Source organism: Podarcis gaigeae (assembly GCF_964106915.1).
Source record: "Podarcis gaigeae genome assembly, chromosome: 1".
In the NCBI taxonomy this organism is placed as follows: Eukaryota; Metazoa; Chordata; class Lepidosauria; order Squamata; family Lacertidae; genus Podarcis; species Podarcis gaigeae.
This window is the reverse complement of record NC_139678.1, coordinates 70,794,581-71,082,938: the sequence shown is the minus strand read 5'-3', so window position 1 is coordinate 71,082,938 and position 288,358 is coordinate 70,794,581. Positions and strand designations below refer to the sequence as shown.

Sequence of the window (288,358 nt, the reverse complement as noted above, 5' to 3'; positions counted from 1 at the left end):
CCGCCGCACTGCCAGAGCACAATTTCTGTTCTTATCTTGAAGCAAAGTTCTTAACCCGAGGTACTATGTCTGGGTTAGCGGAGCCTGTAACCTGAAGCGTATGTAACCTGAGGTACCACTGTAAAGTAAGACTGGATCACAGAGAAAGGTGATCCCTGGTCCTAAATGATGTTACTTAATGTCAAGCTAGAAAATAAGTTTAATGAATTACAGTGGTACCTTGGTTCTCGAACTTAATCCATTCCGGGAGTCCGTTCGATTCCTGAAACCGCTTGAAAACCAAGTCATGGCTTCCAATTGGCTGCAGGAGCTTCCTGCACTCAATCGGAAGCTGCAGAAGCTGCGTCAGACGTTCGGCTTCCAAAAAACGTTCGCAAACTGCAACACGTTCTTCTAGGTTTGCGGCATTCAGGAGCCGATTTGTTCGACAACTAAGGTACCACTGTACTGGGAGCAGGGAAGATTAGCCCTCCCGACTGACAGCTCTTTGAAGAAGACATGAACACAGCCATTTCACATGTGCTCTGTCATTTTAGGAACAATTGATTGGATCCAGTGTCCGTTCTGTGAAAAGATGCAAAAGTGAGGTGGAGAGGAGGCGCCCACTGGAGGGAGACAGCTTTTGCTGATTCCCCTTTCAGCTCCTCCGTTCACAGTGTCCTTCCCCAACCATCCACTGCATTTTTTGGGGGAGCCCCGGGGCTTGCAGGGGAAAGAAGGAATCTGCAAAAATCACCTTCCAACCCAATTCCTCTAGCAAAAGCATCCCATAACCAGAGCTCTGCTCACGGGAACTCTGGAACCAAGCCATGTGTCATGCTTAGAAGCAAGTATTCCAATATATTAAATTATGTGTGAGGGGGGGAAATGACTAATTAATATTACCGCTGAACAACCCCATAGCATGTTCTAAGGATGGCACAGAGAGAAGATAGTTAGTGACTTGGCAATAGCTACCAGGAAGGCAGATTGATTAAACCATGATTTATATTTCTTATAGGAAATGACACATGTACTTTCTAGATATCAAATGAGCGGCACATCTGATGAAGAAACTGAACTCATATATCATTCATGCAGAGATATCTTAAACAGCTACAGTAAATATGATCAAAGTATTTAATTGTAAATTAGGTTAAATATCTTATGAAAGGGTTTGGGAGATAAGCAAAATCTATAAGCTAAATCTGTAGTTACCTAAAACGATGGAGATCTTTTGAGGTACCAAACTTTTAAAACCTCTTGTGCTTCAAAACCTACCATTTTCAAAAACGAAGCAGAGAGCTTTGAAGGCATAAAAATCTCGAGGCTTTCAGCATATTTTATTTCATGGAAGAATAAATTGCCTAAAATTATGAAAAGCGCAATGAACGGAATTACAGAACATAGGGCAAAATGCATCCATGTGTTTGTCCAGATATTGTAATAATTAATAATAATGGGGGATTTTATAGTTTTTGTTATTTCATTTTCTTAGTTTGTTCACTTTTGAAACAATGACCGCTCCCCGCTTAAAACGGGGGGGGGGGCGCCCTTTGCGTGGACGCGTGCAGCCCCTAGATCTGGAGCGGCTCCAACAGCATAGGCTAGGCTTTGCCTTCCCTCAGGTGGGATACCTGGAGGTCTCCGCCTACCTCAGTCAGTTGTCCAATCCCACCTGGGGGAAGAGTTGCCAAGGAGACCAGGCCAGGTAGAGGAGGGATTACCTGCCCACACAAAGAAGGGAGGATCTTACCTGGGAATTCTCACTTGGCTCCAGAGCTTCTCCCACCCTACCCACCCTCAGTCAATGTCTTATGTTGCAGGTTAATTTTCCTCACAGGTTTTGCAGGTTAACGTTTCTTCACAGGTATGCGGGCGCTGCTACGTTAAGGTCGCTGTTAAAGGGCCGGAAAGGAATTTCCCTGCATTGGCAGGTTTCGCCTTTCCCGTAGCAAAACGTCACAACTTTGGCGGTATCAGGCCTTGGGTGGAATCCTTTTGTCCATCTTCCTCTTTGCGGCGGCGATACCAGGGTTCCCCGTTAAAGGGGTTTTCTGAAGGGAGGCTTTGACCGTACGCCGGAAGGTCGTCATTGCTCTCCCCTGCGGCGGCGGCGTTACGGGGGCGGCTATCTCTGCTTGAACATATGTTCTCCAGAGCCGGCCCATCCCCCCCCCACACACACTGGATAACCCTGATGCTCCCTAGGTCCCCGGCTGGGGACTGGGGAGGGAGAACGCCCAGTGCCTGAGCCAAGGTCTACCCACATTTGAAATTTAATAAAGTTGTGGCCAATTTAATCCCATAGCACGTTGTCTTGAGTCATTATTCCACATGACGGGGGGACCGCGCAGGATCTGGGGACTCCGCCTGTCCACGCAATAATCAGAAACAGAGACAATATTCCCATTTTGAAGTTTGGGAACTAAAGGGTGAAAAAGTAACTGAATATGCAGCCATTCACATGCAGGGCTGGTATGAGTGTTTTCCACTGAATATGTCCCCAAAAGGAGATGGAGGAATCTTCCTCAGACATTGAAAGGTAGTGTGGTGTAGCAGTTAGAGCATTGGACAAGCACTTGGGAGATGAGAGTTCAAACCCCCAACCTGCCATGAAGCTCAGTACTGTCCACATCCAACTGAGCTTGTATGGCTAATGAAGGCTTTGTTGTTTAGTCGTTTAGTTGTGTACGACTCTTTGTGACCCCATGGACCAGAGCACGCCAGGCACTCCTGTCTTCCACTGCCTCCCGCAGTTTGGTCAAACTCATGCTGGTAGCTTCAAGAACACTATTCAACCATCTCGTCCTCTGTCGTCCCCTTCTCCTTGTGTCCTCCATCTTTCCCAACATCAGGGTCTTTTCCAGGGAGTCTTCTCTTCTCCTGAGGTGGCCAAAGTATTAGAACCTCAGCTTCAGGATCTGTCCTTCCAGTGAGCACTCAGGGCTGATTTCCTTAAGAATGGATAGGTTTGATCTTCTTGCAGTCCACGGGACTCTCAAGAGTCTCCTCCCAATTCTTCAGCTATCAGCCTTCCTTATGGTCCAGCTCTCGCTTCCATACATCACTACTGGGAAAACCTTAGTTTTAACTATACAGACCTTTGTCAACCACGTCATTCCCATGATCCCATGGACCCTCCTTACAGATGTTCCTACAGGAAGTGGGCTCAGGGTAGAGACAGCTTGCTACCCAAAATGACACTAGAGCTGAAGCATATGAATGAACTTCAGTGGACTCCCTTGAGCCAGGAGGCAATTCGGCGATGATTTCCATTCTAGCCTGTGTTCATCAAACGCAGCACTGTCTCCATTCCTCTGCAGTTCAGCTTCCAACAAAAACTATGTTATTTGGCACACTGTGGTAGAAATTTATGTAATTAATTATCATTCTGCTATTTGCACCATTCATTTCAACGCAAAGGAAGTGCAAAACAAAGTTTAAGTGTGTGTGTGTGTTTGTGTGTGTGTGTATTTGTGTGTGTGTAATATCAATTACATAACATTTGCGGACTGAAAACACCACCACCAGTGAATATTGATCATATTTTCTGGACTGATTTCTGTTCTAGACATTCAACAAATAAGCAAACAGCTGCGGTTTCATTCCCATTTCTTTTGGAATTCTCTGACAGTCTTATCCCCAAGGCAAGTTTACAACACCTGATAACATTCTTTCATAATGTTTTATCTATATCTCAGAGGGTTATTTTTCAATCCTGTTCTATTTCATAAAAACAAACTGTTCTTCCTTTATTTACTTATATGTTTTTAACCTGTTTTCAGAAAGGATTAACAGGGGAAATATATAGAAACCCCATTCCAACTGCTGGTGACCTCGGTCAGAATCTTTGCACTGATAATATCCGCTCACCTGGGACTTCAGGGGAGTGGGGGGTGGCCACTGCTGCATGGCGCAGCTGTGGTGGGTTCAGGGAGGCTGCCATCTTTCCAGGCACAGCCGGGGGAGGGGTGACTGGCACTGCCTACTTCGGGCCATGTCAGACCCACAGGTGAGGGTGGGCAGTGCCCGCTCAGCCAATCAGAGTCTGGGTCTTGGGGCTGTGAACAGCCCACACCTCAGCTTATTTAAGGGGGTGGCCAGGTGTCAGCTACCCTCTTAGACAATCATTGTGGGATTTTTCAACCCAACCACTCAGTCTTCAGGGACCTATCCAGAGAGGGGAAGTGGGCATGTTGCTTATGGACCTTGCTATGATTAATTTGGTCACCGTATTTTCAGGGCTAGGGAGGAATTTTCTCCTCCAAGCAAACTGGCCGGTTTGTATGTTTTTGCTCGCCTCGTAGCAACCGTCACAACTTTGGCAGGTTAAGCATTGGGCTGCATCATTCATCACAGGGCTACCCCATTGGAGGGGTCCCAAAGAGGTGACTCTGTCCAGGAGTCCACTGGTGGACTAACGGGTGACTACATCTCTCCCAATGGCAGCCTGTGGGGGGTTGTGGCATCTAATCCATTGTGGGGGCGACTCTCCAGCAGAAGTTTGACCCCCGCCAGGTTCCTTTTTTAAAAAAAAAAAACATTTTTTTATTGCTTTTTTAAAAATACAGAAATACAGAAAAAAGAATAAAGAGTGGTTATAAGAGAGAGAGATATAAATAACAAATTTCCATATTCTTTTTCCATCTAACCTATAGGACTTCCCCACATCCTCCGAACCCTGCGTTCTCTGTCTTATAAAGCATCAGCAATTTGTTAACTTATTTCAAAACTTATTGTAATTTCCATTTTATCATGTTCCCTATTTTCAATTTTACTGTCGCTCAATTCTTATATGTTTTATATTAAACACAATAAAGTTATTTCATTATTTTACCTCTGAATTCTTGTGTCTTAATTTTCATTCCAATAACTTACATTTGCTGAAGCTAGAATTTCCTGAAAGGTGCATTTTTTTTAACATTCATACAACTTATAGTGTTTTTTCAAATAGTCCTTAAACTTTTCCCAATCCTCCTCAGTTGTTTCTTCTCCCGCGTCTCGGATTCTGCCAGTCATTTCAGCCAGTTCCATATAGTCCATCAACTGCGATTGCCATTCCTCCAGCGTGGGTAAATCTTGTGTCTTCCAGTATTTTGCAATCAGGATCCTTGCTGCTGTGGTAGCATACATAAAAAAGGTTCTGTCCTTCTTAAGCACTCTCTGGTCCACCATGCCCAGAAGGAAGGCCTCTGGTTTTTTAGGTAAGGTAAATCTCAATACCTTTTTTAGTTCATTATGGATCATTTCCCAGAAGGCCTTCACTTTCGGGCAGGTCCACCAGAGATGAAAGAATGTCCCTTCCGCCTCTCCACATTTCCAACATTTGTTGTCAGACAGGTGATATATCTTGGCTAACTTGACTGGGGTCATGTACTACCGGTATACCATTTTCATAATATTTTCCTTCAAGGCAGTACATGCCGTGAATTTCAAACCGGTGTTCCATAACCTTTCCCAGTCTGCAAACATAATGTTATGCCCCACATCCTGAGCCCATTTTATCATAGCGGATTTGACTGTCTCATCCTGTGTATTCCACTTAAGCAGCAAGTTATACATTCTCGAAAGTAGTTTACTTTTTGGCTCTAACAATTCAGTCTCTAGTTTCGATTTTTCCACCTGGAATCCAACTTTTTTATCTATTTTAAATACCTCTTGAATTTGCGCATAGTGCAACCAATCTCGTACCTTAGTTTTCAATTTCTCCAAACTTAGCAACCTCCAATTGTCTCCAGTTTTTTCAATTATTTCCCAATATTTAGGCCAGTGGGCCTCCATGTTGGGTCTCTTACGTGCCTTGGCCTCCACCGGTGAGAGCCACCTCGGAGTTTTACTCTCCAATAAGTCTTTGTATTTTATCCAGACCCTCCAAATTGCTCTTCTGACAATATGGTTTTTAAACAATTTGTGCACTTTGGCCTTGTCATACCACAAATATGCATGCCACCCAAACGCATTGTCAAACCCTTCCAGATCCAGGACATCAGTGTTCTCCAATAAAATCCAATCTTTCAACCAGCAGAAGGCTGCAGATTCATAATATAGCCTCAAGTCTGGCAGGGCAAATCCCCCTCTTTCTTTCGCATCAGTTAATATTTTAAACTTTATTCGGGGCTTTTTGCCCTGCCAAACAAACTTAGAAATATCCTTCTGCCACTTTCCAAAACATTCCACCTTGTCCACGATCTGTAGGGCCTGAAACAAAAATAACATTTTCGGCAATACATTCATCTTTACAGCAGCTATTCGGCCTAACAAGGAAAGTTTCAGTCTTGACCATATATCCAAGTCTCTTTTGATTTCTGACCAGCATTTCTCATAATTATCTTTAAACAAATTCAAATTTTTGGAGGTCAAGTACACCCCTAGGTATTTTACTTTTTTAACCACATTCAGCTCCGTTTCTTTGGAGAACTCATCTGTTTCTGTAGCTGTCAAATTTTTTGCTAAAACCTTGGTTTTTTGCTTATTTAACTTAAACCCCGCCACCCGACCAAAATCAGAAATTAATTCTAACACTCTTTTAGTGCTGGAGACTGGTTCCTGAAGTGTTAATACCAAGTCATCTGCAAATGCTTTCAATTTATATTGTTTCACTCCGACCTCAATTCCCTGGACCAACCGGTCCTTTCTAATCATATTTAGCAACACCTCCAGGACTGAAATAAACAATAGGGGGGATAGAGGGCACCCCTGGCGTGTCCCTTTTTCAATTTTAAACTCCTCTGTCACCACATTGTTTACTATCAATTTAGCTTTTTGTTCTGTGTAAATTGCTTCTATACCATTTTCGAACCCCCGCCCCACTCCCATCCCTTCCAAATTTTTCTTCATAAACATCCAAGAAATATTATCAAAGGCCTTCTCTGCATCAACAAAAATCAAAACCGCTCTGGTATTCAGATTTGTTTGTAGAAGTTCCAAAATGTCAATAATGTTTCTTGTGTTGTCAAACAAATGCCTACCAGGGAGAAAGCCAGCCTGGTCTTTGTGAATCACTTCATTTAGTACTTTTTTAAGTCTATTTGCCAAAATATCTGCAAAAATTTTATAATCCACATTTAGGAGTGAGATGGGGCGGTAGTTCTTAAGTTGGGTCTTTTCAGTCTCTGATTTAGGTACCAATGTGATGAAAGCTTCTTTCCACGTTTCTGGTGCCCTCCCTCCCTCCATTATCTGGTTGCAAACCTCCATCAAAGGTTGTATCAAATAGTCCTTTAAAACTTTATAATATTTGGAGGTTAAGCCGTCCGGGCCTGGGGACTTGCCAAGTTGAAGATTTTGAATGGCACTTTCAATTTCTTGCTGTGTAATATTACAGTTCAGGTTTGTTCTCATTTCCAGGGGTATTTTTTGTAATCCATTAGTTTTTAGAAATTGATCCACCTCTGAGGCTTTTTGCGGCCCTTGTGTATAAAGTTCTTTGAAGTACCTCTGGAAGCACTTTCTGATTTCCTCGGGTTTCTGAACCATTCTCCCTTCGATCTCTAGATTTGTAACCGTATTAAGCTTTTGTCTCTTTTTCAACTGCCAAGCTAGCAGTTTCCCACACTTATTCGCCGATTCGAAGGATCTTTGTTTCATTTGTTTAATTTTCCATTCCACCTCTTGGTTTATCAGTTTTGAATATTGCGCCTGGAAGAATTTCACTTCTCTTAACACGTCCTTCGACTTAGGCCTAGATCTTAATTTTTTCTCACCTTCTCTTATTCTCTCCAATATCTTCTCCTTCTTTTCATTCCAGAGCCTTTTCTTAATCGTGTTTTGTTGTATTAGAAACCCTCTCATGACTGCCTTACTTGCGTCCCAGATTGTTCTTTTTTCCACAGTAGTATTCAAATTTATCTCAAAATAGTCCTTTAGAGTTTTTTGGGCCTTCTTAACAATCTCCTGATCTCTTAGAATAGTGTCATTCATTTTCCATCTAAAGGATCCGGTTGTATTTAGTCTCAATTCCACTTTCAAAGCATTATGGTCGGAGCAGGTTTTTGGGCAGATTTCCACTTTTCTAGTCTTAGGTGCCAGTCCTCTAGTTGTCCAGATTTGGTCGATTCGTGTCCATGTCAGATGAGCTTCAGAAAAGAAAGTCCCTTCTTTCCCTAGAGGGTTCTTAACCCTCCAAATGTCTACTAAGTCCATATTGTCTGTCATTTCAAAAAAAGTTTTGGGTAGTCTGCCGTCTTTCGATATGTTGGCACTTTGTGACTTATCCATATTTACAGACACAACCCCATTCATATCACCCAGCATAATGATGTTACTATAGTCCAAATAATCCAGCATAGTCTCATGCAGCTTCCTGAAGAATTCCGACTTTCCCTCATTTGGAGCATATATTCCTAATATCAAAATTTTGTCTCCTTGCGTCTGTATTTCAATCGCCAAAATTCGGCCATATTCATCTTTGAATAAAAATTTCGGTGACAGGCTCTCCTTTGCGTAAATCACCACTCCTCTCTTCTTAACTTTGTCTGAAGAAATAAATTCTTGGCCTAGTCTTTTGTTAATTAACACTTTTCTATGGAGCCTTGTCACATGTGTTTCCTGTAGGCAGATAACGTCCAGTTGTTCCTTTTTCAAAATGTGAAAGACTTTCCTTCTTTTTTCCGGGGAGTTTCCGCCATTTATGTTCCAACTAAGAAGCTGTAGAGACATCCTGAATCAATTGACGGGTTCTACAATGGGGTATCTAAGCTTCCTCCCGATCCCGGGGGAGGTAATGCTGGTCCTGGTCCTGGTGGTATAACTTTTGGAGATGGTCCCGGTGGTGGTGGAGGCCAAGAAGCTGCAGCTCCTTTTTGCAGGTCCTCCTCGTGGTCGTGTAGGAACTTCTGCTGGTCTTCAGGTGATTTAATCTTTATTTTCCTTCCTTTGTAAGTAAATGAAAGTCCTTGTGGAAACTCCCACCTGTAAGGAATTCCGTTGTGTCTCAACAATTTGGTCAAATCTATATAGGTAGTCCTAAGTTCCAAGAGATATTTGGGTATATCTCTGTAAATTTCGGCCCTTTTACCTTCTACCTCCAAAGATTTCTTAAAATGTAGGCCTAGTATCTTATCCCTTTCTTCTCTTGATCTCAGAGCAACCAAACAGTCTCTGGGCTTGTCTTTCTTTACTGATTTTCCCAGTCTAAAGGCTGTCACAATTTTAAAGTCCTTTTCTTCCTCAATTCCCCAGAATTTGGAGAACAAAAGTGTCAAAAATCCCTCTAGATTATTTTGTTCCAATTCCGGGATAGCCCTTATCCTGAGATTACTATCTTTACTTTTCAATTCAACCAATGCCAGGTAGGCTTGTTGTTCCCCTACCTGCCTTCTCAAAGGTCTTACCTCTCCTTTAATTTCATCCACCTTTAAGTTCGCCTGTTCTGCTTTTTGGTTGGCTTCCACAGCTAATTTAAAGTTTTCTGCCGTAGCTCCTTGCAATTTCTCAATTGCCTGAGTGTGCTGCGAAACCTGTTCAGTTAATTTGCCAATAGAGGATGTAGCTTGGTCAATCTTTGATGTTTGATTGTCCACTTTTTGGTTTAAGACTGCCAATTGTTCCAAAATTTGTTTTAAAACTGTTTCAGATCCTCCAGTTGCCATGTCTTCTGCAGCAGGCTGCACTAGTTCCACCTCCTGTGCTGTCAGCACAGTTGGGACAGATGATCTGCGGTGATGAGTTAAAGTTGTTTGCAAAAGTTGCCCAGATTTTTTCTCTTTTTCTTTATCTTTAGCTTTAGCTGCTCTTGTTCTCCCTGTGCCGCTCATTCCACACCTGCCTCTGTTCAAGGTCAAATGGTCTTTTGTCCCATGGGAAAAACAAGTCCCAAATATAAATAAAAAGAACCACAAAAAGTTTCAATAAAGCTCAGTTCCCATGCAACTATATTTCCACAGTCCTATAGGGGGAGTATTTCAAAGCTTCAAAAAAGAAAGGAACTATTTTCCGCCATTGAAGTTCCTCAATTCCCCATATTGAGTTTTGTAATTCCCAAACACAAAAGGAAGGTTTCCAGAACTTCTAATCTCTTAAAATCCAGCCATAAAGTATCGATACAGGTCCATGCAACAATGTTTAATGTTAGTATCTCAGTCTATGCAACAATTTCGATCTCTGCAACAATGTCGTCAGTTTGACAGCAGTTTGACAGTTCTTTTTCTATGCACTGGCAGCCCGATGACGGGGTTATCTCTTTCAGCCCCGTTTAGCCCAGAAATTGGAGGATAGTTCTAAAGAATAAAAGTCTATACAACCCACAGTTCTTTCCTTTTTATCTTCAAAATAAAGAGTCTCTCAATGCACCCTTTCTTCCACTTTTACAATCCCTTTTTAAATACTTCAGCTCGTTTCCGAGCCCTTGCTTTGATCTAATTAGCAGAGTCGGGAGGCGGACTTCCTGTTACTCGCCTCCCGCTTTCGGCCGAATTTCTTCAGTTTAGTTGGAAAATTTAGGACCCTTACTCACGGGTATGTTGCTCCAATTCCGATAATTTCAAGAAGAAAGGTCAGCGCTCATCAGCAGCAGCAGCGCGGCTTTGCTTCCACGAAAAGAGCGATGAACTCACAGCGCCGCTCCCCCTTTCACGTTCCGGAGCCTCTTACGAGGCTCCTTCCCCGCTTCTGGGGGGGCTCCAGGCGCCCGCCGAGTCCCACGGCCGCAGGCTCACTCTGCCTGCGGTTTTTCTTGATGGGTCTCCGCTTTGCCGCAGCGGACGACCCTTTTTCGCGGAGCCCCTCTTCACAGCGCAAAGAGGACCGCCATTGCTGTTTCGCGCCGCCTCCGGAAGTCTCCTGACCCCCGCCAGGTTCCTATCTGGTAGCAGGTAAGCTGTTTGGTGGAGGATGCATGCCCAATGCCTTAGCCAAAACCTACTCTTTCCTGTAATCAATAAGGTTGTGGCCTAATTCAACCCAATACCAGACTCCTGTGTCATTCTTGTGGCACTGCCTTCCCCTACCAAGGCCATTAAGCACCTGTGCCAGCAATCAGCTTTTTCAGTAAGGCCAGTAGCTGAAACATAGAGTGAAAACTGCAGGCCTACACAGGCTCATTATACATTTCACCATTCTGTTGTGGTCATATGTGGTGACATGACACATAACACAGGTTATGACACTTCTGAATACAGCCTACTTACCCACTCCTAATTCTGAGGAGTCATTATTGGAAAAGCAATTGATATAAATATCTGAAAATAAATTATAATTCAGGTTCCCCTGCTTGTAATTAATATTTTCACTACCAAAGCTTTTATAAATTGAAAGGCCATGGAACAAGAATTATTTTACATCTGTGGCTTATAAATGTTACTACCAATACATTATGTATATCATTCTTTAAATGCCATATCCAAATGCATTTTTGTGACTGATCTTAATTTTGCATATGCTTTTAAAGTAGCATTCATTAAAAAATAATCTTGGTAAATTGATGGCAGGACCATCTTTCATTTCATCAATCAACTATCCAAAACCTTTTGTGACAATTTCTTGCACATCACTTAACTACAGTGAGGAAATTATTGTTTTATTCTCTGTTGGAAACTACCCTAAAATACGAAAAACATTAAAAACTTATAAAAAGGGATTTGCTGCGATGTCTCCCAAGCTGCCATTTAAAGCCACTGGAACAAAGTTTGAGAGGGAGTTTATTGTGGGAATTCAGTGGCTCTTCCCTTATGGTACAAGCATCATTTCCGATTTGTGCAGGATCTGGAAACTGAGAGTACAATGGATGAGATCAAATGCTACCATTCCCATCACATGACAGCTCTTGAAGCAGCAGATGCTTTAACTAATGCAAGAGGGGGGCATCCCCTTTCCCTTGAAGCCCTCTGAACCATAGCACTCCCAGAGCATTGTGGGAAAGGGGGAAACAGAGGAAGTTTGTGGAGGCATTATCAGTGGAACAATTGCGCATGTGGAATGGCAGCACTGGGTTTTACTTTTTTAACAAAAAGGTTTTGTGGGTAAAATGACCTATACATATAAGAATAATACAAGGTTGTTATCATGCTGTAGTTCACATGGCTGCAGACTGATGGCGCTGTGAACTACAGCATGACAACAAGCAATGAATGGGCAGTCTAGGCGAGTCATGGAGAGATATTCAAAACAGGTCAGGACAACTTCATTGCAGCCCTCCCCACCACCACCACCCCTTGCTGGCTTCTCTTTCTACCAGGCCTCAGGGCTCTGCTCTCAGGATCCAGATCCCCAGGCCAGCCATCACTGCTTATGGCTGTCTTCCTCTTTCCCACACTGCTTTTTCTTGCACCACCTTCCACAAACCAACTCTTCATCATTCTTTTAACTATTATATCAAATTAGTTAATCACTAATGGTTATATCTTTTAACTATTATATCAAATCAAATCAAAGTTGTCACTAACAAGACCAATTGTCCAAATACCTCCAACACTATTATCTGAGTAACTCAAGAATAGGATTTATTAATGGGTTCCCGAGTAGAGGCCTGCCCTTGAGGTGGGTGATAACACAATACATAAAAATGACAATCACTTTTGTTTACATGCCAAAAGAATAGAGACATGTCTACAAGGGCATTAATTTAGTTACAAACTAGTCTTGTTTCCATTATAAATTTCTGTTTGCCAAACCTGGTACACGAAGAACATGGTCTTTACACAGAACAAAGCTTTGTAGCTAGGAACATTGTTTTATGTTCTACTGGACAGAATGTATAAAGTGTACATGTTTAACAGACAATGTTCTCTACCTTTTGTTTAGCTGAAAATGTTGGATGAAATGCATATTTTTCTTAGCTTACAGCAACTATTACTTTATAGGCCAGTTCTTCCATACTGAAAGAAAATGCATTAGTGAAGCCGAATGATTTAATGCAAAACAGCAAATGTCCCATAACCTTTCACTTTCAAATGTGAATTAAGCTGAAATTCTATCATGCCACATAACTTACATTGTTTTATAGTCTAGTTTAGATATTATGAATTCCTGGATTTATAGCCTAAAAAAGGTTTCAGCTGACAACTGCATGAAATATACAACACGCGCACGCGCGCGCGCACACACACACACACACACACACACACACACAAACACACTTTTGCTTTTTGTATTCAATGGATATGTGAGCAATATTCCATATTCCAAGAGTTTGCTAGTGCATCTAGAGCAGTGGCACCTTATAGAAAGTTTTGGTTGGCTTTGCTTGTGACTTTATCAGACACATTTGTAGCCCTCTCCATTCCAACAACATTCATGATTTGTGCTCCTGTGGTTTGAGAACAATAAATCTTAATATAATGGAGTCAACTATATTACTTCTAATTGAAGACAATCTTGATTGCAGCCGAAGGGCACCATTAATACTCCGAAGAAATGACTAAGATTTCAGCATTTGAAAATTGTAACAGAAAATAGAACTAATTAGCACTAATTTGACTCGAAGATTAAAGACGATTCCTTTTTTAATTTTTAATTGAAGATAAACTCTCAGAACAAAGAAAGAATAATAAGTACTTTTTCCATCTGAAAGGCATTAAAAAAAACTTTTGCATTATCACATTAATATGGGACTATGGGAATCCTGACCCCATTAAAGATCAAATAATAAGCATTTAATTATTGACAGCAAATACATTTTTAATCATGATACATGGGTTTTGCTGTATAAAGAGACAGACAACAAAGTACCTCTGACCCAGAATTTCTTTCAGGAGCCCACACCACTGTATAATCTATAGCCTAATTTTAAATGGAAAGGTTCACAAAGGGACATGTCATTTTTCTTTCTTCTGTACTACAGATTGAGATACCGTAAGTATAGTGTCTGTGAAAATGCTCCCAAGAAGTACCCCAGTTCTTTCTTAATCATGCACTTAAGCTAAATAATACATTGAATGTGTCATAACCAGGAGGACAGTCATGATAAAAAGTGATTTAACCCCTTTTTACTCTACAAAATAATACTTTCTTTTCTTTACCTTGGGACTAGTTGTCATTTATAATTTCTGACCCAGGAAGACATAATGGATTTACAATGAAACCCTGATGCTTTTCCAAGGAACATGGAGATGCAGAAAATAAGCACCCATTACATTAGTAGACAAAAAAAGAAGTACTTTCCTCAGAACTCTAGAGCTTCATTCTGATGTTGGCAAATAAATGCAATGTTTGTATGGGTTCTGAAAGCATTTTGGGGAGAGGGAGGGCTAATCACAGTGATTGAAGATAAAAGAAGAAGAACTTATTCTGAACCTTCTGCTCGGTGACATGAAGACAAGGAATGTGGGGTGTTGTTGTTTATCCCAGAGAGAGAGAATTTTTCTGCCCTGTAGGGTGATGGACAGAACCACACAACTGTTAAATTCAACAGTCACGACTAGACACAAGACTGGTCGAAAACATTTTGCTGCCTGAGACAAAATTCCATGTATAAAATCCAGCTGGACTGGCAGCTGACAGGACAGCATGCTCCAGCATGCCTGAGCGTGATAGACTAACTTATGGGGTACACAATAAGTCACATGCCATGCCCAGCTTTGTCCTTCAACACTTTACCACCATGCCCCCATCCTTAGTGTTTGCTGCCTGAGGCAGCTGCCTCACTCTGCCTAATAACCATGCTGGCACTGTAGCCAAATAACTACTTTGTCCAGTGAATCAACAATTTCTGATAGTGAAACCAACTTGGACCAACAGATCTTGGACCAACAGATCTCCCACAAGCTTTGAATTTAGGCTGAAAGAGGCAGAATGAGTGATATGCTTTGTGTTTCCTGCCCATACACTATCACATGATTCTCTGTTTCTCAGAACTACTACTTTTTAATGTATCCAATACTTTGGCCACCTCATGAGAAGAGAAGACTCCCTGGAAAAGACCCTGATGTTGGGAAAGATGGAGGGCACAAGGAGAAGGGGACAGCAGAGGACGACATGGTTGGACACTGTTCTTGAAGCTACAAACATGAGTTTGACCAAACTGTGGGAGGCAGTGGAAGACAGGAGTGCCTGGTGTGCTCTGGTCCATGGGGTCACGAAGAGTCGGACATGACTAAACGACTAAACAACAACAATATATTAATGGGCTGCTTTTTTAAATAAAGGAGATCCCCTGTACCAAATATTAGATCCTACACAGTAAACATTCTCAAGTTATGGGAACAGGCAGAACTTAGCCTGAGACAAAACTCAGCAGTCCTGCAACCTGATTTCATTAGGGTTGGGGAAAAGTGGCCTCCCAAAATCCCACAAGCATTTTGTGGGGGAGGAATTTTGACAAATATTTGGAGTGGAGGTCAAATTCTTCAACAGTCCCCCCTCCCAATAAATTATTGTTCTTCTTTGTCTTCTTCTTTTTAATTAGGAAACTTATCTTCTGAGAATTTCTCACTTAGGTTGAAGGGAAACCTGCTGTTCATTCATATTGGTAGATGAAGGAACAATGAGCTACAACAGGACGATTAGGCCAAGGCCATATCTTCCTTTAATGTTGTTAAAATATTTAGCATTAAATAAAAATAAAACTGGATCAACCGTTTGGTCCAAAATTCATGGGTGGTGAAATTGTGGAGGCCATTACATCAAATATCTTTACGAAGAATGGAGGTTTTCTAGCAGGAAGAGCTCAAAAACGGAAAGGTGGCCAGAAATTATATTTTCTGAGGAATTTTGGCTCAGCCCTTGTTTTCATCATTTGAGTCCCTGCAACAATTAATAGTGCTAAGTCCAAATCCCTTCATCCAAACAATCCATTCCTCTTTGCTAGAATTCATCATTACATGAGCACAATTTGTTCACACAGTTTGTATATGATTTGGGTATACACAATTTGTGTATGCAGCTATCAGAGTTATATTGCTGACAGTATGCTGAATTGCTGTGGTACATGTCTGTTTCATCAGGTCATACTTCAACAGCAAACATGTGCAGTGTTTATAATATGAAATTTACTATTTTGATGTGCACACACATATGCAAACCATGTGTTTTTAAAGCAGCACTGCATCATGGACTTCATCACAGAAATGCAAAATCAGCTTTGCTATAGCAAGAAAACAAAACTCCTCAGATAATCATGAAGCAGAAGCAACAAAAGACTGCAGATTTTGTATAGACTACTAAAATTTTCAAAGTAATGTTCGGGGGTGGGGGGTTATCTAGAAACAGAACTGCAATATTTGACCTAATTTCTGCTGTTGTCATATTTTGGTGAATGCAAAAGGCATAAATGCCTTTGCATAAAGATTCCTCCCAGTCCTATCTGTTCAAGCTGCTTCTACCCTTAGGGCATTTTTGTACAGATATTTTGTTTTGTTTTGTAGCTATGAAGTGCTGATTCAATACATTCAGTCCCTGCAATCCACACAGAAGTAGGCTTGAATTTCAGATTCTAGCCTCATAGAACTGGGTCTGGAGCTGGGAGGAGACTTACAAGGATCTTTGGCAGGTTTGGACTGGTTTTGTTAGCTTTCTCCAACCTAAAGCTAAACATCCTGGACTGGGGTCTATGGGTAATAACAACATCAAACTGATAAAACCATATGCCCTTCCAGTATCCCCATAGGCTCCATAGTAATATTCTGTTGTCTGCAGGGTAATCCAGAAGGACATGCAAGGTCAGTGTGGATTGTAGAGGACAGATGGGAAAGATCAGGCAAAACCATGCACAACTTCTTCCCACACTGATCAAGGCAAGTGCCCCCATATGCTGAGGGTAAAGCTCAGAGAACCCTAAGGGCATAATATGACCCTTAAGTATAAAGCACAAATGATCAAATCAATGTAAAAATTGTTTGCATTTTTTTCTGCCAGTGAAATAGAAGGCATAGCACTGTGTAAATGGCAGGAGTATTGTAAAGTCTGTCATATATTACAAAACACAATAAACATACATTGAAACTCTATAGACTTTCATTCGGGGTGACAGATGACATGAGCTAACCGAGTCCCTGTGGTAACTGACAAAATATTTTGACTTGACTTGCAGCCAGTATAAAAGTTTGTTCTACTACTGTGGAGAAGCTGCAAAAGGAATTATTTCTAAGAGAATATTGGAAAGAATTTTTCACTGCACACACAGAGAGAGAGAGAGATCTCAAATCGCACCTGGATTCTCATTTTGAAGCCCGTATTTGGTTCTAAATATCTTAGTTAAGGCATGAGTAAGTGCTCTAAAACCACACTGTCTAAAGTGGTTCTCTCCTTGAATACTGGAAAATGAGGAAGCTGCCTTATTCTGAGTAAGACCTTTAGTCTATCTATCTCAGTATTGTCTACAATGACTGCCAATGGTTCTCCCAGATTTCTGATGGTAGTTCGTCCCAGCTCTATCGGGAGATGTAGAGGACAGATATGTCTGGGTAGGTGAGTCATGGGCTGGCTCAAAACATGCCAGAGGCAAAGGGCTTTCCCCCACCCCATGTACAAAAGCCAATCAGACAAGGGTCTGGCCATATTTGGAGAGCACTAGACCTTCCAAGTATCCCTATTTCCATGGGACAGTCCTAGATTTACTTTCTGGTTTCTGCTTTTCCTTGTTGTTGTTTAGTCGTTTAGTCGTGTCCGACTCTTTGTGACCCCATGGACCTAAGCACGCCAGGCACTCCTGTCTTCCACTGCCTCCCTCAGTTTGGTCAAAAACACTTCAAGAACAGTGTCCAACCATCTTGTCCTCTGTCGTCCCCTTCTCCTTGTGCCCTCAATCTTGCCAACATCAGAGTCTTTTCCAGAAAGTCTTCTCTTCTCATGAGGTGGCCAAAGTATTGGAGCCTCAGCTTCATAATCTGTCCTTCCAGTGAGCACTCAGGGCTGATTTCCTTCAGAATGGATAGGTTTGATCTTCTTGCAGTCCATGGGACTCTCAAGAGTCTCCTCAAGGACCATAATTCAAAAGCATCAATTCTTCGAAGATCAGCCTTCTTTATGGTCCAGCTCTCACTTTTCCTGGTCCTGCTTTTCCTTAGGACATCCCTATTTTTATTGGTTGTTGGAGGGTATGGAATAGGGCATCCCCATTTTTATCAGAGAAATGTTGGAGGGTGTGTCAGGTTGGGAAAGGCTGCTATATAATAAACCTGAAGGATATAGTGTATCTCTACTTTGCTTTATGTAAAGCACCAAGTAGCAGACGTTAAGGAAAGCAGCAACAGTAACTGAGTGAGTTTGTTTAACCAAATAATCCCTTTTGGCCAGTGGTTTTCAGTAAGCAGTTTAGGAATCCATTTCCAGACATCCGCATACTGTATATTAAAACACAAGTCTTTATATATATATATATATACTTCTGATTCCATGTATTCCAAGTAAATCAGTATTAATTTAAAGCATTTCAAGAAAATCAGAATTAAATTTAACATATAACCTGCCCTTACCACCCCCATGGAAAGCCCAGTGGAATTAGAAGGTAGACTTTCATTTGGCCTATACTAAATAAAAGCCTTCACAGTGAGGTCTCCTCTTAGTTTGCTGTGCATTATCCTATCTCTGCTCTGTGTTTGGTGATGCCCTCTATTATTAAATGAGCAGAACCACCATTTTCTTCCGGTTAGTTAAAAGAATCACAGAAAGAGTTTCTTTGAGAAAACAAAGGAATGATTATTTAAGAATGTTCATTTAATAACACACTGCACCCTTTACTTCTGCCTGATGGTTTAATTATTACTAACTCAGTGCAGTTCATTAGGGACCTATTGTACTGCTGTTGGCAAAACAGTAATGTCACTGCATGTTAAATAATTAAAAAGAGTAAAAACAAACATTTTGTTTTGCACCCTGAATTTATAAATTGCTGCAGTGTGTGCATCCCTTTAATCAATAAGTGCTCATCTACTTTGTTTTGCAAAGACTACGTACAAACTATCATCTTCATATTTTTAAAAAAAGCGGGTAGGTTTTACTTTTTTATGTAATTGCACTAGAAAGGGTTGCATTTTTGTTTTTTCTGTATATTTTTGTAAAATGAAAAACGATAGAAGGCTAAAGAAGCTGAAATAGGCTCTTCTATATTGGTGTTCCCCATCAGATCTAGAAGGGTAGAAGATAAATCTGGGTTTAGACCAACCTGATATTGAACCAAATCAAATAATACCTCCCCCCTCCCAAGGGGAAATGGTATCAAATAGAAGTACGGACAATATTGCATCCTAAAACTTGCTAAAAAAATAATGCCTAAGCCTGCCCTTGGTGATAGTCGTGGAATTCTACAGCACCCTACCTAAGGAGGTAGGTGTTTCTGTTGGTCCACTTAGCTCAGAGTAAAGAGAGTCTCAGTAAACAATAAAAGAGGCTGCAACTTGATCAGTTGGGATTCAAATCAGTAGCTTTATTAATTGAGATATGTGGCCCTTAGTGATGAACCACTCCTGGTTACGATGGAAGAATATTAGGTCAATTTTCCATAGCTTCATTATCCATTGAGGGAGATCATCTTGACCTAACCTGGCCACAAATACTTTCAAATCAGGCTTGGGTCTGTGTGTGAGGACAGCTCTCCTAGCCTGGGGTAGGTATTTCTTGGCTTGTATTCCCTTCTTCTCAGTTCCTACTGTCTGATCCCAATTCTCACTAACTGGCTCCTTGTCTCAGCTCAGACCTCTGGCTCTGATTACCCCTGGGACTGGTCACTTTCTATCTTTGGACTACCTGCCTCAACTGCTCCTGAAGTCAGCTCCAGTTCTCTTCTTAGGCAGGCTGCCTGCCCTGTTCTGCTCCAGACTTTGGCTTGTAACTATCTCTGTCTCTATGATGGACTTCCTGTGAATTTGCACCAAAGCCCTATCTTCTTGGTTCATGTTTCAGACCATTTGTTCTCAGTTCTCAATGACCCAGAGAAGCTAAGAGATGCTAAACAAATACACTGAACAGCCTAACAAGTATTGAAAGTAACTTCAGAATTTCAGATTCAACATTCCCCAAAGCTGCTGGATTTGGGCTCATCTGAACCCTCAATCCCACAGAGCCACTAAGCAGATCTTTTTCTTTCTTTCTGGTTTCTTCTAGTTGAAGAAGGAAAGTAGTCTAAATCATGGTCAGGAAGCCTTAGGCCCAGGGGACATTCCCCAGGTTACATTTTCTCCTCAGCCATACCCTTCTTTTCAGGCCAAACCCCTCATTGGTCCTTACTTTGTACTCTCTTTGAGTGTTTTTGACTGGCTGGAATCTGTCGTTGAGTTCTGAAAATTATGTTTGTTCGCCTGGATACAGAGGTGGGGGGGGTGAACACTTGGGAACAAACCTGCTGAGCAACAGTACAACTTGCATTTCTTGATCTGCCTACTTTGGGCTCACACATCACTGGCATGTGATCCTTGGGAGGATAGCTGAAAGGGAATGCCACCCTCAGATGAAAAAAGTTACGAGCATGTGCTTAAACTTTTCCCATGGAAAAAATAAGCACATATACACTGAAAGCACACAAACAATTGTTTACCTTGATTGGATTGGCCATTCAGGGGCTTGGAAGAAGTCCCTTCAGTCAGCTACATTGGGAGGGGAGAAGGGAGATAAATGCAGTAACTGGTATCTGAATACAGTAACAAAACTTTTTAAAGTGTTGGCTCTAGAATTGGCAGTGCCATTCAGGCTCTGCTTCATGTGGCAATCTGTTGCTTCTTCAGCATATCTTTGCCGATTTACTCCTCCCTCCCCCCGCCCCCAAAAAGAAAATGAGATGCTTTTGGAATTTTGATCAGTAATGCAACTTATCACTAAAGTCAACACCAACACTCCAAACAGAGGCAAAATATAGCCTTTGATGTGCCCAGCCTATAACATGGTTATATAACACAGAGTAATTATGCAGTTGTACGGATGCTGTGCACAGAAGCTCACAGCTTGACCTGCATCTGGCAATTATTTTGCAAAGTTTTCCAACTCCACTGCATCATCTAAAGCAACATTAACACTCTTAAAAGAGAGAGAGATTTTGAAAGCCATCTGTTTTTTGCTAATGTGGCCTTAAGTCTTAATTTTGCTGCTGCAAAGTGGAGTTAAGTCAGAAGTGTTTTATTAAAAGCCGTGGCTTGCTAAATCCTGCCCCTTGCTAATTAAAAGCATGAGTCTGAAGCATTCCTCTCATGTGCTGCCCACTGCAGAAGCAGCAAGCACTAACTTTGCAATTGTATGATACTGAGCGGATCTTTCATCTACAAAGGAATGAATATTATTTTGCGGACATTGCTTTCCTTTTTTTCCTTTTTTCTTTTCAAATCCCATCTAGCCAGGAACATTGAAAAGGAATTTAAAAGTTCAGAAACATCTGTTTATTCAGAAGTCAAAATGAGGCATCTAGAAGAATCCTCCAAAGGCTGCAGAGGTCAGGCAAGTAATAATAATAATAATATAATAATAATTTATTATTTATACCCCGCCCATCTGGCTAGGTTTCCCCAGCCACTCTGGGCGGCTTTCAACAAAATATTAAAATACAGTAGTCTGTCAAACATTAAGAGCTTTCCTAAACAGGGCTGCCTTCAGATGTCTTCTAAAAGTCTGGTTGTTGTTCTCTTTGACATCTAGTGAGAGGGCATTCCACAGGGCGGGCGCCAGTACTAAGAAGGCCCTCTGCCTGGTTCCCTGTAACTTCGCTTCTTGCAGTGAGGGAACCACCAGAAGGCCCTCGGAGGTGGACCTCAGTTCCCAGGCAGAACGATGGGGTGGAGATGTTCCTTCAGGTATACTGGGCCGAGGCCATTTAGGGCTTTAAAGGTCAGCACCAACACTTTGAATTGTGCTCGGAAACATACATAGTAACCAAAATGGGTAGGTGGAAGGAAGATGTTGAAACTTTCTTCCATCCAGACTTAGAGCAAACCTTTCTTTCAAGGAACCTAGAGAGGTTCCTCCACTGATTTCCATCATCACAGGAAGCCTTGAAGGAATGTTAGGCAGAGAGGTATCTGGCCCCAGGGCACCCAGTAAGATGCATAGCAGGCTTTGTATTTTTTCAGGATAGAATCCAAAATCAGAAGTGAGTGGCTTGGGAGTGGAGATAACAGCCTGGGGAAAAGGGCTGTAGATAGAAAGTAATGGGCAGAGGAAGAATAGGGCACAAGGGAAAGACCAAGCTGGAGATGGGGTGCAGACCTGGCAATCTGTTAGTGAAGAACTTCTTCAGAGGCTGTACTCCAGGTTCCCTTGCTGCCTGAATCATGATGGGAGAAAACCCAGGACAGGGCACCAAAGCTTTTAAACTATTTTTAGGGCACACCTTGTTTTTGTAATTTTCAGTTTTTACTTTGTTTTTAATATTGTGTAAAATTATGTTTTAATATTAATGTTGTGTTTTGTTGTATCCTGCCCTGGGACCTTAGTGTGAAGTGTGGGTACTAAGTTGTAACAACAACAACAACAACAACAACTCCAAATTTTTGTTCTGTCTCCACTGACAGAAGTAGACTCAGCTGTTTTGAAAGACTTCCATTTCCTGAGTAAAAGATTGCTTTCCCTTTGCTGTTGTGTTAAGATCTCTCTCTATATACAGTATATAGGTTTTAATTGTGTTTTGTTGCTTATCAGACTGTTTAAGTTCACTATTAGTTGTTTTTAACTGTTGTTGGTCATTTTAATATTGTGAGCTTCCCTGAGGGTACGTTTATTTTATTAAAGTAATTAATAATTTGAAGACACAGGCCACCATCATGTGTGCATCTGTGACACATATTCAGACAGTGGTAGACACTATAGACAATATTTAAAACCTAGCCTGCAATCCTAAAACAATTTAATCCTGAAAAATGTATTTGAACTAAACAGACCTGCTTGGAGAATTCCTCCAGCACATTTAGAAACTCTTTCACCTCTGAAAGTAGGATGATATGTCTATGTAGAGCAGACAGCAATTTATGGAGAACAATAGAAGTACGTTCAATTAGCAGTGATTTAAGATGCTTCAGAACCAGATTAAGAGTGTGAGACCTTTCATCACTATGATAAATTAAAACAATATTTCACTGCATGATAGTTAAAAGGCAATGTGTACAAATTTTTCACTGATTTCTAACTTCCAGTTCACGTGCACACATATTTCTGCCATTGATTTTCTCCATCAAGATAACCCTTGGGCACATATGTGTCTGCAACCACATGGCAAAAGTACACTTTTCACAATACAGTGGTACCTTGGGTTACATATGCTTCAGGTTACAGACTCCGCTAACCCAGAAATAGTACCTTGGGTTAAGAACTTTGCTTCAGGATGAGAACAGAAATCGTACTCTGGCGGCGCGATGGCAGCAGCAGGCCCCATTACCTAAAGTGGTGCTTCAGGTTAAGAACAGTTTCAGGTTAAGAACGGACCTCTGGAACGAATTAAGTACTTAACCCTAGGCACCACTGCAATAGATTTTGCAGGATAAGGCACGGCAGTGCTTTTGGTGCAGCTGAAATTGCTGGTCATCACTGTAGAGATTATCTGCTTTCCTCCTCTGTAATTGAGTACATACCATGAATTCAAACAACATAGCTCCCACCAGAAGAATCCTGAAAACTGTAGTTTGGTAAGGGTGCTGGGAGTTATAGATCTGTGGGGGTTAAACTACAGTTCTCAGGAATCTTTGGGAACTTTAAATGTGCTTTCAATGAATGGTGGCCACACAGCCTCAATCCTATGGTATGTGGGTAGGTCCAGTTTACAAGGTGGCATTCTCTGTGTCATGGTGTGCTCAGGTAGAGTGTGCATGTATGGGGTCCAAAACAACTGCATGAACTGGTCCTTTTTGAACAATAGTACAGTGGTATCTCGTGTGGCGCTGTGGACTAAACCACAGAGCTTGGGGCTGGCCAATCGGAAGGTCGGTGGTTCAAATCCCCGCAATGGGGTATGCTCCCGTTGCTCGGTTCCAGCTCCTGCTAACCTAGCAGTTCGAAAGCACGTCAAAGTAAATAGCGGGAAGGTAAACGACATTTTCGTGCACTGCTCTGGTTCGCCAGAAGCAGCTTTGTCATGCTGGCCACAGAAAAACTGTCTGCGGACAATTGTCGGCTCCCTCGGCCAGTAAAGCAAGATGAGCGCCGCAACCCCAGAGTTGTTCGCGACTGGACTTAACCATCAGGTGTCCTTTACCTTTATACCTCAGGTTACGGACTTAATTTGTTCCGGAGGTCCATTCTTAACCTGAAACTGTTCTTAACCTGAGGTACCACTTTAGCTAATGGGGCCTCCTGCTGCCACTGCGCCGCCGCCGTGTGATTTCTGTTCTCATCCTGAGGTAAAGTCCTTAACCCGAGTTACTATTTCTGGGTTAGCAGAGTCTGTATCCCGAAGTGTTTGTAAGCCGAGGTGTTTGTAACCCGAGGTACCACTGTATATGCGCAATACTTGCACACATTTTCACAGGTATCAGGGAAAAAGAGAGGGAAAGCATAAATTGAAGACATGCCAAAGTTTTAAAATAAAGCAATCATACTGATAAAGCAATCCCCTTTATTTGAAGTTAAAGAGCAGCAGCACCAATTTTTAAATGGTTGCATTTCCTGCTTCAGTTCATGTGTGAATAGATCAGCCTGAGCAGGTAAAAAGAGGTTTAAATCTGGCCTGATGAAGTAAAAGCAAGTTAAATGTCAATGAAGTCAAACTAGCCATAAGTATAAACATTGAACCCTTTAGCAAGGCATAGATCTTCTTTAGTTTATATTTATCATTCACAGGAGTGTTTTATAGTCCTGCATAGAGGTTGCCATAAAACAACGTTTTAAGGATCTCTCTCCCATATTTCAGCCATAAATGTCTTACCGATCTGAGAGGTAAAACTACCAAGGTTCAATATTAACAAGTTTATTACAGATGACCTCACCATTGTGTTCCCTATAAAGAAAAAATATTACAAAGCATTAACATATTTTGAGCCTTATATTAATGGAGATCATATCTGGATGTAAATTTCTTTACTTGCAGCGTAATTATTTTTCTATGATAATTTGGTTGACAACGCCATTAGCGGACATCAGACCAAAAAAAATCGTCAATGACATGTAATGCCAAGAGAGTGAATTTTCCAGTCGGGCATGCTGTTTGCAAATATAAATCCATCTACTGCCAAGTTTGCAACCAGAAATTTTGCAGTGAATTTAGTATGTCCAGGAACTGGGAAATAAAGTAACACTTGTCAATGTACAAAAAGCACAACACAATAAATCCCTCTAGTCCCAAAGGCCCTTTCTTATTATTAAATGGAAATCTTAAATTTAACCTGCATATCTGCTGGCCAAAAAAAACCCTTTTATTATGCAGATTTAGCATTAGTCTTAAAATTTTAAAGCTAATGCTAAATTTGCATATTTTTTCACTTTACGAATTTTCTTAATGATTTCAAATTAAAAGAACTATTTTGTTTTTATCATGAGCATCAGCTGTCTTGAGCACCTGTTCTGACAAATAGAGCATCAAATTTAAAATTAAATGCAATCCATCGGCTCAAAGAGCTGCATCCAGATGCTGACCAGGGCTAGTCATAGGTAGCTCCGCTGGCTACTAGACTGTTCCCGGGCACAATTCAAAGTGCTGGTTATGACTTACCAAGCCTTACACAGCTTAGCTTCAAGCTATTTGAAAGACCATATTCCCTCATGTGAACCTGCCTGGGCTTTGCAGTCTTTGGGGGAAGCTTTTCTCTCAGTTCTGCCAGCCTCACAGTCATGCTTGGTAGGGACATGGGAGAAGACCTTCTCAGTGGCTGCTCCCGGACTTTGGAACTCCCTCCTTGATGCCCTTCTTCGGGCAGATGAAGACTTCCTTGTTCCAACCAGATTCTGGGAACTGGCTTTCTATGAAAGGGTTGCCACTGTGCTGTTTTTATTGAACTTATTGATATGGCTTTAATAGATTTTGTATATGTACATAGTTTTAATTCTATCAACATTTGTTTTGAAATGGTTGTTTTTTCTATGTTTTTAGCAGGTCTTATTTTTATCTGGAGTCCTGTCAGGGGAAAAGGTAGGGCATCAATATGTAAATGTATAAATATGTCTGTGCTCTGGTAATCTCTAGGTTAGATTACTGGAATCCGTTATACGTGGGGCTGTCTCTGAAGACGGTTTGGAAACGTCACCTGGTGCAGAATTCAGTGACCAGGTTGCTCAGTGGGGCAAGACTGTTTGAGCATATTACACCCATCCTGGCCCAACTGCACTGGATGCCTATTAGTTTCTGGGCCCAATTCAGAGTGCTGGTTTTGACCTATAAGGCCTTAAATGGCTCAGGATCGCAGTACCTCAAGGACCGCCTCTCCCCATATGAACCGACTTGGACCTTGCAATCATCATTTCAGGCCCTTCCTCGTGTGCCTCCTCCACAAGAAGTCCAGAGGTTGGCCACACGAGAACAGTCCTTTTCTCCCCAAGGAGGCTCCCAGGATACATCTTTAGTCACCAGGCAAAAATGTTCCTCTTCAAACGCAAAAATGTTCCTCTTCAAACAGGTCTTGGGCTGATTAACATTCCACGTCCTTTTAAATATGTTTATGGGAGAGGGAGTTATGGGTTCGTTTTGTTTTGTTTTTTCTTACTATGTATTTGGTGTTTTTATATTGAATTTTGATGCTCTACAAAATAAATAATCAATCAGGACCTGAGTGCAGCAGCAGTCTCCCCACTTGTGCTTCCTAGCCTCCAACAATGGAATCGTTCTTTCCTTAGCAGGTAAATGGACCATTGGACACTAGGAATAGCTCAGAAACCTTTCCCCACCCAACAAAGAATACAACCAAATCAACCTGTGTCCTGCTAAGCCCCCACATTTCCTTAAGAACAGCCTCTCTCATAGTAACATTTTCCACAGTGTCTCTCCCCCCCCCCCCCCGCAACAAGAGCTGACAGAAAGGCATTATTGGTCATTGCTTTGCCATTTGAGAACTCTAAAGAGCCCCTCCTAACCTCAACAAGCCAACACATTTTCCTAAAGCAGGAAATAGAAACTGCTATTTAATCCGACGTCAGGTTTCCCACCCACCTACCCTTCTCAAATATTCTAGGCCCTGTTTGCACAGATGAGGCAGGCCTCACAAGGTAAAAATTATGCTGTTCCCCCTTTTAGTCATTACTATAATTCAAACGAGGAATGCAGAAAATCATGTTTCAAGATGTTACATTTTTATGCTTGCGTGCATGAAAGATGTCCTGAAAAGATAGGCACGATACGGCACTGCTAGGCTCTTATTATTCACCTTCATAGAGGCGTCTTCTTCTTTTTTTCTTTTTGGGTACATTGTGCTCATCACAGCTCAGTAGTACCTGACAAACATAATGCTAGTTTTCAGCGAGCACAAGCTTGTGATGTTAATAAGGAAGTATGTGTGGATGTGCTTTTTAAACACTACCATGCAAAGAATGAGCTGTTTTCAGCTAACATTGAGCTGCTAATGATTTTAATGAGAGTGCCTTCTGGATTCATATTTTTTTCATAAAATACATCACACTAAAACAAAAATCAATGAGAAACATTAATTAGGGCCTTTTTAGACGCCTTCTGTGGCGTTGTTTCTCTTTTGAGAAGCACCAGATGAAGAATGCTGTGCTTTATTTAAGCTAAGTTGTTTGACATTTAGATGAGAGAGGGAAAAAAGGGGGGGAGAAATACTAACAAACACAGGAACAATTTTTGACAGCTCTTTGTCATGCAAGAAAGAAAAAAGGAGGCCGACTGCGAGATGCTACTTTGAAGCCCTGGAAATTTGTAATGAAAAATTTAAGATACAAGAGAGGAAGAAAGATGAGCTATTCATTTGGTTCTGCATATATTAACACTTGTAATTCAAACTAAAGGTTTGCTATGTGTTTTTGTAATTTTGACTCTAATAAATATCTTGGAGAATTGCTTTGATATTCCAAGTTCACGCATGTAGCTTGCATCCATTAAGAAAACGGGTAACAATCATCATCAGGCCTCTTAGTACTAATGAGAAGGTCATTGCTCTTTAATTATCACAGACATGAAGCTGAAATATTTCAAAGGCTTTGCGGATTACTCTGGCTATGGCAAGGCTGTGTATCTGTTTATAAGGCTCCCTCCTCCCTCCCTTGTGCCCTCCCTCTCTCAACTAACCTCCTCCTCTTCCCCAACACACAGAGTTCTTCCATTCCAAAGCCCTCTGCTGCTATGTACATTTCATTTTCAGGTTAAGTCTGTTGTTCCTTGCACGCTAGATTCATCGGGGAAATTTAGACGAGTGGTTGTTAGCAGGGGGCAGCACAGAGTGGAAGAAGGGCGAAAGGACAGAGAGGTAGAGGGGATGTGAGAATGGCAAAATGCTCCTCATCAGTGGGCGCTGGGAAATAAATATCACAAGGTTATGTGGTCTTATTTCCCTCAGCAGGAGTGTTATCCGAGAAACAGAGCGATAGTGTCTTGTAGGGTAATGCTTGCAAATTAAAATGTGGGTTCTCTTGCATCTAATCCCAATGTTTACAGCTCCATTAGGAGGAAGGGGGTTAATGCAGGCAGCGGGGAGAGGAGCTGGAAGCAGTAAGAGATGCTGCAAAACTCCTGGCTGATTTACCACACAGAAGCATGGAAAGGGAGCAAACTTTTTCTGGAAGTTACATGTTGCAAGTGGCAGGTTTAAATAATGTAGATTGCCTTTGTAGGCAAAAGGCCATTAAAAGTTTCACATCCAGACAGGTAGTGCTCCCCGCCCCCTGCAAAGCTGTAACAGTCACCATAACTTCTTCATGATATACCTAATTTGAGACAGAATTCAGAACATGGCTTTACTTTGAGTTTCAGTCTTGACCACTGGCCATGCTGATGAGGAATGATGGGAATCGTAGTCCAACAATATCTAGGAACCCTAGGTTGAGAAAGGCTGGTCTATGTCATTGTGGTACTGACTTTTATCTTCCATCCCGTAATGATTTCCAGCATTCATTCTGGGTGACTGTCTCTGTCAGCAGTTGGACTGTGAAAGCTCAGCATTTTCCAGCTTTCCTACTCTGCTACACTCCATGCTGCAGTCACAACAGATCAAGTCAGGGTTTTTTCCTTAATGCCTTTTGTAAAGGACATAGAATCATAGAATCTTAGTGTTGGAAGGGACCCCAAGGGTTATCTAGTCCAACCCCTGCAATGCGGGGATCTCAGCTAAAGCATCCATGACAAATGGCCATCTAACCTCTGTTTAAAGAAACTCCAAGGAACGAGAGTCCAACACCTCCCATAGGAGTCTGTTCCACTGCTGAACAGCTCTTATTGACAGAAAGTTTTTCTGAATATTTAGTCAGAGTCTCCTTTCTTGCAACTTAAAGCCATTGGTTCAAGTCTTACCCTCCAGAGCAGGAGAAAATAAGCATGCTCCTTCCTCCATGTGACAGCTCTTAAGATATTTGAAGATGGCTATCATATCCCCAAAGGGACGCAGGTGGCGCTGTGGGTTAAAGCCTCAGCGCCTAGGACTTGCCGATCAAAAGGTCGGTGGTTCGAATCCCTGCGGCGGGGTGCGCTCCCGCTGCTCGGTCCCAGCGCCTGCCAACCTAGCAGTTCAAAAGCACCTCCGGGTGCAAGTAGATAAATAGGGACCGCTTACCAGCGGGAAGGTAAACGGCGTTTCCGTGTGCGGCTCTGGCTCGCCAGATGCAGCTTTGTCACGCTGGCCACGTGACCCGGAAGTGTCTCCGGACAGCGCTGGCCCCTGGCCTCTTAAGTGAGATGGGCGCACAACCCCAGAGTCTGTCAAGACTGGCCCGTACGGGCAGGGGTACCTTTACCTTTACCTTTACCTATCATATCCCCTCTCAGTCTCCTCTTTTCCAAACTAAACATACCCAGCTCCTTCAAGCGCTTCTTCAAGCACTTCAAGACCCTTGATCATCTTGGTTGTCCTCTTCTGCACACATTCTAGCTTGACAACATACTTCTTAAATTGTGGTGCCCAGAATCGGACACAGCATTCCAAGTGTGGTCTAAGGCAGAATAGAGTAGTACTATTACTTCCCTTGATCTGGACACTATACTTCTGTAGATGCAGCTTAAGATAGCATTACCTTTTTTTAATTTATTTTTTTGCTGCTGCTACTACTGCATTACACTGTTGACTCATGTTAAGCTTGTGGTCCACCAAGACCCCTAGATCCTTTTCACATGTACTGCTAGTAAGCCAGGTGTCCCCCATTCTATATTTGTGGATCTGGTTCTTCCTGCCTAAGTGCAGAACCTTACATTTGTCCCTATTCATTTTTTTTAGCTTGTACCCAGTTCTCCAATCCGTTAAGGTCATTTTGAATTCTGATTCTGTCTCCTGCGGCATTAGCTACCCCTCCCAGTTTGGTGTCATCTGCAAATTTGATGAGGATCCCCTCTATTCCTTCATCCAAGTCATTTACATAGACATTGAACAACAACATGGCAGAACCCTGCATCACCTGGTCCTTACCAACCAGCATCTTGTCAATTTTTTCCAGGATGACAAGGAACCATTAATGAGTACTCTTTGGGTTTGGTAACCAGCTACAAATCCACCTAACAGTTACCTCATTCAGCCCACATTTTGCCAGCTTCCTCACAAGAATGTCATGGGGGACTTTGTCAAAAGCCTTACTGAAATCAAGATACACTATGTCCACAGCATTTCCCTGATCCACCAAGTTTATAATTCCATCAAAAAAAGAAATAAGATTGGTCTGGCATGACTTGTTTTTGAGAAACCCATGCTGGGTCTTAGTAATCACAGCATCCTTTTCTAAATGCTCACAGACCGACCGTTGAATTATCTGTTCTAGGACCTTCTTTGGTATCGGTGTCAAGCTCCTTCAGCTTTCTGAAATTGTCCTTCTTAAAGTCCAGAGTGTGTGTCCAACTACACTCAGTTTTCCCTTGCCTCTGTTATCCTGAAACCCAGGAGGACATGATCACGTCCTCTCAAGTTTTTGAACACTTCCACTTAGTCGATCAGTTCCTCCTTATTGGTGAGGACCAGGTCCAAGATAGGTGATCCCCTTGTTGGTTTTTCCACCTTCTGGGAAATGAAATTGTCAGCAATACAATGGAGAAATTTGTCAGATCTTACACTCTTCGCAGAGTTTGAGTCCCAACAGATGTCGGGGAAGTTGAAGTCCCCCATGATTACTATTTCACTCCTTTTTGAATGTTTGGTAATCTGCTCTAGTAAGGCATCATCCAAGTCTTCCATCTGGCTTGGCAGTTTATAGCAGACACCCACAATAAGGTCACTGTTGTTTCTGTCTCCTACAATTTTTACCCATATACTCTCAATCTGCTTTTCATGCTCCAGGTCATGGATTTCTTCACAAGTGTACACATACTTTATATACAATACTACTCCTCCTCCCTTCCTGTTTGGCCTATTCCTTTTGAACATGTTATACTCCTCAGTTGCTACATTCTAGTCATGAGTCTTATCCCACCAGGTTTCAGTAATGCATACCAGGTCATATTTGTCATCCTGTATTATAAGCTCCAGTTCATCTTGTTTGTTTCCCACACTCTGTGCATTTGTGTAGAGACATGTCTATGCATGATGTACTCTTAGAAGATGATGATGATGATGATGATGATTATTATTATTATTATTATTATTAATACCCAGCCCATCTCGCTGGCCCATCCCCGCCCATCATAACAGAATATTAAAAACACGATAAAACATCAAACATTAAAAACTTCCCTAAATGATCTAAATCTAGGTAATCTATTCCATCCATTTAGAATGGGGACTCCCTTCTTTGAACAGAGATTTTTATTTGATTGGCCAAAAATTAGAGCAGTTTCAGCTAACTGAAATGCGAATGAATAATTGCTTCCTTTGACATTGACATACTACCGGGGGGGGGGGGTAAAATAGAGTGATTATTATTATAAATAGGGTATTCCAATGTAACTAATAGTTGAGAAAGATTCCCCTCTTATTAGGATTAAATAAATTACATAGAACCATCAGCACATTCCTGCCTGACACTTTTGCTCATAATACTCCGGCAAAGTTAATTGCTCTAAAGTAAACTTGCCTCTTTCTCAATTTTACATGTTCTTCATTGCCACCTCTTCTACCTAAAATATTCTCCTAGAACAAGCACCATATTTCTTATTTCAAATCCTTATCAAATCATATTTTCTCCTCACACGAGTCTCTTACAGCTTCTTCCTGTAGACCTTCTACCCCAAAACATGTAGCTTTCTAGGAAGGAAGGGCAGGGGTTGTGAACTCAATGGCTTTTATGTAGGGCTGCCATTCAAAAGTGTCTGGACACTGCAGATTGACCACTGACTTGGAACCATTTATTAGGAGGTGACTCACTTGTTGCAACATCTTCACCAGCCTCCCAGTCTGTTTCTGGGCCCAATCCCAAGCCCCGTGAAGCCCCATACAGTTTGGGACTGGGATGCTCTCCCTTCTCACAAATGAATGTGACCATGTATTAAGAACTTTAACTGAGATTCCTGCATCACAAGGGGTGGGACTACAGTTCTATGACTCTGTGAATCTCTCCCCTACAGAGATTTTCTTATGTGTCTGTCCTGCAAACAAATGTGTTATGTTTGGGATGCATGGATATTTTTGCATGGCATGCTAAAAATCTGATGGCCCTCCATTCCTGTATGAATCTTTTCTTTCCTTGCAGGCATTTGTCCTGCAGAATAGTTAATTCCAACCTCCCAGATGTGTTTGTTTAAACTGTGTAGTTTTAAAAGCTTTTTTTAAAAAAATACAAAATAAATAATAATAATCCGGTGCTTCTGCCTCTTTTCTTTGATTTTAGATATTATTTTTAATTGCATGCTATTTCTTTACTGATTTATTGCATGCTATCTCTCACTCTCATCTTCCTTACAGAAAATGAAGATAAAATGGAGGTGCGAACTGTGTGTATCACATTGAACAACTTGGCAGAAAGCGCTCTGTTGTTTTTTTAATTGAGCAGAGCCTGGGACTGAAGAAGCCATGCTTTCTATGCAAACTAAAATACAGTTATATACCCAAAGAACAGCAAGAGGCAGCTAAGCAGATATTATGCTAAAGCCTTTAGCATAAGGTTACCAGATTTTTTTCAATGAATCTGGGGACACTTTTCAACTTCAATCGATTTTGTATGGGGACTGATTTGTAAATCCGGGGACTGTCCCCAGGTAACGGGGACGTCTGGTAACCTTACTTTAGCATGACTAGAAATCATTATTAGTCTTCATACTCCATACTTATCGGACCCTTTTCTGCTGAAAGCCCTCAAAACAGTGTACAAAAGTAAAACACAAATCACGACAAATACTATGTAAAAAACCAATTAAAGAGCAACTGAGCTCAGGCTGTAACTCTTGGAGTTACGACTGACATGGAATAAAAATTTACTCCCATTTCCAGCAATTCTATGTGCGTCTCCAGTGGTGCTATTTAGAGAACTGCTGCTACTGCGTTTATGTGTGTGTTTTCCTTCTGTGGTGTTTTTTCTTCTTCTTTTCTTTACAAACTTTGGGGAAAAGATACAATGGGAGATATTCTTCATTGCCTTGGACAGTTATTTACATATGCCTGTGCAAAGCTAAACACACAGAGAATGTGTCCAGTCTGTTCAAGGGAGTATAGGATAGTAATGAGGATAAAGAAATATTGTCCCACCCAGGAGATTAAGCTAACATATAAGAAAAATATCAATAAAGGCCGCATATTAAAGGAAGTGGTCTTAAAGTAGAGAGCTGCATCAAGAAATTCCAAAGGCTGCATTCACACAGCAGTTTTTATCTCCATTTCCCCAACATTTCTGAGCTTTTGGATGATGTAAAAACCACTTACATGGTACAATATAACACAAGTTTAGCACTCATTTCTGTGTTACTTGCTTCCAGAAAAGAAAAAAAAATGCTTGCAAATAACAGGCATAAGCACTAAAACTCATGCTATTTTCCACTATATTTCTGGAAGTGGTTTCTTACATTTTGTGAAAGTTCAGATATAATGCAGAAATTAACAGGGAAACGTCAGGGAAACAGTATAAAACTGCAGTGTGAATTCAGCCTAAGGCACCTGAGGACAAATCTGTGACCTTTGATTTGCCAGACTCAATTGGTTATCTTCTCTATTATTCACTATCCTCCTTCATTTGCTCACTGTTGGCTGAATTTATGTGCTCCAGCTAGATATACTTGACAAACAAGATTACATGTGCACAAAACTGTTACTGTGCATGTTCCTTAAGCTCATATTGGTTTTTAGCTGGAGGAATATGGACTTAAGCTGTTGTATATCAGGCCCTCCACCCCACCTCTGCCTTGTCCTTTTCAAGCTTAAAAATAAGTGGTTGGGCCGCTTGCCTTGGCATATCATTCTCAGCCAATTAGGTAGCGCGTTCCTATAGGTGACATTGTGAATCAATAAATATTCATGGGGAAGACCAAGCAATGATAGACACACTTACTTGTGAATAAAGTTCCAATGAACTCAGTGGGGCTTACTTCAGAGTAGACATGGAAGGTCTGGGGTTGCATGGAATGGCAACTGTAGCATGGTTTTCGCTTGAGAAATTAGTAGCAATTAGTATCATAAGATATATGTATCAGACATGTTTAAAATTCGAGATATGGTAGCCTTTATGAAGAATCTTGTTAAAATGTTTTCCTTTTCTCTTCAGCCCCTCATTGAAGTGTATTTTTAATTATGCATCATCACCCATACATAAATTCATTTACGTATATTAATTTTTGCTCCACTTAGCAGAGTGGTCACTTAATTAAATGTCTTCAGTTGTTTTAATGAAATGGGCTGGGCGGGGGAGAGGGAGGGAGGAAAGCTGAGTTTAAACAGACTCTTCTAATGTTGTACATTTAAGCATACTATTTGTTGCCTTTATGTCGGCCCATTTGTAACACTGATACCAGGACATTTGTGAGTGTGAAATTAAAAAGTAATATCCTTTTCTAAAGGCTCTAGACTGTTTAGCAGATTTTTAAATGAAATCAAAATTATACAGATTTTTCATTCTGATAATTTTACCAATTCACTAATTCTTTAATCTTTACAGGTCATTGAACACTTTCCCATTAATGAGAAGTAGTTAAGAAGGAATTTTACAGTTTTTCTTTCCCCCCCTCTTCTTCCCTTCTCTTATCCCCCCTTCCTTTTTTGAAAAATGTTGCATATCATTTGCAAATTAGAAAGAACTTGTTCCATTTATGGTACATTTATTTAAAATAATCGAAAGCATGAGATCTGGCTGAACACTATGTGCAATGACGCTTTAAAACAAATTACCATTTATTTATAAGCAAGAAATAGAGTTTTTAAAAGCACACAGACTGCCTTTCATTATTAATGGTATTCTCCATGAAAACTGATCTCTTTCACTGTGGTGATGCTAAGAAGAAAAATAAAAACATGTAGAAAGAGGAGGAAAGGCTGCCTTGGAGTGAGCAGGTTCTCCTTATAGAAAAAGTAACTAGAAGAAACCACAAGGATAACTTTCTGCACCTCCAAATGACAAAGTAACGGGTTGGAAGCAGATGTTCCCTTACTCTGAAGAAAGAGTCCCGGCACTGATAGAATGTTCTACCACCGGAAGGTAAAATATCCATTCTATCAGAAGCAGGAAACTTTGAATCCAACTCAGTATGTATTTATTTAAAAACTACTCTTCAAAATTAATTCTAAAGTTGAATATATCAATGATAAGGCATAGTATTCAACAAAGTTTTCATTAGCGTGACTAAGTTAGGGCCATTCGGTAACAAGGCTAAAACAGATTTGAAAAAGCTGTAACAATTTTTAAAGATCTGGAGAAGTATAATAGGTCTTCCCTTGTTCACCAAAAATTCTGAAAGAAAATTTTAGGCTGCCATGCAGAAAATAGAAAAACAGGACAGCCACTGTAACTTTCTTTAAAATGCTACCAGTTCCACATGCAAGGCCAGCTAAACAGGCCTAGCTGAGAGGTCTCACATACATGGATAGACCTGATCCAGTAGACATCCTGTAACTGGACTTTGAAAGAACTCTTTACAGAGTCTCTCACCAAAGGCTCCTAAGAAAATGTAGGTGTCATAGGATTAAAGATTGTTTGAGTTAGTATGTTGCTTTTCCACAATATTTGCCCAGTGTGGCTTACAATAAACACTGACTTATCAAAAGTAAAAAGCATTATAGAGGGTGAGGAAAATCAGTTTACAAAATATATCAATAGGTTCAAATAGCACAAAAAAGTAGCACAAAAAATTAGCAAGCATAGGATAAATTCAATATGGCAAAGAAGCAATCTATATTCATGAATACAAATAAAAAAGGAAATGAACACACAATACGGTTCTTCTTATGAATGGGCACCAGATTAAACATCAGGAATCAGGGAGGAATAATAATAATAATAATAATAATAATAATAATAATAATAATAATTTATTTCTTATACCCTGCCCATCTGACTGCCACTCTGGGCAGCTTCCAACAAAAATACAGGAAAAAGAGCAACAACATGAAACATGAAAAGCTTCCTGAAGCAGGACTGCCTTCATATGTCTTCCAAAGGTTATATATTTACTCATCTCCTTGACATCTGATGGGAGGGCATGCCGCAAGGTCAGTGCCACTACTGGGAAGGCCTGGTTCCCGAGGGGCCACTAGGGGTGCATCAGAAGATGGCTGACAATAACATCTCTCCGACCCACACAAGGTAATTTGGAGGCTGTGATGGGAATAAATAGCCTCCCTACCCCCCAGGATTGTGGGGGGGGGGGACTGCCCTTGCCTGCTGTGCCCTATACCACCCCTGAATTTGTGGGGAAGGGGGCACTAGGCACAATGCCCTCCTGTGGGATTTTGGCGCTCCTGGACGCCATCTCTGATCCGCACCACTAGCTGCAAGAACTTCAAAAGAAACAATTTGAATCCAACAAATATGTGAAGCGAATGCACATATTTCAAGGAAGGAGGGGGAGTAAAGACTGCTAACAGAAGAGATCTCTGATAAAACAAGACGAGTTGGAGGAGCAAGTATAAATCATGAGAAGATATGCCAAGACTCGGTATGGCAAAGGGACTGATGGGGGAGGGGAAAAAACTTTTCTTTCTTTCCTTTATGTGATTAAACAAGAATCCCCCCCCCCCTCACAAGTCAGAAATGTCATTTTAAGGACTTAAGCTGTGGATTTAAGGCTGTGTGGAGATAAACTTTCGAACCAAAGCATGTTTTAAGAAGGGTGTGGAATGTATAAAGGCTTTGGAATGACGCAGTTAAAAATACCGTCACCATATTGGGAAGTTCTGTCGGAGGACTTAAGTCTGGGAGGAGAAATAGAGAAATAGAGCTGTTTTTATATTGTGGGTGAAACTCCTCAGAGGGACTTAAGAATGACAGTTCTGTAATTAATGATGGAAAGAACGATGTTATCGATGAAGGCGATGATATATGGAAACCATCTCGATTTGAGGATTGGAAGAACGGAAAAATTCACACAGGATTATTATTGGTGTTTCTCGGCTTAAGGAGACTATCAGAAGAGATCATAAAGAAAAAAGAGAAAATATATGAACAAGATGTGATGTGGAAACAGCAAGATAAGACTGGATAGAATTATGAACTTTGTTTGGAATGATTTGGACATTAACGCAGTAGCAAGAAGATGATCAGAATCCCCTTCGGATCTTGAAATATGGGTCCCCTCAACAAAATTTAAAATTCGGCTTTGTAATTCGGAATTTATGTGATGTGATGTGATTCGATTTGATTTGATTGGCCGGTTAATAAAAATTATTTAAAAGAGAAGGCCTGGTTCCCTGTAGTTTCATTTCTCGCAGTGAGGGAACCACCAGAAGGCCCTCCGAACTGGACCTCAGTGTCCAAGCTGAATGATAGGGATGGAAACACTCCTTCAAGTATACAGGACCAAAGCCATGTAGGGCTTTAAAGGTCGGCACCAACACTCTGAATTGTGCTCAGAAACATTTACTGGGAGCCAATGTAAATGGACAGTTCTCATGAGGCAGGGATGAAAGAAGTGGTGTCTCCCAAGGATTTGTATTGCGACTGGAACTTGTTAACTTGTTCATGAATGATCTGGAGTTCAGGGTGAACAGTGAGTCGATCAGATCCACTGACACCAAACTATTCAGGGAAGTAGAAACAAAAAGATATTTCATCAAGCTCCAAAAGGATGTCTCTAAAGTGGATCATTGGGCAAATGCAATATAAGTGTAAAGGGATACACAGTGAGGAAAATAATGTTCTTAATTTCACATCGATGGTGATGCGGGTCTGAACTGGCAGTCACTGACAGGGAAAAATATTCTGAGGTTATGGGGAATAGCTCATTCAAAACGTCAAGCGTGCAGCAGATATAGAATGAGGTGAATCCCATGTTAGAGGTAATTAGGAAAAGGATCAAAAATGAAAGTACCAATATCATAAAGTTGCCATAGAAATCAATGGTGTGACTACACTGGAATAGTTCTGTACAATTCTGGTTGCCATATCTCAAAAATGATATTTTAGATCCAGAAAATGGCAACCCAGACTGACCAAAGGGCTGGAGCAACTCCCCTATGCAGAAAGCTCACACTACCTGAGGCTTTTTACTTTAGAGGTGTACATGGTGTAGAACAAGGAGATGAGAAGTTCGCAGGGTACTTCTGGATCCAACATTGGCACTTGAAGCCCAGGTGGCCTCAGTGGCCAGGAGTGCCTAATTCCAATTGCAGATGGTTTTCTAGCTTTTGGACAAAGATGACTTTGCCACACCACTCCATGCTCTGGTAACTTCCAGATTGGATGGTCGCAATGTGCTCTACATGGGACTGTCCTTGAAGAGGACTCAAAAACTCCAACTGGTCCAAAATGCAGCGGACATATATTACTGGCTTTCATTGCCTTTAGAGCTCATAAAACCCCTGTTCTAAAACAGCTGCATTGGTTGCCGATTTGTTTCCAGGCCCATTTCAAGGTGCTCACATTAGTGTTTAAAGCTCTCAATTACTTAAGCTCCAGATATCTGAGAGACTGCCTCCTTGCTTACAGAGCCTCTTGGATGCTAAGATCAGTAGAGGGAGGACTTTGGTAGTTCTGCTGCCCTCCAAAGTTTGGAGGGGTTGCCCAAGACAGGACATCATCTGTGGTAGCCTCTACATTGCAGAATTCTCTCCCCACAGACATATGCCTTATACTTTCACTTTACAGTTTGTGGTGAATGCTGAAGATGCTCATGTTTAGCCTGACCTTGGGCTCTTGAGATATATATATTTTAGGACACACAATACTTTTGTGATTGTAAGTTGTTTTAAATTGTTTTAATGCTCCTTTTAAACTGTGGTAATCCACCCTGGGATCTGCTTGTGAGGGGGATAATTAATTTATTAACATTAATAATAATAATCCTTATGAAGGACTCCAGCACCCAGGATAACTGTTTCCAGGATCCTACTGTTGCCATAATCAAAATGGCAGACAGGGGGAAGGAATCGGGGCATTACAAAACAACTTCCCAATTCTCTATTCTCACTCCCACCATCACCACCAAGTATGTTTAATGGGAAGAGGTAACTGTGATAGCAGGAGGTGATGGCAGTGCGAAGCATACTAGCTGGACCCTAATATTCAGCTGAATTTGGGCTCAAGTTTGACAGTGTTCTCGAAGCTACCAGCATGAGTTTGACCAAACTGCGGGAGACAGTGGAAAACAGGGGTGCCTGGCGTGCTCTGGTCCATGGGGTCACGAAGAGTCGGACACGACTAAATGACTAAACAACAACAAATAAAAAGTTGGAGATGGAGGTAAACCAGTCTGCCATTGTGAGCCCCTGCCGCTGCTGCCACCAGTTATGAAGTTCAACATCTTCATTAGCTTGCGGTCCCCTGGTGTTCACATCTGGTAAGTTGTGCCCTAGTTTTCATCATTTGCTAATGTTTTGACCTAGGTTCACATCTCTTTGGCATTTGAAAATATCAAGATTTCATTTGAAGAATGTTGGAACCACCTCTTTGTTGTATATACTTGCTGCTGTTTTACCTGCCATATAGGCTTATCCTTTTTAGCAAAGAAATATCTGTTGAACAGAAAAGACACAGATACAATGTGATTCTTTAGTTCATTTTAAAGTCAGCTCACGGCATTTGCAAAATAATAATATCAACAACAACAACAACACCATTTCTTTGAGGCATTTAAGGATCTTGTCATAACAGCTTCTGAAGGGTTTAGTCCAAAGCTTGTAGGTAGCATGCAAACTAAAGTCTCAGGAGTTCATACCAAATGTATCAGCTGAAATGGAAAGAACAAGGCAGTTGCTTTCTCTGTCCCAGTGAGCATGTTATCTGGAGGCCCTGTGAATATTATGTGTTCAACATTCTATGAAAGAATGAACAGGAAAAGCTTTCAAAATGAAGTCAGTTGTAAATGCATACCATTTCTCAAACTTAAACTGAACATTCCCATAAACTGAGCTTCTCCCTTACAAAAAGAAAATAATGCAGGAGAACTACAACTTTTCAAATAACCAGGTGTGCACTTGTATTTGAATTGTTTTAAAGATGTATTACATTTTTGTTTTGTTTTGTTTTATCACTTGTTTGTCACCCTGGGCTCATTTGGGAGGAAGGACTAGATATAAATTTAATAAATAAATAGAGAGCTGTGTTAAAATCTAGAGTTGTGAAATGTACATTAAGGGGCATATCTATACCCCAACGCGGCGATTTGAACCACTGACCTTCTGATTGGCAAGTCCTAGGCTCTGTGGTTTAACTACTCTATTTCTTTGGCGATCACTCATAGCTGAGTAAGATTGTCTTCCATGAACATGGTCTTAATGGTGAGTCCATAAGTGACTGTGGAGACCAATTCTGCATCCACACACCCTTTCACAGTGGGGTTTTCAGGTGGGAGTTGATCATGGGGAGGGTTTGCCAAACATGCCTTCCTCTTAGCTCGTTTCTCCTTTTTGCCCTGAGTTCATGCTTCTTCAAAGTCCATGACACCTTTGGTAAAGCCTGTTCTTTAGTTGGAGTGCTTGCAGGCCAGTGTTTCTCATTTGCTACTCTATTCCAAACTTAAAAATGGAAAGCATAATGTCGGTGGTAAAGAGAGAGAGAGAGAGAGAGAGAGAGAGAGAGAGAGAGAGAGAGAGAGAGAGGTTTAAAAATTCTCTCAAGGCAAATCTTAAAAAAATGTGTTTACATTTTTTTAAGATTTGCCTTGAGAGAATTTTTAAACCTCTCTCTCTCTCTCTCCCTCTCTTTTTTTTTTTTTACCACCGACATTATGCTTTCCATTTTTAAGTTTGGAATAGAGTAGTTGCTATGGAAGTTGACAATCAGATATCTGAACAACATGACCTGTCCATCAATATAGATGTAGCACAACAGGCTTGTGAAGAGCTACTTGCTCATTAAGCAAGAATTGGTGAGCAAGAATTTTGCCTAGGAGACCATGTGTGGAAGTTATCAGGGGAGAGTTGGCTCCTTGTTCTTTGAGGCCATTAGTGTGTCACATGTAACTAGCACAGGTATGGGCAGGAAGACAGAGGGGTAACTCTTCTGAACTTTTTTGCAAAATGATAGCCTGGACATTTCATCTTCTACCTAAAAGCTTCTAACTTTCAACCACAGGTAAATAATGAGTGAAAGGTGGGTTGTATGTCCCATACAATGCTGTAGTATTCCAAATAGCACCATGGTTTCACAAAGTGACAATAAAGCATCATACTCCAGCATACTTGCTGGTGGAGGAGAGAATATAAAAAACAAACATTACGCACATTCTTGCCCACATGGCCAACCATAAAGGCCAATTCAATGAACAAATAAATAAACAACTATCTGACTTTTAGAAGACACCTGAAGGCAGCCCTGTTTAGGGAAGTTTTTAATGATTGATGTAAAGTTGTTTTTAATATTCTGTTGGGAGCCACCCAGAGTGGCTGGGGAAACTCAGTCAGATGGGCAGGGTATTATTATTATTATTATTATTATTATTAATAATAATAATAATAAGTAGTAGTAGTAGTAGTAGTAAATTTTAGTCAATCAATCCTGCAAATATTTACTCAGCTGCTTCATTAAATTTCCATGTGAACAAAAACAATGCTAGCATTAAAATAAAGGCCATCATTATCTGTAAAATAAAGAAGTGTTGCAGCATTTAGCGCGTATCCTGCAACCAGAATTTCCAGGGATCCTGAATACTATATTCATCAAGAAAGGACAGCACAATGCCCAGCACCTGCCCTCCTAATAGTAGCGTTGCTACCACTCCTTGAAGAGTGAGATGGTGGGGAGGTGGGTGCTGCTTGGATGTCCTCACAAGAGGGCTGGATTAGCTCCACTGGTGTGCCTGCACAGCGACAACCTTCCCACTGCCTCCCTCTCCTGATAAGCAGTAGTGATGTCACAGCCCACAGGGGGGGGGAGAGGCAGATGCGCAGTGATGACCCTTCCCACCTGCTGGTTTTGGATGTCAGTTGTTTCCCAGGCAGTCTGTGCTTCCTAGTACAACTTCCTGCCCCTTCATTTGAGGAGAAAGTTCATAGTGAGGGTTAAAAGCGGAGGTTTCAGCTGGAAAAAATTAATTTATGTAACTCATTGCCACATTGACAGCCATGGGGCTTAAAAATAAATAAATAGGTAAAGGACCCCAGTCATGAACGACTCTCTGCATCTCGCTTTACTGGCCGAGGGAATTGCCGCTTGTCCACAGACAGTTTTTCCAGGTCATGTGGCCAGCATGACTAAGCCACTTCTGGTGAAAGCAGAGCAGCGCACGGAATCGCCGATTACCTTCCCGCCACAGCAGGACCTATTTATCTACTTGCACTTTGACGTGCTTTCGAACTGCTAGATGGGCAGGAGCAGGGACTGAGCAATGGGAGCTCACCCCGTCGCGGGGATTCGAACCGCCGACCTTCCGATCAGCAAGCCCGAGGCTCAGTGGTTTACACCACAGCGCCACCCGCGTCCCCGCCATGGGGCTTAGATGGTTTCAAAATGGCATTATAGAGGTTCATAGAGAACCAAGCCTGTACAAAAGTGGATCCTCGAAAACTGGACACATTATTGCTTTGAATACCATGTAGTGGAGAGAATGCAGTTGCCTTCGTGCCTCTTCCTGTGAGCTTTTCAAAAGCATCTGTATAGATACTGTTGTGGATAGAATGCTGGACTCTTGCTCTATTGATCATCCAGCAGGGCTCTTTTTAAGAAGATCAATGAAGAAACACTGAATTGGGATGGGAGGATGAGGTCAACATTGGCCTTGACCCTGATGGTGATGTCAACAAGCCATGGAGGAGGAAGTCTGTTTCATCACTCAGGTAGCAACAGGTGTCCTTTTAAAATCAAACTAGATGTGGCATTCAACATGCATGTTTAGGGTTCTTCTCTTTTTAAAAACGAACAGCAGCTGTGGGTGGCCCGGATCTAGACCAGGGCTTCTGTATACAGGAAGTGAGTAAGCCCTTTCTCTCAGACCTTTTTCCTACTGAAAACTATCCCTCCCACCCCTCAGGCTGCTATTCTGCTCCTGAGGTGGCAATTTGCAGCATGGTATGGAGTCTCTGCTTTCAAAATTCTTCCTCGGAATAAGAGCTAAGTTTTTAAAATTGCACATGCTGTTTATGCCATAAGATCCAGGTTTTCAGGGGACCTGCTATAGCTGAATTGTTTGAAAAGACATATGGTATCCCAAGTGTAACAGATAGTTGAATCTCAAGGGGGAACAATTGTTCATTCATCTGGACCAAGTGACATTCTTTATGCAAGAATAATTCCTGATTAAAGGGTGAGTTTTAATGGAAACTAATTAGGCAACCTCTTTAGCCTGGGCATAATGATCAAATGAGCTGTCACCCAGTACCTGATACAATGATCTCACTTGGTACAAGATTTTATTCCTTAGCAATTACACTCCCACATTGCACTCCATGTGTTTATTGCCTGGAGCACACATGTCAAATTAAAGAGCAGCTTATGCACCTGATATTTAATTATTGCCTAGCACTACAGACAACCGGGAAATGTCAAAGCGAGCAGTCCTCCATAGGAGCTTATAAAACTGATATCTTCTTTGGCAAATTAAAAAAAGAAACAGAGAGATAAAATATGTATAGGGCAATTCAGTTGTTGCACAATTTTGCCGTTACAAAATATGGCTCCCTAAATCTTAAATAATTTACTATTGCGATAAATACAGAAGGTTCTGTCGTGGCAGAGGAGCATGGCAAAATGAGCTCATCTATTTCTATTAAAAGGCAGCCATGCCTAGTTAAAGGCTTTTACAAAACACGGTCACATCCAAGGTATTTGTGTCTCGTTCAAGAGACTAAAGAACAAGTAGGATCTGGGTTATTCGAACAGGTACAGAGTCATACGCAAGTGTTACAAGGAGCAGCTGCATGCCAGACAAAATACTTTGGCACTTCCGTTATGCTGCCTTACCTTAAAAGCATCCTTAGCTAATTGGAAGTGGTCCTAAATTCTTTCAAAATCAAATCACTGCTTTAATTCCAGTTATAATACACCTAAAATGAAAACCTACAGGGATTTTTTTTTTTTTTTTTTTAAAAGCAATTCCAGAAAATGAAGGCATATTAATGGGAAAAGAAAGTTTCATAGCTAGGCAGAAATCGGAAAAAAGTTAAGAAGGTGAGAAAAAAATCTTAAGCCAGCCAGTTTTGGAATGTCATCTGATTTTATTTTATTTTCATTTCTAAAAATGCATTCAGTGAAAGCATTCCTTTAAACTTACTGCCCAGCAAAAGAACACCCAAAGAGGAATCCGTTGGTGTCCTGAAAAAGGAAAAGTTGTGCGAGTGCATCTTGGACAAATCCTATTCCAAATAAAGGAATTTAATTACCCGTCATCTTAATTGCACAGTCTAATACTAAAAAGGCTTAATAAGAGTGCTTTTGTATTTACAAAACTGCACAGCTTGTGAAAGAACCCTCAAAACATTTGGCAGGAATCCCAGTCGAGGTATGACTGACTAGAACCTCTAATGACTACAACATGTAAACAAGTGTTTTGTTTCAACTGATAATCATTAACTTCCAGTGTCAGACTTATCCCACAAGGTTTTGTTCACTGTTTCACCAGACTGCTTTACAAAGGCATCTGGGGCTAGGGGAGAAAGCAGGAGGGGGGGAACCCACAGAGTGTAACACTCTCTCTCTCTCTCTCTCTCTCTCTCTCTCTCTCTCACACACACACACACACACACACACACACCTGCAGAGTGCTATGAAGTGTTGTCACCCTTAAACTAAAATGGCAGTAGGCAAACGAAAAGGGTCATGAGGTAAAATTATTGTAACAAGGAACAAGATGCCTTGATGATTCCTGCAATTCTCCGATGGGTCCACTCGCTGCTTGATGTAGGCAATTGTGTAAATATGCTAGCTCAGCAGCAGCAAAACTGGTTTTTAGACACCCGGCCTTATGCGTGTTTGTTGTTGAGCAATAGAAAGAGACTGAAAAGCAAATTGTTTTCCCCAAAGTGGCAAGCACGTTGAAACAACTGACAGCTATGAAGACTATAAGAAGTCTCTAAACACTGGATTTAAAAAAGGAAAGGGACAGTCAGGAGCTATGAGAATGAGAGTGATACCGTAACAGCTTGTTAAGATGTTACTGATACACACATACACACCCTATTTGTATGGTGTCTGACTAAGGGCATAAATTGAGCTTCACTAATTTGTCATGATTGAGGATTGGGCCCAGAATTTTAAAACAGGGAGAGGGAGAATTCATCCATTCAATGGACATGAATTAAACACTGAAAGAAAGAAAGAAAGAAAGAAAGAAAGAAAGAAAGAAAGAAAGAAAGAAAGAAAGAAAGAGAAATGCGGGTAAATTCACCATCATTGCAACAAGGGATAATATGCAAGGCATTTTCACAAAACAGGCTTAAAGCAGATTTTGCTTTAATCCAGTTTGTAATGTCAGCTGAAAAACTTCATTGGCCAAAATGCTGATTAGAACTTAAGAGCCTGCAGGAACAGGCCAATGGCCCATCGAGTCCAGCATCCTGTTCTCACAGTGGCCCCCAGATACCACTGGGAAGCACATAAGCAGGACCAGGGTGCAACAGCACTCTGCCCACCTGCCATTCCTAGCAGCCAGCGGCATTTTGACTCTGACAGTGGAGGTAGAATACAGCCGGTGTAGCTAGCAGCCATTGATTTGTATTACCGACCCCTCTCATCTGCTTTCTCTTCCACATGGCCAGATGTAAACATAAATATCACAAAAGTGGTTTGAAGACACACGATTTAAGGCTTGTGCATGGAAACATCCTAGTGGTAGATTCTTCCCCACAATCTAAAAATATTTCTCACTAAACCATCATTAAGGCTGTAATCCTAAACATGCTTAATACTGTACTGTGAAAAAAAAACCAGTGGAACTTACATTTGAGGAAACATGCAAATGATTACTCAGCAAGAAAGCACATTTCCCCAGAATTATTGTTTTCTTTTCTATTGGTATATAAATAGATGTTTCTCCAACAATGGCTCTTAGAAGTTCATCATTTCACTGAATTAACCTCTTTCACTATCTGCAGCAGGTTGGATAATACATTTCGATACAGACAGATTTTAGTTGCACAGTAGCGAGCAACGAAGTTCAAAAAAAACCCCAACTTTGTTAAACTATTCTGGGTCAGCTCTGACTTGGCTGAAGCACTGCTTTGAATTCTTACATATAGAAATGAGGTTTTGAAATAGGATAAATAAATAAGTAATGTGGCTTGTCCAATTTAATGGAATTGGCATTTCATCCCTACATAATAAGGTCAGTAATAAACTCAGCATGTTTACTTGTTAATGAAGTACACCAGATTTTAGTACCCAGTGTAAAAATCTATTTCATGCTTGGTGAGATTTGGTTGCTAAAATAAGTTGTTGTTTTTTCCAGGTACCCAAATCAGGAAGATGAGTTCTAAAAGAATTCTCTGCAGTGACTTTTCTATTGCATGAAAGGGTTTATTCATGCTACTCATACTCTTTGATATAACTCCTTGGGACCGGGATAGCAGAGGAATGAAGAATGCTGGATCCATCATTTTAAATGCCTTTAAAAAAAAATTAAACGTCTGATCTAGCAAGTCTTCGATTGTTTATTTTTATTTTAAGCAACTGCCACACATCAGTAATTTCCTCCCAGCTGTGCTGCATGTAAAATGGCATTTGTGTCTTTATGCAACATATAGGAAAGGTCAACAACTGACCATTATGCTGCACGTAAATATCATGCTCTAACATTGTTCATAATCATTGACCATAAACATGGTCAATGATTATTAACAATGTTCCAACATGATGTAACACTGAGACATTTGCATTAAATAGTCAGATTGTAATTACACGGCGAAAAGGAAAATTCACTGAAAGAGTTCTGCAGTGGCAAAGTACAAAGGGGAGGCAATTAAATTACTAAAGTTTTGTTTTCTTTTTTTAAGAGGAAGCAGGAGGAGGTTAGCTGTTTCTCGATGTTAGTAGCCTGGCTTCTGGTGACATCAGAGTATAGAGAGACAGGATAGATCTTGAAGAAAAAGCTTTTACCTTGCCGGCTGTCCTTGTAACAGAAGTTCTTATATTTGTATTAAATGTTTGGTTGCATGGTCTTGCTGGTTTTCAGTGTTCTGGAATGCATTGGAAGAATATCCTATGAATAAAAGTGTGTTGATAGGCATGCTGGAATTATTTGTATCATGCAAAACAAAAACAAAAAAACACCACTTCAGCTGCAGTTCTAACCACACTTACTTAGGAGCAAGTCCCAATGAATTCAATGGGACTTGCATCTGAGGAGACCTGCTTAGGACTGCAGCTTTAAAATCAAAGTACAGTGGGTGGCAGAAGGCTAGACAGCAATCGCTACCTGTATTGCTACAAATATTTATGTAGTTCTTGGCATAGGTGCATCGTTTTAGCTGCATAGGACTGGTCTGATCAAATTCAGTGGAAATGAGTAAGATGAGAAGTGTGAATTCACACTGTTGGGATGTGGTGAATCCCTTCGTTTTCTGTCTTCTTTTTCACTTTTTTAAAAGGACTTGCGTATTTAGAGAAAAATCTTTACACGATGAATTTATTTAAAGCTGTAAAATTGCTTTAAAGGATCAGATAGGAGAAGAAGGACCAAACGGCTAGACAGCATTTGACAGTTAAATAATTGCACTGAGGCAGGGCAAGAGGTAGCAAACCCAAACAAGTATGGCAAAAGTTTTCTTTGATTAAGCATTATCCATTGGTAGTCAGAATACACTTTGGTGGGGTTATTCCTATGAAGAACAAAAACTGGTGGCTATCTTTGTCTCTTTGTGATTAAAGTAATGATGTATATTCATTTTCTTAGATAACACATTTGTCCCAAAAGAAAATGTTATTCACACGGGTGCTGTTCCATACTTAGAATCAAAGTCTTTTAAATTATTTCAAGCTGTCAATATGCAATCAGAGCTGTTAGGACACATTTTTAATCCTCTTCTAACAGCATTATACAGATGACAAAATGGAGCATACATCCATCTCTCCCTCTTCCCTCTGAATTCCCTACAATTGGCTTTTCCAAGCAAGTAAATTTCATAACTCCAATTTACAACACTAGGACTGTCAGATTATTTCGAAAGATTTGTTTGATTAACAAAACATAATATATGAACAGATGATTCAGAGATGGTTTTAACTTTTAACTTTAAAATGTTGTCTTTCAACCTCTTTGCAGACTTGTGAAAAAGTAACTGAATTTTAAAAGGATGCATTATTTCCTCTTAAATGTATCTGAGCTATTATTATTATTATTATTATTATTATTATTACTCAAAGCGGTAGCTAATTTTCAGTAAGCTTTGGCATTTAATGCATATACGTGTACAATAAAAACCTACAGAGCAAAAGTCCCTTTAACATTAGCACGGATGTTAAGTGGACCAATTAATTAAGCTACTGTAGCACAACTTGATTTTATATATATATATATATATATATATATATATATGCTTTCGTAGATTTTCACGGGTACAGGAATGCAGGTTTTGGTGTCCTCGGGTGTCTTCCCGTGTAAAAGTTGGGGTGTCTAGGCGACGTTTCGACGAGGTCTCACTCGTCATCTTCAGGCTGGTGCTTTCGGCTTCTTGTTACTGGAACAGAACGGGATCTCAATGTTTGAGTTCCTATAAATACTGTAGAGGGGGTGTGGTGTCTAGCCTCCAATGTTCTGGGCAGAGAGGAAGTTCCCAGGCTAGTGTGCCTTTTCTTCTTTTGTTCCTTAATTACTTGAGAGATACCTTGAGTGATTTCTTGAGTGATATCCTGAGTACCACTTAGGTGGGTCATTAGGTGTGGATTAGTTGCTAAAGTCTTTGTGTCTTGACCTCTTGAACTTTGTGAAGAGTTTTCCTGAGAAGATGGCTGTATTGCACTTAGTTGTGCTTTGGCTTGGCTTCGTGTATAGGGGCGAGCTGTGGTTTTGTGGCTTGTGTCAGCCAGATCTGTGTAGGGATTGCAGGGGGGTGCAGCATCCGGAGGTGCCACCATGGATTGGCTACTGGATGGTGTCAGTAATTCATCTGTGGAGAGGGTCTGGGTTTGGGTCTGGTGTGGTTGATTGGTGTTGGCGTTCAAACAGACGAATAAATGCACGTATCGCAGAACACAAGAATGCCGTCAAAAAAGAAGAAAAAACTTCCTCTCTTTTCCAACACATGAAAGAAACAGGACACGAAATTAATTTTGCAGATTCCAAATTGCTCTTTAACACGGAACATCACCACAAGAGAATAATCATGGAAGCCATCGAGATAGAGAAACACCCTCACAACATGAACAAGCGTGACGACACATCCCGCTTGCCAGACATCTGGAAATTAGCCCTCCCCACAAAAACTGACACCAGATCCAGAGGCACACAGAACGCCAACACCAATCAACCACACCAGACCCAAACCCAGACCCTCTCCACAGATGAATTACTGACACCATCCAGTAGCCAATCCATGGTGGCACCTCCGGATGCTGCACCCCCCTGCAATCCCTACACAGATCTGGCTGACACAAGCCACAAAACCACAGCTCGCCCCTATACACGAAGCCAAGCCAAAGCACAACTAAGTGCAATACAGCCATCTTCTCAGGAAAACTCTTCACAAAGTTCAAGAGGTCAAGACACAAAGACTTTAGCAACTAATCCACACCTAATGACCCACCTAAGTGGTACTCAGGATATCACTCAAGAAATCACTCAAGGTATCTCTCAAGTAATTAAGGAACAAAAGAAGAAAAGGCACACTAGCCTGGGAACTTCCTCTCTGCCCAGAACATTGGAGGCTAGACACCACACCCCCTCTACAGTATTTATAGGAACTCAAACATTGAGATCCCGCTCTGTTCCAGTAACAAGAAGCCGAAAGCACCAGCCTGAAGATGACGAGTGAGACCTCGTCGAAACGTCGCCTAGACACCCCAACTTTTACACGGGAAGACACCCGAGGACACCAAAACCTGCATATATATATATATATATATATGTATATTAAAGAGAGCCGTATCCTAGGGGCACAAAAACATTTTGGGTCAGGCTAATCACATTTAAAAAATAAGCCAAAATGAGACAGAGCCATTCTTTATCATAAGCACTACAAAATTATTTTTATATATAAAAAAGAATCACACAACTATTTGAACTAGTTGCTGGGTCTATTTGCACTGCAAATTATTTCAGAACACATTTGAAATCTTATTTCATTCCCTGTATAGAAAATGAAACCGTTATCTTCTGCTGAATACTCTGATAGCCTGGCACCACCCAATGGCAACAATCAGAAATGCAGATAGAAATTGTTGCAAAACTAGAAAATTTATCTAACAAACTGGTAAGTTTGAATTTGGAAGCATAATTCCTAATCTATATCAGTCAAGACCAACCACTTTTGGATAGCTTTGTTTTTTTCAGGTGACTTTGCACAGATTTCAGGGATCAGATAACGGATTATGACTGTGGCCCCAAGCAACTAGAAACTAATGTACATGTGTTCTGCGGTATGTTTGCAAAGATACAATTAAAAATCATACAATATCTAGCATAGTGCATTACAATTTCTGTAACTGGCGGAAAAATAATTAACAGGACCCTCAGCAATTTTCAAGTGGTCCATGGGATAAAAAAGGCAAGGGAACCACTGTCCTATATGGGAAGAAGACCTAGTTTCCAAGACCATTACAGGAAGAAGAAGAAAAGCATGCATACTACATCTCTTGACCCTAAGCAGCAATCACAAATTAATTAATAAGAATTACCTGGATATAAGGAGTGACTATGAAATGGAGGCAGTGAGAGATTTTACTTTCTTGGGCTCCATGATCACTGCAGATGGTGACAGCAGTCACGAAATTAAAAGACGCCTGCTCCTTGGGACAAAGGGGATGGCAAAACTAGACAGCATCTTAAAAAGTAGAGACATCACCTTACCAACAAAAGTCCGTATAGTTAAAGCCATGGTTTTCCCACTAGTGATGTATGGAAGTGAGAGCAGAACCATAAAGAAGGCTGATCGCCGAAGAATTGATGCTTTTGAATTATGGTGCTGGAGGAGACTCTTGAGAGTTCCATGGACTGCAAGAAGATCAAACGTATCCATTCTTAAGGAAATCAGCCCTGAGTGTTCACTGGAAGGACAGATTGTGAAGCTGAGGCTCCAATACTTTGGCCACCTCATGAGAAGAGAAGACTCACTGGAAAAGACCCTGATGTTGGGAAAGATGGAGGGCACAAGGAGAAGGGGACGACAGAGGAAGAGATGGTTGGACAGTGTTCTCGAAGCTACAAACATGAGTCTGACCAAACTGCGGGAGGCAGTGGAAGACAGGAGTGCCTGGCGTGCTCTGGTCCATGGGGTCACGAAGAGTCGGACATGACTAAACGACTAAACAACAACAACATGAAATCACTCATTTCGCAGTTTGCGTTAGTATGCCTAAGAAGTGGATGGAAGGTAGATTTATGGGTGGTGGGAAAACGAGACCCTCTTATATTGCTCTGTGTACTTTTTACAAGGATGGTTCCAAAGGATAAGAACAGCACAAACAACCCAAGGGAGGGAATTGTAATGCATCCAGGGTTTTTGTTGATGTTAATGAAACTTGCCACTCTGCAGTCTTAGCAACCAAGTCCTACGAAACACCTTATACAGCACGCAACACTTCCTACCGAAGAACTGAGTGCATCCACTTGCATCACGTCATGGTCCACACTGTGAATAAGACATTCTTTTTTCTTTTAATCTATATTTCAATATGAGACTAATCTAACTCTACTGAGTAAAGCAGGGCACTGGGATAGAAACCCTCAGTTGCTTTATTGAATGAACGGAAAGCAAAGCACATCTCAGTTCCCTTTAGCAGTGATCTCGAGAGGCATCCACGACCAATGTGAGTGCTTTTCTTGCAAGGGCACTAGCTAAGAGACGCAAATCAGTCACTCAGCCTAACAAATTTAGCATGAACTAGGTCTGCATATAGATATAGATATAGATATACGATGGATGAGTTGATCAATGGCAGCAGATCCAGGTGAATCACAGAAACTGTGAGGGTGCGCTGCACTCAAGGCCTTCTTTGCCATTCCTGTCCATACTTAGGTGTTGCCAAACTGTGGTTTTTTTCCTGCACAGGCAATGACTGTGTTTGCATAATAATAATAATAATAATAATAATAATAATTTATTTATACCCCGCCCATCTGGCCTGGTCTCCCCAGCCATTCTAGGTGGCTTCCAACAGAATTGAAAGCACAATGAAACATCAAACATTAAAAACCTCCCTAAACAGGGCTCCTTTCAGATGTCTTCTTAAAGTCGGATAGTTGTTTATTGCCTTGACATCTGATGGGAGGGCGTTCCACAGGGTGGGCCCCACTACTGAGAAGGCCCTCTGCCTGGTTCCCTGCAACCTCACTTCTCGCAGGAAGGGAACCAGCAGAAGGCCCTCAGAGCTGGACCTCAGTGTCTGAGCTGAACTATGGGGGTGGAGATGCTTCTTCAGTTTTAGTGAGCTCCAAGCCCCACCCCTATCCTATTCTCTCTGTTCTATCCTCTCTGTTCTCCATTGTGGCTCCAAAGAGGAGCTTGGAAGTCATGGCTTCCAGTCTTTGCTTAACTTCAGTTTGTCTGGCATCCGAACTAACAAAGTGTACTTAATGTTAACTATGGTTTTCTCCATGCCATGTTTGATTTTATACATCTCTAACATACATTTCTGTTATACATCATTTAAACATCTCTGCTCCGGAGAGTAGGACTCAAACCAATGGATTCAAGTTACAAGAAAGGAGATGCCAACTAAACAGCAGAAAGATCGTAAGAGCTGTTCGACAGTGGAATGGTCTCCCTCAGGAGTTGTGGACACTCCTTCACTGGAGGTTTTTAAGCAGAGGTTGAATAGCCATCTGTCATGGATGCTTTAGTTGAGACTCCTGCATTGCAGGGCCTTGAACTAGATGGCCATCGGGGTCCCTTGCAGCTCTACAATTCTATGATTTTATCATGTTCCCTTCATGTCTCCTTTTCCAAACTAAAAAGCCCCAAACATTGTGACTTCCCATCACAGGGGAATTTCTCCAGTATGGTGCCAGTGTGGTGTAGTGATTAAGAGCGGTAGTCTCGTAATCTGGTGAACCAGGTTTGATTCCCTGCTCCTCCACATGCAGCTGCTGGGTGACCTTGGGCCAGTCACACTTCTCTGAAGTCTCTCAGCTCCACTCACCTCACAGAGTGTTTGTTGTGGGGGACGAAGGGAAAGGAGAATGTTAGCCGCTTTGAGACTCCTTAGGGTAGTGATAAAGCGGGATATCAAATCCAAATCCTTCTTCTTCTCCAGTCCAATGATGATGACAATGATGTTTAATCAATTTTAATTCCCACCATATACAGTGGTGCCTCGCTAGACGAAATTAATCCGTTCCGTGAGGCTCTTCGTATAGCGGTTTTTTCGTCTTGCGAAGCAAGCCCATTGACAGCTTAGCGGATTAGCGCTACAGCTGTCAAGCGGCTTCCAGCGATCAGCTGTTAAGCGGCTTATCAGCGGAACAGCTGATAAGCGGCTTAGCGGCTTAAGAAAAGGGCGAAAAAAGCGAAAAAAAACCACGGGGGGATGCAAGATTTTTTTCGTCTTGCGAAGCAACCCCATAGGGGAATTCGTTTTGCGAAGCGCCTCCAAAACGGAAAACCCTTTCGTCTAGCGGGTTTTTCGTCTTGCGAGGCGTTCGTCTTGCGGGGCACCACTGTATTACATACATCCATTATATATAAAGCAAGTAGTAGATTTAAAGAATACAGCACATATCATGTAAGCAATTCATTAGTAACTAAAAATAAATCGTATTGGCATCTAATGAAGATGCTGATTTTTATCACTTTATCCTTCTTTCTAGTTCCTGTCACAGCTAGCATATTTCTAGTTATTTAAAATATTGTCTAACTGTTTCCTCATCAAAACATATCAAAGTCATACTGAGCATTAGGGAGATCATGACTTCTCGAGGAGACCATATTTCCATGAATTTGTTCTGTTCAATACCTGTTTCTCTTGACCTTACCTAAAATGTTACATCTGAAATTAGTGCTAATTCCCAGAGCTTATTTATCTAGCCATTGGAGACTTGGGGAGTTTAAGTTTTTGAGCATACAGCAATTGTGTTGCTACTATAATGCAAAATGTTAGTTCTGTATGTAACTTGTTAAGTGAGGCATATCATTCCATAACAAATGAAAAAGTTTCACTTCTATATCCTCTTGTACTGTTTCAGATAGTGCTTTTGTGATTATATTCCAATATGTTTGTGTTAAAAGAACATGTTCACCACATATGGAAGTAAGTACCTCAATCCTTCCTGTATTGCCAGCACATTGCTGAGTAATTTTTCTTAATAGTATTAATTATATAACACCTTGTCATACCTTTATAACTGCTTTTGCTTATTGCTTGACTTTAAAATATATTATGCACTGTTTCCCACAGATTCTCCCAGACTTCCGTAGAAATATTGCTACCAATATTGTGAGCCAATTTTATCATATAATCTTTAACTTGTTCAGATTCACAGTTGCATTTTAATAGCAGGTGATACATTCTAAATAATCATTACTTTCTTTTTTATTATTACTTCTTTAATTTGGTTAATTTTCTTACTCTTCTGTTTTCATTTAAATATTTAAAAGCATCAAATAGCTGAAATATTATCTCTTATCTGAAAATATTCAAAGCAGTTTACATTTTCCAGATATAACTTGTTCCTTGATGTTGCATTATTAAGCATTTTTTTCCATTTTCTGATGAATAAGTTACTGTTTCTTTGGTCAGTAATTTATAAAATTGTACATAATTCGGGGGGATGTTGATGGACTTAATAACCTTTATTGTGGTCCCATTTTAAAGACATTTGGGTACTTTAAAAACTGCTTTTTCATTGTTGCTTTTCTGTACCTCATGTCTGCTCACAACATTTTGTGTACTATTAGTTTAATAATTTAATTTCGATTTGTGAAATAGACAATGAGACTTCATCTAGGATCCATTCAACCAGAGGATTTGTGTACCTTGTTGCTCAGAATTATTTTAGATTAGGATCAGAGAGACCACCTCTTACTCTCTCGTTGTATAAAATGTTTGCTGTAATCCTTGTTTTTTATTATTTATTATTTCTATTTTTTCAATAAATTTATATATTGCCCTTCATCTGAGGATCACAATGTGCTTTACAATATAGCAGCACAAAAATGCATGGCATAGTAACAAACAAAAAACAACACACACACACACACACAGTTGAACCACATTTGCCATTTCCTTCCCTACTTATTCATTTTGGGCAGATGCTTCTGGAGAACTTCGCAATCTCTTTTTGTTTTTACTGCCCTGAGTAATTTTGCATCATCACCAACATACATGGCCATTTCATAGCTAATCCCCACATCCAGATTATTTTTGGGCATCTTAAATAAGAAAGGAACCGATACAGATCCTTGAGCTGCTTGCCTACGCTCTGCTTTCTTCTCTTTAACCACTCATGAGAAGAATTGCTCTCATTTCCTATGATTGCCAAACATATTCAGAAGTCCTATTCAGAAGCCTTTTGCAAACCTAGTTCCACAATTGCACCACCTCTATTCACGACACACTCAAAGAACTCTAAAAGCTTAGTTAGATAGGACTTTCTTTAGTGGAAGCCATGCTGCATCTTCTGCATGCTTGTTCTCAGTGCTGGGTTTACATATAAGTTAAACAAGCTATAGCTTAGTGCCCCACTCCCTTGGGGGCACCCAAAAGATGTAAAGGAGAAAGCCAACTGGATGTACATTTCCAAAATATAAAAACAAATAAAATAAAACCTACATACAGCAATGGTGTTTTGTGTTGTGTAGGCTCCTATGATGTAAGTAATGGACCCCACCTGCTAGCCTGGTCCCTAAAATATCACTGGTTTGCTCATTTCAATATATAGGGTGCCTACATCCTGTGTGGACTGGTTGCATGGCAACATGCACAGATGGCTTTAGATGTCTATTAGGTCCATAACTTACCATATAGCATATAGTCAACACAAAAAACAGCAACAATTTGTTGTTCACAAAAGACAGCTGGACATATCAAGGGCCCCATTACCTTCAGAAGTTTAGGGCCTCATCAAACCTAAATCCAGCCCTGCTTGTTCTCCTATGTGCTTGGTAATTTTATGTTAAATAATATTTAATAATGGGAAACCCAACCAGATGGGTGGCGTATAAATATATTATTATTATTATTATTATTATTATTATTATTATTATTATTCCCACCCATTTCCCCAGAACAGACGTTAAGCTGACCAGCCTGTAATTTACTAGATCTCCTCCAGATTGCTTTAAAAAAATTAGTGTTACGCTGGCCACTTTCCAGTCCTCAGTTATAGATACTGATTGGAAACAAACTTATTCTCCTCAGAATATGAACAATTCCACACTTGGAGAGGTGAGTGCCATCTGGACCCAGTGATTTTGTTTGCTTTTAATTTGCTCTTATCTTCAATAATGCTTTCCACCCATTTTCTCAGAGCAGATATCTGAACTGTTCACCCCTATCCCTTTTTAAATATTGTCGTTAGACTCTTAACTTCTCGATCCTCTTGTTGTTGTTGTTGTTGTTGTTGTTGTTGTTTAGTCATTTAGTTGTGTCCGACTCTTCGTGACCCCATGGACCAGAGCACGCCAGGCACTCCTGTCTTCCACTGCCTCCCACAGTTTGGTCAAACTCATGCTGGTAGCTTCGGGAACACTATCCAGCCATCTCGTCCTCTGTCGTCCCCTTCTCCTTGCGCCCTCCATCTTTCCCAACATCAGGGTATTTTCCAGGGAGTCTTCTCTTCTCATGAGGTGGCCAAAATATTGAAGCCTCAGCTTCAGGATCTGTCCTTCCAGTGAGCACTGAGGAGGAGCTGGCGCCGCAGCAAAAGGCTGCTGTAAACGCCCCCTCGGAGGCACCTGGTTGGGTGCCTGCCGAGGGGCGTGGGCGCCAGCCAGGTGAGAGGAGGAGGCAGGGGGCTAACGCCCCCTGCTAGGGGCGGAGCTCGGGTTCCCGCCCACAACCACTCCCCTCTCTTCCAGGGAGGAGAGTCTTTATCACCGTATACAGGAGGGGTTGGCAGGGAGGCACAGCCATCCTAACCTGGCTTCCTCACACCACAGTCACTGTGGGAGGGTGAGGGATGACACAGGGAGGTATATGCTGCTCAAGCGTGCCAGCAGGCGCACCAGATGAGCTTAGCTGGTGCCTCCATGCCGCACCAATCTCCTTGCACCTCTCTCTCTCTCTCTCTCTCTCTCTCTCTCTCTAATCTGCAGCCACACCAATACCAAGATTTCTAGTAGGCTTCTGTTGACACGATCCCTACCTGTTTCTTTCACAGTATATTCATAATGGGACATACCAGTACAGTGGTACCTTGGTTCTCAAACTTAATCCTATCGTGGAAGTCCTTTCCAAAAGCAAAGCGTTCCAAAACCAAGGTGCACTTTCCCATAGAAAGTAATGCAGAATGGATTAATCCGTTCCAGACTTTTAAAAACAACCCCTAAAACAGCAATAAACAATGTACTGCAGTCACACAATCAATCAATCAATCAATCAATCAATCAGTAGCTGAACTGGGTTCCACGCAGTCACAAAAACAAAACAAAAAAGAGCCACAAAAAAGCAAAACAAATATCAAAAACAAACAGACGTCAGTGTAACACTCAAAACGAAGCACATTCAGCTTCCAGAAAAAAAGTTCGCAAACCAGAACACTTACCTCTGGGTTTGCAGTGTTTGGGTTCCAAGTTGTTTGAGTACCAAGGCTTTTGAGAACCAAGGTACCACCGTAGTTTTCAAACTTAGTACTGCAGACTCTGATTTCCGATTAGACACAAGCCACACCTTTCCTTTGCCTCTTTAAAGGCCTCCTTCTCCTTATGTCACATTGTTCCCTGTTTAGCCATGCAAACTACCCACAACCCACCAGTGAGACTTCATGCAACATCTGGAAGCCACTAAATGTATGAGGAAGATCATGTTACAATATGGGTTCCATTAATTCAACTAATTTCTTATTTAAGCATTCCGTTTCCAGCTACTGCAAAACCTTTCAACTCTACATGTCTCCGAATGACTATTTAAAAGCTTTTTATTTACCCTCTATGGTGTGTTTTTTTTAAAAAATGTGTTAATTAAAGTAATCTCTTTTATACTTATTAAAAATAAATTACTGCACATTTTAACATTTTCCTCCCTGCAAATTTTCTTCTTAATTAGTTATTTAAACTGTGCTGAAAGTCCCAAGCCAATACATTTCAATATTCATTTTTCCATTTCAATTTTTTGAACAAGGGAACAGTTCCCCTCTTTTAGCCTGAAATTTTTATTTTGAAAAAAAGAAGAAGCAAATACGCACTATAAATGATGGAGGATGCACCAGAGTACCAATGAGTATCTATGGTTGTTATTTTTTTACTTTCCCACTTTAGCTTTTAATGCAGGACAAAGCAAAGTTACAAATCAATGCAGAAAATGCCATTAGTCTGGGGAAAGAACATAACATTTTTTGTTTTCCCCAAGCTACAGATTGTAATCACAGTTCAGAGGTATGGGCATCTATCCAGACATAAGTCTCACTGAACTCAATAGGGCTTACTCCCAGGTAAATATTATTAGTTTACTTTACTGAATTTTGTAAATCTCCATTTATAAAAAAAGAAAAAGAAAACTTTAGGCATATAACAGCAGATTAAAAAACACACATTTTAAACAAGATAATGCTATGAAATAGTATTAAAATTTATTATTGTTATTGATTTGTTATTGTTATTATTTACCCACTCTTCACACTAAGGTCCCAGCGTGCGTAAGTTAAAACTCAGTTACAAAAAATGCAACTTCAAAAAGAACATGCAATAAAAAGTAATAAAATTCAAAGAATTGCTGATATTATATTTAAATTTCCAGTCGTTCTCCATTAGAAATCTCCAAGGCCGCTTTCTAAAAAGAAATTTCCCGTATCAAAACTGTACCGAACATGGGACAAAACATTAGGGTCAATCAACTTTTAAAAAGACATAGAAACGACCATGTCATCCTATCTAATGTCTGGAACTGCATCTTGACCTGGTGGTGAAAAGATGACAAAATTGACACCACACGAGCCCCACTAGGGGTGGAGGGGGGGAACTACTGAAAAGGCCTCTCCTTTGTCACCACCATCCAAATCTCACAACTCTGTTGTGCAAGCAGGATGCCACAACTGGATACCAACTTGTGAGTGCACAGGTACAAAATGTGTGCCTTGATATTACTCAAGATATTACTCAAGAAAGAAGGAAGGTGTCATGAGGGGGCTTTTTAGCAGCAGTCACACATCTTCTATAATCTTTTGTTCAAGTGATGATGAATGAAAGACCTGTGGCTTAGCCCTATGTATCCCAACAGGGAAAGATGAAGAGGTCTCACAAGACAGAAAGCTGGAATAAGAATCACAAAGAGAGCATAGAAATTGCTTTATACTGAGTTAAACTGATAGTCCATTGAGATCAGCACTGCCTACAATAACTAGCAGGGCTTCTTTGGGTTTTAAGCACAAGTTTTCTTTTCCAACCCTAGCTGGAAATACCAGGGATTGAACCTCAAACTTTTTGTATGCAAAGCACATGCTTTTCCATTGAGCACCAATAAGCCACAACCCATTCCCCATACAGTCCCCTCCCCTGGCAATCACCCTCATCACATCTTACATAAACACAATTTATCCCGACTCACATTGTTTGGTTATTAGTCTGAATGTGATACCTATGTCATAAGAACAGGATCATTATCAACTGTGTTGAATTAGGGGGTGATGTGGGACCCCTAATAATTGGAATCTAAGGCCCCCGTGCTGGAAATATGCTATGTGTGCATCCCAGACCCGAAAAGATGAAATGGGAAATCCCACGTTTATTTTAACTAATCCCCAATAGCTTGTTCTCAGATGTGATCTACTTTCTCATAATGTTACATGCTGATGTTGCATGCAGAAATTAGTATTAATTATTATACCCCCAGGATCCCCAAACATGGATATGGTCCCTCTTGCATGAGAGAAAGTACAAACAAATACAAAGTGCATACATTAAAGTATGCAAAGAGAAAAGGATTCATACACTATATACTCTATATGCAAATCCTCCGATTGCAGCTAATTATAGTGCTGGAAAGCAGGACCAAGAAATCTCTACAATCCTGCCCCTTCCCGGTGGGAATAGGGAATAAAAAAAGGCATTTCTTTGTCAAAAGAATAAAAGTTTGAATTAATATTTTTATGTAAATGAGCTTCACTTTTCATGTGTTATGTGTCTCTCCTTGGAATGAATATACACACATACGCCATATTTTATACGTCTCTGATTAAAATTAGATGACAGGCTGGGATGCACTTCCAAACATGTCACCCACGTACAAAAGAACAAAAGTTATCACATGCTTTCCCTGTTCTTCTTCTCCTACAGCAACTTTTGCAATAACAAAAGTGTTAATAAATTCAGTTCATTTTGTAAGAACTTCCAGGGCATTCAGAAACCATCATAATTCAGGAGGCAGCTGCATAGAAACAAAGCCTTGACAATATTTAATTGAGGCTTTTTTAAACAAAAACAAAAACTGCTAATAATGGCGACTGTATTGTTGGGATACTGTACTATCTGTATGTATTTCATGGCTGAGATCCAAACAGTTCCGTGCACAAGCGGAAAACACTTCTCTGCATGCTCTGTGGGAGGAAGAATGCCAATTTTCTTCTCCAGCTGCATCCCCTCACCCTGTATTGAATGCTGCTCAGGAGAGTCCTGCAACCTTAAGGAACAGCTGGGGGGTGGGGACAAATGAGAGGCTGTGATGGGAATGGGTGGTAAAGCCATCTCATGCATCCATGCGATGAATTGTACCCTTTAGGTCCCATTCCTTGCTTTGAGGCTGCAGTGTTAGACATGCTTATATAGGAGCAAAATGGGACTTACTTCTGAGGAAAGATGCTTCAAATTGCTCTGTATTACCACCCCCACACCTGCTTGTTTCCATTTTCAATATACATATTTTTCTAAGTACTGTCTGCCCCAGCTGCAAAATAATGTCTCTCCCATATCAGTCTCTAGAGCCCCAGCAGGTGCGATAACTCTCCAACAGTTTGACTTTCCCCCCAAAGCTGCATTCCTCCATTGTCACCCCAGACAGATGGGTGCCAACAAAGTGTACATCCCATGGATTTTAATCTAACTTTCTGGTAGCCCGTTATGTTTCTGTGATTGGGTGTATTATAGAAGCCTAACTCATCTTATGGCATGATGTGAAACATTTTTATGTACAGTGGTACCTTAGTTTTTGAACGTAATTCATTCTGGAAGATGGTTCGAATTCCGAAACGTTCAAAAACCAAAAACTCAGTACGGAAAACTCAAAATGGAAACCACCTCGGGTTTCCGACTACACACCTGTCTTCACTAGGGTAGGTGTAGGCCAGATCCTTGTAACTGAACTAATGTTGCAGAACTTAGGCAAATGATGGTGACGGGAGACAAAGTTCTAGGACTCAATGACAAATTAACAATGAACAAAACTCCAGGTCCTGATTTTATCCACTGGCTAGTGCTGAAATGAACTCAAATGTGAAATTGCTCGTCTTCTAACAAAAACACTTTAACTTGTTCATAAGGTCAGCCTCCATAAGTAACAACTGGGAACTGGCCAAAGTAGCACACTTTTTTAAAAAAAAGGAACCAGAAAGGTTCCAGGAAATTACAGGGCAGTTAATATCTGTTCAAAAAAAAAAAGTGGTGGGAAGCTTTATTAAAGATAGAATTAACAAGCATATGGAAGAACAAGTCCTGCTGAAGAAGAAGCATGGCTCTGCAAATGTAAGTCCTATCTCACTAACCCTTTGAGAGTGTCAATCAGCATGTGGATGGGGGGGTGAAATAGGCACTTTGCGCTTAGTTGTTCAAAAAGCTCTCAATAAAGTTTTTTCAGATTAAATTAGCAGTCATGGGATGAGAGATAGTTCTTTAACCACCAATTGCTGAAGGTCAGAGATTAGAAATAAATGGATAGCTATCACAGGTGTCGCCCGAGCATTTGTTTGGGGACTAGGGATGGAAGAGAAATTTGATCCCATTCATATTTAAAGACAGACTTACCTAACGTGTACAAAAATGCTAATGTAAATTGTGCATATAAAGGCATACATTAGTGAAGATAACAAAATGTTATATTAGGGGGAATGGTTTGCCAAAATACATATAAAATCAAACTGCACGCAAAATTCATGAGGATTATTTAAACTAAAATTTGCAAATTGCTGCAGAAATATGGAGAGCTAAATTTAAAATTAGAAAATGAGGGAACTGAAATTTTGTTGTATCCCAGTAAATTCCACTCATAATAAATACCCTACATTTAACAGTCCTAAAGTCATCATGTCCATTAACTTCAATAGGACTACATGTAGAATGACTAACATTGGTTCCAACTCCATTTATTTAAAAGATTTGGGATTGAATGGAATTGTGGCCTACCATTTGCAGGGGGCCTTTGGATCCAGAGGATGTCTCTAATAAAGGAAAAGGAGAAGAGACAATGTCATTGACACCCCTTTCCCCTGTTGCCACCCAGAATCTCCACTATATTAGACTCTTCCATGACTACAAGAACTTCTTTTCATAGAAGGGGACCATTCAGTGGCAGTTGTTTGGGCAGTGCAGGCAGGTTACCATTGCTCATTTGCCTGACAAACATTAAGTATTGTTGCCAGCTACTGAGAGAGGGGAGGAACATGGCAGCAGGACCATTGGATTGGTGGTGCTGGCAACTTTGCACCTGTCCTTCTCAGGGACCAGCAGTGATACCGTCTGCAGTGGCACAACAACTGCTACTGGGACCATTGCACATAATCTTTCATCCTTATAATGGTCTAATCAAGAGTTAACCTCTTTCAAAAGGAATGTTTTAACACATTTTTCTGGGTATGGATGAAATTTAGGAATGAAAACTTCACTGCTCCTCTAAAATTCACAATCTCTTATTTTCTCCATCAGAATAAACTATAGCACTGGAGATTACAATAATACACTGAACTGCCACCCAGAATTTTGAACTGAATTGCTCCAGAGCTTGTGAAATATGGCTACAGACAGCAGTAACAAATGTACAAGTTAGCATCCTCCTCCTATATTGCTCGTGCCCAGAGTCTATGGCCAGACATGCTGGATAGGAAAATGGATGTACCATATAATTGGCAACATAATGCCCGTGGCATTCAATTCCATTTAGCCTGCAGGCTTCTAAAAGTATGGGGCAATGCTAGCTGATTATGGAAGACAGTATTAAGATATGAATTGCCAAAGAGAGCAAGGTTTTGACATGTATATTAGGTTTATTTTATGTGAACAAACTGATTTACTGGTCACAACATCATCTTGTGCGCAACAGACTGATTCATTAATGTTACTTTGGGTAACTATAACTTAAAGTACTTTGTATGTCAGACCTACAACAAGGGGCTGCATTCTAAAGGTCAGCTATTGTGCTGTGAAGAGGCTGGAGTACTAATTGGAAAGATGCCCTCCCTTTCTTTACCACTGGCTAAGATTCATTCCTGGAGTTTATAACATGTTGCAAGCCTCTAGAAGCATCCTGGATATCTGGGATAATTAAACCTGGAAGAAATAATGCACCCTAAAGTTGCTTCGAGAAACGGTCTTGTGTTTTAAAGCATCTCTGTTTTTTTTTAGAGAGAACTCTACATTTCTATGATTCTATGTTCTCTAGTCTCTAGAGTAGATTCTATCCATATCTTCAGTTAAAGAGGTTTCACAATTAGCTTTCCTTACTTCTGGGTCACATTCTTCAGCATTTTAAAACCCTCATATCCATCAGACATATAATTTGCAAGCTCCTTATATTTTAAAGGTGAATTGCTGATACTGAAAAAATTATCTAAGCTGCTTTGAATCAGACTGTAAACATTGATTCGAACCATTTCTTGCATGCTTCTTTAGGTCCATTATTAAACCCAAACTTCACTCCAGCTTGGACCCAAGAAAAGGTGGGAGTTGGGGGAGGTTCTCCTTATATTCCAGTTTTCTTTTTTCACAGTGTCAAACTGAATCTGACTTAGACTAACAACAAATGTATACCCTTCTCTTGCATCAAGCTACTTGCCCCTTTGCTCTTGCCCTTCTTCTCATGCCTCCTGCAAGCTGTGGGCCTGAGACGGTGGCATAGCATGGGTTGCTAGTGCCCAGGGTTGAATAGAGGGAGTGGGTGGGTGGGTGGGAGGGAAATGGAGACAGTATGTATGCACATCCAACTGCCTAATGGTGTCAGCATCACCCAGGAGATCACAGCTGTAGAGATAAGCAAGGAAGAATCATTCTGTTCTCTGGAGAGGCCACTTCCTGGTTCGCATGGAGAAGTTGTATTCAACAGAGAAGCTGGGTGTTGACATTTCCTGCATCTAACAATTTTGTGCCTGGGCAACCGCCCTTGTGCCCCCCTGCACACTACACCACTGGGCTGAGATACCTGTGAGAAACTGTACACTGTGTGAATAAGTACTTCCCTTTGTCTATCCTGCATCTGCCAATTTTCATCAGATGACCCCAGAGTCTAGTAATATAGAAAAGATCCTAAAAATGAGAAATCAAACTAGTTCCAAAGGTATGTAGTAGCTGGGGTGTAAGCCAAGTCAGAAACGTGGAGGCTGTAAGATCACTAAAGTGAGGATTAATGAAAGCAAATGAATTATTTCTGACAGAATGGTTTGATGTTCAGAGTTTGGGGAAGAACTTATACAACTGATGCATGTGGTTTTCACTGCATGGATGCTCAGCTGGATTTGGGAGCAGATTTCTGTGGGTTCCATTTTTAGACATCCCTCCACTCTGCACAGGAACATCTGATCCTGATTTATTTTTTGCTAGGAATCAGCCTCACACAACACAACATTAGACCCTATAGGAAACAGAGGCAAACAGCAAAGAAAGGCATATAGTGACAGAATGTAGGACCAGAATGGCAAGATGCAAGTACCAGAACTTAGTATCTATTTATGAAAAATAATAATATATTTAATAAAATCATTTACATGTACCCTTTCTGCTTACAAAAACACCCGAGAAAGTTTACAAAGGGTTGGGGTGGGGAACCCTAGAAATGCAAACTTGTACTTAGGGATGCCTATTGAAAGTGAGACTATCAAGGTGTTTTTCTTCTGGTCCATGTAAGCCCCATCACAGACTCTTTCTATAAATGCTTTTCACATTAGTTCACGTGTTCCATCTAATTATCTCTCTATAGTCTATACAGTGGTACCTCGGGTTACATACGCTTCATGTTACATACTCTTCAGGTTACAGACTCCGCTAACCCAGAAATAGTGCTTCATTTTAAGCACTTTGCTTCAGGATGAGAACAGAAATCGTGCTCTGGCGGTGCGGCAGCAGCGGGATGCCCCATTAGCTAAAGTGGTGGTTCAGGTTAAGAACAGTTTCAGGTTAAGTACAGACCTCTGGAACGAATTAAGTACTTAACCTGAGGTACCACTGTACTATACTTTTGCAAGAAAAATGGTTGGCACACTGTAGTTTGCATAACTGCTGATAGATGGTCAATGCCACCTGCAGCAGATGATAACAGGAGGTGGGCAAGCAAGCAAATGGAGCAGTGTTGGGCAGCCCAGGTGAGCTGTTGACAATGGACTGATGTTTAAAGGAGATGGTTAAAAGGGATTTTAGAGACCAGTTTGGCACCCCACTCTCAGAAGCAACCCCCCTCCACTAAACATTGCTGGAGCAGTGTATAGAGGAGCACTTTGGCAAACCTGTTTCTAAAGCTCCTCCAAAAATCACTGGAGCAAGGTGAGGAAGCCGCTCTCTAAAGCACTCAGCTCAGCCCTCCTGTTAAACATCTTCCTGGTAGGAAAGGGTCTGGGTGAGATGTGAAGAACACGAGGGGGGGCAGAGCTGTGAAGGAAGCAGATTGGGGTTTGGGTTGAGCTGAGGAAGGAGTTTGAGGCAGGCTGTGGGGAGGGGGTTGGGCCAAGCTGGGTAGGGTGGGGTAGGGATGGGGGTTTCATCAGATGTAAAGGAAGGGGTGGGGGTTTGGTGAGGTTGGTGAGCAGAACAAGCAGGTGCAGCAGCCCCTAGTACATTATAGATTTTTAACATGTACACGTTATGCATAAATGGATATATCAATTGCTCCGCAGTGTATGTTATTTCCATATTCATTAATTCTCTAATTTCCTCTGTTCCAACAGGTGCCTTGTTGCTTTTCTTTTTTCTGAAGTGTTGTTTGTTGATTTTGTAAAAGTTTTATCTTATATAAGTTTTATAAGAGAGCCAGTGCAGTGTAATGGTTGAGCGGTGGATGCGTAATCTGGTGAACCAGGTTCGATTCCCTGCTCCTCCACATGCAGCTGCTGGGTGACCTTGGGCCAGTCACACTTCTCTGATGTCTCTCATCCCCACTCACCTCACAGAGTGTTTGTTGTGGGGGAGAAAGGGAAAGGAGATTGTTAGCCGCTTTGAGAGTCCTTCGGGTAGTGAAAAAGTGGGATATCAAATCCAAACTCCTCCTCCTTTTCCTCCTCCTCTTTTTCTTTTTCTTGTTTTTCTGCAAAATACACGGGGGGGGATCTACACACATATAAAAACTGTTTTGAAAATGCTTTTTAAATTTTTTTTTAAAAAAATACATTGAATTTTCCGTAAGGCTCACCATCGCCATCTAGTGTCATATTGTATATTGAATTTAAAACACACTAAAAAAAGTTTTATTTGCAGCTGTATAGCTGAGTCTGGGGGCTGGAATCCTAACTATTTCCACTCAGAAGTATGTCCCATTTAATTCAAATAGGTTTATTCTGAAGTAAGTGGGATAGAATTGCAACCTTGCTTCACTTCTTACAGTGAAATGTATAAACAAACCGAATGTATTGTTTAGTATTGTTCTTTTCACATGTAAAACAATGCAAAGAACCAATAACCAAAACTGCGAAACTGAACATTAGATCAAAATTACTGTAGATCATAGCATTAGCTCTCCTGATTTTTTTTAAAAAGAGAAGTATCTGCACTATCCAAATTTATCCATGAGTGGGTAAACCAAATATCTCTTGCTTTGTAATCAGGCTAGGAAGACAAACTAGGGTGTGGGTGTGGTTTTTTTTTGGGGGGTGGAAATAGTGGGAAATGAAAAACAAAGTAAATGTTACATGAAATGAACAGCTATCCACAAAGAAAAGGCAAGCAAACACAACGACCAAAAGTGCAGAGTAAATCAAGACCACAAAATTATGGTACAAAAAATATCACCCTCATGGATTCAGTTCAAATGATCAAAGACCCTCTACAGATGTTACTTTCCATCGAGAAATTAAAAATCCTGTAACTGCCAGTTGCTTTCCTGAAAATTCTCAATGTTCTATGTGGTGTCTAAGTTTACAATAGAGGAGAGACCCTGAAAATTATTGAGGGCAGTGACATGGGTCCCTGTGCCATCAAAGAACCATTAGTTTCATTTTGATATTGTAGTCAATCTTTGAATCAATCTCCAGACATTGAGACTCACATCCATGATTCATGATCTTGTGGAGCTTATAGTTTGGTTTCTATAAATCATCTAGACTTTTTGCTCCGTGGGTATTTTTACCCAGCGAACCCCCTCTCGTTTTGTAAATCATTGTGGTCTGGATTGTATAAATTGATCTGAAGTGGGGATTGCGGGTACATGGATGTCTTGCAGCAAGCCACTTGTCTTGGTATCCTTTGTTCATTCAACCTAAATGATCCTATAGATATTATAGGTAAATGACTGTAGCACAATGATACAGCATGTGTCAGGGACCGTGCTGCGGAGGGCTGCACTGAGGAGGAATGGTGGGAGCCACCCCCTCCCCCTCCCCCTGCTCCTGCTCCTGAATCTTAGGGACATAGTTCAGAAGGGACATAGTTCAGAAGGCAGAAGCTGGGATATATTGAATGGTGAACAGCTAGGAGAAGAAACACTGGAAGGAAGGAGGTCAACAGATTCACAGTCTCTAGACAGCATTCCTCCACTGCCCTCCCCAAAGTCGAGAAGGGCTCAGAAAGTGGCAGAACAGAAGGCACAGAGGGGACAAGCTCAGATTATGAGACGTAGAAGTGATGTAGGTTCATAGGGACTGAAGGGGTGTACTCTTTAATTGGGAGCACCACCATTACTAGGAAATGTATTCTTTTCTCTCTCTGTGTGATTATTAAAGTTTCTGACTAGTAAGAAGACTCCTTTTCCTTTGTTCTGCTTATCTTCGGCCACGGGGGGAGGAAGCCGATTCCCCAAAGCCTGACAACATGCTTTGTATCATTATCATCGTCATTTGTCAGTCACTTGTTACATTTGTTCCTCCAAGCAGCTTACACCATATTTTAAAACATACACATAGATAAAATGCATTATAATATTGACCCATTCATACAAAAAGGCATGCAATTTATTTATTTATTAAAAATAAAAATCCAAACACCCTTCCTCCCTAACATTCGCAGAAAACTTTGGAAGCACACTAACAGCAAAAACAACACCATCACACAGTCTACCAAAAGCTTAGAAAAGGATGTATGTTTTTACCTGGCACCGCAAAGGTGTCAGAAAAGGTGCCAGGTGGACCTCACTAGAGAGAGGACTCCACAGATGGGGAGACACAACTGAATGCAAAAAAAGCCCAGGTTCAGTCCTCAGCATTTGCAGTTAGGCTGGGAAGATTCCTGCATCAATGTAGACGATCCTGAGCTACAAGGACTGGCGGTCTGACTAACTCACTTCCCTGTGTTCCTCTGCCCTGTGGGTACAAATTGAAATGCCACATACTTGTAATTTGAAGGGTTATGGAATAAAATCAAGGCGTCTTGAGGAAATACACTATGCTTTTTTAAAGTGGCAAATAAAGCAGAAATTTTCATTAAGATGCATAATGTAGTACATTCTGTAAATTAGAAAAATTAAGACTGGTGTATGGCTGGAGGCTTTAGAAAATGTACACCATTAATATTTTAAATTATGCAGTCGCTTCAAGGTCTTTCTCCATCTTTTCCTCTGTAAGCCTGATACAAAACTTTCATTAAGAATAAACTTCAACCAACATCTTTGCAAATAACTTGCAAGCTAGCTTTGTACACCACATGCTCCCCCCCCCCCCAAAAAAGCTGCTCTGTTTGCTAACTGGATGAAGAGAAGTTTGGATATGACTAGCACTATAATGAGGTTGAATGAGCTTCTTTTCCAAAGCTGCAACTACTGGGTAAGACAGAAGAGAGCCATCATTGTATCACCTATTGTTCGTTTGTTTTTAAAATTATAAGCAGCCTCAGGAGATCCAGGTTGGATCAGGGCCACAGTACTGGGGGAAGGGGCTTAGCCCTTCTGTTGCACCATTTTCCCAACAGAAATTTCCGCCAAAGCTTCTACTTCTGTTGTTGACTGCATGTGTAAATGCTGAAGGGACAAAAGAAAAGGTGGAAGTCCTTTATGCTGTTCAACATCTTTATGCGCCCCCTCGCCCAGCTTGTCCAGAGTTTTGGGCTGGGTTGCCATCAGTATGTTGATCACACCCAACTCTATCTGTTGACGGATGGCCATCCTGACTCAGCCCCAGACACACTGACCAGATGTTTGGAAGCTGTGGCTGGATGGTTACGTGGGAGCCGGTTGAAGCTAAATCCTTCGAAGACAGAGGTCCTGTGGCTGGGACGGCACAATATGGGATTGGGGGGCAACTCCCATCTCTTGTGGGGGCGCAATTAGTGCCAGCACCGTCCGTTAAGAGTTTGGGTGTAATCTTCGACACCTCCCTTTCCATGGAGGCGCAGATTGCAGCTATAACAAAGGCGGCATTTTTCCATCTCCGCCAAGCTAAGCAGTTGGCTCCTTACCTCTCTTGCCCTGACCTAGCCACTGTGATCCACACGACGGTCACCTCCAGACTGGATTATTGTAACTCACTCTACGTGGGGCTGCCCTTGAGACTGACCCAGAAACTCCAGCGGGTGCAGAATGCTGCAGCGAGACTCCTTACGGGGTCCTCGCTGCGAGATCATATTCACCCGGTGCTATACCAGCTGCACTGGATCCCGGTGGAGTACAGGATCAGGTTTAAGATGCTGGTTTTAACCTTTAAAGCCCTATATGGCCTAGGACCCTTGTACCTATGGGACCGCCTCTCCTGGTATGTCCCACAGAGAAACTTACAGTCTTCAAATAAAAACATCTTGAAGGTCCCAGGCCACAGAGAGGTTAGGCTGGCCTCAACTAGAGCCAGGGCTTTTTCGGCTGTGGCTCCGATCTGGTGGAACGCTCTGTCACAAGAGACTAGGGCCCTGCGGGACTTGACATCTTTCCGCAGGGCCTGCAAGACAGAGCTGTTCCACCAGGCCTTTGGCCAGGGCACAGCCTGACTCCCTCCTTCGGCAATCTTCACGGAGCTCTGGCCCAATGGTTGCCAGTGGTTTGTTTTGAATTAATTTTATAATGAATGGTTTTAGAGTGTTGTGTTGTGTTGTACTGTTGTACTGTTTTATTGTTGTTAGCCACCCTGCTTCGGCTGGGGAGGGCGGGATATAAATAAAAATTATTATTATTATTATTATTATTATTATTATTATTATTATTATTCCAGCCAACGCATCCCTTGAACCAATCTGGTCTGAGGGTACTGAAGGACATGTGGACACCCACGTACACCTACTATCAACAGGTCTGATAGCACAGGATTCTACATCGCATTGGGATCCCTGCCAGTAGATCAGGCTCCCTGATACAGAGGTTACCACTGCAATATCAGCAATGGCATGCATGGAGTGGGGTGGAACTACCCTCCTGACACCAGCATCACTGCTGCTTTATCTACAAACTCCACCCCAAGCTTGTTCAGGTAAGCAGCAGTGATGCTGGTGTTGGGAGTGTGTTTCTGCTTCACCACATGCATTTCTGCTGTCCAACAGGTGAAGGGCAATGGAGGTGAGGGACAGGAGAATAGCGGAAGGGGTGGGGCCAATGAGTGTGACCTCACATGTCCTTCTAACTACGTGGGTGAGGAGGTTAATGACTGAACAGGGCTATAATGTTAACATCATTATGAGACCAGGGCCCCATCTGCACTATACATTTTAGGCTGTAAAGTACCACTTTAAACAGTCACGGCTTTTCGCAATGAATCCTGGGAATGGCAGCATATTAAGGATGCAGAGAGACCTCCTACTCCCCTCACAGAGCTACATTTCTGAGTGGTCTAACAATCCTGCTCCCGGGGAACATTGGGAAATGTAGCTCTGTGAGGGGAAATAGCAGTCTCCTAACAACTCTCAACGTACTTAACGAACTACATTTCCCAGTAGTCTTTGGATGAAACCATAACTATTTAAAGTGATATGCTAGTGCTTTAAACACATAGTACACTAGCGACTCAGACTGTTAAGGAAAAAGCAGTTTCTATGCGTTGTATATGCAATATAACATTGTGCCACAAGATGGCAACATGGAGTCCTGTTTTTCCCTACCTGTTTTCCCTGTTTAAATTTACAACCCTTTGAACAGAAACACTTCTTTGATGTGTCTAGATCCAGCCTAGGTATGCTGTGGACTGCTATATTTCCATAATACTTCTAAATATAGGTACAACCAGACCATGTTCTGTCAGATAACAATGTCCTTGCTAGTTGGTCACTCAAAATCTGTGCAGACAAGGCCTTAGTATTTACCTCCAGAATATGTTTCGTCGCCTGGTGTTTTTGACTAAGTTACTAAAGGCTCTCTTTAAAGGAAGCCTATATTGGGCCTTTTACTTTCAGGGATATCCCTAATCTTCAAGGCTTGCATTCCAAAGAGAACACCCAGAGCTACATCATGGCTATTCTTACCAAACGTTTCATTTGTAAGCCCTAATTTGCCTGGCAAACTCCCTCAGGTTTTCACTTTGTTTCTTTGCGGTGACTTTCTGAGCTATCATTTTTCAATTTTCTCTTTGGATGTTGGTTTCACTGGAGTTTTTCCTTCTCTCTGGCTTTTTTCCTGCGGAAAACATTGAGTGCTGCCATGCAAGAAATAAAAGAGAAATCACGCCCACCGTAACTATACTGGTATTGTAGCTGAATCCTGTTTTTATATTTAGAGGCCACAGAATGTGACTGCCTCCTAAATCCGCTTCATCAGAAGAACTCAGAACATTCTGTTCTTTTTCAGTGCCACTTAGAAAAGTCCCAGTTTGGAATAAGGTTACGCTCCAGGAAAGCATTTCAGCATTATGTCTGTCAACAAGAGGGTGGGGAAAACCAGTTTTAAAAATCCAAGATGCATTCCTATTGTAGTTGGGTAGCATGTCCCAAAATCTCTAGGATAGGAGAGGGGTGCCATGAAGAGGGGAATCTGGAAAGTTCTTTGGAAATGGACTCCACAGAGCCCTGTCTTAAAGGGGTAGTGCAGAGCTGTTCCTTAGACCTTCGTGTCACCTCTGCAGGAAGGAGTTGTCCAATTCACACAACAATTTCTCAAAATTCCAAATGTGCTCATTGACCCCAAAAACTTGGTGACCCCTGTGCCAGGATATCGTTGCATTTGACTAATCTGTTGGGAGGCTGCCTTCCTGTCCAGTAGATGTGGCTGCTTTGTGTCTCTCATGGAGTTCCCACTTCCATGCAAGGTCGCATGTAAAGTGGTCAAAAGAATGCCTATAGCGGCCTACTTCAGAAATGTAAAATATAGACAAAATCTAATCTTATAATTTTGAAGTCCATATGGAATGCCTGAATAAGATTTCGCACTGCTCATTTTGTAGGCTGATGTCTTTACAGTGCTGGGAGTCTCCACCCAAAGCTGCCTTTGCCCACCAGAGACCTAGAGATGGACACCAAAATTGTGGCATCCTCTCCTCCTTAAGGCTCTGCTAACTGCACACATATAGGCAAATTGTTAAGACTTTTGTTGTCGCCCTGGCTGTGCTTAGTTCTTTGGAGATGCCTGTGTTTTATCTGCATTTCATAGTTTTGGACTGCTTTGCTATTTGGACTGCTTTGGTTAATGTTTTGTTTTACTATCACATACTTTCTGGTTTTAACTAATTTATTTTATATAAACATGGGCACATTGTATAGAAATGCATTCTTTCATTTGAAAAATAAAGACAGAAAACTGCTAGAGAAGCAGGTGCATTGCAAGGCTCCTTTATGTTGCCCTGCAAATGTGTCAGGTTCATCCCTAGGGAACCCTCAGTGGGAATCAAATGATAGTTCAATATTTATGCCCAATTAATCCCTGGATTCTTTTCTGAAATTGCCAGCAACTTAGATGAACAATTAGCAATATGATTCCCCCTCCAGTAGGAAATGGCACCATTTAGACCCTGATCTCGGTGCTAGATCCTGCAGGGGTTTCCCATGTGAAAGTAATTCAGCAGTTCTCATTTCATCTGCATTATTATATGACAACTGCCATGTTTAGGCCACCATCAATTCTGGTAAACACCTACTTCAGCCAATGTAACCTTTTAGAGAGAAAGTCTGGACTTTTGTGTAGGTATGGATAGCTAAAATTGAGAACTAGAGTTGTAGCTCAGAGGCAGACCATCTGATCTGCATGTGAATGGTTCTAGGTTCAATTCCAACAGAAAATTTAGTATGAGCACCAGGGATTAAGTGACTGGCATACTTTTTGTGCATACCAAAAGTTGTAAAATAAACAAAATAGTGTATCTGAAAGCTGGGAAATTTAAAGTTAGTGTGGAGCTTGTTTTCTCAATAATTCAGTTTTAATCTTGTATCACAACAATACCATTAAAAAAAAAAATACAGGTTTAGAAACAGAGTAAGAACACTGAAGCTGAAAAACAGAGGAAAAGTCCAAATGTCTAACTCTAGTGCAAAACACAAAGTTATAATTTTTAACTGGTCATGTGTCATGTTGCTGTGCAGGCTGTGTTGATTTCCAGGATCATTTACACAATTGTGGGGTGACTGTGATAATTAAAAATCCACCCTCGTTCAAGGAAAGCAGACTTTCGTGGGCTTTTCCAGATGAAGCTTTTGTTGTTGTCAGCAACTGTTCTGAGGAGGACTGCAGTGAGGAGGAATGGTGGGAGCCACCCGCTCCCCCTGCTCCTGAATCTTCCCAGGAGCAGGAGGACAGTACAGATTTGGAACAGTGGTTTGCAGAGGGACATAGTTCAGAAAGCAGAAGCTGGGAAATACTGGATGGGGAACAGCTAGGAGAAGAAGCACTGGGAGAGAGAGAATTAACAGATTCACAGTCTCTGGACAGCATCCCCACCCCCACTCCCAAGGACATGGAGAGCTCAGTGTTAGAACAGAAAGCACAGAGGGTACAAGCTCAGATTACAAGACGTAGGAGTGATGTAGATTAATAGGGATGGAGGGAGGGTAATCCTTAGTTAGGAGCACCTCCATTCTAGGGAGATGCTTTCTTTTGTCTCTCACTGTGTTTATTAAAGAAACTAACTGGTAAGACTTTCCTTATGTTTGATCTGCTCATTTACGGCCAAGGGGAAGGAAGTCAACCCCCCAAAGCCTGACAGTTGTGTACTTGTCCTGCATTATTCACTGGGTTTTTCAGTGGGTCATATATTTAATTTTTTCTTGCTTTTAAAACAAGCAGTTAATCTTAAACAGGGGCTGTCATTGTCATGTCAAAAATTAAGATGACAATTTTGTTTTTTGTTTTTTTGTTTTGTTTTTTTAAAAAAGTGGCAGATGCACCCATCTGCTTCACCTCGGTTTTTTACATTCTTGCAGGTGTACATTATTACCCAAATAGAATCAATTATTGTTGGAATCCAGACCTGTGGTCTTAGTAATTGGTATTTTTATCTTGCAAAGATTCCATGTTTATTGCTTATGAAAGAACCCACATTTCATCTTGCTGAATGGGTTATATAAGTCAATCCATCATTTATTTTTATTTATTTTTAAAGAATTTATTAATTTTTCAAATTGTTACAAATCAAACAAAATCACTTTAATTTAATACAATTTCTTAAAATCAGGTTTCCTGCTCCTGTTGCAAACATATATCCATCACTTCCTCCCATAGCTGCAGCATTTCTTATTTAGGGTCCAGTTGCCATCCCTCACTTGTCGCTACACCATTCTTGCAGCTAACTGCTTTTTCCTCCTTCCAAACAGCACCTCTGTTACATTTTTATATTTTACATTTATACATAAATATAAAATCCATTTCACGTGTGTAGTCTTTCATATACATTGTTGTTCCAGACCTGGTGTGCTGGGAGAATTAATTACTATCTTCCATTGTTCAGCTCTTTGCTGTGTTTATCACTTTTCATTTTTCATCTCATTGTTAACAACACTTGAAATACAGTTGCTCTCTGAACCTGCCTTGCCCTCTCACAACTTCCACATGTTGTGCTGCATTGAAAGGATTGTTTATGTGGAGGCTATTTAAAGCCTTTCAGAACACTGAAATGATTTTACCAATTCTATGCATCACTATGTATAATAATGCCTTGTGACATGGCAATCACCAACAGAAAGCAGCAAAAGTTTAAAGACAAATGCTTGAATACTCAGCTGATCATTGGACTTGTTTAAAACAATTTACACTAATGTAAGTGCACTGATGTCAAAGGCATATGGAGGGCATAAACCATGCATTAGCAATGTCAGCTCTACCATTACCTCAGTTGTGTGTCAAAATAAAATCCTGATATCTTAACAGTTACAGTTACAAGTGTTGCAGCTCCGAAATTTATTTGTGATATACTGGTTATATAAATTGCATTTGCACTTATGACCATCATTGTCTTTACAATAATTTGAGAGGTAAGTACCATGCATTCATTTCTAATGCACTTTACATTATCATGAAAGCACATAATGTCTGTGTTACTGAACCTTGTGACTGGATACCCTGTAGTGATTTAATGACTTCACATAAGATATAGCACATGATGGAAGAAGACATGTTTTTACCTCCCTTTCCATTATAGGTGATCTGCCTGAAGCAACTGAAAGTGTAACTCATTAACTCATGAACAACTGTAAACCAAATGGCCTTGCTCACACTAAGCAAGGCCTTGTGCAGACATAACTCTTACCATTGGGGCTGGTGGGGCAGAAGGCAAGGAGCCTAACAGTAGGTGGAGCAGAACCAACCAATTATATGTTTTTCCCCACAACCTGCTCCTTGCTGAGCTCTACAAGGACAACCCAGTCACAAAGGAGGAGGAAGATGACAGACAGTGCCAGCCCAGGGCTGGTTGTAACGAAGGAGGTAGGCAAGTGAAAGCTGGCTGAGAGCAGATTGAGTTTGATGTGGCAATGCCCCATTTGTCCTAATGGACCAGCCACCACCGTTCTTAGCCATGGTTAGCTCTAGCCATGGTTTAGTGCCTATACACTGGTTAAGATCCACAGTGGTCGGTGAAACCATGATTCACATTGTCAAGTAAGTTTTTGTTTCCTTGGAGGATCTGCATTAGGGATGTACATATGCCAGCTCTTTCTTGGGACTGAATAATAGAGCAAATCAGGGTCATTCAGTAGTTTCTGAACCCTGAACTGAATCATAACAACAATAATCTTCAGATAAATCAGATTGGGTCCCCTGCAAAGCTGTTTCTGTTCTTTTTAGTGCTAATATAGTTGTGTGTTTTCCTATGTACTGTCTCTATGTTTCTCTAGATCCATGGGCTTTCCAAGAAGCAAGGCTGTCCAAAGGTTGCCTGCAGAGCACTGAAGAGTTATGGATTATTATTTTTTAATTAAAACACAGCAGTAGATGATTTTTTTAAAAGTTAAAAGCTTCATTTAATTTTCACCCACTCCAATGTTGCTTTGGTTTAATAACAAACAAACTCCAGTGCTCTTCAGAACTCCATGGGCAGCATTCTAGATACACTCACATTGCAAGTCCTGTCGGGTGCCTGTAAATCCTTTGGAGCGCACAAACAGCCACCAGAAAGAAAAGCTGATGTGAAGCTCCAAGGTTTGAAGAAATACAAGCAAAAATATACAGGAATCAGCAGCCTCTGAATTATTCTAAAACAAGAGACAATCTGCCACTCCCTCCCCCTCAAAGTGAATTATAGAGGAAGGTGGATCCCTTTTACTTCCTTCACCCTGTGAAAGAAAAACCCTGGACCTATTTACAGTACCTGCAATCCGCCATGGGGCTGCTCCTGTGTCTTTAAATTTCATCCACTTTGACCAAAAGTGGGGGGTTTTTTTGTTTTGGTTTTTTAAAAAGTTGTTTATATATTCTGCATTACAGCGAATAGGGGAGCATGGCACTTTTGGTTTTAAACCAATCAGATCAAGAGCCAAAATTACAGATGTAAGTGCAAAGAACAACTCAGAAACAGATTAAAATTTTTGAAAACACACAGATACAAAATGATTCTTGGGGCCTGTGCACAGCTCTAGTTTTTATAGGGAGAGACCAGGGGCTTATTTCTCACTTTGCAAGCACTGAGACTAGAGAGCCTGAAAAAGTGCCTTAGTCATCAAGATCAAAAGCAGAGCCAGCTGGGTCAGTCCAATGACCCATCTAGTTCAGCATCATGTTCTCATAGTGGCCAGGTAGACTGGTTTAATGTAACTATAATGCTTAACAACAGCTGGATTTAAACCCTGGATTTAAAACTCACTTCAAATCATGATTTCAGATTCTGATCTTTGGTCAATTGCTAGTCATGGTTTAGATATTTAATTCATATGTAATAATGATGTCTGCATATAGCCCAACTTGACATTTTACTTTTAGGTAAATGCTCCCTTATAATGTAGTAATCAGTAGGACTTACTCCTAAGTAGCAGCATAGTCCTATGTATGTCATGCCACATTTACTCCCAGGTAAGTATGGATGGGATTACAGCCTAGCAGTGCAATTCTATACATGTCTATTCAAAAGAAAGCTTTGTTTAGTTCAATGAAGCTCCATATAGGATTGCTGCCTCAAAGCACAACTACTAGACATAGCAATATGACCAAAAAATACAGGTATAGCAGGAAGAACATAATATTATTACAGAACAATCCCACCTTTTCCATTCATATATCACCTACCCAGGTGGCATGCACCAGTAGCTATTGCCCTATCTCCTTGTTTTTAATATATTAGGCTTAGGAAGCAAACATATACCCCACACTTTCTAGAGTGTCAGGTGGGTGGAATAACCCATGGGAATCCGGCAATAACTAAGTAGGGTTTTGAACATTGGTGCCAGCTGTTCCTTGCCAAAGGATGCATGCTGTGATTCTAAACAAGATGCATTTCTTCCACATCTGGCTAGGAAAAAGCTCTTTGGTGGTGGAGGGGGTTTGACATTATCAACCTTTTTAGTATGCAACAAAATATTTTAAGCATCTGACTTTTAATAAGTTAATCCATTCATTGTTTGGAGCTGTGCAAAGTGACATAAAAGCACAATGAAGCCTAATTAGACTTGTTCTGTGAAAGTTAATTTGTCAAACCCAGAAGCATAGTTCAGAGATAAATGCTAATATTTGAAAGTCAAATTAAAGTTGAAAAGGTTTGTAATAACAGTTAATTAACTCTTGTTTTGTTTTTGTCTCAAAAAACTTGAACCAACTGAAATACCGCTCGGTTCATCTTTAACATTTTGGATCACAAAGATAAAAATTCAAAGCTTTGAGAGAAGCCTTTGATGTCGGTATTCTCCACAGATTAGATATTATTTTAAGATCTCTTTGTTTAAAAATTCATTTTTATTATCCCTGCATGAAATGCATGGCAATTCCCCAAATAACTAACCATCAGGGCAATTAACATCTTCGATCGACACCATATTCCTGATAATTAATACAGACTTTGTACCTCCCCTGTGATAGCTGCAAGGGTTTGATTTTTCAGAGCAACTGTTCATTTACAGCATCAGTTTCATCCTAATGAAAATGGATTGTGAAACTTTAATGAACAAGACTTTGCTGTCATTATAATAAAGACTTTGAAACAACACGAAGACCTACATAGCAAGCATCTGACGACATGCATGCTGCTACTGTATATCAAGCCAATTAAGCCATACAATGAATATTTACACTGGTGTGCAGTCTTCTCTCACAATGTGACACAAGATAAACTCATAAAAGTGAGCATTCCATCCCACCCCGACAGTATCTGACATTAGGGTTTAATAAACTAGCTTCTGTAGAGCGATGGGACTTGATCTGCCCTTCTTTCTGAGGTAAACAATTTCCTTTCTTTTTTTAGCCAGAAAATCCAATTTACATACTGTACATATGTTGCTTGTTATGAGAGGTTGGGGGGGGGGAGCTCAACAACAATGGGGCGCTATACATCTACTGTTCAATGTCTGCCTCAAGTAGCAGGTATTTATAAAATCAAGTAATTACAAAAGACATCTGCCAAGGTTCATAAGCTTGTTACCAAAAGGGGTATTTATCCATTGGCATGGTGTAAAGTAAATAATTGATTTGTTCTGAGGCAGACAACTCCAGTGGGAAAGGCTTTGTTTTGTCAGCACTTCCGCACAAGCCGGCTGCAGAAAGTGGTTCTTTAAGCCCCGACTTCACAACGTCTTCGAGATATTTTGGTGGTGATATCATCAAAAAATAACGCTCAAGAATCTCTTTCCACAATAAATGCTGCCTCCCAGCCAGCTTAATTCCTTTAAAGATCTGAATCGGGGCTGCGGGGAGGACAGGACAGTGTGAAGACTCTAGGCCCGTCTCCTCTTAATTACTTTTTTGAAACAAATATCTTTAAGCCTCTCATTCACATAAAATATCGAGGCAATGTACAACAGTAATATGTACAGGTGCAATAAAACACAATAAAACCAATACAAAATCATTGTTTTTAAAAAAATTAAGCAATTGCATAGGCCTGTCAGCATAAAAACATCTTGCTGGAAGTTAATAGTGAGGATGTCTGCTGAATCTCTGCCGGAAGATTATTGCACAGTATGGGACCAGTGACACTAAATGCCTGACTTCTAGTTGAAGGCAGTCGGGATTCTGAAACACTGAGACGGGGGAGCAGATAACAGTGCTCCTCCAGATGATCTCAGTGACCAAGCTGGGATAGAAAGGGTCAGGCGATCCTTAAGATATCCTGGACCCAAGTTTTTCAGGGATCTATACAATACAATAACCTTGAACCTGGCCCAGTACCATATGGGCAGTCAGTGCAGATGTTTTAGCAGAGGTGACACATGCTGTTGACCATCTTCCCCTATCAGCAGTCTAGCCACTGCATTCTGCACCAGTTAGACCTTCTAGACCAGGCCCAATGGCAGCCACACACAAAGCAGCAGTCCAGTCTAGAGGTGTCGAATGCATGGATTACAGTGGCCATATTCCTGATCCGAACATGGCCATTGGTGGCACACCAAACAAAGCTGGTAAAAACAATCCATACAGCCAGCAGGATTCTCCAACCTGTACGTTTATGTCCACATAAGGATATACCAATGAGAACTGTGAGAAGTGTTAATTTACTTAACTAATTAACAAATTGTATACTACTTAAAACATTTAAGTTACTTCACTAATTTCTTCATATCAGTGGAACCTTGGGATTCCTTTCAACTCTGCAATTCTATGATTCTTTGATTCTGTGAAATGCATGTTATCCCCATATGTTTGCCTTTCAGTAAACATTATTTGGAGAACAGCATCGCAAAATTCGAAGAAGTGTGAATTTTGAAAGATTCTTGTGTTTCAGTTCTTGTATTGTTTCAGAAAGGGTGAATTTGAGAGATTCAGTCTTAAACGTGAACTGGAATTCTGTCCTATCCCTGGTCTGCATATCGGAGAAGAAACAAATGCAAGTCAGGAATTGAGCTGGAAGTATTCAATTTTCCCCTGCATTTCCTCCCCCCCCCCTTCCTTTTTGCTGAAAAATGCCCCCCTTTTCTTTATTTTTTAAAAGTATATATATATATATATATATATATATATATATATATATATATATATATTTGCTTTCGTAGATTTTCACAGGTACAGGAATGCAGGTTTTGGTGTCCTCGGGTGTCTTCCCGTGTAAAAGTTGGGGTGTCTAGGCGACGTTTCGACGAGGTCTCACCAGCCTGAAGATGACGAGTGAGACCTCGTCGAAACGTCGCCTAGACACCCCAACTTTTACACGGGAAGACACCCGAGGACACCAAAACCTACATATATATATATATATATATATAGCACTCCTAACAAATATTTCAACCACATTTTGAATGGCACTTACTCTGTACAGATTTCAAGTTGTTTCCCTAGAAGGTCTCCATTATAGGCAGTACATGTTAGCCTATAAGGTAAAAGGTAAAGGACCCCTGGACAGTTCAGTCCAGTCTACTATGAGGTTGCAGGGCTCATCTCATTTCCAGGCTGAGGGAGCCGGTGTTTGTCCACAGACAGCTTTCCGGGTCATGTGACCAGCATGACTAAACCACTTCTGGAGCAACGGAACACCGTGACAGACACCAGAGCACACGGAAATGCTGTTTACCTTCCTGCCCACAAACTTCTAGGTTGGCAGGAGCTGGGACAGAGAAACAGGAGCTTACCCCATCACAGGGATTCGAACCACAAACCTTCTGATCAGCAAGCCCAAAAGTTTGGTTTAGACTACAGCGCCACCCATGTCCCCAGTACACCCAATCAGTTTATACAAGGTGGTAGAGCCCTACAGAAGAAACCTCAGAAGGCACTACAGAAGACAATTCAATGCCCCTTTGATGTCCTGACTCTGTGGCTACTGATACTGGTACTTCTGACATGCTCATTCTACTGCAAGCAGTTTTTCCTTCAGCATTTATTTTTATTATTAAATTTCTATACTGCCCTTCATGCAAAGATCATGGGGCAGTTTACTATATAAAAACACAAAAATAAATTCATTCAGTAAAAGTTTGATTGCATCATAGGCTGCAATAAGGTTATCCATGGCGTGTGAAAACACAGAACATTGAAGTTGTTATCCAGACAGATTTTGGGCTAGTTGTACTGAATAAATATATAAGCATGTTCACTCTAATCCCAGTCCCTAAACCACTGACATAAATGTTTAATAGATTTGTACCAAGGGTAGACTCTTGTACATGACTGAAGTGGCATGTATTAAGCTGCTAGGTTTGCAGTCCTCCAACTACTTACTCTTAAATAATCACATTGGCCTTATTCACAATACAGACACACCAAGTGTTAGCCAATGAGTTTACTTTGGCACCAACATTGCCCGTGAAATTTATGTTTAACAGATGCACAAAGTCCATTATACACATATTTTGGAACTGACATCAGCTTAGCCAGTGAGACTGGCTGACTCCCTGAAAATACAATTACATAATAAAAGAGTTCAGAATTTTGCTGATTGTATTTGCCATTTCTAGGAAATTACTGTGTGCCTAATAGAGTTTGTTGCCCCTGTTATTTAACATTTCATTTTGTTAATGTTATTAAAGTGTGCAACTTAAACTATTAGAAAATGAGAACAATTTCCTTTCAGATTACAGCCAATGTTATGGCAAGTGCCATAATGGACTGGGGTGCTGTCAGATCAACACAGCTAAACATTCCACCTGCAAAAATGAGCTCATTGTCTGTGGGTTGCGATCCTCCCCACCCTTCACCAGACCAAGAAACCAGACGCCGAGGCTAGTCTTGAACCTCCTGGCCGCACTTCTGCTGCCCAGACTACAATGTTTAGTTTTGAAAAATTAAAGTGTGGGGAGTCTTTTCCTTATTTTTAGAACATATGCAGGATCAAGTCACTGAAAAATAACTGGGCCAAGAGGTCGGTGAAGCAAAAGGTGCTGGAATCAGGAGAATGAAGGAAGGAGTAACATTCACTTGTCTCTTGAGCTACGGCCCATCTTTGTGGCCTTTCCTAAAGGAGAATCGCTAGGGAATTTTGCAAATTAAAAATGCTATATGTCCAGTGTTTTCAGCCTGTTTTGATGGATTGATTGATTGACTTAATTCTGAGTTAGAGAGGCAAAGAATTGTGAGGCAGAAGGCCTGTTGAAATCAATAGGACCTTGAGCACTTTACATTGGCTACACCGTTCTCAGTGTTTCAGCACTGAGAACTACCAGGACTTTATGAAGAAGAGCCAGCTTGTCAACATGCAAAGAGATAATGCAGAATGGAGGCGCATTGGTGTGTTGGTTTGTGATACTACAAAGGCATTCAGCTCTGCTTCCTTAGACCATATTGCTTGGGGTATTTCTCTCTCTACATTCTTTAAGACTTTTGGGGAGAGCTCTCTTTGAAACAAAAGGCGGGACAAGTTGCTCAGCAGATGTGCATGGAAACCAGGGCCAGCCTTCCCTGCACCAGGTAGGCTGTGAACTACCCTGCTGCCCTTAGGAACAACAGTGCAGGATGCTGTCTTACTGCCAGTGTCGAAATAAGATTCAATTGCCAGTCTGGTCAGCTTTTTATTTTACCTGGAATGAGGGTGAGGAGGCACCATCTTATCCTTTGCCTCAGGCAGTAAAATGTCTTGGGCCGGCCCTTATTGAAACATGGCTATATATGGCTATATGGTTATAATGATGGGCCAACAAGTGCTTAATAATAATAATAATAATAATAATAATAATAATAATAATTTATTATTTATACCCCACCCATCTGGCTGGGTTTCCCCAGCCACTCTGGGCGGCTTCCAACAAAGTATTAAAATACAGTGGTCTGTTAAATATTAAAAGCTTCCCTAATCAGGGCTGCCTTCAGATGCCTTCTAAAAGTCTGGTAGTTGTTGTTCTCTTTGACATCTGGTGGGAGGGTGTTTCACAGGGCGGGTCCCACTACTGAGAAGGCCCTCTGCCTGGTTCCCTGTAACTTGGCTTCTCGCAGCGATGGAACCACCAGAAGGCCCTTTGTGCTAGACCTCAGTGTCTGGCAGAACGATGGGGGTGGAGATGCTCCTTCAGATATACTGGATGGAGGCTGTTTAGGGCTTTAAATGTCAGCACCAACATTTTGAATTGTGCTTGGAAATGTACTGGGAGCCAATGTAGATATTTCTTTTCCCCTTTGGCCCTCTTGCTTCCATCTCCTCATTGTCCCCATTTCAGTATTTATTTTCTTGGATCAATCCTTAGCTCAAGCCTCTGCTTTAGGATGAGAGGGCTCAGATAGTTTGCAATGTGGGCATCGATCTGTATGAGGATGTATGGGTCTTGGTCCACCTTTTCTGGGCTGTGAACAATCTGTGACAGCCAAAAAGAAGTTAAATGAAATTGATGGGTAGGTGGAAACTGGTTAGCCCTGCAAACTTCAAACACTATGTTGAAATGGCTGGCTGAAGGAACAAAATTAATTTGCAAGATTAAAACATATTAATACAACTCAGAAACTGTCATGTCAGAGATTCTAACTCTAATGCTGGATGACAGCAAATAATTCCAGTTCTGAACAGAATGTAGCACATCATGCTTGCAGTCTGCTTCACATCACCCAGAATCCTCCTCTCAGGGTATAAAATACTAGAATCAGAATGTTATTTTTGCAAGACAAAAATGATTGCGAGCAAACAAAAAGGCTGGCATGAGTTATTGAACGTATATCACTGAACTATCAAGGGTTTCTGGACAATATCATATGACCAGTGTGAAGAAGGACTGCAGCCCAGTCATAGGTCATGTGTTTTGCATACAGAAGATCCCAGGTACAATTCCTGCATTTCCAGGTAGGACTCCAATCTGAAGTGCTTGAAAATTGCTCCCAACCTATGTAGAGACTGTAGACAATAGTGAACTAGATGAACCAATGGTCTGACCTGGTATAAGGCAGCTTCCTATGATTGCATGGCAAAGGATTTAAATAGCTATCCCAGAGGGCCAAACATGCAAGGAAAACAGAAGAACACAAGATAGCATGGGAGGAGAGATGAAAATGATGGTGTGCTTCCTATCCTCTTTCTGCTGAACCCTCTAAAAGTATAGAACTCCATCTTACCATAGGCTAACTAGTGTATTATGCTTGTATCAAGTATATAGATGTATCGAGAAATACATTTCCTCTAACCATCGCTGTATCTTCCTCCTACCTTCCGCTCTCCCATCCCTCCATTTAGATCAGAGGTAGTTAAGCTGTGGGCCGCAAGATGTTGCTGGACTATAACTCCCATCATGCTTGACCATGCTGGCTGGGGCTGATAAGAGTTGCCGTCCAACAACATCTGGAGTGATACAGGTTTGCCAGTCCTGATTTAATAGGCTTGCCTATTTTACTGCACTTACCTCAAGTGCAAAGATTCCTCAAACTCTAGATGTCAGCCAAAAGACACTGAGCAAGCTGACTTGTAAATGCAAAGTGAAATGTTTTACATTTCCAGTAGATGTCAGCACATCTCCCTCAATGAGCTTACATTGTGAAATTATGATTTTGGATTCTTTCTTTTTAAAAGGCTGAAGCTGTGCAAATGAAAGCTTTCCAGTTTATCCAAATAAAGCCATTTTTTATAGTTGTCTTTATTGCCTAGAATGATTTTTAAAGTCTTCATGCAGAACAGACTTCTTGAAGCAAGGGAAGTGAGTGACCACATTCTCATCTGAGCTCTTTGAAGACCCTTAAGTGGAAGACTGGAGTTAACCTGCAGTAACTTGGCTCAGCCTCACTTTGCAAAAATTGTAGGTTGAAGGAACTACAATGGTACCTTGGTTCTCAAACACCTTGGAACTCAAACACTGCAAACCCGGAAGTAAGTGTTCTGGTTTCTGAACTTTTTTAAGAAGCCCAAAGTGCTCTGTTTTGAGTGTTACACTTCCAATTTGAGTGCCACACTTCAGTTTTGAGTGTTACACTGAGATCTGTCTGTTTTTGCTATTTATTTTGTGTTTTTGCGGCTCTTTTTTGTTTTGTTTTTGTAACTGTGTGGAACCCAGTTCAGCTACTGATTGATTGATTGATTGATTGATTGATTGTGTGACTGCAGTGCATTGTTTATTACTTTCATTTTATAGATCAATGGCCTGGTTAGATAGTAAAATCCATGTTATATTGCTGTTTAAGGGATTGTTTTTTAAAGTCTGGAACGGATTAATCCATTACTTTCGATGGGAAAGCGTGCCTTGGTTTTGGAATGCTTTGGTTTTGGAAAGGACTTCCATAATAGGATTAAGTTTGAGAACCAAGGTACCACTGTATGCCACAATTAACTGGGTGCACATCAGTGCTTTTTTCCTAGACAAAAAGTTGCTGGTACTGTGTAGCGAACAGAGGCCTAGTCCGGCTCTCTCTCTGGCAGGTGCACACTCTGCCCTGTGGCCATTATTACCCACCAAAACAGCTTCACTGCTGAGTCCTGGGTGGACAGAGCCATAACAAGACTCGAAAGGGAGAGGAGAGGAGCAGCTTATCTTCACAGAATGCCAGCTTCATCCACCCCTGCCCTGCTCTGGGTTTGAAGTTACAAACACGGCAATAGCTGCCTTGGTGGGGTAGAAGTTGCTGCGTCACGGGACGCACCTTTGGTTCACCCAGCCAAGGTGCCTCAATGGACAGGTGAGCGCCAACCTGTCAGGGACTGGGCAGAGGAGGAATGGTGGAGACCACCTCCCTAGCCTGACCCTTCCAAAGAAGAAGACAGTTCAGAATTACAACAGGAGTTTGAGGGAGGTCGCAGCTCAGAGGCAGATGAGGGGGAAAGCTGGGAGATAATGGGAGAGGAGGTAGATGAAGCACCAGAGGGGGGAGAGCTGATGGACATAGTGTCTTTAGAAGCATTCCAGAGCCCCCCTCCCCAGAACCTGGCAGGCATTGAAAGTAGGAGAGCAAAGAGCTCAAAGGCAGAGGGCACTTCTCAGCACCCGTAGTGATGACGCATAATGGGAGAGAGGGAGGGGGTGGAGACTCACTTGGAGTAATGCCATTACTACAAGAGGCGGCATTTCTAGGCCTCTCTCTGTGAATATTGAATAAAAAGCATTGGTAAGAACTTTCCTTGTCTTATCCATTCCTGGCAACCTACCATGGGGGATTGGATCCTCTGACGCCTGACACAACCCGAAGTCCTGACCCCCATGAATGAATTACAGTTGGGGACACACACACAAACAAATCCTACACAGCCAGTCCCTGACATTTAAGCAGTGCTTTTTTTCTAGAAAACAATAATTGCTGGTACCACATACCATTGAGTACCGACAGAAAAAAGTACTGGTGTCCATACCCTTGTGTATGAAGAGTCAATTGATCAAATAAAATAGCAATACTAATCAAGTGATCAGCATCAATTTATTAATACAATCCTACTCTTGCAATACTGTTTCTTCAAAATATTATTGACTTTGTAATATTTGCTAGTATGTTCTCTCTCTCTCTCTCTCTCTCTCTCTCTCTCTCTCTCACACACACACACACACACACACACACTTAGCATGTCCCCATTGCTGGCTTCATCACCGTCTCTGTGTTCGGGAGACAGATGTCTCCGGTAGGGCAGCTTTCTGTGGTCCTGTTCGCTCCATGGAAGCTCAGGTTCTACATCATGCAGGGAGCCTTTGTGAGTAGAAAAGTCTCCCTGCTTCAGAAGTTCAGCTCCCAACATGTGGAAGACGAAGATGAAGCCAGTGAATGAATTATAATGGAGGGTGTGCTCCCTGCTCTACTTCTCACATGATGGGAAACACCGTCAAACAGGGCTATTGTCTATAGGAATTGCTATGAATATTTCTCCTCATACCATAAATTCTGTGGGTAATGGAAATCTCCTTCATCCAGCCCCCAAATGGAAAACAAGCAAGGTCCCAACTAAAAAGAGTGGCAACTTAAGAATATGCACAACTCACAGACTTAACATATAGAATAAGAGAAAAAAGAACATACATTTAAAGAATATTGGAAAATGTTTATTGAATATATGGGAAATAATTGTGTACAGCTGAAAATGCTGGTAGCCTTAAGATAAATTCAACAGTGTAAACAAGTTTTGATGGAAGCAATAATGGAATACTGAATAGTATAGTTTTTGTAAAATACGCAGGGATTTATGATATGGGATTTATGACCATGGAAAGAGAAGAAGGGAAGTCATTGATATCTTAAGGATGTAAAATGAGTATTTTAAATTTTAAAACAGAAAACTTAATAAAAATTATATACAAAAAAGAAAGAAAGCTCCTTCATCCAATGGACACTTCCACCAACAGAATGGGAAGTCGATTTTTGCCCATTCCTCCTCCCTCAGCAGTCTCCTCCTACCACCTCTCATGCTGTTCTAAAACAGACCCCCAACCCTCTGGAGCAGATACAGGAAGCTGCAGAGAGTTTCTGCAGACAATCAGCAAAATCCCCTCCCTTCCTGTTCCACTGATAGAAGCCTCTCTCAGATCAGACACTTCCGTCATCACAAGCGACATATTTGGATACAATCGGCAAACTCTTCCTCTAACTGTGCGGGGCTTCAGATTATTCCATGCATATTAAGAGTGGTGTTGCAACATCCAGAGCCAAAATGAGGCAGAAGATTAAGCACGTTGCCTTTGAGGTATGGTGTGGATAGAGGCTCAAAGCTTGAAATGGACGGTCTAGGTTCAAATTCTTTGTCAGCCATGAAACTCGCCTGGCAGCTTGAGGTCAGTCAGTCTCTCAGATAACTTACTCAGATAACAGGTTTGTCATGAGGTTAAAGTGTGAGGGGAACAATTGTATCCCACTTCAAAGAAGGCTAGGATAAAATGTAGCAATAAAATAGAAGGCATCAAGAACAGTTCTGATCAGGGCCACCGTGCTCAAAAGTTCACGTGAAGTAAAATAAAATCTAAAAAGCTTATATCTCAGCACCTTTAAATTAAAAATCATTTTCAAGCGCAGGTACAAAATTAAAGGTTGTTTCCTCCTTGAACTCTCCAGGCAGTTTATTAAATCAACTGAAAGGATGGCACACTAGGGAAACAATGAAAGCAGCCAGCCCTGAGAAAATTGGTTAATTATTCACCTAAAGGGTTCCCAGAGACATGCATGCAACATAGCTTTTGTTTTGGTTTTTGAAAGAAATAAGCTAATAACTCCCCTTTACCTGGAAGAGAGGGGAAACCTTAATTCTTTGTCCAGCTTAGCTGCTGTGCTGTGATTTTAAGTAAAGTGTCTACTATGAATAAACAGAAAGTAAAGAAGATGTCTGTCACAAAGGTCGAAGACACGATGGCTCTGAAATGGGCAAGAGCAGTAAATCGTGCGGAGGAGAAGAGGTATGCTGAAAAGATCAAAGTCCTCCAAAAAGCGGCGTGTCTAAGCTCCTACGAAATGGACCGAGAAAAAGCCACACTTCTGAAGTTTCTGGAAAAAGTTCAGATGACTACAGGGCACCTAAACAAAGACACTCCCTTATTAAATTCACACGCAGGAGCACAAAACAACCCATCATCCAAATAACTCCAGACCTACTGGATACTGCAGCTTCTGCTGAAATTATTTCCTTGGTGATTGGAGAAGTTTCAACCAGATTATTTGCTGTGTAGAAATGCTAGACTGCATTCCTTGAAGAATATGGTTTTATTAAGATAGTGAATTCTGCCTTGGACATCAGCACCAATCAAAGTAACTCCGTTTGACTAAACCATGGAACATCCTGGAAAAGGCGAAACATGAACTCTGCTTTAAAAGATCTGCCTGAAATTTGTAGTCTCTGCAAATCTGATGAATTATCTCAAATTCCTGAGCACATCACTAAAATCAAGGCTTTATTTCAACTAGAACTCACCCCAACTCAGTTCCAACACTTCTTAGGTGGGTGCCATTACCATTATAAGAGAACAAGGGAGACTTTCATGGTGAGTTCCGGCACCTCTTTTTTCTAAAAAAATAGCACCGACTAAAACCTTTTCAAAAGAACACTTCAAGTGCTTTCAGGGGGGAGAGATTTAAAAAGCAAAAGCAACAACAGCATTGTAAGTTTTTCTTTGCCTTTGAGAGTCATTTTGATCCCCCAAACAAGACTGCTGGTAGGATAAGCAAAAAAGTTTCCTGTTTCCAGTCACCAAAATATTATCAGAATTCCGGATTTCTGGAAGATGACCAGGAAGAATTGGGACTATGCAAATTGCACCCATCAGGTGTTTCTCAATACAAAGCTTGCTACCTTCTCAAGCTGTAACCCTATGATCGCTTACTAAGGAGTAAGGCCCATGTAACTCAATGTGACTTACTTCTGAGGATGCTCATACTATAAAGATATATCAAAGGAGTGTGAGCGGGTCAGGAATTAAAAACAAAACTTCTAACATACTCTTCTGATTCAGCCCCCTTCTCGGGGCTGTCAATATTCTTAACTATAGATGTGGGGTGGTGTGTGTGTGTGTGTGTGTGTGTGTGTGTGTGTGTGTGTGTAAAGCAGTTTTGGTAAGTTTTAGAAAACGAAAAACAGGTTATAACAGTTTTCACTAGAATTGTATGTATTTTGCCAAGGCATACTAACCTGACAGAAACAGATGCTTACGGCTTTTTTTTAAGGGGGAATTATGCGAGGAAAGGGCAGAAACCTTGCCAAATTTCAGACAATTGGAAATTGCAGAGTTTGGAGAAAATGAAGGATAAAGTGCGAGACTGGTTACACTACGCTCAGATTAAAGAAGTTTTTAAAAATGACAAAAAGTTAGGGTTCCAGGTGGAGAAATCAAAATTGGAAACAGAACTGTTAGAACCTAAGACTAAGGTACTTTCAAGAATGTATAACTTGCTGTTAAAATGGAATACACAAGATGAAATGGTTAAATCGGCTATGATAAAGTGGGCACAGGACATTGGGCATAATATCATGTTTGAGGACTGGGAAAGGTTGTGGACCAACGGGCTGAACTTCACTGCATGTAATGCTTTGAAGGAAAATGTAATGAAAATGATATATAGATGGTACATGACCCCAGTTAAACTTGCCAAAATATACCATTTGTCTGATAACAAATGTTGGAAATGTAAAGAAAATGATGGAACATTCTTTCACCTCTGGTGGACCTGCCCTAGAGTGAAGGCCTTCTGGGAAATGATATATAATGAGCTGAAAAAGGTATTTAGGTATACCTTTACTAAGAAACCAGAGGCCTTCCTTTTGGGTATTGTCGGCCAGAAGGTGTTAAAGAAGGACTGAACATTTTTTATGTATGCAACAACGGCAGCAAGGATACTCATCGCTACTCAAGATCTACCCACACTGGAAGAGTGGCAGATGCAACTGATAGACTATATGGAACTAGCCGAGATGACTGGCAGAATCCGAGACCTGGGAGAAGAGAAGGTTGAAGAAGATTGGAAGAAATTTAAGATTTATTTAAAAAAGCATTGTAATTTGGTTGAATGTTAAGATGGAGGCTAGATCACAAATAATTGACTACCACTAAATTAGATGCAACTAGGATGCTAAGTGAGATTGAGGAAAAATCATAAACCTTTGGGAGAAATATTAGATTATATTTTAAATGAATGGGACATAAGAATGTAAACAAGATGGTAAATTGCGGGCAAGAACTGACAATGATGCAAGTGGGAGCGGGAGACGTGAGGGAGTCTAAAGAAGTGAAGAAAATATGTTATGATATATGTTATATTGTTCATTATATTTGCATTTATGTTTAAAAATCTTAATAAAAATATATTTAAAAAAAAAAGAAACCTTGCCAAATTTCACCTAGATTTCGGGACAAGGGCAAATTACATTCAAGTGCTAAATTATATGTAAACCTGTATCCATATCACCTCACGGTGTAGCCTTATTGGGTTTTCATGTTTTTTATCTGCAAAAAGGCAGTTTAAAGAATGATGATGATACTGATAACAAAAACAGTTTGTTAGAATGTGCATGCCACATTTCACTTAGAGAAGAAAATACTAAGGCAGTTCACAAACAACTAAAAGTCACCAGCTGTTTAATTTTATTTATTCGGTTTAATTTCACTCTGACCCAAACTGGTATATCTGAACATATGTTTATCTGAGCCAGTTCCTTATGTGGATTCTTTTCATTTTCTTTTCACAACATGTTTCCACCTTTGGTTAATAGTTTCATTATTCCAGTTCTATATATAATCAGTTTCTTACATTTTCCTTTTCTAATCTAATAGAGTTTCCCATCAGTAGAACATAACCTTTTAGTGCCAAACACCTTGAGTGTTACAAAAAGATATAGTTAAAACTATAGCAATTATTAAGGAGGCATTGAAATACTGAGCCAAAGGTCTTGCCAGTAGGAGACATGATACATCATGGAAGATATAACAATATTCTCTGTACTGCTGTCAAAATATCTTTTAAAATCTCATGCCTTAGCGTCATGTACACCCACCCACACCAATTAATATCAAAGGTAAGATGGGTGGGGACCAGAAAGAGATCATCCATTTGTGGAATTCACTTCCCAGAGAGGCCTGTCTGGTGACTCCATCAATATCCTTGCAGTGTAGGCAAAGATGCATTTTTGCTCCCAGACTTTTAAATGTACAGTGGTACCTCGGTTTAAGAACAGCCCTGTTTACAAACTATTCATTATAAGAACTCTGCAAAACCAGAAGTAGTGTTCCGGTTAGTGAACTTTACATCAGTCCACGAATGGAAGCCAGAAGGTGGAAGGGCACTGGCAGCGGGATGCCTCATTAGGGAAAGCGCACCTCTGTTTAAGAACGACTTTGGTTTAAGAACGGACTTCCAGAATGGATTAAATTTGTAAACCGAGGTACCATTGTATACCCACTTACCTCCATGGCTTTTTACTTCTGAGTAGACATGTATAGGATTACGCTGCTAATGTCTTTGTTTTTGTAATATTCTATATGTCTATTTTAACTTGTGCTTATAAACCATTCGAGCAGCTTTGCTGACATCACAGAAACACGATCAGTCTCCAGTGAACCTCACCCCAAGGAAACTAAACCCAAGAGATGTGCAAGACCTGTGAAACCTCTCGTTACTCAAAGACTGGAATGCGTTTAGCAATATATTCATTCCCTCTGTGTTGTGCATTAATATAATCGAAACAGCTTGGCTTGTGGAATAAAGCTCTTTTGAAACATTGAGACTTAACTCCAGACAAACCTGTTCAGGAACAAGAGAACATTTTAAACTTATTTAAATCGTCATAAGAAGGTCAGAATTGGACCACTGATGTACCATCTCCTGGATTCCAGTTTGTATGTTAAAAAAGATTTACTTCAGATGAGTATTTGACCAAGGATTCTCAATGCAAATAATCTTTAATAATATTGGAGACAAAATCAAATATAAATAGTAGAATTGGTGGATGCAAATATATGTCAGAGAAAATTATTATTATTATTATTATCATCATCATCATCATCATTATCATCATCATCATTTTTTGAAGTAAACATGATTTTACAATTCCCATATTCAGCACATATGCCAGTGTGTGCAGAAAACCCTCTATCATACCTATAGTTTAGGCCTGGCTAGGTTCAATGCTTAAATACATGCCTAAAGCATTACCCATAACCTGACAGGAAATCGCTGATATGAGAATGTTTCTGGCAAGTCTGCCACTCAGAAAACAAGAGCCTAACTAAGTGCCTGGCACTTTGCCACCAATTCTTCTAAACACTGAGGTTGCAATAGTTCTCCCACTTATGCATGCATAATTCCCACTGGCCTCAGTGATGCTGAATACAGGATAGGCATCTAAGGCCCCATCTGCTTTAAAGCTGTATCATGCCACTTGAAATGGTCATGGCCTCCCCCAAACAATCCTGGGAAGTCTAGTCGGTTAAAGATTCTGACATTTGCTGGGAGACCCCCTATTCCCTTTAAAGAACTACAACTCTGAGTGGTTTAACCATCAATCCCTTTTTCCTAGGGAACTCTGGGAGTATAACTGTGAGGGGAATAGGAATCCTCCTAACAACTCTCAACATCCTTAAAAACACTTCTCTTCTAAAAAAAAAAAACTTCTCTTCTCAGGATTCTTTGCTGGAAGCCATGATTGTCTAAAGTGGTATTGTACTGGTATAGCGCAGATGTGGCATTAGATTCGTAATTTAAGTTGACACACAGTTCTACTGAAGTCAAAGTTTCTTTTCTTATTAAGTGAGGGGGGGGGGGAGGTTTAAAACGGAAGTGGAAGAAATTTTCAGCACAGCACTTGTTCTCGCAAATAACTTTACCAGCATTTAGTCATCACTGCACTCAAAGAATCACATTTGTATACAGCATGACTGATCCTTCATTTTCTAACGAAATTTATGTTAACATTCACCTTTGGATATAAAGCTTTTCGTTTTCCATCATCACATTTTGCAACTGACTTAAATAAGAGCAGGACTGCACCCAATAGCTTACATTGTAGTCTTCTTGGTTTCCATTTCATATATTAATATAGTTAATACTATATATTAATATAGTAAATCAGCTAACACTGTAGATATATAAAGTTGTGGCTGTTGGTTGTTGTTTTTTTAAAAAAAGAAACGGTAAACATTTTAACCAGAAGCCACAGATTTTCCACCCAAATGTATTATTGGTGAAGATTCTACTCCAGTCTTAATATTAAAACGTCATGATTAATATCTGGTCTTCTGCTTTGCGGTGTTACTCATATACAGAAACCCCAAACGACATGGTTTTAAATGAAAGGCAACTCTAGAACAGGTCACTTATGAGCAGATTTAACCCTTTCTCCTGATGGTTCTCCCACTCCAAATCCACCCCCATACACCGCCTGTCATTGATCACAGTCCAGTTTCCCACTTACAAGAATAAACACGCATATTGAACTGGGTGAAGGGGAACGTGGTTGGATGGTAGATAGAAAAACAGCTACTATGGGGCAGTGGGGGGAGGAGAATCATGACCTCCACTCTCAAAAGCACTCTGCTTTTCATTTCTGGAAGGTGGGAGGAAGGCTGTTGGGGCTTCCATACATGATTCTGTGCAATTAGTATTTTGCCAGTTAGGGAAATATAAAATGGCTACTCACTACACATCAACAACTAACATATGGTAGATCACCCTGCATGTGTCTGTATACTTATCCAGCACTATCTTCCTGTGGGCTTGCTTTCCATCCAGCCAAAGTTCAGATCATTCATAACTTGATGGCTAGGATCCCTTCCGGGAAAAGGAAACTGGCTGCATATTGACCCCCTATTCTGTGCAATGACCTGCATACTGCTGTACAAATCAAGGGGGGGTGAGAAGAGCACTCTGTGCTGATCTCCTTCCCTGAGCAGAAATGGCAAAATCATGGAGGATAAGGCTAGTAGCCACGATGGCTATGTATTACCTCCGGTGTAAACTGAAAATGTGCCTGGTACAGCCCTTACTTGCCAAGGGACAATTGGGAGTGCCCTATAAGGCTGCCCCATTGCTACTTTGTGGTCATGCCTTTTCTGGTCTCATATATACAGCAGTTGTGGGGCAGGTGAGCAATAAACTTGAGGAAAACAGGTTGGGGGGCCTAATCTGGTCCACGGCTGCTGATGTAGAAGGTGGAGAAAAGGGCAAGCAAATACCATATATTTTGCTCTATAAGACTCACTTTTTCCCTCCTAAAAAGTAAGGGGAAATGTGTGTGTGTTATGGAATGAATGCAGGCTGCGCAGCTATCACAGAAGCCAGAACAGTAAGAGGGATTGCTGCTTTCACTGCGCAGTGATCCCTCTTGCTGTTCTGAGATTCAGAATATTTTTTTTCTTGTTTTCCTCCTCCAAAAACTAGGTGTGTCTTGTGGTCTGGTGCGTCTTATAGAGCAAAAAATACGGTAATCAAGGAGCTGGAACAACTCCCCTATGACACAATTCAACATTTGGGGCCTTCTCAGTTGGGGGAGGGAGGTGAGTAAAGAGAGGCATGATAGGGGTGCATTAAATTATGTGAGGTGTAAAGGAAGTGGATAGAGACTTGTTTCTTTCCCTCTCTCATAATACCTTGGCTTATCCAAGTAATGTGAATGGGGTAGCTGAAGTATGAAATGTGCTCCCACAAAAGGTTAGACAAAGGTTCTCAGTGGAACTACCTCTGATATTGGAGGCAGGATGCCTTGGAATACCAGTTTACAAATGGAGAGAGGGCTGTTGTACTTGTGTCTGCTTGCCGGCTTCTCACAGACATCTGGTTGGCCACTGCAAGAACAGGATACTGGACTAGACAGATCTTTTGTCTGACCCAGCAGATCTCTTTTTATGTGCCTAAGGTCCTCAGTTTTTCCCTATGCTGATTTTTTAGCACTTGAAATAAATTAATCATAAATAACATTTTAGCTACGTTGCCCTATGTAACACTATTTCCTATTTTGGGTTATATTTGTGGTTTGTTCATACAAAGCTTTCTTCCATGTTGGTACAGAGCAGGAAGGAATCCACAAGCCTGGGCTTGACCAACTGCTGGAAATCTGACTCTTGAAGGCCATCAGGGCTGATAACAGCAAGTCGCCGCAAGGCTGCCTGAAATAAAAATGTGACAATACGGTTTTAGAATAAAAATCTGGCTTCATGCAATGCTAGAGAAACATCACATGTTCAGAATGACTATTGAGCTGAGATTCGGCAGACATTCCTTTGACCATTAACTGATTGACACTATCATAGTGATGTTATTGATTCAGTACAGTTACTTATTTGTATACTTGAAAAGCAGCTGAGACTCATACTGTGTGTGTGTGTGTGTGTGTGTGTGTGTCCACATACCCCAAAAAGCAAATCAACATTCTAGAATTGATTTACATGTATCAGGTATCAGAATGGGCAACATTATTAAACGACAGCATTCCTGTCGACAGAAGTTTCATCATTTATGTTCCCATGTTAGTTTATGTGTGCCTAATTAAGCTGATGCTTCCGGATGCTCCAATCATAAGGATATCTGCAATCTGTAACATTTAGGTTGTGATGTCATGTACTTCTGTGGGAGTAATATTCGTCAAACTCAGAATAGGCATGTATAGGACTGTGGTACTAAAAACACATACCTTTTTCTCTCTTTTTGTAAAAGCTGTAATATGGGTGCTTGAAAAGAAAGCTAAACTAAACCAGGAGTGGACTTTGGTAATATGGTGCCCTGAGCAAGGACAAAATTTGTCCAACCCTGCCCCCTCAAAATATTTCTTATTTTCTCAATAATTCCTTCTGGTACAGTTGCTTTCTTATTGGATCTTCTCAATGGGCTCTCCAGTGCACTATGTCATAGTTGCGGCAACTCACTTGCCCATCTGACCGTGGCCTAACTTTGAGTAGGTGCCTATATAAATATAGGTGTCATCATCATCATCATCATTTTGTGCCTGCCTCGGTTCGGTGCCCTGTGTGGGGAGACTGTCCACCCTGCCCAAATACGTTGCTGAACCAACCTTGCTAACAAATTGCTTTTGATGGTGAATGGAACAACATTAGGTAAAGGTAAAGGTAAAGGTACCCCTACCCGTACGGGCCAGTCTTGACAGACTCTGGGGTTGTGCGCCCATCTCACTTAAGAGGCCAGGGGCCAGCGCTGTCCGGAGACACTTCTGGGTCACGTGGCCAGCGTGACATCGCTGCTCTGGCGAGCCAGAGCTGCACACGGAAACGCCGTTTACCTTCCCGCTGGTAAGCGGTCCCTATTTATCTACTTGCACCCGGAGGTGCTTTCGAACTGCTAGGTTGGCAGGCGCTGGGACCGAGCAGCGGGAGCACACCCCGCTGCAGGGATTCGAACCGCCGACCTTTCGAACGACAAGTCGTAGGTGCTGAGGCTTTAACCCACAGCGCCACCTGCGTCCCATTCAGGCTTCTATTGAGTGAGGTTGTGCATCCTGACCCTGACCCTTTGTCCCCTTGCTTTGATTTTGTGGCTTAATTTTGGTAGGGGAATCTGCTAATTTCCACCGAATAAACTAAACTGAATCTATTCTTTTAAAGGACTGCTTAAAACCAAGCTCTCTGAAAGCATCCCTTCCTGAAGACCCTGAAATCCCTTTGCTGGCAAAAGGCACATTCATTTCTATGGGGTTTGTGCCAGTGAAGCACTTTGAGGGTCAGTCTTCATTTTGCTCTCAAGTCCTGCAAAGATTTATAGTGTGACCTCAGGCAAGCCACTTCATCTCCCTACTTAAAACTGTTCAGACTTAAAATTGACATAGGAATTGTCTCTGCCCAGTACTTAGCATACAGCTGCTTCCACCCTGATTGGTGTCTGTAAGCATTACCATTGTTTCAAAGAGTAAATCACATGATTTCCAACCATTTGGGGACAGAAATATGAGTGCAAAACTCAGTTGCGCAAAGAAATATTGTCCACTTATCATCATTAAAAAAAATGTGCCTATTATGGGAATTATTTTATTGTGTCATCAGATGGGAGGTCACAAAAATTCTGAGCATTGCTTATGGCAACATGATAATCTTTTTATTAAAAAATTCTTATAAGCTAACTGCCTCTGCAATGAAAATAAAAAATGATTCCAGACTAACAAGCCTCAGTACATTGTAACATTGAAATCCCTATTTCTGGTAACATCCTGGAGGCAAATTTGTACACAACACAGTGGTAGCAGGAACAGAAGAGACCTAGATCATAGTAAAGCTTGTATACACTTGCTTGCTTGCTTGCTTGCTTGCTTGCTTACTTACTGGCAAGAGTGCACCTATTAGAGTGTTGTGAGTTGCAGCGGGGCAGCAGGCTGCTTGCTGAGACCCTTCTAACCCCTGGGCCCAGCAAGTGTTAACATATAGGAAGATGTTTGCCTGGGTGGTGGGCCATTAAGGAGAACAATTCTTTAAAAACAATTAAACAGTTCTTTTTAAAAATCATTAAACAATTCCCATTGCCACTAACCTGTAAAAAGTGCATATTAACAGCATTTAAAAAAATAAAATACATTGCCTAAACTTGCAACAAATCAGTAAACAGACCCCAAAAGCACAAACCCGCAACACCATACAGTTGCCTACATGGTTCTTTGTTCTTGGGTTTCACAAAGTTCTCAGTTCAAGTAAATCAACAGCTACAACGAAAGGGTTCACAGCATTAACACTCCAAGAAGGTCTTGCTTCTTCCATAGCCACAGCTGTTGGAGTGTTAATGTTTGCTCACTGTTTAAGCACATACTTTGCAAATTAAATACCGTATTTTTCGGCTCATAGGACGCACCTAGTTTTTTTGGGGGGGGGAAATAAAGAAAAAAAAATTTCCCCCTCAGGTGCGGGGCTGGGGCGGGGGAAGCCCGAGCTTCCCCCGACCCCAGCCCCCAGAACAGGCTGCTATCCACAAGCCTGGGAGAGCTGCGTGAAGTTGTGCAGCTCTCCCACGGCTAGCATAGAGCTGCGCAAAGCCCGAAGCTTGGGGCGTGCTGAGCTCAGCGCGCCCCAAGCTTCTGGGTGCTGGCAAGCTCTCCGCTAGCCGTGGGAGAGCTGAGTCTCCCACGGCTAGCAGATAGCTTCCTGAAGCCTGGAGAGCGAGAGGGGTCGGTGCGCACCGACCCCCCTCGCTCTCCAGGCTTCAGCGAAAGCCTGCATTCACCCCCATAGGATGCACACACATTTCCCCTTCATTTTTGGAGGGTGAAAACTGTGTCCTAGAGGGCGAAAAATACGGTAAATAATAATAATAATAATAAAGAATTTTGTACACCACCCTTTCTCCGTAGATCTCACGATCACAGGATGGTTCACAAATCTGCAAAGCCAGATTTACTTTATCTCATAAATGCTATGCATGTTATCTACTGGGTTCAATAGGACTTAGTCTTTAGTGGTAAAGGTAAAGGTACCCCTGCCCGTACGGGCCAGTCTTGACAGACTCTGGGGTTGTGCGCCCATCTCACTTAAGAGGCCAGGGGCCAGCGCTGTCCACAGACACTTCCGGGTCACGTGGCCAGCGTGACATCGCTGCTCTGGCGAGCCAGAGCCGCACACGGAAACGCCGTTTACCTTCCCGCTGGTAAGCGGTCCCTATTTATCTACTTGCACCCGGAGGTGCTTTCGAACTGCTAGGTTGGCAGGCGCTGGGACCGAGCAGCGGGAGCGCACCCCGCCGCAGGGATTCGAACCGCCGACCTTTCGATTGGCAAGTCCTAGGCGCTGAGGCTTTAACCCACAGCGCCACCTGCGTCCCGTCTTTAGTGGTAGCACCCATTAAATAAAACAAAATAGCCAAACCAGATGATCCCTTAAGGGCACAGGACCTCTGAATGTCTCCTGTCAAAAGAGGCTTCTCCACTTCAACAAAGTAAGCAACACATGAAAAGGAAAGTGTGTTTGGGGCTGCCTCTTCCATATAAATGAACTGGGGAAAACATATATTTAGTATTCTATGTATATCAACTCATGAGGTGTGGATTTTGGCATGGAACAAGAGGATTTTGAAGCAATATTTCTCTAGAAATTTATACTAACCAGCAACAAAAGGAAGCTCTAATATGCTCTCTAGATATGAGAGAGACTACAAAACACATCCTACTGTGCTGAATATATTTTCAGTGCATAGAAAGCCCATGGGAAAGCTAAAGGCAAATAATTAGATGCACTTACCAAACATGCAACAAGAACAGAATCACTGTTATTTCTTTTGGTAGGAGACCTGCAAAGTTCTATGAGGCGTGGAATACCTATAAATTTTGATAAGAACATTGAAAAGTGAAATTTTAAATCTCCACAATTCTCAACATTGCATCAGTGTGATATACTTTCCAGATTTATCCATTTCAGGGAAAATGATGATGAATTCAGTAAAAAGTGATGCTAGAAAACAAGAAAGGAACTTCCCTTGTGTGTATTATAAAGAGCTGAAATGTGATGTATCAGTTTAACAGCGAACTGTAGAAGCATCACTCAGAAAGCACTCACAGTTCTGTTTTCACAACCAGGGAGTCTCTGTAATTTTGGGGATGTCCCCTTAGTTCTCTCTATCATTATTCTATTAGAAAAGGTATAGAATCGCCCCCCTGCCCTTCTCATTTTCCCACATCTGGAAGACCCCACTGGTGTCACTAAATGACTGTAGAGCAAGGATAGTAATTTCTGCCTGAAAGTCAAATGTGGTGTGCACCATCTCTATACGGCCCTCAGGACTCTGAACAAGACACACCCCTCCATAAACCACACCATTATTGGCACCCAGCACCTTCCTCTGGTGTTTTTACCAGGCCAGAATGTGTCCTTGAACTGATATATCTCTTGCTTTTCTGGATGCAAGATGGAGAGCGGTGTGGGCAAACCCACTTTCACAACACCCACCATTGCTATGGAGCCTCCAGAAGAAAACATGGTCCTTGGATTGAAAAAGATTTCCCATTTTACTGCCTCTTACTTTTTTCTGATGAATACTGTAAAAATAATCACCTGTGTTTTTTTGGGACAAAGTCCCATAAAAGGTGTTTTGTTTGGAAAGCTGAAAATGCTTTAAAAGGAAATGCTGTCATAGTAAGAGATTCAAAAATGAAGAAAAATTGATATATGAACCAGCTGTGATCATGGAAATCATTTAACAGTTGTGCACATGTCAGGTCCCTGCTCAGGGCCAACTGAAGATGTGCAACTTTCACTGTCTGCAGGATTAAGCTTTTTGAACAGTGTTGAAACCTGTTTTGTTCATTTGGGTTAGCAGGCAAAAAAAAACAAAAACTAATTCTGCAACAGTTGTGTGAATTGCCCTCCGCACACCCATTTGTCTTCTTTTTGCCTTCACAACCAGACTTTTTCCATGCAAACTAAACATCCATTGAAGTACAGTGGTACATTGGTTTGCATATGTCCTGGTTTGCATACATTTTGGATTACAAACACGTCAAACCTGGAAGTGTGTGTCCCAGTTTCAGTTTGCAACCTTTTTTTGGATTACAACCCATTTTTTTTGGATTACGACCCAAAAAAATTTGGAGGCCCCATTGGTGAAAGCGCACCTTGCTTTACAACCTGTTTTGGTTTACAAACGGACCTCTGGAACGGATTCTGGTTGTAAACCAAGGTACCACTGTAGTCAGGTAAACTGACCCCTGCAGTTGTAATGCAATGAGCAACATGGAAGGGGAAATCTGTACAGTACTGCTGAAGACATACAAGTGGTGTAGACTAGTTCAGAATTGAGTCCATACAGAAGGATGGAAATTCTGCATGGATGGGGGGGGGGGGAGAAGCCTAAACAGTAGCAAATGGACTGGCCCTCTGATGTAGCACAGCTGATAAGAGGGTATACGGAGAGCAGATAAGTGAGACCACTTTGACAATCAAAGCAGCTGCTTCCTCACTTTGACGGATGCAGCATTTTGCATATTTTATACAGTGCCAGCATGTTAAGCATTAAAATTCTTACAACTAAGGTTTATGGCTTCATGTGCCACTTCGGGATCACGACTCAGTCGGGCGAGCGTAACCGCGGCTTTTTGCTGAACTCGTTCGCAAGCAGCTACTTCTGGTGAATTCCCAGATGACGATTTCTCAAACAGCATTTCCATTAAAACTTGAACACCTACAAAGGAGTGAAACACTGTTGATAAGCATCCCAGGCTATAGTGAGAATATTCAGGACAAAAAGCAGAATTAAAAAGAATGCAGCATGGTTTGCATACCATTTCCTTGGATTATTTCTGAGGCACACTGGTCCAGGACAGACATGTTTGCTAATATCGTCACAACCTAAATTAAAGAGAAACAACCACTTGAAATATTACATTTCACAATTCTTACCATCACCATGCATTTAAGACATGTCCTTCTAAGCTGCCAATTAAGTATCAGCACCTTCGATTTTCTGAGGTATCTTTTATTGCCACCTTTTCACAGTAGCTCAAGGGAAGCCAGATCATTATTTCCACCTCCCAACAGTGCTCTGTATTAGCTGAAGCTTCCATAGCAAACCCCACAGAGAGCACATTGTAGTAATCCAGCCTAAAGAAACCAGTGCTTGAACTGCTGTGACCAAGCACTCCAGTTCAGAAATGGTTGTAGCTGTTATACCAGTTGCAGTTGGTAAAAGATGTTTCTGGCTACTGATACAACCTGGGCCTCCAGTAACAGAACTGCAACAGAAGCACTTCCTGGCTGCAATCCTGCTCCTTTACAGGGAGTGCAACCCCATTCAAGGAAGGCAACTGACAAGCTTCTTGGACATGTAGACCATTCTGTCTTGCCAGAATTCAAGCTCAGCTTGTTTTTCCTCAACCATCTCATCATTGTGTCTAGGCACTGGTCCAAGGCCCGCACAGCCTCTCCCAATTTAAGTATTATGGAGAAACAGAGCTTAGTGTTACCAGCATACTGACAGCACCTTATACTACATTGTATAATGTAGTATAAACACTGACAACTGGGAAGCACTGGCCTGCGAGCGCTCCAATTGGAGAACAGCCTTTACCAAAGGTGTCATGGGTTTTGAAGACACTCAAACTCAGGATGAAAGGGAGAAATGCTTGGCAAACCCTCACCATGATCAACTCCTGCCTGGAAACCTATGTCCCCCCTGTGGAAGGACGTGTGGATCCAGAATTAGCCTCCACAGTCACTTACGGACTCACTGTTAAAACCGTGTTTATGGAAGACAATCTTATTTGGCTAAGAGTGATAGCCGAATGATCTTGCCTAATGACCTGTCCCAGATGCTCCACTGAATGTTAAATAGCATTGGAGATATGATAGTGTTCTGTGGTACCCAGAGTGTAACTGTCAGGGGTCTGAAAAATGCCCTCCAAATGCAACACTGTGGACATGATCCTGGAGGTAGGACTGGAACCATTGCAATGCAGTGCCCCCCGATTCCCATTCCTTGAAGCCAGTCCAGGAGGATACCATGGTCAATGGTATCAAAAGCCAAAGAGAGATCAAGAAGCAGGAGAAAGGTTGCACTTCCCTTGTCCTGCTCTCTGCAAAGGTCATCCATCCATGCAATCAAGGTGACTCAGTCCCATGGCCACTGCTGAACCCACATTGGAATGGATCTAAATATTCGGTGTCATCCAAGACATGGCAGTCTCACCACAATTCTGCCCACCACTTCGCCCAAAAAAGTATTTGTTGCTGGTTGATAGTTGCTTCAACTCAAGGGGTCCATCACTGCACCACCACCTCTTTCAAGGCAGCAGGAACCTTCCCCTAACACAATGAAATATTAACCATCCTCTAGACTTAACCATTCATATACCTCCTGCTTGATTTGATAAGTAGGAGAGACTGGAGTCAAGATGGCATGTGGTCAGATGCGTGGCTACCAGCGTCTTGTCCACATCAGTTGATACTGTCAACTGATACCAATGCCACACTACATCATATTTGAGGCACTGGGCACTTTGGCTGGAGTTGTAACAACTGCAGTGTCAATATCACTCCAAAGTTATCCTCCAAGTGCATAGGCAGCTAGTCACAGCAGGTCTTCAAAATCTCCAGAGGTCCCTACCCCATAGTGGGAGTCAGTAACCTAACTCGTGATTCCATTGCTAGCATGACTGCCATGAGTTGTGGTTGTACAGGTCTGCTCTAGAGGAGCAGGAGTACAACTAATAGGTGAAATTGGTAGAAAAGCTAATTTTGAGAACATGAGGGAAGATAATGCTAATGGTAAGAGCTGTTAACCAATGGAGGTATTGCCCCCCCCCCCACTGGAAGATAGCCTTCTGCCAGAGATGCTTCAGTTCCATCCTGCATTGCAAATCCTGCACTGAACACAGAGCTGAACCAGATGATCACTGAGGTATCATCTATGAGTTGTATTCAAATAACTCATACTAACAGTAGACCCCTTGAGATCAATGGCTAACTACAGTATGTTCCTTGGTTTCAGTGGGTCCAGCATGAGTATGAGTTAATTGGACACCACATCAACTGATGCCTTGCATCACAGATACAGAGCTATGAACCAAACTTTGATCATCACCTCTCAACACAAAAGTCCAGCAAGAAGGAATGTGGCCCTTCTGTGTTTTATGCAGTGCACTGCTGCGCTAATAATAATAATAATGCTAAACTAAGGAGGTGGCTTGCAAACTAGAAAGTGTGAGAATTGTACATAATGAAATGTACAGAAACACAAGAGCATTTGTTGGGGCTCAGGCGATGCTATTGTAGGGCAAATGCACATGTTTGGATAACATAGCTTGAGGCCCTACCCTGTGTATTCAAACAAACAAACCTCACTGATAGAGTTAAGGAAGCCAAGTTGCCATCAATTTGGCTCTCACTAGGTCATTATAGTAACAAAGGATATTTGTTTTGGGTTGTGTGTCACAAAGGTCTCCTGCTTCCTTCAGCAGTGCCACAGTGTCATCTCTCTGAATAAACAGGCCCACTTAGGATGCAAATGACTTGATGAAATGCCAATAGTGACAGGCAGAAAAAATGGGAACTCAAGACACATCTATGTGTTGATTCAATGTTAATTATTAACAGTGTTTCAGGCATGTGTCCCTTCTTTTTAAATGATATCCTGTTAATGAAAATTACTTGCTCCACGGAGAGGCTGCACCCCGTGCAGCTTTCTAAGCAAAAGATGAAGAATTCAATTAAGGACAATTTGAATACATGCCAATTATTCCACTCCTTCAAGTTATTTGATTGAATCTTAGAAATGTGTGTGTGTGTGTGTGTGTGTGTGTGTGTGTGTGTGTATTTGAATGTTTTGACTGATAAATTTATATCAGCTCAATGACTCCAGTTGCCCCTTATCTAATTATCCCAAAGAATTTCTTTATATGTGCAAGACAAACAGTGACCATCATGGTCCTGGGAATTTTATTCAATACCAAAATTATTTAAATTTTAAGAAGACCACCATAATGTACAGACTGGGCAAATTACCCCCCTACATACATGAGACTTATTCAGTACAAAACCTCATTTAATTAAAACCACAAACCTAAGACTTAGCATATTCAATCAAACCAGTGGTCTGTAACCCCCAGAATTCCATGTCCAAACATAACAGTCATGAGTTACCAGGTTGAGGCAATCCTAGACTTGCCTAATATTCATAATGCCTTGAAATCAGTAACTTGCAACGTAGGTTCCAACTTTACAGTCTAATAGCTCCTTAGAATTCCTTATCTGGTCAGAACATTTTAACTGCATTGTGCTTAACAACCATTAGTAGTTTTGCCAGTGACAGCAGGCACAGTACATACAGTGAGAAACAGAGTCAGGCAGGGATAAGATAAGATAAAATAAGATAAGAGGCAATACAAACTGGCAGAAAAACAAATAGGCAAGTGCTTTGATTCATCTTCATGGAATGACTTGTAATAATTGCACAATAGTTGTGCGATAAACAGAAGTACAAAAATTCCAGCAATCTGGTATCCTCAGACAACCATATTATTAAGTCCAGGGTGCGGGACAGTGAAAAGAACAAAATGTTCTTCCTTCCATGCATTTTTTAAACAACAGCAGCGTAGGAAGCTAGTTTCTACTGAGCCTCAGACCATCTAGATCAGTACTGCCTACATTGAGTAGCAGCAGCTCTCCAAGGGTCAGGTGGGAATCTCTCCCGGCCCCACCTGAAAATGCTGGGGACTCAACTTGAGACATTCCACATGCAGGGAAGCTGTTCAACCGCTGAGCTACGGACTTTCCCTGCAAATAACTATTTCAAAGAGGTGATCTGCAAATACTACCTTTGCTCGCACTGTACACATTTAGCTCTCTTTTGTGTTATCTTTGTTAGCATTTGCAGAAAGGGGAGGAGCAAGCTGAAGGGGCGGGCCTTGGGAATATGCTGCCCTGCACAGAGCCAAGATTTGATGCCTTCTTCCAACCCTCACAGTCCTGGCTTAAGGAAGCAAGAGGCTCTGCGATCCTAAATGCACACATGGGAGCAAGTCCCAATGAACTCAATGGGACTTACATTGAGTAGACACATAGAGGATTGCACTATAATACCGCCTTGGAGAGTCTGGGGGAAGAAAGCTTAATTTTGTAGAGAAGAAAATTTGGCAATGACATATAATGGAATTTCCCCCCTCGCTATACTCTCACCTTTTTAAGAATTAGTACCCTCGTTTTCTGATGGTCAGCATCTCATACAGCAGAGCTGGGAGTCATTATGCTAATTAAATCTTTAATAGTCATAAGGAAACAGCTTTTCATAAGCTTTATTACTGTCACTAACAAGGATGGGAAAAAATGAATCTTAAAACAAAAGTTCCTGTGTTCATTTCACTAGGTGGCAAAGTACATAAATATGGAAGTGCTAAAATGAGTGGTTAATTATCATCTAGCTAAGCAAAATTGCTTCCCGCTATGTTTTATTTCACTTCAGTTAATTGCATAAAGTCCAGTTAAGGAAGACTTGCAATGTTTCGTCCAACCTTCCTATCATAGATATGAGGGTTTGGGGAGACTGGGAAAGCAGTTACTGATCTTAACATGTAAATTATAGAAAGACAGGAAAAAGGCTTCTATGCGCTATGTGGTCCTTGACTCCAGGTGGTGACCCAATCAAGTCAGCAAAATTAGTTCAGAGGCTTCCATTATACAACGTTGATATGCATCCTTCAAAAAACAAATAAATAGGAAAATATATCATAGATTATAAAAAAAAACCTTAATGCATCCTTTTTGCATCATCAACGTTTGACTTCAATTATCATGTTTGAATATAATGCAGGATTATGAAAGGGTTTTTGATAGTTTGTGGTGTTTTTTAGAAGACACTGGAAGCAAAGTAAAACATTTACTTTACCTGAAAAATGTGTCGAAGATGAAAAACCCTGTTCCCAAGCTTTCTGGTGCCCTAATCCTATAATTCACTCTGAACAACTCCAAATGTCAGCCTGTATGATTTATATTGATTGAACTGTGGTTGTAAGTTATTTTTAATGTGTTAGTGTGCAGCTACCTTTCTGGTTTCCTTTATTTCATGACAGGAGGGGAAGGCAATGCCACTACCGATCCTCAGGAGGGGGTGGAGTTGCGGGCTCACGACCCCTCCCACACTCCCGCGGGGCTGAGGTCAGCCTCGCGGGATTACAGGGTTTCCCCAGTCACCCCCCACGTTCCGGCGAGGCTGAGGTCAGCCTCGCGCGATTCAGGGATTCCCCAGTCACACCCCCGCGCGCCAGCCAACCGGCTGGCGGCAGGGGCGGGCCTCCTAGAGGCCACATAAGGTCAGGGCAGCCACCGGCTCGCCCCTTTTCTCCCTGGCAGCGCTCTGCGGTGGATAAAGCCAGGCGAATTGTGGAGCGCAACGTCGGGCGCAGGGTGGCCGCGTTGGGCGGACGAGTTATCAAACACCCCGAAATTCAATATTGCAAAGATACGCTTTATCGCTGGGATGGCGTGCATTTATCTGATGCCGGCAACGATATCTGGCTTGCGGACATTTTTAGGGGAATTAGGGATTGGTTACAGGTCTGAGGGTATTGGCGGCGAGCCTGCTTAATGCGGCTCGTGTGGCGGTAGGCATTGGCCGGGGTATTGTCATGCAAATGAGGTCGGGGGGGAGGAGCGCCATCACCTCCCCCAATGATTGAAGGGTAGTTCGTTAAAGGACTCCGAGGGGCGACGCCTCGTCCGAAACCTACGGAGGCTAGGGCCTAAAGCGCGCCCCCGAGCGGTAACCCCTCGGGGAGCGCCTAGGGATACGCATCTCAGGTAGCTCCCCCTGTTGGTGTTTAACCCTTCCCGGTTAGACCGGATAGTCGGTTAGGGGCCAATGCCTAAAGCCAATACCTCTCTTACCTGTAATCAATAAAGTTGTGGCCATTTTCGCCCATTAACTTAAATTCTTGTGTCCTGTGTCTTTATTCTTTACACCTGTGGGGGGGGGAGGGAATAGCCACGCAATGCCACTACCGATCCTCAGGAGGGGGTGGAGTTGCGGGCTCACGACCCCTCCCACACTCCCGCGGGGCTGAGGTCAGCCTCGCGGGATTACAGGGTTTCCCCAGTCACCCCCCACGTTCCGGCGAGGCTGAGGTCAGCCTCGCGCGATTCAGGGATTCCCCAGTCACACCCCCGCGCGCCAGCCAACCGGCTGGCGGCAGGGGCGGGCCTCCTAGAGGCCACATAAGGTCGGGGCAGCCACCGGCTCGCCCCTTTTCTCCCTGGCAGCGAGCGCGAATTCCCACCCACCCACCCTTTAGGTTCCGCCATCGACCTTGCTATGGGCTTCGGCCGGTTGCCGTCTGGGGCCAGGTAGGAATTTTTTCCCATTTGGCTAATTGGCTGGTTTGTGAGCCACTTGGTTTTTCGCCTACCTCGTAGCAAATTCGTCACAACTTTCCCGGTTTTAGCGGTAGGCATTGGCCGGGGTATTGTCATGCAAATGAGGTCGGGGGGGAGGAGCGCCATCACCTCCCCCAATGATTGAAGGGTAGTTCGTTAAAGGACTCCGAGGGGCGACGCCTCGTCCGAAACCTACGGAGGCTAGGGCCTAAAGCGCGCCCCCGAGCGGTAACCCCTCGGGGAGCGCCTAGGGATACGCATCTCAGGTAGCTCCCCCTGTTGGTGTTTAACCCTTCCCGGTTAGACCGGATAGTCGGTTAGGGGCCAATGCCTAAAGCCAATACCTCTCTTACCTGTAATCAATAAAGTTGTGGCCATTTTCGCCCATTAACTTAAATTCTTGTGTCCTGTGTCTTTATTCTTTACACCTGTGGGGGGGGAGGGAATAGCCACGCAATTGTTACTGGGACTGCAGCATGCAGGAAAGCTTATTTCTTCCTTCGCCGGTTGCCCTCAGGATGAAAATCCCATTCCCACACCTCCAAGGGAAAGACAAAAGTTCCCAGTGAGGAGTGTGTCCCCCATACTAGTAAATTATTAAAGAAAAGTGTACGCTCTGCATTCAGCGCAACATTTAGCTAGGTCTTCAGAGTAACACTTTTTCTATGCTGCTCCAGCACATCTGGACCAGGGTATTTGATACCATGGGATGCTCAGAAGGATGGTTCCTCTGCATTGGTTTGTCATGTATGTTTTGCAGCTGTCTGAAGGTTCTTTCAGAAGTTACTCTCCAGGCATTCCAAGAATGAATGGGAGAAGGAGGAGAGGAGCTGCATGCTCTGGCCACACCAGCCCTACTCTTGTGCACTGAGAAGAAAGTCTGGAGGGGAAATATGCACATTCACTTCACCCATCTACCAGGAATTCCAGTCGTGCAGGGTTCTGAATCCCATGGAGGGACCTACATGCATCCCATCAAATCTGTGTAGCCACCACCTTTAGATCTTCTGCCCCCTATGCAAAGGTCTGGGAGTGGAAACAACAGGGGAAGGGAAATTGGGACTGGGCCAGCATTGGGGGGGCCTTACTCCCCCATCCCCATTCTTGGAGCACAAGAAGAATAACTTATGCCATTTGTCTTGACTCAATTCTTATGTCCTGAAAACGCTTAAAACCTTGTAAACAAAACAGGGATGTATATAGCATAGATCAACACTTATTTAGAATATGGAAATAAATTATTATGGATTCACAGACAAAAGTCATTAGATAGCTCCACCCTAACTGTGTTGCTAGAGTTCATAAAAGCCTGTTATGTACTGAATTGAATAGGATCCAAACTACAGCAGTCTGATTGGTCCTAGAACAATAGGATTCAAAAGGCAGCAGTCTGATTGGCCCTAGAACAATAGGATTCAGAATGCAGCAGTCTGATTGGTCTTACAACAATGCAGCAGTATGATTGGTTGGCAGGAACCACCCAATCATGCACCAGATAGAAGTGAATCCACAACCTGATTGGCTTACAGTAGAATTCCAGAATTAGCCAATCATGTGCAGCCCATTGTGTAAATAATGTATATAAAGCAGATACTTTGAGGGGACATTCATTCCTCCTCACCACTATGAGCTGAATAAAGAGCATGAAATCACTTGCGACTCTGAGTATATTTCAAAGCCCATCTCCAAAACTCTGCCCTGCTCTTATTTTTATACCCATTACTGGCAATTGTGCCACTTGTTTAATTTCCTAAGTATTTTGAGAAATTTAATTATTGCAATTCATCATATTCAGCTTTGTTAAGAGAGACAAAACAATTACCTCACCTCTTGCTATATAAGCAAGGCTTCCAAAGTTGTTTTCTAAATGTGTGCTCAGTCACTTCGTAAATGACTGTGTCACACATGCCAGGATGTATTGTGCAAAAGGCTCCAGAGAAACAAAGACGACTTTAGCCAATAGATACGCTGTGATGTAGGCAGAAAAGAAAGAAAAGAAAAAAGAATCTACTTCTGGGCCCCATTCAAGCTGCTGGTGTGTTGTCCCAGAAAGCCATAAATTGATTGAGCCCTAAATAAATATCAGGTTTGGAACCCACTTTGTAAAGGGGGCCACTTTGGTCTGGAGCCACGGAACGGCATTGCGTTGCCTCACTTCATTTTCTGACGCTTTGGATGTCTCCCCATTAACTATAATGGAAAACTCAACAAACAGCTATAACTTCTTTTTTTAGTTTTGGCAAGCACCAAGTGCCTATAACTTCTCCAATTCCCCCCCCCCAAAAAAAACTGGATGACGTCTGGGGTAGCGGGAGATGAAGCTTGCCAAATTTCAGATAGATAGGTGCAGCAGGGTGGTTTATGCAAGGACAGCCTTTTAAAGTTTACATTTTCTTTTTTTAAAAAAGGAAGATCTTCCCTTTTACACCAGTTGCTGGAAATAACAAGAGGTCCTGCCTGTGGGCTACCCATGGGCATCTGATGGACCACTGTGAGAAGAGGATGCTGGACTAGATGGGCTTTGACCTGATGCAGCGGGTCTCTTCCTATGTTCTCCCATCCCTTGCTTTTCTGGACAATCTGTTGTGTATTTTTTTGGAGCAATGCTTGGTGCACACTTTACCTTGATGCTGGTAAAGCCCTCAGAGAACCAGTACCCTTCTCTTTTGGGCAGAAAGGGTGTTTCACTCCTACTTGCTCTTTGATTCAGAGAGAAACTTGGCTCAGCCCTGAGGCTTTCTTTTAAGAACCATTGTGCTTTGAGCTATCAGCGGCAGTAGGCAACAGCAGCAGTCTTCCACTGCTATAGGTGTCACCCTCCTATTCCACTCTCTGCTCCGAACTGAGGTGCCCAAAGGCACCTAAATCTGCCCTCATTAAGTACTGGTGAGCTTTCTGGTGGAACAGGTAGGGGATGTGTCCTGCATCCCTTGGCCTACAAGGGAGTCCATGGCCAGGTTTGGCCAGACTGGTCCTACATTACCTGGAAACACTTAGCTAGTTGCAACCCAGACATTACCCTATAAACAACTGTGTGTGTGTGTGTGTGTTCAACCATCATGTACTAACTGGCTCAAAATGACTGGATATAGAAGATGGGAGACCAGTCTTCAAAAATCTACCAAAAGTACTTACTTCACAATGAGTGTTTCAAGTCTATATAACAGAAGGCATATAGCAGTGAATGGTGTGGCAAGACCCAATGTTTTGGCATTGATGGAGTTCAAGGGATGTGAGGCTAATCAGTGCCAGGTTGGGAAATCCCAGGGAGCCTTGTGTAAGCAGCTCAGACTTTGTTAAAGATATATTTATTGTTAAAATGTGTATGCCACCATATACCCATAGATCTCAGGGTGTTTCACAACATAAATATATACAACTAGGGAGGTAGAGGTGTTCTCAATGCCTTTTCCATGACTTGCAAACATTGGAACATTTTTTTAAGAAGCATTGTAATACCTTCCTTTTCAGGCAGGAGCAGCCAGGCATGGGGAACCACCATAGAGTCTGCCTCCCCACAGCATAGTCATTGCTACTCATTGGGAGGGTGCAAAGCAGAGTGGTGTCGGATTGGTGCAGGCCCACCAGCAGGCCTAAGCAGTACTGCTTAGGCCTGATGAAGGACACCATGAAGAGGCACATGAGAAGAAAAGTGAATTGAAATGGACTTAAATCCACGTGTCCTTATTTGTGGCACAGGCTGTGAAGCACTAGACCGACTGACCTAATCCACCCACCACCTGGATGCCTCCTGAAGTGAACAACTTGCATGTGTCAGAGAAAATTATCTTACAAAAGTCAGCAATGATGCCACAAAAAAGAAAGAAAACACAAATTGCAGTACATTTTCTATTAGGAAAATTGCTTTATTTAAATTTATCATCTTTGTAGATGCCATCATTGCTGTGTTTGAGGAAATACTGGATAACATTTGATCTCAATTAAATTATCTCTCTTCCATTTTTGGCAAGATGACTCACTGGATAAAAACGTCATTTCTATCCATTTGCTCTTTTAATCATTCTAACTTACAATATATTTGGAGTCTGGCATGGCTAATCCATCCATTTTACTGAATGGAGCGATTTGGTCTTTCAAAGAGAATGCTTATTCGTGTGGTTTTTTATATATATAGGGGTCATATAGGTAAGTGATCATATTTCCTGCACCATACTGGAGGACTTTACAGAGAACCCATAGAGGTGATCAAATTATTCCAGGACCAGTTCTTGTCCCAAGCTAGCTGGGTTCTTTGAAGGCCAAACCAGGCAAGATTTCTCCCATGCAATTAGCAGTTGCATGAATAGCTTTAAAAAAGCAAATAGCAGCTGCAAGACGGCAGCAGTCAAGTCAAATGCTTTAATCCTTGGCGCCTGCTGAGGGGGAACCCTTGGATAAGGTGCTGCCCCCTCAACTATTTTCATGGAAAGAAAATCTTCCATTTGCACCAATGGAAGCAAATTGCAGGTGAGGGGGAGAATGATCTCAATCAGGCCTGCAGCAAGGACAGAGGGTTCAACCCCTTCTTTTCCTCCCACCACCATCCCAGTCTGGATTGGGGGCTCTGTCCCCAAACCATTCACATAGTTGCTACCACATATGTGGTAGAATGAGGATTTGTAGCTACCCAGGACCTGACCTGATCGCCGAAGAATTGATGCTTTTGAATTATGGTGCTGGAGGAGACTCTTGAGAGTCCCATGGACTGCAAGAAGATCAAACCTATCCATTCTGAAGGAAATCAGCCCTGAGTGCTCACTGGAAGGACAGATCGTGAAGCTGAGGCTCCAGTACTTTGGCCACCTCATGAGAAGAGAAGACTCCCTGGAAAAGACCCTGATGTTGGGAAAGATGGAGGGCACAAGGAGAAGGGGGCGACAGAGGACGAGATGGTTGGATAGTGTTTTCGAGGTTACCAGCATGAGTTTGACCAAACTGCGGGAGGCAGTGGAGGACAGAGGTGCCTGGCGTTCTCTGGTCCATGGGGTCACGAAGAGTCGGACACGACTAAACGACTAAACAACAAACAACAAAGGACCTGACCCCGCAAATTACCTCCTTTCTTGCAAAATACGTCAGCATTACATAAGAACGAAAGGAACGCCTGCTTGATCAGACCAATTGCCCGTGCAAAACCTGCAAGCAAGTCCTGATCACCAGAGAATCCTCCCCTCCTGCATTTCTCAGTAACTATTCAGAAGCATCACTACCTCTGTCCGTGGAGGCAGATCAGAGATATTATGGCTAGTGGCCACTGAAAGGCTTATTCTTCATGAATTCCTATAACCCTCTTTTAAAGCCATCTAAGTTGGTGGCCATCTAAGAGGGACACGGGTGGCACTGTGGGTTAAACCACAGAGCCTAGGACTTGCTGATCAGAAGGTCGGCGGTTCGAATCCCCGCGACGGGGTGAGAGCTCCCGTTGCTTGGTCCCAGCTCCTGCCAACCTAGCAGTTTGAAAGCATGTCAAAGTGCAAGTAGATAAATAGGTACCACTCCGGCAGGAAGGTAAACAGCGTTTCTGTGTGCTGCTCTGGTTTGCCAGAAGCGGCTTAGTCATGCTGGCCACATGACCCGGAAGCTGTACGCCAGCTCCCTCAGCCAATAAAGCGAGATGAGAGCCGTAACCCCAGAGTCAGCCATGACTGGACCTAAGGGTCAGGGGTCCCTTTACCTTTAGGTTGGTGGCCATCAGTGTCATGAACCACTTGTTCTAACTCTAAATATCTCTATATAACTCAAAATATCTCTAGATTTCTGTGGCCCTCGAGAAATTCCTAGACTCCAGCTCCCATCGGCCCCAGCCAGCATGGAAGCCACAGGGCGGCAGAGTGCTCTAATGCTCAGGTCCTACTTATGGGTTTCCCATGGGCATCTGATTGACCACTATGAGAACAGAATGGGCCTGATCCAGCAGACCCGTCTTCTACTATGTTCTTATGGCCATTGGTTGGGCATGAAGGCAGTTCCAGGCCAGAACAATCTGAAGGGCCGCAGGTTTTCCATCCCTGACCTAAAGGATAGTTTGCACTGTGGTAGTGTAATGTTTCACACACAGTGTCATGGAGCTTTATAGGAGCAGGGTAGCCCACTGCTCAAAAGAAACATGGATGCTGTTTTACTTTTTCATAGCTATACAGCCATAGTAATTTCTCTCATTCCATTTACAGTGCTTCATTTTAAAAAAGAAAGAAGTGGGGCCTTTAAGGAAGAGAATAATTCCAGAGCTGCTGGCTTGATGATTGCCAGCAGAGACTGTAAACTGCTGGCTTCTTGAGCCAGAGTGCAATGATGGTTGTTAATTAAGCTTCCGTAGCATTGACGTCAATGACAGTCATTCATTAAGCTTCAGTGGGGTTTTGAATTAGCTTTGTTCAGACTTGTGGGGTTTTGCTGGAACTCACTGGTACTCATTTGAGCTACTCTTTAAGCCCAGAACTATATGCTCTAACACAGGCGGATGAGTTGCCAGAATCATTTGCCTCAAAACTTTTAAAGGATTATAAAGACTTGCAGATAACGTATAACAGGTCAGAAAGAGAGAATTGTATACATCCTAAATATACAATTTGGAATGGAAGCTTAGAGGAAGGTCCTATCCACTCTCAAGCTATCACAATTTTGCTATAGCAAACCCATGTCCCCACTTTTTAAATAAAGGCTGTTTCAATGAGTATTTTTACATGGTGTCTGAAATCTTTGCAGAGTTACAGCTGATTGTCACATGTTCTCTAAACCTGCCATGTGGGATGTTATTACACAGAAGTGGGATTTGCTGATGACCATCAAGGAGTTGCAACACAGTAGACACATCACTTAGCCATGGCCCTGAAAACATTGCTCAGAAGAAAATGTGAGCCTCAGGTTGAAAAAAGTTTCCCCACCCCTGTTCTATAGCAATATATAAATGTGTATTCACTTACCTGATCTCGGGAATAGGGACTATCCACTCTCTGTTTGTCACCACAAGCTGCTATGAGAATATTCATTGCATCCAGCTGAAGCAACATCTCACATGCTATTGTATCAAAAAAAGTAATGTTGGCAAGTGCTGCTGAAGCCAGCAGGAAAACCTCTCCAGAGGTAGCCTCTTGGCACAGTTCTAGATATATACAAAACAAGGTGATGAAAATATTAAATTAGAACCACTGGATTATCCAAACAAATTTCTGCTAATGTTTATTAAACTAGCTAGGAGGATCAGGTCCGGATTTTCTTTTAGCTTTCCTTTGCATTCCCCTAACCTATTAGTTTCCACCTTGGTAACCTGATTTACCCTCCGGTGAAACCCAAAGCATCGCTATGTGTACAGCTAATCACTTCTCTCAGTTTACTTTGTGTGTATGAAATTGAAACTGGCCACTCAGCTTTCGTGCAATACTGGTAAGGATGAAATCAAGAGAAAGTTAAATCAAAATGCACTTAAATCAGGAGTAGCCTAAGTGGTGTTTTCTAGATGTTGCTAGACTAGTGGACTACAACTCCCATCATCCCTGACTGTTGGCCATGCTGGCTGGGCTGATGGAAGTTGTAATTCAATACCACCTAGAACAGAGTTTCCCAAACTTGGGGCTCCAGCTGTTGTTGGACTACCACTCCCATCATCCCTAGCTAGCAGAACCAGTGGTCAGGGATGATGGGAATTGTAGTCCAAAAACCTTTGGAGACCCAAGTTTGGAAACCCTGATCTAGAAGGTACCACATTCCCTACCCCTGCTTCAAATGCTTGTCTGTGCCTGTAAGTTGTGCTGGTTTCTGTGGAACTTACCTTTACCTGTGGATTGCATCCTTACACTCCAGTCCAGTGAGGGTTTCTTTTATGGCTACAGAGTTTCCCTTCAACAATTTACATTTTCTTTTTCAATAGAGAGGCCTGATCTATGTCCACAAAATGTGCAAGCTGATGGAGTCCCCCAATTAAAACAAATGGAAAAGCCTGAATAGTCAAGAGCTGCATGCTTGTTATCAGAGCATGCACCAAACTCTCAGGACACGATTAAGTCTCTTAAGTGCCACAGTCTACTTTCTCTTCCCCCTTGTTGTTGTTGTTTAGTCGTTTAGTCGTGTCCGACTCTTCATGACCCCATGGACCAGAGCACGCCAGGCACTCCTGTCTTCCACAGCCTCCCGCAGTTTGGTCAAACTCATGCTGGTAGCTTCAAAGACACTATCCAACCATCTCGTCCTCTGTCGTCCCCTTCTCCTTGTGCTCTCCATCTTTCCCAACATCAGGGTCTTTTCCAGGGGGTCTTCTCTTCTCATGAGGTGGCCAAAGTACTGGAGCCTCAGCTTTAGGATCTGTCCTTCCAGTGAGCACTCAGGGTTGATTTCCTTCAGTATGGAGAGGTTTGATCTTCTTGCAGTCCATGGGACTCTCAAGAGTCTCCTCCAGCACCATAATTCAAAAGCATCAATTCTTCGGCGATCAGCCTTCTTTATGGTCCAGCTCTCACTTCCATACATCACTACTGGGAAAACCATAGCTTTTACTATACGGACCTTTGTTGGCAAGGTGATGTCTCAACTTTTTAAGATGCTGTCTAGGTTTGTCATTGCTTTCCTCCCAAGAAGCAGGCGTCTCTTAATTTCGTGGCTGCTGTTACCATCTGCAGTGATCATGGAGCCCAAGAAAGTAAAATCTCTCACTGCCTCAATTTCTTCCCCTTCTATTTGCCAGGAGGTGATGGGACCAGTGGCCATGATCTTTGTTTTTTTGATGTTGAGCTTCAGACCATATTTTGCGCTCTCCTCTTTCACCCTCAATAAAAGGTTCTTTAATTCCTCCTCACTTTCTGCCATCAAGGTTGTAGCATCTGCATATCTGAGGTTGTTGATATTTCTTCCAGCAATCTTAATTCCGGCTAGGGATTCATTCAGCCCAGCCTTTCGCATCATGAATTCTGCATATAAGTTAAATAAGCAGGGAGACAAAATACAGCCTTGCCGTACACCTTTCCCAATTTTGAACCAATCAGTTGTTCCATATCCAGTTCTAACTGCAGCTTCTTGTACCACATAGAGATTTCTCAGGAGACAGATGAGGTGATCAGGCACTCCCATTTCTTTAAGAACTTGCCATAATTTGCTGTGGTTGACACAGTCAAAGGCTTTTGCATAGTCAATGAAGCAGAAGTAGATATCTTTCTGGAACTCTCTAGCTTTCTCCATAATCCAGCGCATGTTTGCAATTTGGCCTCTGGTTCCTCTGCCTCTTCTAAATCCAGCTTGCACTTCTGGGAGTTCTCGGTCCACATACTGCTTGAGCCTTCCTTGTAGAATTTTAAGCATAACTTTGCTAGCATGTGAAATGAGTGCAATTGTGCGGTAGTTGGAGCATTCTTTAGCACTACCCTTCTTTGGGATTGGGATGTAGACTGATCTTCTCCAATCCTCTGGCCACTGCTGAGTTTTCCAAACCTGCTGGCATATTGAGTGTAGCACCTTAACAGCATCATCTTTTAAAATTTTAAATAGTTCAGCTGGAATACCATCACTTCCACTGGCCTTGTTATTTGCAGTGCTTTCTAAGGCCCATTTGACTTCACTCTCCAGGATGTCTGGCTCAAGGTCAGCAACCACACTACCTGGGGTGTATGAGACATCCATATCTTTCTGGTATAATACCTCTGTGTATTCTTGCCACCTCTTCTTGATGTCTTCTGCTTCTCTTAGGTCCTTACTACTTTTGCCCTTTATTATGGTAATCTTTGAACGAAATGTTCCTTTCATATCTCCAGTTTTCTTGAACAGATCTCTGGTTCTTCCCATTCTGTTGTTTTCCTCTATTTCTTTGCATTGCTCGTTAAGAAGGCCTTCTTGTCTCTCCCTGCTATTTTTTGGAAATCTGCATTCAATTTCCTGTATCTTTCTCTATCTCCTTCACATTTTGCTTGCCTTCTCTCCCCCGCTATTTGTAAGGCCTCATTGGACAGCCACTTTGCTTTCTTGCATTTCCTTTTCATTGGGATGGTTTTCGTTGCTGCCTCCTGTATAATGTTACGAGCCTCCATCCATAGTTCTTCAGGCACTCTGTCCAGCAAATCTAAATCCTTAAACCTGTTCCTCACTTCCACTGTGTATTCATAAGGGATTTGATTTAGATTGTATCTTACCTGTATTTTTCCTACTTTCTTCAGTTTAAGCTTGAACTTTGCTATAAGAAGCTGATGATCTGAGCCACAGTCTGCTCCAGGTCTTGTTTTTGCTGACTGTATAGAGCTTCTCCATCTTTGGCTCTTCCCCCTACCCATCCCTAAAATTATCATGGCCACTTATATGGAATTTGATTAAAATAAATCACATGCTTGTCCAGCGTTGAAAGCTTTTTGCTCTAAAAATCTGCCCTGCAGATTTCCTTTTGTTTAACATAACACTTATCACTAAAAGATTACAACATCACCCCAGAAATCATCCACTATTTAGCAAACACATTGCATTATCATTTTCTGAATTGCTTATTAATATTTATTCTAGAAGCATTTCTATTTGTATTGCCACAGATAGGAAGATAAATCATGAGCTAAAGTCCCTGTGAGCAGACTTCATTAGTGGCCCTGGGTTACTACACTTAGCAGCCTGCATTGGATGTTGTTCAAGATGATGTTATAATACTAAATAAAATGTGATTGTATGGACAGATGGGTAAAACTAATTGGTCTGTAAGAGTGTAATTCTGCAATTTATCTTACTATCGTTACAGCCATGCATTTGGGATCTAATCCTTTCCCCCCACCCTCCCTAGAAGTTCTCTTAGAAATGCTGCAGACACAGCTATTGTTATCATAACCTTTTAAGTGCCTTTTAATTCCTGTTGCACATATATTTTAACTCACCCAGCAATTGGATTTCACCACAGTTTAAAGATTAAATATATGAGTAAAGTAATTTAATTGTTCAAGCTATAAATATGATAGAGAAACTGGTGGTTGATTGGTGGAAATGTTTATCTACCCCACCTCCAGATAAGTTGCAGCCTTTTCTGTCTATCTTGCCACATCTGTCTAAATCAGGTGTTGCTTGGGAACAGGGCTGGATTTAGGTGTGAAGAGACACTGAACTACTGAAGGTAATGGGCCCTTTATATGTCCAGCTGTCCTTTGTCAACAACAAATTGTCACTGTTTTTTGTGTTGAATATATGCTATATGGTAATTTATGGACCTAAAAGCTATATAAAGCCATTTGCACATAAGAAAATATGTATTTTATCAGAGTAATTGTTGAACTGAAATACAATTAAGAAGTTGCTGTATGTAGGTTTTATTTTATTTGTTTTTTATCTTATATTTTGGAAATGTACACCCAGGGTTTTTTCCCTTTAAATTTTTTGGGGGCCCACAAGAGAGTGGGGCCCTAAACTAGTTTAGCTTATATGTTTATCTTGTTTAGCTTATATGTAAATCCAACACTGGGTGGGAACAACAGAAAAATATCTAAATCTCTCCATCATAATCCTGCCTGCAATTCCTCATCCTCCAGTGTGGCTACAACTGACATGTTTAAACTATGTGTTCTTTATAGCCAGCAGCATCTCTGGTTGGAAATTCTGAGGTTAATGGAAACATAGGGAGTATGCCTGTTGTGCTATCTGAGCATTATATGCCCACAAATCCTCAGACACAAACTCCACGAATTCAATGATATACAAGATGCTGCCTTATATACTTTTGACATAAGGTAAAGGTAAAGGGACCCCTGACCATTAGGTCCAGTCGTGACCGACTCTGGGGTTGCACGCTCATCTCGCTTTATTGGCCGAGGGAGCCAGCGCACAGCTTCCAAGTCATGTGGCCAGCAGGACTAAGCCGCTTCTGGCGAACCAGAACAGAGCATGGAAACGCCATCTACCTTCCCGCCGGAGCAGTACCTATTTATCTACTTGCACTATGCTTTCGAAATGCTAGGTTGGCAGTAGCAGGGACCAAGCAACGGGAGCTCATCCCGTTGTGGGGATTCGAACCGCCGACCTTCTGATCGGCAAGTCCTAGGCTCTGTGGTTTAACCCACAGCACCACCCACGTCCCACCACTTTTGACATAAAGGTAAAGGTAAAGGTACCCCTGCCCGTACGGGCCAGTCTTGCCAGACTCTGGGGTTGTGCGCCCATCTCACTTAAGAGGCCAGGGGCCAGCGCTGTCCGAAGACACTTCCGGGTCACGTGGCCAGTGTGACATCGCTGCTCTGGCGAGCCAGAGCTGCACACGGAAACGCCGTTTGCCTTCCCGCCAGTAAGCGGTCCCTATTTATCTACTTGCACCCGAGGGTGCTTTCGAACTGCTAGGTTGGCAGGCGCTGGGACCGAGCAGCGGGAGCGCACCCCGCCGCAGGGATTCGAACCGCCAACCTTTCGATCGGCAAGCCCTAGGCGCTGAGGCTTTTATCCACAGCGCCACCCGCGTCCCTGGACTTTTGACATAGTCACCACCTAATGGCCAGTTTCAAAGCGTTCAAACGTGATGAGTGCATAATTGTTACTAGTGAATTTGAAATTTCTACAAAAGCACACAATACAGGATGGGGGGGGGGAGGAAGACAACAAGAGTGCAGCCTAAAGAGAAAACAAACTAACAAGCAAAATGGACAGTAGTCAGTTAAGCCACTATCGAGAGGAAATGACATTAATGAGATTAACAGAGTAATTATCTATTCATGGGGAGTGCGGCTGATGGGTCCTGGGTATCAACATAAGTGCTGTTCTGCCAGTGAAGAGGACCTTTTTTGCTGGGAAAGCACACATGGCTTGTAGACTACTGGAAAGCACTGCATGCATAGATGTACTGCCAGGGGGCAGGGCCCAGAATGACTTGCATACTAGGGAGTAGGGTGGATAAAAATCAATGGTGTTTTTTAAAAAAATATTCAAATAAATCAGATTTCTTTTATTTAAATCAGGTTTTTAAAAATTTAAATCAGATTTTTTTTTAATTTAAAAATTGTTTAACCACATCAGTTAACAAACATGGATATATATGCTCAGTGTTTGTTTTTTCGGGGGGGGGGGGGGACGCCGGGGTACACATACCCCTAAACATTTTGTGAATCTTTGTACTTTTGTCCATTTACTGTATTTATTTTTCCCGATTTGAACTATAAAATGGTGGTTTTCTTGAGTCAAAATGAGAGTACCCATAAACATTTTTTTTTTAAAAAAGCACTGTATATACTATAATGTTATTGTTTTAGTTAAATAAATTGTTTAAATTGTATTAAGGAAATGATTGTTTTTCTCCTTCCAATACAGTACAACAGAAAAGATGTCCAAATATAAATAGTTAACTTGTTAAACCTCACAATAATTTCATAATTATCTGTCTATGCATATCTAATAGTATAACCAAATCAGTAATTTTTGATATAACTGTAAAAACTACTCTGAAACTTTCTTATTCCAAAAACGAAACCTTCATCTGGTTATAAATATTAAGATTATACCAGCAAGAATGATTCTTTTTGTAAAAAAAAGAGATTTAAATCAAGTCTTACTGACTAGTGATTTAACTCGATTTGATTTAAATCGATTTGATTTAAATCAAATCCACCCTGCAAGGGAGTGGTGCCTTATAGGGTTCCACCACTCACCGCACATTTAAAGCACACACAAGAATAATGTAGTTTACCTTTCACATAGCTACATTTCCCAGCACTTTTAACAATCTACAGTTCTCAGGATTCCTTGGGTGGGGGTCTGCTTTAAAAGTATGGTGCGTATGCAACCATACATATCTAAGAGTGTTCTGTATACACCTAGGAGCAAGTCCCATTGGACCCGGTGAGACTTGCTTCTGAGTATAGGTACAGAGGATTGTGCTCTTAATACAGGGCTGACTCACCTATGAGGCAGACGGAAGCAGCCGCCTCAGGTGGCAGAATCCCATGGGGCAGCATTCTCTTGGGTGCCCCACCCATCCTGCCACTGCTGCAAATCTCGCCAGGAGATCTCTTGAGAACTCACTGAAAGCCACCTCCAGGGACAGCAGGCAGGTGGGGGCAGCACCTTTCCACTTTGCCTCTGTTAAGAGTTTATATTACAAACAGATAAGCCTGCCCTGGCTGGCAGAATAAGCCAGTACTTTCATTCTTTAAAATTGCAGAAGCAGCAGGCTAGGAAGCAATAGTTGAGTCAAAGCCAAAGGTCTCTATTTTTCTGGCAGCCTGGACTTGAGGGAGTCTTGCTAGCTAGCTCCTACTGAAGACTGGAAAACTGAAGTAGTCGACATTCCTTAGCCAAAAGTCTAGATTATCTATTTATAGGAATTTGAAACTGATATAATACCAAGCCCTAATTCAAGATACAGTAGTAGGAAGGGGCAATTAGCACCATGGCATCTTCAGGGAGGAAGACAAAAAAGAACACTGACACCTGGTATAACAAAAGATAAAACTTCGGCATTTATATGCATTTCCCACAATTTAACCCTTAACTGTCCAAGCCTCCGTGACAGCATCATGGAATTAAATTCTTATAATCAGTTTCAAAATCAACATCCCTTAAGTTTGCTGCATTCTTTTCCAGAAATTTTACATTTGATCTCTGACACTCTACTTACGATTGAAATTACCGAGGCAAATGGTAAAATTGCAAATTAGGTCTATGGAAGCAGGTTCCTTTTCCCTAGTTGCTCATAACCAGCTTGTACAGAGTACTGTAATGTGAAGCAGTCAGGTATACATACTAAGAAGGGCTGTGACAATCTCTTCCATGTTCTCCAGGAAACTGCTGAGATGATGAGTGATGGTGAGTTGAGGAGATGTAATCTGAGCTATTACTGCTGCTGCCTCTGCATGGGTAGCTTGGGAATGGGTATTGTCCGTAAGGATGTCAGCTAAGCATAATATTCCATCAACCTAGGAAGAGGAAAAGGTAACAAAGCTATCCACAGTATGTTTTAACAACAAAAATAAGTGTGACATTTCTTTGCGGAAAGCCTCCTTCCTTCCTGAAAGCATACGAAATGAGAGAAATCTGTCAGAAACAATGTTTTCAACATGAAGAGCACAGCTTGAGAGGGCAAGCGGTATACAATAATTGTGAATAAAAGGTCATAACATCACTATGGCAGAAGGCAAGTACACCAGTCAAATCTCCCATTTATCCCTGTCTCTCAGCACAAACTGCACACAACTAAGACATCATAGGGACCATGTACAGGTAAGAATCAGGTCTATCCCAACTACTACTCTGAGCTTGCTGCTTAATTGGGGCTGGAAATAGATATATAAGACCAATACTAGCTCATTCTACTTACCCACCCAGTTCTGAGGAAGGCATTCTCTCCACACACAAACCAAACAGAGAATTGTATTCTTATTTACTAGCAAGAATTTTCCACATCAACCAGCAGCAAGGTTGATAAGGAAGAATCTGGCAAGATCAGGAATGCCCTTCAAGTCCTATTCAGGCATTCAACGCACATAAGGATTGCAGAGATGAGGACCACACTTCATCACACTATGTCCACTCCTACACCCCACACTGGCCCTTCTTTAACACTGCAGGTTCAGAAACAGTTTATCAAACATGAGGTCTCAGGGCAGGGCTGTCCCAGCCATTAGGACTCACAATTGCATTTCACAGGAACTGCCTATGCATGTTGGCAGGCCGCCCCTCTTCCAAACATGCTTGAGAAGGGTCCTGAATGGAATGGAACAGTGGGTGGGTATACAGTATAAGTAAGCAGAGCCCCACTCTCCTGTTTCATGTGCTGAACACCTGAATAGGCCTTCAGTTATACGTTTAACTAAAAATGGATGAGCTCTTCAAAAGGTTGCCATGCAGTAACTTGAAAATACCTGGGATAATTTATCCTTTTTTGAGGATCTCGGATAATTTCTGAGGCCTCTAAAAATATGTACTTATGGTGTCCATCTCCCACATTCTTGGACTTTGCCCCTATAAAAATCTCACCCCACCCTAGGGGCATTAGAAAACTCCCAGGGTGTGGGAGGGACCTATTCCCCACCCACCCTTAGCAAGCCATGTGCCCCCTCCCCTTACCCTCAGGGATCCCGCAGGGCTTTCTTCCTGAAGCAGGGTAACAGAGCTGCTTCATGTATTTGAATGAAATCCAATGAGGAGTGAGTGGGAACTTAGTCTTTTGCACCTGAAATTTCACCTCTGCAGTCTCCAACTGCAAACTAATGCCACTCCGTTAAATTTCCCTTGGAATGTGGGGAAGATATCAGTTCAGATTGTATCAGTTCAGGTTCTAATCTAATCTAATAGCAGAGAAGAATTTGGGAGGTGTCAAAAGCCCATTTCACCTGTGAGGTGGCTTTAACAAGCCCTCAAAAGTTTTGAACTGGCTCAGGAGAACTTCACCTGCATCTCTATTCTCAACACTGATTTCCCCCTCCCCCACCCGCTGCATCTCCATCTTCCTTTGGCACAAAGTTCCATTATGAGCTCTTCATCACACAGCATTCAGTGCGTATGTTCAAAGTGTCTCCTCAGTCCTTGTCAATATTTAATGTTCTGTCATTCATCTCCTTAAATTGTTTGTTTAAAGCTTTTGTTGCTCTCATTTCAGTTATTTATTAATACACAATGCCAAGTTATCTTAATTAAATGTCCCTAGCTGGACATAAATTAAAGCATTCGGTTTCTGCTGTCAATAAGAACATGGTATGAGAAACACTATCAGGCTTATGAAAGGAAGTGTTTTTATCTTGGAGATAGTTATGAATACACAGAAGATAAATATATCACTGGGATATTTATTTTACAGAATACAAATAATGTTCAGCATGGGGTGTTCAGAAATGAAAAAGATAGGATGTTTCCAGCATTCATTTTTGGAGGGACAAGATTTCAACATCCATCTACTTACCACAAGAGATGTTTCTCTAGTCATGGCAAGACTGGAGGTCAAAGCCAGCCTTTCACATAATTCATTTTGCTCCAATGTATATTTTAAAAATTCCGACATTACAAAATATTGTGTCCTCGCAGGCTGATTTATGATCAGCAAATATACGCGCTTAGATACTATAATCATAAAAAGGACCTGGTTTTGTCACCTTGGAGTCACCTTTGAAGTGCCAAAACCGATTCTGGGCCTAAAATGGATGCTCAAGGGCAAGTCAATAACTTGTATTTTTAAAAGGGTGCCAAATAAATTGTACTGTTTGTCAATTGGGAAAACTATAGTTGTTGGGTAGCATGCATGTTTCATTAATTGTGAATCTCCAGGCCTCGCCACTCATCCTTCGAGACTTGCCCAAGGCTGCTTCCCTCACCAGCACTGCTCCATGCTCTTCTAGCTTTTGCCTTACTAAAATGTGTCCTTTTTCCTTTCCATTTTCAAAACTTTATTATAAAGTTGAAATAACAGTCCAATAAGAACTGTGATAATGACTCTGGCTTTCCAGCTGGAGGATGGAGAAGTGTGTGTATATACTTCCAACTGGAATGTAGCCTACTGTACAAAGGTAAAAGCCATACCTATTGTCCCAGCCACTTTTATCTTGGGGCCCCTCCCCTACCCCTGACATGTGGCCTCCTATGAGGTTTGTCACAAAGGAATGTGGCCCTTGGACTGAAAAGGGTTCTCTACTCTGATGTAGACAGTGCTGAGCTAGATGGACAAATGTTGTGCCACAATATAAGGCAACTTCCTTTATTCCTAGGGAAGACATGCCATTGTGGACTAGGACAAAATACAGTTGTAGAACTAGGTCAGCCCTGTATAATTTAAGACCCAACAAACTGTAGATCAGTCCACCAGACATGCCTTGCAACCCACTAGCAACTTGAGAATCTCCCTACTTTTGTAGTTCTAGGCAGATTGCAAATACAGGCAATCTACTGAAGCCTAGTGGACTACCATACATGCCGTATAGAGACGGATGAGTCAATCTGTTGATGATCTGGGCCACTTTTGCATGCATTCGCCTGTAGGTCCATTGTTGCATTTCATTTCTGTGTTAGAATGATCCATATTATGAATATGTGAACCAAAATGGAGCAGAGACATAAGCAGTGGAGGTGCAGGACTAAACCAAGGCATCTTGCCTCCTGAGGCAGAGCAGCAAACAACACTTCCTTCAAATCAAGATACCTAGTACAGGTGTGCAGTGACCAGAAGATTCTGTTCAAACCCCAATTCAGAGTTCAGAAAGTAGGCCATCTAAGTTTGAGGCACTTTATACAATTCCTAATTCAGCTCAGGGTCTGTCCAAAGACAATTAATTTCTCTTCTCCCTCCCCTACCCCATTCACTATTGCAAAACCAACTTTTCCCCTTCTGAAGCCCATATATATATATTGCTTTTGACAGAAGTGGATGAAATATGCAGACATGCTAACTCCTTGAGTGGTTAACACCTGCCAAATTAGTTCTATTAGCTTTTGTGCTGGACACTTTAAAAAAGATTCACTTTCTGAGTAAAATTATTCCCTCTGATTACAAGATTGTTCTGTCAAGAATCGATGGAGCTTCCTCTCCCCTTCTCCACCCCCTGGTGTTTTGTGTTGTGTTGTAGAAACATCTATAACTTTTTAATTTTGGAGCAGAAACAGATGGAATCTGTAGAGGAAGTTTTCCCTTCTAAGAGCATGATTTCTTCCACATTTCAGAAGGATCACTGCAGGGTTTTCCCTGCAAGGGCAACTGTTGCCCTTTTGGTTGGGTAAGAAAGGGGGTCATTTAAGTGTTTTGTGAGCAATTAGTCTGAAAATTGCAGACATCGGGGAGCTGCCCCCAGGTAAGGGACCTGCAACTTTCATTCCCTCTAATTACAAACTCGATGTCTCAGACACAGCAGAGCTTTCCCTCTACCTTCTCACTCTGCTGTTTGCTTTCCATTTCCATCCCATCCTACCCTGGTATTATGGAGTTATAATAAGCTGAGAGACATTATTTTTGCTTTCAGTACATGCTTGTCTACAGCATTTTTCAAAATGTCTGGATTGCCAAAGTGCCACAAAGCACTTCAGGGATCCCTGCTTCAACATGTGCCACTCATACAGAATCCCTGCTTCAACTTGTGCCACTCATACAAATCTCATGTTGCCATTGCTAAGCAAAATGTTAGCCCACTTAGCCTTGATATTTGTGATCTGTTGTGATCCAATGTACATTGTACTCAAGGCTAGCCAAACTATACTGGCACCTGAGGCAGAGAATCCCACAAGTACCAGGATCCTTCCCTACTTAAATAACTATTAAAATTACTAATAATTTCCTGCCCTTTCACAACACCAAAAACATACTGGGCAACTGCCTCACTCTGCCTAATGGTAGAGATGGTCCTGGCAAGAAGCAACAAATAGCAACAGGGGCCAACACCTCCAAAACCCTCCTGCACTCTTCAGACACAAATTCCTGCCTTTATCTAGTCTGAGTGCTCCACCTCAAGATGCAGGTAGTGTCACCATTGCAGGGGCTGGCCCAGCAATAAGAAAAAGGGAGGAAATAGTAGAGAAATGACGGCACGCCCTTAGAACCAAATGGATCAGTGGCTGGTTCAAATCATGGATGAATAAAGTAGTGCAAAGGCTGCCAAGAAACAAATTAGTCTCAGAATAAATGGGTTTATCCTGGATACCCAGGGGATACTGTTGAAGGCTCTGGCTCACAGGTAAAGAGGCACACTGGGGGAAATAATAATTTAGGAGAAATGTCTATGTATTCTATGCCATTAAAAATGAAGACAAGAGAACAGTATCTTTTATGCAGGGGAACTGATAAAACAACGATTTCACTGGTGATGTTTCAGGATTTTATTGCAGAGGCAAAACCCCTTAATACTTGCTAACGTCACCCTGGAAAGGTCAATTTTGTGGGTAGGGGGGCTGGTCATAACCTAGGAACCCTGACTTGAAACATGCACAATTGCTAATGTTGCTGATAGAGCAATGGCAATTCTTATGGTGCTTATTCGTATGATGTCTTATTGTGATCGACAACTGCAAGGAAACCTGATCAAGTAACAGAAGAAAATAGATTGGACCCTTCTCCTCCTCCTCTGTCACACACCCCATTTTCAACTTCTGGGTATGCTATATCGCAAGTTCAAAAAATGGGAAGTCTAATGTGGTATTACATAAGGAGGAGCATTTAAAGCATCACCAGCAACCTTACAACTAGAATACTTCACTACAGACAGAGGAGCTACTAGAATACAGTGAATACCAGAGGCAAGAGGATATATTCACATTCTGGACACTCCAGGAATTTGAGGATGGAAAGCACACTTTTATTCAAGGCTGGCTCTACCATGTACTTCCATCATCCACACAGGGCAACAAGTATTGTACAAATTCTGTGTCCATCTACTGTACCTTTGGCCTCTCTATTATATGGAGAAGACCAACTACACACTCTGAACAGCTACCTCACACAGCACATAGTTAAAGTACGGCTCTCACTCCCCCAGGAGGCTGTGATGGCTGCCAATTTTTATGGCTTTAAAAGAGGATTCCATGATTTCATGGAAGATCAGGCTACTGGGGCAGTATGTGTCTAAATACCAGTCACTGGAAACCACAGGAAGAGGGAACGCTCTTGTGTACAAGTCCTGCTTGCAGGTTTTCAGCAGGCATCTGGTCAGCCTCTGTGAGAACAGAATGTTGGACTAGATTGGTCCTTGGCCTGATCCAGGGTGGCACTTCTTATGTTCTTATGCCCATTTTTGCATGTGGCCCCAGGAGGATGCCCAGAAAGTCAGTCTGAAAAAGGTTCCCCATTCCTGTTATACATCAATAGTAAGATTGAAAGATATACCACTGAACTACAATTTGGACTCATCACAATTTAGAAGTAGCTTTGCCCTACTTCCCAGTGTTATAGATATCACTCCTTCACCAATCATTTCAGATACATTTTTTATGTTCTTAGGAGTCTAGTTTATTATAAGATTTAGATCTCTTTATTCAACATTCCTGGCTGTTTTACATATCAGTAAGATATCAATAACACAGCAATCTCTTTCAATCATTCAGGGAGATCTCCTTTGAGGTGACAGATTTGCTGACATGCTGCATTTGGAAATTAGGACTTTGTTTAATAGTAAGAATGGATCTAAGAGAATGGACCTTCACTTGGCTACCTAGCAATAAATCAATGCTTCTGGTCCATCCATAACAACTTGCTTTAGGATGCTTTCCCTCTTCCTTATTACAATGATGCAATAAACTAAGGTGTACTTTATACTATTTTGGCCTGATCCTGAAGTGGTGGGGGGGAGGAACTCTACTAGGCCACAACCATTTATAAGTGTCCAATAATAAATTTAAAGAGGACAGGAGAACAATCTAATAAAAGCACTTTAACATCCAAAAAGAAATTGCTGTTCAAAGCATTTATATAATTAGCTTTCACACTGAAAGGAACTTTGGACCGCTGCCCTGCTTTCTGTTTAATTCTGGGGAAGTAATCAGCTAAAATGTCAAGCGTGTCCAGTGCTTTGGCAAGACGAGAGAATGGGTCAGCTGGATAATACAAACAAAAGAACTCTATGAATTCAACAGGATGGTACAGAGACTCTGCATTTGAGGAATATGATGTAGGCAAAAACCTTGACTGTAATGCTAGTAATGTTGGTGATTGAAAAATACCAAAGGCTTCTAGTTAAGAGGGCCCTCTCTGATGCAGTGGAGTGACAGGTACGAGGTTTGGAACATGATCCAACCCACATCAGTCCTGTGTGACTTTGCCTCCCCAGCATCTTTGACAGAAATGCCCCTTCCCCCCGGTAGCCACCCAACTTACACCAATGTTGCTGCAGCTAACTCTGATGAGGATGAGGACAGGCAGAGTTGATGAGTTAAGGGCTGTTGGCATAGTGAGCCATGCAATGGGATTGTATTGTAAAGAGGACTGATGCACAGTAGGGTGGCATTGAGGTCGGGGCTGCTTGGGTACACCAGCAGAACCAATCTGTCATTCCTACCAGTGTCCCTGTTTATCTGTGACCTAAAAAGGAAACCCTGGCCCACACCGCCCAGCTGAGCTTCTGCATTGTCAATTTGAAAATAGGTGTCTGTCTTACATCGTTTGCAATGAAGATATATGCAAATATTTTATCTATCCTTGAGCAGGGGTGGAGGAAGGGGTGTGGTGGGAGCGGACCACCCCAGGTGTCATCACTGAGGGGGGTGACAAAATACCAGGCAGCACTCACTGCGGGGCCTGCAGCATGCCCAAGCCACGCGTCTCTCCTGGAAGTGACATGGTGGCTTGGCCGCCCGCAGGATCCGCGCTGCCCCAAACAGTCCACCTGCCGGCTCCCTCTCAGCTGTAGGGCGGCTAAGTAGGCAGGCAGATTCCTCAGAGGCCCCATGGAGTATCCTGCCCCAGCTCACCCCGCCCCACTGCGGCTGACCCCGCCCCTGGGCGCAGGGCACACACGCCGCTCCAGGCGCCCAATTGGCTTGCTCCACCGCTGTCACAGAGAGAGAGAGAGAGAGAGAGAGAGAGAGAGAGAGAGAGAGAGAGAGAGAGAGCTTGTCTTCCTTTTTGTTCTCTTCCTTTGGACAAGCCTTCCATTTTTCTGAAGGAAGCCTTTTTTGCTTATTATAGCTTCCTTAACTCTGCTGATTAACCATGCCGGCATCATCACGGCCTTGGTGGTATCCTTCCTGTTATGTGGTTTATATTCTAGCTGAGAATCTATTGTTTAGATTATGAAAAACCTACACACAGACTGGAGAGATTTGAATGCCTTTTTACTCATTTCTGAGAAATTTCCTCTTTGGAAACCTACACACAAACTGGAGAGATTTGAATGCCTTTCCACTCAACCCTTTCCACTCAGTTTCTGAAAAATTTCCTCTTTGGAAGAGGATTAAAATATATTCATGGAGGATAATTCAATCAATGGTAAGTAGAAATGACACCTAATGGAATCTCCAGGTTCAGAGGCCTATATTCATCAATAGCAGTTGCTGGAAGGAAAGAGCAGGTACAGTCTTTTGCCTTCATGTACTATGTATCAACTATCCAGAAGCATCTTGCTAGTAACCATAGAACCCTGGATGCTGAACATTTGATCTAGCCTAGCAAAATATACTTTTGCAGAGCTTTGTGTTGTTTTAAAGGTAAAGGTAAAGGTACCCCTGCCCGTACAGGCCAGTCTTGACAGACTCTGGGGTTGTGCGCCCATCTCACTTAAGAGGCCAGGGGCCAGCGCTGTCCGGAGACACTTCCGGGTCACGTGGCCAGCGTGACATCGCTGCTCTGGCGAGCCAGAGCCGCACACGGAAACGCCGTTTACCTTCCCGCTGGTAAGCGGTCCCTATTTATCTACTTGCACCCGGAGGTGCTTTCGAACTGCTAGGTTGGCAGGCGCTGGGACCGAGCAGCGGCAGCGCACCCCGCCGCAGGGATTCGAACCGCCAACCTTTCGATCGGCAAGTCCTAGGCGCTGAGGCTTTAACCCACAGCACCACCTGCGTCCCTTTGTGTTGTTTTAAAACTTTGCAAATCCTGCTTAACCAAAGTCAACAAATGCACAAGTGCATATACAGAGCCACACTGGTCTTATGTCACTTTCAACTCTCTTGAGAAACCCTTGTCTGACAGCCTTGTGGGTGACTGAGGTACACTGCATTGTCCTGTATTATTATGACAACTTGCTCACAAATATGTCTAATAGTTAAATCTGTGAGTACCACATTTGGGATCCTACAGGCTAGAGGGTGTGAGTCTTTTTAAATAATAAATAAGGCTTTGCTTTATATTCCACGTCTGAATTCAAAACATGATGGTACACCACAAATCAACAGAGGAAGCCGCAATCAGAAAAAAACCCTGTCAGGTAACCCATAATAATGATGGACCTAAAACCTGGGACTCAACAAAAGTCAAACAGTAGCACTTCCTACGTAGTTCTCATTTTTATTTACCCTGAGGGATGACAGTCAGGTTAGGCTTATGTATAGCATGGTACCCTTAAAAATGAATTGTGCTCACTAAAAATATATATTCTGATCTTGTAGTTTTAAATAAATAATGTCACCACTCAGTAGCATGAGGCTGTATCATCCAACACCTGGCACTTAAGTCTTTCCAAAGAAGGTTATTATTTCAATGCAGCTGATTGTATTTATTTTGTGAGATTTAACTTTGAAACCCTTTGAATAAAATACCAAATTTCATACTCAATGAGTGCCTTTTGCTGTGTCCCTTGTCAAGAATGGGAAGAGGAGAGAATACACACTCAAACTAACAGAGGACTCTCTTGGCAAATTATGATTAATGAGAATAGAGAGGAAACCAACTATGCTACAACTGAAGAAGAAAACACGAATGATCAACAGGTGAAAAAGTGTTCCCATTTGGCACTTGGGGAAAGCAACTACATTTTCTCTAGAAACCCAGAACATAACTTCATCCTTCAGAAACACAGAACATAACAGCATTCCAGATTTTGAGAGTAAAGGTGTTCAATTTACGTTTAGATCTGTAACACATAATTTGACCTCTGTGAATTGTTTTCATGTACGCTGACCTGTGACAGGTGCTTCCCCAGTTGTGGGCTGCCCTATACAGTGAGGTGTGGCTGTGTCCTCATTATTAACTTTCAGAAGAGAGTTAAAAACTCTGTGAGGCATTTGATGGCAGAAATATACTATCCCTGGCAATCTGAAAATTATTAACTGTGAGGATATTATGGATGTCCCTTCCTTCTCTTCCCTCCCAACTGCAGTCAAGTAAGTGAGTGGGATGGAGAGGGAGTTGGACAAATTGTGTGCAGTTGCATGGCTAGAGAAGGGAAAAGTGAAATTCTTCTCTGGCTCAGATTTTAAAGTGAGTCAGGGGAGAATGTGGAGGTTGCCATGTTTACCATATATTGAGCTGAACATTATGAGCCTCCAAGTCTTGTATTTCCAAGCCAGGAAATATGAGCCCCAACAATCTCTCAAAAGGGAGAGACATAAGGAGCTAACTCAACTTTAAACCAGGCAGTCGTAACACACTCAAAGAATCATGGAAACTGTAGTTTGTTTAAAGTGCTAGAAATTATAGTTCTGTGAATGGGAAAATACAATTTTTGGGGGAAATCACATGCTTTGGATGTACGTCAAATATATGGTGTGATTCTGCACAAAGTCTCTAGTTCTACATTGATACAGTTTTCGTGCTTAATTGGGGGGGGGGTTAATGCCACAGCATGCAATGGTTAAAGAGAGGTTGCTTATTTGTTTATTTTTCACCTGTGTCACTTTTCAGTTATCAGCTGCATCTCTTGACCATTATCCTACAAATACATGCATTGATCTCTGGATATATATCCTTAACCCTCAATAACTCTCAGTCTAGCCTAGTTAAAGGAATTCAATACCCAAACATCAATTAGGCAAGGTAACAAAGTATTTGATAAGAATTAGTTTCAAAAGAAAACTACCTAAAGTAATTTAGGAAAACATTTAATACAGTATACTAGACTGTATTCCTGCAACACTTAAATGGCTTGGGTATACTGGCCTATATGAACAAATAAGTCAGGCCTAGCATAAAGCAACTCCCTAACAGTCAAAGTCAGGCAGCACAACTCTGTGTAGGCCTATATATATATATGCATGAAGAATAGCTGTTGAAGTCCACATATCCACTGGATGTCACTGTTACACAGTCCTGTAATTTGGATGCTACAAGAAATAATTGGCAGGCACAAGAATCTGAATTTTAAGTTGAGGTTTTTCTACTGAATTCTCAATCACTGTTCTGAGAGCTTCATTTCATGGCCCCATCTATTAGCAAGAGTTCCTTGAATGGAATTAAGGGCATTTTGAAATTTGTTACAGAGATTTGGTTTGCAGCTTTTAGCCTCCTCTGTTCATCTTCCTCCTCCTCCTCCCAGATGTTCTAATGAGAGGGTGAAAATAATTGGATATACTAGCAGTTGCCCCAGATGCCATCTTACTAGGCATTCTTCAGAGACTCCAGATAAGACAGCCTCTCTCATGGACTGAGACATGTGGAAATGTATTTTACAAATGCTATGACCTCCCTGAATGTATTTAACATAAAATCCTTAGAGCCATTTTGGATGTCCCGTTGGTTCTCTTTGGTTCTGAAATAGGAATGCTTCCTGTAGTTATGGGAGACCAGTATTTTACTTGAATCAGTGAACTAGAAGAGAGGTGGCCATCATGGTACTCCACAGATGTTGCCAGTCCCCATCAGCCACAACCAGCATGACCAAGGCTGATAAGACATTGGCTGCTCCTGGGCAAGAATTCTAAACATGAAAGTTTCTGCCACATGTAAATATGATAGAAATACATCAGAAACAGAGAAACTGCCTAATCTCTGTCTAAAAGCAGTATTCTCTGTCTACTGAGGTAGAGGCTTCCTGGCTTTGTAAAACTGTTGCTCTTGTGTCTTGTGGTCTAAACAAATTTTCTATATATTAATACTGAGGAAGGGAGGTGATGTGTGTACATGTCTTAACTTTCTTTCAAATTGACTTTTGGTTTTGAAAGTGTGGGGAGGGTGATGTGTAACAAGAGGGCAGTTAAAATTCCCCAAAGATTTCAGATCTTCCCTTACATTGACAGTGGCAGCATCCTTTATTTCTTACAATTCTTTAACAACAACACCACCACCACATGGGGGCTGCTATCTTTCCCTATAGAGGCCACCTCAGAATTAGGCTACATCACAATGTAGCAGCATTCCAGCAGCATTATGGGGCAGGGGATGGTGGCTGCAGGCCTGTAGCTACCAGCACAGGAACCTTCCTTATACTGAGTCAGACTACTGGCAGTGGTTCTCTGGGATTTCAGAAGGAGTTTTTCCCAGCCCTACCTGGAGATGCTGGAAATTGAACCTGGGTCCTTCTGTATGCCAAGCAGATTGATGGTCTACCACTGAGTTCTGCCGCCGCCTTTCGCAAGCACCAGTGACTGCGTGTAGAATACGCACAGAAGCAAAACATATGAGAGAAGATCATGCATGACCAAACTCAAGAAAGGGGATACATTTGTGTAAGCTGTTAGGTTTCAGTTGCCCCTCTGTGGCTGAAGATTTTTCTGATAAATCACCAAGTCAGCAGTATGCTTTGTAGTGAGAGACAAAGCCAGCATGTCAGCAAGTCTACTTCATTATAGTAGTGTGTTTGGCTCCAGTACAGAATATGCTTTGGCAAGGATATTTTGTGCCAACTGAGGCTGCTTTTTCTTTATGAACTATTTCAATCAGTCCTGAAACACGATGACTGCTATTGGCCAGTGCCTCTAAATGTGGAGAAGCCAGATTCATAAGCCTTCACAAGCTCTGCATACCTTCCTCGTAACCCTGTGTGCAAATGCGTGCACCATTCTTGTGTGCTGCTTAAACCAGTAAGGCACCTTTGCTAATACACTCACTGCAGCCCTTTTTGCTGCTTATTAGGCACATCCTGATGTTAAAAGAATGCACACCTGGCAGGGGTAGCTGGCTCGGCCCACTCACCATATATGCATTCTGTCTCATGTGTGCAACACATAGCATGGAAATCACCTAACAAACCCAGTCAGTAGAAACACTATGCAAGGGCTCCTGCTTGCTCAATGGAGCTTTCCACCCTCCTTTTTCTCTGCACCCCTTAAACTGGCTTAGGGGGAAAGCCCCCAGAATGATGCATGGAGAGGAGAGGGCAGGTGGTTCCATCTGGTAAGCTGATAATTCTCATGCAGATGCAATGTTTGCAATAGCATGAGGCTGAAGTTCATCTACTACTTGCACACACAACTGGCCACTCTGGTTTTGCAGAGCTCCCAGTTTCATGGAGAGCTGCGTTGTGCACATAAGAAAGTTGCAGACATGCAATGGAGTGTATTGCAAGGGGTGACGCTTGCCATAATGCAGCAAGCCCTACCCCCCCCTGCCCACATATATGAAGAAGGTGCCAGTTAGGGTCATGTGTGATGTTGGGGAAGCAGGGTTGGGTGTGTGTGTGTAGTGCTTAGCTTTATCTTGGATACATGTTAAGTTTAAGTCATAGGTAGGGACGTGGGTGGCGCTGTGGGTTAAACCACAGAGCCTAGGACTTGCCGATCAGAAGGTCAGTGATTTGAATCCCCACGACGGGGTGAGCTCCTGTTGCTCGGTCCCAGCTCCTGCCAACCTAGCAGTTTGAAAGCACGTCAAAGTGCAAGTAGATAAATAGGTACCGCTCCAGCAGGAAGGTAAACGGCATTTCCATGCGCTGCTCTGGTTTGCCAGAAGCTGCTTAGTCATGCTGGCCACATGACCTCGGCCAATAAAGCGAGATGAGCTTTATGGCCCCAGAGTCAGTCACGACTGGACCTAACGGTCAGGGGTCCCTTTACCTTTATGGATCTTTTAAGTCAGCCAAAGTTTTTTTGGTCAAGAGTGTTTTGTGTTCCAGGTTGTGGTGACTTCCAGAAGACTTTGGAAGGCTGATCCACATAGTAATCTCAGGATGGCTGCTCTTTGCTTTAAAATACAGTCGTACCTCAGAAGTCGAACGGAATCTGTTCCGGAAGTCCGTTCAACTTCCAAAACGTTCAGAAACCAAAGCACAGCTTCTGAATGGCTGCAGGAACCTCCTGCAGCCAGTTGGAAGCCACAGAAGCCCTGTTGGACTCTCAGGTTCCAAAGAACATCATAAACCAGAACACTAACTTCTGGGTTTACAGCGTTCAGGAGCCAAAATGTTCAACTCGCAAGGCGTTTGGGATCCAAGGTACAACTGTAATGATATTATTTCAGCTCACTTATTAGAGCTGAAATCTTTCAGGCAGTTGAAGGGCATCTGGAGTGTTTTAGGGAGCCATGTTAGTGCTGTTCCACATGCAGAGAGAAAGAACCATGAGCCAAACAGCATATGTATCTGTGGAGGATTCTTCAGTACATCTGTGGAAAACTCTGCTGGTGTAGATGTCCTATGGGTATCTTGGGGACAGGTGTGAATCTGCAGGATCCCAAGCTCCCTTGTTCATCAGACATGTGGACAATAATTGCCCCACACTATGTCTGCTCTGGGTCCAGCATTGAGTCAACAGGAAACAAAAAGAAAAATTCTGCCCCCACATCTCCTGCCCTGGCCACAGCAGAGCCATGGATATGGTGGTTACATTGCTACAAAATCTCTCTCCTTACCACCTTATACCAATGACAGGAGTGTTCTGCCTATGATACATTCCCCCCCCCCCCACTTCTTTTTTAGGGTGGCAGGATATAAATATAATAATAATAATTGTAATTGTTTTGCTGATTACTCTTAGTTGTGAGGAATATTCTTAGGGTTATGCATATTTTTATTATGAAAAATGTAACAATTCAAACTGAGAGATGTTGAGTTGGGTCTCTCACCTAACTGGCACTAAGAAAAAGAAATGAATAGAATATTTTTAAAAATAAAAAAGATATATTTCCCTTCTTGTCTTATTCTCTCTGAGCTTCCAGCACGGTCTGTCTGAAGGGGGAAGGCAGCATTTAAGCCTTACTTTTCTAAATCTCATCACTGATTTTCATTAAGCACTGCCCTGAGCAAGCTTTTCCTCTCTCTTCAGAAAAGTCAGCTTGCTTGCCAGGTGGGTTTCCCTGAGCTATAATAAAACAAAGTTAGCATTAGTCACATTGGAGATGATTTCTCACATGCTGATTGCGGACCTGGTTATTGCCTCCACTTACAAATCCCTAAATAACATCAAAAGCATCATCAGGTGACCATAGACTATTTTTCATTCACAATAGTCAGTTCTCGTTCTCTTGTAATGGTGGGCTTTTCAGCCATAAATCTAGTACTAATTCCAATTCTTCAAAATGAAATATTTATCTGAGGTCTAAATGCTAAAGTCTTTCATATAGTACCAGTGGATTTTAGATTCCTTCCCTTCACCATCACCGAAATACAGTTTCCCAAACAGGATTTAGGGAAAACACAGTTCCGCAAAAGGTCACTCCTTAAGACTTTGTTTCTATTCTCTTAAACACAATAATTCATGTTAGAGTTTGTCCCTTCCACATAGGAACTTCCCGTTGGCCTCCAAAAGAACCCCCTCCCCAAAAGTAGATCCAGGTCAGGAAAACTTTATTTGTGGTCGGCCAATTGGTGTCAAAGAAGGATAGAACCTTTTTTATGTATGCTACAGCAGCAGCAAGAATACTCATCGCAAAGCACTGGAAGACACAAGATCTACCCACTCTGGAAGAATGGCAGACGCAAGTTATAGACTATATGGAACTGGCAGAAATGACCGGCAGAATCCGAGATCAAGGAGAAGAGCAGGTGGAAGAGGACTGGAAGAAGTTTAAAGTTTATCTACAAAAACATTGTAAAATTTATGAATGCTAAGGGCATTGTAAAGGAAATGAAGGGGTTCTAATGATTAAGATACCGTATTTTTCGCCCTATAAGACGCACTTTTCCCCCTCCAAAAATGAAGGGGAAATGTGTGTGCGTCCTATGGGCCGAATGCAGGCTTTCCCTGAAGCCTGGAGAGTGAGGGGGGTCGGTGCGCACTGACCGCTCTCGCTCTCCAGGCTTCAGGAAGCTATCCACTAGCCGTGGGAGACCCAGCTCTCCCACGGCTAGCGGAGACCTTGCCGGCACCCAGAAGCTTGGGGCGCACTGAGCTCCGTGCGCCCCAAGCTTCGGGCTTAGCGCAGCGCTCCGCTAGCCTTGGGAGAGCTGCGCAGCTCTCCCACGGCTAGCGGAGACCTTGCCGGCACCCAGAAGCTTGGGGCGCGCTGAGCTCCGCTCGCCCCAAGCTTCGGGATTAGCGCAGCGCTCTGCTAGACTTGGGAGAGCCGAACGGCTCTCCCAGGGCTAGCGGAGACCTTGCCGGCACCCAGAAGCTTGGGGCGCGCTGAGCTCCGCTCGCCCCAAGCTTCGGGATTAGCGCAGCGCTCTGCTAGCCTTGGGAGAGCTGCGCGGCTCTCCCACAGCTAGCGGAGACCTTGCCGGCACCCAGGCTTCAGGAAGCTATCCACTAGCCGTGGGAGACCCAGCTCTCCCAAGGCTAGCGGAGACCTTGCCGGCACCCAGAAGCTTGGGGCGCGCTGAGGTCCGCTCGCCCCAAGCTTCGGGATTAGCGCAGCGCTCCGCTAGCCTTGGGAGAGCTGCGCAGCTCTCCCACGGCTAGCGGAGACCTTGCCGGCACCCAGAAGCTTGGGGCGCGCTGAGCTCCGCTCGCCCCAAGCTTCGGGATTAGCGCAGCGCTCTGCTAGACTTGGGAGAGCCGCACGGCTCTCCCAGGGCTAGCGGAGACCTTGCCGGCACCCAGAAGCTTGGGGCGGGCTGAGCTCCGCTCGCCCCAAGCTTCGGGATTAGCGCAGCGCTCTGCTAGCCTTGGGAGAGCTGCGAGGCTCTCCCACAGCTAGCGGAGACCTTGCCGGCACCCAGAAGCTTGGGGCGCGCTGAGCTCTGTGCGCCCCAAGCTTTGGGATTAGCGCAGCGCTCCGCTAGCCCTGGGAGAGCCGCGCAGCTCTCCCACGGCTTGCGGAGACCTTGCCGGCACCCAGAAGCTTGGGGCGCACTCAGCTCCACGCACCCCAAGCTTCGGGATTAGCGCAGCGCTCTGCTAGCCTTGGGAGAGCCGCGCAGCTCTCCCAGGGCTAGCGGAGACCTTGCCGGCACCCAGAAGCTTGGGGCGCGCTGAGCTCCGCACGCCCCAAGCTTCGGGATTAGCACAGCGCTCCGCTAGCCTTGGGAGAGCTGCGCGGCTCTCCCAGAGCTAGCGGAGACCTTGCCAGCACCCAGAAGCTTGGGGTGCGCTGAGCTCAGCGCGCCCTAAGCTTCAGGCTTAGCGCAGGGCACCTGGGGGGGAAATAATTTTTTTCCCTTTATTTCCCTCCCAAAAAACTAGGTGCGTTCTATGGGCTGGTGCGTCCTATGGGGCGAAAAATACGGTAAGTAAGAGTATAAAGGGAAGGATAAAGGATGAACTTGAATAACATGATAATTGCTGAACTAATTTTAAAGTGGAATACATGAAAGGAAGGCGGGTGGAAGCAAAGAAAATAAAATTTGGAAGGGTATTAATCTGAAACAGAGTTTTTTAATGTTGAATTTTCTTTTTATGTTTTTATTTTTTCTATTCTGTGTTCTTGTTTGTATTTCTGATGTGTATGTTTGTTGGTTTTTTGTGATTTTAGTTAATTTTATTGTTGTTAATTTTTGTAAAACTCAATAATAAAATATCATTAAAAAAAAAGGAAAACTTTATTCGTACCTCGTTCTTCAAAAAGATTACCAGCTTTCCAGCAAATTTCCATGTCAGAAACTTGTATTCGAGTTGCAGTAGACCTGGTTTTGATCTTAACAGGCTACCTGTTGCACAGTGAATGTAGCCCTTGAGCAACACGATTCAGTCAGGAGCCAACCTTGGTAATATGGCACCCTGAAAAAGGACAAAATTTGGTCCCCACCCTCACCCCATGTCTTATTTTCACACTGATTCCTTTTGGTACAGTTGCTTTTATATGGATCTTCTCAGTAGGTGCCTGTATAAATTTAGGTATTAGTAGTAGTTGTAGTAGTAGTAATATTTTGTGTCCCCTCAGCTCGGCGACCTGTGTGGAAGAACTGTCAGCACTGCCCAAAATCTGGTGCTGATTCAGGCCCTGTGAAGAGAATGCTTGGTTTAGATTCAGTAGACAAAGTTAAATAGTACACTCCATTATCTCTTGCTCTCTTTAACTGGTGGTTGATAGATGAGATTTAGAGAATGTGATCTTTTCAAATGGATTGATTCCAACAGATGCACAAGCCACCAGGCTAGCAGGTAAATGCCTCAAACAAGTTCAAGTTCACCTTGGAGGTGGTACTGAAGCCTTTGGATGCTTAAGGATCTTGACATAGCCTTTCCTTTTAGAACAGAAACATAATAAAGAGCAGCAATGGTCTTGGAGCCTCACCAGGTCTCCACCTCTGCAGACTACACCTTCAGTAGCACTTTAACCAAAACTCGTATCAAAATACTGCAATCGCAAATAATACAAGCTCTGTAGTTTGGTTGATTTAGATATTATTCCAGACCTTTGTGTACCCTTGTAAATCTGTAGTGCTTTTTTGAACTCTGCTGTGTGTTCATTCTGGTGATTTACAGTGAGGCCACACAAATTGTGCTGGAGCCCCAAAGCAAGAACTCACATACACTTTGATCCTCCCCAATACTTGCTGCTCACAGTGGCCTGGCAAGTAAGCCAGGGTTTAGCTTAGAATGGCATTCCTCAGGAGCCTAAACATTCATTCTGAACCCCTACTGTGGCACGGCATTATGTGCAAATGCAGCCTCTGTGTGCAGGTGGATTTGCTTTCAGGGCTCCTGGCTGCACATTTAGTTCTGTACCTTGAAAATCTGTGATGGTTTTATCAAGTCTGCTATGTGCTCTTCTTGGAAGCTCTCATTGTGCCTGGTATTTCAATGTTTAACCATGACCTTTGCATATTTTTGATGACATTTTAAGCCTCACCAAACCATCTCTGGTAAATTCACTTAAGCCCATATATTTGTTTTATTTAATATATTTATGGACACAGAATTAACCTGTGCTTTCATGGACAGCTATGAGTCCAAAATGACCCTAAGGCTGTGCCCCTGGTCCTTCAGGGGCACAATTGCCCCATTCAGGACCAGGGAGTCCCCCACACCTGCCTGCCCCCTGTCCCACCCAAAATAGTACTTCTGTTTTGTCAGGATTCATCCTCAATCCATTAACTGCCATCCATCTTCCAACCACCTCCAGACACTCACACAGGACATTCACCGCCCTCACAGGTTCTGATTTAATGTGCCAAAACACAGCATATTTCCCACTACTAGTTAATTGAAGAAGCCTCTGGGGCCTTTAACATTATCTGATTGTGCCACATCATCCAGTTCTGAAACAAACAGCTTTCAGAAGGAACAAAAACCATAGCCATCATCCTCAAATCTTAAATGCCTCAATATGTTTTGGTCATTTGGGATGCTTCAGTCCCACTCTTCATTTGCAGTTATCATCCACGTAATACTGAACAAAGGAGACTGTGAGATTCGTTCACCAGCTGTAGATGGTAATCAGTGTCTGATGATCAACTAAGATCGCCCAGGCTTGGTTAATGATACCACCATGAAAGAAAATAATGACCTTAGTTGTAATTTAATGGCTGTTATGTCACCTCTTACTGTTATTTATAACAGCCCCAGCTTGAATATTTGATAGTGAGGAAGATCTTCAGTAATTCTATATGCAGTTATGTGTAATGACTAATGATCATCAGTACCAACTGTTCAAGCCAAAAAAACCCAGTCAGAGGTGACATTTTACCAAACACACAGAACTTTAAAGAATCATCTATTGATATCTCTTTTGTCTTCAATATTTTGTATGGGTGGAAATGTTCAATATACTTGGTACAGGAGCAAATGAATTCTGTCTTTCTGGCAGCCTTGTGGGAATGCAAAGAAAGAGAAATTGATTTTCCTAGTCCAGCTTTATATACCATTTTCCTGCTATAAAGAGAAGTTTCTTTATTAAGAAGGTTTGTCAGTAGAATTCTTACGGCTTTTAGCTCTCTAACCATCACTGCATACTTTTTCCATCTTAAACCACAACCAGAATTTTAAACTGGGAAATATCAAACTACTGGAGCAAATTGCCTCAACTTTTGATATTTTAAACAGAAATGGTATTTAGCAACTTGGGATATTTTATGTATTTAAAACTGGCTTTTACTTATCCTGAGCATTAAATGTTACAAAACTTCACAATATAAAAAAACTTCTGTGCCCTATACTCAAGCTGTGTACATGGGACTGTTTACTCTGCATCTAATGTTCTCCCACTGCTATTTTTTGAGGCTGCATGCACAAGACATTAGTCAACATCAATCCAGAAGTTTCTTGAGATATGCTGCTGTTCCTTGCATTTTTTCTCAAAGCAACTTCAATCCAAGTAGAAGTCTTAAGCCACATTCACCTAGTGAAGCTAGGTGTGTATATCTGAGTGTGTATATCGCTGGATTATCAACTTGTCATGGTGAGTGGGCTTGCACGATCCTATGACACTTGTGAGTCAAGCCATTGGGAGTCTCGTAATCCCAGCAGGGTCACTCAAGGTGGTGAGGTCAAAGGGGAGGAGCTAGACAAAGAATGACCCAAAAAGTCCTCAACAGCAGAACAAGTGGAAGATAACAAGCAGTATGTTACAATGGCTGTGAAGGCAGAAGAAGGCTGCAGCAGATAAGAATCTACCGGTTGTCATGATTACTCATGCCATCGGAATAGAGCCTTACTGCAAAGCCTGTGTGTTGGTCAGTGTGCACTGATCTACACACATAAAGCAAATTCACGCACAGGCGTCTTCCAAAGAAGAAGAAAGAAGTAGTATCTGAAACAGCCATTGAACATGCACATTGAGCACGAATCTGCAGCTGGCATCTTTATAAATAGGAGTTCCAGGGGCGTGCTGCTGGGGTGGGGAAACTAAACAGGTAATGTGCATCAGGTGAAGACACCCCCCTCCCCTCTCTAATGTGTACAGCAATGAACAAAGCACAGTGGTGGGAAATCACTTCAGTGTGTTTTATGCTGCTAATGAGTATATAGCCACTGAACGCAGTGGGATATGCATAGGATTGCTCACACAAAACCACCCACCCACATTTTTGGGTTTATCACAAAAATCCACTCACAATTCATTAATCCCTGCCTTCTCAAGAGCAATCCGTTCCCAGCTCCTCCAACCAGAAGTGCGCCCAACCAGATTTTTTTTTACTCTTGGCCTCCCATCCAAAATGTCTCTCCTCCTGAAAATCATTGTCATAATGCCCTCAGAAACTATTCCTACACTTAATCCATTTAAAACAAACAATAGACAATTCCCTCCCATAATAAACTGTGTCCTACCACCCCAAAATGGCTGGACAACCTAAGAAGATTCACAGCATAAATAATTTGCCGTTCCTCTTCTCTAATCACAGTCTGTATTAATGAACCTAGATCTGAACAGATGCAAGAGCAACTAATGCCATTATCAGCCTTTCCGCAGCACACACACAATCTCTCCTATCCATTTCTATACAAATTAATGGGTTTTAGCTATCTGTCTCTTCATGACATTTCAAAACAAATATGTTTTGTTCAACGGCAATACCTGCATGGCTAGCTGAATAATGATTTCCACGGTGGCATGCTGCAGCTTCTTTAATTAATGAAAAGACCATGGTCAGGGGTCAGGGCGCTGGGAATTGTAGCCCCAACAACATCTGTAGGGCGCCATGTTGGCCCTCCCTGTTTGAATGCATTGTCTCCCGTCCTATAAAGTATAGCTGCTAATTTATATTGCAGCAACTGGTATTCATTACTGGCTTGGTACTGCATTCCTCTTAAACTAATTAGATATTATTTCTGACTTAAGAAATTGTCAGTTAAGTCCTACTGGCACCATCCAGGCTCTGTCATGGGTCTATAATTCTCTGGAGAGTTGCCCTAATTTTAGTAATAGGCTTATTGCTTATCTTGATCCCACCTGTCAAAGAGTATTAGAAGACTACATCCTTTATTCAAAAATAGCTGCTTTCTTAGAATATGAAAAGGCACGGGACAGGATTCTGTGTGGTAATCAGTTCTTAGCTAATCAATTTAGGGCTGCCTCTGGTGCTCTCCAGTTCAGCACTAAGCTAGAAAACAGGACAACTTTGCCCAACAGCAATGCAGACATTTGTGGCTTGCTATTCACACACAGGGCTGGGACGCGGGTGGCGCTGTGAGTTAAACCATAGAGCCTAGGACTTGCTGATCAGAAGGTCGACGGCTCGAATCCCCGCGGCAGGATGAGCTCCCATTACTTGGTCCCTGCTCCTGCCAACCTAGCAGTTTGAAAGCACGTCAAAGTGCAAGTAGATAAATAGGTACCGCTCCGGCGGGAAGGTAAACAGCATTTCCGTGTGCTGCTCTGGTTCGCCAGAAGCGGCTTAGTCATGCTGGCCACATGACCCGGAAGCTGTATGCTGGTTCCCTCGGCCAATAAAGCAAGATGAGTGCCGCAACCCCAGAGTCGGTCACGACTGGACCTAATGGTCAGGGATCCCTTTAACTTTATTCACAAACAACCCAAGGCAACTAGTGGCAGCTCTGTGTGGACTGAGCACATGGCTTAAGGCAGTCCTGTGTGTGGTGTTTTAGCATACTCAAACTATGACTGAAAGAATATGTTAAACACCTCAAGATTGGAACCACCTTCCTTATGTATCTGCTTTCTACCGGGATTAAAACAACTGGAGCTTTCTTATGGTATAGTGGATCTAATGCTGGTAGTTGACCAGAGGCAGTCTTGAGGTCAGGCTCCTGTTAAACCATGTTTTGGGCACAAACTACATGTAGTGTTAACTACTGTATGTGGTTTGCCCAGGTTCTCCCAATAACGGTGAAATCCTTAAGAAGAGCCGGAGAATTAAGAGGTCGCTCTCCTGCCATTCTTCCAATTTAAGTTTCTGCTCAATAGCTAACATCCAGTGATGAATACAGGACCAGCATGAGTCCACATTGCCAGCTTTCCATGCTCAGTGCTGGGCTGTCCCGGGAAATTACGCCTGCTGTTCCTAGGACAAATCTCACATTTTCATTATGGCCCACAGTGCCCAATTTGCACTGCAGGGAGTTGCAGTCTAGTTACTATCTATTACCTACAGACCAAACTCTTTCTTTCTGTTACATTTGTGCTTATTGTTAGCATATTTTCAAAGAACATTTGGAAGTTCCTCCTTGAACAGAGCATCTGAATCATAGAGGGGACACCAACAAAAAATGTTTTGACCAAACTAGTGACATTTGTCAGTCAGAGATGGGGAGGATAAGGTCTGTTAAAGTTCTCGAGGGGTGTGTGCTGACACTCCTTTTAATTTTTCTTGCTACAGGAAGTTGACGAACACTATATTTACAATAAAAAGCCCACAAAATCTTTCATTATTGGAAGCATTTCTGTTGGCTCAAGCACATTGGTGTTCTTTCACTTGAGGAACTTGCACAGGATGTTTCTGTTATCTGTTGAAATTGTAATCTCTTCAGGGAGTGTGCCACACCAAGCTACCACAGCACAGCACTAAATATTCCATTAAGTGATGCAGCCTGTTTTATCCTTTTGAATGGACTTGTAGAAACATTAGTGGCTTAGAAAACCAAAAAGGTCATTTTGACCAGTGTGAGCTTAATTTCATTGCTTTGTCCCCAACTCTAATTTCACAAATCTGTTTGCCATTTAAAGTGGTGTTTCTGAAGTCTAATGCACCATTAGGTTTCATATAATGTACTGGGGAACAAATTAACACAGCATAATTATACAAAGGAAAGATACAACAGCAGCCTTTTTAAAAAGTAGGAAGGGAGGTGGCTGCTAATCTCTTCCCGAAAGATGGTCACTTGTATTCAGTTTATGCTTCTGAGAATTTTCACAAGGTTGTTCTACAATGAGTGAAAATAGCAGGCAAAAGTGCACTGTATTAGGGGAAACTGCTGTGTGAGAATATGCATATTAACAGAATTTGACACTAAAATGCTGGTAAATGTTCATGATGACTTTTTTTTAAAAAAAACAACAACCCACAAACTGATCTGGAATTGAGGAGAAATGAACTTAAGACCTGAAAAAATGAGAAATGGAGAGAAAGCAAAATTGACATATCCCCTAATACAGCACAAGACACTATGCCTCTCTTCACCATTTGTATATTTTAACTTTTTGTCTCCTTTATGACATTGAACTTAGATGTGATTCTACACAAAGCAGACACACAACACCCCTGTTCTCCCATTTCCTTTTTTGAAAAAGAACAAGTTTGTGGAATAGGGGAAAGGGTTGTTCTGCCATTATTGCTGCAGAGAGAAAGCCAGATAGCACCAAAGCTTCATATTGCTTCACCTCAAACAACCTTTGCTGTATGCAAGAATGCAGAAACTACAGCCAGCCAATTGCAAAAGCACTGATAGAAACCACCTACATGGTTAACACAAGATGCATCTCCATAGGATTCGTGCCACAGGTACCTGCCAACCGTATCCCCAGTATTGATAATCTGCTTTTCCAGGGAAATGCTGCTCAAGAAGATCTTATAAATTCCTTTCATTTAAAAATATCACCATCCTAAGCTTATTACAAATGTAGCAGAGAAAGACTTGGGATCTCTTTGCATGAACCCAGCTACAATATGAAAGAAAGAAAAAATATATTCATGGACAATTGGCTTACAGTTCTCACTTACGCTGCAGACGTCCCACCATTATTTGCTTCCCTTCAGGACACTCAGTTACAAGACATGTCATTGTTAAGTACAAATGAAATCATTTATCATTAAGCTGAAGAGGCGCATTATTCAAACGTGCAAGATGTGCTTTATGAAATGCGATGTATGAGGTCATGATTTAGTGACTGTAATAGTGCTCATTTTCCCAAGTTTAAAAATGGGAAGGGAGGCTATGAGCAATTCAAATCGTAAGTGGTGGCATTTTCATGTTTACTGCAAGGGTTTGTCGAATAGCTACCTTTGAGAGTTAAAATTAGCCTGAGTAGTACATTGCTGAAAACCTCTTTCAGATCTTCAGCTGTTATATTTGTCTCGGAACCGGTGCTAATTTACCCCTTATGTGTCACCATCCCTGAAGTGTTGACAGGAAAAATGACTCGAATCTATTCAGAACTCTCCACATTTCAGTGAATTGGGGGAGGTACTGGACGGAGCACAAATTTATAAACCAAGTCATATAACCAGTTCAGAGAGAATTGCTTCATGTACTTCTTTCCAGGCAACTCTATATTTACTTTCCCTATGCAAAACTGTATATACTTAGGGTGGAATTCAGCGTTGCACTAATGCGATTGTCACACAAGCATAAACATTTCTGCTTGCCAAATAGAGCAATATCTTCTCTGCTCCTTCTACTGGTTCTCCTGACCGTGCTGAGTATTCATAGCAATTTTCATACATTGTGAGAGCCAGCATATGGAGTGGTTAGAACAGCAATGGAGAACCTCCAGCCTGCTAGGTCTCGCCTGTCACTGACAGTGTTAGAAACTCAGATATATAAACTAGGTGCCACGTGGCTCCTTAAACCAGGGCTACAATCACCAAAACGGAATGTCTAGTTGTCCTTTTGGGGCCAGACAGCTCAAAAGTCATATTTTTCAATACATATTTTTCTTCCTGAAATTCATTCTGATTGTGCAGATAATATATCACAGATGGTGTGTGGAATCAAGCCAGATCCAAAGATTCCCAGGCATGCACCTCCAGACGGTGGAGACATCAGACACCATCCTGGTACATGGGCATCTTCACTTGGTCACAAGTGGCCAAGAGCACCTGGCAAATTTAAATGCTGGTCACGCTACACTCACTGCCTCTGTATGCTGAGAAAGGATGTAGAGATGAAATGTAGTGACAATGGGGGGTGAGTGGATGGGCTTTGGCCCCACCCACTTTTGATATTGGCCCTGCCTGGGACATTTTCCCTTGGGGGACTGGGGACCAGGGAGATCCGTGTTCAAATCTCCACTAAGCCTTGAAGCCCACCTTCGGCTAGTCATCACATGCTTATTGCAAGTATAAAATGGGTGGAGAAAGAGCCAATTTACCACCCCTGAGCTCTTTGGAAAAAAGCCAGGGGAAAAATGTCATAGGTATATATTATCTTAGCAATTCTTGGAACTACTCTGTAGGATAGATCAGATTCATAATGAAGGCAAGATTTAATCCAAAGGCTTCCCAATTCACAGCCCAGTTTTGCTTAGCTGCTACACTACAGTGTTCTACTACTAACGAAAGGAAGGGAGGATCCAAAAACATCCAGCAGAGGCTGTTTGCTACTTGCTTTATCTCAGAAATGATTGGCAAAACTAGTCACTTAATAAAAGTGCTATCTGCATCCATCAAAATAAATGGGTGCAATATTTGCAACCAGTACATCGAGCAAAAGTCCCTTTCTGGAAAGAATAAATACTTTCCCTGGCTTGGATTATACAAAGTCCTAAGGAGAATACTTTCTTTAGCACAGACAGAGTGCTAAGATAATCATACCTTTTCCAGCTGTTGGATTCCTTCCTCCACACAGCAGACAGATGCCAATGTCCTGAGTGTCTGAGGATATAGGCACCTGAAGCAATCCTGACGGCAGATCTTAAAAAGAGCAACAATGCCCCCTTCCTGTTGAAAAAAAATCAGGAAACCAGTTGGAATAAATTACCATGCAGCCCAATGCAGTCTTATTTCAGGACAAGCTATTACTCTTTTCATAACTTCTTCTATGTACATACCAGCAGCTCAGCAGAAACAAGCTTCTATTGAGAACACATATCTTTTAAATTTAAATTTGTTGCACATATGGTGAGTTACCATTAGAATTTCCAATTTCAAGAGCACTATATTCTCCTGAAATATTAAAATGAAAACTGTTCGTTTTGCACTTCAACTAAAAGTAAGAACACACACACAAATTATGCATAATTATCCACATTTCTGCTTCCCTGTCTGTAATTACTATTTTCAAATAGGTGTAAATCCTACCCCCCAAGACAATGTTAGCTTTTCTGAGTGTCTTGAATTAGTTCATGAGCAATGTGTTTGCTTTCATAGGCTCCTTGCCAGAATCCAGACCCCAGTTCAGAGGCAATTGCCCCAGGACCACAGTATCTAATGGAATAATAAAATGACAGGCCAATGCAGAAATAAACTTAGTTCTGTTTAGCCTTGCTGAAATTCTGGACACCACAAATTTGAATACTGATTCGAGTGAAAATTATCTGCAGATAAGTTTGCTTAAAATCCTCGGCTTGAGTGGTTTTGCAGTTTCATGAAATTCTTCCTTTTCCCTATTACATTTGCATTACACAGCAATGAGACAATTCAGAAAGCTTTATTGGCAATAGAACAGCCCAAGGAAAGCAAATGAAACTCCATTGATTTATGGAATGAAAATGAAAGGCAAAAGCTGCTCTTGAATAGTCCTATTATCTCCCTGGGAGCTAATGCAGAACAGTGGCCCAAGGGTTCCCATCAACCTTTTCTTTGATTCTACATAAAAAGAATATAGTCCAAGAGTTTAATTTAACGTAGGAAAATATACTTATTCATTAAAATTGCATTCTGCCTTTTCATCAAGCGGTTCTCCAACATTGCACTTAGTAAGTAAATGGATATGAATGTGTATTTAACCTGGTGGTAAGTAGGAACTTACCACATCTGGCGTTCTCTGGTCCATGGGGTCACGAAGAGTTGGACACGACTAAACGACTAAACAACAACAACAAGTAGGAACTGTATCCACTTTTTCATAACAAAATCTGACTATATCTTACTCCATTTGCATACCATGGAAAATGCTAATGTTCCAGAAGTGCATGCATTTGAATGAGCCTTGCATTCACCATCAGATGTCCTCCTTGCAGGAGGGTGCTCTCTCGGTGGTTGTTCACACACCTTCAGGAAGGCTAGCCTGGTGCCCGTGGTCTTCCAGGCACCAGACGAAGAACCTTTAATCACCCAAGGCCACAGACATGTTGCTATTGCTTGATTTCACTAATAGTATTAATCTAGTCTGCTGTGTTCTGCTTACAATTGACAGGAGATACTTGAGCTTCTCCCTGACATTTCCCAGATTCTTCTTGAGGAGGGGAAAGATCAGCACGCCTAGCTGCTCATCACCACTGTAGAAGGTCAGTGGGACAATCATCTGTCATCAAAATCCTACTACACAGGCAATGTGTGCCACATCTTGCATCACACAAGGGCCATAGCATCTAGGGCTGGGAAAGACTTCTGCCTGAAACCCTGGAGGACTGTTGCCATTCATTGTAGACTTTAAAAAAGGGAGCAGGTGGCATTGTGGTCACTGCAGACAATGTGCATGTGTTGCCCTCATGCTGCTTTGAAATGTCGGCAGTAGAAAGCAGCATCCAGGGCCAAGCCTTCACCCAGCCAAGGTGGAGAGTTACGTTGCCTCCTCTGAACACCATTTCTCCAAAGTTTGTCAGAGGAATTGCCCTTCCCTCAAAGACCAATTATTTCCTCACTATCACCACTCCTCTGCAAGTTTATTTTAAACTTTCCTTAGCTATTTAAATAGAGCTGGCTCGAATCATCCCTCACCACTGGCTGATGTGAGTTGCAATCAAACAACTTCTAGAGGGCCACATGTTAGCCCCCCCCCCCCGGAGTCACGCTTCTTCAGAGGCCCATTCTACCACTTCATCTGTGGTATATTTTTTTACCTCAGAGTGGCCCTCATTGCACATGAAAACTTCACCTGCCATTTTGGGGCATGTCCCCTGAGCTTTTCAGCTACACTAAAATCAGCTTTCCACAAGCAGGAAACCCAAGCTGTGTGTGTCTGTGTGTGAAAGCAAAGAAATGAAATATCGGAATGTGACATAGTTTTATAAATGTTTGCACACATGACTAAAAAACAATTACACTGCACTTATCCTAAATCAAAGGCAATATGTACTGTGCAGAGTTTGTCACTGCACGTTTAAAAGCCAGTGCAGTTGATCAGTTTACAGAATGGCAGCAGGACCATCAGGCTTCACTGAAGGGCTATCTTTCTTCTCTACAGCCTTATTAAGTGGGAACTTTAAATGGATGACACTGCTAAGTCCCCGCTGACACTAGTGCATTAGCTGGAAACAACTGTGTGACAAAAAGGCTGCACGGCCACATGCTTTCATCTACCACTGACAGAAAGTGAACTATCAGTGTACTTTCAGCAAAAAGCAAAATATATTAACTGCATAATATCATTTGCAGCTTAACGCATCCACTGAAAGAGGAGATGCCAAGTTCAGCACCAAATGTCCCTGCATCTTCAGTTGCCTTAGTCCGCAAGGGAGACCAGAATGCCTCCATGGAATAGGAAACATTTAGTTTAGAAAAAAGTAAGGGAGAACATGAGAAAGAGGTGCAAAATTATGCACAGTGCATAAAGATAATAGACAAAGGTTTTTCTCCCTCTTTCATAATACTAGAACCTGGAGTCATCTAGTGAAGCTGAGTGAATTAAGTATTTCTTCAGACAGTTCATAGTTAAGCTGTAGCATCTACTGCCACATAATGAAGTGATGGCCACCAACTTGGATGGCTTTAAAAGGGGACTGGACAAATTCTGGGGGATAATAATAATAATAATAATAATAATAATAATAATAATAACAATAACAACTTATATCCCATCCATCTGGCTGGGTTTCCCCACCCACTCTGGGTGCCTCCCAAAAGAATATTAAAAACACGATAAAACATCAAATAATAAAAACTTCCCTTAACAGGGTTGCCTTCAGATGTCTTCTAAAAGTCAAATAGTTGTTTATTCCCTTGACATCTGATGGGAGGGTGTTCCACAGGGCAGGCACCACTACCGAGAAGGCCCTCTGCCTGGTTCCCTGTAACCTCACTTCTCGCAGTAGAGGAACCAGCAGAAGGCCCTCGGTGCTGGATCTCAGTGTCAGGGCTGAACAATGGGGATGGAGACACTCCTTCAGGATATCCGTGGCTATTAGTCATGAGAGCTACATGACATGCAGTATTGGAGGCAGAATGTCTCTGAGTACCAGTTGATGGGTACCACAAGTGGGAGGATGCTACTGCACTCATGTCCCACCTGAGAGCTTCCCAGAGGCATCAACTTGGCCACTGTGGGAAAGAAAATGTTGGTCTGGTCCAGTAGGGCCTTTCTTGTTCTTGTGTTTCAGGCAGAGCATGCAAGCCGATGTGATGTAGAACCTAGGATTAGAATTAACAGCTGGAGCTCTCCACTCTACAGTAATGCCTCTTTGCCTTTCATTTCTGTCTCTCTCCCTGATAGAAGGTAAAGCCAGTTTATCATAAAACAGCTGGTTCAAAGAGAAAGCTATTTGGGTACAGTGGGTTGCCATGCAGCTTGGGCAATTTTCTCGATATGCTGCACAGGTCGCACATTGCACAGGCAGCTGAAGGGGAAGACTGGAAGAGGTTCAAAGGAGACTGGCAATGTGGTTTGTTTGTTTTTTAAATAAAGAAACAAATAAATGAAAAATAAAGGTTGTGAGAGACAAAGCAGATGGTTTAACAACTTCAAGAAACTGAACATGTTTAACCTAAGAGGGAAAGGATTAAAGGAAGGAGGCTGCAGGAGCTTTTCAAACATTCTGGCTCCTGAGCGTTAAATGCTGGACTCAACCCTTTATTTACCACAGGATGAAAAACCTGGTGTGATCGAAGGGCATTCTAAATATCAGAGCTTTTGGGCTGAGAAACATTTTAATGGAAATCCACTCAACCTCCTTTATTAAAACAGCATTGATTTTCATGGTGTAGCCTGTAATAATAAAAGGATGAATCTGTTCCGTGGAGGTGCGTGCAAGAGAGAGAGATGAGTAAACTGCCTAATTTAAGGTCCCCCTTCTGCATCCTCCAGCCATGTGAAAACTGATGCTTTATTTTATTTTTATTTTTTAAAAAACAACCCTAATAGTTATCCAGTTCTTAAGTCTTGACTCCAATGTCACTGGTATGGTGAGCGAGTCATAAATCATGCCCTCACTGCCTCTTTGATGGGCTCAGTAGATCTCCTTTGGAGAAAACTGTTTACAGGAATCTTAACCATGTTTCTGTGTTTGTTTGTCTGTCTGTCTGTCTGTCTGTCTGTCTGTCTGTCTCTGTCTGTTTGGTCTTGCCTTATTCTTAACTGTGACAAACACTGAAATAATTTAGAAATAATTTGCTTTAATAGAGCCCATTTTCTACAAGTCCAACAAACCATCCTTAAGATTAATAACCCCGCTTAACTGAGGTCTTATTGTGATGGCAAAGCTTTAAAAAGACAGATTGTTTTTGCAAACGCGGTAAGATTTATGGGTCTGGAATCTGACAGTCCAAAAGGCAGAGCCTAACAGATAAACCGTGATAGAGAATTTTCTCTTCAAATCTTCTGGTCAATATGTACAATTTAATGTATTCAAGCACTATATGTATGCCCTGCTTTTCTTTTCCCACACAAAATGAGAGAAATATAAAATACTGATGGGTAAGAGGAGTCCAGTGGAAGGGGCTTTGATTTCCTCTGCCATGTGGCTCTATAGATGAAAGACTAGAACTCTGGGTTATTGAGTAATGGACCAAATGAAGCCCTTTGTTACATAACCCACAAGTCACTTAATTATCAGGATACCAGAATGGCCAATGACTTGCCCTCATGGGTTCCTCAGAGCATTTAGCTGCCTACATGGACAGGAGCACCTCTAGTTTGGGCAGATTATCCTCCATGCTTTCATTAACTATGGTTTCTCTGGTGTGGTTATTTACTTGGATCATACAGCTTCTGTTCACACAAGTACCAAGCTAACATGGGGAGATACCCATCAATTTTGGGATCATAATGGTAGGCACACTTCCAAAGCAGCTTGTAATTTGGGTTTTAGGTGAATTTCTTTTTTAGGGTTAGAATAACTTCAGAAAGGATTATTGTGTCAACAGTGATTAGCTGTAGTAACTTAATGGAAACTCCAGGTTTGGGGAGTAATATAGCTGATGAGGATGATGAAGTAGTCAAACAACAAGCGATGGCTCTCAGCATTATGCTTGTGAGCCTGACCCATGTCAGAGACAGAATGCTGGGCTAAATGAAATGTTGACCTAAGCCAAAGAGACCATTCTTATGCTTGTAGGCTGAGAACACAATCCTAGAGGCTAAATAGCTCTTAGCCATTTATTTGCTGCTCTTAAAGCTGCTTCTTATTTTTGACTGTTCTTGGCACTCTCTTTTATCTTATTTTGTACTGTATTGATTTTATGTAAGCTGCCTTGTGTACTTTTTGTAGAAAAGTAGGATGTGAATTCAGCAACAATAACCAAAATAATATACAGCAATAATTCAAGGAACTCACAGTATTATTCCATACAAATGTATTCAAATGGAAAATCCACAGTGCTCAATGGGGCTTATTTTCCCATAAATGCACATAGGATTTCAGTCTGTTTCATCTAACAGATTAGCTATGTCAAATATAATATATTATATTTACTTCTCTTTGTTACCACTCCATGAAATCTGGTATAACTATGAAGAACCCCAACACAATGCCTAAGCATCAAGTTCATTTTTTCATTGAAACCATTCAATCAAGGTGACTGACAGCCCAAACAACATCTTGTCAACTGACCTTTTGAAATTAAAAAGATGTGAAGAGGCAATCGATTGAAGTAATAGAAAGTTCCCTGAATTCAAATGATATTTTTTTTAATAGAAAAAACTTGTTTTGAAAGAACCTTGTATCTCTGTGAAATTAAGACCACATCTTCTGGTGACAAATGATTCTGCCATTTATTTATTAATTAGTACATCACAATTTTATCCCATCTTTCCTCTGTAGCTCAAAGCAGAATACATGGCCCATATTCCATTTTGTCTTAACAACAACCCTATAATGTAGTTTAAATATAGAAAAAAAAAATTAAAAAATGTCCAGTAGCACCTTAGAGACCAACTAAGTTTGTTCTTGGTATAAGCTTTCATGTGCATGCTCATTTCTTCAGATACCTTAATGTAGGTTAGGTTGAGAGCTAGCAGTTCTTGCCCATGGAACTCTCATTCTAGTGAAGCCCATCTGACTGCTTCACTGAGTTCACTCTGCAAAACAGCAACTGTAGCAGGAGCCCAAGGCAGGGTGACCCGTGGTGCCTTGGCTTCCTGCTACTGTTACATTGCTAGGCTGGCTTGCTAAACAGCTGCTTTGGTTATTGTGGTTTTAATATTGCAATTGTTTTACAATTGTTTTGACAATATTTATCTTGGCAAATATGAGAACTCATTTGGACTGACTTGTGGACATTTTTTTTTTTTAGCTAGAGCATGAATAGATAGATTGAGATAGAGCTTCAGAAACACTGATTTCCTCTTAGAATACAGAATAGCTTTCCTGGTCATTTCATGTTACAAGACACCTACAAAAGAACACATGAGTACAAGGGGGATGTCAGGGAACTGCCATCAGGGCCGGAGGGAGAGAGCGGGCTCCAGAGGGATTCCAGAGAGTGTCCCGGGATGGGGAGAGGCAGCCCATCTTCTGGGGAAGGAAATCAGCGTAGCACCAGTGGAGAAGGGGGGCAGATGGGGGAATCGGCGAGGCGGTCCCATGACTCCTTGCCAGGGACCAGCGGGGAGAGTAAGGGTCCTCCGCTGCCCACACCCTCCTTGCGCAGAAGGCTTCCGCGCAGGGAGAGTAGGTGGAGACTAGGCGTCAAAGAGCTTCTTTGCTGGAAGAAGTTCAAGAAACGCCCACTGACGGATTCTGCCAGCGATTGAGACAGCCACGGGCGAGTGGCTGTCCGGACAGAAAAGGTTCACTCAGGCAACCCAGCCAGGTGTGGCACCGGTTTACGCACGAGCAACCCCTAGAACCGTTACAGGGGGCTTACCTTAGCAATGATGCGGCACAGGTGAGAGCCTTCCTGGGTAAGACTGAACAAGTTGCTGGTAGCTGACTCAGCAGAATACAGATTATCTGATGTGTCTATTTCTCTCACCAGGTTCTGGGCAACAAAGACAAGCATAAATTTCATTTACTTCCACATATACGTGCAAACAGAGTGATGTCTAGGGCTTGGCTTCTTGGTTTCTTGTGAATTTAGTTAGCTTAGTTAGCTTAAAGCTTTGTGTTGAAACTGCAGAGTTTTTGTTTAGGGAAAGGTGCCCTTACAGTGGTACCTTGGTTCTCAAATGCCTTGGTACTCAAACAACTTGGAACCCAAACACTGCAAACCCGGAAGTAAGTAAGTAACCCAGTTTGCAAACTTTTTTCAGAAGCTGAACGTGCTCCGTTTCAAGTGTTACGCTTCCGTTTCGAGTGTTACACAGAGGTCTGTCTGTTTTTGCTATTTATTTTGCGGCTCTTTTTGTTTTGTTTTTGTGACTGTGTGGAACCCAGTTCATCTATTGATTGATTGATTGATTGATTGATTGATTGATTATTGTGTGACTGCAGTACATTGTTTATTGCTTTCATTTTATAGATCAATGGTCGTGTTAGATAGTAAAATTCATGTTAAATTGCTGTTTTAGGAGTTGTTTTTAAAAGTCTGGAACAGATTAATCCATTTTGCATTACTTTTTATGCCTTGGTTTTGGAACACTTTGGTTTTGGAACAGACTTCCGGAAGGTTTGAGAACCAAGGTACCACTGTATAAGAGAACAAAGGAAGCATTCATGGTGAGTTCTGGCACCTCTTTTTCTAGAAAAAATGGCCCTGGGAAAAGCCAAACTGCATTTCCAAACCCCAGAAATGAGAACATCAGTTTTGAGTCCCAGGAGACCTCAGAGGCTGCATGATACATTCATGGGATGAAAACCAAGCAAATATTTTAATAAATCCAAACATTTTCCTTATTGGAATGCGGCAGCCAGACTGGTGACTGGGAGCGGCCGCCGAGACCATATAATATCGGTCTTGAAACACCTACATTGGCTCCCAGTACGTTTCCAAGCACAATTCAAAGTGTTGGTGCTGACCTTTAAAGCCCTAAACGGCCTCGGTCCAGTATATCTGAAGGAGCTTCTCCACCCCCATCGTTCTACCCGGACACTGAGGTCCAGTGCCAAGGGCCTTCTGGCAGTTCCCTCACTGTGAGAAGCCAAGTTACAGGGAACCAGGCAGAGGGCCTTCTCGGTAGTGGTGCCCTCCCTGTGGAACACCCTCCCACCAGATATCAAAGAGAACAACAACTACCAGAAGACATCTGAAGGCAGGCCTGTTTAGGGAAGCTTTTAATGTTTGATGTATTACAGTATTTTAATATTTTTTTGGAAGCAGCCCAGAGTGGTTGGGGAAGCCCAGCCAGATGGGCGGGGTATAAATAATAAGTTGTTGTTGTTGTTACATATAGTTAAGAATATTTACTAACCTTTATTTCATGTGTTAAAGCTAGTTCTATCAATTGGCCAAAATACTGTGCAACTGTGGTTAGAGCATCATTAATACAAGATTTCATAGACTTTAATATCTGCTCATCTTCAATCTGGATGCACCTGAAAGGAAATGTAAGAAAAATAGTGTAATTGTCCCTGTGGTGCTTTAGCCATCATGTGAACAGAAGCTAAGACTTAATCAAGATGTGAGACCAAAGAGTAGCTCTTAATATTAAGGCACCAATTTAAGATGATGACCCAAAGCACCAGTTCACTTCTGTTAAGATATAGGCTAAAACACAGAAATTCCCCACTATGTAGAACCACCATTCCTCTACTAACAAAAAAATATTGCACGCACCAGAACCAACAGATTACAAGCACTAATTGAGAGTATAAAGTGATCCATTTATTTCAAACCAATTATAGCACTGGGCAAAACAAATATTTTATATTACCTTTCAGTAGCTGTTGTAAGTTCAGAACATTTTTCCACTAGCATTTTTTCATACTGCAGATGAAAGAGAACAGAGATGTGTTGTTTTAGTGTTATCGTTTGTCTTTGCATTATGGGAAATGATAGAATTACATTGCTTTAAACAGAACCAAAGGATGAATTTTAATTTAAAGTATTTTTAAAGTAAATTTAATTGATTGAGGCTTAGAGGGGCGATTTAGAGCAGGAAATCAATGGGGAAAGAAGTAGAGGTTTTAAGGACTTTCCTCCCACCAACCCCCTGTTTCTCTGCTCTAAGCACCCTCATCTCAAAGTGGCTTTTCTCTAAAACAGGGGTGGGGAATCTGTAGCTTTCTAGATGCTTCTGGAGGGCAACTTCCATCATCCCTGTCCATAGGCCATACTGGTCAAGTCCCAAGGGATTTGGAGTCCGACAACATATGGAGGGCCAACAGACTTCCCCACCCCTGCTCTCAAAAAGAGGTTGATTAAGCATGTTCATGTAACATTAGTCTGGCATTTAAAGATGCTAACTTGAGAACAATTCTAAGAGATTGAAACTGAGCTGTATCCAATTGGCTGGGTTTTGAAGAGAGTACATAGAGTGTGTCTTGAATGCAGAAGGTTCCAGGTTCAGTCCTTGACATTGCCAATCTAAAACATTCAACTAATGAGCCCTACAAGCAGAAGCCCATGTAACGACTTTGAGCAATTGGGTTTGCCCCCTTTCTCTTCCCCCTGTGTGTCCCCTATAGCCCCCCCTTTGGCTCTGGGAGACTCAGGGAAACCCCTGAAACAGCAGGGAGGGGGTCAAGGAGAGGGCAGGCCATTCCATTCGGCAAATGGAAATGCTTGTGGGAGCCAGTGTGGCATAGTGGTTAAGAGCAGTAGATTCGTAATCTGGTGAACCGGGTTTGCATCTCCACTCCGCCACATGCAGCTGCTGGGTGACCTTGGACTAGTCACACTTTTTTGAAGTCTCTGAGCCCCGCTCACCTCACAGAGTGTTTGTTGTGGGGGAGGAAGGGAAAGGAGAATGTTAGCCACTTTGAGACTCCTTCGGGTAGTGATAAAGCAAGATATCAAATCCAAACTCTTCTTCTCTTCTCTCGTGCTGATGAAGCTATCTGTTCAACACTACACTGAATTCCTCCCATAGGTAGGAAGTGATGTCAAGGACCCCTGACTGTTACCTTGGAAAGCAAGATGCCTGTCAGAGCTATTGAGCTAGATGGGGAAACTGTCTGAGCTAGTATAGGCAGCTTGATAGGTTTCCCATTATTACATGATGTCTCTATTTCCAAAACCCAAGAGGATGAATTGGTAATATGTTTAGAATAAGTTTTATTCAAAACGAAAGAAAAACATGCATGTAAAGTTTTCTATGGGGTCTTTCCTTTAAAAACAAACAACATTTATCTCAGCATTCTGGATGCTGTCATTTCACAGTAATCCTACCTGATGCATTTCTTCCCAAGAATTCCTCTTGAATGTATTGTATTCATTTATCATTGAACGGACATGGCAGTTGACTCTTACTGTCATGCTGTGGACCCTCTGCCACCTGTTCTTCTCCAGTTTTTGAACGATCCTGGTTAGCTCAGTGCTTATAATCCAAGCTCTTTTCAGCAACAACTGCAAGTTATCACAAGCGCTGTGTTCTGATGACAGAGAAAATTCACTTTGGGCATCTTCTTCTAGGCTGATTGGTTTCGACTGAAGAATACACATGCATTCACAATCAGTCATGAGCTTCAAGTCTTCCATCCACCGTTGAACAGAGTCTACCTGGATTAAATGCATACTGAAAAGAAGGGCGGGGGAGATGAAAATACTACATATTAGTATACTAGCTCCTATCTAGTAAATCTGGCACAGAGCTTCTACATTTCAGGCACAAGATTCAGGCACAAAAAGTGTATTGAAGTTCCATTGGGCATATGAAAATGAATACTGGCTGAATGCTAGACATTCTAAGGTTGATTCCATAAGCATTAATTTTCCAGATTCTATCAAATATCCACGTTTCTAACAGTGGACGGGCAGATGTATTGGCGAGTCAAAATTTAGGGTCTGATAGAGACAGCCATTTCCTGTTTTTTGTCCCCAAGATACTATATACTGCCTCCATTTAGAGATTATATTTTATCCATAATCATGGCTAATAGCCATGATTATGGATAAATAGACCATTTATCTCAGTTTGAGAAAAAGGCAACAGAATCTACTTTGTTCCAGCTAATCCACTTTATGAACTACAGCTACACATGGTTTATAATTTGTCTGCATGCATAAACTGCACAGTAATGTCCATTCCTGCAATAGCTGACATTTGGCTGAATCATATGTGCCTGTTTAACACAAAATACCCACAAAATTCCTGAGATTATGTTACATATTATATGCACATAAAATATGCACATTAGCCATAGATTTCCCATCCATGGTGGCATTTGCATCTCTGCTTAAAGGTTTGGTCTTGAGTACCTGCTCCCCATTCCACTCCCCAGCAAGTTAGTAGCTTGTTTTCACTGTGATTATTTAACATGCCAGCCACACTTTTATATAAGACTGGTGTCAGATTCTAAACATTTATTTGGATATCAGTCACAATGATTTAAATTGATTGCAAGTCTAAGTATGTATAACGAGCATTAGAACCCCAGAGCTATTTCATATCATGATTTCCTATGCAGCAACTCAACTTGACTTGTTCAGTAATTTGGGGGTGTTGAACTAATCTTGTGAACATTGGACACATGTCCAGACCTTGTTGTTTACAGACGACACAAGAATAAGCACACTGCCAGTTATGCTCAATGGAGAGGTGCTGCATCGTCTGTCACTACAGAGGAGCCATACAGAGAAGTGTACTGACCTTGCTGTGAGGGGATTATTCGCAAATTTAATCTGAAAGTACCTTTGATCTGCAAGCCAAAATTATGACTCTAGGAGGATTCCTTGAGGTATCCAGCAACTTTCCTGAGCTAGCTCCAAAAGTCACAAGAGTTACTTTAAACTCAATCTATGACCAATATCTTCCTTATTATGGGTTGTAGTTTTCATGTGCTGTAGTCTTCAAAGCTGTAATTTGATTAGTTATGTTTTGTGCCTGTTGTATTTTCACACTGTAATAGCTTCTTTCATTCATACTCTTGTTCTCAAGATTCTGATTTGTTTTAGTGGATTCACTTATTTTTCCTGGGTTGCATCCAGTGGTGGTTTTGCCTTGGCAGGAAACACTTCAACTTGCACAAGTCATTTTGCTATTCCCTCTCTAACCAGTTTGACCCTGAGTTGTTCCTGAGGATTACTGGGCCTTCTAGAATACAACGGGGTATGGCCGAAAGGGCTGCAGTAGTTTGGTGAGGTTGGTAGCATTTGGGTGCCCTGGGGTGCACAAGTAAAAACATTTCCCCCTAAAGCAAAGCCATTAATTGATGCAACCCCTTATTTGAATATATATATATATATATATTTGCTTTCGTAGATTTTCACGGGTACAGGAATGCAGGTTTTGGTGTCCTCGGGTGTCTTCCCGTGTAAAAGTTGGGGTGTCTAGGCGACGTTTCGACGAGGTCTCACTCGTCATCTTCAGGCTGGTGCTTTCGGCTTCTTGTTACTGGAACAGAGCGGGATCTCAATGTTTGAGTTCCTATAAATACTGTAGAGGGGGTGTGGTGTCTAGCCTCCAATGTTCTGGGCAGAGAGGAAGTTCCCAGGCTAGTGTGCCTTTTCTTCTTTTGTTCCTTAATTACTTGAGAGATACCTTGAGTGATTTCTTGAGTGATATCCTGAGTACCACTTAGGTGGGTCATTAGGTGTGGATTAGTTGCTAAAGTCTTTGTGTCTTGACCTCTTGAACTTTGTGAAGAGTTTTCCTGAGAAGATGGCTGTATTGCACTTAGTTGTGCTTTGGCTTGGCTTCGTGTATAGGGGCGAGCTGTGGTTTTGTGGCTTGTGTCAGCCAGATCTGTGTAGGGATTGCAGGGGGGTGCAGCATCCGGAGGTGCCACCATGGATTGGCTACTGGATGGTGTCAGTAATTCATCTGTGGAGAGGGTCTGGGTTTGGGTCTGGTGTGGTTGATTGGTGTTGGCGTTCTGTGTGCCTCTGGATCTGGTGTCAGTTTTTGTGGGGAGGGCTAATTTCCAGATGTCTGGCAAGCGGGATGTGTCGTCACGCTTGTTCATGTTGTGAGGGTGTTTCTCTATCTCGATGGCTTCCATGATTATTCTCTTGTGGTGATGTTCCGTGTTAAAGAGCAATTTGGAATCTGCAAAATTAATTTCGTGTCCTGTTTCTTTCATGTGTTGGAAAAGAGAGGAAGTTTTTTCTTCTTTTTTGACGGCATTCTTGTGTTCTGCGATACGTGCATTTATTCGTCTGTTTGTTTGTCCAATGTATGTGGCTGGGCAGACTTTGCAGGGTATTTCATAGATCCCTTGGTTTTCCAACTGGATTTTATCCTTGGGGTTTCTGAGGATATTGGCTATTTTTTGGTTGGTGCAAAAGGCTGTTTTGATATTGTGTTTATGGAGGATTTTGCTAATTTTATCTGTAGTGCCCTTGATATAAGGAAGGAGGGCCATGCCATTGTTTTCTTCTGTGTCTTGGTTTTTGGGGGGTGTTTCCTTTTGGATTAGCTTCGTAATCCTGTTTTGCTGGTATCCATTGGCAATTAACACATTTGAGAGATTCTGTAACTCAGTTGTCAAGTGGTCTTTGTCAGCCAGGCGTTTGGTTCTGGAGATGAGAGTCTTGGCTACGGAGTTTATTTGTGCAGGGTGGTGGTGTGATTGTGCATGTAAGTAGCGGTTGGTGTGTGTTTTTTTCTGGTAGATAGTGTGTCCTAGGGAGCCATCAGGTTTTTTGTAGATTAGGACGTCAAGGAAGGGAAGTTGGTTGTTGGCTTCTATTTCCATAGTGAATTGTATTTTGGGGTGTAAGTTGTTGAGATGTGTGAGGAAGCTATCCAGTTTTTCCTTCCCGTGTGGCCAAATTACAAAGGTGTCGTCAACATATCTTTAGCAACTAATCCACACCTAATGACCCACCTAAGTGGTACTCAGGATATCACTCAAGAAATCACTCAAGGTATCTCTCAAGTAATTAAGGAACAAAAGAAGAAAAGGCACACTAGCCTGGGAACTTCCTCTCTGCCCAGAACATTGGAGGCTAGACACCACACCCCCTCTACAGTATTTATAGGAACTCAAACATTGAGATCCCGCTCTGTTCCAGTAACAAGAAGCCGAAAGCACCAGCCTGAAGATGACGAGTGAGACCTCGTCGAAACGTCGCCTAGACACCCCAACTTTTACACGGGAAGACACCCGAGGACACCAAAACCTGCATATATATATATATATATATATATATATATATATATTTGCTTTCGTAGATTTTCACGGGTACAGGAATGCAGGTTTTGGTGTCCTCGGGTGTCTTCCCGTGTAAAAGTTGGGGTGTCTAGGCGACGTTTCGACGAGGTCTCACTCGTCATCTTCAGGCTGGTGCTTTCGGCTTCTTGTTACTGGAACAGAGCGGGATCTCAATGTTTGAGTTCCTATAAATACTATAAAGCCATCGAGATAGAGAAACACCCTCACAACATGAACAAGCGTGACGACACATCCCGCTTGCCAGACATCTGGAAATTAGCCCTCCCCACAAAAACTGACACCAGATCCAGAGGCACACAGAACGCCAACACCAATCAACCACACCAGACCCAAACCCAGACCCTCTCCACAGATGAATTACTGACACCATCCAGTAGCCAATCCATGGTGGCACCTCCGGATGCTGCACCCCCCTGCAATCCCTACACAGATCTGGCTGACACAAGCCACAAAACCACAGCTCGCCCCTATACACGAAGCCAAGCCAAAGCACAACTAAGTGCAATACAGCCATCTTCTCAGGAAAACTCTTCACAAAGTTCAAGAGGTCAAGACACAAAGACTTTAGCAACTAATCCACACCTAATGACCCACCTAAGTGGTACTCAGGATATCACTCAAGAAATCACTCAAGGTATCTCTCAAGTAATTAAGGAACAAAAGAAGAAAAGGCACACTAGCCTGGGAACTTCCTCTCTGCCCAGAACATTGGGGGCTAGACACCACACCCCCTCTACAGTATTTATAGGAACTCAAACATTGAGATCCCGCTCTGTTCCAGTAACAAGAAGCCGAAAGCACCAGCCTGAAGATGACGAGTGAGACCTCGTCGAAACGTCGCCTAGACACCCCAACTTTTACACGGGAAGACACCCGAGGACACCAAAACCATATATATATATATATATATATATATATATATATAATCATGGAACATAAAATCCAGCCCTCATAATAGATTTCATCAATGCATTTTGTATTCAGTACAGTGGTACGTCGGGTTACTAACTTAATTCGTTCTGGAAGTCTGTTCTTAACCTCAAACCGTTCTTAACCTGAGGTACCACTTTAGCTAATGGGGCCTTCCACTGGCACACAATTTCTGTCCTCATCCTGAGGTAAAGTCCTTAACCCGAGGTACTACTTCCGGGTTAGCAGAGTCTGTAACCCGAAGTGTTTCTAACCCGAGGTGTTTTTAACCCAAGATACCACTGTATTAGCCTGGCTACATATAAAACAACCATACTAGGTGTCTTTTATAGTCCAGAGTGGAATCTTAAGAACAGCAGCTACTTTGCCTTTCAAGGTGCACAACATCTCCAAACAAGCTGCAAATATATAGCTCTAAGCACCACTATATTACTTCTTTATTATTCTACATTTATTCCCTGGTTTCAGTTAAAATTAAAATCAATAACTGAACCAACAGAGAGAAACCTTTACAGGCCGGAAAACAGCTTAACTGATTTTCCTGAGATTAATAGAAGTATTAGAATGGCAATCATTCTGAGCCCACACTAACAGCTATAGAAATGGCACTGCCTTTACTGTTCCTCTTAGAGATGCTCTTGGTTCAGACCCTAATTAGATTTCAGGAATCAATGCTGGGAGTGTTGCAAAAAAAGAGGGGGTATTCTCTGACCTGTACCATGAACATTCATGCTGAATGTTTGGGGTATATGTTCGGTAGTTCTAGAACTTGAATGAAAACTATAGTTACAGGCCATTTGTCTTAAGCTTGAATTGTTGCTGGGCATGCATCTTTCAGCAAATGTACCGTATTTTTCGCTCTATAACACGCACCAGACCATAAGACGCACATAGTTTTTAGAGGAGGAAAACAAGAAAAAAAATATTCTTAACGAAATAGTGGATATATGATTTTTGTGGTTCATGCTGTGGCCACAGACATGTGATCTGACAGTGAGTTTGGAGTAGCTCAATGCAAAAATCCTGAGGATCCATGTGGATCCATGCTTTGTAACCACGGAGGAGGGAAGGAAGGGGAACCATGGATCCTCTGCTCACGACTGCAGCAGATCCCCCCCGCCACCCACAGGCATTCGCTCCATAACACGCACAGACATTTCCCCTTACTTTCTAGGAGGAAAAAAGTGAGTGTTATGGTGCAAAAAATACGGTAATTATTGTGATCCAAACATCTAAAGGAGTCTCAGGGTTCTATAGTAAGAGTTGTGTGTGTCGGAAATAAGAACTGCCTTGTAGGGCAGGGGACAAGAGAATTAGATTGTGAGCTTTCACCTTTCACTTACAAGGTTTAATTCATCTAATAGATTTTATCCTGCCTTTCAGTGTATCTCCACTACCCAATCGTCCAAGGCAGTTCATGAGTAGGATCCTGGGTTTGAAATACAAATGCACATTTATGCAAAAATTAGAGCACAAACTTTGAAAGTAGAAGGTTATGGGTTTAATGCTCAGCTTTTTCAGATAGGGATGGGAAAGACTCCTGCCTGAAGAGCAACTATATACAGTACCAAGCGACATGGACCATTTATCGGATTCAGTATAGGACAGCTTCATAAGCTGATATGAATTCACATGTCTTCAATATTATGTTTTCCAATATTCTATAATGCTGTGAGGTTTGTGTCAAAATATTTCTCTAAAATACATGAAGAACAGCATTATAAAAAGCTATGAGAATTATAAATAACTTAGCATTGTAAATGTTTTAGACCTATAGATAGATGATAGATAGATGATAGATAGATAGATGATAGGTAGATAGATAGATGATAGATAGATAGATAGATAGATAGATAGATAGATGATAGATAGATAGATAGATAGATAGATAGATAGATAGATATAGATAGATGATAGATAGATAGATAGATAGATAGATAGATAGATAGATAGATAGATATAGAGATATAGATATAGATATAGATATAGATATAGATATAGATATAGATATAGATATAGATATAGATAGATGATAGATGATAGATGATAGATGATAGATGATAGATAGATAGATAGATGATAGATAGATAGATGATAGATAGATAGATAGATGATAGATGATAGATAGATAGATTAGATAGATTAGATAGATAGATGATAGATAGATGATAGATAGATAGATAGATAGATAGATAGATAGATAGATAGAGATGATAGATAGATGATGATAGATGATAGATAGATAGATAGATAGATAGATAGATAGATGATAGATAGATGATAGATAGATATAGATAGATAGATAGATGATAGATAGATAGATGATAGATAGATAGATAGATAGATAGATAGATATAGATAGATAGATAGATAGATAGACATTTGTGTAACTGTCTAGAGATGAGCTGTTTGTGTGTATCAAACCCTGCACAGACCTAACAGCAGGTTGAACATGTCAATCTCGGACAAAACTGATCATCTCTTTAGTGGGAAGAAAAACTTTCAGAAGAGCAGATGGCTGGTGCTATTAAAGCTGACATTTCGTTGCTGGCAGTGTCAGAAACAATTCTGCTCATCCCCCAGTGGCAAATGCAGAGAGACATCTTCAACGTGTGCAGTTACTGGTCCAGCCAGGCACACACCATCCTTTCTAGAGACAGATGCATTGTATTGTAAAGCCTTCAAAATTTGAGAGTTTCCCGTTTATGCCAAGCAGTCCAGTCCAAAACACTTTAGATAATAAAGTAAAATACATGGCTAAACAAAGTCAGTCACATTTCAGGTGAAGTAAAGTACTATTGATTTTCAATGTGATGAGCTCCTAAGTATTGTCATTTCTTAGAATGATTTAGGCTAAAACTCTGAACTTGCATACTCTTAAAATATATACAGTAGAGTACAAATGAAATAAGTGAGACTAATCCATGTGAATGGCTTGAGGACTTGCATTTTTCTTCTATTTCGCTTTTACAGCAATTCAGAAAAATACACGAAAAACATAAACAGAGTCACTACGGATTTAAGGCACCCACAGAAAACCAGCTACTTGATCAAAAGCCAGACAGAAGAGCCAGGTCTTACAACTCAGGATTAGATTTCAATCATTAATCCAGTTGTGTACACAGTCACACTGAAGGTGACTTGAGCAAATGTAATTAGGTACACAACATCCATCTTGGACTCATGAAGACCTGATTCATAAACCATAATGCTTGCAATTAAGCCTGATCTCTTCCATTAAAGACAGCAAGGCTTAGTTGGCTTGTGGGTAATAGCTCAGGTTTAATTGGTATGAATCTTGTGCCATAAATTACTTAGAATATGCATGTGATGCATAAGCCAAAACTGACTTCTCTTCTGTCCTTGGTTACAACCCTACAGTTATGAAAAGCACTGTTCTGAAAATCTAAGATTCTACATTATTTTGAATGGATATAGGCCAGCGCTAGTCACACATTAGTTGTATTTAGATGTCACAATAAACCATGGTTATAATTAAGGTTGCAAGCATTGCCTCCCCCAGGTTTGCACTTATTTCTCCTCTTCTGGCTTGTCTACAAGGAATTTGGAAGTTTGTGGTTCCATTTTTCATTAGCAAGAGCTTGTCTTCTCTTTCCAGTGAAACAAACTATGTTTATTCTTAATGTGTTTGAAAGAAGCCAACTTCAAACAATGGCTTGTTTCAATGAACCAGAGTTAAGATTAACCAAAGTTTAAGGTTTGACTGACATGCGAGAAGTGAATGTTTCTAATCTCCTCACAACTTTAGTAGAGGAGGGTGGGAAGCATAGTAGCCTGGGAGTGGGGGGGAGGCTAAACTAATTCCCATCACAATAAACCATAATTTATCATGATATCCAAACACAGCCATTCTGTACAGCTAAAGGTGAATCTAGGGTCCTTTCTCAGGTGTGTTCATTCTTTTCAAACCATAATGTTGAGGAATCACAGGGCTCCTATCCAGCCCATAGAAAAAAGTATGAAAACTTATGTAAAGAGAGCTCTGCATACTCTCTCTATCTCTCTCTTTCTCTCTCTCTGACCTAAATAAACTATGGAGAACCTGAGAAACACACATGGTTCAAATTGAAAAACACTCTCTCTACTTCCTTCATTCGGGCCTTTATATTCTTGACGGGTTTTTTTAAAGCCACAAATATCTGTGACAAACATGGTTTAATCACATTTGACCATATGCCCTAACCAAAATTACATGCTTTCCCAACAGTCTAAAATAATGCTTACAGAGCGCTACAGGAGCCAGTGGGAAAGTCTTCCAAATCTGGGGTGAGTAATAGACAGCCCAAACCTACATTAATTCACAGTATGGACCCTCTTAAATGTGTCTACACATTTATCTTTCCATTTTAACTATACACACACATCAATAAGTATTTGCACAGCAGGCAACTAATTAAAGAAATTGTAGTCATCCTGTCCAGCAGAAATTATAGAAAATGAATTGCCTTGAGACAGGTCATTTAAACAAAACAAAACAAAACAAATCCCTTCTGATTATTCAATCCATTTTTTTATATATGCTACCATAACCCCATTTCAGTTGAAGACCACTTTATGCTACACATGCTCTGCTTCATTTGCCTTTTATAACCCATAAGCATCCTATACTAGAGTATTTTGTGAGTAGAATTTATGCTAGTGATCAGAATTTAGCAGGTGCTCACCACCCGCATCATCATCATCATCATCATCATCATTTATTATTTATACCCCACCCATCTGGCTGGGCTTCCCAGCATCCGAACTGTGCTCCGAAAATGTTTGTATAAGAGCATAGTTGTGCTGTCTCCTTGGTGCGGTATCCTACGATCCAGCATAGGATTCAGATAAAAGGGAGAAAGCAACCATTTCCCATCCTAGAAAAGGGTGGAAGTCCATGGAGATGGGGCACACAGCAGTTACTTGTGGGGAAAGCAAATTTCCACCATAAAGCACTGGATCCACTTTCCTACTGCAGTTAAGAGCAGCATAAATGCCATAGTCCACAATGCCTGTCAACAATGGTAGATAAGGTAGATCGGTGAGCCACAGGTGATATTTAATGCTGTTAGAAGAAGTGTGTGCAAGCTTTGAAAGAATTAGGCGCAAGATGGGTAGACGTTATATCTGAAACACGTATTCTAAGACATTTCAGCTCATCATTACAAACTAGAAGAGAATATAGATTAATTTCAGTGACACGTTAAATGTCATTTCAGCTGGGGTCATTTTTTACCCTCAAAAAGCCATATAAAAGAATGCATAACAAATAAATGAAAATGAGAGCTAATGGATTGTTGCTAGCATGACACAGAAAAGCAATATTTTTAGAAGGCATATGAAGGAGTAAGCACTCGCTAGAAAACATGTAGTCGTTCTGAAAAGTGTGCTTAGTTTTTCATGAGCATTCATCCCGATTGGTGTTTGGGGAGGTTATGTGACAAACAGCATTCATCCCAATCTGCAATGTTTATACATTTTCCCGCCAAAATAATTTCTTCATGCCACACTTTTCAGTCCAGATTGGTGCAGTGTAGATCAGAGCTTTTTTTTCCAGCTGATGCTCACCAGAGCACAACTCCAGCACCTCTCAGGTAGGCGCCATTGCCATTCCAAGAGAATAAGGGAGACGTTCATTGTGAACTCCAGCACCTCTTTTTCTAGAAAAATAGCACTGGTGTAGATGCACTGGCAAAACCAATCCAGCAGTCCAGTCAGTGCATCCGCACCATGTCATTTTCCACATCAATTGCCCCTCTTGTCCCATAAGCAGCAACAACAACACACCTGCCACAAAGCCAGTTTTGGGGTTCCACTCCACTTCTGGAGATATGGGGAAGGGAGGGCAAAGCCATGGAAGTCTTTGAAGGTAAATACGAGGAGTCTGTGCTCCATTCAGGATCAGACAGAAAACTAATGTGGGGATATCAGGAAGGGTGCTGTCGTCTGCGTGATGAGAATGGTAAGGCATTAACCTTGGAGCTTTGTCAGTTTGTGCTAATTCTATTAAAAGCATAACACATTAAAGTTACCACTGTTAGAATCTCAGAATATATACAACGGTATGGCATATTGACAAAAAGGCCATTTATCCCAACGTAACAATGGGGGGAAATAGCTACATATAAAAGCAGCAGTAAAAATAATTCAGGAGAAAAGCACATATCCTTCTGCCGGCCAAAGGTATTCTAGCTTAGGTAATTGAAAATATATATATCTGCCCTACCTATGAATAACTGTGACTGGCCACACAGTAGCTTGTGGCTGCACCCTTTGCCAAGCCAGCTTTGCGATGTTTGTTTTCTGCAATCCTGATTTTAAAAATCAACTAAATATCAAGTGATTGGATGGAATAATGCCCATGAATTAATGTCACCAGCAAATGCTAAATTGGTTGTGCTAAGTTGCATCAAAAGAGTGTTTTTCACTAACCCACTTTGTGCTCAGCCATTTGGACACAACGACAATTCCTGTGGAAGCCTACTACAACCTACAGTTTGCAGTCACAGCAGCATCCTACCCACCTAGCTGGTCTGGAGCAGCTCAGGATTACGTAGTTGCCAGTGGAGCAAATTTTGGTTCCCATTCCTAAATTGGTCAAAGGATGAAAGGTTCCACACATTGAGAGGCACACACCTCTTCTGCATGATTACATTAACTGGCTTCAAGACAGGCTTCAAATAGGTTGACTTTTTTTTCACTCTGTATGAGTTAGGTCACAACAGACAGATTCTGTGTAAGTTACGAAAAAGCAGTGGTAGGGAGCTTTGCCAGACCTACCCATTTGGCCTGTGAGGCTGTTCTGACCAAGTGTCACCCACCTGCCACACATCATGGGACATGGATGGTGCTGCGGTCTAAACCACTGAGCCTCTTGGGCTTGCCAATCAGAAGGCCAGCGGTTTTAATACACGTGACAGAGTGAGCTCCCATTGCTCTGTCCCAGTTCCTGCCAACCTAGCAGTTCGAAAGCACATGAGTGCAAGTAGATTAATAGGTACCACTGCAGCGGGAAGGTAAACAGCGTTTCTGTGCACTCCGGCACTCATCCCAGTGTCCCATTGTGCCAGAAGGGGTTTAGTCATGCTGGCCACATGACCTGGAAAGCTGTCTGTGGACAAACGCTGGCTCCCTTGGCCTGAAAGCAAGATGAGAGCTACAAGCCCATAGTCGCATTTGAATGGACTTAACCATCTTTTCTCGCCTGCTTCTTGGGAGAAAAGCAATGACAAACCTAGACAGCATCTTAAAAAGCAGAGACATCCCATGGATTGCAAGAAGATCAAACCTATCCATTTTTCAGGAAATCAGCCCTGAGTGCTCATTGGAAGGGCAGATCCTGAAGCTGAGACTCCAATACTTTGGCCACCTCATGAGAAGAGAAGACTCCCTGGAAAAGACCCTGATGTTGGGAAAGATGGAGGGCACAAGGAGAAGGGAACAACAGAGGATGAGATGGTTGGATAGTGTTCTCGAAGCAACTAGCATGAGTTTGACCAAACTGCAGGAGGCAGTGGAAGACAGGAATGCCGGTGCTGTGGTCCATGGGGTCACGAAGAGTTGGACATGACTAAACAACCAAACAACAACAACAACAACAACAACCATCTTTTCTGACCAAGCCTCAACCACCTGCCACACACACTACAGGTGTGGTGCAGGTAAGGGTGTGGCGGTGCCAGAAAGGAAAGACATGGAGGACAGTGGTGAACATTTTGAGAGATTTTGAGAGATTGCAGTTGTGAGGGGATTGTTACTCAAGCCAACCTACTCAGGTTGATGGACTAGGGATCTCCTCTTTGGCCCTGATGGCCTAATTGCCTCTTTATTTCTTTCCAGGGTGTGAGGTGCCCAATGGCTCTGTGGTGGTAAAAATGGCATTTGACTGCAGAAACTCACCTATATTTCCAAAAATGTTACTAGTGTGTCTGTAAATTTATGCAAAAGGTTAACTGATGGCATTGGGTCATTTCTCTCAGTGTCTCGTTTTTCCAGTCTTCAGTTCAATTGTATCAATTCAAAAAAACTGAAAATTAAAATTCATCAGAATTTTAGTGCAATTTTTCCTAATATTTCACCTGATATAAACATTTTAAGCAAATATACTCAATGTAATGCACATATATATTTCACATTTACATCCATTTTTATCCACACTTTTTGGAGAACTATATCAAAAAATTCAAAGTTTTATTGGTGCCTGAAGCACATCATTGTTAAACCTGCAGATGTTAGAAGAATGAATGTCTCTCCATGTAATTCCTTATAACTGACATAGGTGGCTATAAAAATTAAGTTTTTCAGAAAATTATTGTTGATTTCACTCTACCGGCATCGATTGTATTGATCATTATAATTGTACAGATGTAGGTTAGATGCAGCAGTACAGAGTTAATTTTTCTTGAATAAATCATCTTCATTGTCACCAGTGGTGACAAATTTATAAGTTATGAATATGCACTTATTATTACAAAGCCTGGATATCTACAGGGTTAATGAAGTGTTGCACCAACACTTCGGAGTATCTGATGATTAAGAAGTCCAGAGTTGTTGACAGAATATTTATTCAGTTGATTGATATATATATAATCTAAAAACATGGTCAAAACAAAGAAGAAGAAGAAGAAGAAGAAGAAGAAGAAGAAGAAGAAGAAGAAGAAGAAGAAGAAATTATAAGGCCTGTATGAGGGGCACCAATTCCACAATGAAACCCATCTGGAAGCATCCAAAAGTGAATAAGGTTTAGACTGCATTGTGATTAAAGCAATGTTTTCACCAAATAGTTTGATCCTGTTGAGTATCTTCTACCTGCTTCCAGTACCTGTGCAATCATACAGAACCATTTCATTTATAGGAACAATACTTTCACATACTTCCATCATGAATACTTGTGTAAATGTTGGTACAGCTGTTTTACTGGGATTTCTTTTCAAAGGAAAAGAATACAAATAGTCTTGCCGTGATACGCTTGTTGCAAACCAGCTTTTCTAACCCTGGAGCATAGTTTACAGGAATAGTCTGGAAGTCTTTTATTTATTTATTTTTAAAAGTGTGATTTTCCAAATCTGCTGTGGAGAGGCTTACGTCAGATAGAAGCTACAAGTCAGAGTCAGCAGTTCAGCAGGTTCATCTTTGAATTCTTTCAGCACTCTTGGGTGAACGCCAAGCAGTCCTGGTGACTTATTGCTGTTTAATCTATTAGCTACACTGAAACATTTCTTCCACCAAAATGTTAATGTGTGACAGCTTTTCGGGTATGCTACCACAAGACAATAAATAATTCAAGGGTGGGTATTTCTCCAGTATCCTCTGTCCAAGAAGGATAGACAGATGTGGAAGATTCATTAACCTTTTACACAGCAGTTTTCATGATCCAAGAGCTTGTCACTTATAGTGGCCCAGTTATCCTTCAAAATACCTGAGAAGCTACACTGTCCTTATACCTGAAATACTGATGTTGTAGTAGCACAACTTGTCTAAACGGTTCTGCAAACAAAGCTCTGGACCCCTCCTTTGCGAGGGTATATTTTCCCTTTACGGTGTCCTTCCTTTGTTTCTTGATGTCATCATTCCCAGAAATACAAGGTAGAATCCAACAGAAGACCAGAATTGGGGGGAACAGGGGACTATTTGAATGAGGAATCATGAGAAGCCCAAGACATTTTGGCACCTGAGACAAGCCACCAATTGGTGCTCACCCTAATCTCACCCTGCCAGGGAAGAAGGGATAAGTGAATATCTACCTCAGAAACAAGAGAGGAATAAAGATCTACATTGGAATTTGCTGCCTCTGTGGATCCTGCCACCTAAGGTGGTCCTGCCCTTTTTGCTAATGGATGCCTTTTTGTCAATGGAACGAAGACTACTAAATTCTACCTACAAGACCAATTATTCCTCTCCAACATTCACTAACCAGGTGCCTTCACTGACTGATATATCCACCTAACTATGTACGCAATGTAAGCCATATAACACCAGAGAACTAGTCTCACGAAATTCTGCAGCTTAACTTCTGCTAGCAGGATTCATTTTGCAAGTCACCTGGCTCCATAGCTGTATGAATAAGCTAATCACATAAGTTTTGAAATGCATGCATCAGCCAAAAAAAACCACCCCAAAACACCAATACTTTGCTAACCCTGATCTTACCAACACTTGCAATTTTATCTAGTCTGTGGTGACATCATGTTTTGAAAGGCTAAATCTCAAAAGGAATCGAAATTATGGAAACTCAGAGAATGAGAGGAGGTGTCTAAACAGGTAGCACCAGACAGATAATTACCGTAACTGATTCAAGAATATGAAGTCACCCTACTCATTTCTTGTCACTGAATGAGAATGGAGCTCATTCACTTCCCAGTGAACTTCTAAATACAAATTAGGCACTCAGTATTCCAAGGCATTTAAAAAAAAAAAATGAACAATGTTTTCCAGAAAGAGAACACAGAGAACAAAAATAAGCCAAGTGTCCTGCGATGATTGTTGCTTTGGGCTCAAATAAAGTTCCATATTATTATACATGAAAACAACCTTTGGAATTAGAAAAGTGAAACAGCAGTGGGTGCTATTGTCTTTGCCACAATAGCAATATCATCCTCTCAGGCTTGAGGATGTAACCCCTGACACTAAATATTAACAAGCAGATAGTTTTTCTTCAGGAGCCAATTTGCAATAGAAAATAAATATTAGAATAAAAATATTGTTCCAAATATATATGTCTCCCTGTTTTACTCTAAGGAAATATGCACATTTAAAATATCTAGATTTTTTTCCCTAGAGTATAAAAATTTCTGTATTATCTTGCCCTTTTTGTAGAAACAAAAAGAGAGACTTCCTGGCCCATTAAATTGTAAATTAGAAGTTTATAGGCCTGCAGACAAATAAATAAGCAAATAAACTGGCTGGGGTTACGATTAATGTGTGAAACTCAGGAGCTTTACACCTCAGATGTGAACATAATAGCAGCAAAAATCCAGCCCTTAAAACTCAAATTATCAAACTAAAAACAGCAGCAAAACCAACAATCATCTCTTCATGCTCTGTTTCTTCCTGTGAAATATTATAGTTGGCTAATGTTTTCTAATATTGCTTCCTGCCCTGAGCCCTGCGGGTAGAATGCACACACACAGCTGTATTAATGAGTAAAAAGATCTAACCATTTAAAGAGCTTGGAAGAGCTGGTTTTCACATCTAACAATCTGAAAAGTGAACTAGCCCAGCTAGCTTCCAGAAAAGAAAATGTCTGTACTGTTCTCCTTTCTGCTCTCTAGCCCCTTAAGTGAACCAGCTTCCCCTGACCAAGTGACACATTGTGCAAGATTTGCTTCCAATTCGTCTTAACACCTTAGCTTAAAATGATGGTGGGTCCAAATGTTTAGACTCAAAACCACAGAAGTACATATTCTCATTCAGTCACAACATCCTGCTATCAGAATATAATACATAGGCTGTCAGGATACGCAGAACTGATTGTTTTGCCTGGACTTCAGTGTTTCCTGACAGACTTTTGTCTTGCGAGGATGTATTTTTAATGAGAGCAGGAAGCTACTTTTGAAAGGTGAGCACCTTCTGGAGAAAAGCAATAACAAGAATCCAAAAGAACCCAGGACTCCAGACACCTGCCATTTTTGGCACCCTCAGTTTACAAGCAGTTTTACTTAAAGTCTGTGGAAGGAGTGAGAAGGCTGGTATGCAGAAAAACTTTGGGGCTTGACTATGTAACAGGGATTCTCTTCAGCGGCAGAAAAAGAGCAGGAGAGGAGATCTGTAGTTTAGGATCTTCCATGAGTTTTGTTTTGCTAATAATTAGCTCCAGTGAGCTGCTCTAAAGATGATGGGGGTCTGGTTTGGGATACCTGTCCTCTTGTGTCAATTCCCTGATGTAACGCAAGCCCCTACCCTGACACTGAGAAAAACAGCATCAGAGTGCCACACAAACTCAGATTCTATGTGGTTATAGCAGTGGCAGGGCGGCAAGGTGGGATGGTTAGGCTAGACTCCATTCTGTCTTCGTGATCAGAAGTGGAAAGGTTAAGCTTCTGACATTTCAACCTTGATCATAATGGGTAAATCCACAAATGAGTACAACTTTTTACATTGTTGAAGGAAATTTGCTGATTTGCATGCCAAGAGCCCGCGACCCACAGTTCCCTAGTGGCTAACAAACACACAGACATGAGCATTTAGGTTTATGGGTTCAAATAGGCCACAACTGTACTGGTTACAGGTGTGACCGGTTTGGCTTAGGCATTGGGTGAAGCCAAGCTATATCTCGATTCCCACCCATCTGCAGGGAGTCCACCTAAGGGTAAACCACCAATAGGGGGAGCCCTATGATTTACATCAAATAGGGGCAACCCAAGAGGACCCCGTTGGGATCGTGGCATGGCCCTAGCCCACGTCCGGGCATAGGACAGGATCCACACCCATGGATGCCTTTAACAGGATATCCTTAATGAGGAAGGGCAGGCGGAAGTTACAGCCTCCCCTCCATCCAAACAAAGGTTTACCCAATGCCTAACCTCACAAAATTGTGCCAATTGCTACAAGGTAAGCAAAAACCAAATGGCTGGTACCAATTTGCCAAGTGGAAAAAAAAATCCTACCTGGCCCCAACAATATGTCAGCAAGCATTTGTCCATAGCAAGGTCGTGTCAGAGCAAAGCATGAAAAACAGGGCGGGTAGGTTGGGAGATCTGGCAAAAGGGCGAGAGAAGGGGGCCCTCCAGAAATATTATTGTATGTTATGAATTGGAAAGGAGAGAAAAATTCTGACTAAACTGGAGTGCCAAAGTAAACCGCTAGAATACGCCGAGTTGACAAAAATGTCAGAGAAACTGAGAGGTCATACTGATCAAACATTTATTAGAAAATGGGAAATGTACAAAAAAATACCTTAAGGACTATTGTAATAATATGACATCAGTGGCAGGCCTCGTATGACTTCTGTGGCATGATGGATAATTATAAGAGAATATATTACTGATGAAACTTAACAAAAAGAAAAAAGAAAACAAACAGTGAGCTAGATAGATTAAGTGGTGGGTGCATGATTGGGTGACGGGAAGTCATTAGAAATGCAAGAAGAATTTATTGTGATATGATGTAACAAATATTACCATTTTCTTTTCTTTTGTTCTGGATAAACCTTTTGTTTGTCGTTTCCTTTTAATTTAAATAAAGCATTAATAAAAAATTAAAAAAGAGGAGGGCCCTCCGGCCACACCACAGTTTAATTTCCTGTAGCCATACCCCCTACCGGTGCTGATTGGCCATTGGGGCCACACTGGGCATGGCCCCACCCACTGCTGGTGCTGCAGCCGGGACGGCCACAAGGTTGCCCACTGAAAAAGGACATAGCAGCACCTTCAGGTGGGAAGAATCTTGCCAAAGTCCAGAGAACAGTGTGAACATGTTTCTGTCCGAGGTGCCTTTAAAGCCAGCATTAGAGGGGGGGGGTGAAGCAGGTGTTTTGTTTCATTTTCAAAATTCGCATGAACAGTGCATACAGGATAGAGGAAAGTTACACGCAAAATTTCAGCAAGATAATTGCAGTGGTTAGGAGTTAAGGGAATGGAAAAAAATAGTAATTGAGATTCCCTTTGTTTATCTTCTGCTCAAAATGGGGACTAAATTCACAGAAAGTGCAAAGCTGATTAGAACAGAAATAGGTAAAGATAAAGGTAAAGGACCGCTGGACGGTTAAGTCCAGTCAAAGGCGACTACAGGGTGCAGCACTCATCTTGCTTCAAGCCAAGGGAGTCGCTGTTTGTCCACAGACAGCTTTCCGGGTCATGTGGCCAGCATGACTAAACCACTTCTTGCACAACAGGACACTGTGACGAGTGCCAGAGTGCACAGAAATGCCCTTTACCTAGCTTTCCAACTGCTATATTGGCAGAAGCTGGGACAGAGCAATGGGAGCTCACCCCGTCATGCGGATTCAAATTGCTGACCTTCTGATCGGCAAGCCCAAGAGGCTCAGTGGTTTAGACCACGGCACCACCCGCTCCTAGAACAGAAATGAATATGGCCATGTGGCAGAGTGATTTGAGCCATCCTGTTCCATCTCAAGAGAGCAGGATATTCAGTGGTTATATTTGTAAGTATAAGTATATCAGTACAGGTTTCTCAGCTTAAAGGTCTACATCTATGCAAAAACAGAAGACAAGAAGCATTTCTTTGTCATTACAAAATCCTATGCATTTCTTGCTACACCACTCCTCTTCATATAGGCTAATATACACAACAGAAACGACAATGTAATCTTGTGCCTCATTAAGGTAATAGGAGAAAACATGCATAGGATCGCAGTCTGAAAGACCTAACAGACACCAAATACTTAACAGACCTAACAGACACCAAATAATTTGCTAAGGCAAAAAAAATTGGGTCAGTAACATACTAGGCCACTAGCCTGTTTGTCAGAAGCTAAGAGCAAATTCACTGACAGAGCTGTGAAGTTGTTCTGCCAGTTCTCTTTTTATCTTGCTTGTTAGATGTGACTGAACAATTGGTTTTTAAGACCTGCTCCTCCATCTCTAGACAGCAGAGAAGCAAATTAAGGCAATTAAATGAGGAGGTAAATTGGAATGAAGGACAACAACTAAGACAGAAATCTGAGTCTGTGGTGACAAGAAGCTTCAGAATAAGTAATTTTCTAGGAAGAAGTTATTTGCAAAGAGAGAGTGCACACATTGAAAATATATATAATATGAACAATTGTCCACTGATTTGACAGATTAACTGGTGAAAAGAAGCTCCGTGAGCTAGCTAGGTGATGGGGAGAAGGATGTAGTCAATAATAAGGCATGGATCATGGATTAAAAAGGTCCACACATTATATTTTTCACACACAGCTCAGATTCTGGTCAGATTCACCCTCTCTAACTAACTTTGTAAAAAAAAATCAAGAATATTATAAACATTTCAATATATTATTTATTTATTTCATAAAATGTATACACCGCTTGATTGTAAAAACAACAACAACTTCAAAGTGGTTTACAAAAAATGAAAAAACAATAAAATAATCAATAATAATAATTAAAAATAGTAACTTAAAACTTTCTAAAAATTAAAATCAACAATAAACTAAAAGCAGATTAAAACTTGCCTCAGTGTTCTAAGTATCTGGGTGTGCATGTCTAAACAAAATTGCATATTATGCCACACAAATAACAATATTCCACATCTGGGAACTTCTTCAATGTGACAAATGGTCAATGCTGCATGGAGGTGCGGTAGCTCATCTAAAACCATCCAGTGACATAAGCAAATGTACAATTAGATTCCCATTAAAAAACAATTTCATCAACCCACGAGGCTACCAGGAATATGTAGCCAAGGAGTTGCTCTTCAGAGGTAAGCTTCCCATCCACAAATGGAAAAATTCTCATCTCATGACATCTAGATATCAGCTTAAAACATTTCTGGCTACCAGGACACTTAAGGACTTCAATTTGTACTACTGTTTTAATGAGGGTGGTGGTTTTAATGTGTATCATTTTAAGCTTCCATCATAAAGCTTTTCAAGAATCTGTACTGAAAACCAGATATAGATGTCTTCAATAAGTCAATAAGGTACATGGGCATATAAAAATGCTTCAGGGTTTTAATAGCAAATAAGAAGATGAAGCACAATAGAAGTCTTTGCTAGAATTTGTATTCATGACCAAACAGTCCCAAACAAAGCATTTAATAGACAACAAAGCCAGAAGCATCTGTGTCAGGTAAGTGCGTCACCGTCAACATTCAACACAAACCAATAATGAAAAATCCCACGCAAAGCACAACCCCATGCAAATGGGATAATAACTCAGTGGCAAAACACTGCTCTTAAAATAGCACTCAGAGGAAGAAAACAAATAAGGGTGTTCACATTTAAACACCTGTTCAACTTCCGGAGACTTCCGGAAAGATGTCAACAACCTGAAGCAGACCTGAAAAAAAATTTGAAGCAAGGAGAAATTATACGCAACATAAAAATAGTCACCAGGGTCAGTTTGAAACTGATGGGGTGCTTCCAGACAAGGGCTTAATTTGTCGGTGGGTCATTGAGATATTGCAAGTGAGTTGTTGACAATGGTGTTGGGTTCGGTTGTCTTTGAATACTGCCAGATTCTCCCCCCTCCCCCACAAAGAAAAGGAAATCAAATTAAATTTGGAGAGGGGAAATACAAGCTGGCATTTTGATGCTGATGATGTTATGCAAAACTTACAGGCAGGTAAAAGGTAAAGGACCTCTGGATGGTAAAGTTTAGTCAAATTCCATTATGGGTTGCGGCGCTCATCTCTGCATTCAGGCCAAGGGAGCCAGCGTTTGTCCACAGACAGCTTTCCGGGTCATGTGGCCAGCATGACTAAACCCCTTCTGGTACACGGAGGACCATGATGGGTGCCAGAGCGCACAGAAATGACATTTAACTTCCCATTGCAGCAGTACCTATGTATCTACTTATTCATATTGTTAAAGAATACCATTGTCTAAATTACAGATAAATTATTGAAGATGAGAAACTTGCATTAGTCACATCTCATAAAACACAACAAAATAAGTGTTTAAACTACCTGTGGCAATACTTTTTGGTTGTTTTTGTACGGAAGTTCAATCCAGTTAAAACACAAATAGTTCAATATTAATTGGAATTTAAATAACTCTAGCTAAATCATATGACGTAAATAAAACTGGTTAAAAGTATGGTGTAAAGAAGCTTACAAATGATTTAGCCCCCTTTGTTGCTCCCTTTTTGGGACTCCCCAATGACTACTGACCCTTACTTCAATTTGTGTCCATTTAAGGAGCCAGTTCCATTGAAAAAGGCATAACTATTAATTATTTGAGGGATTTATCCCCCAGCTCTTCCCTGGGCAGCTGAAATGCAATGCAATGAAAAGGTAGGGTTAATTCGACTTGGCTTCAGTGAGTTTTAGGAACCAAGATGTGCATTTGCAGGGTGAGGGCAATATGTCTTTGAAGAACTTGATCAAAAGAAATGTGGAATTACGTACATACTTGGACAGGTTGTACTAAAACACACTAAATCATACCAAGTATTCCATAATCGTTTGGGTATCGAGTCTGCTCTGCGCATCTGGTCTGCATCTCTCTTCCTGACAGTCCTGTGTCTGTTTTCCCACTGCCTCTGCCTGCCAGCCCTCTGTGTCTGTTCTGCTTAGTATGTCTACTCATTCTGTCTGTGTTCCAGTCCAGTGTCTATGTCACCTATCTACTTTTGACTGCCCTGTGTCCCCTGCCCTGCATGTGGGTATCTGTCTCCTTGAATCTGTCCAATTCTCTGTCTCCCTGTCCAACCCCTTTCCACATGCACTACCCTCGCCTGCCCACTCACTCACTCTGCCTGCACATTGGATGCCTCCTGCCGGGGTTAGACTTTGGAAAAATGGCATCCTGAGTGAGGGCAGTATTTGGAGCACATACCACATTTCTCCCTTGCCGACGAAGGTCCGTATAGTTAAAGCTATGGTTTTCCCAGTAGTGATGTATGGAAGTGAGAGCTGGGCCATAAAGAAGGCTGGTTGCCAAAGAATTGATGCTTTTGAATTCTGGTGCTGGAGGAGACTCTTGAGAGTCCCATGGACTGGAAGAAGATCAAACCTATCCATCCTTAAGGAAATCAGCCCTGAGTGCTCACTGGAAGGACAGATCCTGAAGCTGAGGCTCCAATACTTTGGCCACCAAATGAGAAAAGAAGACTTCCTGGAAAAGACCCTGATGTTGGGAAAGATTGAGGGCACAAGGAGAAGGGGATGACAGAGGACGAGATGGCTGGACAGTGTTCTCGAAGCTGCGAACACGAGTTTGACCAAGCTGTGGGAGGCAGTGGAAGACAGGAGTGCCTGGCGTGCTCTAGTCCATGGGGTCATGAAGAGTCGGACACGACTAAACAACTAAACAACAACAACAACACCCCATTTTTTTTTATTTTCACAGGAATTTCTTTTAGAACACTTGGTACTGATTACTAAATACTTCTTTCCAAGTCGTGACTTGCCATGTGCTGCCCCAAGACCCACTTATCAAAGCGCCCCTCAGCTCAGCGCCCTGTATGGGGGACCTTGACTGCACTGCCCTAAATCTGGCACTGATCCTGCCTGCCTGTGCATCCCACCTGCATGCTGCATTTGTCTTTCCAGTATATCTTACTGAAAATTGCCTCCTTCTTGCTGCAGTTTGGGGTGGTGGGCTGCTTGCACATTGTGGAAAATATGTCCCAATTGGAGGCCTGGAAAAACTGCCTTCACTGGCATCCTATTCGCTGTGCCTGCCTGTCTCCCTTCTGTCTGCTCATTGCCTCTGTGTAAGTCTGCTAACTGTTCAACATGTCTGTCTGGCCATTGTCTGTCCTGCACACCTTCCCACTTTATGCCTGCCTGCCTGTCTTTACCATGTCTTTCCAATCTGCTCTGTGCCAGCCTTCTTAGAGTATCTATCTGCCTACAGGACTGCTCACTGTTTTTGCCTACTGCCCAAATTATCCTGAGTCCATCCTGTGCCTGCCCGGTATCTTTCTGCCCTGTGGTCTGCCCATTCTGCCTCTGCTGATTGTCACTGCTCTCCCACTTACTGTATATCTGCTTTCCTGCCAGCGCCTGCGTACCATGGCTGGATCTACACTGACCTGTTAAACTTTATTAGAATGATATTAACAACGGCATACTTGTAAATTAAAGCAATTCTTACCTTTGTTTTTTATGTCAGAATGCTGTCTCCCTACTGCTGGTTACGCCTTCTGGAGTCACATTTTAAGAATGCATTATTAACATTAAAAGTGGAGCATCATATGTTATGAAAACCATTCCTTAACGTCAAAAACCCTGAGTGTAGATCCGCCCAATGTGTCAGTGCCTGCTCTGCATCCATTGGGCCACCTACTGGCTGGGTTTGGGTCTCTCCTCTGGGTCTGCCTGCCCCCCCCACTTGCATTTGCCCATGAAGAGACACCAAATTTCAATAAGCTCAACTTTCACATTAGGATTTTCTGCACGTTTAAACAGATGGGGGTGAAGGAGCAAGACTTTCTAAGTCTTGAGAGGGTTGTGGATTCTCTCCAGTGCCTGGTATGTGCAGAACCTATTAGTCTAAAGGCAGCCCCAGTTACAAAGCAGAAAGATTCCTTTAGAAAGAAAGGGCATTGAGTGAATTTTTCAGTTCATGAAGCCATCCAACTCCCAGAAAAAGGCCATACATCTTCCTCACAAACACAAAAAATGCACAAACATGCACACATGGAAGACATATTGAATCACAAGAGAAGTTTTGTTACCTGCAACAAATACTGGGGTTTGGTTTTTTTAATAAAAAAAGAACTATTTCTCTCCCTGTACTAATGAGACTGAATACAGCTCTGGCCCACGATGACCTCCTTTGCAGTTTTATTTCATTACAGAAAGTGTTGCCATCCAGTGCATCAGAAGAGAGTGATACAAGGGGCAAGCTATTCAACCGTCTTGGTTCCTTCCTATCTCAAAAGGTCCAATTATATTCGGACCTCTGAAGAATGAAAGGAAGGAGAGCCAAGGCATGGGAAAGAGAAAGAGCTCCTTTTGAAGAGCTTTGACTGCAACCTCCCCTGTTCTTTTTATAGATCGACTGTTCCCTGCTAGTTGCAGGTCTATTGTACAGCAGTGCTCCACACCTCTGTCTGGTGGGTAAAGAACCTTAACTCGGAGCATCCTTCCTGAGTCTCTGTTATTCTGTGGCCATTGGGTAACATTTTGTAAATATCTGTAACAAGTCATGGAGAAGCTTTGAGATTTTCCATAAAGGAATGATGAAGGCTGCTATTATAGAAGGTAAAGGTAAAGGTAAAGGTACCCCTGCCCGTACGGGCCAGTCTTGACAGACTCTGGGGTTGTGCGCCCATCTCACTTAAGAGGCCAGGGGCCAGCGCTGTCTGGAGACACTTCCGGGTCACGTGGCCAGCGTGACATCGCTGCTCTGGCAAGCCAGAACCGCACACGGAAACGCCGTTTACCTTCCCGCTGGTAAGCGGTCCCTATTTATCTACTTGCACCCGGAGGTGCTTTCGAACTGCTAGGTTGACAGGCACTGGGACCAAGCAGCGGGAGCGCACCCCGCCGCAGGGATTCGAACCTCCGACCTTTCGATCGGCAAGTCCTAGGCGCTGAGGCTTTAACCCACAGCGCCACCTGCTATTATAGAAACCAGCCAACTATTCCTGGACTGAAAGGGACAGAAGGGTATTGAACTCCTTTGTTGTCTGACACTATGCAGTTTTCTGCATGGAGTTCCCTCCGTATGGAATGCAGATAGGAAGACACATCTACACACACCCACACCATGATTCCAGATGGCCTACATGCTTGGTCCCCTTTATTCAGAGGTTATGTTGCAGACAAAACACAACACACACTTCTGCATGTTCCTTGCATGAACTTCTATCTCAGTTTGGAACTCACATCAGCATTCTGGTTACATATTAAAGTTCCTGTAACCTGCCCTACACTTGTCCTTTCTCAGGGACAGCCTTCATTCACCATTAACTATTAAACTACCATTATGTTATACTTCATCAAACAAAACTTCACACTTCCGGAAAAGCTCTGATCTGACCACCCTCAAATATCTATCCTGCTATTCAGACTTTGACCCAGAGTTACTATGCACTATGCTCTTGTGTATTTTGCTAAGTGCTCCAGTTTGAGGACCAGCTCTACTCAAGAGACAGCAATCTGCCCTCTGGAAGAACAGAGTTACTGTCAGAAAATGTTCCCTTACAACAGGAATGGGCTGTTCTCCAGAAGCTACTAGGAGCTGCCCAAGGGAGGTAACAGCAGCCATGGAGAGGCCATGGAATGCTCCCTCACTGCCACTGCTGCTCGCGACAAGCACCAGCTCATCCCCCTCCCTGAGCTCAGCGCCAGCAGCAGTGGCATGGGAAATAGGGACATTCTGGAATCAAATCAGAAGCTGGGTTGGCTTTTGTAATTCTGGAACTCTCCCTGGAAAATCAGGACACTTGGGAGGGTATGAGCTACTGTATATGTGCTAAGCAGCCTGGTCAGCACCACTAGCCTGACGCTGTCTGGTGTAGTAGAGGACAACTCCGTCCCATTTCATTTAAAAAAGATTCAGCTTCCAGTTCAGTAAGTTCTTATATGTGGCATGGAAGAGAGGATGGTGTCATCTTGTCCTTTGCCTCAAGCAGCAAAATGTCTTTGCTTTTAGGATCAATAAGGAAAATAAAAATACTTCCAAAGTGTTGTACTCCAAAAGACCCATTACTCTTTACTCCAAGAGCCATACTACAACTGCTGTAACATCTGCCAGCAATAATTTATGCACTTAGATTGAACATTAACACATTCATGTTTACAGTATAAATCTGAGGTAACAATAAAAACCCAGATGGGCACTAAAAAGAAATATCAACAGGATCAAGTACTCGTTCCTAAAAACAATGTGAAACAATACATAAAGCTTTCAGTATTAACCCAGAGCAACAAAAGCTTTCTTAAATATGGTTTTCTTAGAACCAGGGGTCAAATAGATGTTAATTTATAGGGCAAAGGGTTTAAACAGCTTCCTTACATAGATAAATTATCAGACCATTCCAAGCAGTATTCTGGAAAGCTGTACCAGGCTATAAATATGCATGAGGTGACCTTATGTGGATTGTTCTTTCTGATAACTTAAGGGTTTGGTTGAAGCTAACAAAGTAAAGGAAAACAGGAGAACAAAGGGAGGAAAGGTTGCAATTTGTTTAAGGCACACGGAATCAGGAAACGAGCATTTATTTCAGGAATTGAGATAGATTTGCTCTCTGGCTTCTATTAGCTCACCAATAGCCATTGATTTTGAACTTGAAGGACTTCATTCTGAGCTGGGAGACCTATTGTCTTCCAAATATTTTAGGGACTCCAGCTTCCACCAGCCTCTGCCAGCAGGCTCATGGAAGTTGTACTCCAGCAACGTCAAGAGGGCACCACATTCCCCACCCCTTGGCTGGCAGGGGTAGCTCATTAACATTCTCTGATGAGGCCCTTCTCCAGCTCATTTGGCTTGCTAGATTCAGGAAGTGGGGAAGAATTGACATTTCTGTGGTGGCATCAGTTTAATGTGGTGACACCCTCCCTAGTTCTGGGTCCCTTGCACCAACACTTAATGCCACTCTGCCCCCGAGTAAAGAAACTTTTTATTTTCCCAGGCTTTTAATTACAAACCTGTCTGTTCATATACTCATGCTTTAATGTTGCCAATCTTATTTTCTAGTGTTTATTGAAACTTTACCCAGATCTCTGTTTCTGCTACTGCTGCAGTGGTCTAGCTCCTTCTTAAGTGTGTGGTTGCCTATTGTGCATATTTTATGCTTTCTTTTTGCCTGCTATTGCCAACAATTATTTTTTTATAAAAGGGTAGCCACAAATCTGTTAGATATATAAATAAGGTTAGACAGACACAACCACTGAAATAATACAACTGATTTTGAAGAGTTTGCCTTTTCATGAAAAGTCTTCTATTTTAAAAGCAAAGGTCTGGATTCATCGAACCTGGCACGCTAGCCAAAAGCAAGGCAAGGATTCCTACTGGCACAACAGGGAACTCCCCCCTCCTCCTCCATCATTGCCCACGTGCCTCCCCTAAACCTACTCTGGTGGGTCAGGAGAACCCCAAAACAGGGCAAGGTAGAGGGGAGGGAGGAATGTTCCATCTGGTGAGCAGACTTGTGTGTCCTGATTGAATTATCAGAAGCGTGTGACGTTGAATTCCTCCTACAGTCTAGATAGGCTTGGCTCAACGAAAATGTTTTAAGCAAGTGCCAAAAAGAGTACAGTGAAGGATCCTGTCAACAGGCAGGGATTTCCAACGTGTTGGTGCTGTCATACTACAATACCAATTTCTTACAAATGTGGAATGGGTATTATGTGGCACCTGTTAACAGTGCCACTTCCACAGATCCAAATGATCAAGTGGAGATACACGGGGTAACGCAGTCTCATAAGTAAACGTGCCCCAAATGGTTAAGGGCTTTATCTACTTGAACTTGGCCCTCACTCCTGTCAGCCATCATGCTGCAGCATTCTGCACTAACTGCAGTTTCTGTATCAAGCATATGGGAAGACCCACTGAGTACATCAAAGCAAGCCCATCTTGAGGTCAACAGTGCCTGAACTACAGTGGTCAAACTCTCCTAGAGCAAACAGAATTTTTCCATCACCATGGAGAAATCAACAGAAATGACTCCTTTTGCCAAATCATTCCTGCTTAAGGATGATCTGAAGTCCTCCTGTCTCAGCTTTGTTGTTCAGTGTGTGCTAACCATATCAACCCGAAAGCAGGACCATATGCTATGCCTTCTAATGATTGTGCGGCCAGATTTTCCAGAAACGTGGAGTCATGGGCAATTGAAACACAACTTGAATGCAACCAACCCATTCTACATATTTCCCATGGTAGGGAAATATTTTTCCAAAGTCACTAATTTGATAAAGCTGCATATTAAAGTTATTCCACTACAGTACTGAGATAATGGCATCTATCCATTTTTCTTTGTTCACATAAAGGTATTTCAAGATTAAATCAGATTTTACAAGAGAGCTCTGCGATCTCATTGTTCCTTACAATCAGGTTGTACAGCGAGACACTACAAATATAATGAAATTACATGGGCTTAAGTATAGCAAAGTGAGCAGCATACATAATAGGGCTCCTGTCATTCAGACCATCCATTATCGGGAATTCCTAATTTTAATTTTAAAGCGGGGGTGGGAGAATCGTCATTTTGATAATTTATTATGTTCCTCCTGTAGTACAATGTAACTTGTGTTCACACACGTATTTATCGCTGGTACAAAAAACTTATTTCTTGATTGTGTTGTTACAAAGGAGTGCTGTGTCTCTTGTATACTGATTAACATTAACACCAACGCCCCTGCCCTGCTGTCAAACTGCAGCTCCCGTCACAGATTTTTTTTTCCCCTTCTGGAAATTCCATAGATTTTCCATTCTGGACAAAAGCCATATTGCGAATTAATCAAGAGTAAAAATAAAGAAGGGGGGAGTTAATGTGCACTTTCATTTCAAAATGCTTATTGGCCCAGTCACATGTATCACTTGCATTGTTATAAGTCAGAAATGTGAAGTGAGGTTTTGCCACAATACGTTCTTCCCCTGACCCCACCCCTGGCTCGCTAGCTTCTTTTTTCTCCTTTCAGCCATATGTCAACTACAGTTCATAGGTCTGACAGTACAGTACAAAGCCAGCGCTAGGCAGAAATACCCAAGGGACTCCCTGCACAACAGCGTAGAGGGGAAGGGAAAACAGATCCATGATACACAATAAAAATAACAGCTGGTAATTCTTATGCATGTGTTGGGAGAAAGGGCCTTCATCCATTGAGGAAGGTCATCTCAGTAACAAAACACACATTTTGCAAGCAAAGGGCCCTGAGTTCAACTCCTGACATTCCCAGAAATGATCTTTGAAATCTTGGAGAGCCATTGCTAGTCAGTGAACACAACACTTCATTTCATTTCATTTCATTTTACCTTACTGTTTGCAGAATAAAGAGTTATTTCAAATGCAATAAAATAGACCAAAGGCCAAATATAGTTTTTTCTAGAGTGAGAGGGACATTCTTAGAATTGCTTTTTGGCAAGTTGGCAATCATTATGTGTGGGGCTGAGGGGAACAGATGCTAAGTGCAATAACGGTAATGCCTTATTTTATACTCAGACCCTGAATCAGGAGTAACAAGCATGCTCGGATTGTATGAGGTTCAAATGATGGGGAAGGAGGGGTGTCATTCAGTTAGAGAGACTGATGACCTCCAAGTCTCCAGCTATGCAAAATCTAAAGTTTCACTCAGCTTCTGTTCCTTTGTGAAGAGGATCTTCATGACAAATTGCAAAGTATGTACATAAAAAGGGGGCTTCCTGCCATGCATAAGCCTTTTAGAAGACATAAAGGTAAAGGGACCCCTGACCATTAGGTCCAGTCGTGACCGACTCTGGGGTTGCTACGCTCATCTCACTTTATTGGCCGAGGGAGCCAGCTGACAGCTTCTGGGTCATGTGGCCAGCATGACAAACCTGCTTCTGGCGAACCAGAGCAGCACACGGAAATGCCGTTTACCTTCCCGCAGGAGCGGTATCTATTTATCTACTTGCACTTGGACATGCTTTCGAACTGCTAGGTTGGCAGGAGCAGGGACCGAGCAACGGGAGCTCACCCCGTCACGGGGATTCGAACCGCCGACCTTCTGATCGGCAAGTCCTGGGCTCTGTGGTTTAACCCACAGCGCCACCCGCGTCCCTTAGAAGACATAGGACTCTCCAAATTGCATGTATGTTCTGTTTTGCTAATTCAGCCTTTTCTGACTAATTTGAATAATAGGTGGACCAATCTTTGAATAAGAACAGGGCTTTCTTTTTAATCAGGAACCAACATGACCTCTTTGTGTTAACTTTAAAGAAAAACATTATATTTTTTTCCATCAATGCTATATGACTCTACGCAGACTGAGTAAAATTTACACCATCTGTGGCGCAAAGTGTTGGAGATGTGAACATTTGAAGCCAAATAGGGAACATATTCGGTGAACCTGTCCAATAACTAAAATGTTTTGGGAAGAGGTAGTGAAGATAATATCATTAATAACATCTTACACTTCCCCACACTTAGACCCAGAAATAAAACATGAGGAGTTAATATCAAATATAATAGTAGATGCTCACATGCTTTTTACACAAAAACAGAAAAAATAGGCCGCCACAAACTCTGGAACATACACTCCATATAGAAGCCACCTTTCAGAAAGATAATTTTTGTATGTTTTGATGCTTGTATCAAATATATTTTTAATATGTAGTACCTGTCAGGAGGTCCTACACACGAGTAGGAGTCCGGCAGAGACACATGCCCAATTGGCATGTTTTCTCCCTCCTGGTGGGTCATTTGGGAGATTCAGAAGCTTTCTCTAGCCCAAACATCACAGCGACTGATACCAAGAGGCATCAGCACACTTCAGGATCAGCAGAGTATAGCAGTCAGCGTACAGACTCAGTAGCGCAGCTTTTGACTATACTACATTTATTTACATATACACACTCAGAGCATCTGAAGGACCAGGTGCGCAGCCTGGGAGTCATTTTGGACTCACAGCTGTCCATGGAGGGACAGGTCAAATCTGTATCCAGGGCAGCTGTTTACCAGCTCCATCTGGTACGTAGGCTGAGACCCTGTCTGCCTGCGGACTGTCTCGCCAGAGTGGTACATGCTCTGGTTATCTCCCGCTTGGACTACTGCAATGCGCTCTACGTGGGGCTACCTTTGAAGGTGACCCGGAAACTACAACTAATCCAGAATGCGGCAGCTAGACTGGTGACTGGGAGCGGCCGCCGAGACCATATAACACCGGTCTTGAAAGACCTACATTAGCTCCCAGTACGTTTCCGAGCACAATTCAAAGTGCTGGTGCTGACCTTTAAAGCCCTAAACGGCCTTGGTCCAGTATATCTGAAGGAGCGTCTCCTCCCCCATCGTTCTGCCCGGACACTGAGGTCCAGCTCCGAGGGCCTTCTGGCGGTTCCCTTGCTGCGAGAGGCCAAGTTACAGGGAACCAGGCCTTCTCGGTAGTGGCGCCCGCCCTGTGGAACGCCCTCCCATCAGATGTCAAAGTGATAAACATCTACCTGGCATTCAGAAGACATCTGAAGGCAGCCCTGTTCAGGGAAGTTTTTAATATGTGATATTTTAGTGAATCTTTCATCTTTGTTGGAAGCCGCTCAGAGTGGCTGGGGAAACCCAGCCAGATGGGCGGGGTACAAATAATAAATTATTATTATTATTATTATTATTATTATTATTATTATTATTATTATTATCATTATCATTATCATTATCTTGACTCAGCTCCTTCCTCTTCAGCATCAGACAGCAAAGAGAGAGTGCAAAGGACAAAAATACTACATCATGGAAACATAGTAATAAAAACATCCTGTCTCCATCACTTCCCACAATGTGGAATGAAAACATACACCGTCATGTGATAAAAACAATCCCATGACTGCAACACGGGAAAAGAATCCTAACAGTACTTACCGCTGAACTGGGTAAGCTAGGAAAGCCATACTCATCTCAACTCATCTGCATGCTTCTCCACAGACCCAAATCTAAAAAGGAAAGGGGAAAATATTTTTCAAAGAAGTTTGAAATCAGGCTAAATTTTTCTAGGGAAAAAATGCTGAGTTTTATTTTACGAATTTCTCAACAAGTTCCCAGGCCACCTTCCAAAAAATTAAAAGTAAATTAATCAACGATACAGATGTGAATTCAAGAGTAATTTTAAAATAATGTTGGAAGAAACTCTCAGGAACTGTTTCTGGAACAGCAGAGAACCCCCCCAATATATATATATATATATATATATATATATATATATATATATTCATTTGCAATGCTATAGGAAACCTAATCTGGAGACAAATCATCACCTCTGGAATACACAACTATACTATAATAACTTTCTATGCCACTTTGTATACTCTAGCCCGCAAATGCTTCTGCCCCATTAATTTGTTATCTCTCAAAGGTATCACTGGCCCTTTGTTGCTTTTTGCAACCGTCTATGGGACCAATTACATGTCACAGTGGGCAAGTAAATGGGCATAAACCACTTTGATGCCAATTTATAATCTAAAACAAAGGAGGGTACATGGAGACTTAAGAGAAGGATGGACAGGTTGGTGGAAGAAAATCATATCCAATTTATTTATATGGTTATAGGTTCATTATAAAATGCAACTGGAGTTAAAGGCCCCAAACATGGAATTTAGAACACATTATGAAGTATAATACAAACAAAAACATAAACAACTTTATATCTATCTAAAACTTTTTCTGATATAATCTGAGCTCTCATCTTGATGGCTAAACTTTTTAGCAATACCATTCTAGCAATACACTCATCCTCTCCCTTCATACTGAATTCTAACAACCATCTAACAACCATAGGCCCCATCTATGTGGGACCATGGGGGCCTGGACACTCACAAATTTTCAATTAACCCCCCCCCCCCCAGTTTTATGCTACAGGACGTGCACATGTCATGTCAAAACGCCCCCACAATGTGTGAGAGTGGTGTCAGCACATTGGGGAGCCTGCCAACATCATGTGCACATGCTGCGGTGACATTGGCATGCCCCAGGTACGGTCTGTCGTGGGGTCAAAGTGACACACCTGCTAAGACCCATCATTCTAGCAGGTGAGTGCTTTTAAAGTGGGAAGATAAAGTCATTCCTAACTTCATTATAATACCTGCAATACAGCAGGACAGGGTAAAGGTTCCTGACAGCCCTCATCAGAAGGGCATTGTGATGGGATAATGAGCTGCTTGTGCGTAAAAGCTTGATCCCTCTGGGGTTTGGCTGGTCACCCAAACCTAGGCACTAACGGAGCCCCCAAAGCATGACTCTGTCAGTCGCTGGTAGAATCCGACAGTGGGCGTCTACGGAACTTACTCCAACATAAAAGCTGTTTGACGGACATACGCCTCCTGGACTCTCTGCGTGACAGCTTCCGGCGAGGGGTGGGGGTTGCTAAAGGGGGTCTTGTTACCTCCTCACTGTTCTCACTAGAAGTATCCCAGAGCCTCTCCCCCGATTCCCTTTCCGCTGGAACTCCTGCTCTCCCCCTACTGGTTCCTTCTTCTGCTGTAGAGTCTCTCCTATTCTCCTGGAGCCTCTCCACCACCTGTCCCTCCGATGGCAGTTCCCTGACATCCACCTCCCCCCCAGGGCCCCCTTCACCCCCCCCGCCTCCTCTCCCACTGGCGGTGAGGGCGGAAAGCCCCGGAAGGAACTCTCCTCGTCGTCCGAGGATTCAAGCACTTCTAACCACGGCGTACCGTCTCTCTCCTCGTCTTCCTCTTCTTCGTCGGAGTCGGCTTCCTCACCCACCCCTGACTCTGGGAACCCTTCAAACTCCCCTTCCTCATCGGTGGTCCCAAAGTGTTCCCTTCTAAATCGTGCCACGGGTTGCGTTTTTTTTGGGAAACGCTGATGAAATGTTTCTATTAAAACCTCGTCCTTGACTAACTCTGCTGGTACCCAAGTGTTTTCCGACTCAACTTCCCCCTCCCATTCTACCAGATATTCCACCTGATTCCCCTTCCACCTGGAATCAATGATTCCTGCCACGTTCATGTCGCGTTCTCTCTCTTCTATCACGGGCGTTTGGGTGACCTCTCTCTCACGCTCCCCCCACTCACGTCCCTCTCGGTACGGCGACAGTAATGACCTGTGAAATACTGGGTGTAATTTCATGTGACTGGGCAGTCTGAGTTTGAATGTTACTGGGTTGATCTGCTGTATGACCTCAAAGGGTCCCAATCTTTTGGGTCTCAATTTCTTACTCCCTCCCTTGAACGGTAGTCCTTGGGTGGATAGCCATACCCGGTTTCCCACCCTTATAGTTTCACCTTCCCTCCTATTTCTGTCTGCTTGTTTCTTATATTCTTCCTTGGCTTTCTCTAAGTTAAGTTGAAGCTGACGGTGGATCGCTTCCATCTCTTCAAAAAAGTGTTCTGCCGCCGGCACGCTCCACCTCTCCCCTCCTTCTCCTGGAAATGCCCGGGGATGACACCCATAATTTGCCAGAAAAGGACTCATCCCTGTGGACACGTTCTCCACGTTGTTGTAGGCAAATTCTGCCAGAGGTAACTTATCTACCCAATCATTTTCTCTGTCTTTTACATAACACCTCAGGTATTGTTGTAAAATCCCGTTTGCCCTTTCCGCTTGCCCATTTGTTTCTGGGTGCCGGGCAGTTGAGAAATTGAGTTCCACGTGCAGTAAGCTCATAAGTTTCCTCCAGAACCTGGAAGTAAACTGTTTCCCTCTGTCGCTGACCACCCTCAAGGGGGTGCCATGCAACCTGAAAATATGCTCTACAAATAACTTGGCGGTTTCCTCCGCGGTGACCGCATGGGAACAGGCTATAAAATGACACATCTTAGTTAATAGATCTACCACCACCATGACAGCTGTTTTGCCCTTGGATTTTGGCAGGTCCGTCATAAAATCTATGGATACTGCCTCCCATGGCCTTTCTGGTGTGGGTAAGGGTTGTAATAGCCCCGCTGGCGCCACCCTCTCCCCTTTCGCTCGCTGGCACCTGTCGCAACCCCTGACATATTCCCGTACGTCCTCCCTCACCTTGGGCCACCAAAACTCTCTGGTAACCAACCACATGGTTTTGTGCTGTCCAAAATGCCCCGCTGTGGGGCTATCATGCAACTGCTTGAGTACTCTGCCCCTCAGTTCCCCATCTGGTATGTACAGTGCCCCTTTGTAATACAACGCCCCGTTCTTTTCTTCAAACCCCCCTGTGTTCTCCTCTGTCCTCCTGAGTTCTCTGAATTTCTCTTGGGCGTATTCATCGTTCTCAGTACCCTCTATCAGTTCCCTCTGCCCCACCAATGCCGCCCCACACACCCAGTGGTCTTCAGGGATTACATGCCTTGCCTCAGGCGCTCCCTCCCCCTCTAAGTACTCAGGTTTCCTGGAGAGAGCGTCCGCCCTCACGTTCTCGGAGCCTGGCACGTAACGAATCTCAAAGTGGAATTTGGAGAACTCCTGGGCCCATCTCACTTGTCTCTGGTTCAGCACTCGTGCTGTTCTCCAGTATTCCAGATTTTTGTGGTCAGTTCGGACTTGAACCTTGTGCTGCGCCCCAATCAGCAAGTGCCGCCATCTCCGGAATGCTTCATGAATGGCGAGCAGTTCTCGGTCGTATACTGTGTAGTTCCTCTCGGATTTGTTCAACTTCCGCGAGAAGAACGCACACGGTCTCCATTCGGACGTATCTTTTCCCGGCTGGAGAAGCACGGCCCCCACCGCTCGGTCTGACGCGTCAGTCTCCACCCTCATTGGTTGTTGTAGATCTACGTGCAACAGTTGCTCTTCCGACGCAAACGCCTGCTTTAAGTGTTCGAACGCCCGCTGCGCTTCTTCCGTCCAAACAAATTTTTTCTTGCTGCTAAGACAATCCGTGATGGGCGCTGTTAAATGGGCAAAGTTTTTGATGAACTTCCTATAGAAGTTTCCGAAGCCCAGGAATCTTTGCACGTCCTTCTTGGTCTTTGGTGTTTTCCATTCCAGTACCGCTTGAACCTTGCTGGGATCCATGGCCAATCCCTTGTCAGACAACCGGTACCCCAGGAATTCCACCTCCCTGGTATGAAACTGACACTTCTCCAGTTTCACCCACAGCCGATTTTCTCGCAGTTTGCTCAGTACTTCTCTTACATCTCGCACATGCTGCTCCTCATTCTCTGAGTATACCAGGACGTCATCTAAGAACGCTACGCAGTTCTGTGTGTCTTGCCACCCTCATTATCATTGGTACAGTCTGTTGGCTCACTTCTCCTCCCAACAGTTCCCTCCCATCAATCGTGGTAACCTGCAAAGGCTTACTTAATGGGATAGTCTGTATCTGGTGTTCAGCTGCAAACTCCTTACTCATGAAATTACAGGAACTACCTGAATCCAATAGCGCTTTTATCTTTAGTGGGTGTCCGTTTGCCAGTTCCAGCAACACCTCTATCACAAGCGCTGGTCTTGGAGGTTCCGGCGTGGGCACATTCACTACTCCCTGGCCTGGCTGCTGTGCCCTGATGTTGGCAGCCAGGCGTTGGCTTTTACTTGCTCCTTGATTTCTTCTTCCTCCTTTCCCCCAACAGTTCCCGCCATCCCTTGCCATTCCTTCCTTTGCGGACAGACTCTGGCAAAGTGACCTGGCTGTTGGCAGAGATAACATCTCTTGGCGCTCTTTCCCTCCTTCTTCCGCCCCTCACTGGTGTTTGAAACTGCGCGCGCTGTTCCAAGTTCCATCGGCTCTGCTGGCAGGAAAGGCTGCTCCGGAATCTCCGGAATGCGGAAGTCCTTCCAATGTTCCCCCTTTCCTTCCCGCTTTTCCAAAGCTCTGGCTTCCTGGCGCGCTCCTATGGACAGCGCAGATTTAGTCAGATGGTCCATAGACTCCGCCCTAGGCGCCCGGGAAAGTTCATCTTTCACTGACGGAGAGAGCCCTTCTTCAAACAGCATTTGAATAGGTTCACTCGCAAGGTCCCACCCCAGTCTATGAATCAGCATGGTGAACTCAGTCCAGTACTCACGTACAGATCGGCTCCCCTGTTTACACGCCATTAACTGCCTGCGCACCACCCCTTGCTCAATCTCGCTGGAAAACATCAAGTCCATGGCGCGAAAAAATTTCATTGTGTCCTTTAAGATTTCATTATTGGCTGCCATCAGGGGCCTAATCCAGTCCCTCGCCCCTCCCTCTAGATGGCCAATCACGTAGGCCACTCTAGAGTTCTCATCGGGGAAGTCATCAAACAGTAGATTGAGAGCATATTGCATCTCTGTCCTAAAGGCTTGATAGTTCCTGGGATCCCCCCCAAATTTCTGCACCAATCCAGGCACCTTTCTGGCAAGTGGGGTGGTTTTTCCCTTATACGCATCTTGAGCCCTCCTCTCCTCGAGCCTCGCCGTTTGCAGCACGAGCTGGACCTCCAACGCCCTGTACCTTTCTTCCAGGCTTGGACCTGCTCCAGCTCCAGCTCCTCCGGTTCCGGCTGGTTCGCTCATGATGCCCTCTGCTTGCACAAGCTGCTTTCAAAGACTGTCGGATTGCTGTGATGGGATAATGAGCTGCTTGTGCGTAAAAGCTTGATCCCTCTGGGGTTTGGCTGGTCACCCAAACCTAGGCACTAACAGAGCCCCCAAAGCATGACTCCGTCAGTCGCTGGTAGAATCCGACAGTGGGCGTCTACGGAACTTACTCCAACATAAAAGCTGTTTGACGGACATACGCCTCCTGGACTCTCTGCGTGACAGCTTCCGGCGAGGGGTGGGGGTTGCTAAAGGGGGTCTTGTTACCTCCTCACTGTTCTCACTAGAAGTATCCCAGAGCCTCTCCCCGATTCCCTTTCCGCTGGAACTCCTGCTCTCCCCCTACTGGTTCCTTCTTCTGCTGTAGAGTCTCTCCTATTCTCCTGGAGCCTCTCCACCACCTGTCCCTCCGATGGCAGTTCCCTGACAGGCATATTCTTTCTTCCAGTTGAGTATGGCACATGATTGACCGTACCCTCCAACATTTTCAGTCCCTAAAGGGGTGTGCCTTCTGGTCTGGCACTCTGGCACTCATCAGCAGGGCTGCACCAAAGCTCTGGCTCGCCCCTGCTGACTCGCACCAGAGTGAATGTCCCAAAGGATGTACTGGGATCCAGACAGAAGCCGTGATTGGCTTCTGTGATCTGGGATGTCCCACTTAAAATGGGACACTTGGGGGATTGACTTGGATTGACTCTGCAATCATTCTCCTGTTGCACTAAGAACCCATTAGTGCAAAAGCATACCAGTGCAAGTAGATAAATAGGCACTGCTGCAGTGGAAAGGTAAATGGCGTTTCTGTGGACTCTATCACTCATCACAGTGTTCTATGCACCAGAAGCGGTTTAGTCATGCTGGCCACATGACCCGGAAAGCTGTCTGTGGACAAACACCAGGTCCCTCAGCCTGAAAGCGAGATGAACACCACACCCCATAGTTGCCTTTGACTGGACCTAACCATCCAGGGGTCCTTTACTTTTACCTTTATTGCACCAAGATCTCCACCACCTAGCACCTTCCCTTTTGATCACCAGCAGCAACACTTGAAGCTGGGAAACCAGTTGAGCACTGCTGCTCTATTAACCACTACTGTCTCTGGATTTCACTTGAAATGTCTCCTATATTGCTATGATGATTGCCTCTACTTAGGAAACATTGCTTAAGTCCATGTATTTCAGTGGATATACTCCAAGTATGACTAATGTTGGATATCACACCTTATCCAGAAAAAAAGGCAGAAATGTAGAGACAAGAGGAGTGTATTAATGCTTATGACTGCAGAAACAATGTCTAATTTTCTTCTGAGATGTTAAGAGAAGAGTAATGGGGGTCTTCAAACAGAAATATGCCCCTTGTGCCACTTGACGTCATAATAATGGTCACTAGTTTAGAACAGTTTACATTATATAAAGTTGGCAAGTAAAATTGCTCCAAATGTGGCCCCCAACACAATGACCTTGTTGTTAATATTTTCCTTCCTTTATTCCAAGGTCTGCATATGAGAACCCACAAATGTTCTCTAAATGTGACCAATATACTTACTCATTTAGCCACTCATTCATATAATAACATGGTTTGTTTGGAAATGTTCTCTTTTTTCCTGGAAGCAATATGCCTACTTATAAAAGATGCATCTCTAACAAAGAAATAATACTGAAAATTAAATGCAATAGTGCCGTCTGAACAGCTCTTGCGGTTTAAAATTACATCAAGGGACACTTTGCCAGTCAGGGAGTGTCCCGTTTCATAGTTCGGCATTTCAGAAAGTGTTCAAGTTTTGTCCAACTTTTTTTTTTAATGAATCTGTCTTCTAAAGTCATTTGTTAAGCAGGAAACTGAAATATCTAAGACTTCTATCATTTATCACTTTGCTCCCTCCAGAATGTGTGTGTGTCAGAAACCAAATTCATTCATCCAGATAGGGCTCCACTGTTGGAGGCAGTACACCTGCTTGCATGTTTCCAGTGGGCCTCTAGTTGCCCAGAGTAAGAACAGGATGTTGACTAGATCCAGGAGGGATTTTCTTATGTTCTTAAATCAGGGAGGGAAGGAAGTGCAAGGAGGGCGGCAGCTGATGGTATTATTCAGTTGCACTGTGATTTAGTTGACTACTTTTTGTATGTTGTTTTCTTTTCATTTTGTTAAGCCATTGCAAATGTTTGATTGCTCTAAACTTCTTGGGTTATCAAACGTGCTCTGAATTGTATACTTCAGGGAATCCAGCGTTTCTTTACATCCATCCTTTTTTTTTTTTTTTAATGACCAAAATGACTAGGGGGGAAAAAACATTATGAAATTGCTAGGAGAAGTGGACATCTCATTCTGCATAATTAACCACAAAGTAGCAAATTGCACAAGTAGCAAACAGCTTGCTTTTAAAACACAGGAACTTGCATTTTAAAAAGGAGCATTTCATCTTTTTATTGGATGTTCAATAATCACTATAAACTGCAAATGTAGTCGGTCATAAGGAAACCTGAATATGACACTTTTTTCTGCCTACACATCCATTAGACAACAGCCTAATGAATTTTCCTCTTTCTAGTAAGTTTCACATGCACTCTCTCAGTAATATGAGTTCTTAGATTAAAAGCAGCTTCCCCTCACCCCAAATTTATTATTTTCAAATATGCTTCTGTTTTGTCATGAATGTATGTTTATCTGGGTGACCTACATATGCAAACATTATTTGCTCCCACCTTAAGAAGGAAGAGAGACCCTGGTTCCCATGCCCACATGTGATTAATTACTTCATGAGAAAGGTGTCCTTTCCACCCTGGACCAGTAGTCATCAGTGGGACAGGGCAGGGTGAAGTGGCATTGCTCACCTCGCTTCCCAACACAGAGATTACTGCCAGTACCCAAGAGGGAGAGGGGCAAGGAGGTTGGCACTATTCCATTGGTACCAATTAAATAAAATTCAGCTTTCGGTCAGGTTGTTTTCTGCATCTGGCATTGGGGAGAGCCCCATCTTTTCCTTCATCCTAGGCAGCAAAATAGGGACGCGGGTGGCGCTGTGGGTAAATGCCTCAGCGCCTAGGGCTTGCCGATCGAAAGGTCGGCGGTTCGAATCCCCGTGGCGGGGTGCGCTCCCGTTGCTCAGTCCCAGCGCCTGCCAACCTAGCAGTTCGAAAGCACCCTCGGGTGCAAGTAGATAAATAGGGACCGCTTTCTAGCGGGAAGGTAAACGGCGTTTCCGTGTGCAGCTCTGGCTCGCCAGAGCAGCGATGTCACGCTGGCCACGTGACCCGGAAGTGTCTCCAGACAGCGCTGGCCCCTGGCCTCTTGAGTGAGATGGGCGCACAACCCCAGAGTCTGTCAAGACTGGCCCCTACGGGCAGGGGTACCTTTACCTTTACCTTTAGGCAGCAAAATGCTTTGGTCCAACCCAGCTTAGAGTGGTACAGACCTGAGGTCCTGCCACTGAAGTCCAGCTCAGAGAGCCTTCTGGCGGTTCCCTCTCTGCGAGAAGCGAGGTTGCAGGGAACCAGGCAGAGAACCTTTTTGGCAGTGGCACCCGCCCTGTGAAATGCCCTCCCATCAGATGTCAAGGAAATAAACAACTATCTGACTTTTAGAAGACAGCTGAAGGCAGCCCTGTTTAGGGATGTTTTTACTGCTTGGTGTTTTATTGTATTTTAAATATTTTGTTGGAAGCTGCCCAGAGTGGCTGGGGAAACCCAGCCAGATGGGTGGGGTACAAATAAATTAATTGTTGTTGTTGTTGTTGTTATGGGACTACTATCAAGTGAGTTACTTAGCATCCAAAGCTTACAACCCAACAAGCATTTTTTTGTGTGAATTAATCTGAAAGGTTTTCTCACAATCAAGCAGTATGTAAATTTTGTTAAATAAACCATTAAGAATCATGGGATAATCAAGGAGAGTAGTACCATCACTGCGTTTTATAAACTGCAACTAAAACATGAATGTATATTAAGCATTATGGATTGACCAAAAACCTATGACTGTGTAGAAAACAAAACACATTTCCTGAATGCCACGGTCCCTCTTCCAATACATCATCACATTCTCCACATGGAGGGAGCTAAAAACCCATCTACATCCCAGGCCTCCTAATACCTGGAAGCGGTTTCCCACTTTGGCTGTCCTAATCGCATGTTAACAATGCCATCGCTTACAGCCCCCAGAACTCTGTGGTGCTGACATGCAGGCTGTCCACTTAGCTTGAGGTCAGAACTGAGGTAAATAGATTACAAGTACTATGCACACACACACACAAACACACACACACACACACACACACACACACTTTCTCAGTGCCTCCACTGGGCAATGTAATGTTTGAATCTGCAGGTGTCAGGACATACTGTTAAAAACCCGGTGGAAAGCAATAGTCGTTTGCCTCATTAAAACTGGGGCTTGCAGTGATAATTTGGTATCAACCGAGATAGAGTTATATAAATGCATCACTGTCTATTTATTTATCTATCTACACACGCACACACACACACACACACACACTATACTTTGTTCAGCATTCTTAAAAACAAACCCCTAACTAGGCTATAGGCAGCATCCTCTAAAAAAATCTCATGTTAAAAGGCAGTTTGTTCAGGGCTTTTCAAAAGAGGTGATAAATGCTAGTTCAATTCAATGCACAGCTTGCAGATACTGGAAACATCTCAAAGTGTGTCCCAATAAACAATGGTAGCATTTAACATTATTTGCAAGCTGTCACTAGTATTTCTCATCCCACAGATGATTAAACCCGATTACTGCTTTTGACATTAACCTGAACATTTCAAAACCAGCACTGAAGTGATCAGAAAACATCTTCACTGCTGAAAAAAGTAGCATGGGAAAACAGACAAATGGAAAAGTCTTAGAGCAATTATCTCTCACAAAAGAGTAAACAGGATGGGGTTTATTATTATTATTATTCCATAATAATCTTCCACGATCTTTGCTTTTATTTTCTCATGCTCTTTCCCCTGAAGAAGAAAGTAGGAGAACTTGGCCAATGGGCAGTACTTGTACATTAACAAGGGAAAGACTTAAGCAATAGGTGGAGAAAATCACAGACCTCTGCTAGCTAGTCAACATCCAAGCTTAATACAAAGGAGCCACCATTCAGAGAAGCAGATTTAATGACAAATTCAGGACAGCTTTACCAAGAAGCCCCAGTGAAAGCCTGGGGCTCTTTCAAAGTGAGAGGCTCACAATCTCAAAACTCTACTCCATTTCCTAGAAAGTGAAAATGACATCTCTCCTCATCAACAGCTTTCCCATCTGCCAATCATTTATGAGAGCTTATCACATGTTACTAAAATGTACTTAAGAGACACAGAGGAGGGTTGTACATGATTAATTAATATCTGCACTTCTCTCACATCAGGTAATCTCTGCTATGCGATACCTTATTTTTTTTTTTTAAATAATATTTATTAAAGTTTTCCAATTAATTACAAATTAATAAAACATCCAATTTCAAATCTTTTTCCAATTACATCCTTTCAGGACTTCCCCTTCCCTCCCCCCCTTGTATTCCAAATCTCTCAAATAAACAGATAATCTCAACAAGTTCTTCTCCTCACTTCAAACTTGTTATCCTTAACCCAAAATTTTTTTTTTTTTTTATAAAAAAAATTATTTTCCATTCCCCTAAAATCGGCTTAGTCCCTCCACGAGTTCCCCACTTTAGAATACCATGTAGATGTATATAGCCTAAATAAAACATAGTTTACGCCCTTTGGGTTCCACATTTCCCACCCCCCCTTTTCCCGGTTGCGTTCCCAATATTCCTCAATGTCCGATATTTCCACGTCTCTCTAAGTCATAGTCCTTTGCCAGTCCTCTTTGGTTTCGCATGTCCAATCATGAAAGGATTCTGTCTCAAAGAAAGGCCCATTTTTTCCATCCAGATTTTTATATCCAGGAGTGAAAAACTCCAAATTATAATCCTTAAGCTTGTCAAATCTGGATGTCCCAAATGTCCCCACTTTCGACTTAGTCCAATTCTTGTTGTTTTGTTGTTCTTATTGGCCACACTCCTCTTTCTATTTCTTTCTGTCCCTGTTTTCCTGCACAAATGTCCTAATTCCAAAAGTTAGTTCCTTTGCAGAGGCTTGTTGCTCAGAAACAAAACATTACGTCAAGTTCCTTTCATTCCACAACGGATGATTCCATTGTCTTCTTCGGTATACTGGCCTCTGTAGTCATAATAATGTTCCATTTCTGCAGTTTCCCAGAAGATAAAAAATTCTGTTCAAATTTCCAACTAAAACCACTTGTGATATCCCTCGGCTCCTCTAGGTGGATTGCAAAAACTGAGTTCTCTTCCAGATCACATCCATTAGCCCTAGTAACTTTGTAATCCTTATTTAAAGCAATTTGTGTCCAATTTATAACAAATATAACCTGCAAAGTCCTTGTGACATAGTCTCTATCTTGTTTTTCTGCTTTGACAGCTCTTTGACAGCTGTCAAAACTTGCCTTTCTCCTCTCCAAACACCGTCATCGATCGCTCCCGGGGTTCCAGGGGGGGGGGTGTTTTTAAGTCCAAATTCTACTTTCCTCCTCCAGCTCAATCTCATATTCTTCACTCGTGAGGTTCCAAACTTGCCAAAATGATGTTATTCCGATCTTAGTTATCAAATCCTTTGTTTTGACCCTTCTACAATGGAGGGGGTGGCTGACTTCCTTTTTTGCGCCTCCCCCGCTCGCTCCGAAATTTTTAAAATTTTGTCCCTCTTTTTAGTCCAGATTCCAATTACTTACGGGTTGTTCTTTTAGGTCCAAATTTTCAAAGGAAAAAGCCAGCGCTCTCCGCCGGATGGCATGCGGCTTCGCACGGCAGGGATGGCAGAGGACTCAAAACACCACGCTTCTCCCCGGCACCCGATCCTTAGCCTTTAAAAAGGCTCCTTCACGAGTCGGGAGGGCGCTAACGGTGCCAGCCGAGTCTCCATGTCCACGGCCCCCGTGGCCGTGGTTTTTAAGGGTCCCCGCATCGCCGATGCGGTAGGACCCAGCCCCTGCCGTGCAGGCTCCCTCCGGAGCTCGGAGGGAGTCCGCCATTCGGCGATGGCGCCGACCCGGAAGTCCCGCTATGCGATACCTTAAAGCAGCCCCTGGTCTCTTGCTGATTCGTCACAAATTCTCATAAAAGCAGTCCTGGAAGCTGCTGCCATCACTTTTAGTCCCTTTTCGGGTTGTCAACCAATCAAAATGGTCAACCAATCAAAGAATGTATACCTGATTAACCAATGACTGATTCATTTAAAAAAAACAAACAAGCATGGCTGTTGTGGTTGTTTAAACTCAGTACAACTGCCATCCTCAAATACTGAAGAGAACCAAAATTGCCTCTGATTGTTAAAAGGAAAGCTCAGCATTCATTTTCTTTTCCACTCCTTTAAGTTTACACCTGAACTTAAATAACCTCAAATTATAAAGCAAGTGTGTTCTTAAATTGCGTTCCATCAATTAAAATTGGCAACAGCCAACTAAAATGTATTTTGTTTCTGGAATACATTTCTATTCTACCCTTCATCAAAACAGATTTCAGATTAGGGTACAATGTTATGGATTATAAATTAATTAAAACCTAATACAATGCAATAAAGTACTAAGATTAGCAATTAAAACAAGAGACAGTAGACAAAATAGTAAAACAGACTAATTACACAAATTAAAATGCTTTAAGCTAAATAAAAATGTCTTAACTTTAGGTTATTGGTACAGTAAGATCCGTATAGTTAAAGGTATGGTTTTCCCAATAGTGATGTATGGATGTGAAAGCTGGACCATAAAGAAGACTGATCACCAAAGAATTGATGCTTTTGAATTATGGTGCTGGAGGAGACTCTTGAGAGTCCCATGGACTGCAAGATCAAACCTATCCATTCTTAAGGAAATCAGCCCTGAGTGCTCACTGAAAAGACAGATTGTGAAGCTGAGGCTCCAATACTTTGGCCATCTCATGAGAAGAGAAGACTCCCTGAAAAAGACCCTGATGCTGGGAAAGATTGAGGGCACAAGGAGAAGGGGACGACAAAGGACGAGATGGTTGGACAGTGTTCTCGAAGCTACCAGCATGAGTTTGACCAAACTGTGGGAGGCAGTGGAAGACAGGAGTGCCTGGCATGCTCTGGTCCATGGGGTCACAAAGAGTCAGACACGACTAAACAACAACAACAACAGTAATGTGTGGCAGGTAGCTTTCTTGGATAAAGTTTCGGACAAACTAAAGATTGAAAGAGTCAATGGATTAAATCACACCTCAAAATTGCCAGATAAATGACCCTCTCTCTCAGCTGTCTAAATGTTGCTAAATAGCATATGATTCCATGCAGGTTTCTAGAGTAAAGCTATGATTATATACATCCCAGTTAACATCTGTGGCCCCATGTTTAAGCACCAGAATGAAACTTCTGGGATAGAAAAAGAAAAAGAAGCTGTGATATTAAAAAAAATGAGAGAAAAACACTAATCACTACTGGTAACACTAACAAACTGCTACAACACAAAATGGATGAGTTTAGGAGGGGGGGAACCAGTAGTTTTATTATCTATCTCTGCATAGATAACTTCATAATCTTGCTCCAAGGCATGCAGAACTCCCAGAGTCTTGTCCTGGTCAAGGTACATGGGGTGTGCAATTGTAGAGCACCAGCTACTCAGACAAGGCTTTTCCCAGTGCAGCTACAAGTATGCTGAAAGCCTGGGGAAGTAAAGGCAGGAAAGAGGCAACACTAAGGTCCTGCACAGATGACAAATCTGTGTGTGATCAACATGGAGTGACAGACAATCAGTGCAGGCCAAAGGCGTTTTGCTGCCTGCCTGAAACAGAGCCCAAACAGCTCCCACATTCTTGCTAGGACCAACACTGTAAAATGTATTCCTGCATCATATACACACCAACTCCTGACCATATATCCTGATTGCAATTAGGGGAGCCTTGGCCAACTCAGTTTCACAATAACAGTTATAAATGAAAGTATCTGCTTTGCCACTTTAAACCATGCCACCTATCCTATGGTGATCCTTTTCCAACGATGCTACAAAGTTACTCCAACCAACCAAGTCGTTCTAGCTACTTGGAGCCTCTCCAGCTTGATTTATAATTGGTATAAAAGCACTCACCAGACTTTTTCTACTCCTGAAGAAGGGCTACCAAAAAACTTGCATTTACTTTTTGTGTTTTAATATTAGGATTAGATCAATAGCACCCAAATGTTGCTGTTCTGTGTGCAAAGAAATTGCATAGCATTTTATTGATTCCAGGGAGGTGGGGGGGGGGGGAGGAAGTGATGGCTGCAAGAAAAGCAGACTGCGTCCTTACTGCAGTGATAAATATAAATCAGTTGAAATACTCAGCCACCTAGCTGTCCATTAAGACAGTAGAAAACGAGAAAATTCTTCCTTTAATTAAAATGTCCAGAGAACATAAGAAAATAGTAAGCATTACTCATGGTAGAACTTCAGGATTGACTCATCCAATCAATGGAAGAGCAGCATATAAGAAGAATCTCAAAAGTTGTAAAGGACAAATAAAATTCACCCGGAGTCTTGAATTTCAGGGCATCTCTTGGCCATATTATATTTCATTTTCAGTTATATTGCATTTCCCTTTTGTGCATCCACAATCTTGCTACAAGTAGCCATGTATCTTATATCTAGATTTATTACCTTTCTGCATTTACTCCATTAATTCATCATTTTTTTAAAAAAATCATTTTACTACTTGTGCAGAGTCTGATATTTAGTAGATTTTTCTGCGTCTCAGTGACACTAGAAATACATAAACAACTGTTCTCAATAAATTTGACATAGGAGGTTTTTCTTTTAAAAATGAATCATTACCAGGGCAGTTCAGACTTCTAAGCAGCCATTTGCCTTATGGTGAGAAAAAATAATATTCAGGCAACTGAAAGCCTTTTTTCCGGGGCACAAAGGTAGATACAGACAATTTAACAGGTTAAGGGAGGCTACTAAAAATATTTGTAGACTTTACCTGCTGATACAGTGTGCTCCTCTTTTGGCAGATACATGAGCATTAGCCCGACTTGTAGGAGGTGGATGGTCTAAGCCAGGAGTAGCAAATGTGGTGTCCTAAAGATGTGCTGGACTACAGATTTCATATTTATTGCCCAGCCTCCATGTTGGCTAGCGTGGATGCAACTACAGTCCACAACATCCCAAGGGACCAAGTTGACTACCCCTCTTATAAGCAGTAGCCCATTATTGCCACCTGATAGCTCAGCTGTGCCCACAGAATTCAAGCAGGGTCAAAAACATTCTCCATCTCAAGCCTCCTCTTTAGAATTACAGCTATAGGGAAGCCAACAGGAAGCCTTTGGAGAAATGTTAGCAGGTACTGAATGATGTCCTCAATGGAAAACCATTTCACACTGAGTGTCCCTTTAAATCTACTTCTGGAGGTGGTGAATGAAAAGCTTTTTATTTATTTACTTAAGCCTTGAGTTGAACTTCCAAGCAGAAGTTTCCTTGGTCCCAAACTGTGCTTGCAATTTTGAAAAGGTAAGTAAATTGGCTAGTGCTTTGCGCTGAGCTAATATATAAGCCTTAGTTAATACAAGGCAGCCTCTCTGCCATATACAAATGCAGGCCGAAATTGGGCAATTTAGCAAGGCCAGATGTCCAGGCTATTTTATTACCTGCTCATCTCCACTTTTCTCCCCAGAGAATTCAGCCAATATTACTCAGCACAAGCACTGCTTGCAGGCACTCCAGGGAGGACTGGCTAATTAAATGAGGGGGATCCGAAACACAGCTACACCTATCAATTGTATTATTATATTCATTAAAAACAAAGCTTGGGATAGAAATGCCATATTTTATGTGAATTCTTGATTCTTTTTTTTCCCCCCTTGCAGACTGAATATGTAATTTACAAGAAAGGGGACTTGAAGCCTTAAGTGCTTATGGGCTTTATTCAGCTTGCTGTATTGATGGTCCCATTAAGATGATTCCATTTTAGACCCTCAAACGCATTAAAGCCATGACTTACTCACATCCATTTGGCTAATGATACCCTACTCCTCTGAAAGTAAATGACAGCTATTTACAGTAAATTATTCAATTAGATAGGGAGAGAAGTGCTGTGTTCATTTTATATTGTTTGACGTGGCAAAAATAGAAGTGTGCAAGCATGTAGGTGGGGCGTTTTAATCTTACAGAATCAATTGTTTAATCTACAGCCAGAGAGTAAATAAAGATAATCATAATAATAATAATACATTTTATTTATATCCCGCCCTCCCCAGCCGAAGCCGGGCTCAGGGCGGCTAACAATAATCAAATAATCAAACAATCAAATAATCACACAGTCAAAATATTCATTATAAAAATTAATTAAAATCAAATTAATGGCAACCAATTAAGCAATATTCTGTGCAGGTTGCCAGAGGAGGGAGTCAGGCTGCGCCCTGACCAAAGGCCTGGTGGAACAACTCTGTCTTGCAGGCCCTGCGGAAAGATGTCAGGTCCCGCAGGGCCCTAGTCTCTTGTGACAGAACATTCCACCAGATTGGAGCCGCAGCCGAGAAGGCCCTGGCTCTAGTTGAGGCCAGCCTAACCTCTCTGAGGCCTGGGACCTTGAGGATGTTATTATTTGCAGACCGTAGGTTTCTCTGTGGGGCATACCAGGAGAGGCGGTCCCGTAGGTACGAGGGTCCTAGGCCGTATAGGGCTTTAAAGGTTAAAACCAGCACCTTAAACCTGATCCTGTACTCCACCGGGAGCCAGTGCAGCTGGTATAGTACTGGGTGAATGTGATCTCGCAGTGAAGACCCCATAAGGAGTCTCGCCGCGGCATTCTGCACCCGCTGGAGTTTCTGGGTCAGTCTCAAGGGCAGCCCCACGTAGAGCGCGTTACAATAATCCAGTCTGGAGGTGACCGCCGCATGGATCACAGTGGCTAGGTCAGGGCGAGAGAGATAAGGGGCCAACTGCTTAGCTTGGCGGAGATGAAAAAATGCCGCCTTTGTTATAGCTGTAATCTGCGCCTCCATAGAGAGGGAGGTATCGAAGATTACACCCAAACTCTTAACGGACGGTGCTGGCACCAATTGCACCCCCGCAAGAGATGGGAGATGCCCCCTCTATCCCATATCGTCCCGGCCCAGCCAGAGGACCTCTGTCTTCGAAGGATTTAACTTCAACCGGCTCCCACGTAACCATCCAGCCACAGCTTCCAGACATCTCGCCAGTGTGTCTGGGGCCGAGTCAGGATGGCCATCCATCAACAGATAGAGTTGGGTGTCATCAGCATACTGATGGCAGCCCAGCCCAAAACTCCGGGCAAGCTGGGCGAGGGGGCGCATAAAGATGTTAAAAAGCATCGGGGAGAGAATCGCACCCTGAGGCACTCCACACACCAAGGAGTGGCGCGATGACAATTCCCCCCCGAGCGCCACCCTCTGTCCCCGACCAGAGAGAAACGAGCGCAGCCATTGAAGGACTGTGCCCTGGATCCCCACGTCGGCAAGGCGGTGGTCCAGGAGTTTGTGATCGACCATGTCGAAGGCTGCTGACAGATCTAGAAGAATCAGCAGCCCCGACCCGCTTCGATCCAGCTGCCTGCGGAGATCATCTGTTAGGGCGACCAGAGCCGTCTCGGTCCCATGGCCAGCGCGGAAGCCAGACTGGAATGGATCCAGAGCAGATGTTTCATCCAGAAACCTACCAAGCTGTTCAGCAACTGCTCTCTCAATCACCTTACCCAGGAATGGAAGATTCGAGACCGGGCAGTAATTGGATAGATCTAAGGGATCTAATGATGTTTTCTTTAAGAGCGGACGCACCACTGCCTCCTTCAGTTCCCCTGGGAATATCCCGGTGCCAAGGGATAAATTGATGATATCCCTCAGGGGGGCCCGGACCTCGTCTGGACACGCTCTAATCAGCCATGACGGGCACGGGTCAAGAGGACAGGTGGTGGGCTTTCCAGCTCGGAGGAGTCTGTCCACATCGGCTGGAGATATCCGGTCAAAGTGGTCCAATACTGGACCCGAGGACAGTCGAGGGGCCTCCAGTTCCTTTATTGTATCCAAATTGGCAGGGAGGTCATGGCGGAGCAACAGGACCTTCTCCGCAAAAAAAGCTCGCAAATGCCTCACAGCTGTGTGTCAAATTATTATTTAAATTTGGCTGTCCTTCAAGGGACGTTAAAGACCGAATTATACTAAATAATTGCGCCGGGCGAGAGCTAGCGGATGCAATGGAGGCCGAGAAGTAGGACTTCTTAGCGGCCTTCACTGCCATCTCATAGGTTTTCATGAAAGCCCTATAAGATGTTCTTGAGGCTCCGTCACGGGCACCCCGCCATACTCGCTCTAGCCGTCTGAGGTCCCGCTTCATTTTCCGAAGCTCCTCGGTAAACCAGGGAGCCCGGTTTCTGTGGGGTCGCAGAGGGCGCTTAGGTGCGATCTCATCGATGGCTGCCAGGAGCTGGGTATTCCAGCCCTCAACAAGCTCAGTCAATGAGTCGCCAGGGGGAGCAAGGTCCCGCAAGGCTTGACGGAATCTATCAGGGTCCATCAGCCTCTGCGGGCGAGCCCAAATCGGCTCACCACCTAAGCAGGGTGGGGGTGGAAAGTCAATCCTGGCTTTCAGGGCGTAGTGATCAGACCATGGCACCTTCATCGAAGGAGACATGATCACATCTATACCGGCGCCAAAGATCAAATCCAGCGTGTGGCCTGCTTGATGTGTGGGGCCCAAAACAAACTGGGAGAGCCCTAGTGTCACCATGGAAGACACCAGGTCCAGAGCCTGTGAGGAGGGAGTGGCATCAGCATGGAAGTTGAAGTCTCCCAATACCAATAGGTTAGGGAACTCCAAGGCCCAGCCAGCCACTGCCTCCAGCAGGCTTGACAGGGTGGCTGCTGGTGCGTTAGGTGGCCGGAACACCAGCCAGACAGCCAAGCTCTCCTCGGAGCCCCACACTAGGCCAACACATTCAATGCCGGGGATCGATGGCGATGGTAGAGCCCTGAAAGAACAATCTTCCCAGATTAATAATGCCACCCCTCCCCCCCGGCCCACAGTCCATGACTGGTGGAGGACGGAGAAACCCGGGGGCGCCATCTCTCGTAAGGTAACAGTTACCCCTTCGCGCACCCAGGTCTCCGTCACACAAGCCAGGTCGACCCCCTGCGAGGTAAAGAAATCTCGCAGGGTGGCGGTTTTGTTGCCTATAGACCTGGCATTGCACAAAACCAGTGAAGGAGGTGAGTAATCCTTGCTCACCCTACCCTCGTCTCTCGGGATGGGGCGCAGATTGGAAGGGGTACAAGCATATCCGTATCTCGATCCCCTTCGCTTATAACATCTGCCCCCACCGCCATACCTCCCTCGCCCCACCACGGTAGCAATCCCAAGCCTCATAATAACCTCCATTTACAAAATAGAAAAACAAAACAACCAAAAAACAATTGTACCCAAACAAAAACCAATCCCCACCCCACTCAATATCCCACCCCAAAACAGAACAAAATAGAACAAAACAAGAATACATAGATAAAAACCACCATTCACGGTGGTACAACAAAATAAGCAATAAAAACACGTTTAAAACACATTAAAATATATAAAACATTTTTAGCATTTGCTGCAGCAGCACCAGTGTCCTTAAAACTATCACGGAGGTGAGCCTGGGCCCCGCCCCCTAGGCCAGATGGAATTAGCCTGAGGAGGGAGAGGCCTTACACTCCAAAGACTCACGAGCAGCAGCAGCACTGGCTGTCAGCATCCAATTACCATAGCAAATATTGTGTTAGATGCTGAAGTGTTATAGGGTCCGTTTGTTTGTCCTTTAATTCTAACCACGCAACCCCACAACATGGTGAACAAAATAAAAGAGGTTTTCGTAGCTTTCGCCAGCTATTACTTAATTAAAAACACATTTTCGAATCCTGTAGCGCATGTCAAATGAAAAGGCCAGGGCATGTTGGAGAAAACGGTGGAAGTTTTATTTGGCTCATGAACCAGAGATCAGAGAAAGTTATTCCAAAGCCATTAGATCAAGGTAGGAAAGTCATGGAGGAAGGGGTTAGAATCAAATTACAAGAGTGATTCTTTAAACTGCGGCCTGATGATGACCACAGGTCATGGGCTTGCTTTCAGAAAGTCTGCAAGAGAACAAATCAAGATAACGGGAAATGCTGAAGCAATAGCTCCCCTTAGTAGGTAATATGATATTGGGTGAAATTAAGGCTTCAGAACTCAGCCCACAAAGCAAATCTATGGTGATATTATAAATACCAAGGCCACCATTAGCCATATGCTCATATGCATCAGTAATCAAGTTAAAGGTGGGGTACCAATGACTTTATGATGAAATTACAACCATCCTAGCTACCATGGGTGTTGAGGCTCTCTGCACTAACATTCTCCACATAGGTGGATCTCAAGCCAAGCATATCATGAGTCCAACAGCACATCTAGTCACAAATTTTTGTCATTTTGTACTTAACCACAAGTCATTAGGAGGTTCAATGTTACCAGTTGTGAACACAGTTGGGACAAAGGATGTTTATGATGCTATGTGCATTAATTGGCTCACCAATGCCAGAATATCTGTATTATCATGAGCAACTGAAATGCAGTTATTAACTATCTGTACTTGCAGTATTTCATATCCCCCTGACCTCACTGCTTACAACCCCAACCAAAGAAACCGTGTGTGTGTGTGTTATTTGTGACTCAGGATAAGACTTCATGCATGCAAAAGAGTAAACTCTAGTCCATGAAAGCTTATGCTCTAATAAATTTCTTAGTCTTCAAGGTGACACAAACTCTTCATTTGTTTTGGTGAAACATAGTAACACAGCTAAACCTCTGTAAAATGATACTATTGTCACATTTGGGCCTCTCTTCATTGGCTTCACACTGGTTTAACCAGCATGCATTTCCCTAGGCAACCCTAGGAATTGTAAATTTTACAAAGGCATTGACAATTTCTAGAGCTCACACCAACACCACCTTCTCAGAACTCCCAGCTAATGTTCTCTGGACAGAAGGAAATACTTCTAAAACCAATGCAGGTCTATACTGTATGTTGTAAGCAGCTGTACCTGGTGCTGATGCTAAGGAAGGCACAGTTATAGCCTAGGAAATCCTTGTTTCTGCTATCTGGAATATGCTTCATTTAGTAGACATATGACTAAATATTGTGAAGACATATCTTTTTGTCACAGCTTTCACTGAGCACCTTGTTATTTCTGATATCCCATTTTTACCTGTTCTCTCTCTCTCTCTCTCTCTCTCTCTCTATATATATATATAATGATAATTTTAGGGGGGGTGTTTTTATACCACTTACAATCATTTAAATACTAAATGGTTTAGAAATGTTTTTAAATAAATAAATATCTCAGTGTATTCAGCCTTGGGACAGTTTCTCAATGGGTTGGATCATTTCAATGCTCCACTGCTTTCAGCTATATATATTTGCTAAGAATCTAGCCCTTTTTCAAAGAAGTTTAAGAAGTAAACTTTCTTGTTTCAAGAGTTATTTGACTAGACCTTTGTGGAATGGACTGTTTTCTTTCAGTCTCTTTAAAACAGATTTTCCCCTCAGCTTTTCTCTTCGTACAATATCTTCCTTGTTCTCTTTACCGTCATCAGATTAACCATATCCAATATCTGCTGACCTTTCTTTAGCTTAGTAGGAAGTGGCTCACTGTTAGCTTTCTGATATTTGATGATCTTCTAAAACTCCCTTCAGCTTACATTTTACATCAAGCTACCTGCCAGCAAAAATTGCATTGGCTCTGCACCAAATTAGAAAACCACTCTACATCTAGTAGCATTTTCACATCAATGAATGTGTTTGGAGTGCTATAGAGGAAACGCTAACTGGGATGGGTGGAATGACTAAATGTAATTCAGACCAGTACTCACTCTCATATTTCATTAATTTAAAACACAGCAAACAATTGGCATCTTGTATTTAAATCATGACATTAAAATGAGAGCTACTGAGGACAACATAAGATCTACACCATAGGCTTAGAGCTCAGCCAGTGCACATTTAAGTTACGTTGCTTTCCTCAAAGAATCCTGGGAAGTGTAGTTCATTAAGGGTGCTGGGAATTGCAGTTTTGTGGGGAGAATACTAATTCCTAAGATTCATTGGAGGAAGTGAGTTTGATGTGCTTCAAATGTATGGCGGGGACTGGCATATAATATTTGCTTCTGCTGAAATAGAATCCTAGGGTTGGCATTGTACATCACACACAACATGTACAAAAGAGCCTTGGCCAAACTAGCTAGATAAAAAATGGGACCAAGCTTTGATAGTTCTGTAGAAGGGATTTCTGCAGATATAATCTGTCATGCAAGCTACACCTGCTGAAATTCCTTCTTCTACACACCCATTAAAAGTGCAGACATCCTGGAACATATACTCGCTCTGTCATTCCAAAGAACACAAATGTGGCTCTGTGAAAAGGGATTAAGAGTCTGCCTTAAGCTTTGACTTTATTGAGTGTGAATCTGTTATTGTACCTTTAAGAGAAGTCAAACCGAACTCTGAGGAAACACAGGTTCCAGGATATGTTAAGAGTTCAGAAAGCGTCTGGCAGATTGTGTAGGCCTTTTCTGAGTTTGATAATGTTTTTAACATCAAAAGTTCAATTTTCTCCATCTCTCTGCTCTCGTGTGCAGCGCAAACATGTACATGTAAAATCCTCTGCATGCATCCATAAAAATGTAAAGTCTATAAAGCCTTAAGAAGAGTGCCTTTTCCTCAACTAATTTAAGATCCTTCCAAGACTAATACTTCAATTATACCTATGTTCGGCAGTTTCCACTTCTCCATGGTGAGATTAGTTTTTTCGTAATAGCTTATCAACTTCTGCATTAGACAGTTCTAAAGTATAAATAGAAACAGAGAGATATTTTAACTAACATACTCAAAAAATGTAGAAGATGGGGGGGGGACACACACTTAAGTGGCATTAAACACACTGGGACTTACATCTGAGTAAGCCTGCAGAGGATTTGCATTGTCACTTTCTATATCACCTTTAAAAATGTTTGAAAGGCTCTATTCCTGTTCCTGATTTCTCAGAAATTGCATTGTTCCAATATCATTCTCTTCCGAGATTATCCCTGGTGGCAAGGTAAAGGAATTTTCCAGCCTCATGGGATATCAATGGCATGAGGTGTCTTCCACGTATTGAAACAGTATGAATCTGGTATAAGAGAGTAGACTTTACCTGTTACAATCACGGAGATGCTTACTAAGAAGAGCAACAAAGTCATTTATTAGAGGAAGTACATAACTTAGCTAGACAAGTTTCAAGTTCTAAGCTAAACTAACCAAGCTGAAGATAGCAAAGGTGGTCATGCTTGTCCCCTTTGTTCTTCTGGATATGTCTCAAGAAGACCTCACTGCTCTGAAAGAAAAGCGTGGAAGGGAGGCAGAAGTTGGAGAGAGGATGCAGCCTGACAATCAGTTTAAGATCAAAGGATATAGAGGCAAGCACAGAGAGCAGAGGTACAGAGGTAGTCTAGGGATCTGGTGATCTCCTACTCTATCTGTTCTAACCCCATGCAAACCCCTTTCTGCAAGCTGAGTTGCACCTAAACTTCCAAACCCACAGTGTTTCTTTTATTTTAAAAAATACATTTTTTTTTTGCTGCAAGCAAGAGGTGATGTATAAAAATATACCTCCCTCTCTTTTTTGTTACTGCATTCAAAATATTCCCAAGTAGTCAGGGTGTGTGATCTTCCCTTATTACGTTCCCTGTTACATAACATTACTTAGAATGGGTCTCATCCTTGGACATTTCCACTTGGACCTTGGACATGTCCATCCTTGGACATTTCCTATGTTCTGAATTAGTCAGGACTCTGCCGCAGATAACATCATATTACTACTCTCTTACAGAAAGCTTCACACCATGCAGCACAGGGAGAAAAATATAGGTTTATAATTTCTAAACAGACTTCACTCATTGGAGCTTTAGGAGTCAAACTAATAATTACATTAGCTATGTTTCTGTGCCTTCAAGTGCAGTGGCTTTAAAAAAAAAAAATTGCCAAGAACGGGGAATGCTATCTGGGTTGACATGCACACACACCACTGCCCCTAGAATTTTCATTAAAAAAAACCTCCCTTTGGTTTTAGTGTTTCCCTCCAATCTAGATTGGGACGATCACCAGGAGCAACACCCCTACTAAGACTAGAGTACCAATCAGAATTGGAGACCGCACACTAGCAATTTGTGTGGGGGTTTTTAAGACAAACACCAAAATCCTGCACTTAAAAGCAGTCAATGTAACAACTAGTTTGGCCCCAAGTCTCTTTCCTGTTGTTGAATGTAGTTAAAGTTTAAAGTTTTGTTTTTCCTTTGCAGTGAATTAATGGAGGAAAAAATGGCAAGGTTCCTATTTCTACATAGTGAGAGGTCCCTGAGCCCATTGCACTGACTGTCTCTACTGAGGTCATCACTCTCATTTGCAAAATAGCTCATATTTGCTGTTCTTGGTTGCCAAATAAAATGCAGACAAAATACCATCAATGTGGGGAAGAGAGACAAGAAGGAAGAGAATCTGGATACAGAATGGACCAACATGTAAGTAGCTCTCCTCACTGAAAAGAACGTACTTCACAGAGACTTGCTGTCCTCTACACATGTACCTGAGCCACTTTCAGAAACTGGATTAGTGCCTACAAAGTGTCAGCCACAGCTCCTTAGTAGGCAGATGACAGCTAGTACAACTAGGCACATTTTGTTTTTTCATTTTACTCTTCTCTCAGAGTGCCTGACAAATATCCTTTCCTGATACATAAAACATAGAGCATGCATCAGTGTTTTTATATATGCTGGAAGCCACTCAGAGTGGCTGGGGCAGCTCAGTCAGATGGGCAGGGTACAAGTAAATTTTTGTTGTTTGTTTGTTGTTGTTGTTGTTTTGCTCACAGACATCAACACTCAGCCCGGAAGCTGCCAACAATTTCTACACACACTGAAAATTCTGGTCAGTAAGCATGAGGAAATGGCAAGGGAGTGTGTGTTTATTTAAAAAAAAATCAGTCAGAGAAGGTCTGATTAATAAGAGAGAGACTGAAATGAGGAAAGATGGAGGAAGAGATTCTATATTGTCCTGAAATTGCAAAGGTGCTGGGAAAAGTTTCCTTCCTCTTCCCTACATTCTTTGCTTACTTAGTTACTTCCTGGTTTGAAGCAAGCCATAGCTTGCCAATCAATGCGTCTCAACCAACAAGTTGTGGTTTGCACTTGTCCTCTAGGATCAAACCCTAGTTTGCAATCTTGGCTTGAAGTTAAGCACCAAACATCATCTGCTGGTTGGGATGCAATAACAAACTATGGTTTAAAGGTAAAGGTAAAGGGACCCCTGACCATTAGGTCCAGTCTGGGCTGACTCTGGGGCTGCGGCGCTCATCTTGTTTTATTGGCCAAGGGAGCCAGCGTACAGCTTCTGGGTCATGTGGCCAGCATGACTAAGCCACTTCTGGCGAACCAGAGCAGCGCATGGAAACACTGTTTACCTTCCCACTGGAGCGGTACCTATTTATCTACTTGCACTTTGATGTGCTTTCGAACTGCTAGGTTGGCAGGAGCAGGGACCGAGCAATGGGAGCTCACCCCGTCGCAGGGATTCCAACTGCCAACCTTCTGATCGGCAAGTCCTAGGCTCTGTGGTTTAACCCACAGCGCCACCCAAATCAGGTGGGAAGGGCGAGAATCACTAATTCTCAATACACAAGAGAAAGGAGTGTATAAGCATGAGTTTTATTCCAGGCATGTTTACACAGTGGCAAACCATAGTTTGGCACTACATCTGGACCAAGCCTGAGTGTTTTTGATCACTAGTTTCTTTAAAATAAAATACAAGAAGCAGTGTGTAAAAAAGTGTTTTTCAAAACCTTTTTAAGCCCATTAACTTATGAACATTTAAAAAACAGTAATGGAAAACATCAAGAGTTCCAAGAACTAATACTATACAATTTTTTTCTGAAAATTAGTTACTTTGTTTTTAACATATACTTACTTATCAAACCTTTATTAGGCATTATACAAATAAAACCATAAAAGAGAAAATAACATATAAAAGCCTTGAAATATATATAAAAAGGCTGCAGTTGGCTACATACATATATATATATATATATACGTCTAGAATCAGTGGATTTTCCTTGTTAACCTGCTCCTTGGAGGACTGCTACCAAAAACTCGGCTACCCCCGCCGTTACCCTTTGGTCAGCGTCGGATAGGTAGAGTCCCACACATTCACCTTGCTGGGGTTCCAGACCAGCCGAAAGAGGGGACAGCACGCGTTGACGGAGCGTACTGTGCAGTGGGCAATGAAAGAGAATATGCTCAACAGTGTCCGGGACATTCATGGAACATCTGCAGAATCTCTTGTTCCTAGGAACGTTTTGATATCTTCCCCTGACAAATGCTGAGGGAAAAACATTCAAACGGGCCAGCATGAAAGCCCTACGTTGGGCTGGAATTATTAATTTAGTGACGTAATTGGCTCTGCTATCTAAGATATTTAAATCATAGAATATGGGGGAGCAAATTTTGTTTACAGCTGCCATAATATTTTGTCTCTCGACATCCTTTAGTCTAGTTAGAATATTATGAAAAATGTATTGCTCATTAGAATTGTACAGGGGCTCCAGCTCGATACCTAAAGATTCAATCTTTTTTTCGAGGTGCTGATACCAACTTGATTTATAGGAGTCTTAACATATACAGTAATTTAACTCTCACTATGTACATTCTACAATCTAAGCTATTCCGACATTTCTGCCAACTCCCTAGAAAGCATCTGCTTCTACCCTTCCTTTCACTGGAACATACATCCTCAGGCTTGTGTACATCCATGAATTCAAGTACAATTGTTTGTATCAGTGACTATTTAGCCAAACAATTACTGTATTACAAAGCAGGGAAGGAAGTTATGAAGGCTTTCATGTGGTTACCATTTCCAAGGAAACCACTTCCTTATACTAAATTGCTCCATGTACTTGTCTAATTTTGCACTGGGCATAGGAAACTGTTAATGGGCTGAAAGGGAATTGACTCAGACCAGGAGCAAAGCTTCCATATTTAATTATTTATTTTACATTTTTATTGACATGTTAGACGCTACTCCTAAAACTGACTTTCAAATATATACCAATGTTTTTTTAACACCTGCGTGGCAAAAACATTTAGAAAGTGAAGCTTCTGGGAAAAGCTTCACCTGATATAATGCTATTAAGGTTACAGAGTCCCACATCATACCACTGGAAGATACAACCTAAGGGGTATATTATAAAGAACAATTAGACAGTTTCCTTTTGTATGTCTAGCTGGCCAGTAAATAGAGGAGCACATAAGAGAATATTACTGGAAAGAGCTGTGCATGTAAGCATCTTTGGCACATGATTTTAAGTGCCACAACAGCAGCAGGACCACAGCTGTCGTAAAAAGGGCTTCGCAGCCAAAGAACATAATTATGCTGATCAATTTATTCAGAATGATTAAGGTTCTTATTAATGCAATTTTTCATGACGGGAGGTTCGCTTGCCATAATGGATTGAGCAAGACTGTTCCAGACCTTAAGAAACCATTAAAGTAGGAACATCTTGTCTGCTCAAGAAATCACAAAAGCAAGTGTCCATGTGTGGGTAGGTTTCAACAGCAGTTACATTTTCTGGTAAAGTGTGGACATTTTGACGTGAGAGAAAATTTGAAACTAGGCATAAGTTCCCAAGGAAAGGAACTGAGTTTACATTACACTTGAGAGACAGTCATGAAAACAAGGACTCTGTAAAGAAGGGTTAACAAAGAGACAATGATGAAATGGAATGTGATCATCTCAAAGCAATATTGGGCCATGATAATCAGTCAGCAGGTGTCACTCATTGTGTTGGGGTAAAGGATGTCCCAAACCAGGTCAGATTTATTAATATGGGACCTCAGCAAAGAAGTCAGTTTCTAGAGACATTAGACATATTGAGAGGTGACACCTTAGTCATCTGGTCCACATGTCACATTCAGCCAAAACAAATCCAACCTCCGGAATGCAATATAAGCAATCAATTGCAACACAAGCAAACCAAGCAGAAATGGTGTGAGCCACTACTGCTAAAATATTCTGAAACAATACTATGGCACTTTAAGACAAGGACTGAATTCAGACTGTATGTCCATATACGGTACATAATGTATCAGTAAACGCATGTGACAAACAATGGTCTATACCACTTCCCACTGAAGTTTCCCAAAAAGCACAAGAGATCGGAAGGAATTCAACACCACACTCAGATGACTGTTCTGTCACGTCAAGTAGTTTTACTTGCCAGATGGAACAATTCCCCTCTCCTCCCAGCCCCCCCCCCAACTGTTCCAGGAGTTCTCCTGCCCCCTGGCCCCCAGGTAATTTCAAGGGATGTAGGAGGGTTGAGCACAGGCAAATCCCATTGTACAAGCAGAAGTCCTTGTGCAGGACTTCCATTCATTAGCTGAATTCTGCCCTTGTTTTATTAAGTTTTGTCTTTTTAAAAAATGCAAAGAGTATCAGTTGTGGCTGATAATTATCAATACTGCAGCAGAAAAATTGGGAAAACTTAACTCTTTCATTCCCTGCTGAGATCCTGGGGAAAAGCACTTCTTGGAAAGTGCAGTTTTTATTGGAAGGAAATTCTTCATTGGCACCAACAGAGGATTTCCCTAAAGTGCTAGCATTCAGGATCTCAGCAGCAGAAAAAATGTTTAACTCCCTTCCACCACCTCCAATTCCAATAGCACATTTTATATCCTATCTAGTTTGGCCCCAATCTCCATCTTTGGTCAAAACTGATACGTTCCACATGCCAAAACCTTTGCTTCTAGCCTCCCTCTCTGTCATTACAGCTTTATTGTTGGCTGCCTCAAACATGACGATTTCCAAACACAACTTGTATTTCAGTGCAGTAGAATCTACGCTAGCATAATCATGGGACAATTGCAAATCACAGACATGCTTCCTCACTCCCCACTACACTGAAGTACTGCTCACTTTTCCTAAAACTTCATTCTGTCCATTTCCATATTGCATTAGGAGGGGGGTGATTCATAACTACAATGAAAAGGGCAGATACCATATAATTTGCTAAACCTCTCCAGAGTGTTCTGTGGATCTATATGGGCATTTATGCCTTCCCAGCATCCCAAAGGCAAGCATATGTCAGTCTTGTGTTACACAGCAGATTTTAATATTTCGTCCTCACAGGTCACGCGAATAACAAAGGCCTTCTGAAATATTCATTTTGTATGGTGCCTGGCATGTAGATCCCTTCTTCAATAATGTATGTCATGAGAAAAGTTTACAAAAGGAATAAAGAGTGGAGGAGTAGATTAGACAAATATGACTGGCAACTGCTGACAGGATAGAAAAGCACAGCCACATACTTTTCCTGGCACAATTATGCATCCTTTATTTAGGTCTGTGGTTTGTCACAACACTCTATTTGAGTACCTATTGTTTCAAAGAAAGAGAATTGGTCGGGGGGGGGGGGAATTCAATGCTAATTGCACTTTCCTTCAGCACTTGAAGTATGAAGACTGGGTTTTACAGCCAAGTTTAAAACTTGTATCTTCTGCCTCTCCAATTGACCTTAATCTTAGAACTGCTTTTCAAAATAATACTAGCTACAGCAGCAGCATAACATATATACATTGCATTTCATATTTTCTGCACAAAAAACACTTAAGCCAAAGTACCTGCATAGAGGAAATGCACATGGGGTAACATATAATGGCAACGCTAACATTAAAAAGTAGAGAGCAACACAATGTGGAGAAACAGAGCAAAGAAAAAATCAATCCCCACACACATTGACAAATCTCAAGAGGAAGGGGATATGCAATGCCTATGGCATTCAAAATAATTGAGTGCATCTGACATGTCAGGAAAAATTTCCACCACCTCAACAGGATCAACCCACAGAGAAGAGGAAATGAGATCCTGGCAAGCAAATTGGAACTGCTTTTGGTATGTTGCGTTTTTTTGCCGGACTTCTGTTGTTTTCACATGACATATAAAAATACCCACATATTCCCTGGACTTCTCACTAGAAGGAAACAGTTGACAGCAAAGGATTGCACGAAGGTCTATGTACAAAAGTGTCAGTGTTGTATGAAAAAGTGGGAGTGACACGACAACTTACAAACACTTGCTTGTACACTGCACTGCACAAGACATTGGGGAGAGAGGTGATTTTTCCCCCCAGCATACAAGCTGTTTGGCAAACAGGTCTCTTGATAGTTAGGCATAATAGAACTGAGCATGCAAAAAGATGCCATATGTAAAATGTTTATTATATTTCTTTCTTCCTTGAGCTGTGGGAAGAGGTGGAACAGAAAATGAAGTTAAACCTCACGGCATGCAAGGAATCTGTGCCAGTAGTATATCCTTTAGAGGAGGGGTCGGCAACTGTTTTGGGCCTGGTGGCACATTTGCAAATGGGAGAGGCTAGCATGGGCCCCACATGTGCATTGCAGCTCTTCCACCACCAGAATAGCTCCCACATTACAATTAGGCTTGAAAAAAGCTTACTATCGGCTAAAGTTGGCTCCAAGCCTAATTTCAGAAGGAGGTAGCGTGGGTTTGGGACACCCATGAGCACTAGGGAAGGCCTCTTTGAGTGTGTGTGTGCCCACCAGCACTATACTGTTGATCCATTCTTTAGTGGAAGCAGGGAAGGAAAGTATGCATTTTTCTGTGCCAAGGTCACAGATTCCCGAGTGGATTTGTCATTTATATGTAATAAACTGCTATAGGAGTGACAGTGGAACATAATAGCAGGTGCAAAGTTTATTGCAACTGGAATGGATGGTGGAAATATCCCATCTTCATGTCTAGTCAGCTCAGTACATCGTGGACATGGGATAAAGCCAAGCTACTCATCATTGGCCAACACACCACAGGCTGCTGGAGTTTTGAATGGGCAGAAAGTCCCAGGAAAACCTGGAATGTGTAGCTCCACCTACATTCCAAAGGGGGGATGGTATGGAATGGCATGTTAGAGATATTGAATGGAATCTTTGATATGGACCTTGTGTAGAAATAAATTCTCTCCATCACAAGAATGTTTTACTACAGAACAGGTTTAAATACTAATTCCAATAAGATAAATGCTACAAAATAATAAAGTAACATTTCAAGCAAGCAAATGCAATGGGGTCCAGTCCTTTATGTAGTTCAGTAAACGTTCTCCTCTCTGGTCCTAAGATCCTAGGCTTGTTTATCACTGCAGAACTTGTATGCAACTGCTGCTGCTGCTAGCCAGCTAACTCCAAAACACACACAGGCTTCTCAAGTTTCAGCTTCCTGCTATGAGAGCTCTGCAGCTCCTGTTTACAGAGATGAGTCATCAGGTAGCTTATCTCAGTGTAATGGGAAAATACCAGCCTTCGCTTTTGCCAGAGTGGAACCTTTTTGCCTAAGGTAAATTTCCCATTACAATATTTTAAATACAGTGCATTCAAACACAACATTTTATGTACGTATAGCTTTAACAATTACAGATAGGTAGCCGTGTTGGTCTGCCATAGTCAAAACAAAAAAAATTCCTTCCAGTAGCACCTTAAAGACCAACTAAGTCAGTTCTTGGTATGAGCTTTCGTGTGCATGCACACTTCTTCAGATACACTTCTTATCTGAAGAAGTGTGCATGCACACGAAAGCTCATACCAAGAACTGACTTAGTTGGTCTTTAAGGTGCTACTGGAAGGAATTTTTTTTGTTTTAGCTTTAACAATGTAAACCACTGCAATATAGATCACAGAAACACCACCAAAATTTCCCTGGCCCCACAAATCTTCTTTGCGAAATCACACTGTCAACATCCTCTCTTAACTGAGGAAAGCGGGAAGCCTTTTAAATGGCACCCCTGCTCTGAATGTTGGCCTGTTGTTGTTTTTTAAGTCAACTAAAACTAATTACACATTTCACATTAGGCTTCAGTGGCTTTAGGACAGTAGACAAAAACAAACAATTAGCAATGAATAATTTACTTGGAGCTTATCTTTGTTTGTGTATTCCTTCCTTTCAGGTGTTGAGTACCATGACTCTCAGTTGAGGTTTGAAGAGTGGCTTAGATTGGGGCACTCCTTTATATATGGCTATTGGTGGCACTGTGGTCTAAACCACAGAGCCTAGGGCAGGGGTAGGCACCCTAAGGTCCGGGGGCCGGATGTGGCCCAGTCGCCTTCTCAATCCGGCCCACAGACTATCTGGGAATCAGTGTGCTTTTACATGAGTGGTGTTATGTACTGAAGTTCTCACCCTGGGCGAGCAGGGGGATACTGTAGATAGTTATGCAAATGAAGGATCGAAAGTGACGTTCAGTGATTGGATAGTTTTAGAAAGTTGCTACAGTTACATTGTTCTGGAGCTCTATATAAGCAGGCTGACTGAGCTCTTCAGTTCAGTTCTGTTCTGGCCTCTGAAAAAACAAGAGCTGTTTGAAGAATCGCTGTGTCGTCTGATATGTTCGCCCACAACTTAACAAGTAGAATGTGTCCTTTTATTTAAAATGCATCTCTGGGTTATTTGTGGGGCCTGCCTGACGTTTTTACATGAGTAGAATGTGTGCTTTTATTTAAAATCCGTCTCTGGGTTATTTGTGGGGCATAGGAATTCGTTCATTTTTTTTTCCAAAATACAGTCCAGCCCACCACATGGTCTGAGGGATGGTGGACTGGCCCACGGCTGAAAAAGGTTGCTGACCCCTGGCCTAGGGCTTGCCGATCAGAAGGTCAGCGGTTCGAATCCCCATGACAGGGTGAGCTCCCGTTGCTCGGTTCCTGCTCCTGCCAACCTAGTAGTTCGAAAACACATCTAAGTGCAAGTAAATAAATAGGTACCACTCCTACGGGAAGGTAAACAGTGTTTCCATGCACTGCTCTGGTTCACCAGAAGCAGCTTAGTCATCCTGGCCACATGACCTGGAAGCTGTATGCCAGCTCCTTCGGCCAATAAAGCGAGATGAGCGCCGTAACCCCAGAGTCGGTCACGACTGGACCTAATGGTCAGGGGTCCCTTTACCTTTACCTTTACTGGTAAGCAAAGGCTCAGTTCTGAAGGCACAGGCCAGGATACAGTGCATACTGTCAACTTGACCAAGCACTTACACATCTGCACCAGAGCATTATGTTTGAAGTCATTTTTGGAACCACTGGTTCCTTATCTCACTGCAACTGCTCATTGAAAATTATTGAATCCTTTAGGAACATAGGAAGCTGGATACAAAAGTATGCTGGCATGCCTCCATCATCTGTGCTGTGGTTTGATTTTGGGTCTCTGTGTATTTCACCATCCATTCTGGTTTTAAAAAAAACAAGCAAATCTCACATCATAGCTGGATATTTACTCTGAGAGCTGAACTAACTTGGGCACACAGAATTAACTCCAAAGCTCACATTTATACCTGCTATAGCTAAAATATCTCCTTTTTCTCAGTCTGACAGCTTACAATATGATATGGTTAATACTAGTTCTCAATACAATGGAAGGCTGGGAGCAAGGTATTGAGAGTGGGCAGCCAAATTGCAAATGATGGATGTTGGGAATATGATAGCACTTCTAAGTGTGTGTCTGCATGTGCAAATGAGCACACACAGAACCACCAATAACCGACCTATTGGTATACCATGAACACTGAAACATTATTGAGGGGGGGGAAATAAGAACTATTGTAGCATCCACATATGATGGAGAACATTATGCCATTGTTGAAGCATTGGATCCCAACCTAAAAGCAATTTAAAAGCTTGGTTATGCCCAGTGGGATGTTTGTCCTTTATTCTTTGAAAGGCATACATGCCATATAACAACTTTTGAAACTTCCCTCTGTTTCAAAACCAACCAGCTGTGTGGCTTAAATTAGAGGGTTGTGGGGTTTAGGACCCCTGACCATTAGGTCCAGTTGTGACCGACTCTGGGGTTGCGGCGCTCATCTCGCTTTACTGGCCGAGGGAGCCGGCATACAGCTTCCGGGTCATGTGGCCAGCATGACTAAGCCACTTCTGGCAAAACCAGAGCAGTGCAAGGAAACGCCGTTTCCGTTGTGGGGTTTACTGTTTGGGAAAAACATCCACCTAATATAATACTTCTGTGATTCTTTAAATCCAAGACATAATAAGTTTCCAATTAACTAAAAACTTTTTCAACGCAAGTGCATATTTACATAACGCGTTTGTGGGAAATGAGATGCTTTATCTTCCCAACAGGACAAACTATTGAGAAGATATTCCTACTGAGAAGATACAGCACATTATCTAACACATAGAGGCAGGATCATTAGCTGCTCAAAGTCAACATCTCTCCACCCATTTGACATGCATCAAATGAGTATCTGGTCCCTTATTATGTAATGGCCAAGTTATCATAAATGTGCAAGCATAAGTAGAATCTGTATGACTTACTATATCAGTAACACAAGGTTAATTAAGAGACGCACATGCAGGCAGTAAAAATTGAATCTAATCTAAAAATAGCTGAGCTATTGACATGAAATCACTTTAAATCATCCATTTAAAAAGAGCCTGCTGTGCAAATGCAAAACATGCTTGTATCAGACAACAGCCAGAAATGCCCCCGATCAAGGCCCAGACTGAACACATAGTTCAAGGAAGAAACCAGATGGATGAATCCAAGCAATTATTCTGCTTATTGAAAGTGGACACGGGATCAGCCAGGGTCAGTCAGGATCAAAAGCTGGAATATTAAGTTAGAGCAGAAGAACTCAGGGGTCAAGGATCAAAGATCTAGCGCAGAGCAACTGAGAACAATATACCCAGATGGCATACATGAATTTGCGATACAGCATCCTCGATCCGTTTAGTCCAATGCAACAATGCAACAGAACAATCAAAACTAAAGAAAAAAAAATCAATTCAACAAAGGCAGTGGAGACTGCCCCTAACGTTGGACTCAAATAAAGCATGGGTGTCTATAAAGGCCATTGAAAGTAGTTCTCTTTATGTGGACCTATGCCACTCAGATGTTTGATGCAACAAGTGGATTCCAAGGGTCTCTAAGATGATTTGGAGAAAGATCCTACAGACCTGCGGGTTTTGAGGAGAACCGGGGAACAAGACCTCCAACAAGGGATTGAAGACTTAGAGTGGAACAAAGTTTGGGGTTGTTAATGGGTTAATGTTGCTCTCCACGCATGAACAGGAAATGATGTTAAAAGCTATATTGTTGGCATTCTGCTCTAGTGAAATTGTCTTGCACCTAAAAGAGCCGGTCTCTGGTTCTGCCAGCATTGCAGAGCATGCCACAAAGCATTTTAACACTTTTGATGGAAATGTCCTTGTGTGGTAAGCTCCTGGTAGGAAGTATTCTCAGAAATTAACACTATACTGTGTAACTAAACAAGCCATTTTGCCTAATCCCACCCTGACTTTGCTAAATATCTGAAATGAACCCAACAGAAATCTTAAAAAGTAATGAGTGCCTTAGTGTCCTTTGGAAGGCACCAAGACTTGTAATCATGCATTTTGGAAAAAATCTTTGAAGGGGCAATGATAAAGACGTGGCACAATAAACTCTGATTTCTTGCCATTTCTGAAAACACAACACATGAGCTTCAGCTAGCTAGCAGGCAAACCAAATAAGACCCATTCTATGGTGAATGTATAGGTTTTGCTATGTATGTAAACCACAAAAACACAGGAAGAACAGCCCTGACAAAATATTTGAAACTTGTGAAACACTTGAAAGTCCCCTCCTCCCCTTTTCTCCCACTTGTGCATCTTTCGTACTAAAGAAACCACTTAAATGAAGCAATTGTCATAAATGTACAGTGTACTATTGTTCTGTCATTGTAATTTGAGTTATGTTGAGATTTATAGGCATGTCTACCATCCTCTGTTTTTTAAAAAATAAAATAAAAGTTAGCTCCATATATTTGATTACACAAGCTCTAACCTCTTTTGCCCATGTTGTAAATGCTGGTTTCAAAACACCAATATAAATGTAACCTGATCCAAGACTCAAAAATCTATTTTATCAATGTTTTTTAAGCCATCTATATTTCCAGAAATTCATTGCAAAATTTAAGTTGGAATCTTACTGCTAAAGTTAATGTATAGTCTCTACTTTGGCCTAAAAATCTTTCAGAATACCACAAAAAAAAAACCACCTTTGCCTCCAGTTACTGAGAATGGAAGAGAGTTGTTGTTTGTCAAACTTATTCTTGACTTTAAGGCATATAGCCATGAGTGTTTGAGAATCTGGATCTAGCAGTAATGTTATTACCAACAGAACGGCTGAAAGACAAATACTATGTCAGCTGTTGTGAGCCTGCATAAGGTTAAGCAAACTGATGACTCTGAGGGATTGAGAATGACAACTTATTAGCAAAGCTGTACTTTATAATCAAGTGGAAGAGAAAATTACTTCTAAGCAGGTTGGTGGGGAGGGCTTGTTGCTAAACCATATTTAACAAAAGAGGCAACATGGCTTTAAAATCAGCTTTCCCCCTCCTCCTAATTAAATGGATCAAGCCTACATCAAAGCTCAGGAAATCCTCTTGTGCCCTTCCTTGCACAACTACCTAGTAGAGAAGGCCAGCTGTATCTTAACTAACCAGTTTCTCCTGCCACAACTTCCCTCCCCAGGGATCACAGCACCAATACTCCCACAGCGTGAACCCAAGCGACCAAGGAATACAAGAGATTTTAAGAATCGGTGAGATTGGGAAACACACAGGACCCCAGGAACCAAATTAAGGCATTTTATTAAGAATAGAAGGAAGAAGGCAAATGAACAGAGCAGGTTAAGGATAAAAAGAGCTTTCTGGGCCAAGTCTATCAGCTCTTAAGCTATTTACTTACAACAAAGCATTTAAAAATAAAGCTGCAAGGATGGTCAGTTGTAGGTTTTCTGCTGGTCAGAAAAGGATGAAAGGAACCTGAGGGTGGGTGGGACAGGTATAAAGGCTGCATACAGCAGCTCATTTTTAAGGGCTCCCTTTCCCACATTGATTTGAGTGACATAAAGCTCCTTTGGACCAATCGAAGTCCAGAACTTGTTTGGCAGGTAAAGGAGATTGACACCTTTTGGGAGTGGGTTGATGCTAGATGCTTAGTGGAAAACATCACTGGGAGTTTTCCAGATTGCACCTTTCCTGTGGTTTGTGGCTTCAGGCACTGACTGAGTACCCGTCAATCTCATTCAACGAAAATGGAGGGCAAGAAAACCTTTTTTATTAACAAGCCTTACAGTGCACGTTGAAATACACGTCCACACATAACATGACCAGAAAAAAAATCAACGTCCATTTTTCTGTCAACTCTTATTAAATCTACTTGGCTTAAAATCCCCATGTTTCACAGAGTCATCATCTTCCCCAGGTAGCTTCTCACAAAGATTGATGTGACTTTTGTACATTCCTTTCTAAATCTCTCAGCAAAAGGCACAGGGATTTGCAAACCCCTGGACATTTTATATGACATCTATGTTTTGTTCCAGATCTTCCACATCTAAATCCATCTGTAAATATCCCAAGTTCTCTGCCGTACAGAAACCTCTAGAAAAATAGCATGTCAAAAGCCAAAGGATGGCAAAACATCTTACTTTGTATGCTAAGCACCTTATGCAGATTGCTTGCCGTTTAAGAAATTAAAGAGCAAAGTCGTGACCTAATGAAAAGGAAGGGATTATTCTTCAAATGCTTTCAGGTGCCAGCATTTCTGCAATTTTATGCTTTGCAAGTTCCCTGAAGTCACGCTGTGGGTGGAGAGGGCAGTCGTGAAACAGAACACGACACAATCATGCATCTTGTCAATATTGTGCAAAAGGAGAGTACCACAAATAAGCCCAAATTCTGTATGCATGTGTGCTGTTAAATTGGAGCAAGGGAAACGGAGATGTTTCTCTCTAAAAATGAGACTCCAATATTCTGGCAAACTCAAATTGTCTTCAAAAGAAATAAATCCAAAGTTGACTTGAAGACGAAGGGTACTTCCACACAGCAGTTTACTGTGGACTCAGTGCAGCACATGCTTGGAAGGTTTGTGCCATATCCACATAATGGGACTAACACGTCTCTCTGCTGTGAGAGGACTGCTGAAGTTGTATTGTGTTGGGGCAGGAGCCATTGGCGTCAACAATCATCTCTGTTGTTTTACAGTGGCGGAGCAAGCCGATCGGGAGCCTGGGTCGGTGCGCGTGCCCTGCGCCCAGGGGTGGGGCCAGTCAGGGCAGGACGCTCCGCGGGGCTTCCCAGGAGTCTGCCTGCCTCCTCCCACTCAGCCGCTTACAGCTGCGGGGGAGGCAGTGGGCAGACCATTTGGGGCAGCGCAGAGCCTGCGGGCACCCAAGCCACAGCGTCACTCCCAGGAGAGGCACGTGGCTTGGGCGTGCTGCAGGCCCACGGTGAGTGCCGCTCAGCGTTTTGTCACCCTGCCTCTGTGGTGATACCCGGGGCAGACCACCCCACCAAAATGCATAATATATGGGGAAATTGCTTTACAAAGATGTGTATATTAAGAGATTTACATACAACAATGCAGAATTTCCATTACTGTTGGTTTTTTAACAAATAAAATTGCAAACAGCTGTGGAAGTTTGGAGAACTGAGGGTAATATTGGAAAAATGAGTGACTGAAATTGACCTGCTTTTCCACCGGAAGGTGTGCAGAACTTGACAGACAAAACCCGGGGGCTGCAGGCGCAATCCTAGATTCCTCCCTCACACGACTGGCATCACGGAAGCATAACACATGAACAAGGCTAATGAGAATCTGAGTTCTACTTAGAGAATCTCTACTTGCGGGAATGGAGAGAGGAAAAGAGAACAAAAAAATGTACCAATTACCCAGGTGGATGTATGTCTAGTGAGGAAGAGCACAGACAAAGCCCCCTTCAGCACTTGCCTTTTAACAGAATTTTCATCTAGGCTGCAGATGTCACAGTTCCTCATTTGCATTGTTAAGAACGCGAGGTGGTTTATTTATTTTTTTATTTTAGAGCCCTGAACTTTAATCTTTTCCAAAAAAAAAAAATATCGTATTAGGTTTGAACGGAAGAGCAGGATATCTTATTCTCACTTATTTCAATGCATCTTTAGTCCCAGATAATTGAAGAGTGGATCTGAGGTGGAAAATAGTTTTGCGGCGTTTAAAACTAGAAAGTGTTGTGTCCTCATAGAACCGCTTTCATCTATGTGATTACATAAACGGATGCTCAAATCCACAAAGATGCAGAACAATCTATTTATATAGTGTCAATTGCTTCATCCCGCCACTGCCACTGCCACTGCCGCCGCCATGAATATAGATTAAAGAAATCCAGTGTTTCTATTTTCAAATGCAATTGGCTGGAGTCTACCTTTGCTAAATAGGACATCAATGCATGGGCTAATATTTACATTATTTTAACTCTGTAGGCTGTTACTTTGCCACACAGTTTATGAACCTGGCTTTTAACAAGAGATTTGTGGAGAAAGGAAAATAATCCAGAAGCATCTGATTGGCCACTGTGAGAACAGGATGCTGGACTTGATGGGCCAAAGCTCTTATGATTAGAAGAAATGAATTCTAGAAGCATACCTGCTAGTCAGGGAGCAAGTACTGGCAGCTGATGCTTCTCCTGGATGACTTAGGAACATAGGAAGTGGTCATAGGACAGAGTCAGACCATTTGTACAGTACTATGCACTTACTGATGTTGGTTCTTTGAGGTTTCATAGTGGGCTCTTCCCCAGCCTTATCTGGAGATGTCAGTAATTGTACCTAGGACATTTTCACATGCAAAGCTTGCACTCTACAACTCCCATCATATTGCCATACCAATCACTTCCTCCACATAATGGATACCTGGCTCTTTAGTTAGACTTACACATCTTACAAACCTAGACATCAATTATATGTTTCATTTTGCTAGAACAAGTATGATACTTAAACATTGAATGCTAGAATCGGTAAAATATATAAACTTTGAATTTATTTCACCAGTGTTTCTATTACATTTAATGTTTCTGAATATCTTGAAAGAAATTGCTTTGATGCTACAGTTATCAATGCAAAAGAGATCTATTGCATAGTGTATTAAGGAAATGAATAAACTACCTTGCAGAGACTCGCATGCCTATTATGAATTGAGCCACTTTTTCATTTAATGTGTTCCAGAATCCATCAGAACTAGCATTCTGCTGACTCCTTTTGCCTGAAGTTAATCATCATAAGAAGAATTGCATCTAGATACAGTTAATTGTCAAATCAACATAATATAATCAAATCAAATTTACTAAAGCATTCCAAAGATATGTTGACTTCCCAAGCAGCCAAGGTTAGATTGGATTCTTCTAGTTAAAAACTAAATTTAACCTTAATCCAGAACAGATTTAACCAAAGGGCTTAATTGTTGAAGAAAAGGTACAGAAAATTGATCCATAATTGTATATTGCATTCCTTATTTTTTCTCCAGATCACAGTATGTACTTTTTTTGTATCCAGGATGGTCAACATGCATCCCATGGGCTCTTTTCAAGAGCAGCCACAGCTCAATGGTAGAGCAAATAATTTGTATGCAGAAGGTGGACCATTGTCCAACTCAATACAAGGCGGCTTTCCATGTCCTAGCCTAGCTGCAAAGAATCAGCTGACTCTGTTCATAGATGTAATGAAGTCCCACTGATGTGCAAGACTATATTCATACTATCTCTACCATATCTCCCTAATCTAGCCTATTTGCATGGTTTGGTAGCTTATTGACAAATTCAGAAGGTTGTGTTTTATTATATTCCCATTAAAACCTTAATCAAATTTTCACAAATTTTATTTTAAATCCTGTACCAAATCAGAGAGGGTGGGTGGAAGACTACACCTCCACACACACACACACACACACACACACACACCCTTCGTGTTTTAAATCATATGCAATTGTTTCTCAGAAGCACCTATGTCTCTGATTATTAAGGTATAAGGAAAGTATTGACATGAAATGGTCTTGGGACAGCCTGCCTTTTTGGCCATTTATTTTAAAATATATCACTTTGCCCCTCCTGTTTATACCATGAAAGAGCTTCCTTTTATACTTTATAATCCTGAAAAAGAATGTTTAACTAGGTGAAACCAGTGAAATGTATTCAGATGTATGAAGCACATTAAAAAATAAGAAATAAACAGAAACCCAAACAGAAACCCCTAATGTCTGCCGGCACTGTTGCCAGTTAAAAACAATGCATTCAATAGCAGTACTGAGCCCCAAACTAACAAAGAGAAGAACCGAGACCTAAATGAACAAACAGTCTGGAGTTACATGTTCTTGCATTGTTCATAACAGGCTATTTCCACCCCCAGGACTTGAATTTACAGCAAGCTTCTTATGTGCTGCAGTCAAGGTCTTATAGCTCTAAGAATTTCACAGCCCGCAACAGGCATTTCAAGTGGACCATGCAGTGTTCATCTGATCACATTTCAGTGCAAACAGCTAAATAAAGAATGAGAAGTCTTATATAAGTCAGTGTTCACTGAAGACACTTACGTCCATAGCTTTGAATCCATTTTATCTGCTCTCAGTCGCATCAAAGCAAAAAATACTTATCTATTGTCCTCGTTCTTCTAGGGGGGGGGACATTTTCTATTTGCCAATTTAACAGATGAAACATTTATTTTGCAGTTGGTGTAAAGTAACAGCAAGCTTATTAGACCCGATACTGATCCTCCCTGGAGGATTCCAGTGAGCCAGTCACAAAAGGTGCAGGTCAGAGAAACGAAGGAATTAAAAGACGGCAGGCAGGAAAGAGAGAGAAAGTGGTTAAACCAAGCCACACACGCTCATCCTTTTGTTTGATGGGCTTCTAAAGGGAAAACATCAGTGGTTCTTATTGATTCCTTTCCCAGTTTTTAGCTGTTTTGTACAAATTTATTATGTGCTCATCTGAAGGCACACATTGCAAACCACATAAGCTTTTGCAAGATTACATCTTGTGGTTTTACCCCTTCCTAAATTTTGAAAGTGGTTTATAAGAAGAAATAAGGGATATGTTTGTTATCTTTTGTTGAAACGGGGGTTAAACATCTTTTTTGCCATTTTTCTTTCATTCTTTCCTATTCACACAGTTTGGAGACCTTCTCAGACTGCTTGGGTTTTCATCACCCTGAATACTATTATATCCCCTGCAAACTTGGGCACCCCACTCCTGATTCCAATTCATTTATGAACAGATCTTTGGGAGACCTCACTGCTTATCACCTAGCAAATATGCCATGACGGGCATATTTATAAAATTTAGGCTACAATGCTTTATCCATGACAGTAAGCTTCATATCTAAGTAGACATGTAAGAACATAAGGCTACAAGGAGAGCATGCTGGATCTAGCCCAGCATCCTCTTCCCACAGTGACCAACCAGATGCCAGTAAGCTGGGCATGAACCCAACAGCACTCTGCCCGCCTACAAGACCCAGAAACTGGGATTCAGAGGTATGATGCCTCTGACAATGGAGATGGAAAATAGCCATTGTGGCTAGTATCTACTGAATTTGTCAAATCCTTTTTTAAAGTCAACCCAAGTTGGTGGCTCTCACTGTCTCCTGTGGGAGCGAGCTTTAAAGGTAAAGGTAAAGGGACCCCTGACCATTAGGTCCTGTCGTGACCGACTCTGGGGTTGCGGCGCTCATCTCGCTTTATTGGCCGAGCTTCTGTCATGTGGCCAGCATGACTAAGCCGCTTCTGGCGAACCAGAACAGCACACAGAAACACCATTTACCTTCCCACTGGAGCAGTACCTATTTATCTACTTGCCCTTTGACGTGCTTTCAAACTGCTAGGTTGGCAGGAGCAGGGACCGAGCAACGGGAGCTCACCCCGTCACGGGGATTCGAACCACCGACCTTCTGATCGGCAAGTCCTAGGCTCTGTGGTTTAACCCACAGTGTCACCCACATCCCTATGGGAGCGAGCTTTAGGTTTTATTAAATTATTTTGTTACTAACATCCTTTCAGTGGTCAAGCCCAGGATACGGTACATGTTGTCACTCATCGAGGCACTAACTAGATTGTGCTATTACAGTAGAACGTCTTCACAGGTAAGCATGGCTGGGAATGGCTCACCTTTCTATCCTCTGGCACGGCAGATCAATAATCCGCTTGCTTTCCAGTCTGTCGCAGTGTGTCTGTGCCACAGTAATTTGAGGGGAGAAGTGAAAGGGTCAACCAGAAGGGAAGGGTCAGGTCAGAAAAGACAGCCGATGAAGGATGCTTGCTTCTTGTGGAATCTAGAGCAAAGGTCACTCAAAGCAGGCAAGCCGTAATTCACAAGCAAGTAGCTAGCTGCTGACACCAAATTGTTCAGGGTCATTAGAACAAAAAAGGAACTGTAAAAGGATCACTAGGTGAATGGGCTGTGAAATAGCAAAGGCAATTCAGGGCTGATCCACACTTCCTTTCGCTCTGCACTTTTCCCTGGGAAAACCCAACGGTTTAGCACTGAATTAGAACAAACAGCAACTGGGTTTTCTGCAGATTGCCATTTGTTCTGATTTAGTGCCAAAGAGCAGATTTTCCAGGAGAAAGCAGCAGGACAAAGGCAAAACCACTCAGACCCATGCCTAGAAAGTGTGGAGCAGCATGCTCTTCTGTTGTTTAGGGAATTTATGTTCAGTTTTTGTTAATTGATTCTCATGAAAACTTACAGATTCTGGCTTCACACAATTAACTCAAGGCAGTGTCAATTTACTCTTGGAAGAAAGCCAAGGTCTGCTTGACCTAGAAGCTACTTACTCTGATTGGTTAACGACCAGCACTCAACTCTGTTATCTAGGAATGCTAGCACAGTTTGTGTTAGGTGGGTGTGTTAGGAGTAGAAGTGCTTTGTATGGTTAAGAGAGAGAGAGAGAGAGAAAGAAAGGATTCATTTTTGCTTTGTTTTGTATGCAGAAACTCTGCTGGTTTTTTTTTTTCCTTTTAATAAATCCTGTAAATAGTTATTCTGAGTCTAGCTGACTAGTCATTCCACCTCAACTAGCTTCTTCGCTGTGCAGGAAAACTCTGCTACGTTTGGGCTAAAGCCATTAGAGCTATGCCTGACACTTCAAAGTTCCAAGAGGTTATGGGCATTGTGCTGCCAGCCTGAGTTGTGGTGGTGTCAGCATCAACGGTGTTGGTTCCAGTAGTTCCAGAAGTTGTTGTTCCTGTTGGTGCAGCAGATGGACACTGGCTGGTTCCTGACTGTTGTGAGCTGGTGACGCAGTGGACACAAAGACAACAGTTGCAGCGTGTGAGTGCTGGGTGCTGTGGTTCCTGTTTTCTCTCTCGGTGGTCGTGAGTAGCCGGTTCCGGGTTCCAGGGACATCGCTCTCAAGATGGCCTCACAACCAGTTCAGATGGCTTTTGAGCGTCTGAATGACTCCACTTACTTGCTGTGGTCGGAACGCATGCAGGCAGTGCTGCAGAGGGATCGTCTCTGGCAAGTGGTGAGTAAGTTTCCTGCGAAGCCTGATGATGAAGACCTCGATAAAGACCAAAGAGCAAGGGCCACAATTGTCTTGGGGCTGGAAGATTCCCAGTTGCCGTATGTGAGGGGAATCAAGACAGCTAGAGGTGTGTGGCAAGCACTTAAGGAACTCCATGTGCGTGAGACAGCGGTTTCCAAGCTGTTCATTCGCAAGGCATTGTACAAGGCAACGTTGCAGCCTGGGGTTACAATGCAGGAACACCTACACAGTTTACAGTTAAAGTTTGCTGCGCTACAGGAAAGAGACTGTGTGTTAGACCAGCAGGAGAAGGTGGCTATTATTTTGAGTTCTCTCCCGGAAAGCTGGGATAATTTAGTTTTGTCTCTAGAAGGCATACAGGAAAGTGATTTATCAGTCAGTTATGTTACTGGGCGTTTGATTGAAGAATGGCAGAAGAGGCAAGAAAGATCGTTTGCTGCAGAGGCTTCTACAGGCGGGCGGTTTGGAAGGAGTTCTCATGCCGTGCCAGAGGTGAAGCAAAAGCAGCGTACCGGTGAGGAGTCAGCGTTTGCTGTTAGGCGTTGTTTCCGATGTGGGTCTTCAGCGCATCTAAAACGACAATGTCCAGAGTTGGTCAAGTCTCAGTGGCCGGTGCAAGAGCAGAGACGAGATCAGCAGCAGCAGCAGCAGCGAAAAAAGAAATTCTTCAAACGAAAACAGTCTGCTCAGCTGGTGACCGCCGAGGTCAAGATTGCTGATGAGAAACAAACTGTCTGGGTGGTCGATTCGGGCACGTCTCGGCACATCGTAAATTCAGATGAATTGTTTGTTTCCAAGAACTCAGCACAGCGCAGCCAGGTGGCCCTAGCAGACGGAAGTACTTCCGAAGTGATTTCGGGGGGTGCAGTTTTTGTTCCTTGTCTTCGTGAATGCCTGCAAAATGTACTTTATGTGCCTTCATTAAGGAGCAATCTGATGTCTGTAGATTGTTTGCTAAAAGCTGGGTTTAAAGTGTATTTTGAAGGAGACAGTTGCATTATTAAGAAGGCTGGTGAGATTTTAGGCACTGCTAAGTCAGAGGGAGGCTTGTTTTGGCTTAAAGCAGGATCTCAAGTTGCAGCAGTAGTCAGTAAATCTCAGCCTGCAGTGAATAACAAAGCTATACATGACAACTGTGTGCACTTATTGCATAGGAAAATGGGGCATGCTTGCTGGAAAAGTGTACTAAAAATGTCTGAATTGGCTGATGGGGGTAATTTAAAGAGTTGTAACAAGTACCTTGATTGTAATGTCTGTAAAAAGGTTAAAACCCACAGAGTCTCTTACCCCAGAAGTGACAGAGTTAGTGAGTCACCGCTACAACTGGTTCACATGGACGTAATTGGTCCATTTCCTGTAAGCAGGGGTGGATCGCGTTTTTCATTAACAATTGTGGATGACGCCACACGTTACTCTTGGGTTTTTCCCATGAAGAATAAGGGTGACGTGTTCACTAAGTTTAAAGGCTGGGTGGCATCTGTGGAAAGATTTCTGTCCCTTAAACTCAGAAGGATTCAGACGGACAGAGGTGGCGAATTTATGTCAAATGCTTTTAGAGATTGGTTACAAAAGCGTGGCATTGGGCATAGAAAAACGAACGTTTTTTCCCCAGAGGAGAATGGCGTTGCAGAGCGAAAACACAGATCTTTACAAAATATGATGTTTGCCATGCTTGATGATGCTGATTTGCCCATGTCTTATTGGGGGGAGAGCATGCTCACCGCGTGTTATCTCCAAAATAGGCTCTTTCATCAAACAATAGGTACAACTCCGTACTTTAAATTGTTTCAGAAAAAACCCAAAATTGACCATTTGCATGTGTTTGGATCAAAAGCCTGGGTATTAATTCCAAAACAAATGAGAAAGAAGGGAGATCCTAAGACCAAACAGTTAGTGTTTGTGGGTTACCAGGAGCTGGGAAAAGGTTTCCGCTTTGCTGAAGGGACAAATGGCATTGTGATCTCCAGGAATGCCAGTTTTTGTGAACATAGTGGCTGGGAGAGACTACATGCCAATACTGAGGTTTGGTTTGAACCTTCCCAGGAGCTTCATGACTCTGAAGGTAAACATAGAGAATCAGAGTCTGAGGAGGAGGAAAGTTCAGATAAGAGCTCTCAAGAAAGTGGAATTAGCCAGAGACCAGTTGCTAAGCAACAAAAGAGAGGTCGTAGTTCTGAGGAGGAAAGTGGGTCAGAAGAAAAATTTTCTCCCAGAAGGTCTAAAAGACAAAACAAAGGAGTGCCTCCGGTGCGTTTTTCTCCAGATACTGCAAATGTGTTTAGTGTAATTGCAGAGCCCAAGAGTTTTCAGGAGGTGTTAAAGTTACCAAAAGAGGAGGCAGAGCTCTGGAAACAGGCAACGGAGGAAGAGATGTCCTCTCTGAATGAGCATAAGGTCTTTACACCAGTAGCAGCACCTGAGGGGGCAAAGATTGTAGGCTGCAGGTGGGTGTACAAACTTAAACCTCTGGTGACAGGAGAGTACAAATACAAAGCTCGTTTAGTGGCTCAAGGATACTCTCAGAGGCCTGGAAAAGATTATGACGAGACTTTTTCCCCTACTGCTAAGGGGGACAGTGTAAGGCTGATTCTAACGCTTGGAGCAAAGAGAAAACTCCTGTTAAACCATTTTGATATCCAGACTGCATATTTACATGCATCAATATCAGAAGACCTGTATCTAGCCGAACCGCCTGGTTATGAGACAGGTTCCAATAGAGTATTGAAATTAAACAAAGCTCTATATGGTCTCAAACAGGCGGCAAGATCTTGGAACAAATGTTTCCATAAGGTCTTAGTGTCATTTGGTTTCAAGCAGAGTACAGCTGACAATTGTGTTTATGTACGTGGTACAGGCAGTGATCAAGAGTTTTGTCTGATTTATGTAGATGATGTATTGTATGCTTGCAAAACAGATAAACAAACTAAAAGGTTTGCCAAGCAATTGTCCAGTAAGTTCAAAGTGAAAGACTTAGGCCCGGTTAGGACATATCTAGGGTTGGAAGTGTGCTGGGCCCAAGATGGCAGCTGCCTAATTAGTCAGCAGAACAAAGTTAAACAACTACTGACTACATACAGGATGCAGGATTGCAAAGGGGCAGTGGTGCCTATGGATCCAGGTTTCATAAAAACACTTCATATAGATGAGAGTCCTGAATTTGAACATCCTGATGTATATCATTCTGTAATTGGAAGTTTATTGTATCTAGCACAGTGGTCCAGACCTGATATTAGCTATGCAGTAGGCATATTGAGTAGATTGGTCTCAAAACCCACACTAAATGCCTGGAAAGGGGTAAAACAAGTTCTGAGATACCTCAAACAGACAACTGGCTATATGTTACAATTAAATTCTTCAGAGGATGAAATGTTGAGTTGCTTCTGTGATAGTGACTGGGGAAATTTGCCAGATAGAAAATCTGTCACAGGACTAGTCATAATGGTCGGTGGAGCTTTAATCAGCTGGCGGTCACGTAAGCAAGACGTTGTAAGTGTGTCATCAACGGAATCCGAGTACGCCGCATTGAGTGAATTGTGCAATGAGGTGATTTATTTCAAGCATTTGTTAGCAGATTTAAATGTAAATTGTGGAGAACCAGTACAAGTTTACATTGATAATCAGGCTTGTATCACCTTAAGTAAAACAGAGGGTTTCAAATCACGTTCCAAACATATCTCTGTAAAATACCAAAATGTACGTTGCTGTGTACAAGACAATATAATCACATGTACTTATGTATCAAGTGAAGAAAATGTAGCAGATGTATTAACTAAACCATTGGCAAAGATAAAGAACAAGCAAATGTGCAAGGGTTTAGGTTTGCTGGAAAAATAATCTCTTACATAGGTGTTATTTGATGTTAATTGTCCAGCAGAATCTGTGAGGGGGTGTTCAGTTTTTGTTAATTGATTCTCATGAAAACTTACAGATTCTGGCTTCACACAATTAACTCAAGGCAGTGTCAATTTACTCTTGGAAGAAAGCCAAGGTCTGCTTGACCTAGAAGCTACTTACTCTGATTGGTTAACGACCAGCACTCAACTCTGTTATCTAGGAATGCTAGCACAGTTTGTGTTAGGTGGGTGTGTTAGGAGTAGAAGTGCTTTGTATGGTTAAGAGAGAGAGAGAGAAAGAAAGGATTCATTTTTGCTTTGTTTTGTATGCAGAAACTCTGCTGGTTTTTTTTTTTTTTCCTTTTAATAAATCCTGTAAATAGTTATTCTGAGTCTAGATGACTAGTCATTCCACCTCAACTAGCTTCTTCGCTGTGCAGGAAAACTCTGCTACGTTTGGGCTAAAGCCATTAGAGCTATGCCTGACACTTCAAAGTTCCAAGAATTTAAGTGTTGCATTAAGTCTACCCACAATGTACACACCACTTACCATTCTTTATTGCTGTAGATTATCTTACATAATACTATACATTTTGAGTAAAAATTTGCCTTTAAAAGTAAGTCATTCCAAAAAATAAAATGCTTCATAGTTTTTTCACTTCATTCCACAGATTCTTGGTTTTTCTCTTATTATTTTTTTATTCCTTGGGGAGAAATGGAGAGAACTTTCCCCACAAGCCTTCCCAGGTCCCACCTCCCTAGGCTTTCATATGTCTTCTTACCTTCAGTTCACATCAATATTCATATCTGACCTGAGGCTTCTATGTGGTGGAGAACTGGCACTCTCCAATCCAATGTACCAATGTACCCTGCAAGTGAAAACATATGACCGGGGCAGAGCCAGCCCAAGACATTTTGACATCTGAGGTGAACTACAAAATGGTGCCTCCCTCCCTGCCAGAGAAGGGGTGAATGAAGATCTACATTGGGGGGGGTGTAAATATCTACATTGGGATCGGCCGCCCCTGAGGTTTCTGCCGCGTGAGGTGGTGACCTCACTTTGCCTCATAGGTGGGCCAGCCATGACTGGCGACCTTCAGACAAGTGTCTGATAATGTGGAGGCCTGTTCATGTGGTATCTCTCTGAAAGAGAGGGAAGGAATTGCTCATGGGTCCTTTGTGGACTAGCTATTCTTTGAAGACTAGCTCATACCTCATTATATCAAAGCCTGGGAACCTGTGGCCCTTCAGGTGTTGCTGGACCCCAACTGCCATCAGCCCTGACCACTAGCACTGCTGGAAGTTAAAGTTCCCCATCCCTGCATTGCATCACCACTGTTCCATTACCACACAAATTCCCTAAGTATCATATGAACAAGAGCTCTGTAAAGACATGGTCTTCACTTAGGGCAGACAGCAAGCCAAGCTCTCTGTGACTTTTCTCATTTATGTATCACTCTTTGTTTCTTTCCATAATTATAAGGAATGAGGGAACAGTTTTCCTGAACAGAGGACAGGCTGTATCAATCAATGCCCATGGCTTGTTATTGTACAGGTCGCCATATGTTGCCATGGAAACATACAATGGAATGTTTTCAGCTCAAATCTCAATTTCACTTTTGTTACCAACAACAAAACTCTCCACACAATTCAACACCAAAGACTCCATTAGGATTTTTTTTGTTTACTGCCATATTTAGATTTTACACCATGATTCATTTCTATTCTTTTGCAACCTATTCTCTAGGCACTCCAAAACAATACAGTGATTATTTCTCATTTAAATTTGAGCTGTCTAGTAACAAATTAAATTAGGCACTCATGATAGATGCACACTAAAGTCATGATGGTTTCTAGGTCATGACAAGTATACGAGGATCGGAGTTGTTAATTTCAGCATCTGGATTTTATACTGAAGTAGATGTGTTAGTACCACTCACTCTTAAGTGAATAACAAAAAGGTGTTGAATGGAGTTCATTGCCTGCTAAATGTGCATAGGATTCTTGCACAATGCAAAGGCAGAATGCATCAGTCCTGGGAATGAAAAGGTTTAAAGCAGCTGGTCCTCCAGGTGTTGCTGTCCTACAACTCCCATTGTTCCTGGTCACTGGGCATGTTGACTGGGGCTGATGTTAGCTGAAGTCCACCGGTATCTCGAAAGAGGACTACAAGTTCCCCATCCCTGGTTTAAAACACTAAAGCCCTGATGAAGTCTTTGGTGGACTCCATATAGCCTTGCACCTTTCTACTTCGGAAGAGAGGTCTTCAGCAAGCCATCTTGTTTATGTCAGTGTCAGGGGAGCTTTACTTGAAACTTCAGCTTGGGGAACTGGTAAAAGACCTTGGGTAAAATCCAGTGCTGTGCTAATAGTGGGTGCAGGTGGATGGGTGGTGGCCTGCAGTCGAAGGCAAAACCAGGTGAGTAGAAGACAGCAAAGGAGGTGTGTGTATACAAGTCACATTGGATAAGACTTGTTTTCTTGAAGAGGAGGAGCGCTTATAGGATTAAGGGCCAATGTCAAGGGAGTCCCAGTGCATGCACAATAAGCATGGGCAAATCTGTTGGTTGTGGTTTGTCTCTGCTTCTCATTTTCCCAATCAATTATTTTTCTCCACATTTCCACATCAGCTGGTGATTATTATTTTTTTAAGCAAGTCCTCATGAAAAGTCATCAGCATTTCAGTGCAAATTTCTCCTGCTATTTATAGTCTCCTGCAATTTTGCCTATACACTTTTTCGCGGAGCAATTCTGCCTAATATCACACATGGAGTTATAGTAGATCATGGAGGAGAAGGCTAGCAGTGGCTATGAGCCATGATGGCTATGCTCTGCCTCCTCAATTACAGGCAGTAATGCTTTGAATACCAGTTGCTGAAAACTACAGAGGTGTGTGCTCTTGTGCTTGGATCCTGCTTGTGGGTTTCCCAGAGTCATCTGGTTGGCCACTAAGAGAACAGCATGCTGGATTAGATGGGATATCAGCCTGATTCAGCAAGCTCTTCTTATGTTCTTACGTATTTGTATGCTCTTTTTGCTAATATACATTTTATCCATGTTTCTAGTTTCAGGTAGGTAGCCGTGTTGGTCTGACGCAGTCAAAATATATATAAAAAAATTAAAATTGTTGGTCTCTAAGGTGCTACTGGACATTTTTTTATTTTTCTATATATTTCAATTTTATCCATGTGTATAGATTTTTGTACACATTACCTAGCTGGAGAAATGTTCTGCAGAATTTGTGCAAATTGTGAAGGGTCTGTCTTATAATTCACACACAGGTTTGAGAAGTGTGGATTATGTAGTTTCTTGTTAAAACACAAACAAGATTGAACTCTCCTCCCCACCCCCCCACACACATTCCTAATTCACATAGGTAAAAAAGGTAAGGTAGGTAAAGGACCCCTAGAAGGTTCAGTCAAAGGTGACTATGAGGTGCGGCACTCATCTCACTGAGAGACACATTTACAACTTATTCATACTGAGAAGTTATGCTATGTATAAATTATCTGAACAGCTCTAAAGAAATTGTAATAAGGAAGAAATAGAGGTATTTGAAAGTATGGTAGTGTTTACTGATGGTCTCTAGGCAAACCAAGTAAAGTCACTGGCCCAGATCACATGCAACACTCAGTCAAACCATTACTTAACATGAATTCCCAGACATGGAGCTTCCCAGCGAGAAGATCGTGGCTGTTTTGCACCTTCTCCAATCCTACTGCTGCCACATTGCTGTGAGATAAAGCCATGGTTTGGCATTACATTTGAGCCTGGAGCAAGATAAACCATGAGTTCATACATAAACCATGACTTGGATCACAGCCACATGAAGTTGTAGTAGGAGCAGAGGTGGTAAAAGCAGCCACGATCTCTCCAGTGACCCGAGCATATGTTTGCTTGCCCTAGTGTTATATCCAAACTTGGTCTAGCTAACTTTTTATCTGCTAAGAATTCCTCAAAGGAATGGTAGTTATATATGGCCCACATGTAGATTCAAAGGGCTCCTCATGCCACTCTTGGCATCTGGTTTGCTGCTAAACTTGGCTAAGGAATAAAGAACTGGAAAGATATAGCACCGCTGTAGATATTACAAAGAGAGCTCCACAAAAATTTATAGATGTGGGTGTTTTGTGTTATTTCTAATAACTTTTCTACACAACCATGTCTCATTTTCAACCATCTTTAACACACGCACAAACTGCTCATCCCTCCCTGTCACAAACTACTGGAGCCTATTGCGCGATAGGTGCTCCTCATGCATATACACTTTTTTGCAGCATCAACACCATGTTGTCAGCATCTAAATGCCAGTCTCCCCCACTGTCCCATTTTAATTCAGATTGACCCATTCCACAGAAAATCCAATAAGCAAAAAACACACCACCTGTTACAAATGACCCATTTGCAATACCTGAATGACCCATTAATAGTAGTAAGGATTATTAGGCCTATTAATAGCAGTAAGACATAGTATTAAAGTATTAACAGTACAAAAAATACCCTGACACACACACTCTTCACAAATATACACACCCCATACACACACGGCTTGTTTACTTCTTTAAGATGACAGAGAAAGGGGAGGGCCCTCTGAAAACTAACAGGGGTGAGAGGGAAGCATGTTTGGGAGCCAGACATTTCGCCACATGAGAAGAACGGCATTCTTCTACTCGAGCAACCAAACTGGAACTTGGCTTTTCCTTCAGTACTAGCAACAACACAGTGTCCTCTGAGGACATTAGGATAACTTAAGGAGTGCAGAGCAGGCTATGTGGCAGACGTACATCTTTTCCTCAGCATCTCAATTACTGCCCGCTCCCCTGGCAAGTTTCTGGTGGTAGATGCAGCTGCTTCACTCTGTCCTTTCCCTTTGCTCCCTTTAGGCCAGCTGTGGGGAACCTGTGAGTTTCCAGCGGTTGCTGGACTACAACTCCCATCACTCCTGAGCCTTGGTCATGCTGGCTGGGGCTGCTGGAAGTTGAAGTCCAATAACATCTCGAGAGTCACAGGTAACTCATCCCTGCTCTGGGCCATAGTCACCATTCTGCAATTGCAACTTCAAAGCGGAGACACAATCTTGATTCCTATTAATGTGTATAGGACTGAACTCATTACCCTTTTTCTCTTTCACACGAATAATCAGTACTACTCTTCTGATTCATTCAAGGAATCCCCTGCTTGTTTAAATCATAAAACGCCAGCAGCTTCTGGAATATGGCATATATACAACTTCAAAAAACTTTCCCCCTCAACAATGGAATGTGGTTGTTTTCTTTCCAGTAACATTACACCGAAATAAATGAAGAAGCAACCATATATGAAAACATCAGTACTGTATAGATAAATCGCCTACAAAAGTTTTAAGAAACCTCATGACCATATATACAAAGATAGACAGGACATAATGCTCAACAGCATTTGGAAAAGATTGTCAGAATTAACTAAACTTATTCGGTAAAATGAAGCAAATTTACCAGAAGGATTGATATCCTGGTGGGCATTGATGCAGTCTCACAGGCACATTAGAAGACTGTGAATGTTGATGCATCACTGTAATATTCTTTTGTTTTCATTTTTCATTCTATAACTCACCAGTGAATATCTTTTTTTTTCTTCTTTGTTATCTTCATTTACCAACTAGTTTTGTAATTCTTCTTATGCATACAATTTCTGGCTAAAACGCAGGCAGATGCAGAAAGTAAACGGAATCGCTGTAAAGTAGAAGACTCCAGGGAATGCACATTCAAAACTTTTTCATAACTATTTTCCATGCTTCTTTCTGCTGCTTGCTTGCATATAAAGCAGAGTTATCATTGAAATGATCTAAAGAACAATTGAGAGGTCTGTTTTTATGACAACTGTTAGAGAGTGAACAATTTTAGTGCCAAGATCACTACTGGTATTTGATATTCTATCCAGCTGCATATAAAATAACAACTTTAAGGAACTAAGATAGTCACTCCACTCAAAACCAAAGAAGTAAATACTCACTCGTTCATATGACGATGTGCTCCAAGAATATGGGGAAGTCAAGAAGAAAATCTGACCGAATGATGATAAGTCACAGAAAGTTAGACAAAAGGAACAGTCAACATCAGAGGCTAACCAGTATAAATCCTCTCTTCCTTCCCTTGCTTGTATACTCTTAAAAACTAAATGCAGTGCATTGAAGAAGGGAAACCCACTTTTCAGCAAAGACTACAGCCTTCTGTCAGTCAAACACTGCATAGTTTCAACTAGGCATCTATCCAAAAAGACATGGAATTATTCTATTTTTGTCTCCCATTGCAGTAGAAACATTTTTACAGATTTGTGGCAAGGGCTTGAAGTTTTATGGTGGTCAGCTGGAGGAGGAGAAGCATAATTAAAGGCCCTGGTGAGGTTAAACTAGCCCAGAGAAAAGGAGCTGAGCACATTCAAAGAGCAAGATAAACATAGATGCTTTTTTTCCCAGGGGCCTGTAATGGAGGAAGCATCACACACAAATAAAAATGCCAGATGCACTATACAGGAAAAATCTGTAAATGCAGTTTAATCACAAAAATGTTTAAAAACTGTCAAGATTCTTTTTTCCCCCTGAAATGAAATTTTGGACTTTTTATATTTAAAAAAAGACATAGCACAAATACATTTACCATCTGGAGAATGTCACAGGTGTTTCCTTCAAAAGCAAATCTTACTTTGCTCAATCACTTACGATAACTAAAGCACATCTTTTGGCACTAGACCCACCTTCTAAGGAGTTTCACTGGACACAATGGGACTTATTTCTGAGTAGATATGTATAGGTTTGCACCGTCAATAGTCTTCTCCAAATGTATCGTTATGTGAACAAGCAGCATGCTGTCACACCCTGCTGAAAAGTTCCCAGTTCACTCTTCCCTTGCTTCTGCTCTTGACTACTGCTCATGGTTTGCTGGGAGAGCATGTCTACATGTCACACACAGTCGGCCTCCAGGTGCTTTCTTCCTCAGCACAGCAGCAGCAGGATTGACAGAGGAGTTAATTCCTAGAACCATCGAGTCGGAAAGGGACCTGAGGATCATCTAGTCCAACCCCCTGCAGTGCAGGAATATGCAGCTGTCCCATATGGGGATCAAACCTGCAACCTTGGCATTCTCAGCACCACGCTCCAACCAACTGAGCCATCCAACTGGGAGCTTTTGAAAGCAGTGTATAGATGTTGCTGGACTCCAATTCCCATCAGACCCAACCGGCATGACCAATGGTCAGTGATGGCAGGAGTTGAAGTCCAATAACATCGGCAAGACCACAGGTTCCCCATCCCTTCCTTAAAGCATGGAAGCAGGCACTTGGGCACTTAGAAGGCGAGAAACCAGGTCACGAGCAAAGCAGGGTAACCTATCATCTAAGTTTCTCTGTTTTTCCAGGGATGGTTCCCATTTTAATAAATAATAATAATAATATTTATTATTTATACCCCGCCCATCTGGCTGGGTTTCCCCAGCCACTCTGGGCGGCTTCCAACAGAATATGAAAATACAATAGTCTATTAAACATTAAAAGCTTCCCTAAAAAGGGCTGCCTTCTGATCGCTATCCTAAACCCCCCCCCCCCAAAAAAAAAACCCACAACACCTTTTGTTTCTATTTGTTCTTTTAAACTAGTCTCTTTTATTCTCGTTCCTCTCTGGAGTCTACTTGGTCTGCTTGGTTGCTTTTCTGCTAGGGGACGTTGCTTGCATTGTTACTCCTTAGTGCTATTCTACCTCCCTGCTGGAATAGGCCAATGGCCCATTGAGTCCAGCCCCCTGTTCTCACAGGAGCCTACCAGATAACTATGGGAAGCCTGCAAGCAAGACTTGAGTGCAACAGCATTCTCCATACTTGTGAGTATCAGCAACTAGTATTCAGAGGCTGACTACCTCTGACAGTGTAGACAAAATATAGCCATTGTGGCTAGTCTTGAAAAAAGGTAAAGGTAAAGGACCCCTGACAGTTAAGTCCAGTCGCAAACAACTCTGGGGTTACGGCACTCATCTCGCTTTACTGGCCGAGGGAGCCGACGTTTGTCCGCAGACAGTTTTTCCGGGTCATGTGGTCAGCATGACTAAGCTGCTTCTTGATAAACCAGAGCAGCACACGGAAATGCCGTTTACTTTCCCGCAAGAGCGGTACCTATTTATCTACTTGCACTTTGACGCGCTTTCGAACTGCTAGGTTGGCAGGAGAAGGAACCAAGCAATAGGAGCTCACCCTGTCGTGGGGATTCGAACTGCCGACCTTTCTATTGGCAAGCCCAAGGCTCAGTGGTTTTACACCACAGTGCCACCCACGTCCCTGGCTCGCCTTATCGCCCGTTAATTTGTACAATCCATCCAAGTTATTCCAGTTTCTTCGTGGACGAAATCAGGCCAGTTCTAAGTTCAGCCTAAGTGAGCAGGGAAATGTTTAAGCATCTGCAAAAACAAATGTACATACCATATTTACTCCATATTCAGTAAATACTTGGGTTATGCCACCAGGCAACCCAAAGCAAGCCATATGCAGCCACTGCTTCCACTGTTCCTTCATACTCCTCCAATATATATAGTTTAGCCCCCATTAATATCCTCTCATTGCCCACCATTTGAGAAGTCTGAAAAGGCAGCCTTGGGATATGATCACAATTTGCACTGCATGTATCTCACTAGACTAGCGGCACTAAAGAGAACATTGTCCGTTGAAAAGAATTGTCATCAAAAGAGATCATATCTTTTTCAGACAGCAGAGTTTTCCCTCCCCAATACTTTTCCCCCTCTTTATTTCTCAGCTCAGATCTTTGCATATCTTTCTTGATGCCCAAGAAAACAGCATAATGGGAAACCCACACAGGAAATATCCCAAAAATATGCATGCGAGGAAGCCACAAGAAACTGAGATGCACACTCAACTCTCTGCGCTGGAAAGGTGTGCCTCTGTTTCTTTATCTGGAACAAGATTTATTTTCAATTGGATTCAAAACTACGTTTGTTTTTTGCTGCTTTTGAAAGAAGTAAATGATCCCACATGTGGAAATTCTATGCTTCCAACATGAAATGCAGACAGGGCACACCCAATGTTGTTTTTTCCCCCTAAAAGCAAGAAAAACCTACGCTTAAGAAAAGTGAACGGTATATATAATTAAGCAAGCCAATACGAATGCATCAAACAGCATTTTCTTTTCTTAGCTTAGTAATTGTCCCTTAAAAACTAAACTATCTCTCTACAGGATGTTAGTCTGGTAAATTACAGGTTTTGGCTGAAGTCTCTCTATTTCTCAGAGAACAGAAGGATTCGTTGCAAGATCCCAGCAATGACAGAGTAGACTACACGGCTGACCCTGCTGCTTAAAATTTCATCTTTTGAAAAACTCTATATACTTACAGTTTCTCACTTTCTTAGATTTCTGAAGAACAAACTGCTCAGTTAGATTTTCTCTAAACTAGCCTGGAGGAATAAATCACCACTGCAATCCCTTTTGTAACCACTTGGATCTATTCTTTGTCTCCTCTTTCTCCTCCCCTCACGTGGCTTTCCTGCAAACTTCTGCTCTTTCCTGGATGGGAGCATTTACTAGAAGTTTATTTAAAGAAACAGTCACCCTAGGCAGAAAGCAAAGGACATCTTCTTCCATCTACTCCCGCATGCTCAGATTCATTAAAAGAGACTTGGCAGAAAGGCCTTAAGGATCAAGGCAAACAATAAGAGTGAGTGAGTGAGTGAGTGAGTGAGTGAGTGAGGAGTACATGGAAGAAGAACAGGTGTCCTGACTTGAATTAAACTGATTTCAAAGAAGTCTTTTCTAGAAGCTGGAAACAGGGACTGGACCTGCCAAAGAAAGAAAGAAAGAAAGAAAGAAAGAAAGAAAGAAAGAAAGAAAGAAAGATCTGTGCAGCAACAGATTGATTCTTGATCTCTTTTTCACAGAACTATTCCCTGAAGGGATCCTACAGACAGAATGGGAAATTTCACGAGGAGAGCCTACATAGTGGCCTACTTTGCTGGCTCCGTTGCATCCTTATTGTGCCGTCCAGCAGAACTTTTCTGGGCAATGCAGGGTCTTTTTCCATCTGGCAGGAAGGAGGGGCAGAACCTATAGTATTTTGCTGTGACTCCACTGTTACAGCTGTTGAATCTCAAGGGGTGTCCAGAACACTGCCTAGTCTTATGTTCCAGTTACAGATAGGTAGCCGTGTTGGTCTGCCATAGTCAAAACAAAAAAAATTCCTTCCAGTAGCACCTTAAAGACCAACTAAGTCAGTTCTTGGTATGAGCTTTCGTGTGCATGCACACTTCTTCAGATACCACTTCTTCTTCAGATAGTCTTATGTTGGATGAGTTTCTGTTGGTAAGGCTTGAGGACCTAGGTGTTCCCTAACAACCTCTTTCCCTGCCCCGGGCTGCAGCTCCTTCCCTGCATCATTCATTCTATTATCATCAGGTTAAGCACTGTTTCCCTTTTGGGAGAAAATAGAGGCAAAGTAGGTGTTGAAGTAGTTCCACCATCTCTCTGTCACTCAATATTATGTCTCCACCTTCTCCACACAGGGGACCTACCACTTCCTTGTTCTTCCTCTTGCTTTGAACATAGCCAAAGAACCTTTTATTATTATTTGTAACCTCTCTTGCAAGCCTCAGCTCATTCTGAGCTGGCCTTCTCCCTGCAAGTAGTGGCTGCTCATTTATACTCTCCCATTGTGATTTGCCCTTTCTTCCATTTCTTATACATGCCCCTTTTAAATTAGAAAGCTCCATATGCAGCCACCACAGTTTCTTTAGATGCCTCCCACTTTTCTTCCTTTCTGGAATTGTTTGCCTTTGTGCCTTCAATATCTCTCCTTTGAGAAACTCCCATCCATCATGAACACCCTTCTCTTTGAGTATTTCTGGCCATGGGATCTCACCCAGTAGTTTGTTTCACTTCTCCCGCACCCAGAAACTACACTGACTGCTCTATGGTTTCAAGTGCAACAGTTGGGGGATGGGGGAATGGAAGTAGCTATAACACGAATGAGCTTTCTTTCAGGCTCTTTCCTTTGACTTGTAAAAAGAAGGCATTGTTACTGGTGATCATGCTCATATTTATTTGTCTGAGTTACTGATAATGCCTCCAAGGGCTTCTCATAAGTCTAGACATGTGTCTCAGTATGAATGTTGTGCAGAATATTAAGGTTCCGGGGTCCATCCATCTGCTCAAAGATATAATGAACTCTTCACTCAGCAAACCCTGTAATTATTCTCAGGATAGCTCTGAGGGCACCAGGCATGTATCATGAAGAAAAGGTTTCATTATCTCCTTAGCTTGTGAATAGGATCATTTTACGAGCATCCTCTGGGGAACGATTTCTTATATTGTTCATAGCCCCTTGGGGCAATTCATTTTAAAAAAAATTTCTCTAGGATTGCAAGCTGACCAAGGATTGGCCTGCTCCAGTGACTTTTCAGCATTATCTAAGCTGATCTATTGATCTATGTGTAAAGATCAAGCTGTTGTCAAAGGCACAGCAGCAGAGGTCTGTAAAAAAGCAAGTTGCCAACCTAACCTTTTTACAAACCCTATAAAGCAGGACTGCTAATGACAGCCTCCCTCTCTGTGCAGATGCACAAGAGGTGTTCCAACTGCTGCTGCTACCTCTGCTGAGCCTTGGCAGAACAGGCTGAACTATATATTGTTTTAAAATGAAGGGTGATATCCAAAGACTTGCAAGGGGTCTGTGCAAGAGATATGCACTAACCCAGTTATGTTATCTTGTGTTTGTGCTCTTTCTGCTCTTTTTTCACACCCTGAAAGTCAGCATATAAAGTATGTGTGCAAGTGTGTCTCGTCTAAAGATACATTTTAATGCTTCAGAAGCACTGTGTTATTCAAAATTATGTAGATTTGATAGATTAATTGGTCAAACAATGAAACTAGTATGTTTGATCAGTTACTGTTTCTTTAATCGCATGACAGCCCTGCTGTTCATGTGGTAATAATGATATATTATTATTTCTGAAGTGCTTTTCAAACAAAGCACATTATAATGAATAAAATTAAAGACAAGCCCTCTCAATTTCTAGTCTAATAATTGCTGCATGTAAGTGCGCTTGGGAACAGGTAGAGATCTAATGCAATCAGAATATTTTGTGTTGCATTACTGTTGCCATCAAGTGTATTCAACAGAACTTATTTCCTAGCCATTACTGCATAATTTAGAAGCAAATGAATTATTCAATAAAACAATACACTGTTTAGTCTGGCATTATTTGCTGTCAACATCACACATTAGATTCTGCTGATAGCTTCTCCTTTTCTCACATAAACAATATTTGGACATCATTGCAGCAACTAAGGAGAAGCCTAGGGTTAGCAAGTGCTTCTAATATTAGAAATGAAGTTTAGAAGCTGCCTTTCGCAGCTGTAGACTAGATAGAAATTCATCAGGGGAAGCTTCCCTCCTCCTTGTTTTGCCCTAGTGGGGAACATGTGATCCTTCAGATGTAGTGAGATCCCATCAGCCTCAGCCATCACCGCTAATGGTCAGAAATACAGTAATAGGAGTCCCCATCAAAAAGCAGAATGTATCTCCATGCCAGAGAGAAACTAACCTGTTGAATTTCTGAAAGCAGCACAGCTTTGAAGGCACAGATTTCTTCTTTAAGACCTATGCAAGCGTAGTGAAAATATCGATGCTCATCATGGGATTCCATGTTTTTTCTGGTTTATTTCAACAGAAAAATACTCTGCTTGTACAATTTTTTGATACTTTATCTGGGTATACATTTGCATCTTACTTGCCCAATTTGTACTATGTTTGTGAAGTACATCTCTATCTTATGGGGAAAATAGTTCTCCTACAATACTGTACCTTCACAGAAGACAGCTATGTTATCCAAGGGATAAGGAACACCAGTGCTATTTTTCTAGAAAAAGGGGTGCCGGAACACACCATGAACACCTCCCTCGTTCTCTTAGAATGGCAATGGTGCCCCTCTGGGAGGTGCTAGAACTGAATTCCAGTTGGAAAAAAAGCCCTGAGGAACATCAATGCCATGGGATGCATTTAGCCCCCTGGAATTCCATGTCTGGTTATCAGAACTCTCCCCAGGCCACACCCCTACTTTTGCACCCTCCTTGAATGCTTTTCACTGGCTGGGATGTGTCATTGAACTCTGACAATGCTTCTGAATTGGGTGGAGGATAGCCCTTAGAACTAAACCAATCAAACATTTCCAGTGTAACAATGAAACAGACCCCCCTCAACGTACACTCTTAAGAAGATCAGTCTGATCAAAAAGGTTTTGCATGAGCACTTCCAAGAGCAATTGCCCTCCCCTTCCAAAAACCCCAAGATCCCAGTTGGCTAGGCTGCTGCACCCTCAATTCCCTGATGGACCTATCTGAGAAGGGTGGAAAATGTCTATTAGAGCAGGTGTGGGGGAAGTTTGGCATTCCAGATGTTTCTGAATTAGAGCTCCCATCCTTGCTGGCCACTGGCCACGCTTGCTAGGACTGATGGGGGTTGTATTTCAGCAACATTCAGTGGGCCAAAGTTTCCCACCTGTATGACTAAGAAAAAAACAGGTGGCCTGGTGCTGCTTCTCCTTTCTAGAGTGCTTTTTAAAAAATGTCCCATGCTACGGGGTGTGGGAAACAGATGGGCTGCTGGCTGTTTCTCTCTGACTTCCAAGCCTCCTATTTGTCCCTGGACCATTGCTCCTGAAAACTCCATTCAGCCCTGAAAAAAGCTGAACAGATTGGTAGCAACTGCAACCCCCTCCATTCCCATTAAGGCAACCCACAGAGGGAGGGGCTTAGTAGGGAAGGGTCTGTTACCATAAAGAAGCAATGCAGCTACAAGCAAAGGCTCTAGCAGCTCAGTCAGCTGCTTGTGGCTGGAAAGCCAGACAGGATGTTTGTGACTGTTGCCATGGGAACAAAGGGGCAGTCCATTCTGTACTGAGCACCGGATGTTAGCTCAGTGTGTGTGTCATATGACCCGTACTGGAAGTACATGGGCGGAGTTTATTCTTACTGCTGTTGAGTGCAGACATGTTTCTCTGTACTGATGTAAGAGACAGAAATAAAGGATGTAAATAGATTTCTGTCTGCTTCTTTCCCCTCCCTGGGGATTCCAAAGGGGAGAGAGAATGAACGGTGTGTTCTTCTCACATCTGGGAAGAATCGCCGAGACCTCGCCTGCTTATCTGCCGGGAGTAGCAGCGGGAGGTCGACAAGGAATATCTGCCGGTGCCTACGTTGTGGCACATTCCTCTGACCCAGGCAGAATTCCAACAGTGGTAGCAGAGGATGGCTGATGGTTTTTTCGATCCATGGAAGTCTGCAACAATAGTAGCAGAGCTGCTGTTTTCATCACTCCATGGAAGTCTGCAATGAGAGGTTGAATCCTCTGCACCTACAGCCAGAAGCTGACCAGACGAAGTGACAGCCAAGCCACGGAGCTCAAGGTATGAGAATTTCAGGCTTAAAAGTGTGAACGCAGATTGAGTTATTCTCTGGTTCACGGGAGCAGAGTTTGGGGAAAACAGCTCCGAGTGGGAAGAGGCTTGCATTCCAGAGATTCTTGTGGTTTCCTGTACAAGAAAGGAATGCACTGTTGCTAAGCAACACTCGTCAGTGAAGTGAAAATCTACCGGAAGTGGGCTGGCTGTAAGGCTGTGCATGAGAGACGCGAAAACAATGGAATGTTTTGGCTACAGTATCTCATGAACTGTTGGAAAGGAACTTTCCAATTAGCTAGCATTCAGAGCTGCCAGGTGGCAAGAGCGTAAACAACCAGCTATTGGATTTTAGCTGCTTGAGAGTGAGTTTTAATGCAAGGACTCAAAATGGATGCCAAGAAAGGGGGGAGCCCTGCCTAGCCCACCCTTTTTAACTAATGATTATTATTCATCTTGGTCAATTAAGATGAAGGCCCTGTTGCAGAATCAGAGACTGTTTGAGGTGATTGAGAACCCCATCCCTGCAGCACCAACACGTGCGTGGGAGTCACAGAATGTGAAGGCCAGGACGGCTATAATTCTGTGTGTTTCAGATTCCCAGCTTGTGCATATTCAGGATTTACAATATGCACGAGAGGTTTGGGACACTTTGCGAAGGACACATCAGAGAGATGCAGGTTTTTCAGCATTGCTGTATTTTGAGAAGCTGACCAATCTGAGGCTTGGGCCTGATGGAGATGTTCAAGCGCACCTGACGGAAATGAAATATCTGCGTCAACAGATGGTGGAACGCAATTTCTGTTTGCAGGAGGAAGTGTTTTGCTTCATGGTGATAAACAGCTTGAATCGGACTTACAAAACCGTTGCCAGTCAGCTTGGTTCCCTTCCAGCGAACGATTTGACCTCTGAGAGGGTCTATGCCGTGATTCTTAATGAACAGGACAGACTTGCAGCACTGGAAGTGAAAGATAGGGGGAGGGAAGAACGGAGTTCTAACGCCCCCACTGCTGTTGCTACTGGAGAAAATGCTGTAGCGTTAAACGTTGTCCGATGTTACAATTGTGGGCAAACTGGGCATCTACAGCGGAACTGCAAGAAGCCACGTCAGCAGAAAGGAGCCAAGGTGAGCTCCACAAAGTCTGAGGTGTCAGGCAAAAGTCATACCAAGCCAAAGGCAAAGACTGCAAAGGCTTTGATGTCGCTAAAGGGCACACCAGAAGTGGGGAACTCTTTCATTCTAGACACTGGAGTGACAGTTCACATGACAGGACGCAGGGATTTATTTTCGACGTTTAAGAAGCAAAGCTTCGCTGTGCAACAAGCCAACGGTCAGGAGTTGGAAGCAACCGGGATTGGAACTGTGTACCTTGAAAGTCTGAACTTGACTATCAACGATGTTTATTTGGTTCCAGAGTTGAAGTTCAATCTGCTCAGCATTTCGCAGATTGCTAAAAAGGGACTAAAACTGTCCTATGATGCTGAAAGCTGCGAGATCTACAAAGATGGAGAGTTGTATCTTTCTGCCAAAGAGAAAGATGGACTGTATTTGTTGACTTTTGATCAAAGTGATTACATGGAATGTAATTCTTGTGATTCTAACATAATCTCTTTTGCAGGTCTGACCAAGAAGAACACCAAGAAGGTGACCTCGAGGGTCGACAGAGCATTTCAGCGGGTGTATGCTGATGTGATTGGTCCTCTAGCACCATCTAGAGGCAATGCAAAATATTACCTTCTGTGTGTGGATTCTTTCACAAATTATGTCTGGATTTATCTTTTGGAAAAACTAAAAGAAGCCTTAGAAAGGTTTAAAGAGTTTTGTGACAAGGTTAAAAATATGCATAATGCTAACATTGCTTGTCTTTGTACAGATGAGATGCCACTATTTCTTTTACAGGATTTCCAGAGGTTCCTGCAGGAGAAAGGGATAAGACACAAAATTGCTAGTTCCGAAGAAGCATGGAAGAGATGTGTCTGTGTTAGGGTGAACAAAGAATTGCAAAAGGGAATGCATGCACAATTGCTTAGTTCGCATCTGTCAAATGAATTCTGGGCGGAGTCACTGATGCCATACACTTATACGTGGTTGAGAAAGGTTTCAAAAGAGTTGGGATGTTCTCCTTTTGAGAAACTGTTCCATAGAAAACCTTCAGTTGCCCATTTCAAGGTTTTTGGGTCTCATGTGAGAACAGAAACTCCAGGTGGGGTAAAGAATGCCAGAGGCATTTTTGTGGGTTATGAAAAGGGTCTCTACAGAGTAATTTTGTCTGAATCTGGTCAGGTGATTCTCACAAAATTTCTAGAGAGTGCTCCTGAACAGGAGAGAGTGATTGTTCACACATTTCCCACTGGAGATGATTCTGATGATGATGATGATGATGATGATGATGATTTTGATCTTATTGAGTTCAGTAGTACTGATGATGACAGCGATAGCTCAGGGAGCTCAGTTGTAACAGTCATTGAGAGGAAATCTCACATAATGACTAGACCCTCAGAAGAGGAGGATGAACCACTGATTAAGCTTAGTACTGGTTCTCCAGAGAGTTCAGAGGCTGAACCAGAAAGCAAAGAAGAGCAGCACCTCTTACGTAGGTCTGAGAGAGCAACGAAGGGTGTACCACCAAAGAGGTATTCAAAGGAGTTTGCAAACATAGCTGTTGCATGTGTTGCTGTTGTAAACGACCAAGGACAGATTGAAGCTGTGTCTGAGTCAGAGACAAAGGCACAACAGAGAGTTGCTAACCAAGGTAATGCAGAAGCACTCATTCCTTGGAAGTCACACAACCAGAGAGGTACATTGGTGAAACCAGTGGCGGGTAGTTCCAAGGGTGGAACTGAAACAACAGGAGAATGTTATAAGTATAACAACTGTTTGTTTTCTTCTCTGGATGACGCTTTGCTCGCAGCACACATTGATACTTTAGGGGGAGTATGTTACCATAAAGAAGCAATGCAGCTACAAGCAAAGGCTCTAGCAGCTCAGTCAGCTGCTTGTGGCTGGAAAGCCAGACAGGATGTTTGTGACTGTTGCCATGGGAACAAAGGGGCAGTCCATTCTGTACTGAGCACCGGATGTTAGCTCAGTGTGTGTGTCATATGACCCGTACTGGAAGTACATGGGCGGAGTTTATTCTTACTGCTGTTGAGTGCAGACATGTTTCTCTGTACTGATGTAAGAGACAGAAATAAAGGATGTAAATAGATTTCTGTCTGCTTCTTTCCCCTCCCTGGGGATTCCAAAGGGGAGAGAGAATGAACGGTGTGTTCTTCTCACATCTGGGAAGAATCGCCGAGACCTCGCCTGCTTATCTGCCGGGAGTAGCAGCGGGAGGTCGACAAGGAATATCTGCCGGTGCCTACGTTGTGGCACATTCCTCTGACCCAGGCAGAATTCCAACAGGGTCATGATGGCTCAGTGGTAGAGCAACTGCTTTGCGTGTACCCATGTTCAATTCCTCGCATCTCCAGGCTGGGGGAGACCCTGGTCTGAAATCCTGGAGAGCCGCTGCCAATCAGTGTAGACAATATTGCACTAAATGGACCAATGGGTTTGACCTAAAGCAAGCCCAGCTGTGAGGGATCCATGCTGGGGCAGAAGAAGGGCACAAGGCAGGATCTGGCATCTTCTTCCTCCAATTGCCCCACTCCAACCCCACATTGTGAATAACTATATGTCTGTACTTGTAATTTAGAATCTCTATTATATTCATGGACCACATCAAAACATTGCTGCTGCTTCTGCTGCTGCTTCTGCTGCTGCTGTCGTTACTTTCACCAATTGCATATGAAAACCTCGTTAAGATTCTGGAAAGGATTTCAATGCCTTCTTCTATGGAAAAGGATATAATCAGTCTGAACAGTGCCCTATTGTGTTACAGCATGAATGACGTATTGTATAAGATGAGAAAACGACTGTAAACAGCCATCTCATATTTTTAAGTGGTAAATGCTGCACTCGTACATTCTATGTCTCCTATGCCCTCTAGCTTCAAAAACTTGCATTTTTCACTCCTTAACTTGAAAGTGTTTACAGTACTTCAGTGCTATTTTTCAGTTTTATGGGATTGTTGTCTAGAGATACAGAACAGGGAAATTGTCTCACTTTGCTTCCATGTACAGTTATAGAACTGCAAGTAATTCAACCATGCATCAGTTGAAGTGGTACAGCCCTCTCAGGAGATGGTTACTATTGGTCTGGAGGAAGATCTGATGCAAAGTGCCCATGTCAAAAACTCCCTCTGGATGGGAAACTTGAGCGTCAAGGAAAAAACTCCTTTGTTATAAAGAAAGAGAGGGTAGCTTCCAGTGTAAAATTGGACCATGTCAGCTAATTAGCTCTATCTGTGATTTACAGTATTGTTTTTATATCTTCCAACTCTTTTTGTCAGGGAGATGAAGGTAAAGGTAAAGGGACCCCTGACCATTAGGTCCAGTCGTGACCAACTCTGGGGTTGCGGCGCTCATCTCGCTTTATTGGCCGAGGGGGCCAGCGTACAGCTTCCGGGTCATGTGGCCAGCATGACTAAGCCGCTTCTGGCAAACCAGAGCAGCGCACAGAAACACCGTTTACCTTCCCGCCGGAGCAGTACCTATTTATCTACTTGCACTTTGACATGCTTTTGAACTGCTAGGTTGGCAGGAGCAGGGACCGAGCAACGGGAGCTCACCCTGTCGCGGGGATTCGAACCGCGACCTTCTGATCGGCAAGTCCTAGGCTCTATGACATTTTTCACAATTGGGGAGTGCTTTGGTATTGATTATAAATCAGAATTTCTTCTATTCTATTTGAATCAATGAATTGTATCTAAGGGAGTCGATGGATCTATGGTCCATTGTTAACGTATAATTCACCAACCTTCCATAGTGTAAAGATGAAGTGTGACACCAAAGTGGGGAAGTGTCTTTGATATATACACAATTTTGTTTGGCTTCTGGGATCAGCAACTGTATAATGGATGTATTAGCTATTTGATTACATGTGATTGGTTTCATGAGTGTTTGGTATATTTGAGGTGTTTTTGCAGATGCACACTATTCCCTAAAATAATGACACTTGTATTTTATTTATATATTTTATTAAACTATTTCTATCCCTCCTATTAATTTATTATGTCTGACTAATCCTATTTTTAAACTGTTTTTGCATAGTCATCTCTCTAAAGTCTCCCCCTCCCCATGAATTAATGAATTAATGAAGCTTAAGTGGATCTATATTGCTTTTTAATCCTATCTTCTGCACTATCTAGAAAAGAGTACATTATGAATAGTTACACTGCTCCACTAACATGAAAGTTAATGTATTAGTAAGTATTTATAAAGGATATGCATTGCAAAAGGTTTGGAAACAAAACAAAAGATCAGAACACTATTTAATTTCATTAGGACGCCAATTTCTTCAAAAGGGTTCAAGGCAGATAAGAACTGTGCAACTCTTTGGCATTAAAAAGAAACAAGATAACAATTAAATGTCAATTGCAATCAGTCTGGAATAAGACACAAACAATTCAATTCCCCTGTAAATTTGGTTAAAAAAGAAAGATAGGCACAGCACTATCTTCACAGAAATGGAACCTGGTCCAAAAGATTAAACAAAGGCTTAATCAATTTAAACAATTAGGAGTGTCCTTGTTTGAAAATGCTTAATAGTTACATACAATAACTTCACTGTTCGCAAACTATTTTTGTTTGCTCACAGGAGATAACAGGAATCCAAATATGTTATGCTGTGGCGGGGGGATATCGTGAGGGAGGGAAACTGCTTCATGGACCATCATTCACAGAAATGTTGAAAGGAAACATCTAGGTGCATTCAGAATATCTGCTGGGATGCTCAGAAGGTCCACCTCCAGGTATATGCAACATATGGAAAGAGAAGCAAAGATATGGAGGGGGAAATAGGAGCCACACACCTTCCATCTCTGGCCTCCTCACACTTCCAGGTCCCACCTCCAATGTCCACACATTCAGTGCAACATCAGAAAGGGAGAAACAATACACACAGAGATGTGGTCGCATACCCCATAATATGATTGGGAATCCTGCACAATCAGGGTTTCTGACTGCATGGAAAACCTATACATATACAACTGCATTTGTATGTACTCCCTTTCAGACATCACACCAAACATGCAGAGATGATGATCTGAGGCAAGGCTGAGAAGCACATGTGCATTAGGGGCTGGGTCACAGGGCTACTTGCCCCTCCGCACAGCAGATATGTGAGTGGTCAGAAATCTTCTGAACATCCATGAAACAGTACTGACCTTGGGGTGGTGAAGCCTATAATACTGAGAGACTGAGCTGACAGCACCGCATGAAACATGTCTGAACATTCCAAGTTTTCAGGAAGCAACCCCGCTTTTGTGAGGGAAGGGAAAGTCGTCAGTTTGGCTAGGATTAAATTTCATACAGGTCATACAGCTTTGTAGGGTAGCCAGAAGAAAAATATCTGATGAGGGAGGGAAGATAATGGGAGGGAAGATAAAATAGAATGCCAAGGGTAAATGAAGGAGGGGTGGGGGAAAGCAGTGTTTTGAGCTATATCACCAGGCAAAAGGCTTTCTCAGCAGTGGCGCCTGCCGGGTATAATGCCCTTCTATCAGATGTCAAAGAGATAAATAATTATATGACCTTCTGTAGAAATCTAATGGTAGCCCTTTATCGAGAAGCTTTTAATGTGTGATGTTCCGTTGTGTTTTTGTATATTCTGTTAGAAGCCACCCAGAATGACTGGGGCAACCCAACCAGATGGTGGGGTACAGAAAATAAACTGTTGTTGTTATTGTTGATTTTGGCAGAAACTGTACTCCACATATAAGTTCTTTATTCTCCAGTGAGAGCCAGGGCAACAGGCCTCCTTCACTTAGTGAAGAGGTGGATGGGCCACAGCTGGGCATCCTGCATTGTCAGGGCATGACTCCTTCTCAGAATCATAGAATTGCACAGTTGGAAGGGACCCTGTGGGTTATCTAGTCCATCCCCCAGCAATGTAGGAATATGCAGCTGTCCAATATGGGGATCATCCTGCAATCTTGGTGTTATCAACACCACACTCTAACCAACTGAGCTATCCTACTTTGCATTCCTGCTGATCCAGTCATTTCTAATAAGCAGAACCTGGATGGAAGTTAAGGAGTCACAGAGTAATGTGCTATGGCCACAGCACACCTCCCTACTCTCTCTCCCACATTGTATTGCCATCAGGGCAGGATGCTGTGTTAATGCCCTCCTAACACACCAGTCGGGGCACATGCCCTCCCCTTACCCCCTCCCTCGATCTGGGCCTGGTTTTGCAGAAGTGCTACTAATACTTACAGCTCAAACAAAAATAAATGTGAGCTACTGGAGAGCTGCCTTTCTGAAATCCAGGTCAGTAATATATTCTCAGCAAAATCTGCCACCCTGTAAGTGAAACCCTGACCCCATTAAGGCAACGGCAAAACATCCATGGATTTCAGAGAGCTGCAATTTTCACCTTGTGGCCATGGTAATTATCTATGTTCATGCAGGAAAGAATAAAAAGTATACATAGCCTTACATTATCTAAATAGTTTTTTAAAAAAATATATATAAAAATTACCCACTCCACATGCAGACATTCCATCTGCTAATTATACATGACCATGTTGGATGTGATCGCTAAAACCAGAATTTACTGCTGTCTGCTAAATTCTGCTTTTGGCAAGGTTCTGTGACAGAAACAATAGCATTAGCCCTGCTTAGTTCTTGCATAGAAAGCTAGGAAGGCTTTCACAAAGATAAGTTCAATTCATCCAATGAGAGATAAGCAAAGAGACGCAAATAATGAGAATTACCGGACAAAGTGGATGAAGGTGGGTCCTTGAGTTAATTATGTGAACAGCATCATATTGCATAACAGATGCTAGCTTCTCTCCCACATCTGCTTTACCATCAGAGCGCTACACTAAGACCATCTGGTGTGATTCTGTGAGTCAAAACATGCTTAAATTTACATCAGTTGTCCTATATAATGAGGGTTGTTTGGGTGCTGCATATTAGAATCACCTAGAACAGCCTTCCTCAACCTGGTGCCCTAAAATATGTTGAGGGACTGCAACTCCCATCAGCCCCAGCCAGCATGACCAATAGTTAAGGATGCTGGGACAGGATATGCTGGACTAGATGGGCTGCTGGCCAGATCCGGCAAGCTTTTCTTCTGTTGTGTGAAGGTCTATTATGTGCGCACTTGTGAAGAGGCCCATGGTCTGGAGCATGGAAGGCAGGTTGAGAGTATAGGGGTAAAAATTGTAGGAGAGGAAAACCACAGTGACCTTACTGTGGGTGTCTGCCAAAGGCCTCCAAGCCAGACGGAAGACTTGGATGATGCCTTCCTAGAGCACATTAGCAAACATTCAAAAGAAAAGAAAGATATAGTAGTCATGGAAATCTTCAACTTCCCCAATATCTGTTGGGACAAGAATGTAAAGTCCAAGAAATTCCTCAATTGCCTCACTGACAATTTTATTTCCCAAGAGGTGGAGTGGCGGGGGGGAATAAGGGGGTCATCTATCTTGGATCTGGACCTCACCAACAGGGAGGAACTGACTGATGAAGTGGGAGAACTGGGAACCTTGAAAGGAAGTTTCCATGTCTTCCTGGGTTTCATGATAGAGAGGCAAGGGAACGCTGAGTGCAGTTGGACATGCACTCTGGTCTTTAAGGCGGCTGATTTCAAAAAACTTAAGGACTATGGGTGAGATCCCATGGTCAGGAATACTCAGTGATAAGTGAGTCCAAGATGGATAGGAGTTTCTGAAAGGTGAAAAGGTACAAATGCAGGCGATTCCAAAAAGAAAGAAAAGTAGGAGGCAAAGTGTGGCTGCATAAGTTGCTTACAGATGAGTGGAGGTTTAGGAAGGGCATGTATAAGAAATGGAAGAAAGGGGGAAATCACAATGGAGGGGATACACAAGTAGCCAGCAGCTGCAGGGAGAAGGTCAGGTGGGCCAAAGCTCAGAATGAGCTCAGACTTGCAAAAGAGGTTACAAATAATGATAAAGGTTTCTTCAGCTATGTTCAAAGCAAGAGGACGAACAAATAAGTAGTAGGACCTCTGAGTGGAGAAGACGAAGAAATGCTATTGGGTGAAAGAGAGAAGGCAGAACTGCTCAACACCTACTTTGCCTCTGTCTTCACCCAAAAGGAAAGCAGTGCCCAACCTGGTGATAACAGAATAAATGATGTAAGGAGAGAGCTACAGCCCAAGATAGGAAAAGAGATGGTAAGGGAACACCTAGCTACTTTAAATGAATTCAAATCTCCAGGGCCGGATGAGCTGCATCCAAGGGTTCTAAAAGAGCTCGCGGGTGTAATTTCAGAGCCTTTGTCTATTATCTTTGAGAATTTTTGGAGAACAGGTGAAGTCCCTACAGACTCAGAGGTGGGTAAATGTTGTCCCCATCTTCAAAAAGGGGAAAAAGGAAGACCCGGGTAATTACCGACTGGTGGGCTTGACATCTATACCAGGGAAGGTCCTAGAACAGATAATTAAATGGCTGGTCTATGAGCATTAACAAAATGATGCTTTACTAAGACCCAGCATGTGCTTCTCAAAAAACAAAGAAGTCTCATGCTGTGGACATAGTGTATCTTGATTTCAGTAGGCATCTGACGAAGTCCCCCATTATATTCTTGCAGAGAAGCTGGTAAAATGTTGGCTGGGCGAGGTGACTGTTTGGTGCATTTGTAGCTGGTTGAGTGACCAAACCCAAGGAGTGCTCACTAATGGTGCCTATCATGGGGGGAAATGACAAGTGGGGTGCAGCAGGATTCTGTCCTGGGCCTGTTATTTTGTTCAATGTTTTTATAAACAACTTGAATTAAGGAACCGAGAGGATCCTCATCAAATTGGAGGTTTTAAGCAGAGGTTGGATGGCCATCTGTCATGTATGCTTTAGCTGAGACTCCTGCATTGCAGGGAGTTGGTCTAGAGTCACTCGATGACCATTGAGGCCCCTTCCAACTCTACAGTTATATGATTCTATGATTCCGTAATGGTCTGCCCTGAGTTGACGGAGCTGGCTTTAGAATCAGCTTTCAATTGCAGCATTAATCTGACATTCAGTATTTTTAAAAGCAGGGAGTTCATTTTCTTCCTATAAAACACTTTGTTTTAAATATAGCTTTAGCCAAGTTTTCTGGTGATCATTTTCCCAGTTTCCCACTCCTAACCAGAAAACCTCTTTCCAGGAAAAGACTCAAAGTGACAGCCTGGTCAAATTGATTTCAAAGGTGACTCGTATTTCAGAGCCTTACAGTCTGAAATGGCTTCTCTGTGTATTCAGCATCTTTGTTACAGCAGATGCAGAGCTGGCCCACCTATGAGGCATGGTAAGGTTTCTGCCTCTGGCAGCAGGATCCAAAGGGGCAGTGGAATCTGGCCTACAAGGAATGTGTTACCCACTGCTGTTGCCGTCTGGCACCAATGGTTGAGGTGAGCTCTTTAGAGGCCAGACCTGCTGCCTCCTCAGCACCTCCCCTGAATGCCACCTCTACAGCAGCCTTTCTGCAAATAGGAGGTGTTGCTGGTTTCCTCCCACCCTTGCTCCCAGTGTAGATCTTTATCGCCCTCCCCTTTGTTCCTGATTTAGATCTTCGTTCATTCTTTCTTCCCTGGCTGGGAGGCATCATTTTGGGGTTTGCCTTGGATGCCAGCCCTGAGCAGATGGATGTCTTCTGTTTTGTGCTTCCTTATGATACCCTCGCAGCATGTTTACTCACAGATCTCTTTGTGAGTAAACATGGAATTCACTGAATTGAGTGGATTTGCATCCTGGTAAGCATGCCTAGGATTGTAGCCTAAAACTACCCAACAGCTAGGAATGTATGTTTTCTGCAATCCTTGATAAACCGGCAGATTCTCCATCTACATCAATCAGCCTTTGTGATCCTGGTGCTGCCACCCCCAAGTTTTGGACTACAGGCTACAGCATGGAGACTAATGAGGATTGGTCCAAAACATCTAGAAAGCAGCTAACTCGGGAAGGCTGATGTACATCCTCACTCTCAGTAACAAAGGGAAATACTGCATGGAAAGAAAAACATTAATTTCTCCATCTTATCTATAAGAATGTAGACTCTGACTTGCTGTAGCACACAATGGTCATAGCCATGACTAGGGTTCCATTGCGCTGGGAGCAGACACGGAACCAAAAAAAAATGGCTTTACATATGAGGGTGTCTGCAAACAAGGGATTTATTGGTTTTGAACATTCAAATTGTTGCTTTCTGTTCATATTCTATAGCATCAGACATTAGATAGAACATCCAAGTGCCGTGCTGAAATTTAGCAAAGCTCTGTTGAATCTGATATCCAACAGTGACCACTGCCAAGAGTTTCAAATATCTGCATAGTAAATTAGCAATAAAGAAAATGTTTAAATGAAAGATCAGTTTCTCAATCCATGTGTATCTAAAATACTTTTTTTAATCTTGCATAAATTCACAAATGATACAATATTGTAAGTGTATTTTTTTAAACATACTGTACAATCATGTCAGTTAACTGTTTTACATCAAGGCACAGCACACCATATCTTACAGATATACCTTGATAGGCAGCAATTTAGTGTAATCCCCGAGATTTGGCAGTATTGCCAAGATAAATAGCATGGGTCATATTTCACAGATATGCTAGAAGATAAATAAGTAAATAAATAGATGCTGTCACATTTTATTTGAAATAGAACTGCATATAAAAAGAATATACAATAATTTAATTTGAATAATTATCTTGAGATATATATATTTCTTATATATATAACAGAAGTGCTTCAATTTAATTTCAAAACAAAAACATTTCTTCAATATTAGAAGGATGCAAAAATGAGTCTTTTATTCGGCCATCTTGATTTATGGAAGAAAGTTGCTTTCAAGAGAAATTAAAAGGCGTTTGCTGCTCAGTTTCATGGCAATCTGAAAGAAATCAAATTAGATGTTACACAAATTTGCTAGAGCAATCCTATGGAGAGGAGAGTGATCTTTGATGGAGCCACCTATGCCCTACCACGTAGCTTTTCTTTTCCTGCTATTTATTGGGGGGGGTTGGGGAGAGAATGAGGGAAAGCCTTTCTTGGCACACACACCAAACCCCCTGTGCCAGGCCCCAATGCCAGTACAGCAGCATTTGTGGTGGCACTTTTTTCCACTGCATCACATAGACATCTGGCAATGCTGGGAATTCAGGGAAGCCCAAGGCATCTTGGCCCTTTTCTCAGGGAGCATTGGACTGCTTCCCAACATTTTCTGTTTCCACATACCTGAGCATCCCTGAAATGACCCCCTGAGTAATTAGGACACTGGGTAAACTGATTGCCACACCTCATACAATGGTTCTTGGGTTTAAAAAAACCCAAAAAAACCATCAAAGGGGTTTGTTTTAGGAAGCGTTTGCTTGAAAGGTATTAGGGCAGTTATGATATGCCTACGGATGACCAGATTGATGTTTCAGCATTTAAATTAGAAAAAAATACATTAAAAAGGTACTCTCTCACAAGTCATCTATTCAGATTGGTGAGATATTAGAACCTCAGGCGACCTAAATGATGGAGAAAACAAGGTGATCCACTTCCACAATATCTGAGCCATCTCAGGAGCAGCCTTGACAAAAGTGAGTCAAATGGCTTCTAAGGACGGGAAGAAGAAAAACTCAGAATTTGTTTGGATGGCCTGAGAGCAAAACTGTATTCTTACTACTTTTCTGCATTGATGCCAACTCACCCCATGCTATTATGCTAGAGGGGAATCTTAAGTCAAGGCCAGGGATCTAGAGTGCCCATTCCTCACCCTTTAACTTGGAAGGAAAATCTGGAAACATTCCAGGAGAAACAGAGCTAGCCGGCATTGCCAGTTCAACATCCATTTCAACCCAGTGGGGAAATCTCCATGCAGAAATATACAATGCTGTGGTAACAGCACAAGGAGGCAGCACCTTAAACACTGGTTTAGGAAAGCAAATCTAGACATACAGAAGCAACAGGTGCTTTCTCTCTTTTCTTAGCTATTGCTGATTTTAATTCCTATTTTGAATGCTTTTATATACTTGTTTTTAACTGTTTTAAGCAAGAATTTTAATGTTCCATATTCTATATTTTTAAAAAAAACTACTTACAGATTGTTTTAACAATCAAGTTGTATGCACTTTTTGTTAAATAAATAAAATAAAATAAGGGGAAAGTGGTGGGATCCTGAAGCTTTCTCCCAAACCTAACTAACTCCAGAGGTATGTAGAAAGACTAGAGTACAGGGAAGTGAGACAAGAGTATGGAGTTTCACCACCATCTTGACCTCGAAAAGAAAATCCTACCGCTCCCATGACATTTCACACATTTCATTCACTAATCATTAAATGGCAGTAGTTGGGCAGACTAAATGCATGGCAAGTAACACACGGATTCTAAATGAAACCCCAGAATGCCTGCATTACATGTTAAGATGCACAAATAATTCATTCGGTTTTATGATTGTTTAATATTTGGCTTCCATGAAGCATCCATTACTTGGCCAATAAATTTCAGTTCTTGTAGCTGAACCATTTCAGCTCCAGTCCTAACCCCCACTGTATACAGTGGGACTTCCTTTTGAATAGGAATGCATATGATTGCACTGTTAACATCAAATGCAACCATGAAGATCTAGTTCTGCTATGTTTATTCCAACTAAATATTAAGGTGGAAAAATGACCATCTACATACTTTCTCCCTAATATCCTCCTGAATTTGTAAAAAAAAACACACCAAAAACCCACAAGTAATTTATTGATGAGAGGGGATGGTTTTTTAAAAGCAGAGATAGAGAACCTGAAGTCTTTCAGAAGTTGCTGAACTACAGCTTTGATCATCCCCAGGTAGCATGGCCAATGCTCAAGGGGTTACAGGAGCTGGAGACCGACAAACTTTAGAGGGACACAGGCTTCCTATCCTTTCTTTAAAAGTAGCAGGTGAAATCCTGTTCTTGATTTGAGATTTTGCTTTTCATGCTCATTGAGGTCCAGAATTCATATGACATCCAGCCAAGCACTGAAATGTATATAAATCAGTAAGACATTGATATTGCTGAAATATGTCTGTAATGCACTTACCATATTCCAGGGGTCATTCAGCAGATTACATCTGAACATTTCTTCTTCGCCTGCCAAAACCTTTTGATCCAACGTTGGTGGGTACAAAGTTGTTCTTGCCCACTCCTCCTGACCTACTCAGGAAGTCTGCCAAACGATGGGTCACACAGGTGGCTGTGTTGCATGCCCTCTTCTGAGTTGTCACGCTGTTTTCCGAAAGAAAGAATTCAGATCTGAGAAACAGAGCACATCTTTCAACAACACCACGTTTTAGAAGCAAAATCCTGGAAAATGGCTGAGAAGATAAAATTGTGCTGGTGCTTTATATCCATATTTAAAAGATTTCTATATTTGGTTTGCTCAGGCTTGAAGCAATGGACTTCTGCAGTGCTATAATGACAGACTGCATTTCAAAGAGACCTTGACATTTGCTCTATGGCTTCCCAGATATTTCTAACCATCAGAGATTGTAATCCTCAGCCTGATCGCTCAGAAGTAATGTTTTTGGATTCAACAGATGTTATCTGTAGTCAGGCAATGCAGTGGGCAGATGACTGCCCCTGAAAATGCAGTTAGACCTGCTTAATCAGAAGTGAAGCACATTATCTCAGTGCTAACCAGGAAGCAAGTATGGCTAGCCTTGCAATCCTTGTAATGGAATCCTATGCCCATCTGTTCAGAAGGAGGCCCCTCTGACTACAATGGGTCCTACTCCCAAGCAAATGAGTATAAGCTTGCTGCCTTGGTGCACTGGAATTCAGCCAAAAGGCAAATCATAGCATACTGGCACAATGGCGCAAATGCCATCTGTTGGGAGAGTAAGGGTGTGAAAAAGATGCCTTCACTTCCTGTTTGTGGGCTTCCCAGAGACATCTGATTGGCCACAACAGGAAACAGGATGCTAAACTAGATGGGCTGTTCTCATGTTCTCAACCTTGCAAAACCAATCACTTTTAAGTTCCACTGATTTCAGTGGAAAAATAAGTACTGCCAGGGCTTAACTTTGTCTGGATTACACTCAGTATAAAAAATAATAATTGGGATGTTTAAATTACAAGCAGACACACCTTGTAAATCAAGGCAGACTGTACAATGTAACCACAAGGGATACTGAAGAAGGCCCCATTCTCCACATGTTGCTAGCCAATATAAATTACTCCTGTACCTTACATAGCTTCATGCAAAATCATTGAACAATGAAATAGAAATAAAGTATTAAAGTTCTTACCTGGATGATTTCAATCAGAATATAACTTTGGTAACTGGCTAACGTTTCTAATATTTGCAAACTACGGTATTGTACTGCTACAAATAGTATAATGGGTGACTGATATATATATATAGTCAGTGTGAAGTTTCCCACTGACTTCACTGGAGAAAAATTGTCACCCTGCGTATTCATCCTGCACTGAGCAAATATCTTGCATTTTTAAAAGACTTATTTAAGCATGAATCCAAAGCAGTCACCCTGAGCTGAACACCATTAAAACCATGCCCAGAAAAGCCATCTTTTTATTTTTATTTTTAACTGATTTGCACCATTCATAAAATAGACCTAATCCTTATAGAAAAATAGGTTTATTGAACAGTTGCATGGTCAGGCATGAAAGAAACATTTATTTATTTATTTTACAATGCGTAGCCAGAAATCAAAGGATTATTATTTGTAAAATAAACATCTAAGAAAATCAGTTGAAAATTCGAGGCAATGCTAGTCCTTACTCATTTTAATTTGGCATGTTCTATTCCCCAGTTTCAGCCAAGTCCCGTCCCCCCCCCCCCCAATATATGTGTTATATTCTTAGCAGCTGCAACCCTAAGGATATCTACTCAGAAGTCAGTCCTATTTGACTAAATGGAATTTACTCACAGGTGTGTGGGTGTGGGTGTGTGTGTGTGTGTGTGTGTGTGTGTGTGTGTGTGTGTGTGTAGGATTGCAGCCTGAATTTCCTAACTTGAAGTTGTTTCACTCCACATTCTCACTCAAAAATAGATTCAAAAGAACATAGCAAAATTAGCAATCAAGGTTAGATCCACATGCATCAAAAAAGAGGAGGAAAAAATATAAGAGGAAGAGGAGATGAGAGCCAATCTAGTTGTTTCCGAGGGCTTCCTCATAGTTTGCATAGCGTTCGTTTTCCAGGTCATTCAGCACATTCCTTTTCTTGCCAGGAGTTCCAGCCCCGACGTCAGTACGAGGGTAAGTTTGCAATTTGTGCAATTCTTGAGACAGTTTGCCCAACACACAAGTGCTCAGGTTGGCACAGCGTTTGGAAATAGGTCTATCCAAGCTGCAGGGGGGAAAAACATGCCGAACAAAGTAACAGAAAACCATGCGCAGTCATCATGCCTTGTTATATCCCATCCCCACCCCTAGCCCAGACTCAACGAAAACCACAGCAGGAGACCAAACGACCAACAAATAGGCATTTAAAAAACGACAAGACAATCTCGACGCAGTGCCGGTGCAACAAGGTCCATGCAAAAGGGCTCTGTCGGAAGGAGGATCGGGCTGTAGTAAATGGCAAGTGATTAATCGCTCGCTTGCTTGGGATGCTGACAGTTAGCGATCCCGGCGGGACGCGAGGAGGGACAGTTCAAGATCATCCGGCATGCATGGTGAGTCTCATTCATCAGCATGCTTTGCAACCGGAGCTCATTAGGGAAGTGCAGGTGCAATTGCAAGACTCGGCCTGGAGAGGGAAGGGGGGCGCTGCGTGCACTTGGAAGGCCGCCTCGCCTCTTTTCGACGGCATGCACTGACTCGGGCGCGCGCAGAAGCTTGAGTTGTGATGAGAAGAACTCTGTGCATTTCTCACGGGGGGGGGGTGGAATAAAACCAAGACGTACCTCTTGCTGCCCCACTTTACTCTAACCCCCTTTCTTTCAACTTGCAAGGCCTCTCTCTTTTTTTTACGAGAAGAAAAAGTAACTCAAGAAGAAGTAACCCAAAAGAGAGCAAGTTAAGAAAAGAGCAATCTGAAAACCCCAGTTCATGGCTATCAGAGTGGGATCATCAGGATGGCGGGACCCGTCTCGCAGGAGCTGGGTCTGCACATCCCAGGGAGAAGAGGTCCCATCAGCTGATCTGCCAGGAAAGAGCCCGCACTCCCAGAGAGGAGAGTCCCCCCCGCCCCGATCCCCGCTGCGACCACCCCTTCCTACCTCCCCGTCGACCTGTCGCTCTCCTTACCTGTTCCCTTCGCTCGCCCGCTCCAGCTCTTCCCCCAGGTATTCCTTCACCAGCGCGCTTAACAACCGCCGGGCTTCGTAGTCGCCCATGCTCCCTCGGTCTGTGACAGGCTCCAAGCCAGGTCTGTGGGGAGGGAGCGAGGGGGGAGAGCTCAAGGCCAGCGGCGCTCTCTCAAAGGGAGGGGTGCTCAAGGGGGCGGGGGCGGGAGAGTCCTTTTCCCAACCCAACTCATCGATCTGCTTGGGGGGGGGGGGAGGGATCACAGCACCGCACACATGTAACTCGTCCATACACACGAGACCACACTCGCTGAGCTTGTTAACGGGGCGTAGATTGCCCTCTCCTTTTCTTCCTTAACGAACACAGGCGAGTGTCCCTGTTTCACCACGCGCTGAAAGGCGTGGGAGGTGGGGGAAGCCTTTTTTCCTTCCCTGCATCACCCCCACCCACCCCACTAGGCTGATCCGTGTCAAGGGATCTTGCCCAAGCGGGCAATCGCGCGCACTCGCGTCCCTCGGCGCCAAGCCTTCCGTTACCCGCCCCTCTGCAGAACCGGCCGCGTTTCCTTTCCAAATGCTGCCCCAGGCGCTTTCCTGGCGATCGCCAAAGCCAAAGAGGCGTTCAAGAGAAGTCTCTGCATGCAGACCCTTGTCCTCCCGCTTGCTGCCTCTTACCTTAGCGGGACTGCCCGGGAGCTGTCCATCAGGCACACCACCAAAGCATAGACAGCCAGGAAGGAGCACATCTTCACCATGGCCATAGCGTTGTCTCTGCAAAATCAACCGGACTGCCGTTCAGAGAGGGGCCATTTCCCACGCATTGCATTTTTCCGGATCCCATCCATAGCTGTCAACTTTTCCCTTTTCTTGAGAGGAATCCTATTCGGAATAAGGGAATTTCCCTTTTAAAAAAAGGAAAACGTTGACAGCTATGATCCCATCCTAACGCTGGAATCCTGCGCAAACTCACTTGGGAAGAAGCCCCCCACTGGATTACGACCAGCTCTGCGTTAGCATGCCTAATAGGATCGAGGTTCTAAGGATGCTTTAATTTCCTAGGTTTTTTTTAAAGGGGGGGAGGGTCATGGGATCATCTGCTGTTTGCATCTAGGTCCCCTCCCCCCCCAATTTGGTAGGATTTGTGTGTGTTTTATTTTCGAAGTGTTATCTTCAAAGAATGTCTATGTCGCCAATGCTCAGGTAGGAAGAAAATTGGGAAATTTCGCAGAGTTGATATATAGCTGGAGGACAGAAGGCAACCAGGTCAACTTCATCAACAGATGGGGACCAATACTATGAAATCGTTGATAATATTCACGCCATGCTGGGAATCGTGTCGAGCGCGAAAGATCAAAGGAAAACGAATAAAATGCGGCCAGATCTGCATTTATAACTGCATGTAGAAATTTTGTGTATTTTGTTTTAAATTGAAAAGAAGGGTGGGGAAGCATAATCCTTTGCGCTGAAATAAATGATTACTTGAAAAATAGGGGGGGTGTCCTCATTTAAATAAATAGCCCTGTTACGGAAATGAGGATTTTAAAATTGTTTCTGAAAAACAAAATCCAGGAATTATAAGGAATATAATACATTTGCATACGCAATATTTTTGTTTAAAGAGCTCTGTGGCATCTCAAAGGAAACTAATATATTATGCCAGGAGTTGTGTCTCTAGTGTCCAGATGAGTTCATTAGGGTGAAATCCTATATATAGCTACTCCCATTGAATTCAATGGAGACATCTTCCTAGTAAATGGGTATAGAGTTGCAGCCCTACTCATTTTGTAAAATGGTTCCTCTCCCCCTCCCTGCCACGCCTCTGGGTCCAACACCTTCTTGCACCTGATGGAAGCAGGCAGTTCCCTTTTATTGCTCAGACTGCAATAAAATAGTTTGAAGGTGCCACGAGATTCTTCTTTGCTGCAGCAGAGTTACTCTCGGGGGCGGTCATACCCAGAGGAGCATTCCCAATTACACGAAATTAGGTTTCTTGAAGGCATCTGCCACGTGCCATTTTTGCACGACTCTTATTGATAAAATACTCAGAATTAAACGGGCAGCCTCTAGTCTACACGAACGAAAGGGGGATTTTCACCTTGCAGAAAGGGAAAAGGTTTTAAACTGCCGTTCTGCAACCTAGGCGTTTCTCTGCGCTCACGCCTTTTCCGAAGCAAGTGACTAATAAATAATACCTGTCAAAGCATATCTGGGGGGAAAGCCGTTCTGCTCAAGAATCCAAGGAGAGAAGCACAAGACGCCACAAGACCCAGCATCAGCCTAACATCCTCCGAACTTGAGGAGTTGCAAGTTCTCCGCCACTGAGAAGCCTTTTCAGCACTCCCTGGACTGGAAAGTCAATAAAAGGAGAACGCACTTACCTTCAGATGCAAAGCTTGTTGAGGAAAGCGTAGTGCAGGTGGCGGCCTCGGTGTGCGTTTCCCAGTCGTGATGGTCTTCCGTGCCCAACGACCCCCTTTTATATCTGCCGCCAGGGCAAAAGTGTGTAGGCGTTCGACGAGCTGCCCGCCAGCCAATCAGCACCTCGGTTGTCAACTATAAAACCAATCCTCGCTTGACCACGAAACCCCAGCTCCCGAATTACGTCATCCTCCAGTCACTGAGTATTCCATTCACAAAAAAAATTGCCAGTCATTTAGGCACATCTGATAGGTTTATTTGCATTGAGGTCATCGGACGAAGAGAGAGAGAGAGAGAGTGAAAGGGGGGGACGCGGGGAGGGGGGAGCGGGACATATCAGACGATTAATGAAATGTAAGGGAAATCGTCTCGAGTCATTAATAATATCCAGGCCACCCCATACTCTCATCCCTACAAAATCTACCGTATCTTTTTAATGAACAAACCCAAAGGGCAGGTTATTTACTTATTAGAGGCGACATCTACTGCAAAAAATGCTGCATTGCAGAAAATGGAAGTTGGCAGCTTTCCTTTTTAAAAACTTCTTTGTATATTACAATGGCCATAGTGGTGCTAGTGGATGTGTAGAGAATTCGGCTCTTGACGTTTATTACGGAGTTGGCATCCATCCCTGAATAAGCGCAAGGCTCTCTCTTCACCAAAACCCAGCGAGCATTTCTCTGGGGAACACTTTTACAATGCACAGTCCTTTTTTATCCCACACATTAATGTGCATCTCAATCCTATGCATGTTTATTCGGAAGTAAGTTTCTCAGTGCTCAACGGATCTCACCCCCAGCTAAGTGTACATGGGATTGCAAACCTTATTTGCAATTGCGATCCGAAGCACAGGGAGGGGGTATTTAGGATTACACATAAAGGCCACACCGTTCCTATACCTGTGAACGTGACAGGTATCGCTTAACCTGCTTCGCTGAATACCTAGAGAGCCTTTATAAACCCTTTATAAAGACTGACATCCCATGTGAAGCTACTTAAGAGTAAGACCTCAGTGGTGACTTACTTCTGAGGAAACATCGGTAGAATCCTGCTGCCCCTGTATATTTCCCTGAGACACCGAATTTAACAAAGCTGCGTTTCCTGTGTAAAATGTTTAAGGTCTGGTCACTTTGGCAAGGGCGGGGGGCCCTAACGAAAAAGCCTGCGGGTCGATGGGAGGGATCACGAAACTCCATTCAAACACCAAGTCAGGGGAGTCACTCGTGTTACCTTCAGGTTAATTTTTGCACAAGCATCAAAGAAAGCTGAGGTGCTGAAACCTTTGAACACCCTGCCCCCGGTATCTAAATCACACTAGGCAGAAAACCAGAGCAGTGGCGTGGCGTGGGGGGTGCAGGGGGGCCGGCCGGACCGGGCGCAACATCTGGGGGTTAGGGTTAGGGGGCGCAAATCCACGGGTTAGGGGGCACAAATTACTTGCCTTGCCCCGGTGCTGACAACCCACGCTACGCCACTGAACCAGAGGCAGCCTGGTGATCCATAACCCCTCTCCAACCATTGAATAAATGGGGATTGAATCAATGGGGGAGGGGGTGCCCTGGTGCAAAAGCAGACCCTTTACCTGTTTCTCACGGGGAAGATAGGGGCTATTCTCCGTATTTCTGAATAAGGATCGTGATAAGTGTATGTATTGAGTTATACAGAGGTACCTCGGGTTAAGTACTTAATTCGTTCCGGAGGCCTGTTCTTAACCTGAAACTGTTCTTAACCTGAAGCACCACTTTAGCTAACGGGGCCTCCTCCTGCTGCTCCGCCGCCGCCGCCGCCGCCGCCGCACGATTTCTGTTCTCATTCTGAAGCAAAGTTCTTAACCGAGGTACTATTTCTGGGTTAGCGGAGTCTGTAACCTGAAGCGTATGTAACCCGAGGTACCACTGTATATTTAAGATCTCTGCATTGTGGAGATCCGCCGCCAGCACTTCGTGCGCGTTTGCCTTGCTCACTGCAGCAGGTCCCCCTAGAGAGGGGGGTGCAGTGCGGACGGGAGGCGCGCTACTGCCTTGGCGCCCCCGAGGGCAGCACTGCCCCGCGCAGGGACGGGTTCAGGGCGTCCCGAGCCAGCCAGCCCGGAGAGGACCGACCGCCGCTCGCCTGCTCTCTCTGCCCAATGCAACCCTGGTGCCAAGAAAGAGCCCCCGGCGTGGCATCGCGGGGGGGGGGGCGCAGCTCCCCGCGCCTCTTGCTGCAGGAGGTGGCAGCGGACAGGCCGTCGGACCGCACGCACGCCAACCCCCCTCCTCCCGCCCGCCCGCCCGCCCGCCGGGGTGTGTGCCTGTTCCCGGCTTGAAGTGGTCACGTTCCGCCCGGCAGGGCTCCAGCTGCTCGGCGGAACCGCGGACACTTGAAGCGCCAAGCGCCGCGTCCGCAGCGGAGGTGGAGGAGGAGCGGCGGGGGGCGAGGAGCGACAAGGGGCGAATCCATCACTCTCCAGGGGACTCTTAGTCATGGCCTGGCTGCCGCCGAGTCGTGCCTGGCGCGGGGACACCTGCTCCTTCCGGCAGGATGTTTGGGTTCCCGGGAGGCGCTAGACATAACAATAACAAGCCACCTTCGCAGGGAAGCCGGAGGGGGAGGGGTGTGTGTACTTTTCCCCCTTCGAGGGGTGTCCTTTTTTTCTCGAGAGGGAAATCTCGTAATCCGCGGGAGATCCGTCTCTCATCGGAAGCCGGATAGTTACAGATCGCCTCGTCTCCTCTTTGCGCCTACACAGCAAAGCTTGCGTGGCAGCTTCACTGGAGAATCAAACTGCGTTTCCTCCCCCCACCTCCGCCCCCTGTAGGATTAAGAGGATTCCTGGTTTATCAATCTTCCTTTGGCAACAAGAGAAGTCCCGGCTCCGTCTCGAATTTGCCACGGGCACGTGGGGGCGGGGTCTAAAGAGGGCGGGGAAGGGGAGGTTGTTGGGTAGCTTGTTTGCAATAGCTAAAGTCCAGAGCACGTCCGATTTCTCTTCCCCTCGTCTTTCATAAAAGCTTAGCGGGGGCTCCCCGGTGTCCTCGGGGCCAGCGCGGGTCTCTCTCTGCTTGGCGCCAGGATGATCCCACGTGCAGGTGAACCTGGGATCGGGGAAAGGGGACATGCAGGCGGCTTTAGAGGCGCCAGGGAGGCGGCTGGTGCTCAAACAGCCCGGTGTCTGGTTAGTCCCCACCGGGGAGATTCCTGAGCTCTAGAAACCTTCCCCTGCCTTTCAACGCTTTGCGTTCTCATTTGTGGCTGGGGGAGCCGATACAGGCTGGGCAGCAGCAGATAGCTAAGGTGTGGGGCAAGGATCGTCCCGGAGCATCAATCTAAAATAGGGCGGGGGGGGAGAGACTTTCTCCACAGCCACCCTGGCCTCCTGCCACGCTATATCTCTCCCTCCAGTCCAGACCCAGCCGGGTAATTTTTTTTCCAGAGGGTGATGACCAAAAGGACTTTCAAAGAGTAATGCTGGATCCGGCCAGCGGCCCATCTAGTTCTGCATCCTGGTCTCCCAGTTGCCAAGCTGGATGCCCGTGGGAAACCCGTGTGCCGGACCCCAGAGCGCTCTCCCCTCCTGGGGGCCAAGGGATGGATGGGGAAAGGCAAATGGCCACCGCGAAAAAAATCTGTGGCTGCCACAGCCCTGCCAAGGAGGATGTGGAAATGCCCTCCTTCTGGTTAAAGCGAAGGGTTGAGCGCCCGTTCCCCGCTCGGCCGCTATTCAGACGTGATTCCAAAGTGAGTGCCACTCTTAACAGGAGAGCGGATCCTATTCTCCTGTTAATTTTATCACCGGCGGTCAATGCCAAACCCCCCGTGAAAAAGCAAAGAGAAATTCCAATAGATATATTTTTATTTTAAAAGAAAAGAATGCTTTTAGGTTTAGAGCAAGATCAGATTGGGGGTGGGAAGGATGAAACATCACACCTGTAACGTTATGGTCCTGAGCATTTCCTTCTCTGCAGTGTATGGCACCGAGTAGGCTTGGGAACGAATTAGTGAAGCGGTTTCTAGCGGAAATTTCTAGATGTCCAGCCGTTAGAATAAAGAAGAGCGTGCCCAGTATTTACTCCTGAGTAGTCTCATTGGATAGATGGGTTATGATCGTCGAAGGCTGCGAGTACAATTTCTTGGGAGTTAAATCCTGCTGAACCGATTACTGTACAGTATTAGCAACTTCTGAACAAACACATAGGATCGCGCTGCCCAAGGCGGCCGCTTGAGGCACGCTTTTTTGAGAGAAGTCTCATTGAGCAGTGAGGTCTACCTCTGAGCAAACACGCTCGTTTCCCAATTCATTGGATTTGGAAATAGGAAGGAAACAAACATTTGGCACCTGTGTGGTCAGCCTGTAAAGACTAACAAAACAGAAGTCTCCAGTTGGCAAAATGTAAAAAGAGAATATTTTAAAAGCTCTGTATGAGAGCCCCCAATTTCCCCTTACTCTTTCGGGGGCTCCGGTGCCTTTAAAACTTGATTGACAAACAGAAACCCAGCAGGTTAATACTTGCTACCATTTCATGTGCTCAGCTTAAATATGCAAACTTCCCTGGCTGTTTCTGGCCAAAGGAAATCGGTCCTTTGATCTCTGACATCACAGCGCAACCCTAGCCCTGTTTACTCAGAAGCGTGTCCTATTGAATCCAGTGCGGGATTACTCTCCAGGCGTGGGGGGATAGGACTGCAGCCTAAACTGGCAAAGTAAAATATGATGAAGGATCGCAGCTCAGTGGCACGGCATCTGCTTGGCATGCAGAAGATCCCAGGTTCAGCCCACAGCGGCAGCGAGCAGTGGCGTGGCGTGGGTTGTCAGCACCCGGGGCATGGCAAGTAATTTGTGCCCCCTAACCCGTGGATTTGCGCCCCCTAACACTAACCCCCAGATGTTGCGCCCCCCCTGCACCCCCCACGCCACGCCACTGGCAGCGAGGAGACACTTCTCGCCTGAAACGCTGCTGCTTGTCCGTGTAGAGAAAACTGTGCTGAACGGACCGTTGTGCTGCTGTGTGGAATCGTCTGGCAGTTCCCCCGTTGAAGGTCTGAGGGCTGCAGGCACAGCAGAATCACAGGAAACTTTAACTCCTTTCCTCTCTTAAAAGGGCTTTATTTCTTCTTCCATTCATTCATTCATTCATTCATCCGTCTCGTCTGAATCAACAAACACCCTGTTTAGACACGGGATTCAATATTCCCGCACGAAGCTCAGAGCAAGCAGAAAGCAGTCGGGTGCTGACCAATCCAGGACCTGCCTGATTTCCTACAATGTTAGTATATGATTTTCAGGCACAGGGTCGACAGCCTGGACGTGGGTAAAGCTACTGTTTAGAATCCCATATAAAATGTCCAAAGGAGCGTCAAATTTGATCTCAGGTAGTGGTTGGAAGGTGAAGGGGTTTAGAGACAACCCCCCTAAATCTCTGAAGTGCACAGGGATTGGGTCAGAGCAGTAGTAAGGAGTTGCAGTTGTCTTGAGGGGACACAGGATTGCTGGGTCTGAAAGAAACATTAAAGCATTCTTGTAGGAAGAGTTAGTTGTGTTTTTCACAGAATCATAGAACTGGAAAGGATTCCCCAGGGCCATCTAGTGTCCAACCCCCTACAATGCAGGAATTTTCACACACACACACACACACACACACACACACACACTTTAAGGAAGGAGGGTGGGGAAATTGGGAAAAGAACAACTTGTGTGCTTGCTATTGAAAGAATCTGTGGGATATTCCTCAAACCAAGATGCTCTTGAGCCACAAGGGTTGAGAACTGCTGGGTCCTTGCGAGGGTGACCAGTCCTCAGAAAGGAGCAACAATGTCTAGCGCTTTAATGGGATGGGGATGTTACAGATGCCCTGGTAGTGTGGCTCGTTGTTCAGCAAGTGATGGACCTGGAGGTGAGGTCTAGGGCCTCACAGACAGTGGGATATGATGGAAGCAGCTGCAAACAGGCCCTGCTCACCACAGCACCTTTCCTTTCCCCTTTTTCTTTTAAACTTGCAGGGAGGACATGGCCAGCTGGACATGTATGTGGCCCTCCTCCAGATGTTGCTGAACTACAAAAACAAATTTAGACAAGACTTATAAAATATATTGAAATAAACAGGGTTTGGGGTCTTTCAAAACTTGGTTCAGAATGTCTCACCAAAAAATGAATTCCCCCATGATTCACAGCCATTAAGAAAATTAGTGTCACTGTGGGCTCATTCTAGCTTAATACCTCTGGGACAAGTGAACTGTTCCTTTAGCCAACACTTTTTTCCTAAAAACTGAAAGAGTTAAAGAAGCCAGCTGTCTTTTATAGCAACTGGCTGCTTTGCAATCAAAATGAGTCAAGCAGCATGCGAATGCTCTGGGTTAATCCCAATTTCCTGCTCAGCCGCAGCCAACAAATGTTTTGAGCCAACTCTGATGACATCAATTAGGGCAGATCTACTCCACAAATTTAAAGCATATCTAATACATATTTAAAGTGCGTGCCTTATCCCAAATAAGCCTGGTAACTGTAGTTTGTTAAGGGCTCTGTGAACTGTAGTTATGTGAATTGGAAACTACAGTTCCCAAGATCCTTGGGGTGGGGGGTCATGTGCTTTAAATGTATGGTGTGGATCTGCCCTTAGTCTGTTGAGAATAGCAACCCACAAATTGCTGGATTAAAACTCCCGTTATTCCTTTCCACTGGCCATGCTGGCTGGCGTGGATGGGAGTTGGAGTTCCAACAGCATCTAGAGGACCATAGGTTGACCTGATGAAAGAGTTTACATAGGGACTACATCTCAAGGCGTGCCTCTGACCCAAAGCCTTACAGTTCTTAGACATATTCAGGTGTACAGTTTGACCCATCTCATCACTAATGTGACAACATTTTGCTCCGAGTTATGATTTGTTGACAATGAGTTAGAGTGGTGATCTACCCACAAAAGTCCAGGTAAGGAGAGGAGAGTTCTTTCTGATCTAGGAGTATCATCAAGGTAACAAGCCAGAGAATTCAGATGGGAGAATTTTGTCTCCTCCCTCTCAGTCACTATGATCCCTTCTGCTATTCTGTTGGGCTCACTGGAGCTCCCACCACCCACCTCATTTTCTGCATCCATCTTTGTTTCCTGACTTCACCACTTATATGAGAGTTCCTAGAGCAGGTGGAAGTGCCAGGTGGATTTGTGTTTACAAGAATAATAAAAAAAGGCATTTCTGGAAAAAATGTGTTGAGTATATTATATCTGTTAAGCAATGAATTATTCTGTCTCTAAGCGCAGTAACTGTAAATACAGTAATTTAGCCATAAATGTAGATAAATACAGGTAGGCATGCTTGTCCATAAGAATAAATCCAACAGTAAAAAAAGCATAGTGCATTTTATTAGGACCAGAACACTGTCACGAAGTAGTGAGCAAGCTTCCCCAGAATCTTCTTCAGTCTGGAAAATGTCATTATAAATATAATAATGACTTATTACGACACAGTAAAATTAAGCAACATGGTTGGTTGAACTGACTCAGCTTACAGGATCATTTCCCTTTCTTTTTTTGTTTTGCTTGAAAAGGGGTGGTTGTTTTCCATTTAGTAGTTGAGAAATTTAAGACGAGCAATTTTGGTGAGCAATATTTGTTGAATCCTCTTTTCCCTCCTCTATCACTGTGGCTATAGTTAGTGTATCTGTTACAATACCAAAAAACCCCCTAAAGTTGTGTTCTATCTGCCTCACCTAAATCACCCTGAAATCAGCTGAGATATTGCCCAATTATCTAGTTATCCCTTTATTTATTATTACAGTTCTATCCTGCATTTCCTCCAAAGAGCTCAGCTTTGTATACATAGTTCCTATTTTATACTCACAACAACCCTGTGAGGTAAGTAAGGCTGAAAGACTATGAATGACCCAGGATCACCCAGTGACTTTCATGGCTGACTGGGGATTTGAACCCTCCTAGGCTCCTAGACTACCATCCAACACTCAAACCACTACACCAAACTGGAACGTCTCCTGCTTCTTGTACAATGTTGCCTAAGCTGTCACTGTGCCATAAATGCCTTAAGCCTACCAACAGCTATTTAATTTCCTACATTTTTATTCTTCACTTTGCCCAACATTTCCTCCATGGGCATGTGGACAGTGTTGCCAACACAGTCCCTGATTGATTGCCACAGGCTGTGCTTCTGCTGTTTCTGTCATTTTAATGAGGTTTTTTTTCTATTTCTCCCCTCTTGACCTGAGCACATACAGTGGTACCTCGGGTTAAGTACTTAATTCATTCCGGAGGTCCGTTCTTAACCTGATACTGTTCTTAACCTGAGGTACCACTTCCTGCTGCCGCTGTGCCACTGCTGCATGATTTCTGTTCTCATCCTGAAGCAAAGTTCTTAACCCGAGGTAATATTTCTGGGTTAGCAGAGTCTGTAACCTGAAGTGTATGTAACCTGAAGCGTATGTAACCCGAGGTACCACTGTATAGGAAACAGTAGCCATTTTCCTGGTGTTGTGTTGAAGTACCTTCCCACCGGTAGAAGGTAGAGTATAGAATTGTTCCGTTCAAAAAGTAAACCCTCATTGAAAGATCATCTCATTTAATGTACATTTGGCTCTTTATTTACTTAATATAAAACTCACACAGATTTAAAGGATTTGAAAAAATTGTTCCCCTGGAAGGAGGGGGGTGGGCTCATGACATCACAAGACTCTAGCCAATCAGTGCATTGGGAAGTGCTGTGCAATGGACTCCAACAGGTGGGTGAGACAACCGGTCAACCATCTAATGCAGGCATCCCCAAACTCAGCCCTCCAGCTGTTTTGGGACCACAACTCCCATCATCCCTAGCTAACAGGACCAGTGGTCAGGGATGATGGGAATTGTAGTCCCAAAACAGCTGGAGGGTCGAGTTTGGGGATGCCTGATCTAATGTAATGCTGACACCAGGTGACTGACAAGTGAATTGTCCCACCACCCATCAAAGTTCACCCATGGTGGGGGGAAAGGCCAAGAAGGTCCAACAATGTTTCTTCTTTTATGCTGCTATGTAAAATGGTAGAAGGAGGTGATAGATCCAGCACCACAATCAGTTCCATGGCACTGGTTGTTCCTGTATAGAACACCATGTCTGTATTTCTTCAGTAGAAATTTATGACCTCACTGAAATTGTGCTAACTTTCCTAACATAAATTTAGATAAGCATCTCATGATACACCCAAGAATTCAGAGATGCCTTCATAATTTCTCATTTAGATTTATTTGCAGATGGAGGAGGATGTTCCCTCGTTTGAACCATCTCAATTGCTTCACACTACCATGGAAATATTTTTCCATCAGTTATTTTCAAAGCATATAAAAGGAACTCGTTTTGTAGGTTTGTGTGGGCACACAAATTTAATAGGATGTTAAATGGAGGCTGTCCTTAAATTCAGTAGTATACCCTGCCTGTCGCGGAGATGTGACATGATTTGGTCAAGCCAGTCTAAACCATACATGAAAGCTGTTCAAATTACTGTACATAGTCTTTCAAATTACAGAATCTGGAGTGGAAGCATTGTAAGTGGACTGCACTGTAAATGATTTGGAAGCTCAATGTTCCTGCTTTGAACATGAGGCTCAATTATCGTGAGATAGATTTATATCCCCATATCTTTTGTACGCCAGCTGGAGAAGGCTGTGCTATGGAAGATAGCATTCATCTCTCTCTCTCTCTCTCTCTCTCTCTCTCTCTCTCTCTCTCTCTCTGTGTGTGTGTGTGTGTGTGTGTGTTTGTATATGGGAAAATTTTGCTCCAATATACATTACATTTGCTTGCATTGAATTGCATTTCCCATTTTACTACCCATTCATTTACTACCCATTTGGAGAGGTCCTTTCTTTTAATGACCCTGAAAAAATTGGTCCCATCAGGAAACTTGGGACCTCACTGCCCACCCCTAACTCCAGATCAGTTATGAACAAGTTAAAAAGCAAAGGTCTCAAAAATAATATACATAAATAATAATAATAATAACAAAAAGGTTAAAAAGTAATAAAAAGAAAGTATGACAAAAACTGATTCCAAAATTTTTGCATGTACCGTTCAGAAATTTCTAAGGGGATTGCCATGTTGCAGCAAAAAGTTCTTGCCACCAAAACATTTTAATTAAGATAATAGTAAGTATTTCTGATAGTATCAACATGACTTATGATTAATCTTCCAGATAAAATCTTCTTGGCACCTCATCTACTGAAAGTCTTATGAAACAGAGTCTCATACTCCAAATGAAAAATTAGCATGCTTATTCAACATGTTTTTCCTTAAAGGGAAAAGGAAAAGAAGTTTCTCTAAAGTTTTTTTTTATTATTATTGCAGATTTATGTAACATTTTGTTACGGCTGTTCTAAACTAACTATTACTGTGCTGAAAGCTGTCCTCCAGTTTCCTGAACATTTTCTTTCACTATAAAAGAGGCATTTTAATTGATTGATTGATTGATTGATTGATTTTGCCTCATTCTCAAGGCAGTTAAGATTTTTTTCATTATTCCTTTAGTTTTGTACTTAATTGATTTGTAAAAAAAACAAAGACGAAAACAAACCTGGGTGGTGGTAGGAATGCTCTGGAGGAATTTATCTTGAAGTCAGCAGAGCTTTTGACAAACTTTTCCAAAATATTTTGATTAGCAAACTGGTTAAGTGCATGCTAATGATGATATCACGTGGTGGATTCATAAATGGTTAGAAAACTGTACACAAAGAGTGCTCATCAAGCTGGAACAAGGTAAGGAGTGAGATGCTGCAAGGCTCTGTCCAAGGACCAGTACTCTTCAACCTTTTGTATCAATAACTTTGATGAAGGGGTGGAAGGAATCCTTATCAAATTTGTTGATGATGCAAAACTGGGAGGGATAGTAAATGCCTTAGAAGACAGGAATTGTATTACCTGAAGAGCATGGGAAACTGGGCTGCCAATAAAATAAATTCAGCAGAAACGCCAAAGTTCTGCATTTAGGACTAAAAATAAAATGCATAGGTATAGGATGGAGGGCCGGCCCCAGATATTGGCACCTGAGGCAAATAAAAAATTGGCATTCTCCCAACTGTAGCTTGTGAAGGGTGCTTTTAAAAATACAGCTGGGGCTCCTCAGCCCCGCATCCTAATGCTGATCTTCACTCCTTGCTTGTTTCTGATCCTGATCTTCACTCCTCTCTCGTCTCTGAATGTCCCTCTCCCTGAGAGAGAAAAACGTGCTGGCTGTGAACCAATTCCCTTGAGTGCCTTTTCCATCACCCACCTCTCTCTTGCAGCAGCACACAGTGGGGGGTGGCAGGCACAGACATGCCACCCATCACAGCTCTCCAGAGTCTGCTACCTAAGGCGGTTGCCTCACCTTGCCTCATGAGCAGGCCGGCCCTGGCTTGGCAATAGTACACGTGAAAAAAAAACAAAAGCAAGCCGAACATGAGCCAAAGAAGTGTGATGTGGCTGTGAGGAAGAAGATATTATTTTAGGTTGTAGCAGTAAAGGCTTCCAAGCTGCAGAAAACAATAGTTCCACTTTATGTTGCACTAGTCAGACGTCATCAGTACAATCTCCAATTCTGGGTAGACAAATTGGAATGAGTTCAAAAGACACCAAAGATAATTGGAGATGTGGATCATAATTCCTATGAGGTTGTAGGAACTGTGTGTGTTTAGGCTAGAGAAGACTGGAGGGAAGAACATGACAGCACTCCTCAAAGACCTGAAGAGCTGTCACTTAGGCGAAAGACATAATCTCTGATCCTCAGGGCAGTTCACAACAGTAGTGTAACTAGGGTGGTGCAAGTGATGTCTTAACCAAGTGCAAGATGGGTGGGAGGAGATTCACCACTGCCTACAGAACGCAACTTCAAATCATTATTATAGCATGAAAGATGATTTTCACATTTATTTAGTTATCTGAAAACCAAAATTACCCACATGTAATTATTAAAACCATTATAAACAGTTAAGATTAGTTTCGATCATCCCTTGTGACAAATTTAATTTTTTTATAACAAAATATGAAAACATTATATATTAAACGTGTTCAATTATTGTTCAGTTATGGAGGGCAGGGCTAAATCTAATGAGCTTAAGTTACAGGAGGGTAGATTGATGAGTCAGCCTAAGGAGATGTTTGTTGACAGAAAGAGCAGTTGTACAATGGAAGAGCTCTCTCTATCTGCAAACATACAGCCAGATGCTGGACAACCTTCTGTTGGCCACAGGAAGCT

The 288,358-nt window shown here is 42.5% G+C and overlaps 2 protein-coding genes and 1 long non-coding RNA gene across 6 annotated transcripts; 1 reads left to right on the top strand and 2 right to left on the bottom strand.

Annotated features, from left to right (window-relative positions):
- Positions 1 to 96,071: 96,071 nt before the first annotated feature.
- Positions 96,072 to 251,528, bottom strand: INSC (INSC spindle orientation adaptor protein). 3 transcript variants are annotated; one of them, XM_083713069.1, is made up of 14 exons: positions 251,427 to 251,479; positions 248,053 to 248,103; positions 193,197 to 193,267; positions 161,234 to 161,579; positions 159,777 to 159,829; positions 159,315 to 159,438; positions 157,832 to 157,945; positions 150,464 to 150,589; positions 124,186 to 124,357; positions 116,438 to 116,616; positions 102,935 to 103,001; positions 102,679 to 102,834; positions 100,899 to 100,975; positions 96,072 to 96,839 (listed from the first exon to the last, which is right to left on the bottom strand). In XM_083713069.1, exons 3-14 carry the CDS (start codon positions 193,229 to 193,231, stop codon positions 96,711 to 96,713), a joined length of 1,578 nt encoding a protein of 525 aa, XP_083569195.1. In that variant the 5' UTR covers positions 193,232 to 193,267; positions 248,053 to 248,103; positions 251,427 to 251,479; the 3' UTR covers positions 96,072 to 96,710. The 3 variants fall into 3 exon arrangements, with proteins under 3 accessions (XP_083569195.1, XP_083569196.1, XP_083569194.1); XM_083713070.1 differs by lacking the exon at positions 248,053 to 248,103 and having other exon boundaries at positions 251,427 to 251,528; XM_083713068.1 differs by lacking the exon at positions 251,427 to 251,479 and having other exon boundaries at positions 248,053 to 248,231.
- Positions 251,529 to 267,913: 16,385 nt separating this feature from the next.
- CALCB (calcitonin related polypeptide beta) lies at positions 267,914 to 276,209 on the bottom strand. Of its 2 annotated transcripts, XM_083742941.1 has the most exons (5): positions 276,135 to 276,209; positions 274,432 to 274,527; positions 273,758 to 273,880; positions 270,586 to 270,770; positions 267,914 to 268,421 (listed from the first exon to the last, which is right to left on the bottom strand). In XM_083742941.1, exons 2-4 carry the CDS (start codon positions 274,515 to 274,517, stop codon positions 270,611 to 270,613), a joined length of 369 nt encoding a protein of 122 aa, XP_083599067.1. In that variant the 5' UTR covers positions 274,518 to 274,527; positions 276,135 to 276,209; the 3' UTR covers positions 267,914 to 268,421; positions 270,586 to 270,610. The 2 variants fall into 2 exon arrangements, with proteins under 2 accessions (XP_083599067.1, XP_083599066.1); XM_083742940.1 differs by lacking the exons at positions 267,914 to 268,421; positions 270,586 to 270,770 and adding an exon at positions 272,460 to 272,855.
- A 2,956-nt stretch (positions 276,210 to 279,165) lies between these two features.
- Positions 279,166 to 282,407, top strand: LOC310846367. Its single transcript, XR_014565260.1, has 3 exons — positions 279,166 to 279,245; positions 281,256 to 281,420; positions 282,154 to 282,407. It is a non-coding gene; the product is annotated as an uncharacterized lncRNA (long non-coding RNA).
- The last annotated feature ends 5,951 nt before the right edge of the window (positions 282,408 to 288,358 follow it).

Coding starts and splice junctions, on each gene's coding strand:
- CALCB (XM_083742940.1), bottom strand. CDS start 274,517: ATGGCCATGGTGAAGATGTGCTCCTTCCTGGCTGTCTATGCTTTGGTG. Junction 273,881..274,431: donor TCCCGGGCAGTCCCGCTAAG/GTAAGAGGCAGC, acceptor CCCTCCCCACAG/ACCTGGCTTGGAGCCTGTCA. Junction 272,856..273,757: donor CGGGCGAGCGAAGGGAACAG/GTAAGGAGAGCG, acceptor TCCCCCCTGCAG/CTTGGATAGACCTATTTCCA.
- INSC (XM_083713070.1), bottom strand. CDS start 193,231: ATGAGTATGGCTTTCCTAGCTTACCCAGTTCAGCG. Junction 157,946..159,314: donor CTTTAACACATGAAATAAAG/GTTAGTAAATAT, acceptor TTTGTTGCCCAG/AACCTGGTGAGAGAAATAGA. Junction 96,840..100,898: donor CTGTTCTTGTTGCATGTTTG/GTAAGTGCATCT, acceptor TTTTTATTTCAG/GCAGCCTTGCGGCGACTTGC.